The 261,864-nt window shown below is 42.4% G+C and overlaps 5 protein-coding genes across 11 annotated transcripts; 3 read left to right on the forward strand and 2 right to left on the reverse strand.

Annotated features, from left to right (window-relative positions):
* Positions 1-868: 868 nt before the first annotated feature.
* LOC116977582 (P-selectin-like) lies at positions 869-15,402 on the forward strand. 6 transcript variants are annotated; one of them, XM_033028133.1, is made up of 15 exons: positions 869-993; positions 2,988-3,079; positions 3,869-4,261; positions 4,997-5,104; positions 6,740-6,925; positions 7,019-7,204; positions 8,040-8,225; positions 8,763-8,939; positions 9,452-9,637; positions 9,731-9,907; positions 11,144-11,329; positions 11,497-11,616; positions 14,102-14,129; positions 15,025-15,092; positions 15,268-15,402. In XM_033028133.1, exons 2-14 carry the CDS (start codon positions 2,998-3,000, stop codon positions 15,074-15,076), a joined length of 2,067 nt encoding a protein of 688 aa, XP_032884024.1. In that variant the 5' UTR covers positions 869-993; positions 2,988-2,997; the 3' UTR covers positions 15,077-15,092; positions 15,268-15,402. The 6 variants fall into 6 exon arrangements, with proteins under 6 accessions (XP_032884024.1, XP_032884026.1, XP_032884028.1 ...); XM_033028132.1 differs by lacking the exon at positions 869-993 and having other exon boundaries at positions 2,915-3,079; XM_033028135.1 differs by lacking the exons at positions 869-993; positions 8,763-8,939 and having other exon boundaries at positions 2,914-3,079.
* Positions 15,403-15,538: 136 nt separating this feature from the next.
* dusp12 (dual specificity phosphatase 12) lies at positions 15,539-42,578 on the reverse strand. Of its 2 annotated transcripts, XM_033028141.1 has the most exons (7): positions 42,296-42,578; positions 39,737-39,850; positions 39,525-39,643; positions 38,726-38,816; positions 37,030-37,207; positions 32,491-32,551; positions 15,539-15,643 (listed from the first exon to the last, which is right to left on the reverse strand). In XM_033028141.1, exons 1-6 carry the CDS (start codon positions 42,541-42,543, stop codon positions 32,522-32,524), a joined length of 780 nt encoding a protein of 259 aa, XP_032884032.1. In that variant the 5' UTR covers positions 42,544-42,578; the 3' UTR covers positions 15,539-15,643; positions 32,491-32,521. The 2 variants fall into 2 exon arrangements, with proteins under 2 accessions (XP_032884032.1, XP_032884031.1); XM_033028140.1 differs by lacking the exons at positions 15,539-15,643; positions 32,491-32,551 and adding an exon at positions 32,639-33,066 and having other exon boundaries at positions 42,296-42,574.
* Positions 42,579-46,409: 3,831 nt separating this feature from the next.
* LOC116977581 (P-selectin-like) lies at positions 46,410-198,599 on the reverse strand. The gene is made up of 23 exons (XM_033028131.1): positions 198,482-198,599; positions 189,823-189,916; positions 187,160-187,546; positions 186,184-186,291; positions 185,521-185,706; positions 184,195-184,380; positions 183,890-184,075; positions 182,890-183,075; positions 91,713-91,898; positions 89,965-90,150; positions 88,167-88,352; positions 85,704-85,889; positions 85,357-85,542; positions 85,038-85,223; positions 84,687-84,872; positions 66,928-67,113; positions 66,613-66,798; positions 62,761-62,946; positions 61,652-61,837; positions 58,803-58,934; positions 53,307-53,337; positions 51,392-51,447; positions 46,410-48,456 (listed from the first exon to the last, which is right to left on the reverse strand). Exons 2-23 carry the CDS (start codon positions 189,857-189,859, stop codon positions 48,452-48,454), a joined length of 3,546 nt encoding a protein of 1,181 aa, XP_032884022.1. The 5' UTR covers positions 189,860-189,916; positions 198,482-198,599; the 3' UTR covers positions 46,410-48,451.
* On the forward strand, positions 133,898-157,974 carry LOC116977431 (podocin-like). Its single transcript, XM_033027859.1, has 8 exons — positions 133,898-134,219; positions 138,632-138,735; positions 139,889-139,961; positions 141,164-141,246; positions 145,006-145,209; positions 154,185-154,240; positions 155,347-155,425; positions 157,702-157,974. Exons 1-8 carry the CDS (start codon positions 133,898-133,900, stop codon positions 157,972-157,974), a joined length of 1,194 nt encoding a protein of 397 aa, XP_032883750.1.
* Positions 198,600-228,802: 30,203 nt separating the features above from the next.
* On the forward strand, positions 228,803-250,550 carry LOC116978108 (podocin-like). Its single transcript, XM_033029132.1, has 8 exons — positions 228,803-229,124; positions 233,178-233,281; positions 234,427-234,499; positions 235,714-235,796; positions 239,170-239,373; positions 245,715-245,770; positions 246,875-246,953; positions 250,257-250,550. The coding sequence occupies exons 1-8, from the start codon at positions 228,803-228,805 to the stop codon at positions 250,527-250,529; spliced, it is 1,194 nt and encodes a 397-aa protein (XP_032885023.1). The 3' UTR covers positions 250,530-250,550.
* Positions 250,551-261,864: the final 11,314 nt, after the last annotated feature.

The following is a 261,864-nucleotide window of genomic DNA, read 5'->3' on the forward strand; positions in this document are numbered from 1 at the left end:
AATGTGCTATATAAATAAATGTGACTTGACTTGACTTGTCTGAGAAGGAAATATTATTGGACTGGAAGCCTGCTTCAGTGTGAGCTTCAACATTACTGATTGAAACAACCTAGTTCAGCCTGAGACACTGGCAAGAAAGGGGAATGGAATTGAACGTAGGGGCCAAAGGCAATAACTTCTCAATATTTAACTAGCAGAAACTTTAGCTCATCAAACGGCTTGACCTTACTAAGGCAATGAATGATGGTGAGATGTACTAGAAACAGGAATGGAACCTGAGACATCTTCAGACCAAAGAACGGAATGAGCATGTGAAATAAGGAGCCATGGTCACTCCCTGGTGAAGCAGTGGGCAGACACGCCTTTTCAGGCCATTCTCTTGTTATGACCAGATATGTGTGAAGTAAGTGGAAGCAACCGAGACCATTAAACATAGAAAAGGCTTTGAAGGAGAATGGCACAACCAACATGTTAAAGGCTGCAAGTTGTGTGAAAAAGATAAGGAAGGCTAGTGCACAGTGGTCACTTCAAATTTTAATAAGGCTGAACTTGTGAAACAAGATCTTTTGGTATCCTGGTCAATTGTGGCATCTCTCCCATAACCACAACTAACATTTTTGGAAAGCAAATTCCACTGGCAATTTAAATAATTGAGACAATACACCAAGGATGGGCAAATCTGTAATGCAAGAACTGATGGGAATCCTCTTTGAAGGTAGGAGACAGATAAAATCTTTGATGTCTGTCCATAAACATTTGGCCATTCAAAATAGAGTTCCGTCTATTTTATTCTAATTAGTTCATGCCATGGGGAAATTTTCCGGAAAAAGACAGGAAACTGTGACTGTGGATATAAGGCCATCTGTTACAATGAAACTGCAGTGTTCTTTTCCAGAGCAGTTAAACAGACAGAACTAAGTTTTGTTAATACAACCTTCAAGTGAACATTCACAAAACCAAAGAATCAACTGCGGTGATCTGGATCGGGATCTGGTAAGGGATATATTGATATATATATTGATATTAGTTTTCTGGGATATTATGATAAAGGCCACTGCGTTTTCTGCATGGAAAGTTATTGACTTTATCAAATCTTATATTTGGAAGAGTATGGTGATACTGACACCATAATGTGCTAATTTCTTAAAACTTGTCAATTCCTTCAAATTATCTTTTATTCGATGTGCTGTAGGATGTTCAGTTTTGGTTCATAGGACAGTGGTGTCAGAGAAAGAGATGATTCACAGTTAAAAAAGTAACTTATTTTTTCTGAATGGAAGCAAATAAAAAGACTAAGTAAATCAAATTTGTGTGTGAAGGTTATGGCAGGTTAGATATTGCTACCTTTGTGGAGATCATGAGCGAGGGTATATGGTAACATGCTGTGGGGTGTCTTACCGACAGCATGTTACCATGCACATGCTGATGCAAGCTAGCTAAGTCCCTATCTGTAACAGTCAGCACTTGAGAAAATATATTTTGGCAAGATCCCAAAGTGCTTTACAGCCAATACAAAGCAGTTCAAAGTGTGATTATTTTGGTAATATAGTGTTGAAATTGAACACAGCAAGCTCCCCCATTCAATCGAGATCAGATACTTATTTATTTGGAACGGCGATTGAAAGATATTCACTGGGCAGGTTACTGCGGATGTTGGATATTGTACACCTACTTCAGGTAGCAGGCATGAACTCAAACCAACAACTCACCTGAAAAACAGCACATTTAACAGCATAGTGCTCTTTCATTGCCCCAGTGTCAGTCTATATATATGTGTTTAAACTTCCGCCGTGGGACTTGAACACAAAATCTACTCACTGAGAGATAAGAATAATATTATTCGAGGCACAGATACTATGTTGGGAAATGTGAATCTTATGATGCCAAAAGGATTGTCATCCTAAAATCTGTTAATAAATCCCATTTTGGTTGTATTCTTCAATATAAATTTTCTAGTCTGAAAATAACATTGACAAACCTTTTCTCCAGATAAGATTCTCTTCAGAACCTTTTCTTCTGAAATAATGAGTTGCTCGCAATGTAATCATTGTTTGGGACAGAATTAACCCAAAACATCCACTTGGCAAAACAGCCAGCTGTAAGGAACAGGTTTATAATAAAAATTATTATTTAGCAATGCAGAGTCAACTATAAAATATGTCCTGACTCATAATATAAATCCTAGATGGATCCCACTCTTAACAGTACTAGCAGCCAACACATAAATATTTCACAATTTCACACAAAGGGTGGTGGGTTATGGAACAAGATGCTAGAGGAGGTAGTTCAAGCTGGGACTATTCCAACGTTTTAGAAACAGTTAGACAGGTACATAGATAGGCCACGTTTGGAGGGATATGGACCAAGCGCAGGCAGGTGGGACTAGTGTAGCTGGGAGATGTTGGCCAGTGTGGGCAAGTTGGGCCGAACCGCCTGTTTCCACACTGTGTCACCCTATGACTAAATAGCAGCTTTAGAGCTTTGGTCAGCAGCTTTATAAATAGCAGCTTGTATATATCATATGAAAACTGAAGACTATGTAAGGTTCATCTACCATTGCTTATTCAAGGGATGAATTTTAGTCAAGGGAGAAATTAGTTTGTTCATACAATTAAAAAAAAATAAGGGGTTTAAAACCTGGAAAGTTGTTACATTTTGCTTTGTATTGGTTGCAACCAGAATATTGCTAGTAGTTGCTGAAACTTACTGGAGGGGATAGCAAGCATGATTCTGTACAATAATAGTCACTCAGGGGGAAAGTCCTTTCAGGGCTATGGCTTTTCCAGCCCAAAGCTACTAGGCTGTGAAATATGAACAATGTATGCCATCATCTCATATTTATGACATACATGAAGATTGTCGTCCAATCCGTATGCTATCGATTTTTAAACATAATGCGCTATTGAGTAAAATTTGTGATAAATATTTAAGATGTCGTCATTTATTTTATTTGACAACAATTATCAATCCCACCTTATTATCTGTAGATACAACAAAATGACAATGAAGGTCATCCAACAAACCCCACAAATACTGAGAAGTGGAAGTCGAATGCAGTTCGTCACCATTGTTATACTTGGTAAGATGGTCGTGATATAAAATACAAGGACATCAAATTGCACTTTAACACTACGATTGCATCTGTTGTGTCCCATTCTCTTATATACAAATTAAGGCATTATGATATTAACATGATGCAGTAACAACTAGCAAAGAAGAATATACTTGGTATATCAGTGTGTCAGATGCAGGACTTTCGCAAGGTGAGGGTTTCAAATCTGCCCAAATTCCTCTGTTTAATGGCTGTAAAGGCCATACTAAATTGATCTTATTTTGTCTCAATCCAAACCTTTTTACATCCAATCGAACATTTATTCCACATTATTTGCCATTAAGCTAAATTCTCATTCAAAAATGCCATAGAAAGTCTTCTGCAGAAAATCAAAACATGTCACATAGACAGAGAAGAGGTTTCATTGTTGCAATTGGGATAGAGAGAAAGACCTTTCCCTAGCTCAAAACAGATTCCGGATAACTATATGGGTTGCAGAAATACATTTTCCATAAAAATGGCAACAATCTCAATTAAAAACAAAAAATGCTGGAATTAATCAGCAGGTCAGGTCACATCTATAAGCAGCAAAGCAGCTAACATTTCAGATCGAAGAAGGGACTACTGCTCTTTTAACAGATACAACCAGACCTGCTGAGTATTTCCAACATTTTCTGTCATTCTATTTTAGATTTCCAGCATTTTGATTTGGGCTTGAAATTTACCTGGTAGGTACACCATGAAATATGAAAAAAAGGGAAAAAAGCTTGAGCGAAATGGTGGAACTGATTTATTGGAATTCTTCTTTCCTCACAGAACTATTGCTTCTGGAAGGCATCTATGGCTGGACCTATCATTATAATTCCGAACAGATGCCTTGGGAAAATGCAAGAAGATTTTGTCAAAGCAAATATACTGACATGGTTGCAATCCAGAATGCAGAAGAAATCGAATATTTGAAGGATACTTTACCTTTTGCACAATGTTACTACTGGATTGGAATCAGAAAAGTTAATAATACTTGGATCTGGGTTGGCACTGAAAAACCACTCAACAAAGAAGCAGAGAACTGGGCTAAAGATGAACCGAATAACGAAGGAAAATCTGTGAATGAAGATTGTGTAGAAATGTATATAAAGAGGGCAGTTGATACAGGGAAATGGAATGATATTGCTTGTAACAAAAAGAAAAACCCTTTGTGTTACAAAGGTAAGAATAAAAAGTTGTTTATATTATCATCACATTCATCCTTAAACTCAGTAACATCTAAACTAAAGGTTTTATATACAGTATATCCCAAACCTTTGCCAAAGTAGTTATTTGCATACATTCCTAATCCAATATTATTTCATAAATTGTGTCCTTTCTGAGAAAAAGCATAACTTTATGAGCAACAAAACATTAGATTAGCCATTAAAAATAACCCAATTTGGAATTTGCGCATGGAAAAAATATGTTAATTACACTGTAAATGTGATAAAATGGAATTTTGAAAATTACAATGTTCATGGCGATAATGTTGGGCAGCATAGTGGCGCAACGGTAGAGCTGCTGCATTACAGCACCAGAGACGCGGGTTCAATCCTGACTACGGGTGCTGTCTGTATGGAGTTTGTATGTTCTCCCCATGACTTGCGTGGGTTTTCTCCACGTGCTCCAGTTTCCTCCCACACTCCAAAGTCGTACGGGTTTGTAGGCAAATTGGCTTGGTAAAATTGAAAATGGTCCCTAGTGTGTGTAGGATAGAGTTAGTGTACGGGGATCGCTGGTCAGCAAGGACTCGGTGGGCCGAAGGGCCTGTTACCGTGCTGTATCTCTACACTAAAGTAAACCAAGCTAAACTAAATGTCATGCTAGTTCATTGTCACATTTAACAGATGTTTATACATCCTTCTGTATGTGTAAAAGTTCTTAACAGGTAATGATTTATGTTATTTGTTCTAGCTTCATGCAGTCCCAAGTCCTGCAGTTATAATGGAGAATGTATAGAAACCATTGGAAATTACACATGTCTCTGCAATGATGGATTCAATGGACCAGAGTGTGAATATGGTAAGTGCCTTCATAGAAGGTTAGAATTTACTTGTATAAAAATACATGATATATTATGCGAGAAATGTAGACAAATCAAATCAAAGACAAATCATTATTTTCAATTAAAATAGTTAGCCTTATTTTTTGTTTTACATCCCATTTCTTGCTTCAGTTAGTGGTACATTATTGACGTTTATTATAAGGTCATTACATCAGAAGTGAAAGGAGCAGAATTAGGCCATTCGGCCCATCATGTCTTCCCCGCCATTCAATCATGGCTGATCTATCTCTCGCTCCTAACCCTATTATCCTACATTACCCCATAACCCCTGACGCCCGTACTAATCAAAAATGTATCTATCTCTGCTTTAAAAATATCTATTGACTTGGCCTCCACACCTTCTGTGACAAAGAATTCCACAGATTCACCATCCTCTGACTAAAGAAATTCCTCCTCATCTACTTCTTAAAAGAACATCTGTTAATTCTGAGACCATGACCTCTAGTCCTAGACTCTCCCATCATCCTTCTAAACTCCAGCGAGTAGAGGCCCAGTGCCGTCAAATGCTCATCAGATGTCAACCCAATAATTCCTGGGTTCATTCTCATGAACCTCCCCTGGACTCTCTCCAGGGCCAGCACATCCTTCCTCAGATATGGTGCCCAGAATTGCTAACAAGACACAAAAATGTGGCCTGACCAGCGCCTTATAGAGCCTCGGTATTACATCCCTGTTTTTATATTCAAGCCCTCTTGAAATGAATGGTAGCATTGTGTTTGCCATGTTATCATATGGATTATCATATGGCTCTTGTCATATCTATTATTTGCTCCAACTGGTCACTTTTCATTTGTTATCCCAGAGCACTGAGGACAAGTTCATGTCTTGGACAATGTTATTTTCCAGAAGGGGGCATGAACAAATGCACCAGGGTTCACTCATTCTCTTCACTACTATCATCCCATTGGCCAGATCATGTGCCCCAGGGCCCAACGTCTGGGTAGCAACTGCTACCTTAAGTCAGCTGATACTTCACGTCTGAAAGGAAGCTCTTCCTTTGAATGAAAATGAATGAGAAAATGCAAGAAAGGATAGAAATTATACAGTTTGCAGTAGTTGGCTAATCTGTGAAGCTTACACGCACAAAAGCAAACAGCTGGAGAATATTGACAGGACCAGATGCATCTATTTGTGGGAAAGGACCTGATGCAGGGTCTTGACCTGAACTCTCAACATTCCTTTTGCCCCACAGACCATGCTGGACCTTCTGGGTTCCTCCAGTTATTTGCTTGTTGCTCCAATCCCAGCATCTACAGTCTCGTGTCTCGTATGAAGATTACATCATGAGATCATGATGGATGAGGGATGTTCTTCTGCACATTTCAGTCATCCACCCAGTCCTACCTAAGATTCTTTCTCCCAAGATGACAGCGCATGTAGTTTTAGACTCATTCCCGGGTTCTCTGCTGCCACTCTCTCTGGCAATCCATTCCATGCAATGCCTATCCCATGTTACACATAACCTTGGACTATGAACGTGACAATTGCTGATGTAAGCTTATGTCTCCTTGTTCTAATTCTAAAATGTATTATGCAAACATATAAAATAACATCACAATAACAAATACTTTATTCCAATGTATCCTGTCCAGTTGAACAGTGTGCGATCCTCAATGCTCCTGACAAAGGGACAATGCTTTGCAGCCATCCCAATGGAAATTTCAGTTACGATTCCACATGCGAGGTTCACTGCGCACCAGGGTTCACACTACAGGGATCACAAAGCCTCAAATGCAATGCATCAGCCGAGTGGACAACGGAGCTGCCCAGCTGCAAAGGTAATGGTGAAACAAGATCTCCAATAAATGGAAAAGACTGGGGTATTTCGAATTGGGTTTAAAACTTGACTAATTCTCCATTGCTTCTTGCAGCTGTACAATGTTCACCTCTGGAGGATCAGGAACAGATGACCATGACCTGCTCAGAACCATTTGCACCATTCAGTTACAACTCAATGTGCAAATTCAGCTGTGCCGAAGGTTTTGAACTCCAAGGATCAGAGCAGCTGGAGTGTGGAGCAACTGGTCTGTGGTCTGCAGCGGCCCCTCACTGTGAAGGTACCTGAAGATTAATGAACTCTGGTCAATATAAAATCTCTGCATGGTTGCATCATGATGTTCTCACAAAATATTGCCTTGCAGTTATAAATTAAACAAGTCTGAGATATTTTGAGGACACAATAGACTGCAGATGTTGTTTTACAAAATATGACAACAAAGTACTTGAGTAACTCAGTGAGTCAGGCAGCATCTCTACAGAACATGGATAGGTGATATCCATCCTCGGTCCGCAAGATCCTACCTGACCTCCCGGTGGCTCAGCACTTCAACTCCCCCTCCCACTCCGTATCCGACCTCTCTGTCCTGGGTCTCCTCCATGGCCAGAGCGAGCAACACCGGAAATTGGAGGAACAGCACCTCATATTCCGCTTGGGGAGTCTGCATCCTGAGGGCATGAACATTGAATTCTCCTAATTTTGTTAGTCCTTGCTGTCTCCTCCCCTTCCTCAGCCCTCCTGCTGTCTCCTCCCATCCCACAGCCTACGGGCTCCTCCTCCTTTTTCCTTTCTTCTCCCCGCCCCCCCACACCCCCGATCAGTCTGAAGAAGGGTTTCGGCCAGAAACGTTGCCTTTTTCCTTCGCACCATAGATGCTGCTGCACCCGCTGAGTTTCTCCAGCTTTTTTGTGTACCATGGATAGGTGATATTTCAGGCCAGTGCCCTTCTTCATGCAAGGAAGGGCCTTCTTCTGAAGACCCAAAACATCACCTATACTTGTTCTCCAAAGATGCTCTCTAACCCGCTGAGTTAGTCCAGTACTTTGTAAATATTTCTGAGGTATATTGAATTGGGTTTAATTGAAACTTGACTAATTCTCCATTGCTTCTTGCAGCTGTACATTGTGCAACTCTGGAGGATCAGGAACAGATGACCATGACCTGCTCAGAACCGTTTGCATCATTCAGTTACAACTCAACGTGCAAATTCAGCTGTGCCGAGGGGTTTGAACTCAAAGGATCAGAGCAGCTGGAGTGTGGACCAACTGGTCAGTGGTCTGCAGCGGCCCCTCACTGTGAAGGTACCTGAAGATTAATGAACTCTAGTCAATATAAAATCTCTGCATGGTTGCATCATAATGTTAATTCAAAATATTGCCTTGGAGTTTTAAACTAAATAAGCCTGAGCTAGGTGACATTTTGAGTCAAGACCTTTGATGAAGATGTCTCACCACAATTATATACAGATCACACAAAATGAGAAGAACTTGGGTATGGAGTGGAGCTTGTTAATCTTTGGAATTCTCTCCTGCACAATGCTGTGAAAGCTGTCATTACAAAAACAGAGCTTGATGGACTTTTAAATAAATGGAATCATTGAATGTAGGCGTAGAGCAAAACAATAACAGCTTGAGGTAGAAAATCAGCCAGGATCTTGTTGTGTATTGCAGATAGCTCGAGGGACTGAATGGCCTATTGCTGCTCCTATTTCTTGTTCTTAAAGAAATGGCATCAATATAATTTAGATTAAAAAGATTTTGAAGGAATACTGTGCATTCAGTCTGCAGAACTTTGCTTTGGGAATTACAACTCAATTAATTCTTCTTTACTTTTTACAGCGGTGCAATGTGAAAATCTGGAGAAACAAGACCAGGTGATTATGACCTGCTCAGAAAAGTTCAGGTACAGCTCAACATGCAGCTTCAGCTGCCAAGATGGATTTGCATTGAGGGGAGTGAGCAGGATCGAGTGTGCTGCTACTGGTCAGTGGACAGCACCAGTGCCAACCTGCCAAGGTGATTCTTGATCCTAGCTTCACCAGCATTAAAAATAGAGCATCTGTGATTTATTTCATAAAACAATCTATTTAGAAGTCTTAATATAAGGAACTTGCTAATTGACAAGAACATGCCCAGGATGCACAAAACCATTGATGACTGTCATTAGACTTCAATACAATCATGCATTACATAGTCCTATCCTGCAAAATGATTGTAATAGTAATCTCCATGTTATTTTGTTGCAGAGTTGTTATTGTCAATATAAATCTTTTTTGAAACCACTATGTTTATTTCCTCTTTAGCCTGTGTATTATTCTGAGTATGCCCAATATTTCAGGCCAGTGCCCATCTTCAGGCAAGGAAGAGCCTTCTTCTGAAGACGGGTACTGACCTAAAATATCACCTATTCTTGTTCTCCAAAGATGCTGCCTAACCCGCTGAGGCAGTCCAGTACTTTGTAAATATTTCTGAGGTATATTGAATTGGGTTTAATTAAATCTTAACTAATTCTCCTTTGCTTTCTGCAGATATACAATGTGCAACTCTGGAGGATCAGGAACAGATGACCATGACCTGCTCAGAATCATCTGCACCATTCAGTTACAACTCAACGTGCAAATTCAACTGTGTCGAGGGTTTTGAACTCCAAGGGTCAGAGCAGCTGGAGTGTGGAGCAACTGGTCAGTGGTCTGCAGCGGCCCCTCACTGTGAAGGTACCTGAAGATTTAAAAGATTTTGAAGGAATACTGTGCATTCAGTCTGCAGTGGGAATTACAACTCAATTAATTCTTCTTTACTTTTTACAGCGGTACAATGTGAAAATCTGGAGAAACAAGACCAGGTGATAATGACCTGCTCAGAAAAGTTCAGGTACAGCTCAACATGCAGCTTCAGCTGCCAAGATGGATTTGCATTGAGGGGAGTGAGCAGGATCGAGTGTGCTGCTACTGGTCAGTGGACAGCGCCAGTGCCAACCTGCCAAGGTGATTCTTGATCCTAGCTTCACCAGCATTAAAAATAGAGCATCTGTGATTTATGGAATTAATAATTTATTTAGAAGTCTTAATATAAGGAACTTGCTAATTGACAAGAACATGCCCAGGATGCACAAAACCATTGATGACTGTCATTAGACTTCAATACAATCATGCATTACATAGTCCTATCCTGCAAAATGATTGTAATAGTAATCTCCATGTTATTTTGTTGCAGAGTTGTTATTGTCAATATAAATCTTTTTTAAAACCACTATGTTTATTTCCTCTTTAGCCTGTGTATTATTCTGAGTATGCCCAATATCTTGGGTATGGCAGTGAAATGGCTGTAGTTCAGCACGGTGTAGCAGTGTGTTAACTAACCACATCTCAAAGGCTTACTCAGTCATACTTATCTGCTTTAAGATGGCTCACAAAGACTCACATGGAATAAATTAAAGGGCCCTACATGTTATTTTTTTAATGTGAGCGCTAAAGGCTGAAGCAGTTGTAACCACGTTCAGCCATTCATCTGTTTTAACTTCCTCCTGAGATTCCTCCCAGTTCCAGATACCTTTCACAAGCCATTTTGCTTCACTCCACATGTTATGTAGAAGTGGCTGAGAACACTGGCTACAGCTGAGGGTGTGGGACCGGACAATATCCCAGCTGCACTACTCAACACTAAGTTCAAGACCTAGTTGTACCTGTAACCAGACCGTTGTAATGAATGCTGATTTTAGAGCGACAGCCAGATTCTGAAATTCATTAAATACATTTAAATTGTTTTATTGCATCAGTACCATGTAACATTCTGAAGTCCCCAGAATAAGCCACCATGAAGTGTGCCCACCCTATTGATGAATTCACATACAACCTGACCTGCTTCGTTAGTTGTACTGAATGATTCATATTAAACGCATCAAAGGAGCTGGACTGCAGAGCTACAGGGCAATTAACATTGCACACTCCAACCTATGAAGCTACATATACCACTCATATCCGCTTGCACACGTACCATCACCTTCCCATTACTAATCCCCATTAGATATTATGTATTTTTCACAATCCTTGGGCAAAATGTTTCATGCATATTAAATTATTTAAAAGTATACACACAATTTAAAATGCATGTCTTACTTAGCATGGCTTGACTTAAAAGGAGCACAAACTCACGGATGTAATTTTACACATGTCAAGGATTCTGTGATCATTTGTATTCAGTTCTCGCCCTTTTCATTCCAGCTGTGAAATGTGGTGCACTTAAGATTCCTGAAAATGGGAAGATTCATTGTTCCCATCCAATGGACAACTTACGTTACCGCTCAGTTTGCAATTTTAGCTGCTTGTTGAACTACTCGTTGAATGGATCAGTGAGCCTAGAATGTGACAGCTCTGGGCAATGGTCATCGCCAATCCCAACCTGTGAAGGTATGTTGAATACATTTCATTTTAAACATGGCCAATTAATTTACGAACTTTAAGCGGGTAAGAGTTAATTGGAGCATTCTGTAACTAATTCTTTAAAATTAAATAATGATGTTTATTGAAATATCCTACAACAGTTTTTTATTGTTGGTTTTTCTGACTGTTCTCAGATTCCAATCCACAAGCAATTCATGAAAATTCCACACCAATAATAATTTCATCTGCTGTGGCATCTGGTATCTCGGTCTTGACGTTGATTGCCTGGATAGTGAGGCAACTCAGAAAGAAGGGTAAATAATCTCAGATATTCAATTTATTATTTTATGGCTTTCTGGATTCATTTTTAATTACCATTTAGATATTTCTGCTTAACGGAAAAGCTTTTAACAGCCAATTTCCCATAACTTCATGACATGTCCTTTCAAAATACCTTTGGTGCCACAACTATCTCCCAGACACATATTTAATGGTTTATAATTGCTGTTAGATCACTAAAAACAATTCCAATTCAGCTTTCTATCTTCACAATTTCCGAAATGCCAATTGCTTGTCTGACATCTAGCGTTTGAAATGAGCGCAAATATTGGTGAGATCCAGATGATTGTCATTGGCACAAGTTTTGTTTCCTAACTGCCATCTCTTGAGCTTCAGACTACAAACCCAACCCATGGCTAAGTTGATTCCTCACCTGCTCTACTCATCTGCTGCTGAAAGCCTCATACAGACTCTGTTATCTGTACATTTGGTATCCCCACTCACTCCCTGCCACCCTCATTCTAGCCCACATAAAGTTGTAATAGCCCTAAACTCTCCGCCTTGTCCGAACTTGCACTAATTCCCAAATTCCCATTTACTCATTACCCTTGTAGTCTCTGAACTAAGTTGGCTCCAGATGATAACTGAAAACTCAGCAGTTGAATACTCATCGCTTACCTTTTCCTCGTTTTTTTCTTGCCCCACCCAACCTGCTCCCATCCTACAACTCTCCAAGATCTTGAGATCACATCCAATTTTAAACGAGTCATTACTAACAGACCGAAACGAATGAACTACCATAAAGCTAAAAGCTCAAGTATTTCAAACAATGGCATTACTCAAATCAGAACTTGCACACAAGATACTGGATTTGTGCAGCAGTTCAGGCCCTGTTTGTGGGGAAAGAAGAACCCATTGGATAACGAGGATTTTTAGTCACATGTCCTTCTATCTTCTTACTTCTTTGGCTTCAATTTTCACGATAATGTTGCTTTGAGCATCTGGAGTACTTTCATTGCGTGAGATGCATTTCATTAATAGACAGTCTTATTGCTTTAGAAAAAGTCCTGATATTTGGACTGATGAAGGTAAATATTACAATGACTAGTGGGATTGGAATCAAATGAAGAAATCTTGATAAAGATACAATTAATTAAGTATAACGCAATAAGAACTGTAGAAATTGAAATCATGCTCTGTAATACTAGTGGCCAACCTTTAGACTTCAGACTTTATCTATATAGCATGGACACAGGCCCTTCGACCCACTGACCAGCGATCACCCCAGTACATTGGCACTATTGCAAACACTAGGGATAATTTACAATTTCCAGAAGCCAGTTAACCTACAAACCCGTACGTCTTTGAACTGTGGGAGGAAACCGGAGCATCGGGAGAAAACCCACACGGTCACAGGGAGAATGTACAAACTCCATACAGACAGCACCCATAGTGGGGATTGAACCTGGTGCTGTGAGGCGGCAACTCTACCACTGCACCACTTTTCCACCCTCAAGGAACATGTCAAAAGAAAACCTTCTTGCTTGCTTTACTAACAAGTTACTAAATTTACACTTTTACTCAAATACCATTCAGTGAAATTTCCTACAAATATGATGATGTTATTGACATTCATTTAACATGCTACCACCAACTGTCTGAAAGTGCGGTTAATTAGTGAAGCATTGTACGTGCGTACAAACAGGTGGTTGAGCTGACAAATAATGAGAATTTCCTGCTCTAGGGGTGGAGTACTGCACTCAGATAAAAATCTACGAAGAGTAATCACCCTGTTGATCAAAAACAAAATTGAAAAATAAAACGGTACAGAGGTAGAGGGAGGGAGGGATGGGTGGAGAAAAGCACATTTTTCTCACTAGGATCAGAGTCCACATCCAGGGCTGAGGTGACAATTGCTTAACTGCAGAATCCAATTGAATTTACCCTTTTATGGTGAGAGTAAATAACTGCATGGAAATAGCTCCCTGGAGTATAATCATGTCAATAAATGATTCTTACCAAGAACCCATGTTGTCAACACTAAACATTCCACACAAGTGTGGCTGTGTGTTGTACTCTTCCTCTAAAATTCAGTTTTACTGAAGATCTGGTTTCCCATACATATTGCAACGTATTCTGATGCATCTGACAAATCAATTATAATGAACTACCAATTGATGATATATTATCGCTGACAAGTGGGAGAACAAAATTCAAAATCATCATTGTGTCTTTGTTACCTGGTGAAAGTGATCTGGCACCTCGTGGCAAATCCAACAAATCCTTACACTTATTGATTATGCAATTTGGTATTCGTGTACCATTCATTTAAAAAAAAAACCTGCAGGCAGAGAAAATGTTGGCTCTGAGCAAATCTTGTTCTGTAGCAAACCATCTAATGAAACAAATTTGATCTAATGTGTTTGTTGGTGGACAATTTGAATAACTAACTGTAAGCAAAGTTGGCTGTCAATTGACATGGGGGAAATAAAACTAATTTCCTTTCTCTCTTACTTTTAGCGCAAGGAAAAAAGTTCTCACTCTTGAGGTAAGAATTGTAGATATTTTTGGCTGGTTGTAGGATCATTTTCATACATAATTTTTTTCAGTATTATCTGTAGCTCTTTGTGATCAAGGTGATAAGATTGCATTTACCGCAGCAGAAAGAGCAAACTTTTCACATGAAGTAAAAGCATTTCCTCATACACTATTCGCTAAAACCAGCAATCAATGTGGAACCGAGACTCCTAGAATGAAAAGGTTCCAGCCTCAGCAACTCTGCCTGGCCTGTTTCATCTGGAAATATTAGTAGCTGGGCAAAGGAAATCAGAGAGAATTCCAGTGCTGTTGGTTCACACCAGGTCATGAGATATGCAGAAACTAAGGGTGGCTTTTCTGGCAAAATAGTCATAGTGCTGGAGTAACTCAGTGGGTCAGACAGTATCTCTGGAGAACATGGATAGGTGACATATCGTGTCGGGGGACCCTTCTACGGTCTCTAAAAATGCTGCCTGTCCCACTGAGTTACTCCAGCACTTTGTATCTTGTTTTGTGATCCAGCATCTGCAGTTCCTTGTTTCTACCTCCTCTTGCAGCTCGTTCCATATACCCACCAACCCTCTGAGTGCCCCACAGATTCCTACCCACTTACCCCTTTCAACTTAAACCTATGTTCTCTGTTTCTTGATTCCCCTACACTGGGTAAAAGACTCCATGCATTCACCCTATCTATTCCCCTCATGATTTTATACACCTCCATAAGATCACTCTCAACCTCCTGTACTCCAAGAAATAAAGTCCTAGCCAAGGAATAACATCTTAGCTTTCCCTGTAGCTCGGGCCCTTGTGTCTTGGCAACATCCAGGATAGAAATCATTTATGCCTCACTAAATTTATGAATTCTACTTTAATGCTAATGAAGTTTTTATTTCCTTTCTTTATAGCAAAGAAACACAGAAAGAATCAGGTACTTACAAGTTGAATGAAGAAGTGTAGTGACAACATTACTCAGGTAGGCGACCTGTATTTAATTAATCACCGTTGCATGTTATTAGTGAAATATTCACATTACTACCATCATACTGTTTCTGATAAAGTTTAACACTGATTCCATTTTTTGGTTCTAAAGATATAAGAATCCAGGGCAGCCCAGCATCTCTAATTGCGTCGTACATATTATTTTTCAGGCTTTTCATACTTTCGTTGAAAGAATGACCAGAAATGAAAGGATTGAGAAAATATTTTCTGATATCACTGGAATTGCATCTTCAACAATTGCAATTAGTCGGTACAACATTATGAATGAATGGATTTCCTTTGTCGGAGAGCTCAACACTACATCTTTAATCTTCGTTCAAATTCATCCTTCATTTTTCTGAATGTCAAATAACATGGGTGAAACAGCAGAGCTTCCTGTACAATCCATCATTCATAGATCCATAGACTTGTGTTACATGATCATCTTCATGGAATTAAGCACCAGGACAATGTTTATGGGTGGTGCTTTCGCAAATAAAGTAGCCGGAATTGAGATGAACACTGGGCATTCTGATAATGCCAGACCTCCATATAAAGAAGACACAAGCAACTATTTGTCAGATCACTGGATGGATATGCTGCCAAATTTGATTCAGCATAACCTTGCATTGTATGCTGTGTTGATACATACAGCTACAGTGTTAACTATATATGTTTACATTACGATTCATCTCCATGGTGGAGCACGAAAGACAAAGCCACCAAAGGTGGAGGTAACTAATTACTTGTGATAATGGAATTAGGCAAGTTTATTTAATACATTTTTTAAGTTAAAGCTGCCTTTAGAACCTCTTGTGACTTCACGTTTAGGTTCCCCTATATCACACACCATGTTCTACGAGTGTAAGAAGACAGCCTATATCTAGGCCTGCTTAAAAGCAATGATGTCTGACTTGGAATAATGTCCTCACTTACTCCCTGACTCCCAGCCCTTGCCCACTTTTTCTCCCCTCCTGGCAATCCCAATATTTTTAAATTGTGAATGAGTTAATGGCTGACAATCTGAATGGCATGATCAAGGATGTATATACCCATGGCATCGGATATTAAGTTTTGCAATGTTTACCTTCAACAGAATCTAAAGCAATTATGTTCCCACTAATCATGTACAACCTCAGTTAATGAAAATATTAAATTTACTAGTAATAAAGGTAGCAAAGTACAAAACAAACGGAATGGCAGGCATGTAAAATTCCTTAATGACAACAGAATTAACAAAAATAATTTTGTTGGGTCCTCTCAGGAAGTTCTGAACCTGCACAAGGCCATTGAATAAGTTGCTACATTCCACGGTGTTGACTGTCTCTGTACATATTGATGTATAAATGTGTGTGCAATTAATATTTATTACTAAAGTATTTAATTCCTCCCTATGGGATATGTTTAATTATTACCTGAAATGTGATAGATGTATCGAATTGTTTAATTGGGTTTACTGCACTGACAGTGTGCATCACTTTGTGAGCTTCTGTTATCCATGTAGCTCTGTATTTCTGTAATGACATGATGTTGTCTTGTTAACCTGCAACCAATTCTCATTTCCAAATTCATGAGCTCATTTAATGCACCTTTTTATTGGTGAGATGATACGTTTTGTATCATATGTTCCTGATCCTTTAATTTGCTAAGAAATAATGAAGTATAAACATTAGGCACAAATAATCTGGAGTGAAGAAAGACAACACAGTTGTGATCATCTTTTGCTTCAAAGCTATCCATATTGAATTACTTGAATGATAACAAAATTTATTTTATCTTTTAAAGCTTCATTTAGCCCATGCAGTCTGATAACATGATAACTGACTGTAATAAACAAGCTAGTTTGGGATTCCTATATAGAACAAAAATGGTATTAAGTTAATATAGTATTAACACTGTATGGACACTGGAACAGACTCTACTCGCAGCATTGATATCACTCACTGTGATAAAGATGAAAATAATAGAGAATTTTGGTGCAACAGTTTAAATATTGTTCGTGATTTTTTATGTGAGAATGAAAAGCTATTGCCATTTAAAGTATTTTTAAATGTTATATATAAATTGATATTATTGTACAAAAATATTAAATATGTTATTTGCATATCTGTCACTGATTAGTTCATACCTTTCCTGATTGACATAATTTATGAATATAATTCTAATAAAATACATATGCTGGGCATAAATACTTTTGTTGTTAATTATCTTATAAGATACCGGCAAGATGAACATGAGCTAGCTCAGAAGAAGGGTCTCGACATGAAATGTCACCCATTCCTTCACTCCAGAGATGCTGCCTGTCCCGTTGAGTTACTCCAGCATTTTGTGTCTGTCTTTGGTTTATACCAGCATCTGCAGTTCCGTCCTACACACGAGTTAGGTCTGTATCTTATCTTCTTCTCAGGCAGACCCTCAACATCCACTCCAGTGATACAGTGTAGAAACAGGCCCTTCAGCCCCTTCAGCCCAACTTGCCCACACTGGCCAATATGTCCCAGCTACACTAATCCCACCTGCCAGCATTTGGTCCATATCCCTCCAAACCTGTCTTATTCATGTACCTGTCTAACTGCTTCTTAAATGTTGGGATAGTCCCAGCCTTAACCACCTCCTGTGGAAGCTTATTCAACACACGCACCACTCTTTGTGTGAAAAAGTTACCCCTCAGATTCCTATTAAATCCTTTCCCCTTCAACTTAAACCTATGTCCAATGGTCCTCGATTCACCTATTCTGGCAAGCGACACTGAGCATCTACCTGATCTAATTCTCTCACGATATTATGCACCTCTATAAGATCACTCCTCATCCTCCTGCACTCCAAGGAATAGAGTCCCAGCCCACTCAACCTCTGCCTATAGCTCATACCCTCTAGTCCCGTCAACATCATAGTAAATCTACTCTGGACCCGTTCCAGCTTGACAACATTTTTCTTATAACATGGTGACCAGAACTGAACACAATACTCTAAATGTGGCCTCACCAACATCTTATACAACTGCAACATGGCCTCCCAACTTCTATACTCAATACTCTGGCTGATGAAGGCCAATGTGCCAAAAGCCTTTTTGACAGCCCGATCTACCTGCGACTCCACCTTTGGGAAGCTATGCATCTGCACTCCTAGATCCCTCAGCGCTACACTACCGAGAGCCCTACCATTCACTATGTAGGTCCTGCCTATGCTAGACTTCCCCAATTGCAACACCTCACATTTTTCTGTAATAAATCATTCATTTATCAACCATTCCTCAGCCCACTTGGCCAATCGATCCAGAACGAGCTGCAATTTTTCACAACCATCTTCACTATCTGCAAAACCATCCACTTTTGTATTTGACTATATCGTTGAATAATTTCTGAAAACACAATGTGCTGGAGTAACTTAGGCAGCATCTGTGGAGGAAATGGATAGGCAACTTTTCAGTTTGGGACACTTCAGACTGATTGGAGTAGGGGGAGAAAGCTGGAAAAGAGATGGGGGTGGGACATAGCCTCGCAGTGATAGATGGATACGGGTGAGGGGATTTGATGGGCAGATGGGTGGACAAAGGCTAGTGGTGAATCTTTTCATAGGTCTACTTGTAATCTCTTCCTGTAAAATAGCTCAGAATGGGGTATTATGTAATCCAATGCCAGGCATTTAACTGATGTGGTCTGTCCGCACCAATGCTAGATCTCAGAAGCATAGGCTAGGCAAGGGATCTTTGCTGCATAGTAAATCAAGAGTTTTAAGCTTTTGATTTTCAAATAATCTTTCCCTCAAGCTACCAAAGGCTGCACTGACCATTGAAGGTTGTGGCAAATTGCATAATTGATGTCTCTCTTCACAGCTTGCATGCCACCGTGAAGAAAATTGAAAGTGGAGATGAATTTCTGTGAGTTCTTAAAAACGGTGTTTTCCCACTGCACTTGAAGATTGATTCTTTCGATGTAGGGGTGATGCTCTTGGAGAATCTTTGCCAAAGATCATTGCAAAATGCAATCTGTCTCTCCCTCCAGAAACCAGAAACAAATCTGAATGTTGTTTAGTGGGTACATTGGCATAAGAAGCTGACAGTTGAATCTTGTATTTTGCATTGTCGCCAATAATGTGTCCTCCTGACCTATTCGACACTTAAACCAGTTTTCTGTAAATTCACTTTGTACTATTGACTTTGATGGAGTCAAAGGTGCTAGTGAGCCCATAAAAGGTTATGTATAATGGTTGGTGCTGCTCCCTTCATTTTATTTGGAACTGTCACACAGTGAAGAGCTTGTCCACGAGAGAATCCACCCTGATATCCAGGGAGAAACAAGGAACTACAGATACAGGTTTACAGAAAAGACACAAAGTGCTGGAGTAACTCAGAGGGTCAGGCAGCATCTCTGGAGAACATGGATAGGTGACGATTCAGATCGGGAACCTTCTTCAGACGGATTGTGTGAGGATGGTGGGGGAGGGGGGGAGAGTGTGGGGAAGAAAGCTGGAAGAGAGGATGGGCAGGGCAAGGATGGTAAGTGATAGGTAGGTACAGGTGAGGAAGGGGAGGGGGTGGTTGAAAGGCACAGATGATGTGGTTGGACAAAGGTCAGGGGTGAAAAGACAAAGGATGCGAGATAAGAATAAAACAAGTGTGATTTGTGAAGCTTGAGGAAGGAATACAAGTGGAAGGGAATGGGGAGGAGAGAAATAGGTGCATAGGGGCACAGGGAAGAGTGGAGGGGGGTAGAAGGGGGGGAAACATTTTTATCATGACCTTCTCTGTGGCAGACAACAGGGAGTAGTTCTATAGATTAAAGCTCCACCATTCTTTAAGGGGGAACGACTCAGCTTGGGAGTGCTTCTACCTCACAGTTCCGACAACACAAGTAGAGTCCTGATCTCCCTGCTGCCTGGGTGGAATATACATATTCTTCCTGTGACTGTGAGGTAGAAGCACAGGTGGACCAGTTTCCTCCTTCATCCCAAAGAAAAGCAGGCTGTTCGGTTAACAGGCCACTGTAAATGTCCCTCATATATAGGTGAGTGATAGAATCGGGAGAATTGGTGGGATTGTGGGAGTGTAGGCTACAGGGAAAATTACTGGAGAATGGGATTGTTCTCCGAGCATAAACTAGATTGGCAATTTGGCCTCCTGTGTTGTATGCAAACATGGAATATATGAAAGAGAGAGAGGTGCAGCAAAATACTTTTACCAATGGACAGATAGTTAGTCATAGTGTCATACAGGGTGGAAACAGGCCCTTCAGCCCAACTTGTGTACCTGTTGTGTACAATGTCATTGACATTCTCTGCAATGTTCCAGTCACGGTTAGATAAAGTACAGCCCAATCTGGTGAGTTTCAGCAGCACGTTCGTTGGAGTGGGTTGAACTCAGCTGCTCGCTTAACAAATTTCCCAACAAATGAAGCAAAGTAGGGTAATGAGAACGTACAGTACACAATACACCTTCAGCGGAGGCATTTACTGACAAATTACAAGAAGTACATTTAATAGAAAATTCACTGACAATAGCTCTGAAGTTGTAATATTTGTTCTAAAATCAGCCCTTTAATTGGAATAGATCGGGTAGATGCACAGTCTCTTACCCCAAGTTGGGGAATCAAGAACCAGAGGACAAGGTTTAAGGTGAGAGGGGAAAGATTTAATAGGAATCTGAGGGGGTAGTTGAGGGAGGTACTGTAACAACATTTGAAAGACATGTACATGCATAGGAAATGTTTAGAGGGATTTGTGTGAAATGTGGGCAGGTGGAATTAGTGTAGATTGGGCATGTTGTTCAGAATGGGCAAGTTGGGCTGAAGGACCTGTTTCCATGCTGTTTGACTGTATGACTATTGCATGTTCACCGCAAATCCATACAACCTGAACACTGGAGGTTATGGCGAGTTCTAGCGCCATCTCCTGGCATCAGGCAGTGTCAGATTTCAGAATGTTCTGTGAAGCTCCAGTCTCGAGCCTAGACCAAACTTAATGTATCTTGTAAAGTAGCATAGAGACATTTTATAAATAGACCCAAAAATGAAATGAAAAATGTAGCAAAGTTTAGTTTACTAAAAGCAAAAACAAGGAGTTGGATCCAAATAAAGAAGGTTAAGCAAGAAAAAGAGTCATAGATGTGTAGTCATAGTCATACAGCGTGGAAATGGGCCCTTCGGCCTAACTTGTCCACACCGACCAACATGTCCCATCCACACTAATCCCACCTGCCTGAGTTTGGCCCATATCCTTCTAAACCTGTCTTATCCATGTACCTGTCCAAATGTTTTTTAAACGTCTGCCTCAACTACCTCCTCTGGCAACTCGTTCCATATACCCACCACATCTAGTGTGAAAACGTTACCTCTACGGTTCCTATTAAATCTTTCCTCCTCATCTTAAACCTCTGGTTCTCGATTCCCCATGCCCGGGCAAGAGACGCTGTGCGTCTACCCGATCTATTCCTCTCATGATTTTGTACACCTTTATAAGATCACCACTCATCTTCTTATGCTCCAAGGAATAGAGTCCCAGCCTGCTCAACCTCTCTAAAGCACAGGCCCTCAAGTCCTGGCAACTTTCTCGTATTTGTTGAGCATAAATAGAATCACATGCCAGAAATAAGAAAGATCTATTGCAGAGCTATGGTGAAGAATCTGTAGGTAGGAACACTGTGATACAACCCTCAAGAATTGTATGCATCTGTTAGTAGTGGCCAGAGAAGCACCAGGAGTTCCTGCCGGGCACTTCTATGTTTGAGATAAGTTGTTTTTCTGAGCATGGGTTATCAGAGTAGGTGCACCAAAATCCTCGAGGGGAGATATGCAAGAGTACATACACTCATCCGATTTGGGAGAGAAACTGCTGACAAATTATTTAACTAGTTTAGTTTAGTTTAGATAGATAGCATGGAAATAGGCCCCTTGCCCACTGAGTCCTTGCCAACCAATGATCACCCACACACTAACTATGTCCTATACTCTAGGGACAAGTTCCAGAAGCCAATTAACCTACAAATCTACACGTCTTTGCATTGTGGGAGGAAACCGGAGCACCCGGAGAACACAGGGAGAATGTATAAACTCTGTACAGACACCACCCGTATCAGGGTCAACATGAGATGCTGGATGGATCTAGGGTAATGCGAGTAGCCGAAGATAAAAAACTAGCATTGTGGTGGATGATGACTTTTCTAACTTCCTAGAAATAGATTCAACCACAACATCAGTTATCATTCAAAGGGTGAAGGTTCAGTTTGCCAGACACAGTATTCCAGATGAGGCAGTAGCACTCTGCTGTAGATGAGTGCAGAGCTTGTTATTAACTTGAGAGCACCATCACCACACTGTCCCCAATCCAATGGAAAGGCAGAACATGCTGTAATAAAACCCCCTAAGTCAAAACCCCAGCCAAATAGCTGAGAAGGGGAGAGGAAGCCACATACAGACATGCCACAAACTCCAGCACATAAAAACATGACCATTGCTAGCTAGAGTTCATTTCTAGCCCAGCCCAGACTGATGAACCCCAGAACCAGAACAAAACTGTCAACAGCTCCTCGCTGCTGATGCCTAAAATTCCAGCTGGAATAAAGAGACGGGGGAAGAGGTGAAAGTGGAACAGGACAGCTAAGGAAAAGCATCACTTTAATTCAGAAGACTAATTCAAATATGATGCCAAAAAGAAAGTTGGTAAATAATTGATCTGAGTTGTCTCAGCATGGATTCTAAGCAGAGACAATCACCCCCCACAGGAACAGACATCATCTGAGGAAGACTGCATAGGAGGTTCAGGAGACTAAAGCCATTGATGAGACGAGGGTGGATGCACTTCCACCCTTGTAGCAAAGCCCGAACCCAACTCAAACAGGCTAAAATAAATAACAAGCAGCAAAGATCAGGTCTGAGAGGTTGATTCATCAACTGAAAATGCTTGTTTAAAATTTATGTACAAAACACAAAACGTATGCTAACAAGTATTTAACTATGATCAGCGGTGTAGGCAGTGAATGGCGGTGTAGGCTCGAAGGGCCGAATGGCCTACTCCTGCACCTATTTTCTATGTTTCTATGTTTAAATTGCATTGACACAAATACATGTAAATTGAATTGTAGTCCTCTGGAACACAAGGATTCTCCACGACATTGAACATTGAAATCAGGACACGTCAGCAAAAATCCAAGGATGCAAAGGATTAACACCATTTATTACCATCTCATGGCAGAAGAACATTTCTTGTATTTGGAGATCAGAGTATGTTGCCCCGATAGAGGACAATCATATTGTAGGCGAGCTAGATATTGGGAATATGGTTCACCAAGAGAATGTAAGGAAATGAAATCAAAAGAACAATTTAGTGATCCTGGCACATATTGCAACGTAAAACAGAAAAGGCTAGAAATAATTCTGCATCTGTATATAATATCAATATCTGTATAAACTCATTCCTTCTACCAATCTGCACATAATAAATCTGAAACAAAAGACTTTCTCACAGATGCAGACAGTGGATAAAGCACAAGCTTAGCAAGACACAGGGGAATGGGTGGAAAGCTAGGAGTGAATTGATTGTGAGTAAAATGCACTTTTCCTGACTTCTGTCAAATAAAACTGTTCTCTTTGCCAAGCACATTCAAATATTCATTTATTTTAGAATATTCAGAAACGTGGACATGTTAATTATGTTTTGTACTGGCATTTTTCAACTGGTAGTTAATGGCTCCAAAGATGAATGTTGCAGTCACGCCATTTCCTTGCTAACACAATCCAAGGATCCAAAGACGTTTTTGTTTCTTTGGTGCGTGAAATATTACAAAATAAAAGCAAGATTTTTTTGATTCACTATTAAATCATCATTAAACGTATTTAACTAGATGATCCCTTTTAACATCTTGCCTTTTAATCTTAAGACCTTAAAGTGCTCCCCGCTTTGCACATTAATGTAGTTCTTGAGATCATAAGATCAAATGTGGCAGGAGTGGAATTAGACCATTCGGCTCATCAAGTTTACTCCGCCATTCAATCATGACTGATCCATCTCTCCTTCCTAACCCCATTCTCCTGACTTCTCCGCATTATCTCTGGCACCCGTACTAATCAAGAATCTATCTCTGCCTTAAATATATCCACTGATTTTGCCTCCACAGCCTTCCGTGGCAAAGAATTCCAGATTCACCACCATTTGGACTAATGAAGTTTCTCCTCATCTCCTTCTTAAAAGAACGTTCTTTAATTCTGAGGCTATGACCTTTAGTCCTAGACTCTCCCACCAGTGGAAACATCCTCTCCACATCCACTCTATCGAAGATGGTACTTTAAAAAAAATGTTTTTAATTGCTGGCTGTCCAACAGTTATTGTCCACCTTTCATGCTCTTGAGCAGGTAGTAAGCTGCCTCCCTGATTCACTGTGAAGGTGCTTTCCAGGAGTTCCAGGATTTAGACCAGAAGCTGATGAAGCAATATATTTCCAAATCGGGAAGGCATAAGACTTGGAAAGGAACCTGGAGACGGTGGTGTCCCCATCCACCCATGACACCTCTCATTAACAGCAGATGTGGCAGGTTTGAGAAGTGATGTCAGAGTAGTCTTAATGAGTAACAGGAGTGAATTTTGTAGCTAGTGTACATTGCGGCCACTAGTGGCATTGGGAATGAATGTCTAGGAAGAGGCTGAGGCACCAATGAAGATGGTTCCTTTGTACAGGAGAGCATTCAGCCTCTAGAGAGTTTGTTGGAGCTGCACTTCAACATTTCATCTCCTGACTTGAGATAAAATATTAGCAAGTCAAGCAGCATCAACAGTTAAAAGTTTCAGGTTGGGACATTTCATTAAGACTGAAAGAGAAAGAGAGAAACATGTTGGTCTACATGGCAGAGAAGGTTGGTTAGGATACCAGACGGAGCAAAGGGAATTTCTCTGATAAGGTGAAATAAGGTGGCTGTCAATGGGAAATTAAACTCCCTGTCTGGATAATGTATTGGCAATATTCCAGAGTTTTGTCTTTATTTAGCATTTTCAACATCTGCAGTTTTATTTTGATTTTCACACTCTTGAATTGTGCTTTGTACACAAGTCAGGAGTGTGAAAAACAATAATTCCATTTGAAGACCGTGGGTGTCACAATGTGAGTCATTTCCATTGACCATCAAGTCTCTGACCCACTCTGGTAGCCATGATAGTTATGGGTGGCCATTCCTGTTGAGTTTCTGATCATTGATTACCCCAGAATGTTGATGCTGGGGGACTGTTTAATGGCAATGGCTTTGAATATCAAGGGTAGACTTTAGACCACTTTTATTGGAGAGAATCATAGTCTGGCACTTGCCACTTATCAGCCCATCTCTGAATGTTGCCTAGATTTGCTGCATGGAGCGTACGTTGCTTAATTTGCAGTTGGGGGGGGGGGGGGGGGGGGAGATTGTGGATAGGACAAAGCATTGTGTAGTGATCAGCAAACATTCACACTTCTTACTTTATGATGGAAGAAAACTTATTAATGAAGCAACTGAAGATGCTTAGGTCTACATCATTGATAGCAATCAGATAAAGGTCTTGAGAAGATTTCACAGTGGAGTCAAAATGTAGAAACAAAGTACAGGTGCTGGTTAATCCAGTTCTTTGTTTCTACATGTTGACTGCTTCACTGTGAAATCTTCTCAAGGTATGCCCATTCTGAAGAAGTTCTCCTTACTCCGACAGGAGTTTTGCAAGACCCTCTCTCACTGTTCCCTCTCTTGTGATTCCTGCTGCTCTCCGGCTCCACATCATGCTTTGTCCTGCCACTCCCCTTCTCCAGACATGCAGCATCCAACGAACCTGTATTACTCAATGAACCTGCATTATCTAACGACACCTGCTCGGTCACCCTTGACAAACTGGTATCAGGGGTCCAAGCCCTCCTAGAACTGTTGGAAAATTATGGCCCTTGAAAACTATAAAAACGGCTTGGAGAGCTCTGCTGCATTCAAGTCCAAAAACCTTGTTTCAATTAATCTGCATCTATTTCACCGATAAACATCTCTCTGCAATGTGGCCTAAAGTCTTCATTGCCGACCTGCATCTTCTACAGAATTCACTCATTATGTTTAACGTAAGCAATGTTCATTTTCACAGGCTAGGTGTTCCATCTTAAAAGTAATGCAGTTGTAAAATTAAATTTGTTTTAATAAAACCTTTGAGCCAACCGCTACAAAAGTGATAATTCTTTCAGTAGGCAACCCCAGCCCCTTAATGTGACAGTCTGCACCATGCTTCAAACTGCACACCAATTACCCAAGGTAACTCTCATATCTCTTACGTGTATTCATGCTGTACTGCATTATTAAATTAGGCCCTAGTCGCTAAATAGTTCAAATTAGTGTATCTATCATCTCTTTGTCTAATTATATCCTGGCAAACTTAAAAGAACAAACCTAGCAAATGATTGCTAGCCATTTTAAAATCTTATACCTCTTAATAACATTGGAATTTGCACTTTTAGAGTTTTGGGATTCCAAACCCACCATTCCTCATGCTGGAATAGAGAAATGTAAACATTCCTGACATTCTTCCTAGTAACCTCATTAAGCTTGGTTGAAACATTTGCATATTTGTAATTAATAGTTGGAATACATATTTGTAATTTACCTGTGGTACTTTTGCCAATCAACTTGTGTCTGTGGCCTCCTGTTCCTGATGAAAATAACTCCTCTTTATTTATCATTTCTAAACTCTTCATGATTTTAGATGTTAAGTCTGCTCAGCTTTTATTAAATACACGATTTTCCAAGTATCTGTAGCCTTTCAACCCAGAAATTGTTTTATTAAAGGGGCTGTCCCACTTGGGCGACCTAATGGCGAGTTTGGCAGTGTTTGAAAAAATGTCTTGTTGAAGACCTCCTTCGACTGTGTAGAAGACCTCCTTCGACCTCCTTCGATTATGTTGAAGACTAGCTTCGACTAGCTACGACTAACTTTGGGAAAATTGGACACCGAATAGTGGAGAGTGAAGACGACCTCCTTCGATCTCCTTCGACTATGATGAAGACTATCTACGACTACCTTCGACTATCTTCGATTAACATGCCGACCTATTACGACCTACTATGACTAAACCTACGAGTAAAAAAAGTATAGATTTTTTTCATGGCAACCTTTTTTTTAAAAACTCGTAAGCATTTTTCAACATGTTGAAAAATACGCTTCGACCTAGCTGAGGCCTCGAGTACACGGGGACCACTCTCGAGCATGAAGGAGAGTTATAAAGACCTCCTACAACCTTGTGTCGTACATGCTGCAAGTACGAGTCGAGGGCAAACTCGCCAGAACTCGCGGATTAGGTCGCCCAAGTGGGACAGCCCCTTTAAGCTCTTCTATGCCTTTCCTTAAAACCTCCTCTTACCTTTCTTGAAACCTGATTTTGTACTCATATTTAGACACAATATTCTGGCTACATGCTGTTTTACTTTCAGGCTATTGCACTTTTTTGCCTTTTTATAAAGCCGAGTCCTATCTCCTTTATTAACTGCTATGTAAACATGCCATCCTTCAAAAGTATTCTGACTAAACTCCCCAGTCACTAAAACCAAAGATTGTATCTTTTAGCTCATATTGTCTCTCTGCATTAATCCTACCAACATTTATCAATTTAGTTTCCCATATTTACTTTCAATCAGTTTGCTTCTAACCTATCTTAGTCTATTGTCTTCTTCAGTTTATTACATTAATTTCACATCAACCAAATTTCAAAATCCTTCCCTCAACCCTCTCTTCCCAAGGACTGATGATATGTAGCGGAGCAGAGTGGAGCGGGCGATGCCTTGCCTGGGTCGCCGCGCTGGAGCTCTGGCGAGCTGGACCTCCGAAAGCAACATCGCCGGGCTGCGGGTCGGCGGAGCGGAGATGCGGCGAGGTGGCAGTGCGGAGAGGTGGCACCGACTTTAACATCGGGAGCCTGGGAGCTCCAAACCGGCGCGGCCTTTTCGGCTTCGGCAGCCGCTGGCTCCAACCAGGAAGCGGCCGTTCCAGGTGGCCCATCCGCCGAAAGGACTCTCCCGATGCCGGGGCAAGACCACCCGGTGAGAACGGCCAGGGACATCGGGCCTCCGTAGAGGCAATTGCGGTGGCCTCAATAGGCCTGACTTTGGGGTGAACATGGGGTGGGGACTGGACATTGTGCCTTCCTCCACAGTGCTATCCACTGTGGGGGGATGATTTTTTTGTCTAATTGTAGTCCTGTAGGTCTGTGTCCAAGATGGCTGCCGTGAAGAGAGAGTGGACGCTGGCGCGCTTTGGCTGCCGCTGCTCTCTCTTCACACTGTGTTTTTGATTTTCTGTTTTTGGATTGAATTCTGTTTTTAATTTGTGTCTCTGTGATGTATTTTTTACCTGTTCTATTCCGATTATATGTTTTTATTCCGATTACTATGTAAGGTGTCCTTGAGATGTCTGAAAGGCGCCCATTAAATAAAATGTATTATTATTATTATATTGTTGATTCATTCCTCTAATTCTAATTCATCAGATAATTTAAAATCCATGCTGCTACTGATTACCAAAAGTATATCAAAATTCATCATCACAGTATGTGTAACTATAATTAAATACTGAGGGTTAGATGATTGGCGTTATAGTCTCCTATCACCAAGATTCAATGGTGGACAAGTTTCCTAAATTATGTCTCTGGACTTCATTTAGTAATACATCATGAAATGTCACAGTATTTCCATTACGTCTTTCACTGGTGTCAGCATTACAAATTATGTACTGTGTTAAGTGTATGCTTTTTGTCTTTTTTGTTAAGTAAAATAGAAATATGCCAAAGAACAATATTGGAATTACTTTAGAAATCTTTAGAAATCTTCCTCTACGATGTGGTGAATCTCTGGAATTCTCTGCCACAGAAAGTAGTCGAGGCCAGTTCATTGGCTATATTTAAGAGTGAGTTAGATGTGGCCCTTGTGGCTAAAGGGATCAGAGGGTATGGAGAGAAGGCAGGTACGGGATACTGAGTTGGATAATCAGCCATGATCATATTGAATGGCGGTGCAGGCTCGAAGGGCCGAATGGCCTACTCCTGCACCTAATTTCTATGTTTCTATGTCTGTTAAAATAGCCTTCCAAGAGCTTGAACTAACTTTATTCAAATAATTAAAAGTTAGTGTTGTATATGCTAGTTTATTAAAAGATTTATTGGAATCAAACAAGTTCATTATGTGTAGAAAATGCCATGAAATGTTTTGCACTATAAAAGAAAAAGTACAATACAAAAAACAATCCATAAAATTATGCTTTTTTTGTTATCATAATATACCCAAATTGCTGTTATATTTATTATTACATGCTGCAAAGCTGCCCCAAAACAAAAGTATTGGAACAAGAATGGAGTTGATAAGCCTTTACTTAGTTATAGAACTATACAGTAGGCCCTTCAGCTCACCTTATCTATGCTGCAATTGGCATCCATTTGGCCCATAGGCTTCCAAACCCTATCCATGTATCTGTCCAAATGTCTTAAAAAAGGCATAATTTTATTGCTTTACAGCTTCCTCTAGCAGCTCATTCCAGATATGGATTACCCAATGTGGAAAAAGTTGCCCATGGTCTATGAAATCTCTTCACTCTCACGCTAAGCCCTGTAGTTTTAAATGACTCCACCTGATCTTATACACCTCAAATAAGATCACCCTCCAAAGAAAATGTTCCAGCCTATCCAACCTCCGCCTGCCCGCAAACAGAGGTAACATCCCAGTGAATTCTCTTTCCAATGGAATTATATCTATATTATTATTAAAACTCTCATCTTGACCACTTCCGGTCTGCGTTATATTTAAATTTGAGCAAAAACGCTACCCTATATCGCTAGGATTACTCGCCACCTTACTCACCGTTCTCCTCTGCTCCAAGCCACCAGGTTTTGTTCTGATCGGTGGAAGATTACAAAAGTTATGAAGGTTTAAAAAATCGTGAGATCAGTAGCTTGATCTTCTCGCCAGTCGGTCACCATGAAGGTAACGCCCCTTCCGGCACCCGCTGTTAATCTTTGCTGTTAATCACCGGGCGGGGCGAGGAGAATAAAAAATCCCCAGAGGCAGGGCTGAGTCCGCAAGCCGTGCGGGGAAGAACAACCAGTGCCCGCTGTGAGTCCCCATCGCACCCCCAACCCTTTCCCTTCTGGTCCCCTCGCTGGTTCCTGCCCCCCTCCCCTGTAATACCGCTCACCCCAAGGCTCTTCCCCCGTCTTTTCTCCGAGCTCTCTCCCCCCCCTGCCCACACACCCTCCCCCCCCACACCCCAAATCCCTCCCCCATACACCCCTTCCCTCCCACACCCCTCCCTTCCACACACCTTTCACAACCCTCCCCCAGCCCACACACACCCCGAGCACTCTCTCCCCCCTGCGTCTTTACTGCAGCTGCAGGAGGCTCTGGAAGAGCCAGCCCGGCCAGACCCAGCCCAGCCAACGCCGAGTCGGAGATGGCGCTGATGTCGCCAAGCGGAGATTCCCGGTGGAGAATAACTAGCGAAGTGGCCAGCGCCCACTGAGAGTCCCCATCGCACCCCCAACCCCTTCCCCTCTGGTCCCCCTCACTGGCTTCTGCCCCCTCCCCCGTGATAACGCATCTCCCCCATGGCTCTTCCCCATCTTTTCTCCAAGCTCTCTCCCCCCTGCCCCCACACCCCTCCCCCCACGCACTCTCTTCCACACCGCTCCCCCACACCCCCTGCCCACAAAACCCCCTCTTCCACACCCACCTATCCACACACACCGCTCCCCCACACCTCCTGCCCACACCCCTCTCCCCCATAATCCCCACCCCTCTCCTCACAACTCCCCTCCTCCCCCACAACCCCCCTCCCCCCCAATCCTCCCTCTCCCCCACAACCCCCCCCTCTCCCCCCACAACCCCCCCCCTCTCCCCCCACACCCCTTCCCCACCCAAACCCCTCCTCCACAACCCTCCCTGCCCACAACCCCTCCCCCAAACCACCCCCTCCCACATTCTCTCCCCCCGCCATACCCCCTTCCCACCAACACCAGCCCACGTACACACTTCCTCTCTCACACACCTTGTGGTGACTGAAACCCAACGGACTTGATGGCAGCCTCTGCCTACAGTCTGTCTGTTTTTCTGTCTTTTTTAATATTTTTAGTCAGTTTTAAAAGCTTGTTTTGGAGATTTCTTTAGCTTTTCTATGTGGGGGAGTGGGGTAGGGCAAGGGGGAAACCGTTTCCCAGTCACTTCCTGGCGAGGACGCGACTATTCTCCGAGTCGCTTCCTCGCCCCCCCCCCCCGCCCCCTCCTTGCGGCCTACCACCTGGATTGGAGCGGCCTTTCCTGCCGGGGACCCGTCCCAGAGCTTCAGCAGCGGCGGAGGACTGGATATATCGCGGAGGGGGCGATTGCTTACCTGGATTGCCGTTGAAGCTCCTGAAGTTGTTGAAGCAAGTGTTGGGCCTGCTGTTTCAACATCGGAGCTGTGGTTCGTAGGGCTCCCAGCGCGGGCGACGCTGACTTCAACATCGCGGAGTCCTGGGGCCCTTTGCCGAGGGCCGCCAGCGTGAATCTCCGCCCAGCGCGGCCTGTGGACTTCGGGAATCGCGGACTCCGGTAGCAGGTGGCTGATTCGGATGTCCAAGCCGCTGAAGATGTCCATCAGTCCCGACGTCGGACTTCCATCACCCCGGCGAGCGGGCCTGAACGTAGAGGTGACAGCGGGAGGATCGGGAGCCCCCCGACCACAGAAGGATGACTGAATTTTGGAGCCTTCCCTCACAGTGGGAAACTTTGATCCCGCTGTGTGGGGATGTCTGTGTTAAAGACTTCGTGTTCTGTGCTCTTTATTATTTGTATGGCTGTATGGCGACCACACATTTCACTGTACCAAATGGTACATGTGACAAATAAATGTATCTTGTATCCTTCCTCACTGTCCATTGTACCACTACTGTACTGTTATTGCAGGTTACAAATGTCAATAGTTAAGATGTGACTTGGGTAATTCATCAACATGTACTCTTACCTTTTAACAAATTTTTTTTGTGAATGTTTATTTTCACTATTACTATTTATGAAAGGCCACATGTTATTGAATGGTTTTCTATTAGTAGCACATATATTACAAGATAAACATCAATAATGTGCACTGTCTGCTGCTGTAAACACATTTAAAGTTTAACGCCATTTAAACTAATTTTCTGTGTAATATTATAAACATGAAAACATTTTTTATATTTGGTGATGGGATTGGCTCAATAATTGTAGTTTTGTCTCTCGGTCTGAAGATTGTGGTTTAAGTATATGATTAAACATATGATTCCGGTGTGCACTTCAGTGCAGTGCCACCTTGTAGATATATTGTTCAACTCTACACACCCGAAAATGGAAATGCAACTTGTACAGGAGCAGGACAGCCAGGTCCCAAGATTTAAAAAAATTAACTGCACTTACGGAGGCTTCAGAAGCACCCGCTTCATTATCTTTATAACATTGACAGCCTCAGCGTTTGTTTCTGTGGGTTGCAATCATGAAAGATGAAACATTTTAATCTTTGGTAATGCAAAGGTGTCCATTTCAAATTTATCAATATGAAACCATAACTGCTTAAAGTATTTATTTCAAACAATTCTTGGTCCATTTATTAAAATAGTTTGCAGTTCCTTCATACATATAAAAAATAGTTTGCAGTACAATGTTGGATGTTTAGATAATATTTGCTGGAAATATGTTAACTACCCCAAGTAATGCCGTGATTTCCTTTTCTTGATCAGGTTATGCTGTTTAAGTTAAGATGAAATAAGGAGGAAACTTTTCTTCACTTAACCAGCTTTGCAAGTACAGGGTACAATCAAACGGGTGTATTATTCAACTATTTACATTTTCAACACTGGCAATATTTAAATGTTTCATTTCATCAACTCGATTCTTGTGTATCTGGAAAGCAGGAGTCACCCAACGTCCACAGGAACACTGATCACCGTGCCAGTTAAAAGATCCCAACTTGCAGTTGCATTTTGGGCAAAGCAACTTTGGAAAAAAAACATGAAAATGTGGAAAACAATTAGTGTACATCTTATTTCAATTTTACCGACAGTTATACAGTGCACCATTAGGAAACATTTACGGCTTTTTTGGGGAGGAATATGAACAGAATTTGATTGCAAGGCCATCTTTGTTGTCATCATAAGTACAACTTTCCAATGTATTGTAGTTTTTAAGTGCAAAAATTGAACATTCCATAGGATGCACATATTTTCAAACCTACTTTAAACTATTTTAGGTTTTGATGTACACTGTTTTCCTATTTCTGTCCTCTGTGTGCTATAATGATCCTTTTTAAAACCGATCTGCTTTCAACCTTCAAATTTCAACCCTTTTTTTACTCTCCCTCGCAATCTTCTCCTCTACTGTTGCACGTATTTCACTTCTGCACCAATACAGGAAACAATTTTGCCACTGAATTATTCCAGTTTTCTCCGTGCCAGGGAAGATGGTATCTTGTGGTACCAAGGTTACTTATCTCTTTAAAGGCATATAGATAGCAACTCATCTGTTATAAGAGGAACAGCAGACACAACTCTGGAATAGGTTGTGGGCAAAGGGTCAAAATAAGCTTTCTGGGGCATAGAACTGCTAATCAAAAATAGTGTCAGCAGTAGGTGATGCAAGGTCAGTATGATTTAGAAACTTGCAAAATTAGTTTGGTTTTACACAGCATCTTTAAAACAGAAATCATCCCATATTTACCGAAATTTTAATTGTTGAAGTTTACTCATTCAAGCAATACTAAAGTGACACCAGACAAGTGTTTAGTTCCATCACCTTTCTCTCCAAGTTGAACTGTTGTAATATGTTAATGATATGAGACACTATCAGTTTTGGACAAGGGATTATCACAGGTTGACCATCTGAATTGGTTGAATGTGCGTTGGTTAATGCAAGTTTGGAAAAGTTTAACACCGATTCATGTTAGCTGGGTATGTTCAGTAGAATGGTCAATAAGAAGGGTGCTTGAGGGTGGGGGGTCATGTAAATGTGATGGCCATGACTCCCTCTACTTTGTGTCAGCAAAAGTGAGCAACAATGATAAATAAATGTGTCAACTGGCAGAACGAGGTTATTGTACATTCTGCCCCCATGCTTGCTGATGCAACCTTGTATTGGATGTCAGTGTTGACAGGCTTGGATAGCATGAATAGACATGGCCGGGGGGTAGGTTATGTTGATTTAGACATCAACCTGTTCATTCGAGGTGTCTGTGCACAGATTTGGTACACCGCCAGTGAGACACACCCAGGATGAGACCAGAGAATCCTGCCTTCATTTTTCAGGTAGGCACAGACACTTTGTTAATGAGATTGATTCAGATTTTAATCTATTCTGCCATTTTCTCCAAGCATTCACAAAACGTCAAATGAATACGTAACTATGACACTAATATACACAGGGTTTGGATCAAGCTTCAACCTCGAAAGAGAGTGACATTCAGTTATTTTGCTGCGGAGGCAGAAGAGAGTGGAAGCCGTTTGGAGAAACTTGGCATGAGATATAGAGGTCTGCCAAGCTAGACATGATGCCATTCAGGCTACTTTCCTGTTCACAAATAATCATGCTGAAAGCTGAAGGCGATGTAATGGGCATGAGTAAATTTGGATAAATAAATAAAACATGTAGGCATAAAAACATACCAGTAGATGTTAAATATTTTTAATATCCAGAATCATACTTAGCAAACATAGGGTAGACACAGAAAGCTGGAGAAAGTCAGCAGGTGAGGCAGCATCAATGGAGAGAAGGAATTGGTGACCTTTCGGTTTGAGACCCTTTCTCAGACTGATGTCAGGGGAGGGGGTAGGACAAAGAAAGGATGTAGGCGGAGACAGTGGAACTAGTGGGAGAACTGGGAAGGGCAGGGGGAATGAAGAGGAAGAGCAAGGGCTACCTGAAGGTAGAGAAGTCAATGTTCATATCGCTGGGGTGTAAACTACCCAAGCGAAATATGAGGTGCTGTTCCTCCAATTTCCGCTGGGCCTCACTCTGACAATATTGGAGGCCCAGAACAGAAAGTCAGATTGGGAATGGGAGAGGGAGTTGAAGTGCTGGGCCACCGGGAGATCAGCTTGGTAAAGACGGACTGAGTGGAGGTGTTCAGTGAAACGATCGCCAAGCCTGCGCTTGGTGTCGCAGATGTAGAGAAGTTGACACCTGGAACAGCGGATGCAGTAGATGAGGTTGGAGGAGGTGCAAGTGAACTTCTGCCTCACCTGGAAAGGCTGTCAGGGTCCTTGGATGGCGTAGAGTGGGGAAGTTAAAGGGACAGGTGTTGAATCTCCTGCAGCTGCCTGGGAAAGTACACGGGGAGGGGGTGGTTTTGGTGGGAAGGGACGAGTTGACCAGGGAGTTACGAAGGGAATGGCCTCTGCGGAAAGCAGAAAAGGGTGGAGTTGGGAAGATACGGCCAGCAGTGGGATCACTTTGGAGGTGGCGAAAATGTTAGAGGATTATATGTTGTACAAGACGGCTGATGGGGTGGAAGGTGAGAACAAGGGGGAGTCTGCCCTTGTTACGAGAAGGGGGAGGGGGACTGAGAGCAGAGCTGCGGGATATCGAGGAGACCCTAGTGAGAGCCTATAATGGAAGAGAGGAACGCCCGTTCCCTAAAGAATGAGGACATCTCCAATGCCCTGGTATGAAAAACCTCGTCCTGGGAGCAGATGCGGTGTAGACGGAGGAATTGGGAGTAGGAGATAGAGTCTTTACAAGAAGAAGGGTGGGAAGAAATGTAGTCAAGTTAGTTATGGGAATCAGTAGGTTTGTAGTAGATGTCGGTCATAAGTCTGTTTCCTGTGATGGAGACGGTGAGATCTAGAAATGGCAGGGAGATGTCGGAGATGGTCCACATGAATTTGAGTGCAGGATGGAAATTAGTGGTGAAGTTGATGAAGTCAGTGAGTTCTGCATGGATGCAGGAGGTAGCACCCATGCACTCGTCAATGTAGTGGAGGTAAAGTTTGGGGATAGGGCCAGTGTACGCCTGGAACAGGGATTGTTCGGCGTACCCTACAAAGAGGCAGGCATAGCTAGTGGCCCATGCGAGTGCCCATAGCTACGCCTTGGATCTTAAGGAAGTGGGAGGAGTCGAAGGAGAAGTTGTTGAGGGTATGGACCAGCTGTGCTAGGCGGAGGAGAGTATTGGTGGATGGAAATTTGCTGGTTCTGCGGTCTGAGGTCTTTTAGACCCTCTTGGTGGGGGATGGAGGTGTAGAATGACTGGAAATCCATTGTAAAGATGAGGGAGTGGGGGCCTGGAAAACAGAAGTAATTGAAGAGACGAAGAGCATGTGAGGCGTCTTAGGGAGGGAGGGATTGGACCGGGGGGGGGGGGGATAGGAATGTCGAGGTACAGTGGAAATTAATTCAGTAGGGCATGAACAAGCAGAAACAACGGGTCTGCCAGGTCAGTTCTGTTTGTCTTCTTTTATCTTCTCCCCAAAATCAAAATCACGCCTTTAGCAAACATATGTATCTTTAAATCTCTTGCTTAGCACTTACTTAGTACTAACTATATCATTTTTTTTTTTTAACTTATCTACATTTATCTTGCTTACATGCTGGAAGCATATTTTTAATTGTTAAATGTTGATATGTCAAAGGTATATTTGTCATTTATCCACTGATTTTGATTTCCTGCATCAAAAATCACATTGAAATGAGTTCATCAAAGTAACTCAACTACATGAATGGAATAATACTGGATGTACTTTAACATAAGATTATCAAATGTAATCTACACTGAAAATTGGACAACTTAAAATATCTAAAATTTTACACTGAAAACTCAAGGTGGCTATTTTTGTTTGGTTGCCAACACATTGTATATATTATACATTCCTGACAAGTCAAAGTGCATAGCACAGATATACTCCCATATGTATTATAATATACACACTTGGAGCTATTAGAGATAGTTATCGATCTGTTGTACTTTACCTGTCCATCCAAAACACCAAGTAGTGAAGGCTCCATCCATTGCACTGGTTCAATGAAATAAGATGTACATTTAGTCTGATCACCACCTCGGGTTTGAGTCAACCTCTTGTGACCAAAGGCTGCTGGTCCAGTTCCAGGTGCATGAGTCAAATTACTTGAGCCACGAAATAAACAACGCCTGAAATTAGATTTTGGAAGGAGCAACTTTACCAAGAACAGCTACATATTTGACACTGAAAATGGTAACAATACCTAAAATTATAGTATTTGCATAAATGAAAGATTGAATTATATTGAACTGCTAAGTTTATAACTTTAGTACATGTCTATTAAAATCCCAATATTTGTATGAGAAGGATTAGACGAAAAGGTATCAGGTTCGCAATAACCAGCCTGATCTCCCGGTGGTTCAACACTTCAACTCCCCCTTCCATTCTGAATCCGACCTTTCTGTCCTGGGCCTCCTCCATGGCCAGAGTGAGGACCACTGTAAATTGGAGGAGCAGCACCTCATATTTCGCTTGGGCAGTTTGCACCCCAACGGTATGAACATTGACTTTTCTAATTTCAGGTAGTCCTTACTTTCTCCTCCCCTTCTCAGCTCTCCCTCAGCCCTCTGACTCCACCCTTTCTTCCTCCCCCCTCCCCCCCCACCCTCACATCAGTCTTAAGAAGGGTTTCGAACCGAAACAATGCCTATTTCCTTCACTCCATAGATGCTGCCTCACCCATTTTCTCCAGCATTTTTCTCTACTTTAGAGTATTGTGTTCAGTTTTGGGCACCATGTTATAGGAAAGATGCTGTCAAGCTGGAGAGAGTACAGAGGAAAAACCCCGTGTATATTAGCGTCCTAATACATTACTTTGACATTTTGTAAATGCATGGAGAAATTTATCAGGATGTTGCTAGGACTCGAGGGCCTGAGCTACAGGGAGAGGTTGAGCAGGTTAGGACTCTGTACCTTGGAGTACAGGAGGATGAGGGGTGATTTTATAGAGATGTACAAAATCATGAGAGGAATCGAACGGGTAGACGCAGAGTTTCTTGCCCAGAGTAGGGGAAATCGAGAATCTGAGGAACACAGGTTTAAGGTGAGGAGGGTAAGATTTAATAGGAACCTGTGGGGTAACTTCTTTTACACAAAGCTTGGCGGGTGTATGGAATGTGTTGCCGGAGGAGGAAGTTAAGGCAGATACTATTGCAACATTTCTGAAACATTTGGACAGGTATATGGATAGGTCAGGTTTAGAGGGATACGGGTCAAACACAGGCAGGTGAGACTAGTGTGGATGGGACATGTTGGTTGGTGATGGGCAAGTTGGGCCGAAGGGCCTGTTTTCATCCTGTATGACTATCACTCTGTCGTTGAAATGATACGGAGGGTAGACAGGGGTCTTTTCTGCAGTTTTAAGGCTAATGGCCCCATTCTAAACATCAGAGAGCGACATTTCCAAGGCCAGGGAACATTTCTACATGCCAAAGGCAGTAGAACTTTGGAACTCACTTCCTCAAATGAATGCGGACATGGGGTCAATGATAATTTTAAATCTGCAATTGATAGATTTCTGGTATACAATGTATTAAGACACATAGTCACAGATCAGTCAGGAGCCCAAAAAATGTTAGGAGATCCTCAAGTGGTTTATTGCCTAAAATCATTCAGCGTTGTATGATTCTCAAATAAATTCCACTCACCTACATTTTCTGCACCTGTAGATTGCTTCGCTGGTTTTCCCCAGGCTCATGGGATCCAATGCAAATAATTCCTTCGGTAAATTCTGCAGTTCTACATTTATACAAAATGGTTTTTACAAACAATTGAAATACTTTTCTTGCACACGAAAATCATTAATCACATTAACCTGATGTTACATACATATAAAATATAATTTGATTTTTGTCATATATTAATGTATATTTTATATAGTCCAAGACCAAGACTAATGCTGTTTGGTGAAGAAAGATTAGATGGCAGCATTAAACATTTCTGGTTTGTAAGACAAGAACAAAGTAACTGTTTTTACATACTTTTGTTAAATATTGCTGAATCCACAAGGTGAAATAAATAGGACGGAAAGAGAGAGCTTACTAAGCTGTGCAATGACCTTCATTTTGAGAATTTGAAATTATTAATTGCAAGATATTCAAGAACTTAAGTCAGAGGCCAAGTGAAATTGTGTTCAATAATGTAATTGTTACAGGAATTGGAGAAGTAGGTGTAGAAATGTACTTTGTTCAAAACCACGAGTGCAATGATGAAAACAAGAAACTTAATGCAAATTAAGTAGCAAAAACCTCTTTTGTTAGGCTGTATTAATGTGGACACCTGCTACATTCTGAATGAAAGAAGAGCTAATATAACAATTTAGCAAAAATAAGACAGCAGATTTGAGATAGAAAGTGTAAAATAATTAAGTGGCAATTTAAATCATCTCATGATTTGAAAAATGTTCTTGAACTTGCAAGAATCTAGCTGACAGCAGTGGCAGATTACCTGGGTACTTCTCAGTGACTTTCTCAAGTCGATATTGTTTGTAATCAGCACTTGTTAAATCCACTTTATAGCCCATTACTTCATACAGTTTTAGCTGCTTCACAAACTCATCATTTATCCTAAAAACAGAAGACACAAAACATTTTATAATCTTTCCCCCAAAATTAATTAAAATAGCAACATGGATACTTATGTAATTGCAAGAAACTTACTTGACATCTGATTTAATGGCTTTAAGTTTACTGTATGCCTCTTCAAAACTCAGGTTATCAGTTTTCATTATATAAGCAGTTACTACAGCGGCACTTCTGCTGACTCCTGCATGACTGTGAAACAAAATAATTTTACTATGACTTAAAAGTTCTGCGACATAATTCAACAAAGTCTCTGCCATTTTCCCTTTAACTCTGCTCATCAGCTATCCTTTCGATGGTTCGACATCTATCTCACTCATTGGTCCCTGATGTGAGCCAGAGATCCAGAGTGCAAGTGGGTTGTGTGGTTGAACAGAGTCCAGCTTGTGGGTTGCGCAAGAAACTTGAGCTGGGGTCAGAATTAGGAACAGAGGGATCAGGAACATGGGTAGGTTTGTAATCAGTCATGACATACAATCTGAAAGATGAAACTCACCAGGTTAGATTTCCCAGTCCTTATACTTAATGGATTCACTGCTAAATTTATTAAAGATTTTAAAAGAGTTTTTAAAAAGTGTGTTGGAGTATCCAATGGTTCAGAAAATATGATAGTCCAGCCCTATCACATCCAAAGGGTGACGGTGTTTTACTGAGGTGAAATGACCAGATAAGGTACATATCAAATTTATCAGCAAGATTCTTTGTTCTGGTTTTGTATGCAGTTCATGAGTGTTTTTTTAAAAGTAGCTCCAGAGCTCAGGAAATAACGTTTGCAACACTATCAAGGACACGAAGAGACAATTCCTAACCAAGCTTGAGTTCCAGAATAATAATATGGACACCCGTCAATTGTGGCAATGCTTGCATGCTGTAACGCGTTACAAAGCGACGTCAAGCAGTATCGCTGCTGACGATGCATCCCTCCCCATCGAGCTCAATGCTTTCTAGGTTTGAATAGAACAGAGAGTCAGTGAAATAGTACAACAAATCCCCATCAGTATCTACAGTCACAGTTGTGGACATCAGAGCAGCCTTCCTGAGAGTGAATCCATGAAAAACAATAGGCCCTGATGGAGTCTACGGACATGTCCTCAGCAACTATGTGTATCAGTTAGCAGGAGTATTCGTACACACCTTTAGCCTCCCCCTCTGCTAGTCTGGTTTCCACCTATTTTAAAAAGATCACTATCATCCTGGTGCCAAAGAAATACTAGGTAGCAAGCCTTAATGATTGTCTGGTAGTCCACTATCATCAAGTGCTTTGCGATGCTAGACACATCAACTCCTGCCTCCCAGGTAGTCTAGATCGACTGCAATTATGCCTACGGCCACAACAGGTCAGTGGTAGGTGGCATTTCTCTGGCCTTACACTCATCTCTGTGGCACCTGGCCAAGGACATCTATGTCAAACTCCTATTTGGCTTCCTTCAACACCATGATTTCAACCAAACTAATCTCTAAATTCCTGAATCTAAATCTCAGCATCCCCTTTGCAACAGGATCTTTGACTGCCTGACCTAAATATTGCAATTAGTAAGTACAGTCAAGATAAGAGATAAGAGAGCTTACAGAGCATGGTGTTAAGGTAGCAATTTGACCTGGTCCAACCACACCAACAATACAGCCACTTGTTCAGAAGTCTTAGGAAACTCAACACAACTCCAGTAACTCTTACCACTTTCAACAGGTACACCATGGAAAGCATCATATTAAGATACATCACAACTAAGTAAGGCAACAGCTCTGCCCTAGATAGCAATATATTGCAGTACTGTCCTTGCAGCCCAGCCCATCAAAACAGTCTATTTGCACTCCTTCCCCATCAACTTTATCCTCACTTCACATAACCTGACGGAAAGCAACCAACATAATCACAAAGCCCTCACACCCTGGTATTTCTCACTTCTTCCCTCACCCGTTGGGCAGAAGATTCAAAAGCACATGCCACCAGATTCAAGAACAGCTTCATCCCTGTTATCAAATTCTTGACTTCTCACAACCCAATGATAATTTCTCAATCTTCCTGATCTCGTTGCTGCCCTTGCACTTATTTTTATCAGCACTTTCTCTGTAACTGTAACACAATATTCTTCGTTGTATTTCCTTTCCCTTACCTGCTGTACTTGGTGTTTAACTCGTGTTAAATCCGTGTAATGCTGTATGCCTGAAGAGCACGCAAAACAGTATTTTGTATCTCACTACACATGTGACAAATACTATTGTTTTGTTTTGTCTAATAATAGCTACCCATCAATGATCTACAAGATATTTGTCCATTGAAAGGGATTCTATATTTCATCTTTGAACTCTGATAAGGCATTCTTCATCAAGAAGTGGAAACCGGATAAACGGGATCAGCTCACTGAAACCGTCTTTTGTTATAGGTTCAACAGCAATGTGTTTTGCGGCTGAATTAATGGAAGCTTTTACACTGAACATGACTCCTTGTCCTTGCTTAAATTTTTCAGAGGTATGAAACTTTGGAATTGTAACTGTGCATTCATTCCCTAACTCGGAACAGCGGCCTATTGCATCCAAAGTGTGGTTGGCGACTCTGAATGCAGAGTCTGATGGGGGTGTGCTCCAGGATGAGGGGTGCAGCGAGCCGGGTGTTGAGGATGCAGTTGCCGCCCGTACCAATGCACCAGCACGGCGCCGCCCGCCGTCCCCTGCTGCACGAAGCCCACGCACTCGTCCAGGAGGCTGAGCAGGTCGGTGCACGGGTCGTCCAGCACCCGCACAAACTTCGCGCAAACGTCCCCCAGAGGCGGCGGTTCCTGCGAGTCCACGGTGAGGACGTGGGAGATGCCGCGGTCCGGGAGACTGCGAGGCTGCGCCACATCGCCGGCTGCCCCCAGGAACAGGCCGCTCCTCACCGCGATCATGGCCAAAGATCTTATAGCGGAGCCGGATCTTTGATCATGGCTGCGGCCACGGCGACGCACGCTGACGTCATCGCGCATGACGACGCCATGCGTGGACTGCGTACGCGTCGGCGTCAGGAGCGCGCTTGCGGTTGCCCAGCACCCGCGTCCCAGGCCCCCCCCCCCCCCCTCTCCCTCAAAGTTCACTCTAAGACAGTTTCAATGGGCCGGCCACAGTGGAGCAGCAAACAAGACTACACACAAGTAACTGCAAATGCTGGCTAACAACAACAAAAAGCATCTCTGGAGAACATGAACAGGTAACGTTTCAATCAATCAGATTTATTCCTCACATACACATTAAAGTGCAGTGAAATTAACTTGCCAGCAGCGGTACAATCAAAAAAGAACACACAATACACAATAAAAATTTAACACAAACATCCACCACAGCATTCTTCACTGTGGTGGAAGGCACAAAGTACAGTCAGTCCTCCTCCATTGTTCCCCCCGTGGTCGGGGCCATAAACCTCCGCAGTCGCCGCTGCAGGCTCTCTCGTCTGGAAGGTAAGTCCCGAATCGGTGCTTCCCTACTGGAGACTGCGGCTTCAGGATGTTGTAGGCCGCAGGCCGGCGGTCGTAGCTCTTCTCCAGGGATCCCCGGCTAGGGATCCCGCTCCGGATAGTAAGTCCACACCGCGCCCGCGGCTATAAGCTCCGCAGACCGCGGCTTCAGGATGACACTTCTTCAGACTGATAGGAGGCAGGGCTGGGAGAGAGGGAGGGAGGACAAAACCTAGCTGTTGTTAAAACAATGTTGTTAATAACTATGCTTTCAAAATTGATTTTCATAGTGGAGAACACAATAATAGAGGAAATGGCTGGTGCTTAATCAAGCTATGTAATAGAACAAAAATGGAACGCACAGTGGTGAGGTTGTTGAGAGACACGACTTAATGGCCTTGATCATCATTTGACACTACATTCAGGTCATTGATGCTTTGCACATCCATTAGATCCCCTATATAATATCCCAACTTTTATACTCAACCCTCTATTCTATATTCTATTCTATTCTAAACCCTCCTGACCTATGTTCAAGACACCTCACATGCCCTTCATTTTCCAGACCCCCATTCCCTCATCTTTACTATGGACATTCAGTCACTCTACACCTCCATCCCCCACCAGGAAGGCCTTAAAGCCCTCCGTTTCTTCCTCAGCCACTGTAGCAGCCAATTTCCCTCTACAAACACTCTCCTCTGCCTAGCGGAGCTGGTCCTCACTCTCAACAACTTATCCTTCATCATCATCCCAATTCCTCCAAATCAAAAGCATACCCGTGGGCACTTGTATGGGTCCCAGTGTAGTGGCCATTTGGCCTGTTTTGTATGTCATTGAGGATGGCATGTGCCTTTAAATTTTAGACTGCCCGTTATATTGTGGGCGAGATTTATGACGTGTTTTTGGGCATATTTGGAGCTTAGATGCTTGCGCAGAAGTTTAGTTTTTAGATTAGTTTGGAGAGACCATGGGGAAGGTTAACCCTTCTACCATGTGAGATCATGCAGATCTTGCCAGTGTTACGGAGACACGAGGAGTTTACTAATGTCTAAAGTAATAAGCTGGAGTTCGAAGAAGATTGTAGTAACGAGTCGGAAGAAATTTGGATGTATCTCACTGTTTTCTATCAACAATAAACCATTTATTCATCAAAATACTGTATTTTGAAGCCAAATCAGAGTAGAAGCTCTGAAGGTCTCTGTGAGTGAGCTTGCATGCGTTTAGAAGACACCCCCTTCAAGCATTCTCATCCAAATAGCGGCTAGGGTGCTAATTACCTGCAAGATATGAAAATCTGCCACTACACCCAGCTATGCCTGAATATATTAAAGGTAGGTTGAACAATCCATATTCTAGGCATACACTGGCCCTATCCCAGAACTCTATCGCAGCTACATTGACGACTGCATTGGGGCTGCCTCCTATACCCATGAAGAATTCATGGACATCATTAACTTCACTAACAATTTCCATCCTGCACTCAAATTCACATGGACCATGTCCGACTCCTTCCTCCCCTTTCTTGATCTCCATCACAGAAGATACATTATCGACTGATGTTTATTACAAACCTACCGGCTCATACAACTATCTAGACTACACTTCTTCCTACCCTGCCTCCAGACAAGGCTATCACCTACTCCCAATTTGTCCGTCTCCAAGATGAGGTGTTCCATACCAGGACATCCGAGATGTCTTAATTCTTTAGGGAATGGGGGTTCCCCTCTTCTAACATATTTGATGCCCTCACGTGTGTCTCTTCAGTATCCTGTAGCTCCGCTCTTGCTCCCCCTCCTCCCAGTCGCAAAAGGGACAGAGTCCCCCTAGTCCTCACCTTTCACCCCATCAGCCGTCGCATATAGCACATAATCCTCTGACATTTTTGCCACCTTTAATGACATCCGACAACGACTCACATCTTCCCATCTTCACCCCTTTCCGCTTTCCACGGAGACAGTTCCCTCCGCAACTCCCTGGTTCACTCATCCCTTCCCACCCAAACCACCCAGGTACTTTCTCCTGCAACTGCTGGGGATGCAACACCTGTCCCTATACTTCCTCCCTTGACTCCATCCAGGGACCCTGACAGTCCTTTCAGGTGAGGCAGAGGTTCACTCGCATCTCCACCAACCTCATCTACTGTATTCATTGTTCTTGGTGTGGACTCCTATAAATCGGCGAGACCAAGTGCACTCTGTAGTTCCCAGTCTTTGCATCCCTTCTTAAATAAAGGCACAACATAAGTCATCTTCCAGTCATCACCTGTGTCTAATGATGATTCGTATATCTCAGCCAGGGCTCCTGAAGTGTTTTCCTCTAACTTCACACTATGTCCTTGATCACGCCTGTGAGATTTTAGTTTGATTTGGTTTTATTTCTTGTCACACACAGAGCAAGGTACAGTGAAAAGCTTTTTTTGTTGCATGCTATCCAGTTAGTGGAAAGACTATACAATCATGATTACAATCAAGCCATCCACAGTGTACAGATACAGGATAAAGGGAATTATGTTTGGTGCAAGATAAAGTCCAGTATTGTCTGATTAAAGATAATTTAAGGATCTCTAATGAGGTAGGCGGTAGGTCAGGACCTCTCTCTCGTTGGTGATAGGATGGTTCAGTTGTCTGATAACAGCTGGGAAGAAACTGTCTCTGAATCTGGACATATGCTCTATACTTCTATACCTCTTGCCTGAAGGGAGCGGGGAGAAGATTTATCTACTGTCATGCACCTTTGGGCATCCAGCACTTCCTCAACCGTCTTCAGGACATTTCCATTAACTGTCTTAATTAACTGTCTCCATTAACTGCCCTATTATTAATGTCTGCCTTCATGTCTTTCTCCACAGTGAAAACAAAGGAGAAATACTCATTGAGGACCTTGGCATACAGAGGCATCTCCATGATCACTTTGGTATTTTCAGGGCCCTATTCCCTCTCTGGTTACCCTCTTTCTCTTAATGTTCTCATAAAATCTCAGAATTTTTCTTAATATTATCTGCCAGAGTTATCTCCTGGCCCCTTTTTGACCTCCTGATTTCCTTCTTACTTATGCTCCTCAGTTCTTGAAACTTCTCCAGGGATGCACTTGACTTCAGCTGCCTATACCTGTCCCATGCTGCCTCCTTTTCCCTGAGCTGATCCTCATTTTCTCTAGTCACCTACACCTCCTTACTCCCACCTGCCCTTCACTCCAACTGGAACATGCATGCCCTGAACATTTGGTTAATCTCCAATGTTCTGTCTACTCCCTGCTTTCCATTGTTCTTTCTCCAGTATATTCATACTCCTTTGTTCAACTACAGTTCAACTAAAAATGGTTTGTGCAGTGGTACATTTTATTACAATGATACGCATGACCAACATTGATAAAATGAAATATGAACATAAAAACAGCTGGTTATGTGATGTTTTGATATTACAATGTTGATTGAATTTTAATTGATCATTTAGTTACTTATCTGCTGTGGGCATTGTAAACATTTCATTGCACGATCTGCTTGAAAGCATATATAGTTATGTTGATTTAACATCTCAAACTCTCAATAAAATAAGGAAGCTCATAAAAAAGGCAAAAACTTGATTAATCATTCAAATATACAGAAATCACTAAACAAAATACATTTTCAAATGCTCTTTGCTTAGAAAAGCAAACCTTTGACTATTTTACATTAAATTTATAATGAACAATGCACAGGAGAGGTATGAAGCAAAACCATTATTGGAGAAAAACTTTAATGTTGGGAAGAAAATAAAGTACAGTTCCACCGGGCAGGAATTTAGCGGAGAACTAACAAAACGAATGAAGAATGAGGGCCGGTGAGCAGAAAGTACTAAAGGAACACGGTATGGACATTAGTGAAAGTAAGAAGTGGCAATTTAAAGCATCAGAAGGTGTGGTTGGAGGAGATATCAACCAGCCACGTAAGGAATTCCTAGTGACTGTGGATCCGTTAGTTTAATGTCAGTGGTGGGTAAGGTTTCAGAATCAATAATTGGGGAAAGCAAATAGGCATTTGGTTGGAGTTAATAAAGAGTCAGTATAGATCTGCAAAGATAGATTGTGTTTGATTAATTTATTAATTTTGTTTTGATGAGTCAATGTCATAGGGAAGGGAACGTCGTGATCATTTCAGGCAGTCCCTTGTAATCAAGGATGATGTATTTCCACTCTAGTCTGTGGAAGATCTGCTTTCCTGAGGGATCATTGGGCAGCATGAGAGAGATTGTGCTCCTTCTGCTATCTTCACTGGACATGTACACACATCCGCTTCAGGAAAGCAAGGGGCTCAGTGCTATCGATGCTTCTTTATTTTGAGCAGTCATGGGTTTGAAATTTTCACCGACTTTTCAAGGAGCGTTTGGAATATTCTTGCATCATTTCCTCTGTTCTGATAATCTCGTGCGTGACAGCTCAGGAAGTGCCCATTTGCAAATGTGGTGTTGAACGCATGAAAGATGTCGTCATGTCCATTGGACCCAACTGGTTGTATTTACAGCTTTGATGCTGGGGATGTTTCCTGGGAGAGGAATACTGATATTGCTCTATTTCACTTGCCAGTGAGTATACAGAATCTTTAGACAGTATTTTTTTGAACCTCCCAAAGCTCTGCGAAGAAGCATAGACAAATGAGCTTCTGGTAATGGTGAAGTGGTCAGTAGAGTTAGAATGAATCTGTCCCCTTTGTGGTTTAGGTGGATCTTGAGATAGCATTTGGTAAAGTACCACATGAAATTAAGGCTCACAAAATAGGAAGATTTGGTGTTAGCTTAGACAAAAAAAGTAACTTATGGATAAATTAAATTATTTATAGTAAATGGCATTATTCAGACTCCACAGAGGCATGTACTAGTATCCAAATTGGTTATTGAAATACAGAGTAGAATTTCAAACCTTGTTGATGATAGCGAAGATGCCAGTCAACTGTATAGGCCCTGGACAGGCTACCAGCATTGGCTGACAGGTAGCAGATGAAATTTCACTGAGACGTGTAACGTCTTTGGCTGAAAGTATGGGGGAAGGCTATATAGACTTAAAGGCGCAGTTTTAAAGCATGGTGGAACAGATTAAATGGAGGTTCTATTGCATAGATCTTTGTAAGGATCTCACACAGAACATCAAGTTATTGCATTTCTCTTCTGAGAATTGGGTAGTTCATGTAAAGAAGCTAATGATCCAAATGTTTCCAGGAGCTAAAGGATCGGCTTCGGTTTTCCTGGCAATATGATGGAAGTTTAGCACATCTAAAGTCAGACAATGAGGCAATATCCCTGAATGCCACGAAGACAACAGAGCATGGTGAAGGTACAACATTCATTGGCCATATGTTCATTGTATAATTGTACAGATCTTGTTCAAATCATGTTCATCCTGTTAAGAGAAAAACAATCAAATTATATTGTGATTCAGACCTGTGTATGGCAATTTCTAAGAATGTTTACTAATACTCTCATTGTGGACTGGTAGTCACAGGTCATTCACCTCTATCTACCCCTGAGCAATGTGCTCTTGCAATTGTAAGCCTTCATGGCATATCTATATCCCACTGTTGAGAAAAAACGAGCATGATTTATCTACAGGGTATGCAAAATGCACTGCAAGTCCACCATGTGACTAATCAAACCACAGCTTGCTAAAGGACAAAAATGCATTGATGGCATCCCACACAGCATCTGGGTTTCATAGTTGTGATGAAGCTTTGAGCCCTTTTTTGAATTGTTCAACAAACCAAATGGGATTTGAATAGTGGAGCATTGGTGACAGCTCCTACAATTTCTTCATCTGCACAATGTCATATATAATGAATGTTTGGAGATATCAAATCAAGATTTGCAACAGCTGAACAAAGATTTCCTCTATGGGCCATCCTTTGGAAAGTGAACCAAATGTCACACACGTTACCAAATGGCATCACATAACGTAATACATTAAAAAATTCTTGTAAGAGATTAATCTTATTCATTGCTAACTTCCTACCTGCAGAACTATAATGCATGTCTGCTAAAGATATGAACATTCTAGCTTTTTTAAATTCACGATTTTGTAAGAAAAAACTGAGATGAAAAAAATGCTTCCGTGAAGTCACACACGTGACCAGTCATATTTGACCTCTGACCCTAAACAAACATTGTCAGCATAACATAAATATTTCACTTGATAAACTTTGAAAAAAATATGAATCATATATACAGTACAAAACAATATACCTGTAATGCTTTCAGAATTAGAAGAGATGTATTCCACAATTTTTCATATTTTGGTCACACACGTGACTAAGATTGTTTGTGTGTGTGTGTGTGTGTGTGTGTGTGTGTGTGTGTGTGTGTGTGTGTGTGTGGGTGGGGGGGGGGGGGGGGGAGGGGGGTCCTTCACAAGGCCGCTTTAGCAAACTTTATATATACTATGATACACTAAAAGTAAGTAGATGGCTTGGAAATCCTTTTAAATATGGAAACACGTTGAACAGATGCTGAACAGTGGCTGCTGCCAACTCTGGGTGAGGGCTTCAAACTCCGATATTCTATTCAAAAAGAGTCTTGGAAATACAAAGACTTTCTATGTTATTTCCCATCATTACAGATGGTGGATTGAGGTTGATGAATATCAATGGGAAAAATTAAGGTTAGAATGGGAGGATCAGAAATGCCAGCAAAGGTGGCAGGGATGACAAGTGCAAGGGAGATGCAGGTGAATGCTAACAAGAAGTGAAAGAAGGAATCTGTCTGGCAAGTAGACAAATCCTTCAAACTCCCTGGCAGGGGACAGGGAATATAACTAATGGTGTTACAGGTCTTAACCCTCACAAGTCTTGGATGCATAGTAGAATTTTGCACACAAAATGGCACCGTCATTAGTTTATTATTGTCATGTGTAGAGGTACAATGAAAAGCTTTAGTTTACGTGCTATCCAGTCAAAGGAAAGACTATACATGAATATAATCAAGTCGTCCATAGTGCACAGAGAGAGGATAAAGGGAACCACATTTAGCGCAAGATAAAGTCTGATAAAGTCCGATTAAAGATAGTTCAAAAGTCTCCAATAAAGTAGATGAGAGGTCAGGACCCCACCCTAGCTGATGAGGACCGTTCAGTTGCCGGATAACAGCTGTGAAGTAACTGTCGCTGAATCTGGAGGAATGAGTTTTCAAACTTCCATACCTCTTTCCTGATGGAAGAGGGCAAAAGATGGAGTGACCAGGTGAGACTGGTCCTTGATTGTGCTGGTGGTCTTCAAGTGTAGAATGAGTCAATGAAAGGAAGGTTGATTTGTGTGATGGTCTAGACTACGTCCACAGTTCTCTACAATTTCTTACGGTCTTCAAGGCTGTGGTGCCTCCTGATAAAATGCTGTCTATGGCTCGTCTGTAAAGGTTGGTGAGGGTTGTTGGGGTCATACCGAACTTTGTAAGCCTAGGGAAGTAGAGTTGTTGGTGTGCGTTCTTGGCCGTTGCTTTGATTTGGCTGATCCAAGCCAAATTGCACATGATATTTATTCCTAGGAACTTTAAGCTTTCGACCATCTCTACTTCGTCACCAATATATGTCGGGGTGTGTACTGCTTTGCTTTCGGAAATCTGTTTGCTCTATGGGTTGCACTATGTTTGCATTATGGGCCACGGGATACTTAGCAAGTATAAAATATGTGTTGTTATATGCACAGAATCGTTGAAGCAAAGATTCTCAACGTTTCGGGTCGAGTCTGAAGAAGGGTTTCGACCCGAAACGTTGCCTATTTTCTTCGCTCCATAGATGCTGCCTCACCCGCTGAGTTTCTCCAGCATTTTTGTCTACCTTCAATTTTCCAGCATCTGCATTTCCTTCTTAAACATTCTCAAACCTGCTGTACACATGCAAAGTACGTGATCGCCCTTATCAAAATTTCTAGGCCAATATTTTCCCACTGAATGCGCCCTCAACTTTCTCAAATAGAAATCAAGTAAAAAGCTCCTGAACTGTAGAGAATAATTATAATTTGTACTCGTGGGCACTATGTAAATAGATAATGAATGTCAACGCAGTTTTCAACTTTCAGCAGAGCCTCTGCCCAAGCTCACTGGCTATCCACATTGACAGTCACATTCATATGTTTACTATAACTTCAAAACAATCATTGGAGAGATATAATAAACTGCAATGGTTAGTAACATTTAATGAAGCTTTGTATCTGATACTGAAATATGTTATCTAATTGATCCTTTTAAACCTACATTTGAAGAGCAAAATATGTCCTCATCTTCCTTCAGAAGAGTCTCTAAGATTTGAGCGTTACTACTTTCTATTAAGTTGTTAAGATTTGTAATCTCACCTGCAGAATTATTCACGAATGCAGGATTTTCAAACGTATCTTGTGCAATTTCAACACTGGAAGACAAATATAGCAGTTTAATTCATTTACGAGTTGACATGCGCAGTAGTTTTCATGGGCAATTTAAAAAGACAGGAATTCAATCTGACTCAGAATGAACACTTCTATCCATTCTGTGCATGTGAACAAATCTGTTCAAAATCTCTGAATAAGTACTTTGACTAGAATAGCCTGAGGCCTTGCTTGTTATAACTGATATTAATGGTGTAAACTCCTCATTTTCATCATCAAGTTTATTTTCTCCAGTGTGAATGAATGATAAAGCTTGATGTGCGTGTGTAAATGCGTTGTTGTTGGGTTAGTTTGGAGGAGTGAGGGAGGGATGATCTGTGGTCAAATCCGTGGACTAATGGAGATACAAGTTCAAATCCCACCAAAACAATGTGGTAACTTAAATTTAGTTAATTAACATTTGAAATAAAGACGTAAAGTGCTGGAGTATCTCTGGATAACTGAGTTAAATGCTGGGTCAACAGCATCTCTGGAGAACCTGGATAGGGGATGTTACGGATCTGGACCCTTCTTCATACTGATTGTGGTGGGATTGGGAGGGGAAAAAAGTTGGAAGAGAGATGAGGCTGGACAAAGCATGGAAAGTGGGTAAATACATGTGTGGGGGGTTTCTGATAGACAGATTGTTTGACTAGGGCCAGAGATGCGAATAATTCAAATTATGAAGCCAGAGGAAGGAACATTGGTGGAAGAAGAGGGGGAAGGGAGGTAAATGAGAGTCCAGGTGGAGCACAGGGAAGAGCTTGGGAGGGGGGGGGGAGGTGTTTAGTTACCCAAAGTTAACATCCAGATTGATTAAGTCACAGTAATGATCGGTGGTGAGAGTGTTTTGAAGAATCAAGCTAAATGTAAAAACTCAAATGGTCCTACAGGGGAAGAAACCAGATGTCCTTATCTGGTCTGGCGTGAACATGATTCCAGATTCACAGCAACGTGCTTGATGCATGACACTCTGAAATAGCCTAACAAACCATTTAGCTGTATCAAAACTGTAGAGTTAAACAGACGAAAAAATAATGGACCTCCAGGCATTGGCTAAGCTGCCAAAATTCTGTCACAGCAAGATGATTCCTGCCAAGAAGGCCTTGCAAAATCCTTCTAACAAGCATCCTATGACTGGTATCAAAATATAGAGCCTTATTGGCTCTATATTTTGTCCGTCTTGGCCAGGACTCTCTGTAAAAGAGATTTTTAATCTCAATGAGACTTCTCCTGGTTAAATAAAGGTTAAATAAAAAATAAAATAAAATATTACAGCCTGATCAAGCAGCAGCCCAGTGATTCATGGAATCACCCTATTCAGTCAATGCTACAGTCCTCAAACATATCCCCGAGTGAATCCTCTTTCATCTGTTGGAGAGATCTATCAACAGGGATGAGAGTGAGAGATACTCTCACTAGGAGGTCTAAACAGCAACTCTGGATCGTTTGAAGTTTCCTGGCATTCGGCCAACAAACCCACCGATTATCATCCTGCTGATGAGTCAGCGATAATCCGGGTCCTTCGACACTTAGAAGAAACATCAAGATACGCAAGAGAACCGTTTCATCCATTTTAGAATTGGCATCTTCACTGGAAAGCTACATAGGTAGTTTTGTAAATTTTCACATTGGCATTGTAATAACTCCAGTTTCAAAACAGAGGGGGAAAAATACACTTAAGGACCTTGAGCTATACTTTGAAGTCCCTATGTATAACATTTATTCAGAAGCTTAATACTGGTTCTGGGTACACAATAAAAAATATTTTTCACTTCTCGGTGTTAATATTCCCACTTTGACAAACTCTATCTATCCATCTCTAAAGAGTGAAAGATAGAAAAACATGGAAAAATTGAGTTACCTGTTAGAGGTTAGCATTTTTGAATCATCCTCTGAAGATAATAAAAAAATGTGGAATGTTAAGACATGCATCTTGAAATGTTAATTAAAAAAAAGACTTACAATTAAAAATAAATATTCAAAATCAATGAGTATTTTAGCCGAAGCCAAAGCAGAAAGGCTATAATTAGCCACAGTGCTTCTGAACGAGGGAGAGAAATAGCTTAAGGCTTATCCCAACTGGTTTTTGCCAGAAGGAGCGCAAGTGTGGACAGGAACAGGATTGAGTAAGTGGTTCTTGATCATCTTGTTGAAACAGCAGTTAACACCAGAGACTGTATTTGCTCAAGATGACAAGAATTCAGGTCGTCAATTGCAAGCATATAGATTTACATTTGCACCTTGCTTAGGGGTCAGGATGCATTCCCAGTATCAAGAGTGCAAGTGGAATCAGTACTAAATGGGGTCATTATAGCATAGTGCATACATAAATGCATTACTGACAATGCTGCTGTCTGGGGAACCTGCCAAACCCTGTTCTCTATTGGCAATGAAACTCGGTGTGGAGTAAACCCCTGAGGCAATGTTCAGAAGCTGCCTGCAAGGGCTGATGTTGAGCAGGCTGCAGTGAGCTCCGCAGCCATTCAGTGCTGAGATTGGGGTTCAGCACAGTGCGTGTTGGCCATTGCTATGGGGACTGGCAGCTCATGCACCGTGCACCGAAAGACAGGCTGGATCCTCCAGTCACTCTGATCACCTGTTGTTGGATATGATGGAACCTGCTCTCTCCCCACTCTTTGTTTGGCTGCACAACTCTCCCCAGCCCAGCAATTTCTCCACATTGCCCAGTTTACCAAGGGCAAGGATTGTCACCAAACTCACAGCACAGAAGTGAGCGGGAATGAGAAAGGCAGGAATTTACATCAAGTTCCCAGTACAGCAGCACGTAGCAGTGTGGGTACAAGGACTCGCACTGGAATTCCAGCACAGCAGCGGGGAGCACAGGAGTCCGCTCCAACTTCCCAGCACAGCAACACATTGCAGCAAATAAGGCAGAGGTTCATACCTGGGCAGTGGGCAGCCCAAGCAGATATCCTCAGGGGGATACGTACCTGTGAGTGTCTGGTCCTCAGGACCAAGAGCACTATAATGAATTAGTGATCTTTGTGGTAGCACTAAGCGGGGTATCGGTGTAATAGGGGAGATGGAGGAGTGATGAAGTGGAACTGGAACAAAGCACAACAGGAATCTTACTTTGCAAAATAGTTACAGGTTTGAACCCTTGTGAACCCGATTAGGTACACTCTTTTGACTAAACCATTTAATTGTTCCAAATGAATAATTGACACTTTTAACCACAAATGTAGCTATGATTGCAATAGAGTGAGTTTGTACGTCAGATTTGATGCTACTGTGGAGTCGAAGCAATGCATTATTGTCAGGCCAGATGCTCCCCCCCCCCCCCCATGGAGGATGATACTGAAGCCCCAAGTGTTGTCTTACAACGTGAAATGAATCAGAGAAGGTAAGAAGTTTGGCCCACAATCAACTCCTATTAAAATGTTTTCTGTTTATTTAAAACATAGATCAGTACAGCAGAAAAACAAGGCAGGGGAGCAGAATTAGGCCATTTGGCTCAGGGTCTACTCCGTTATTCAATCAAGGCTGATCTATCTTTCCCTCTCAACCCTATTTTCCTTGCCTTCTCCCCAGAACCCTCAATGAAGAATTACTAATTACCCTTACTAATGACAAATCTGTCAATCTCCGCCTTAAAAATACCCAATGACTTGGCCTTCATGGCCTTCTGTGGCATTAATTCCACAGATTCACCACCCTCTGCCTAAAAACATTCCTCCACATCTCCCTTCTAAAGGTATGTCCTTTTATTCTGAGGCTGTGTCCTCTGGTTCTAGACTCCCACTAGTGGAAACATCCTCTCCACTTCGACTCTCCAGGCCTTTCACTATTCGGCAAGTTTCAATAAGGTACCCCCTCATCCTTCTAAACTCCAGCGAGTACAGGCCCAGTGCCATCAAACACTCATCATATGCTATATATCATATGTCATAACACCAATCATCCTCGTAACCCTCACAATCATCACTACATCCTTCCTCAGATATGGGGCCTAAAACTGCTCATAATACTCCAAATGCAGCCTGATCAGTGCCTTACAAAGCCTCAGCATTACATCCCTGTCTTTATATTCTAGTCCTCTCGAAATCGATGCTAGCAACGCTTTGCCTTCCTTATTACCGATTCAACTTGTAAATTAACATTTTGGGAATCCTGTATCAGCACTCCCGAGTCCCTTTGCATCTCTGATTTCTGAATCCTCTCCCCATTTAGAAAAGAGTCTACTCCTTTATTCCTACTACAAAAACCCATGACTGCGCACTGTGCTGCACTACATTCCATCTGCCACTTCTTTGCCCTCTCTCCCAACCTGTCCAAGGCCTTCTGCAGAGTCCCTGCTTTCTCTACATGACCCACCAATCTTCGTATCATCTGCAAACTTTGCCACAAAGCGTTCAATCCCCTCATCCAAATCATTGATGTACAACGTGAAAAGTAGCGGACCCAGCACCAACCCCGCGGAACACCACTTGTCATTGGCAACCAACCAGAAAAAGCCCCCGTTATTCCCACTCTTAGCTCTCTGCCATTCAGTCAAACTTCTATCTTCCTTCTGCTATCTTCTAATACCAATGGGCTCTTATCTTCTTTACCAGCCTCACATGCAGCACCTTAAAGGCCTTCTGAAAATCCAAGTAAACAACATCCACTTACTCTCCTTTGTCTTTCCTACTATTAACTTCCTCAAAGAATTCTAACAGAATCGTCAGACAAGATTTCCCCTTCACAAAACCATGCTGACTTCAGCCAATTTTATAATGTGCTTCTACGTATTTGGAAATGTCATCCTTTATAATGGACTCTAAAATCTTACCAACCACTGAAGTCAGGCTAACCGGCCATTTGTTTCTCCTCTTTTGTTTCACTGCCTTCTTGAACAGTGGAGTAATATTTTAGATTTTCCAGTCCTCTGGATCTACTCCTGACAATAGAGTCAGGGTCTATAGATCTATAGATCAATAGATTCTTGAAAGGTCTCCCTGAGCCAACACACCATCCAAGAGATAGACACAAAGTGCTTGAGTAACTCAACAGATCAGGCAGCATCTCTAGAGAAAAAGGATGGGTGACCCTTCTTCAGACTGCATCCTTTTTCTCCAGAGATGCTGCCTGACCTGCTGAGTTACTCCAGCACTTTGTGTCTATCTTCATTATAAACCAGCATCTGCATTTCCTTCCTACACCACCCTAGATTCTCCATAGAATCTCCTGTCTTTGCACCTAATTAACGAGTCTCCTGTCACTGTCATTCTGTCTGACTTTTCACTTCCCCACTCTACTTCTGTCAGGCCAAACATTGCAGGCTGGACCAGTGCCGTTGCTTCCCTTGCCTGACCAGTAGTCCCCCACAAAAATGTCCAAGGGAGCATACCTGTTGTTGAGGAGAATGGCTATGGATGACTTTCACACTCTATGCCTTCTCCCTTTCCTAATGGTCACTTATCTACTTGCTGACCATACCCTAGGCATGACCACCTCACTGTAACTCCCATCTATGATCTCCTCATTGCCTCAGGTGATCCTGAGATCATCCAGCTGCTGTTCCAGTTCCCTAACACGGTCTGCAAAGAGCTGCATGGGATACACCTCATACAGGTGTAGTCCCCAGGGACAACGGAAGTCTCCCTGACTTCCTACATCCCACAGGAAGAGCATACAACAACCCTAAATGTCATCTTTATTGCAATAGTCTCAGGAAAGTTTATGCAAAAAAAAACCACGGACTGTACATTAATAATCACCTTGTTTGCTGAAGCCATTCGAGCCAAAGCCTCCCGCTTACCCTCCACACAGTGTTTAAGTATCTCAAGGGTTGAAAATTGATTTCAGACAGGAAAAGGAGCAGCGATTAATGGGTCTTTTTTAAGATGCATGCAGAGATTAGTGGGTACCCAAGGATCATTGCTTTGGCCTCATAGAGTCATAGAGTGATACTGTGTGGAAACAGGCCCTTCGGCCCAACTTGCCCACACCGGCCATCAATGTCCCAGTTACACTAGTCCCACTTGCTCGTGCTTGGTCCATATCCCTCCAAACCTGTCCTATCCTCAGCTATTCACTATCTATTTAAAGCACCAAATGTAATCTTTTTAAGTTTGCTGATGACATTCAACTAGGTGGGATTGTAAAGAGGATACAAAGAGGCTTCAAAGTGATTTAGACATATTGACTGAATAGGCAAATACATGACAGATGCAACGTATTGTGGAAAAATGTAACGTTATGCATTTTAATGAGAAAGGCAGAGTATTGTTTAGATGGTGATAGGTTGGGAAATTTTAATGCACAAAAAGATTTAGATGACCTTGCACATTTGTTACAGCAAGCAAACATGCAGGTGCAGCAAACAATTAAGGCGGCACATGGAATGTTGGCCTTCATTGCAAAAGGTTATGAATTCAGGAGCAAGAATGTCTTGCTACAATTATATAGGGCTATTGAAAGGCTAGATCTAGAAAACTGTGTGCAGTTTTGGTCTCTCTAAGAAAGGATATACGTGCCCTGGAGGAAGTGTAACCAAAGAGTAGTCAAACTCCAAAGACTCAGTAGCTCAGTATATTCAAGGCAGAGAGATTGCTAAATGTTTGAGTATCAAGAAGGTTAAACGATATATGGTAAGAGCAGGAAGGTGGCATTGGGGTAAAAGTTCAGCCATGACTTATTGAATGACTGAGGCAGCACCGTGGGGCGGTGGTAGAGATGCTACCTTACACCACCAAAGATCCAGGTTCGATCCTGACCACGGGTGCTGTCTGTATGGAGTTTATACATTTTCCCTGCGACTCCATGTGTTTTCTCTGGGTGCTCCACTTTCCTCTCACATTCTAAAGAGGTACAGGTTTGTAGGTTAATTGGCTTCGGTAAAATTGTAAATTGTCCCTAGTGTGTAACATAATGCTAGTGTATAGGGTGATCGCTGGTCGACGCAGACTTGGTGGACTAAAGGGCCTATTTCTGTGCAGTATTTCTAAAGACTGAGCTTATAAAAGATGCAGAAGTGAGACCCTTGTTTCTATATCGCATAATTTTCGTATTTAATTTTCATTAGGCCAATGACAGACCTCAACGCATTCTCACCAGTTCCATCACCTGCCCCTTAATTCCCCTTAATCTGCCATCCACACCTACACTAGGGTAATATATAGTGGCCAATTAATCTATCAGCTTATTTTAGAGATATGAGAGAACCAGAGCACTTGGAGGAACAAATATGGTCCCAGGGGAGAACATGCAAATTCCACACTTCTTTCTACATTATGCTCTTGGAATCCAAGAGCCACCAGGGTTTGATATAAGCAGATATCGGAAGCAAATGGACATGACACACCCCATTTATGGATTAAACTCAAATTATAGAAAATAGAGAAATTCCAGTTACCTTGCGACTTCAGTTTCCTTCTGATCCAGATAACTGTCATAGCAATAATGAGACCAAATACAGCAGCTCCTCCAATCGCACCCACGTAAAGCAAAATATCATTTGTATGTGTTGAACGCTCAAATCCAAAACCTGAAAAGAGCATCACTTGTAATCTTTGTCTTGGACTATGATTAACTAGCAACCTTTATACCAGCAATACATAAAGTCGAACATTTTGAGCCATTGTTTAAACGGGTTTGTTTAACATCAGTCTAATAACATTTAACTTTCTTGCCTCAGAAAGGTTTCATTGAAGCACTCACATGACCTCGACTACACATCTGGCAAAATAAGTTTCAGGAATTGGAAACTCCAGCAAACATTAAAATTACTGACCAATTGACCATGGGATATTTCTGACAATCAGTCTTTAAGAATACTGTTTCTAAAACAGATATTACCCTAATCAGGGCAGTAGGCTGCCTCAGTCCTAACCCCACCCCAACTGGATATATAAACACATAGGAAACATTTATGTTTCATTAGAATGCATGGAGATACAATGCTCTCAACCTCACTTGTTAGAGCTTGCTAAACGGTTTAAAATGAGGACACATGGCTTTCTAGCAGAACACCAAACAGGGTGACCAATAAAGAAAATGGGCAAATGAGCAGTATGCAATTACTGAGAATGGAGGAGAATTCTTAATAACAAAAACAAGGGCATTGTTTTCACCCTGTCATTCATATACAATACTCACAAATCTGCGATTCCTACAGGCAGGGTTGCCCACAAACCTAGAGAGCAGATTACATTTTGTTTTCAGGGTGGCTGGCTGGCTGCCAGAGCAGAGGGATGGAGTTACATTACAAGTCTCTGAAGATAGCAGGGCATGTTGATAAGAGTATTAACAATACTAAGCAGATATGTGTTTTCTCTGCCAAACATGTCAATGACCAAAGGTGAGATCAAACGTGACAAGCAAATAATTAGAGGGGAAAATGAAAAATACTTCCTCCACACAGGAAGTTTAGGATTTGAATAAGACAATATGAAAGGAAAGTAGAAGCAGAGTAGATACTGCAACACACCTGAGGACAAAAATAAGTGTAGGCTCATGGGCTCTGGGACCAAACTGGACATCTCCTTCAAAGGGTTCATGTTCACAAGACATAAGAGCAGAATTAGGCCATTCACTCATGGCTGATCTATCTTTCCCTCTCAATGCCATTCTCCTGTCTATTCCCCACGACCCTTGATACCGTTACTAATCAAGAATCTGTCAATCTCTGCCTTAAAAATACCCAATGACCTGGCCTCTACAGCCATCTGTGGCAATTAATTCTGCAGATTCACCACCCTCTGACTAATTGTTTTTGACCACATCTCCTTTCTAAAGGTGCGTCCTTTTATTCTAAGGCTGTGTCCTCTGGTCCTAGACTCTCCCACTAGTGGAAACATCCTCTCTGCATCCATTCTAGCCAGGCCTTTCACTATTCGATACATTTCAATGTCCCCCCCTCATCCTTCCTAACTCCAATGTGTACAGGCCCAGTGCCGTCAAATGCACATCATATGTTAACCCAATTATCCCCAGGAGCATTCTCGTGCATCTCCTCTGGACTCAATCCAATGCCGGCACATCCTTCCTCAGATATGGGACCCAAAACTGCTCATAATACTCCAAATACAGTTTGACCAGTGCTTTATAAAGCCTCAGCAATACATCTCTGTTTTTATATTCTAGTCTTCTCAAAATAAATACTATCATTGAATATGCCTTCATTACTACCGATTCAACTTGCAAATTAACTTTTTGGGAATCCTGCACCAGCACACCCAAGCCCCTTTGCTCCTCCGATTTCTAAACCCTCTCCCCATTTAGAAAATAGTCTTCGCCTTTATTCCTACTACCACAATGCATGACTCCATACTTTGCTACGCTGTATTCCATCTGCTACTTCTTTGCCCACTCTCCCAACGACTCTGAGTATTCTGCAGAGCCCCTGGTTTCTCTATACTATCTGCCCCTCCACCTATCTTCGTATCATCTGTAAACGTGGCCTCAAAGCCTTTCATTCCCTTTGGTGGGGCTTTGGTTGGAGAGGCGATGAACGGCATGGCCTCTTTTTCCTATAAATGATGTGAAGATTCTGACGATGGGACAGGCCTCGTGTGCTGATGCTGATGTGAGTGCATGGGAAATTAAGAGTGGAGGTGGCACCATGCAGAAAGTAGCCCTTAATTGCACATTTCATATTTATTTTTGAGATTAGAGGCCATTAGAACAATCCCATTCCCTACTGATTTTCCCCATAACGTCTCTTCCTTATATTTTCATCAGCTCTTCCCAGATTACATTATTCGCCTACACATTAGAGGCAGTTTGCAGTGACTAATTAGCCTACCAGCACAAACGTCCTTGGGAGCACCCGAGGATTACTGTGTGTTCAACACAGGATGTGTACATGTTTCTCATTAAAGTAGTGTTATCTTACTTTACTGGCATGGTGAAATAACGTTAATAAATGATCACAGTGCATGTGGATGGTCTACTTGGTTTGAACAGATGATGAAACCCAATTTTGTCCTTGCTTGTACATCCATTTTGCACAGGATCTGTGAATAGCTGTCAAAGGTAGAATTCTTATTTCATGGTGACTAACGTATTGGGACTACCCTAATTCCCCAACCCAAAGTAAAATTAGCAGAGTATAGGCCCTGAATCCAACTTAAAGCCTTCCTAGCCAACTGGGCCAGTAAAACATTCAGCCCTGTATTACCAAGATCACTTAAAATAAACAGAAACAAGGCTACATTAGGCCTTCTAAGAAGGGCAATTTCTCTAAAATGTTCGAAACAGTACCGTTGCAAAGTGGAATATCCTCAGTCCACTGTCCAGATTTGTTGCACTGAAGTCTCGCAGGAGTTTCCAACACAAAACCTTCCATGCAATCAAAGTCACACACCGAGTTGTAACTGAAGTTGCCCAGAGGATGTGAACAATTCATAATCACGGGCAAGTTAGTATTCAGCTCCTGGCATTTCACCACTGTGTTGGATTCCAAAGAACAGCACTATTATGAACAGTCCATTACAAATGATTAAAAAAGTCATTTTTTTTCAACAATTATTTCAATCTCAGTAAAGATTATGATCCAACTCAGTGGAATCCGGGTTATCTGCAGGTTACTAGTTTATTGTTGAATAAATGCAAATTTCAATCACGAAGCTGAGAATAGTCCAAGACCTGGGACTGGATTGTGCTATTTTCTTTTATTTGCAGGACTTTTTTTACTTATGGTATGCTTGATGGCTGGAGCATGCTGCCGGGTTGGGGTGGTGGAGGCAGATATGGAGTCGCATTTAAGGGGCTTTAGGATAAGCACATGCAGATGCAGGGAACGCAGGTATAAAGAACTTGTATAGGTAGACATTATTTAACTTGGCATCATGTTCAGTGTGGGCAAAGTGAGACGAAGGGCCTGTTCCTGTTCCTACGTTCCAATTCTATTAAATCATCCATTATGTTGATTTTTGTTCAAAGTAGAAGACCACTTGGTAATAATTGGCCATCAGTAATGAGGCAGCAATCAGAAAAAATGAAAGGCTATTATGTTCATATCAATGCAGTTTGCATGGTTAGAACAGAAGCAGCCTCCTACAATTCTACAGTTTACAGAGTAGCAAATAAGTTATTCATTGGTCTTTTCCAATGGTGTTCTGGAATAAGAAGTTAGAAATAGGAGAGAACAGGCTATGGTCAAATTCCCCTAACCTTCCTCGGGTAATGGCTTGTAGTAACTTGAATGCAGTTTTAATGACATAACTTATGTTATTTGATTATTTGAATTACTTGTTTTTCCAAAAGAGCATTTGTACAGACTAATAAAGGGTGAGATTTTAAAGATTTTAAATTAAAGAACTAGTAAAACCTTTAGAATTGATAATTAGATTTATTTTAAAAGCAGTTACCTTCACAATGTGGCAATTCATTTGTCCACTTCCCTGAATCTGTACATCTGATGACATCCATTCCTTTCAAAATGAAGCCCTCTACACAGCCAAACACGCACACTGACAGGTAATTATAGTCTCCAACAGGATGGGTGCAGTTCATGGTACCATGCTTTGGAACCCTCAGTCCATTGCACTTTACAGCTGGGGAAATGGAGATTTACATGTATTAGTTGTCCTGTGCTGATAGAGAATGACTACCTTGAATCCAGAAGCTTGAATCCAGAGCTATGACGGTGCAGTGCCTCACCATGTTAATAGGAAAACCCAACCACAGATTTCCTATTCAGTCCATTTTATTTAGGAAAATTAATTTTGGTCATAAAGTCAGAGTCATACAGAAGCAGGCTGATCGGCTCAAGTTGTCCATGCCAACCATGATGCCCCATCTACACTCGTCCCACCTGTTACGTTTGGCCTATTTCCCCAATTTTTTCTTTTCCAGGTACCTGTCCAAATATCTTTTAAATGTTGTCATAATACCTGCCTCAACTACCTCCTCCGGCAGCTCGTTCCATATACCCATCACCCACTGAATGAAAAGGCTGTCCCTTAGGTTCCTATTAAATCTTTCACCTCTCACCTGAAACCTATGTCCTCTGGTTCTTGATTCCCATACTCCGGATAAAAAGTCATATATGTCTGTTACATTAAAATTAAAATTATTGGAGAATAGTTTTTCCAATGCAACGCAACACAAATATTTTTGGAGTAGGAAGCATCTGCAGATGCTGGTTTACACTGAAGATAGACACAAAATGCTGGAGTAACTCAGCAGGTCAATCAGCATCTCTGGAGAAAAGGAATAGGTGAAGTTTCGGGTTGAGATCATTCTTCAGACTGTCAGGGGAGAGGGAAACTGGAGGAATGAAACGTTACAGAACAATTCATAGCCAGCCAAACAATTTTGGAACAGGTTAAAATCAGTCAATCCACTCATTTTTATATATCCCCGTACACTACCTTTGATCATTCCATTGATTCCTTCTTACCACAGCTAGAGTGTACTGTTCACTGCAGCAGGCTTTCGTGGCAGTTTATTTTACAATCACAAACTAGCAAAAACAGGAGCAGCAGTCTCCTGACACTTGAGCTATTTGTGGGTGAAAATGTACCTCTTTATATTTCTCATTTTTTATTCTGCTATTCAACTTTTCTTTGGTGTGAATGATATTCCCAAGAAATCCCTTCAGAAAGTTGAACATTTTAAAACAGTCATCTTAAATCATTACGCTCCAAAAAATACATGTTATAATATTTCCCAAATCACCTTTGTTGCTCACTTCAATATCCAAGTAATGCTTTCAACTTCTTTCTCAGTAGAATTTGCCTTAATGAGATACTATCTGACACCAGTGCAACTGCCCCAAATGATGCATCCTGTGTTCATCACAAACCTCCTCAGCATTACCATTGCCAAATACATTGTCCAATGTTTGACCTAAAAGATGCAGACATTGCATTTATCAATGGCTTTTAACATTCCATTTCCTAATTTAAGACCCAAGATGTTGCCTATCCATGTTCTACAGATCTGCTAACTTGCTCAAGCATTTTGCGTCTTTCTTTAGGATTTCAGAGCGATCGGATAGTGGATAACCACTGGTGGATAAGCTTCAATGTAATTTGTACTCAGGTATGACACAGATGTCCAATAATTGACTAATTAATCTGTTCTGCAGATGCTGGACAGGCACTTTGGCAAGGGAACCCTGCATACGCACAGTTTACAGGTCTATTTATTGCCCAGTAAACATCAATATGACTGTAATTGGGCAGAGTTCTGTTATCACAAATATCTCCTGCCAGAATGCAAGCTTTTGTCCACTTTTCTAAGCTCATTTTGCCTTCTTTCCTCTCCCTCTACCCCCCAACTGGTGGGGTTTACACCGACCTTTTGCAGGTGGGATTGGTGTAGCTGGGACATGTTGGCCGGTGTGGACGAATAGGGCATGTTTCCACATTGTATCACTATGATGCTATGACCACAGTGATGCACATCCAGTAGCCTACCCCTGAAGCAGAAAGGTAAATGAGTGAATACAATGGGCCATATCACGCTCAGGATCCAGCTGGCTGCTAAGACTTGCAGCCTGCCTGCCAGGCCAAAACTTACTTTTCTTGGATGTGGAAGGCCAAATGAAGTGACCCTCTGCATCCGAAAGTAATGGGGCTGACCAGTGAGTCAGCCTCAGCTATTGTATCTTGTGTGCTCTGCGGGAAGAAAGCAGGAAATAGTGGATCAATCAATGTGTTTTTAAGCAGACTCAAGGGACCAAGTGGCCTACATCTGCTTCTTATTTGTATTTCTCTGGAATACCCTGACATCCTTTGACAGTTCACCAATTGTGAAGCCTTTTGAATAGTTTGCCAAGATCTTCTGACTACCGGCGACCTCGCAAAAGCAATTTAAAAGGTATAGTTATAAGGCATACAAATTATTTAAAATATTTAGTTATATTTAAAATATAATTTCAAACATTCAAACAACTCAGCTGCACTTACTCAATTTTCATCACATGATCAAATTACGGGCCACTAATGTAAAGAGTAATGAGCGTATAGTTGTCTAATACAAGTTTTACTTGCTACAGCTTCACAAGCAGAGTAACACAACAAATAAATATACAATAGTCAATAATATAATAAATGATCAATAACACTAGGTAACCAGACATGTTTGAGGAAATCAAAAATCCAGCTGGACCGGGCAATGGCCAGCACTTCCTGTTTTTCACTTCTTGTTTTTCCTTCACAATATTTTTTGTTATCAAAGTTTTTATGATGTTCTTACCATGATTGCCATTGACCGGGCCATGTCCACCACTTTCTGCAGCAGCCTTCATCCTTGGGCTTCGAGTTACCAAACCAGTTCATGATACAACCAGTCAGTGTGCTCTCCTCTCCACCATACACCTATAACTGTCCAATAGAGTATTCAGCTACATACTCAATCTCCTCAAACTTCTGAGGAAGTAAGTTCAATGGAGAGTCTGATCGCAGAGCTCACCGTTGCCTTTCAGCCATTTTAGAGTTAGATTGACAAACAGCATGGAAGTGGCTTCAACCCACCAGATCTGCATTGACCATCAACCACTCATTTGCACTAATTCTACATTAATCCAATTTTAGTATTCTCCCCACATTGTAACTATCTCACCCCAAATACTACCACTCACCTACACCCGAGGAGCAATTTACACTGGCCAAGTAAACTACCAACCCATGACATTGGAATGTGGGAGGAAATTGGAGCATCTGGAGGTAACCCATGTAGTCAGAAAGTGAATGTGAAAATTCTACATACACAGTTGCTGACGTCAGGATTGAACCTTGCTCTCAGGTGCTGTGAGGCAGCAACTCTACAAACAATCAGTGAGGCACCCCAATTTTAGAATCACATATCTATCAAACAGAAACTGCTGTGGGAAGATAGAGGTATCTGAAGAAGGGTCCCGACACAAAACAGCATCTGTCCATTTCCCTCCACTGATGTTGCCTGACCTTTTTCCACACATGATTCCAACGGCTGCAGTTTTTTGTGTCACCTACCTGGCAATCAACTCACCAGCCCATTAAAGATAAGATTCCAAACCATACCTATGTTCATTATCCACTGATTAACCAGAGTTTGCAAAAGTAGTCATGTGAAAATAAAACTTAAATGACAAAACTAAAAAAATCTACAAATTTTGTCCGGTATATATATAGTTTCATACTCCACATTGGAAATTGGAAACCAACTATAACTTCAACATTTTAAAATTAGCTATTTTGTATAAAGATATTTTGTGTGATTCTCCTTATTACCTTTACAGGCGGGCATCTCTGCTGTCCACTGTCCATTGGCTCGACACTGAAGTCTGTTTGACCCTCTCAGTATAAACCCATCAGTGCAGCTAAAGTCACATGTTGAGTTGTAACTGAATTTGTCAATGGGATGGGAACAGTTCATTGAGCCTTGGTCAAGGTTTAGGAGTGCTGGACAATTTATGGCTGAAATTTTGTTAACATTAGGAAAATTAGAAGATAGGATTTGTTGTATATTATTTAATATTAAATATTGCAGAACTATAGTTATCGGTTTAAATATTATTAAAAAATGTAGGTAAATTTCCTTGCTACCTTTACAGTTGGGGCTTGGTGCTGTCCATTGGCCAGTGGCTTGACACTGGAGCTGGTCTGACCCATTCAGTATAAACCCTTTAGAGCAGCTAAAGTCACATGTTGATCTATAACTGAAGTCTCTAATTGGATGGGAGCAGTTCATTACCCCTTTTACTGGCTCTGTCAACATACGGCAGTTTATAGCTGAAATAAAAGGTATGATTTTAACTTTCCACCAACCATAGTAAATACATGCATTAATCTAGATAGCTTACTGCACCATGGAAGCAAATTTATCTTTCAGTGAAGTATTTAAAAACAAATTAACAAATGAAAATCCATTTAATGAATGATAAAAAATGTTTTCCCATGGTAGGGGCATCAAATACAAGAGGGCATACGTTTAACGTAAGAGGAAGGAATTTTAGAGGAAATTTGATGGCAAACAATTTTTATAATTTCAGAAGTGATGTATATCTGAAAGTCGCTGCCAGTGAAAGCGGTGAAGTGGATACAGGCACTAATTAAGTCACATGTGGTGAGGGTCTTGAATAGACACAGCAAAAAAGGAAATTGACTTAATGTTAGTAAATGGGATTACAGTTCATTGCCCCCTGATAAAAGTGTGACAGCTCAGTTGAGCATTTGGAAGGATGAGGCATGTAAACATAAACAAATATGTAGTTTCACACTCCACATTAATCTACATAGCTTACTGCACCATGGAAGCAAATGTAACTTTCAGTGAAGAATTTAAAAAAAATTTACAAATGAAAATCCATTTAATGAATGATATTTATACGATGCTGGCTAATATGGTTCATTTGTACACAACAATTATCCAGATCTTTTAGAGCAATATAGGCACAAAGCAATGGGTCCTTCGGCTCATCATATTCATGGGATGTTTTTGCCCATCTACTGTAATCCCATTTGCTAACATTAAGTCCATTTCCTTTTTTGCTGTGTCTAATCAAGATCCTCACCACATGTGGCTTAAATTAGTGCCTGTATCCACTTCACCACTTTCACTGGCAGTGACTTCCAGATATACATCACTTCTGAATTTATAAAAAAATGTTTGCCTTCAAATTTCCTCTAAAATTTCTTCCTCTTAAGTTAAACATATACCGTCTTGTATTTGATACCCCTACCATGGGGGAAATGATTTTTACTGCCTAATTATCAATCTCTTAAAATGTTACATTCTTCTATCGTCACCGCTCAGCCTCCTTTGCTCCAGGGACCGCAAGCCCAGCCTATCCAATATCGCTCCGTAACTAGTCTTCCAATCCAGGCTGTGTCATTGTGAATTTCCTCTGCACTCTTGCCAGCACATCCACATCCTTCCTATAGTGTATTGATCAGAACTACAGTATGCATATTACTCTAAGTGTGGTGTAACCTGCGTTTTGCAAATGGTGCAACAAAATGTCCGGATTTTCATATTTTAAGCCTCAACCGATGAAATAAAACATGCTGTATGCCTTCTTCACTATAGAAACATAGAACATAGACATAGAAACATAGAAATTAGGTGCAAGAGTAGGCCATTCGGCCCTTCGAGCCTGCACCGCCATTCAATATGATCATGGCTGATCATCCAACTCAGTATCCCGTACCTGCCTTCTCTCCATACCCTCTGATCCCCTTAGCCACAAGGGCCACATCTAACTCCCTCTTAAATATAGCCAATGAACTGGCCTCGACTACCCTCTGTGGCAGGGAGTTCCAGAGATTCACCACTCTCTGTGTGAAAAAAGTTCTTCTCATCTCGGTTTTAAAGGATTTCCCCCTTATCCTTAAGCTGTGACCCCTTGTCCTGGACTTCCCCAACATCGGGAGCAATCTTCCTGCATCTAGCCTGTCCAACCCCTTAAGAATTTTACAAGTTTCTATAAGATCCCCTCTCAATCTCCTAAATTCTACAGAGTATAAACCAAGTCTATCCAGTCTTTCTTCATAAGACAGTCCTGACATCCCAGGAATCAGTCTGGTGAACCTTCTCTGCACTCCCTCTATGGCAATAATGTCCTTCCTCAGATTTGGAGACCAAAACTGTACGCAATACTCCAGGTGTGGTCTCACCAAGACCCTGTACAACTGCAGTAGAACCTCCCTGCTCCTATACTCAAATCCTTTTGCTATGAAAGCTAACATACCATTCGCTTTCTTCACTGCCTGCTGCACCTGCATGCCCACTTTCAATGACTGGTGTACCATGACACCCAGGTCTCGCTGCATCTCCCCTTTTCCTAGTCGGCCACCATTTAGATAATAGTCTGCTTTCCTGTTTTTGCCACCAAAATGGAGAACCTCACATTTATCCACATTATACTGCATCTGCCAAACATTTGCCCACTCACCCAGCCTATCCAAGTCACCTTGCAGTCTCCTAGCATCCTCCTCACAGCTAACACTGCCCCCCAGCTTAGTGTCATCCGCAAACTTGGAGATATTGCCTTCAATTCCCTCATCCAGATCATTAATATATATTGTAAATAGCTGGGGTCCCAGCACTGAGCCTTGCGGTACCCCACTAGTCACTGCCTGCCATTGTGAAAAGGACCCGTTTACTCCTACTCTTTGCTTCCTGTTTGCCAGCCAGTTCTCTATCCACATCAATACTGAACCCCCAATGCCGTGTGCTTTAAGTTTGTAAACTAATCTCTTATGTGGGACCTTGTCGAAAGCCTTCTGGAAGTCCAGATACACCACATCCACTGGTTCTCCCCTATCCACGCTACTAGTTACATCCTCGAAAAATTCTATAAGATTCGTCAGACATGATTTACCTTTTGTAAATCCATGCTGACTTTGTCCAATGATTTCACCACTTTCCAAATGTGCTGCTATCCCATCTTTAATAACTGACTCTAGCAGTTTCCCCACTACCGATGTTAGACTAACTGGTCTGTAATTCCCCGTTTTCTCTCTCCCTCCCTTCTTAAAAAGTGGGGTTACATTTGCTACCCGCCAATCCTCAGGAACTACTCCAGAATCTAAAGAGTTTTGAAAGATTATTACTAATGCATCCACTATTTCTGGAGCTACTTCCTTAAGTACTCTGGGATGCAGCCTATCTGGCCCTGGGGATTTATCGGCCTTTAATCCATTTAATTTACCCAACACCACTTCCCGGCTAACCTGGATTTCACTCAATTCCTCCAACTCCTTTGACCCGCGATCCCCTGCTATTTCCGGCAGATTATTTATGTCTTCCTTAGTGAAGACGGAACCAAAGTAGTTATTCAATTGGTCCGCCATATCCTTGTTCCCCATGATCAACTCACCTGTTTCTGACTGCAAGGGACCTACATTTGTTTTAACTAATCTCTTTCTTTTCACATATCTATAAAAACTTTTGCAGTCAGTTTTTATGTTCCCTGCCAGTTTTCTTTCATAATCTATTTTTCCTTTCCCAATTAAGCCCTTTGTCCTCCTCTGCTGGTCTCTGAATTTCTCCCAGTATGCTGCTTTTTCTGGCTAATTTGTACGCATCATCCTTCGCTTTGATACTATCCCTGATTACCCTTGTTATCCACGGATGCACTACCTTCCCTGATTTATTCTTTTGCCAAACTATCATATCTACCATGTTGCCATTTCAGGGAGCTGTGGATTTGAAACCCCAGGTCCTGTTCATCTACAATCCCTAGCTTTCTTCCTTAGTGCTCTAGCATTTCTGGTATATGTCCCATCTGAACCTTCCCAAAATGTAGCATCTCACACTTGTCAGGATTAAATTCGATCTGCCAGTGCTCCACCCTACTTTCCATCTGATCTATATCCTGCTGTAATCTTGGAAATTCTCACTTGCACCCAGATTACTATGAAAACTTACAAATTATACCTCGTATATTCACATCCAAGTTGTATATAGAGTCCCATCGCTGATCCCTGCACTACACTGGTTAACCAGAGGAAAGGCGCAGTGCTTGCAAAAGTTGGAGTGAAAATAAAACTTAAATAGCATCACTGAAAAACCCCCCACTAATTAAATAATTTTGTCCGGTATTAAAGTGCGGGGAAAAGGGTGCAACATGTTTGGCATTACATGGTTAGTGCACATTTTGCCTTTTGGGTTGACCTTCCATTTTCCATCAGTATAATACCAAAGCCTCCTAACCCACTCATCACAAACCCTTCAGTTCAACTAAAGCCATAGGTTGAGCTGTAACTAAAATCTCCAATAGAATTAGAGCAGTTCATTGCCCCCTGATAAAGGTGTGACAGCTCTGTTGAGCATTTGGAAGGATGAGGCATGTAAACACAAACAAATATATAGTTTCACACGCGGCATTGGAAATGAGAAACCAACTATAACTTCATCATTTTAAAATTAGCTATTTTGTATAAAGATATTTTGTGTGATTCTCCTTATTACCTTTACAGGTGGGCATCTCTGCTGTCCACTGTCCATTGGCTCGACACTGAAGTCTGTTTGACCCTCTCAGTTTATACCCATCAGAGCAGCTAAAGTCACATGTTGCGTTGTAACTGAATTCGTCAATGGGATGGGAACAGTTCATTGAGCCTTGGTCAAGGTTTAGGAGTGCTGGACAATTTATGACTGAAATTTTGTTAACATTAGGAAAATTAGAAGATAGGATTTGTTGTAAATTATTTAATATTAAATGTTGCAGAACTATAGTTATCGGTTTAAATATTATTAAAAAATGTAGGTAAATTTCCTTGCTCCTTTACAGTTGGGGCTTGGTGCTGTCCATTGGCCAGTGGCTAGACACTGGAGCTGGTCTGTCCCATTCAGTATAAACCCTTTAGAGCAGCTAAAGTCACATGTTGATCTATAACTAAAATCTCTAATTGGATGGGAGCAGTTCATTACCCCTTTTACTGGCTCTGTCAACATACGGCAGCTTATAGCTGAAATAAAAGGTATGATTTTAACTTTCCACCAGCCATAGTAAATACATGCATTAATCTAGATAGCTTACTGCACCATGGAAGCAAATGTAACTTTCAGTGAAGAATTTTAAAACAAATTTACAAATGAAAATCCATTTAATTAATGATAATTATACAATGGTGGCCTATATGGTTCATTCGTACACAACAATGATCTTTTAGAGCAATATAGGCACGAAGCAATGGGTCCTTCGGCTCACCATATTCATGGGATGTTTTTGCCCATCTACTGTAATCCCATTTGCTAACATTAAGTCAATTTCCTTTTTTGCTGTGTCTGTTCAAGACCCTCACCACATGTGACTTAAATTAGTGCCTGTATCCACTTCACCACTTTCACTGGCAGTGACTTCCAGGTATACATCACTTCTGAATTTATAACAAAATGTTGCCAACAAATTTCCTCTAAAATTCATTCCTCTTAAATTAAACATATGCCGTCTTGTATTTGAAACCCCTACCATGGGAAAAATGATTTTTACTGCCTTATTATCAATGCCTCTTAAAATGTTACATTCTTCTATCAAGTCACCGCTCAGCCTCCTTTGCTCCAGGGAACGCAAGCCCAGCCTATCCAATATCGCTCCGTAACTAGTCTTCCAATCCAGGCTGTGTCATTGTGAATTTCCTCTGCACTCTTGCCAGCACATCCACATCCTTCCTATAGTGTATTGATCAGAACTACAGTATGCATATTACTCCAAGTGTGGTGTGACCTGCGTTTTGCAAATGGTGCAACAAAATGTCCGGATTTTCATATTCTAAGCCTCAACCGATGAAATAAAACATGCTGTATGCCTTCTTCACTATCATATCTACCATGTTGCCATTTCAGGGAGCTGTGGATTTGAAACCCCAGGTCTTGTTCATCTACAATCCCTAGCTTTCTTCCTTAGTGCTCTAGCATTTCTGGTATATGTCCCATCTGAACCTTCCCAAAATGTAGCATCTCACACTTGTCAGGATTAAATTCGATCTGCCAGTGCTCCACCCTACTTTCCATCTGATCTATATCCTGCTGTAATCTTGGAAATTCTCACTTGCACCCAGATTACTATGAAAACTTACAAATTATACCTCGTATATTCACATCCAAGTTGTATATAGAGTCCCATCGCTGATCCCTGCACTACACTGGTTAACCAGAGGAAAGGCGCAGTGCTTGCAAAAGTTGGAGTGAAAATAAAACTTAAATAGCATCACTGAAAAACCCCCCACTAATTAAATAATTTTGTCCGGTATTAAAGTGCGGGGAAAAGGGTGCAACATGTTTGGCATTACATGGTTAGTGCATGTTTTGCCTTTTGGGTTGACCTTCCATTTTCCATCAGTATAATACCAAAGCCTCCTTAACCCACTCATCACAAACCCTTCAGTTCAACTAAACCCATAGGTTGAGCTGTAACTAAAATCTCCAATAGAATTGGAGCAGTTCATTGCCCCCTGATAAAGGTGTGACAGCTCTGTTGAGCATTTGGAAGGATGAGGCATGTAAACATAAACAAATATATAGTTTCACACGCCGCATTGGAAATGAGAAACCAACTATAACTTCATCATTTTAAAAATAGCTATTTTGTATAAAGATATTTTGTGTGATTCTCCTTATTACCTTTACAGGTGGGCATCTCTGCTGTCCACTGTCCATTGGCTCGACACTGAAGTCTGTTTGACCCTCTCAGTTTATACCCATCAGAGCAGCTAAAGTCACATGTTGCGTTGTAACTGAATTCGTCAATGGGATGGGAACAGTTCATTGAGCCTTGGTCAAGGTTTAGGAGTGCTGGACAATTTATGGCTGAAATTTTGTTAACATTAGGAAAATTAGAAGATAGGATTTGTTGTAAATTATTTAATATTAAATATTGCAGATCTATAGTTATCGGTTTAAATATTATTAAAAAATGTAGGTAAATTTCCTTGCTACCTTTACAGTTGGGGCTTGGTGCTGTCCATTGGCCAGTGGCTAGACACTGGAGCTGGTCTGTCCCATTCAGTATAAACCCTTTAGAGCAGCTAAAGTCACATGTTGATTTATAACTGAAATCTCTAATTGGATGGGAGCAGTTCATTACCCCTTTGACTGGCTCTGTCAACATACGGCAGCTTATAGCTGAAATAAAAGGTATGATTTTAACTTTCCACCAGCCATAGTAAATACATGCATTAATCTAGATAGCTTACTGCACCATGGAAGCAAATGTAACGTTCAGTGAAGAATTTTAAAACAAATTTACAAATGAAAATCCATTTAATTAATGATAATTATACAATGGTGGCCTATATGGTTCATTTGTACACAACAATTATCTTTTAGAGCAATATAGGCACAAAGCAATGGGTCCTTCGGCTCACCATATTCATGGGATGTTTTTGCCCATCTACTGTAATCCCATTTGCTAACATTAAGTCAATTTCCTTTTTTGCTGTGCCTATTCAAGACCCTCACCACATGTGACTTAAATTAGTGCCTGTATCCACTTCACCACTTTCACTGGCAGTGACTTCCAGATATACATCACTTCTGAATTTATAATAAAATGTTGCCAACAAATTTCCTCTAAAATTCCTTCCTCTTAAATTAAACATATGCCGTCTTGTATTTGAAACCCCTACCATGGGAAAAATGATTTTTACTGCCTTATTATCAATGCCTCTTAAAATGTTACATTCTTCTATCAAGTCACCGCTCAGCCTCCTTTGCTCCAGGGAACGCAAGCCCAGCCTATCCAATATCGCTCCGTAACTAGTCTTCCAATCCAGGCTGTGTCATTGTGAATTTCCTCTGCACTCTTGCCAGCACATCCACATCCTTCCTATAGTGTATTGATCAGAACTACAGTATGCATATTACTCCAAGTGTGGTGTAACCTGCGTTTTGCAAATGGTGCAACAAAATGTCCGGATTTTCATATTCTAAGCCTCAACCGATGAAATAAAACATGCTGTATGCCTTCTTCACTATCATATCTACCATGTTGCCATTTCAGGGAGCTGTGGATTTGAAACCCCAGGTCCTGTTCATCTACAATCCCTAGCTTTCTTCCTTAGTGCTCTAACATTTCTGGTATATGTCCCATCTGAACCTTCCCAAAATGTAGCATCTCACACTTGTCAGGATTAAATTCTATCTGCCAGTTCTCCACCCTACTTTCCATCTGATCTATATCCTGTTGTAATCTTGGAAAATCTTACTTGCTCCCAGATTACTATGAAAACTTACAAATTATAGCTCGTATGTTTAAAATTGCAGTTTATTTCCCTTTTTCCTTCCGCCCACAATATTTAATATGTAAAAGAATATGTGATTCTGTTCCATTCTGATTGTAGTTTGTTTGGTTGTTTGTTTGTTTGTCTTTTTGCACAAAGTCCGCGAGCATTGCCACTTTTCATTTCACTGCACATCAGATTCAGATCTCAGATTCAACTATATTGTCATTGTGCAGCGTACAGTACAGAGACAACGAAATGCAGTTAGCATCTCCCTAGAAGAGCGACATAAATATGAGCAATAAAAAAATCTATTTACGTGCATACAGTCATAGTATTTATTTTTTTCCTGGTGTGTATGTGACGAATAAACTTGACTTGATCTAAATTGTATATAGAGTCCCATTGCTGATCCTTGCACTACACTGGTTAACCACAGGAAAGGTGTAGTGCTTGCAAGAGTTGAAGTGAAAATAAAACTTAAATAGCATCATTGAAAAAACCCCCCACCAATTAAATAATTTTGTCCGGTATTAAAGTGGGGGGAAAAGGGTGCAACATGTTTGGCATTACATGGTTAGTGCATATTTTATCTTTGCGGTTGGCCTGCAATTTTCCATCAGTATAATACCAAAGCCTCCCTAACCCACTCATCACAAACCCTTCAGTTCAACTAAAGCCATAGGTTGAGCTGTAACTAAAATCTCCAATAGAATTGGAGCAGTTCATTGCCCCCTGATAAAAGTGTGACAGCTCTGTTGAGCATTTGGAAGGATGGCATGTAAACATAAACAAATATATAGTTTCACACTCCACATTGGAAATGAGAACCAACTATAACTTCAACATTTTAAAATTAGCTATTTTGTATAAAGATATTTTGTGTGATTCTCCTCATTACCTTTACAGGTGGGCATCTCTGCTGTCCACTGTCCATTGGCTCGACACTGAAGTCTGTTTAACCCTCTCATTATAAACCCATCTGTGCAGCTAAAGTCACATGTTGAGTTGTAACTGAATTCGTCAATGGGATGGGAACAGTTAATTGAGCCTTGGTCAAGGTTTACGAGTGCTGGACAATTTATGGCTGAAATTTTGTTAACATTAGAAAAATTAGAAGATAGGATTTGTTGTGTATTACTTAATATTAAATATTGCAGTTATCGGTTTAAATATTATTAAAAAATGAAGGTAAATGTCCTTGCTACCTTTACAGTTGGGGCTTGGTGCTGTCCATTGGCCAGTGGCTTGACACTGGAGCTGGTCTGACCCATTCAGTATAAACCCTTTAGAGCAGCTAAAGTCACATGTTGATCTATAACTGAAGTCTCTAATAGGATGGGAGCAGTTCATTACCCCTTTGACTGGCTCTGTCAACATACGGCAGTTTATAGCTGAAATACAAGGTATGATTTTAACTTTCCACCAGCCATAGTAAATACATGCATTAATCTAGATAGCTTACTGCACCATGGAAGCAAATTTAACTTTCAGTGAAGACATTTAAAACAAATTTACAAATGAAAATCCATTTAATGAATGATAATTATCCGATGGTGGCTTATATGGTTCATTTGTACACAACAATTATCCAGAACCTTTAGAGCAATATAGGCACAAAGCAATGGGTCCTTCGGCTCATCATATTCATGGGATGTTTTTGCCCATCTACTGTAATCCCATTTGCTAACATTAAGTTCATTTCCTTTTTTGCAGTGTCTATTCAAGACCCTCACCACATGTGACTTAAATTAGTGCCTGTATCCACTTCACCACTTTCACTGGCAATGACTTCCAGATATACATCACTTCTGAATTTATAATAAAATGTTTGCCAACAAATTTCCTCTAAAATTCCTTCCTCTTAAGTTAAACATATGCCATCTTGTATTTGAAACCCCTACCATGGGAAAAATGATTTTTACTGCCTTACTATCAATGCCTCTTAAAATGTTACATTCCTCTATCAAGTCACCACTCAGCCTCCTTTGCTCCAGGGAAGGCAAGCCCAGCCTATCCAATATCGCTCCGTGACTAGTCTTCCAATCAAGCCTGTGTCATTGTGAATTTCCTCTGCACTCTTGCGCGCACATCCACATCCTTCCTATAGTGTATTGATCAGAACTACAGTATGCATATTACTCCAAGTGTGGTATAACCTGCGTTTTGCAAATGGTGCAACAAAATGTCTGGATTTTCATATTCTAAGCCTCAACTGATGAAATAAAACATGCCATATGTCTTCTTCACCATCATATCTGCCGTGTTGCCATTTCAGGGAGCTGTGGATTTGAATTCCCAGGTCCTGTTCATCTACAATCCCTAGCGTTCTTCCTTAGCGCTCTAGCATTTCTGGTATATATCCCATCCGAACCTTCCCAAAATATAGCATCTCACACTTGTCAGGATTAAATTATATCTGCCAGTGCTCCACCCTACTTTCCATCTGATCTATATCTTGCTGTAATCTTGGAAAATCTTACTAACACCCAGATTACTATGAATTTTTCTGTTATCTGCAAACTTCAAATTATACCTTGTATATTCACATCTAATTTGTATATAGAGTCCCATTGCTGATCCCTGCACTACACTGGTTAACCACAGGAAAGGCGCAGTGCTTGCGAAAGTTGACGTGAAAATAAAACTTAAATAGCATCACTGGAAAAAAGAATTACCAATTAAATAATTTCGGCCGGTATTAAAGTGAGGGGAAAAAGGCGCAACATGTTTGGCATTACATGGTTAGTGCATGTTTTGCCTTTGGGGTTGGCCTTCCATTTCCCATCAGAATAATACCAAAGCCTCCCTAACCCACTCAGCACAAACTCTTCAATTGAACTAAAGTCACAGCTTGAGCTGTAACTGAAATCTCCAATAGGATAGTGGCAGTTCATTACAACTTGATAAAAGTGTGACAGTGTCTAGCAGGTCACTGCTAAAGTGCAATTTTCAAATTAGTTGAGCATTTGGGAGGATGAGGCATGTAAACAAATTCATACCATTTCACACGCCAGATTTGAAATGAAAAAAAAACAACTATAGCTACAACATTTTAAAATTATCTTTTTAAAAAATATTCTTCCCGTTGGATTGCAACCTTGTCGTGGTCGGGGAGCTTGTGTGTCTTAGAGACCCCTAGAGCTATGCCAGCGGGAGATTCGCCTCCCATGCTGGACAGGTCGAAGGGTAGAGGCGAGACAAAGAGCGATCCACTGGTCCTCCATGTTGGAGGTTGAGCACAGGGCTAACAACCCTGTGTCGTAAAACAAACATGTTATGGAAACAGCAACTGAAGTAATCAACACCACTGAGTGGAGGACCTTTGTTACTGTCCTACATGCCAGGAGGCATAATAGGCAGTCAGTCAGTCAGTTATTTTGTGTGATTCTCTGTATTACCTTTACAGGTGGGCATCTCTGCTGTCCACTGTCCATTGGCTCCACACTGAAGTCTGTTTGACCCTCTCAGTATAAACCCATCAGAGCAGCTAAAGTCACATGTTGAGTTGTAACTGAATTCTTCAATGGGATGGGAACAGTTCATTGAGCCTTGGTCAAGGTTTAGGAGTGCTGGACAATTTATGGCTGAAATTTTGTTAACATTATGAAAATTAGAAGACAGGATTTGTTGTGTATTATTTAATATTAAATATTGCAGAACTATAATTATCAGTTTAAATATTATTTAAAAATGAAGGTAAATATCCTTGCTACCTTTACAGTTGGGGCTTGGTGCTGTCCATTGGCCAGTGGCTTGACACTGGAGCTGGTCTGACCCATTCAGTATAAACCCTTTAGAGCAGCTAAAGTCACATGTTGATCTATAACTGAAGTCTCTAATTGGATGGGAGCAGTTCATTACCCCTTTGACTGGCTCTGTCAACATACGGCAGCTTATAGCTGAAATAAAAGGCATGATTTTAAATTTCCACCAGCCATAGTAAATACATGCATTAATCTAGATAGCTTACTGCACCATGGAAGCAAATTTAGCTTTCAGTGAAGAATTTAAAAACAAATTTACAAATGAAAATCCATTTAATGATTGATAATTATACGATGGTGGCTTATATGGTTCATTTGTACACAACAATTATCCAGATCTTTTATAGCAATATAGCCACAAAGCAATGGGCCATTCGGCTCACTGTATTCATGGGATGTTTTTGCCCATCTACTGTAATCCCATTTGCTAACATTAAGATCATTTCCTTTTTTGCTGTGTCTATTCAAGACCCTCACCACCTGTGACTTAAATTAGTGCCTGTATCCACTTCACCACTTTCACTGGCAGCGACCTCCAGATATACATCACTTCTGAATTTATAAAAAATGTTTGCCATCAAGTTCCTCTAAAATGCCTTCCTCTTACGTTAAACATATGCCCTCTTGACCAAGGCTGGGAGCTGAAAATCCAGGGATATTCAATGTTCAGGAGGGATAGAGAGAAAGGAAAAGGAGGTGGGGTAGCGTTGCTGATTAGAGAGGAGATTAACGCAATGGAAAGGAAGGACATTAGTTTGGAGGATGTGGAATCGGTATGGGTAGAGCTGCGAAACACTAAGGGGCAGAAAACACTGGTGGGTGTTGTGTACAGGCCACCTAACAGTAGTAGTGAAGTTGGAGATGGTATCAAACAGGAAATTAGAAATGCGTGCGACAAAGGCAAAACCGTTATAATGGGTGACTTCAATCTACATATAGATTGGGTGAATCAAATTGGCAGGGGTGCTGAGGAAGAGGATTTCTTGGAATGTATGCGGGATAGTTATCTAAATCAACATGTAGAGGAACCAACGAGAGAGCAGGCTATTTTAGACTGGGTATTGAGTAATGAGAAAGGGTTAGTTAGCAGTCTTGTTGTACGTGCCCCCTTGGGCAAGAGTGACCATAATATGGTTGAGTTCTTCATTAGGATGGAGAGTGACATTGTTAATTCAGAAACAATGGTTCTGAACTTAAAGAAAGGTAACTTTGAGGGTATGAGACGTGAATTGGCCAAGATTGACTGGCAATTAATTCTAAAAGGGTTGACGGTGGATATGCAATGGAAGACATTTAAAGACTGCATGGATGAACTACAAAAATTGTTCATCCCAGTTTGGCAAAAGAATAAATCAGGGAAGGTAGTACATCCGTGGATAACAAAGGAAATCAGGGATAGTATCAAAGCGAAGGATGATGCGTACAAATTAGCCAGAAAAAGCAGCATACTGGGAGAAATTCAGAGACCAGCAGAGGAGGACAAAGGGCTTAATTAGGAAAGGAAAAATAGATTATGAAAGAAAACTGGCAGGGAACATAAAAACTGACTGCAAAAGTTTTTATAGATATGTGAAAAGAAAGAGATTAGTTAAAACAAATGTAGGTCCCTTGCAGTCAGAAACAGGTGAGTTGATCATGGGGAACAAGGATATGGCGGACCAATTGAATAACTACTTTGGTTCCGTCTTCACTAAGGAAGACATAAATAATCTGCCGGAAATAGCAGGGGACCGCGGGTCAAAGGAGTTGGAGGAAGTGAGTGAAATCCAGGTTAGCCGGGAAGTGGTGTTGGGTAAATTGAATGGATTAAAGGCCGATAAATCCCCAGGGCCAGATAGGCTGCATCCCAGAGTACTTAAGGAAGTAGCTCCAGAAATAGTGGATGCATTAGTAATAATCTTTCAAAACTCTTTAGATTCTGGAGTAATTCCTGAGGATTGGCGGGTAGCAAACGTAACCCCACTTTTTAAGAAGGGAGGGAGAGAGAAAACGGGGAATTACAGACCAGTTAGTCTAACATCGGTAGTGGAGAAACTGCTAGAGTCAGTTATTAAAGATGGGATAGCAGCACATTTGGAAAGTGGTGAAATCATTGGACAAAGTCAGCATGGATTTACAAAAGGTAAATCATGTCTGACGAATCTTATAGAATTTTTCGAGGATGTAACTAGTAGCGTGGATAGGGGAGAACCAGTGGATGTGGTGTATCTGGACTTCCAGAAGGCTTTCGACAAGGTCCCACATAAGAGATTAGTATACAAACTTAAAGCACATGGCATTGGGGGTTCAGTATTGATGTGGATAGAGAACTGGCTGGCAAACGGGAAGCAAAGAGTAGGAGTAAACGGGTCCTTTTCACAATGGCAGGCAGTGACTAGTGGGGTACCGCAAGGCTCAGTGCTGGGACCCCAGCTATTTACAATATATATTAATGATCTGGATGAGGGAATTGAAGGCAATATCTCCAAGTTTGCGGATGACACTAAGCTGGGGGGCAGTGTTAGCTGTGAGGAGGATGCTAGGAGACTGCAAGGTGACTTGGATAGGCTGGGTGAGTGGGCAAATGTTTGGCAGATGCAGTATAATGTGGATAAATGTGAGGTTATCCATTTTGGTGGCAAAAACAGGAAAGCAGACTATTATCTAAATGGTGGCCGATTAGGAAAAGGGGAGATGCAGCGAGACCTGGGTGTCATGGTACACCAGTCATTGAAAGTAGGCATGCAGGTGCAGTAGGCAGTGAAGAAAGCGAATGGTATGTTAGCTTTCATAGCAAAAGGATTTGTGTATAGGAGCAGGGAGGTTCTACTGCAGTTGTACAGGGTCTTGGTGAGACCACACCTGGAGTATTGCGTACAGTTTTGGTCTCCAAATCTGAGGAAGGACATTATTGCCATAGAGGGAGTGCAGAGAAGGTTCACCAGACTGATTCCTGGGATGTCAGGACTGCCTTATGAAGAAAGACTGGATAGACTTGGTTTATACTCTCTAGAATTTAGGAGATTGAGAGGGGATCTTATAGAAACTTATAAAATTCTTAAGGGGTTGGACAGGCTAGATGCAGGAAGATTGCTCCCGATGTTGGGGAAGTCCAGGACAAGGGGTCACAGCTTAAGGATAAGGGGGAAACCCTTTAAAACCGAGATGAGAAGAACATTTTTCACACAGAGAGTGGTGAATCTCTGGAACTCTCTGCCACAGAGGGTAGTCGAGGCCAGTTCATTGGCTATATTTAAGAGGGAGTTAGATGTGGCCCTTGTGGCTAAGGGGATCAGAGGGTATGGAGAGAAGGCAGGTACGGGATACTGAGTTGGATGATCAGCCATGATCATATTGAATGGCTGTGCAGGCTCGAAGGGCCGAATGGCCTACTCCTGCACCTAATTTCTATGTTTCTATGTTTCTATTTGATACCCCTACCGTGGGAAAAAAGATTTTTACTATCTTACTATCAATGCCTCTTAAAATGTTATATTCCTCTATCAAGTCACCGCTCAGCCTTCTTTGCTCCAGGGAAGGCAAGTCCAGCCTATCCAATATCGCTCCGTAACTAAATCAAGGTTGAATCATGGTGATTGTATCCTCTATTCCATCTAATGTTCTGTAATGGATTGAACCCCAAGGTCTTTCTGTTCATCAATATTCCTCAGAATTAAATTCCATCTGCCAATTTCCCACCAACTTTCCACCTGATCTATATCCTGCTGCACCGTTGGACAATCGTCCTTGCTCACAACACTATCAACCTTTATGTTATCTGCAAACTTACGAATCATTCCTTGTATATTCACATCCAAGTTGTGTATAGGGTTCAACACTGAATGCTGCAATATTCTACAGTACATTACCCTTTGCCTTCCATCACCAGGCCAATTTTGGATCAGATTAATCAGCTTGCCTTGAATGCCATGTGCCTTATCTCTTTGGACCAGCCTATCAAGTGGGATATCAAAGGCCAAACTAAAGCCCATCTGGGTCAAGGCTATCAGCTTTCCTTCATCGGTCTTCTTAATTACCTCCTCATAAATCTCAATCAAATTAACGAGGCAGGATTTTACCTGCAAAAAAGATTGCTGACTATTCCTGATTAGTCCCTGTCTTTCCAAATGTACATAAATCCTATCCCTTCGGATTTTCTCCAATGACCACTGACATAAGGCTCATCAGCCTTTGGTTACCTGACTTATCCCTGAAGGAACATTAGCAATCTCATTTAATATTGGAAACGTTAAAATCCCGCACTACACTGACCCTACTTCTCTTATGCCTTTCTGCATTTTACCCATAACATAGAACTAGTTTGAATGATTGGCGTTTACTCAGTGAGCCGAAGAACCTGTTCCTCTGCTGTTTAGAAACATAGAAAATAGGTGCAGGAGGTGGCCATTCGGCCCTTCGAGCCAGCTCCGCCATTCACTGTGATCATGACTGATCGTCCCCAATCAATAACCCGTGCCTACCTTCTCCCCATATCCCTTGATTCCACTATCCCCTTAGAGTTTCTCTGAACTAAACTAAAATGTTCTCCCTAATCAGTGCTGCAACATCCCGCTCCTATTTTTATCTCCTCTTTCACATCCAAAACATCCATACCATTGTCATATTCATTTGGATGTGCAAAGAGTAGGAGTAAACGGGTCCATTTCACAATAGCAGGCAGTGACTAGTAGGGTACCGCAAGGCTCAGTGCTGGGACCCCAGCTATTTACGATATATATTAATGATCTGGACGAGGGAATTGAATGCAACATCTCCAAGTTTGCGGATGACACGAAGCTGGGGGGCAGTGTTAGCTGTGAGGAGGATGCTCGGAGGCTGCAAGGTGACTTGGATAGGCTGGGTGAGTGGGCAAATGCATGGCAGATGCAGTATAATGTGGATAAATGTGAGGTTATCCACTTTGGTGGCAAAAACAGGAAAGTAGACTATTATCTGAATGGTGGCCGATTAGGAAAAGGGGAGATGCAACGAGACCTGGGTGTCATGGTACACCAGTCATTAAAAGTAGGCATGCAGGTGCAGCAGGCAGTGAAGAAGGTGAATGGTATGTTAGCATTCATAGCAAAATGATTTGAGTATAGGAGCAGGGAGGTTCTACTGCAGTTGTATAGGGTCTTGGTGAGACCGCACCTGGAGTATTGCGTACAGTTTTGGTCTCCTAATCCGAGGAAGGACATTCTTGCCACAGAGGGAGTACAGAGAAGGTTCACCAGACTGATTCCTGGGATGTCAGGACTTTCATATGAAGAAAGACTGGATAGACTCGGTTTGTACTCGTTAGAATTTAGAAGATTGAGGGGGAATCTTATAGAAACTTACAAAATTCTTAAGGGGTTGGACAGGCTAGATGCAGGAAGTTTGTTCCCGATGTTGGGGAAGTCCAGAACAAGGGGTCACAGTTTAAGGATAAGGGGGAAATCTTTTAGGATCGAGATGAGGAAAACATTTTTCACACAGAGAGTGGTGAATCTCTGGAATTCTCTGCCACAGAAGGTAGTTGAGGCCAGTTAATTGGCTATATTTAAGAGGGAGTTAGATGTGGCCCTTGTGGCTAAAGGGATCAGGGGGCATGGAGTGAAGGCAGGTACAGGATACTGAGTTGGATGATCAGCCATGATCATATTGAATGGCGGTGCAGGCTCGAAGGGCCGAATGGCCTACTCCTGCATCTATTTTCTATGTCTGTGTTTCTATGTTAATTAATTTTCCAATGGTGAGGTACCAGATCACTACCATGATTTTTAGATTGTCTTGAGTGAATGAAGTTTTATGTTTTTCAGTTCCTAGAAAGCTTTTAACAATTGCAGATTGATTTGTGTGAAGTCTTTGTTTAATAGACAGTTTTAAGGTTTGTCAGATATTCCCTCTTACCTTCACAGTTTGGAATCTGTGCTGTCCACTGTCCATTAGCTTGACACTGGAGTCTATTTGACCCATTCAGCATAAACCCATCAATACAACTAAAGTAACACGTTGAGTTGTAACTGAATTCTTCAATGGGATTGGAGCAGTCCATTGACACTTGTTCAAGGTTTATTAGATCTTGACATTTTATGGCTGAAATACAAGATTTTAAGTTGTTGGAAGAAAAAATACTTAAACTGGGGAAAACTAGAAGGTAATATTTATTGTATATTTCTCATTATTACCGGTAAATATTAGAGAGTTAAAACTATCACAGTATGCATATCATTTAGCAATTAATGTAAATTTCCTTTGTACCTTTGCAAATGGGGTTTTGTGCTGACCATTGCCCAGTGGATTGACAACGTAACCAATCTGACCCATTCAGTAGAAACCCATCTGCACAGCTGAACTCACATGTTGAGCTGTAGCTAAAGAATCCAATGGGATGGGAACAGTTTATTGTTCCTTGTTCAGGTTGCACCAGTTTCTCACAGATAATAACTGGAATTTTTAAAATGGAATAATTAAATATAACATATTTTCTCAGCTTTAAATGTTGCAGATATAAACCAGCTTTTATTGAAAACTTTGCATTTTATGTAAAAACTAAAGTTAATATGAAGTTTTCAAGTACCTTCACAGTTGGGGGTTTGTGCAGTCCATTGCCCATTATCTTGACACTGGAGCCTTTCTGACCCGTTCAATGCAAAGCCTTCCATACAGCTAAAGTCACACGTTGAGCTATAACTGAAGTTTCCAAAAGGATGCGAGCAGTTCATTGCTCCTTTTGTAGTGTGCGTCAGTGTCTGACAAGTTACAGCTAAAAGGTAGAATTTAAATTATATTGAGAAGATGAGGTAGGGCTCATTGACTTGTATAAATGTGTATAGTTTCAGAAAGTAGATCAGCGACAGGAACCTGACATTTATTGTTACATTTAATAATAAATATTCAAAAAGGAGGTGAAAATGTGCTCAGTACCTTTACAGCTGGGAGTATCTGCTGTCCATTGTCCACTGGATTCACACTTAAGCACATCTGATCCCTGCAGTACAAACCCTTTTGCACAGCCAAAGCCGCATGTTGAGCTATAACTGAAGTTTCCAATGGGATGGGTGCAGTTTATCATCCCTTGTTCTGGCTGTGTTATTGTCTGGCAGGTTATAACTGGAAGACAAGTTTGATACAGTAGTATTAGTGGGAGATTTTAACTTCCTTTGTATTGACTGGGTCTCCCCTACTGTAAAGGGCTGCACTTTGTTAAATGTGTCCAAGAAAGCTTCCTTAACCAATATATGGAGGGGCTTACTCGAGAAGATGCAACACTGGATATCCTCTTAGAGAAGTGTCAGTGCTGGACCATTTTGGGACTAGTGACTGTAATTCTATTAGTTTTAAAATAGTGATGGAGAAGGATAGGACTAGCCCATGAGTTAAGGTCACAACTTATGGGGCAAGGCTGAGTTTGGAAGCGTTAGGCAGGAACTTGCAGAGATCGATTGGGAGACTCTGTTTGCAGTGGCGGGGACTTGGCAAATGGGAAGCTTTCAAAGGTGAGTTGGCAAGGGTATAGGGACAGCATGATCCTGTTAGGGTGATGGGCAATGCTGGCAAGTTTAGGAAACCCTGGTTGAAGAGAGATGTTGAAGCTCTGGATAGCAAATAGATTAAGATCAATCAAATCTGCATGTATAAGAAATGTAAGAGTACAGTTAAAAAGGAAATCAGGGGAGGCAAAAGGATGGAGCTAGCATATGAAATGGAGCTAACATACAAAGTAAATGAAAATCCCAAGAGATTCTGTGGCCATGTTAAAAGTAAAATGGTGGCCAGGTCCCCTTAAAGATCAGCATGTGTAGAACCATGAGATGGGGAGATATTAAATTAATATTTCTCATTCATTTTTACTGAGGAGATGATCATGGAAGGTCAAGAATGGATGCATAGGAGTTGTGATGTCTTGGGCCATATAAAACCACCAAAGAGGAGGTATTGGTGGTTTTAAAGTGGATAAATTCCCATGGCCCAACCAAGTGTATCCTTAGACATTGTGGGAAACTAGGGAGGGAATTGCAGAGATCCTTGCAGGGATATTTACAACATCTTTCGATGCCAGTGAAGTCCCAGAAGGCTGGAGGGTGGCTAATGTTTTAGCAAAGCCTTTGCAAGGTTCCATACGGCAGGCTAGTCTGCAGGTTAGTTGTGTGCAATCCAAGGTGAGCCAGCCAAATAGGTCAAAAATTAGCTTCGGGGAAGGAGCCAAAGGGCAGTGGTGGAGGGTTGTTTTTATGATTGGAGACCTTCAACCAGTGGTGTGCCATAGGGATTGGTGCTGAGGCCATTGTTGTTTGTTATCTATTTGGATAACAATGTAGTTCATGTTGTAAGTAAATTTGTAGATTACACCAAAATACATGGCACATGATACACTGAGGGAGGTTATCTAAGTTTTCAACAAGATCTAGATCAGTTGGGACGGTGGGCCAAGGAATGGCAAATGCAATTTAATTTGGACAATTGAGATGTCAAAGCAGGACAGGACGTACACAGTAAACAGTAAAGCTGTGGAGAGTGTAGTGTAACAGAGAGATTGGGAGTACAGGGTCATAGTTCCGTAAAAGTGGCAAGCCAGGTGTACAGTGTGGCAAAGAAGATGTTTGGCACCTTGTTTTCATTGGGAAGGCCATTAGAGTGCTGCATGCAATTCTGATCAACAGGCTATAGGAAGGATGTTATTAAGTTGGAAAGAGTGCAGAAGAAATTCACCAGGATTTTGAGCTTGAGTTATAGGGAGAGGTGGTTAGGCCAGGACTGTATTCTTTGGAGCATGCGGCTGAGGGGTGACCTTTTGAGGTGTACAAGTTCATTAAGGGGCATGGATGAGGTGAACACTCACAGTCTTTTACTCAGGGTAGCGGATTCTAACACTGGAAGGCATTGGCTTAAATGAGAGAGGAGAGATTTAAGAGGAAGCTCAGGGGCAACCTTTTCACTCAGCAGGTAGTCCGTATCTGGAATGAGCTGCCGGAGGAAGCTATAGAAAAGAATACGATTACAAATTTTAAAAGACATTTGGATAGAAATATGGAAAGCAAGGGTTTATAAAGTTATGGGCAAATGCAGACAAATGGGATAAGCCCAGAATGCCACCTTGGCTGATATGGTCAAGGTTGGCCAAGTGATCAGATTCCAGCTATATGACTGTTTAACTGTGTGCATCATTGCGGCCCTTAGCCTGTATTAAGAGGGGATGCAATTACAATACAAGTGGTGGTACTGCAGACAGTGAGGATGACTCTATGATTCAATAACTTTCACCATTCACTTGTAAATACACAACATACTTTTGAAACAAATATAGGTTGCTAGTGTTATTTTGGAAAAAAAAATCTTACAGAAACGTTTAACTATCACAAGCCAGTTTTCCTTTGATGAATGCAATACCTGAACATGTAGGTGGTGGTGCTGTCCATTGTCCAGAAGTTCTACATTCAAGTCTGTCCGATCCCATTAAAGTAAAACCCTCAGCACAGCTAAAATCACAGGATGAGTTGTAACTGAAGTAATCGATGGGATGGGTGCAGTTGTAACTTCCTCTCTCTGGACTCCTCAGCATGTCACATTTCATGGCTGGAATATTAGTGCCCATATTAACATCGGTTCTATTTACATGCAACTAGTATAAGACTTGGGAAGCAGCATGTCACCTGATTTTTCTTGATTTCTTCCAACACACAAAATTATGGCAAATGATATAATATTGAGAGTTGAGAATATTGAGAATACATTTTCCCATAGAGCTTGTGGGTACACATTAGCTCATTGTACTTACAGCTGCAGTTGATACATTTTTGGACACCATAGGAATTGGGGATGTGGATTTCACTGGAATAATCAGCCATGTTCTTATTGAATATCAGAGCAGGAGTGAATGGCTGACTTATTCCGACTTTCTATTTGTTATTTATTAATGCTCCACTCCCTTCCCAACAAAACTGCTTCATGTTCACTTGAGCAAAATTCCACTCCAATACAATGGATTGATGATTTAAACAATTATCTTTTGCCTTCACATTTCCCCACCAGCTCCAGGATTTCTTATAGTGTTATGATCCTTGTTCCACCCCCAACTAATATCATCCAACATGTGTAGAAAAGAACTGCAGATGCTGGTTTATACCGAAGTATGCCGAAAATGCAGTACTCATGCACAAAAGAGATAATGGACAACATTTGTATACGTCTCCACTAAACGCAAGTGCCATTTTGAATATGATGAGACTTTATTATATTTGAACAATAGTTACTGCTGAAAGCTGATTTACTCCATGGGCCACAACGACTACCAGCCTGGTTCGATGTCATTGCTCCTAATGAATGGGGCCCATTAAGGAAGTGACTTCACACTGGCAATATAGACACAGGGCTCTTCAATGTGCATATTTTCCTGTGTGGTTCTAGATCATAAGATCATAAGTGTTAGGAGTAGAATTAGGCCATTCGGCCCATCAAGTCTGCTCCACCATTCAATCATGGCTGATCTATCTCTTCCTTCTAACCCCTTTCTCCAGCCTTTTCCACATAACCTCTGACACCCGTACTAATCAAGAACCTATCTATCTCTGCAATAAATATATCCACTGACTTTGCCTCCACAACCTTCTGTAGCAAAGAAGTACACAGATTCAACACCTTCTTACTAAATAAATTCCTCCTCCTCCTTCCTAAAAGAACGTCCTTTAATTCTGAGGCTATGACTCATCCTAGACTCTCCCACTAATGGATACATCCACCCCACATCCACACCAAGCCAAACAAAATAGTCAGTCATAATGACAACTAAATTATTGAACTAAATCGCTATGCATCATCTACAAACAAAACTAAAACTAAAACTAGTAGAGCCTGTTCCTTGCTAAAGGGCCTGTCCCACTTGCCATTATTTTCGGCGACTGCCGGCGTCATGTCAGGGTCTCCAAAAGATTTTCAAAATCTAGCGGCAACAAAACAAAAGTTGCGACACTTGAAAAAACACTGCGCGTCTTACGTCATCATGCCGCATCACCGCCGAGTCACGCCACAAAATTTTCAGTGACCTGATACGTCAGTCAATGATGTCGATGGTCGCCGAAAAAAACTGCCAAGTGGGACAGGCCCTTAAGGCTGTTTCTACATCACCGAAGGCCGCCGGGCAATTCTACGGTCTTGTAAGACATAAATAGACCATTAAGTTGCATGGTACCTTTACAGGAGGGTATTTGTGGTGTCCATTGTCCAGAGGCTCCACACTGAACGGTGCCTGATCCATTTACTATAAACCCCTTTTCACAGATGACGTCGCATGTTGCATTGTAACGGAAGAGTCCAAAAGGATGGGAGCAGTTTACAGTCCCTTGCTCAGGATTCACCAGTGTTGTGCAATTTGTAGCTGAAATGATAGTTCAGTGATTTTTTTCATGCGTTGAAACAATTTCGCTTTAACTTTACAGACTTTACGCTCTACCCCGACATATTATGGGAAAGAACCAATGCCTATGAAGTAAGAATGGACATGATTGTCCATTTATTAGAAATATTGATACTATCAGATAGCAAATTCCTGCGTACTTCACCCAAAAAAGTTGGGATCATTTAAATTGTTGGCAATGTTGCTCAATGCATAATATTGAATTGAAAGCCAAGTATTGTACGTACTATCCATGTAAATTATAATACAATGGGAAAAAACTGCTGGATTGTATTCTGGGCTGTCAATAAAATACAGTGATTCCAGGAATGAGTGGGTTAGCATATGATGAGCGTTTGACAGCACTGGGCTTCTACTCGCTGGAGTTTAGAAGAATGAGGGGGGTCACATTGAAACTTACAGAATAGTGAAAGGCATGGATAGAGTGGATGTAGAAAGGATGTTTCCAATGGTGGGAGAGTCTAAGACCAGAGGTCATAGACTCAGAATTAAAGGGTGCTCCTTTCAAAAGGAGGTGGGGAGGAACTTCTTTAGTCAGTGGGTAGTTAACCTGCGGAACTGCCACAGAGGGCTGTGGAGGCCAAGTCAGTGGATATTTTTAAGGCAGAGATAGAGAAGTTCTTGATTAGAACGGGTGTCAAGGGTTATGGGGACAAGGCAGGAAAATGGGATTAAATGGCAGAGATCAGCCATGATTGACTGGCGGAGTAGACTCGACGGGCCGAACGGCCTAATTCTACTCCGCAATTCGGTTACAGTGGACACTGCAGTGCAGTGTTTGGCAGTGGAGGGGAATAGAGTGAGCAGTAAAGCATACTTGAACAGCGTTGGATTGGGTATGGGTTTGCAGCTGCTGCCACAACATGAAGTCCTGCGGTGTTGGATGCAGTCACAGCATGCAGCACTGCATGTGTCGCAACTGTGTCTCAGTCTGCCTCAGTCGCCTGGTAATGCAACAAGACTCCGGTTGCAGCACTGCCCACTTCTACCAGGTTACCCAAAGGGCTGGCAACACGTGCCGTTCTTCCGGTTGCGGGAGTGGAGGCTGAGTCCCTGGTGCACCGCATGTGCCAGGATAAACATGAGATCGCCAGCACCACCTCTCGAGGCAAGGGTGAGCTGCAGGGAGAAGCCTGCCATCACCATGCATCCTTTTTCAAAGTCCAGGACTGAGCTGCTGGGACAACCCCAAGATTGCCAGCACCACCGCACATGTGCCCTGTTAGTGAGGGCTAACGGTTCCATGTAGTCCTGGACTTTCTTCCCACAGTAAATAAAATATATCATGCAAGTTCACCCTACTGCTAGTGTCTGCATGGTCACTGCCAAACCCGGCATCATCCCCCAATGTCACAGTATCTTCTTGAGAATTTACAGAGAAGGCTACCGACAACTGTTGAAATGTTGCACTCCTGTGTAAATGAGTGACGTTAGAGGAAAAACAAAATGAGATTAAGCACTCTCTTCATATTTCAGATCAAGAACTGCTACTGATAAACAGGAATGATTCCACACTTTAATACCTTCACAACTAGGAACCTCTGCTGTCCATTGCTTGGATGATTGGCATTGAAGCTCGTTGGACCCGTGTAGTACAAACCCCTCGGTGCAGCTGAAGACGCATGTTGCATTGTAACTGTTGTTGCCGTACATATGTTGGCAGTTCATGTTACCTCGATGAGGAATATTCAGTGGCATACACTGAACAGCTAAAACATGAAATAACACGTGTAAAACTTTTAAGTTCAACAGACACTGGTTTATAATTCAAATCATCTATACGGCAGCATCAAGCTCCATTGCAGTTTAACTGAATGAATGCATCCAATGGTGCAGTTCAGGGCTGGACAGTCTGGAGGTTTTCTGCTAGAATTCTTATTTTGTGTTAAATTAACTGACTCAGCAACCTTTGAAACATTATATAGAATTGATATCAACATGCCAAAATGAAACAAAGAAATTAAATCCGCCAAGTTTCCATTCCCGTTCTGATTTATTATTTACCGACAGCTATGGGAAGATCAGGAACGACAGGGTCAGATTTATTTTTCATTGTTAATGACAATTCAGGGCATGTATAGAGATTTAGTTGACACTAGACGACCCGTGGACCCGTTGGGACGCCAGAGATCCTCGAGACATTCAGTTATTTCAAATTCCATCTCTTCATTCTTTCTGGGCGCGCCGCCGCCGGGCCTGGCAACCATCCCCCAACTGCGAATGCGCGGATACCGGGCCTGGCAACCATCCCCCAACTGCGCAGGCGCAGATACCGGACTGAGCACGACTTCCGGAATAAGCGCGACCTCTGGATTGAGCACGACCTCAGAACTCAGCCACGGCTTGTAGATTCACAGTTCATTCACTAATGCTGGTGGACTCACAGTTCACTCAGCACGGCTTGTCGACACACAGTTCACTCACTAAAGGCTTGTAGACTCACAGTTCTGGACTCAACTCTCACTCATGGCTTCCGGACAGACTGACTCATGCCCGGCCTCCGGGGCTTTATTCTCCTTATCCCTGGAAGGGGCGTTACCTTCATGGTGATTGACAGGCGAGAAGACCAATCTGCTGATCTCATGATTTTTTTAAACCTTCATAACTTTTCTATTATTTCACCAACTGGAACAAAACTTGATGCGCTTGGAGCAGAGGAGAACGGTGAGTAAGTTGGCAGAAAAATCCTAGCAATATAAGGTAACGCTTTTGCGCAAATTTAATTACAGTGGTCAAGATGAGAGTTTTAGTAATAGTATAGATAGATAGATTATTCGAGCTTTCAATGTTATGACGTCATTACCAGACATTCTAGCTTTGTTATAGAACCATTAGCCCAGGAAACAGGAAAGCCTGAGTGTAGACGTCTTTCAGAGTCGAATCCTAACTGGTTTACAGCAATTAGTCAGAGGATGCCAACTCTCAATAAAGCTATTGACCAAAGATCAAAGGAAATTGTTGGCAGATTCATCAATTCATTGTTCAAGTAGAAAAATAGGGGGATGGTTGCCATTTTAAAACTTAAATAACTAAATGCTGGGTAGAAATGTATTCTCCATTGGATGTGTTAATATTTAATGTTGTTAAGTGTGTGTACGTTGAACAGTCTCTGAAATTCAGTCAGGATGAATCTATCCAAGATCCTTTTCTGCACCAGGCAGTCAAATTTATTTACGAGACAAAGCCTACACTGCAATCCTGTACATTTACACTTTATAATAAGATTAAATGAAGATATAGAATTAGTATATTGATTAGGTTAAAAAATGTATTTTGAATAGTTATTTTACTAGAGATGTTGGTCTCAGTTTCCTGGGTTCATGTTACCTTTAGAGAACTAAATCGCAATAATTGAAAGGTTGGTATTTTAAAAGAAGCCTTAAATCATCCCTGTACTCGCTGGAATTTAGAAGAATAAGGGGGGGACCTCATTGAAACATACCGAAAAGTGAAAGGTTTGGATAGAGTGGATGTGAAGAGGGTGTTTCCACTAGTGGGAGAGTCTAGGACTAGAGGTCATAGCCTCAGAATTAGAGGACATTCGTATAAGGCAGGAGATGAGGAAGTTTCTTTAGTCAGAGGGTGGTGAATCTGTGTAGTTCTTTGCCACAGAAGGCTGTGGAGGCCAAGTCAATGGATATTTTTAAGGCCTTATGACAATATCATTTGTAATATTCGCTCCAATTTTTTTGCAACACCATATTCAGGTTAAGATAATGCTTATTTTAATTTTAATAACTAAGAAAACTAACATTTCACGTGATTATTTAGTATACCTTTACAGATGGGTATCTTTAATGTCCATTGCCCAGAAACGTCACACTGGAGTCTGGCTGACCCCTGCAAGTTAAATCCATCTTTGCAGGAAAAGTCACATATTGAGCTGTAACTAAAAGGTCTAAAGGGGCCAGAACAGTCCATGATGAGATTAGGCGGGGCCGTAAGTTCACTGCATTTCACCGCTGCAATAAGAAGATTTGAGAGGTTATTATGTACTATGCAAGTTAAATGTTCATCATAAGCGATAAAGATTGTAGGGTTTGGACATTCAAACAATGAAGTCAATGCATGGGAATCTATAGGGAATCTAATTAGGTTAGTGATGTTCATGGTCATAGTCAAACAGCACAAGCACAAATAGGTGAATTTTGGAAAGGCGATATTAGTAATTGGCAAACAAGGAAACAGTTTGAAGAATTTTATCTTGTGCTAATGAAAGGCTGAGGAGGACGAAATAGTTAATATTGCAGAGGTTAGTGGTAGTGACGGAAAGGATGAGAGATTTAAAGCTCAGTTAAATTGAACAGGGAAATTAGGCTGTACTGGTGTGTTTAACAAATTACCAAGGGAGGAGAGAAATCATTGGAAGTATGCCATTTTTTACGTCAGAGTTCAAAAATAATGGTTTTCATTTAGGATGTTCTAGCTAATCATGGCATAAAGTGAGGCAGATTTCATTGATGTGGGTGTGAGGGAACAACGTGGAAAGGTAAAGCATTATGTCAGAGCTGAATTGAGACTGAAGTGATCAAATCCTGCTACCAGCCAGATGATATTTCAGATCAAGCCCACAGGTCAGCTATTTGGATGAATGACTGGTGGGAAAGAGAGATAAATGGATACAAATAAGTGCCCACTTAATTTTTTTGTTTTAGGATCAATATATTTACATATTCCTACAATTAGATGCCTCTGTGGTGATTTATTTTTAATACCTATCTATTACTGTTTGCACAAACTGCAGACAATTTAATAAAATTGTACCTTCACATGTCGGATTTTGTGCTGACCACTGTTCAAGATCCTTACACTGGAGCCTGCTCGGTCCATTTAATGCAAATCCTTCAGAGCAGCTAAAGTCACACGTTGAGTTGTATTTGAACTCTGCAATGGGATGAATGCAACTCATGTTGCCGTGCTCAGGAATTACCAAGGTTTCACATTGTTGGACTGCAAGAAATACAAGTGAAGACTGATAAGGAAGTTGTTTCCTTAAAAAAAATGGCTAAGAAACAAGACATTTTAATTTCAAGAAGTTTGATATAACAAAATATAAAATGAAACCATGCCTGTGCAACGGGCGAGACGATCTGTCCATTCTCCAGACGCTAAACATTGGATGCTCTCTGGTCCTTTCAGCGCATAACCTTCTCTACAGCCAAAGGTGCAGTTTGAATTGTATCTGAATGGTTCATTTGGATGATGGCAATTCATGTGATCCTTTCGAGAAAACTCCAATCTTTTGCAACGGACAGCTGAACATTTTGAGAAGATATCAAAAGTTATTGGTACATAGAATTCAACAATTAATTATCACTATTATCTTTAATTCTAGAAGTTATTATGACAAGAAAGGAACTGTGGTCACTTTTCCACTGCAGTGTAGTGGTTCCCATACTAGGGTACACTTGGAATGCAGAAAGAGTTACTTTAGGATTAACAAACTCATCAAGAAGGCTGGCTCCGTCTTGGGGGCGGAGTTGGATTTATGCGAGGTGGTCCTGGAGAGGGGGATGCTCCTCAAACTGCGGAGCATCCTTGACAATACAGCTCACCCCCTCCTTGACACACTGGTCAACCTGAGGAGTACCTTCAGCAACAGATTGGTTCCACCAAGATGCAGCACAGAACGCCACAGGAGGTCCTTTTTCCCTGTGGCCATCAAACTTTACAACTCTTCCCCCTTCTGTCGTGGGGTAGACTGACTACCTCCCCCACCCCACCCACCCCCACCCCCCATCCCCACACCCCTCCACAAATCTTTGCACATCCCCAATCCTTTCCACTTGTCACTTTAATTTCATGTTTCATGTATCTTGTGTTTTATGACCGTTGGCAGATCAATTTCCCCCCTGCGATAAATAAAGTTCTATCGTATCGTATCGTTACATGTGAAGTTTTAATAAGAGAAATTTAGTAACAAAGTTCACAAAAAAGTATCAATTAATAGATGCTTGCTGCTTTAAGAGGACTACTAGCAGTCCAGGAATTTCAGGGAAAGCCCCTGCTCCTGTTTAAAAGGGGCAACTCACAATGTTATCAGTTATTTATTGGTTAAGGTGTGGGGGTGTTGTATACATTTACTGACAGTGAACTAGTGGAGTTCTCACTCACAAAGACTCTAGTGAATGATACAGCAAATCAACGCTGAAGATGGATAATTTTCCAATCCTCAAATTAACATCGGAAATGCTCAGGTAAGCTCCATTCAAGTTTGTTGCGGGAAAGGCTTCTACTGCTCTGTCCAGCAATATGGACTAACGTGAAATATTCATAGTAATCTACTGGACAAGAACTGCACTGCTCAATTGCTACATTACTGGCCAGTGGTGATATGCAATCAGAAGATTACCCTGGGGAGAGCAAATTTGGAATAGAAACATAGATTATACCTTTGCACTCAGGTATGTCTTTAATCCACTTTGCAGAAGCTGTGCATTGCACCCTTCTTTCTCCCTCCAACTGAAATCCTTCTGCACAGCTAAAGTCACACGTAGAGTTGTAGCTGAAATTTTTGTAAGGATGAGAACAGTTCATAATGACTGGATCACGAGCCTCCAGTCTGAGGCACTTAAGAACTAAAAAAGAAATATTAATATTAGTTGAGAAATTAGCGAGTAGATGAAATTATGGAAAACAATATATACATTTTTAAAAGCCAAAACTATTTTTGTGGCACATGTAAAGATTATGTACATTGACTTGCAGTGAATTAAGGAATATGGATCATACGTAGGCAGATGAGTTTAGTTCCCGCTGCATCAAAAAATCCCAGAGTATTATAAAGGACATTTCCCACCCCGGACACTCCCTGTTTGAACTGTTACCGTCAGGCAGACGGTACAGATCTACAAGGACAAACAGACTTAAAAACAGTTTTTACCCCACTGCTATAAAGGCACTAAATGTAGCCGCCAAGGAACGCAGGGGCGATACATACATTCATGAAATCGACAGAAGGATGTAGGGCTGGGTGTTTATGCGTGCTATTTTTATGATATTTATTTTAGTTGTTTATCTTTTTAAATATTTTACTTTGTATATATCGTTAGCTTTTAGAAATGTTTGAATGGTGCACTGACTGGCTGACATTTTACAATTTCGTTGTACATGGTTCATGTTACAATGACAATAAAGAAACTATTCTATTCTATCTTGGCCCCATTTTTCTAGCATGATGAAAAATGTCCACGAGTAATAAAGGTTGTGATTTAGGTTGTGAAAATGGGACAGGCCCTTTACTCCAGCTTTTTGTGTCTATCTAAGACCTGAGGTATTAGTTCATTCCACAGATGCTGCTTGATCCGCTGAGTGCTTTTAGATTTATTTTTTATTTCATTTCAGATTTCCAAAGTTTGCAATTTAAAAAATTCATTGTGTAGCAGATTTTCTTCCCCGAAGAGCTTTAGTAAACAAGATGATCAATCAATATTGAGTTTATGGAAAAACTCACCTTGTTCACATCGAACTCCATAGAATCCTTCGTTACAAACACATGTAAATGCACCAATTGTTTCCACACATTCACCATGACCATTGCAAGAGTCTGGAGTGCATGAAGCTGCAAAAAGATGTGGCAAATTTACACAATTAATGGATCAATTTTAAATGCTAATCAAAACTTGTCCTCGGCTAGGTAATTCCAAATGGCCCAAAATTTTCACATTATGCAATTACATTTGGTCTGCAATGATTCCAAGGATTTTATATAAAGTTGAATTTGATGTGTTGACTATGTTTTGAATGAAGAATAACACAAAATTATTCCAAAATTTGTCTTTTGCTATCTTTAAACTTGTATCCATATTATTTTTATCTTACACATTCCACTTATTTCAAATTGTGGTGCAGTGGTAGAGTTGCTACTTTACAGCGCTTGCAGCGCCGGAGACCCGGGCTCAATCCTGACTACGGGCGCTGTCTGTACGGAGTTTGTACGTTCTCTCCGTGACTGGCGTAGGTTGTCTCCGAGATTTTCAGCTTTCTCACATGCCTGAGTTCCGCATTTCACTTTTATTCACCCTCCCTTTCATTTCCTTTCTCCCCTTTCACCCATTATATCTCCCTCTAGCTTTACATTTCACTCTCCTTATCTGATATCCTGTTATCTCCTTCTCACCACTTTTGTCACACCCCACCCATCTGCCAATTAAACCTCTCCATGTGTATCCTCCGATCACTTGCCAGGCTTTGCCTCACCCACACCTCTCTTTTCCAGCTTTCTCTCCTCTATTGTCACCAGTCTAAAGAAGGGTGCCAATCCAAAATGGTGATCTGTCCATTTCCTTCCACAGATACTCCCTGAACCCGTTGAGTTTCTCCAACATTATCTTTTTATACCAATTATAAGGCCTTCTGACCTCTTCCTAGTGTTTAAGCTAGTGCTTAAACTGCAAGTTTTTTTATATCCCCTTGTGTTTTTTTTTTACCTTGGAAACACAGTGGTCTTTTCAAATTCATGCAAGGTTCATCGCTCCACTTTCCTGAATCTGCTGCCGCCTGGATATACATCCCGACACAGTCTTCGTTATTCTTTCCATTGCTTGGTTCTCCAGGAGCCCAGTTCATAAACACATTCTCCAGTTTCCGGTTCGTTCCAATCCAGGTCCAGCTGTTGTTTATCATCCTCAAACCAATCCAGACTTGTGCGTATCCCTTTGGCAAATATTCCATCAGGTACTTGTTTTCTTCCATATTCTGTATTGCCACCATGTCAGTGTAATGTTCTTTACAGTAGTTCCTAGCATTTTCCCACACCATGGTAATATCGTGGTGATGGTAGACCCAACCTTGCATGCCTCCGAACAGCAGAATTTCTGTAACCATAAACAAAATTGTGCCAATATGTGTTTAAACTGCAAAGCTTCTGCTGCGTGAAGAGAAGGAAAAAGAGGGTTGATGAATGTGTCTCTCCCAAAGCAAACATTGGGATTGGGATGTACTATTCATTATAACCACAGTTGTCAATTGATTACCATTAATAAGCCTGATTAACACAAACTGATGAATTCATGTATTAACATTTAATGTCAACGAGGATGAACTGCACAGTCACCAGTGGTCGGACAATGGAAAATGAAGATGGGTAAGAGGTTAGAAACGAGGAATAAACTGGATTGCAGAAGGTGGCAGTAATGAGAGCAAGCACCAGAGGGATTAGAGACAAGCTTCAAACTCTGGAATATTGAAACTTTCAAATTGTACAATAGAGGTAACACTGAGGTTGTTGCCAATGAGGGGAACAAGACTGTGGTGATTTGAGTTACACAACATACTGAGGAATATGGAAAATGTGGGTCAATTATCCTAGCCCGAGGAAGTTACTGGAGAATTCCTTGGCCCAATCCTAAGCACATTCATCTTCAACTGCTTCACCTTAAGGTCAGAGGTAGGGATATTCACTGATAATTGCGGGGATGAGCAGGGGACATATTGGCGGCTTCCCTCCCTCTACAGGGCAGATTTCCCGGCTCCAGGCCTGCCACCAGGGGATAACCACGGCACCACGGTCTGTTCTGTCCCGCGACATCATGTTGGGACACTCCTGAAACTGCTAACACAGGTCTTCTAAAGAAGGTGCCCGACCCAAACCATCACCTATCCATTTTCTCCACTGACCCACTGAGTTAATCCAGCATTTTGTACCCAACACTGGTCTTCTGAGTTCTCTGAATGCAGGGACTCGAAGTTCCCAAAACCATCCCCAATATCCCTCTCCACTTTGAGTCATCATGGACCAGAATTGACGTGTTAGTGCCGAATTTTATCCGGAGGGTTTGAGCACAACCTCTGCCTGGTTTCTCTTCTGATGCCAGAGTTCTGTATAAAATGCCAATCTTACAGGAGTCCTGTGTCACTCACGCAAGTGACATGCTCTGCTCAACATTGATAACTGAGTAGAACTTGGTCCCTGGTTGTAGGAATGTTAGCCTTGGAGAGGACACTGACCTTGCAAGTAAGAATTTAATTGTTCTATCTGGGACATATGACAATTAAACACTCTTGACTCGTGACTGATTTGCTATAATTCTGGAGAATTTGAAGGGTTTTGCTGAGATGATGTAAGGTACACATATCATACAGCTGGGATAGAATAACTCTGATTTGTAAGCTTGTTTAATTTAATCTTTCACAAATTAACCCATCGGTTCTCACAACTAATTATACTATCAGAACTGTCGGATAAATATCATAAACTAATCATGTGTTTTTATCATTTGCTTAAATCAGGCGAAATAAGCCATCGCAATGATACCAAATGAAAATAACATCTCAGCAAGTGCTTCAGCCATGTTTGTGGTCTCTCATTGTAACACATTTAATGATAACATTCACACCTCAACCTTGAAAATGTCTTTGCTTTACCTCTAAATGTGCCTGGCTGGGAAGGTCCTGACCCCCTCTCTCTCCACTCCCACACAAATGTAACCTGTATGATGAGGTTATCCACATCACAAGTTGCTAGTTCACTTGCACTCCTTTACCAGACCAATCTTCCTAGAGCCATGTTGGTCCATCACTCCCAGTGAGCAGTGCTCACCGTGGTATACAGTAGTGGGAAAATCCAAGCAGACTTGTTTTCAAGATTAGAGATGTGGACCATAGTTGGTGGTATTTTTAATCTTTTATTAGTGCAGAAGAATGTTCTTGTAGTATCACAGAGTGACAAATCAGTTCAATAAATAGCAGAGGAAGTACAATCTTACCATAGATCACCACAGTTAACGTCAACAGTCGGAACATGTTCTCTTGTATCTTTGGGCGTCACCTGTATCAACAGTTCACACTACCAAGAGTCATCTGTATGTGAAGAATAGATCAAATAGCACTAATTAATACAAAACTGCATAAAAATAAATCCTTAATTGCACAGATCACAATGACAGGCAAAATCTAGGTACTATATGTAAGAATGATTAATGCAGCATTTGGCTTAAAAATATTGAGATTTGCTGTATGTGACATTGGCTGCTTGGTGCTTCTATTTCTCACAACATGCTCTATGTTTTTGCTGCAAAACACTATTCTTGGGTATGCCATGAGTACATAATAGCCATTCACTTTCTCGTCACTTTTCCTCGTTGACCTGTCAAGCAGTTGGGGAACAGGAGAATATCAGAGCCAAAGCTGACTATGCTCCCATCCAACAGTCCTGCTCCCACTAGACAAATGGGAAAGCCAAAATCATTTTATGCATGCAAAATGCAACCTGCTGGATAAACTTAGTGGGTCAGGCAGCTTCTGTGGTGAGAAATGTAGTTGGCATTTCAGGTCGGGACCTTTCCTTTGGGTGAAAGTACAGTGACAGGTGTTGCACCTCCGACAGTTTCAGGAGAAATGGCCTCGGGAGAGGGATGGATGAGCAGACCAGGGAATCCCGGAGAAGGTGGACCTTTGGATAGCAGAAAGGAGCGGATAGGGAAAGATGTGAGAGGTAGCGGGATGCCTTGTAGCTGGCGGAAATGTCAGAGAATGATGTGCTGGATGCAAAGGGTGGTGGGGTGAAAGCTAAAGTCCAAGTTAACTCTTTCCCTATTCTATCCTGGCGGAGATGGGCTAAGACCGGGTGTGTGTGGGGAGGAGATATGGGCTAGTATATCATCAGTCACAGCGTGGGGGCTACTTCCTGAGGAATGACAGGAGTGCAAGGCCTCATCTCGAGAACAGATGTGTTGGAAGCAGAGAAGCTGAGAGAAGGGGGTGGCAACCTTAATAGAGACTGAATCGGAAGGGGTACCTGCACCTTATTTTGCTTATTTATGTGTGTAAATATATACATATATATTTAATGGTATATGGACACACTGATCTGTTCTGTATTATTTATGCCTGCAATATTCTGTTGTGTTGAAGCAAAGCAAGAATTTCATTGTCCTATCTGGGACACATGACAATAAACTCTCTTGAATCTTGAATCTTGGGAGTGAGAGAGTTTGTTGTAAATGCCTGTGAGGAAGACCAAGAGATTAAGAAAGGAGAGGGACGTGTCAGAAATGGTCTGTCGATTTTAGGGTAGGATGGAAGTTAGTGGTGAAGCTGAAGAAATTGACAATTGCTGCACGGGTGTACGAGGCAGCACCAATGCAGTCATTGATGTAGCAGTGTAAGTGTTGGGGAATGTTGCCAGGTTTGGAAACAGAACTTGCTCCGTCCACTGTGATTGATCGTGGCCTCATCCCCACTCTCTCCTCTCATCCTCCCCCAACCCACAGTTCCCATCTGCCCACCTCACACCTCCCCAATGTGGTTCCATACCCTCCATTCCCATCACATGACCTCATCTGCAGAGCCAGGTTACCTCTCAGCCTCTGTTGTTATGCTCATCTTGCTGCCTCCATCCACCAATCCTGCTCTCCTCACCTTGATCCATCTGTCATGTGACAGCTCTTGATCCCCCCCCCCCCCCCCACCCCACTCCTCCCCCTCGCTTTAAGCTAGCTGTCTCCCCTCTACTCTTTCAGCCCAGAGAAAGGGTCCTGACACAAAACGTGGACTGTCTATTTCCCTTCACAGTTGCTGCCTGACCTGCCAAATTCTTCAGGCAGTTTGTCTTTGTTTAGGATTCCAGCATCCGCAGTCTCTTGTCCATGATTATAAATATTGAAATAGTCTGTTTGCATTTTTCTATTGCTTTATATGGTTCAAATGAAGTTAATGTTTGTAATATTTGCAGTAATTACAAATATAAAAAAAATATGGGATCTTCAGTTTGTTTTGTATGTTTCTTTTCGACACTCTATCAGAGAGACTAATGCCTTATTTTGGGACGAGTTCCCTCTCCAGACAGACCTGGGTGTATTTTATTGGCTGTAGTACAGATAAGGTTGTACTATTAGCTTAAAGTCTGCGAATCATTGAGCTCTGTATTTACCCTGTATATCCATGGAAGTGTTCCCAGTGAGTTCAGTAATTACACAGGAAACAGGATTATGGAACTGACCGCATGGGTTAAATGCAAAAAAACTATTGTTTGCGAGAAAAACAAATGAAGCACAGCAGACACACTCTGTGGTGGTCTAAGTTCCTCTGAAGGCTCATGCAATTAGTTAAGCCACAGTTTGCCTGCCAGCAAGGGTAGTTAGTGGTTGGTAATGTGAGTGATTGTACACGGAGGTTAATGAGCAGAGCCAGGGCAGGGTGGAAACCTATATTTAGAGAAGCTGACATACAGCTAGAGATAAGACCGTTTGAAGGGGAGAGTTGAGGGAGAGACTATGAAGAGTGCCCTTAAAGGAAATTGCCCTCCTGATGTCCTGCTGTTTATTCATTTGTCAAGCTTTGTATTTTCGTGAATATAAACACTGTACTCATGAACTCACCACTTAGCCCAACCCAAAGTGAACCCCGCTATGGCCTTTAAAACAATCGGAAATGTGTCAATTTACCATTGCTCTGTCTCCTAACCATTTGCCGTCTGGAAGGTGCAGTTAATTTAGGTCAAAAATTCACCAATAGAATCAAAAGTGCTTACACATCGACTAGGCATGCCGACTACATGAGACATAGAATAAGGAACACAACAGCATAGGAACATGTCCTTCAGCTCACGATGTCTGTGCGAACATGATGCCAATCTAAAACTAATCCTGTTTGTCTGCTCAAAGTTCTTATCTATTCCCTACCTTTTCATGTGTCTATCTAAATGCTTCTGAAATGTTGCTATCGCATAAGCTCCCACATCCGCAGGCAGTGCAATCCAACCACCTACCACCCTTAATGTAAAAAAAACATCCCCCCCCTTGCCTTAAACCAATGACCTCCCGCATTTCATGTCTCCAAATGTCAAATATGAAGGGCTCCAAGCAGCTCCCAGTAATCACCTGGACCACCACAACCAATTAAAAAAAAAAACCTTGTGATATTACCAAGTATTTATGTCGGGTAGCTGCATATTTTAACAGAAGTCAACAAATGTGGCTTGCACTCAAAAGATGGAGAAAAGATCTACCAATTAAATATCCAAGTTTTCAACATTCACTTAATATACTCCAATATGCCTGTCATGTGATATTTTCTTCACTGCCTTTGAGACTTCATGTGCACAACAATTATATTGTTACTTTCGTCAACTCTTTCCGTTACTTTGTCAAATAAATCAAACACCTACTTCCTTTAACATCCAGACTAATAAATAAGAATTTAGAATGCCTTGACAATTATTATTCCATTTTATCTTATCCGCTATTTAAAAAAAATACATTTTCTGTGGCCTTCCAAATTTCTCGCAGTCTGTATTCTGTCTAGTTTTCTAATTATGTGTTGGGCATTTATCAGTTACCACTTATTTTAAAGATTGTTTCCTTTACTCTCCAAATGCTTCTAGCTATAGATGCCCTTTATTTCCACCTTGTATAAATGTGATGCATGTGAGTTATTGCTGCTTCAAAATGTCACACTGTTATAGTTTGGTCATTATTCTATTTAAACAATATTATTTTTAATAAATAACTTGGCTAAATCTATTATCCAAGTACAGCCTGTTGAGTTGATAATCAACGATTTTACAATTACTAAATTACCTAATTTACAGTATTAAATAAACAATAATTTGCCCAAAGCAAATAAATAATTCAATGCCATACTGCATATCTGGCAGTGAATACTCCTAAGCCCAGCAAAATAATATTGCATCAGGTAAAATCTAGTTCTTCCATATAAAATAAACTTTGCTCACCATATTCTTCACGCAGAAAATCTGTAAGACTGGCTTTCGATCCTTCCAGCTTCACAAAACCTCTGAAGATAGTTCTTAAACAGCAGAAGCATAAAACTCAACCTCCGTGGATTTCCTGAAGAATTGTTGATTTTGGACTCGCCCACTTCTGCTTTTGTAACAGGCTTCTTGCGTATGCAGGAAATTGTATAAGTAACGATTGATTCAACAAATGTATCTGATAACTGTCCATCCTCACGTTCTTTATAAAGACTGTGTCATATTTTAAATAATTTTATGTAAACTTGGCTACAAAAGAATAAAAATAAGCACCTACTCTCTTTCCTTCCATTCTCCAAACATTTACTATTAGCAACAATATTGGATTTGGCATTGGTTTCTTATTGTCAAGTGTTTTGAAATAGAGTGGAAAACCTGGTTTGCACGCACACGAGTGAAATCATACTATATCTCAGTACTATCAAGCCAAGCACACCAGAGTGCAGAATATAGTGGCACAGCAGTACAGTGCTACAGTTACATAGAAAGTGCAGAGTCTGTAAATGGTAGGTTGGGTCGCAACTACATATGGGAGGACCATTCACTAGTCTAATAACAGAAGGGAAGCTGTTGTTGAATCTTGCTTACAGGCTTTTGTATCTTCTGCCCGACGGGAGAGGTGAGAAGTGGGAAGGGTGATAATGGTAGACACAAAGTGCTGGAGTAACTCAGCGGGTCTGGCAGCATCTCTGGCGAAAATAGTCCTTGATTATATTGGCAGCATTGTGCATTGGAGCCGCTGGAGGGGAGATGTTTTTGTGTGAGGTACTGGGCTATATCCGCAATTCTCTGCAATTTGTTGTGGTCTTGTGCAGAACTGTTCACAGATGAAGCTGTGATGCATGCTGATACAATGCTTTCCACTGTGAATCTGGAGAAGATAGTAAGAGTCGTTGGTAACTTCTGAGGAAGTAGAGGCATTAGTCTGCTTTCTTGGCTGTAGGTTCAATGTGATTGGTCCAGGACAAATTGTTGGAGATATTTACACCCAGTAACTTGAAGGTCGACCATCTCCACTTTGGCACCATTGATGCTGACTGGAGACTGGTGTACACCACCTCATTTCCTGAAGTCAATAACCATCTCCTTAATCTTGCTGACATTCAGGGAGATTATTAGGCTGAATAATTGATAAAGTAAAGATAAATTTTAACTTAAAATCAATGGAGGTGTTCACATTGTAATACATTGTTTCAACAACAAAAATAGCAAGCTTCATGATAAACCATATGTCTAGTTGTAATTATTGAAAGCATATGAATTGGGTTTACAAAAACAAATCCAAAATTGAAGTCAAAGGAATAACAATAAAGTTAGTCATCTCTGTGTTTTAAGAATTAGAGACTGGACTTTTGTGTTTTAATAAGAATTTGCAAATGACCAGTGCATCAGAAGCATTAATATTGTGTATTCCTTTCCTTGCATTAAATAATTAAATTTGTGGGTAAGGAGGTCACTTTTATACTTGCCAGCAATCAAATGGAAGGACTAATGGTGAAACGCAGGTGACTAGAAGGAGCATTACAGATATTTTGCATTAACAGACATTTCCTAAATACAAAAATTGAGGGGGTACAAACTGCTGACAACAAAAGACGTGGGGGCAAAAAAAGAGCTTTACGATCCATTGAGGAAATTGTTTATCGAGGAATTCCTTGTGTGTTTGCATGATAAAGATTGGAATGTGAAGTTAGAAAAAGCTCAAAACATTGATAAACAAAAAAGTAATCTGGAGCAGGTTTGATTGTTAACATCCATTGGGCATTCTGACTTTTATAAAGATGAAATATCCGGCCAGCCCTCTGATATGATGTGAGTAAATGTATAATTGATTCAGTCATCAGAAATTTTTAATGTGCATCGTGATTGCTTCGGTTATAAAATCCAGCATCATTTGCAAATTCCCTCACTGATATATTTAGCAATGTTACAAAAATTTGAGATTTTTAAAATCAAGTCTGCAATTTATCCCATCAGATAAAGCATAAAAAGAAGTTTAATTTGACACCTAATTCACTTTCATATCTTCAGTATTAAAAAAGTTATGGCAATTTTCATACTCGGAAATTAGCATCTTGTTCCCTATTGATTTTCCATTGACTTAACACAAAAGCTGTGATCAAGAACAGTCAAAAGCCCATAACTTTATTAAAAATTAAGAGAATTGAAATACATTTTCAGTTATTGTAGATTGAAGCATTCTGAAACAAATATGAAACAATCTTACTTGGATGACCTGAAATTAAAGCATATAATTAGTTAGTTACCTAATTGTAGCTAATTCGAAAATTCAGTTACTAGATTTAAACATCTATCCATTTCTTAAGGAAAGATAACATTTTTAAATAGCCTAAGTGTCCAAAGAACATTCACACAAGAATTCACAATAAAACATGATTTTTAAATCTCATTGACATTAATTTATAAGCCAAATGGAAGGAATTTAGTGTTCAATTGCTGTAAATGAATGGCCATTTAAATCAGCTTGCGAGTGGGATTTTCTGGAACGCGATGGTTTGGAACGTTGCCATTGCGGTGGATTTGAAGCCCATGTCGGCATGAAAGATACTGCGGGATTGAATGGGCCCCCAAGTCAGCTACTCGCAACATAAAATGTTGTATAAAGGGATCTTAAATAGCACTTTTTAATGTAAAAATAAACAACCTACCTTGCCTTGTCCCCTACATGAGATCCGTCCCGTTGTCGGCGTTCGCGGCTTTAGAGGATGATTTTTAATCTACTTAAACAATTAAATTTTTCTGATCGACTTATCGAGATCATTCCTAGACTTCCTATATGGCCCTGTATCATCAGACTTGAATGCCCGGGACTGTTCCCCATGAGATTGTGGAACACCTGATTCATCCAAGGGTCCTGATTAGGGAAGACTGGGATGGTTTTGGTGGGAACACACTCCTCCACACATTTCCAGATGAAGTCGGGATCAGCTGTGGCATATTTGTTCAGCTCCGTTGCCGAGTTCTTGAACATCACCCAGTCTACCAACGCCAAACAGTTACGGAGTTGTTCCTCTGCTTCCCCTGACCGTCTCTGTGCTATCCTCACCATTGGAACTGCACTCTTCAGTCATTGCCTATAGGGAGTGCAGCGTCAGGGAATGACACTGGGTTCGGCAATGACCACACCAACCCTCACAGTAGAGTGGGTCTCAGGTTTGTCCCAGTGGCTCAGTCTTCTTCGAACCTGTGACAGGGGGGAACACAGCTGGCAGGGAGGTGACCCTCTATTCCCTCCTCCTCTTCCTCCGCCCTCTAGCATGAATGCCTGGGTTTTGTAAGGAGTAGGCTGACGAGGTTCAGGTGGGCCAGTGCGATGTCATTGATTGTACGCAGCTGTTCGAGTGAAGCTGGGGATTGGCCTCTCCTGGCCTGTCCACCAGTGACAGGGACCGGAGCAGCATCTTAGGAAGAGGCACTGTCACAACAGGAAGAGGGAGCACAGCCACATGGTCAGAGCTCAGCAATGAGTTTGTCCAATTTTCGTCTCAAATGTTTATCGCCATTTATAGTCTGATTCATTGTTTTTTTCAGAGTAAAAGCACCGGTGTTCTCTTACGTTTTCAGTAGTATTAGAAATAAAATCCAGTGAGATGGATTTCTCCTCGTTCTCCATCGCTCTGGCTTGTGGCTGTTCCATCTTCACTGTCCAAACATGCATGGTCAGATTTGCTTCCAATTAGTCCTATCTGTTAACTACTGCATTTTAATTTGATGAAGTGATTCTGCATTGTTAACTCTCATGTGGAAATTCTGTTGAGTATTACATAATGTTCCATCCATGTTGATGAAATTGCTCTTGCCAAAATCACATTTCCTCTTCTATTAATTGACAAACATGAACTGAACTGCTGTCCTTTGTGCATGATTAATATAACATCTGCCTTGTTTTATAGCAAAAAAGTTTTCTAAATGTTTATTAGCACAACATAAGATAATGTAATATCAAGACTGAAGGGCCTGTCCCACTGCGGCGACCTAATTTGCGAGTTTGGAAGAGTTTGCGCCCGACTCAAAATCCCCCCCTTCTCCCCTCCTCTTCTCGCGTGTGTGCGTGTGCGTGTGCGTGTGCGTGTGCGTGTGTGTTCGATCCAGCTCGCAGTTTCATCGCTGACGGTCCATTCAGCTAGAGGTTATTCAGGCGAGTGCCCTTGAGCTTGAAGGTCAAAGACAGTCGCTGAAAAGCTGTGTTAGTGGGACAGGCCCTTGAGACTCCAGTGCAATGTTGTGGGCTTGCTGCATTGTGAGAGAGATATTAAACTAAGGATAGACACAAAATGCTGGAGTTACTCAGTGGGACAGGCAGCATCCCTGGAAAGAAGGAATGGGCGATGTTTCGAGTCGTGACCCTTCTTCAGACTGAGAGTCAGGGGAGAGGGAAACTAAACATATGAAAGGGTAAGGTGTGAAAATGACAGATCTGAGCAGATGATGCTCAAGGAATTTTTTTAGTCAGAGGGTGGTGAATCTGTGGAATTCAATGCCCCAGAAGGTTGTGGAGGCCATCAATGGATATTTTTTTAAGGCAGAGATAGATAGATTCTTGATTGGTACGGGTGTCAGGGGTTATAGGGAGAAGGCAGGAGAATGGGGTTCGGAGGGAGATATAGATTAGGCATCATTGAATGGCGGAGTAGACTTGATGAGCCAAAGGGCCTAATTCTGCTCCAAACACTTACGAACTTATGACCTTAATTGAAATGCATCAGGAGCAAATCAAGACTGGCAGGAGATAGGAATATCAATATATTTCCCAGTCAGATTGTCTTTGATGTTCCCTGCCACTCTTTTCATCTACATGACACTTTTCATACCCCTTTCACCACAAAGGACTGTTGCATTGTGCATCTCATATTCAAAGTGAACATTTCCAGCCTCTTAGCAGTAGTGGGCAGTGCTGGCAATACGATTTATTATTCCTCTTCCAAACATTATCCCGTTGCTTAGTAGTTTCTGATTTGCAAACTCCAACTGGGAAGAGCATGGAGGCCACTGTACTGTCCAATACAGTCTTGTCACGAGCTTCCGTGTGTTGTATCTTTGTCAACGTCTCTCAAGTCCTCAACCTCTCCCACCAAGAAGGACAAAGTCCACCAAGTGCAAGTGATCACCATCGCCTGCAGGTTCCTATCCTGACTTGGAACTATAGATATTCCTTTATCGGCACTGGATCCACATCCTAGAATTCGCCAGCAATCATGGATGTACTTTCACCTCTAAAACTGACGTTCAACATAGCAGTTCACAACTACCTTCTCAAGGGCAGTTAGGGGTGGGCAATCAATGCTGTTCTTGCCTGCAATGCCTACAAGCAGCAAAATAAATAACAGGAATTTGTGTTCTGCATAAGTTGCAAAGCTGATTGTACTCATTGCAATGAAGCCGAAGGTTTCCACACTACTAATCCTCTCTCTTTAGGACCGACTGGCAGGAAAGCCAACTCTAGCTGCAGGTCGAGGGTCGTGCAACAGCAGTCATGGCCCGCAGCAAAGTACCATGTGGCACTGACTACAAACAGCACGCATCTTTAATTGCTCTTTGCTGTCAGTCACAAAGGAAAGAAAAACTGACTGATCTCAGCTTCCGCCCATGCATTGTGCTCCGACCCAGGAGGGAAAGATCACAGATCAGTTATTTTTAATAGAATCAACCGAATTTACTCTGTTTTAGTTGGCTTTTCTGGTGTTTACAGAGTACTATTGTTAAATAGTCTTAGCTGCTGCAAGTTAGAAAATAATTTCATTGTTCTGTTTCTGGACATTTGACATTAAAACACTTGACTCTTGACCCCCAATATCTGTGCTGGATTCAGTAGAAGTTAGTTACTCATAAAGTACAGTAAAATGATCATATCTACCGTAAGCTATGTTACTGGAAGGCACCCAAGTGAGTTTATTTATTTGTTTAAAGAATATTAGGAAGGAAATGTGTTACTACTTAGGGTATTGCACTACATAAAAAAACATATTCTTGTCTTTTCTGCAGGGAAAACAGAGAATTCTAATTGCCAACAATCTAATGACTTAGGTGGAATTGAAGGCTATCTGTCCCCCCCCCCCCCCCCCCCCCCCCCATCTGTTTTATTGTACAATGGCTGATCTGGGACCTAGCCTCATATATCTGCCATTTCCCGTACTTTCTGGTTAACAATCATCATTTAATCATCAATTAAATTAACAATAGTCCCAGCATCATTTCCTCATTTTCTACCATATTTCAGAGGAGAAATGTTCCTCTCTTTTGCTGCTGATGGTGAAATAGTTGTCCTCTGTGTGGTAGTATATCTGCGGCATGTTCTCACACTGATGAAATTCTCAGCTTCTGTGTATTCATCTGTAACGTGTCCCGTCCACCTGCGACTCTGCGCAATCGGTTCCAACGACACAAATGAGCGGTGATGAAATACTGTTAATGGTGGAGGGGGAAGTGAAACAGGGAACTAAACTGGAGCCGATGGACCAGGGAATAGGTTCTGATGATACAATTTGTAGAAAGCGTTTTTGAACAAGATTGTGTGTTGGAAAAAGGGCCTCCAGAGCGTAAGCCCCAAGCCGGCTGTTGGAACTGATAGAGGACAGAGCACTGACTACAAATAGGTAAAGTTACTAAAGAAGGAACAGACAAAGCTATGAACAGACTAGTGGCATTGTACTACAATTTTCAAATCAGCTCATAGCTGGAGAAGATCTAGGAGTAAGTATTATGCGTGCAGGGCTGAATGTAAGTTGGGGGCGTGGCAGGGGTGTTGTAGATGGTGTAATGCAGTGCTTTATAGTTCACCAGGTTTTGTGTGTGATGAAGGCATCAGAAAAAATCCTCCATATAACCATATAACAATTACAGCACGGAAACAGGCCATCTCGACCCTTTTAGTCCGTGCCGAACAAGTATTCTCCCCTAGTCCCATCTACCTGCACTCAGACCATAACCCTCCATTCCTTTCCCGTCCATATAACTATCCAATTTATTTTTAAATGATAAAATCGAACCTGCCTCCACCACCTTCACTGGAAGCTCATTCCACACAGCTACCACTCTCTGAGTAAAGAAGTTCCCCCTCATGTTACCCCTAAACGTCTGTCCCTTCATTCTCAAGTCATGTCCTCTTGTTTGAATCTTCCCTACTCTCAGTGGGAAAAGCTTATCACCGTCAACTCTGCCTATCCCAATCATCATTTTAAAGACCTCTATCAAGTCCCCCCTTAACCTTCTGCGCTCCAAAGAATAAAGACCTAACTTGTTCAACCTATCTCTGTAACTTAGTTGCTGAAACCCAGGCAACATTCTAGTAAATCTCCTCTGTACTCTCTCTATTTTGTTGACATCCTTCCAATAATTAGGCGACCAAAATTGTACACCATACTCCAGAATTGGCCTCACCAATGCCTTGTACAATTTTAACATTACATCCCAACTTCTCTATTCAATGCTCTGATTTATAAAGGCCAGCACACCAAAAGCTTTCTTTACCACCCTATCTACATGAGATTCCACCTTCAGGGAACTGTGCACAGTTATACCTAGATCCCTCTGTTCAACTGCATTCCCCAATTCGCTACCATATACCATGTACGTCCTATTTTGATTTGTCCTGCCAAGATGTAGCACCTCACACTTATCCACATTAAACTCCATCTGCCATCTTTCAGCCCACTCTTCCAACTGGCATAAATCTCTCTGTAGACTTTGAAAATCTACTTCATTATCCACAACACCACCTATCTTCGTATCATCTGCATACTTACTAATCCAATTTACCACACCATCATCCAGATCATTGATGTACATGACAAACAACAGTGGACCCAACACAGATCCCTGTGGCACCCCACAAGTCACTGGCCTCCAACCTGACAAATAGCCATCTACCATTACTCTCTGGCATCTCCCATTCAGCCACTGTTGAATCCATCTTGCTACTCCACCATTAATACCCAACAATTGAACCTTCTTAACCAACCTTCCATGAGGAACCTTGTCAAAGGCCTTACTGAAGTCCATATATACAACATCCACTGCTTTACCCTCATCAATTTCCCGAGTAACCTCTTCAAAAAATTCAAGAAGATTAGTCAAACATGACCTTCCAGGCACAAATCCATGTTGACTGTTCCTAATCAGACCCTGTTTATCCAGATGCTTATATATATTATCTCTAAGTATCCTTTCCATTAATTTGCCCACCACTGACGTCAAACTAACAATGGAACAACATGTGCAGTACGCCAATCCTCCGGCACTATTCCTGTTTCTAATGACATTTGAAATATTTCTGTCATAGCCCCTGCTATTTCTACACTAACTTCCCTCAATGTCCTAGGGAATATCCTGTCCGGACCTGGAGACTTATCCACTTTTATATTTTTCAAAAGTGTCAGTACTTCCTCTTCTTTGAATCTCATAGTTTCCATAGCTACTCTACTTGTTTCCCTTACCTCACATAATTCAATATCCTCCTCCTTGGTGAATACCGAAGAAAAGACATTGTTCAATATCTCCCCCATCTCTTTTGGCTCTGCAGATAGCAGTCCACTCTGACTTTCTAATGGACCAATTTTATCCCTCGTTATCCTTTTGCTATTAATATAGCTGTAGAAACCCTTTGGATTTACTTTCACCTTACTTGCCTCATATCTTCTTTCAGCTTTTCTAATTTCTTTCTTAAGATTCTTTTTACATTCTTTATACTCCTCAAGCACCTCATTTACTCCATGCTGCCTATAATTATTGTAAATTCCAAATTCCTGGAGAATAATTGAACAACATCAACGTCCTCACCCTGGTTACACACATTCTACCACATTGGGAAGACCATCTTGTTCACATGCCTGACGCCAGCCTCCCAAATCAGACATTTTATTCTGACCTTGGAATAAAGTGCTTAATAGGAAGACAGGAAAAAACCATCAAGAATGTGGTCAAAGTCTAGAATAAAGGCAACGATCCCATTAACCCTCTGGACTGTGACCATTTTGGATGGAACATTTCGGATGGTGCTGAGAACCTGGCATTAGAAGCACACAAAAGCCTTGCACAGAGGACAACAGGAGTGCACCATCTCACAAACTGTTTGCCACAGTAGGCACTACTTTCCTCATCTGTGGAAGAGTCTGCAGATCCCATACTAGACTCACCAGCCACCTCCAAAAGCACAGATGCACTGGGGAAGCACACCATCCTCAATGCTGAGGAACTGCCTAGGAAGAAGCACATCCAGTAACACGTGACCAAAGTAAGTGAAAGTGTGTAAGTGCTTTCATTTAAGGAGTTATTAGTCTTCAAAGCATTATATTGCTAGAGATCACTTTAAATGTGAAGGTAAACATCAGTAGACACAAAATGCTGGAGTAACTCAGCAGGACAGGCATCATGGAGAGAAGGAATGGGTGACGTTTTGGGTCGAGACCCTTCTTCAAAAATCAGTGAACAGCTGAAGTAGATGCTTCTCTGTAACTTGATAACTGGACTAAAACAGCACAACGTCCAGAGTAAGAATAAAAAGCTAAGAAAAAAAACACAGTAAAAACTTAACTGAATCAATGAGCATTTTAAACCTACATTTTTCACAGATATTTAAATTCCTATGAGCATTAGTGACATTCTGTATTCTCAGTATTCCAGGATATTTGGGTGTTTCATCTACTAAAGGGGGTAGCACAGCCAGTAAAGCCACTGCCTCAGTGCCAGAGCCAGGATTAATCCTGAATCCTAGGTGCTGTGTATGTGGAGTTTGCAAATTCTCCCTGTGACCATGTGGGTTTTAGAGTCAAAGAGAGTCACAGGGTCAAACATCATGGAAACAGGCCCTTCAGCCCGACTTGCCCATGCATACCAAGATGCCTCACCTACATTAGTCCCACCTGCCCGTGTCTGACCCAGTTATCTCTAAACCTTTCCCATATCTGTATCTATGCATCTGCCCAAATGTCTTTTAAGTGTTGTTATAGTGCCTGCCTCAGCTACCTCCTCGGGCAGTTCCTTCCACGTATCCACCAACCTCTGTGTGTTGTCCGGGTGCACCGATTCTCTCCCACATCCCAAAGACGGGTAAGTTAGTTAACTCACTAATTCGCTAAATCACCCCTGATGTGTTCGTGGGTGGTAGAATCTGAAGGAAGCTTGTTCCAGATATTCACTACCCTTTTGTGGGAAGAGCACACATAATCCCTTTTCTCAAGATAGAGGAAGTAAAGGGCCTGTCCCACTTGACCGTCATTCGCGCGCAATTTACGCGACCTGCTAGCGTGTGGGTAGCGTGTGGGTGGCACGTGGGTAGCGTGGGACGAGCGCATGGAGTTGTGTGGAGTGTGGAGTGCCGTGGAGGAGTGTGGATTTCGTCCTGCACGAAATCTTTGCGCGCCATTGGCCTGTTGCTTAACTGACGGCCAAAGTGGGACAGGCCCAAGACCGTGGTGCGGCGCAACGTCTCACCTCCAACAGCAGCAGAAGCAGGCAAACGATCATCAAACTCAGCCTGGGGCTCACGGCCGTTACGGATCCGGATCCGCCCCCACTCCTACTCCCAGAGCGGGGCCAAGACGGTTGGAGAAGAGTCTTGACCCAAAACATCATCCATTCCTTCTCTCCAGAGATGCTGCCGGTCCCGCTGAGTTACTCCTGCATTTTGTGTCTATCTTCAAATGACGTCACGTGCTCCAGACGGCTGTGCAGACGCATGATGACGCTCGCGAATGTCGCGCGTCAGTCACTACCGGCCTGTCGCGTAAATGACGGCCAAGTGGGACAGGCCCTTTAGAAGTGGAGGGAACAGGTTTAAGGTGAGATGGGAGAAATTTAACGGAGATCTGAGGAGTAGGGTTTTCCCCACATAGGGTTGTGAATATCTGGATGCATGTACAAGTAGATAGATAGCAAGGACGTTGAGAGGTACAGGCCTAATGCAGGCCAATGGGATTAGCATAGATTGGTATCAAAATTGGTCCGGATGAGGTACGTTGATACAGCTCTTCCTGCACTACATATATTTTTTCATGATTCTGTGATAAGGTTGGTTCCTGTTTTCTCAACATTGCACAAAACATGATTTTACAACATTTTCCACGTAATTAAAATATTTAATTTGGCAGTCATAATGCAATCTGCAATACAATCCTCTAAACATTCTATGTTATCTTGTGATTCATTTGGGAATTAGGAATGAGATCATGAAAAGAAAGGGTTAGACAAAAATGCTGGAGAAACTGAGCGGGTGAGTCAGCATCTGTGGATAGGCAGCAGGAATAGGCGACGTTTCGGGCCGAGACCCTTCTTCAGACCGATGTTTCGGATCGAGACCCTTCTTCAGGTGTTGTCAAACAGATATGAAAGCTGTAAATCTGGAATGAGATTTGGAAAAGTTGGAGATTCACAGCAGGAAGGGTCTAGTGTAGTAGACATGGAGCCAGCATCAAGGTAGCAAGGTCTTAAGTTCATACGGTCATAAGTCTACTCCGCCATTCAATTATGGCTGATCTATCTCTCCCTCCTAACCCCATTCTCCTGCCTTCTCCCCATAACCTCTGACACCTGTACTAATCAGGAATTTATCTATCTCTGCCATAAAAATATCCACTTACTTGGCCTCCACATGAATTCCAGGCAATGAATTCCACAGATTCACCACCCTCTGACGAAAGAAATTCCTCCCCATCTTTTTCCTGAAGAACATCTTTTAATTCTGAGGCTATGACATCTAGTCCTCGACTCTCCCACTAGTGGAAACATCCTCTCCACATCCACTCTATCCAAGCCTATCATTATTCTGTATGTTTCAAAGAGGCCCCCCTCATTCTTCTAAACTCCAGCGAGTACAGGCCCAGTGCCGACAAATGCTCATCATAGGTTAACCTATAAATTCCTGGGATCGTTCTTGTAAACCTCCTCTGGACCCTCTCCAGAACCAGCACATTCTTCCTCGGATATGGTGCCCAAAATTGCTCACAATATTCCAAATGTGGCCTTACCAACGCCTTCTAGAGCCTCAGCATTTCATTACATGTCCATTGAAATAATAGTAGTACCTGCTGGAAACGCTCGGCAGGTCAAGCAGCATCTGGGGAAAGAGAAGCCATACACATTTCAGGATCGGGAGCATTCTTGAAAAGTGGGAAAGCGAACATAAAGATCAAGTGTGTAATGAAACACCGTACACGGAATGTGGCTGAGTTGAGAGAACATCAACAAAAGCCCTATACGATTGGAAACCCAGATCAGCGATTCGCGCATCCGGCCAGCTCTTATCAAAGTTCATGCCTGTGCCATTGCATGAACTGGGGCTTGGTTTGAAGAGCAGCTAGAACCAGTGCAAATAATCCTGAGCTGTTTCAAGCCAGTCTGAATCTCTAAAAGGGAAGTTAAAATATGGCTGTGGCAGATAATAATAATAATAATAATAATAATAATAATAATAATGGATGGGATTTATATAGCGCCTTTCTAGAATAATCAAGGCGCTTTACATCGCATTATTCATACACTCCTCAGTCACACTCGGTGATGGTGAGCTACTTCTGTAGCCACAGCTGCCCTGGGGCAGACTGACGGAAGCGTGGCTGCTAATCTGCGCCTACGGCCCCTCCGACCACCACCAATCACTCACACACATTCACACACACGCAAAGGTGGGTGAAGTGTCTTGCCCAAGGACACAATGACAGTATGCACTCCAAGCGGGATTCGAACCGGCTACCTTCCGGTCGCCAGCCGAACACTTAGCCCATTGTGCCATCTGTCGTCCAGATGATACAAGTCATGGGGAGGTAACTGTTATTTGTCATGGATTTTTGTCAAGCAGGCCCCATTGCTTTACATTGTTGTACTGGAGGTCTTGGTGGATGAGATGAAGTGGACCGGAGATGTTTTTGCATTTGCACAGGGCAAAGTAGCTTAACGGGCTCACACTCTACTTCCTAGTTGACTAGGAAGTGGCAGCTGTGAAGGTCACAATCAGGTGTCAAGCCATGAGGCATCACACCCTGCTCAATACAACACAGTGCCATCACTTGGCTCTTAGGGCTAATGGAATCAAGAGATATGAGGAAAAAGTCGTAACAGGGGTACTGAATTTGGATGATCAGCCATGATCATATTGAATGGTGGTGCTGGCACGAAGTGCCGAATGGCCTACTCCAGTATCTATTTTCTATGCTCCTATAGCCATCTCTCTCATGGTCTGAGAACCATTTTCTTCAGAGTCTGAAGAAGGGTATCGACCCGAAACGTCACCCATTCCTCTCCAGAGATGGTGCCTGCTCCGCTGAGTTACACGTTTTTTACGTCAATCTTCGGTGGCATAATGTTTCTTCGTTCCCTTTAAAGTCTGTATGAACAAAAGAAATGATAACAATTTTTAAATACAGCTGTTCAAATCTGACTCATCTTCAATAAGATCATGATGGTCTAATCTTGGCCTCAGCTCTGATTTCCTGCCCGGTGCCATTATGACTGACTGTCTTAAAGTCATAAAATCTATTTTGGCCCTGAATTAACACCTCATCTCATCCTTTCCAGCTTTCAGTGGAAGATAGCTTTGATGATTCACACCCTGGTCATTCATAGTGAGTAGAAGTAGAGACATAGAAGTCTGATTAACGAGTGAGTAAAATTACACCACAGTTGTCGATTCAGGATATTCATTAAACTGTTTTAATACTTGGAATGGGATAGGTCAGTCCCTTGGAGCAGAATTCAATGGGGAGAGTTTTCTTAGAATTGCCTGATTGTTTACAATCTTATTGGGTTCTTGCTGATAATGAAATGATTCATCTTGCGGGTTTATCAGCGAACATACTGGAAACAAGGCAACTTTTGAGAACCCCCCAAAAATGAATAACAGGATAATAATGAGCATCTAACCCCCACTCCTGTTTATTGCAGTGCAGATGGTGCACCAGGTTTGTTCTGCTTGCTCACATTATAATGATCTGTGCTTAGTCTGTACTGTTGACTGGGTGCACAACTGGCTACTTACAACAAATGCTAGCCTGCATTATCTTCAGGTTATCCTTTTAGAGTGAAGCTTCAAAAGGAACATATTGTGGTCTGAAGAGGGGTCTCGACCTGAAACGTCACCCATTCCTTCTCGACACAAAATGCTGTAGTAACTCGGCGGGACAGGCAGCACCTCTGGATAGGAATGGGTGACGTTTTGGGTAAAGACCCTTCTTCAGACTGAAGCCTGAAGTCCGAAGTAGGGTCTCGACCCGAAATGTCACCCATTCCTTCTCTCCAGAGATGCTGCCTATCCTGCTGAGTTACTCCAACTTTTTGTGTCTATCTTCGGTTTAAACCAGCATCTGCAGTTCCTTCCTACATATTGTGGTGACCTTTTGCAAGCAAATCTGGCTTGGGAGCACTGATGAACGAAGGAGTGGGGGTAAGAGGAGAGGGATAGAGGGTGCTGTATTTTTAGACTGTACTCTGATGGCTGTAACGGAGGAGGTATAGAGTAGAGGAGATGATCTGTTTCAAATAAAGGAATCCTGAGGGTTTCCAGACACACAGCGTAGGAGGGGAAAATACCATTGGAGACCAATGTCAAGAGTGAAACCTTGTGGACCAGTAGACCTTCAGCCCAGAGACATTAGGTTAGATGAACTAGGTACCAATGTCTGACTATGGGAGTGTGTAGGGGGTCACCTGAAATGAACAGAATTGGGAGTCTGCCGGGTACCACCCGCTGTGTGTAGACCTGGGGGACCCCCCAAGGGGCCAAAAAATGGGAGCTAAATAGATGAGTGAGGTACCACTTAAACCCATTACCATGGTGTGCTCACTGCCTTGCCTATATCAACAACATAAACAGCAGCCATTTTTCCCGCTGCAAAAGGCCTGCCAGACCCCCCACAAAGGGCCTAAAAATGGGCTAGCATATAAATGAGCAAGGTACCACTCAAAAATAATGCCAAATGAACAAGTTGAGTTCATAGAGTACAAAATGGTTTACGCCAGACAAATAGTCCGCTGCACTACAGGTACCAGACGCCCCAAAAATGGACATCCTCGACCCTGCTGTCCTACTAGGCTAGCCTAGATATTGTGGGTACGAGTTGAAACCAAGTTTAAATGATCTATCACGCCTTGGGGATATAAAATGACCTATGACAGAACAATTATCTGCTACATTGGGGCTACCAGACCCCATAAATGGGCACTTGGGCTAATCTAGGCTAGCCTAGATATTAAATTTACTTACTTACTGTCGATTATGCCTCCTGGCATGTAGGGCAGCAACAAAGGTCCTCCACTTCTGTCTGTTCTGGGCTAGCTTCTGGACACTACCCCAGGTCAAGTCCAGTGTGGATTCCTTAAGTTCCTGTTTCCGTAACATATTTGTTTTACGAGACAGGGTTGTTAGCCCAGTGCTCAACCCCCAACCTGGAGGACCAGTGGATCGCTCTTCGTCTCGCCTCTACCCTTCGACCTGTCCAGCATGGGAGACCCTAACAGGACACGAATCTCCCGCTGGCATAGCTGTAGGGGTCACTGAGACACACAAGCTCCCCGACCATGACAAGATTGCAATCCAACGGGGAGCTAGATATTAAAGGTACCATCTAAAATTAGATTTAGATGATCAATCAGCCTAGAAAATACAAAATGACCCATGCCAGAATGATAACCCATTGCCTTGGCCTTACCAGACCCCCCCTGCCCCCCCCCCCCCCCCCCCATCTCCCCCTGCCCCCCCCCCCCTTAATAAGTCCTTCTGCCCAAGTAGGCTAGTCTAGGTATTAAAGATATGAGCTGAACCAGGTTTAAATGAGCTGAACTAGCTAGTGATTACAAAGTGACTCATGTCAAAATATTAACCACTTTATCGACCATTTCCACAACAACCCATTTCAATGAGAAAAGAGGGACAAGAGGCTAATAGTAGGTATAAACTGTTGGAGTGTCCTATTTGGCTTTCTATATATTTGGCCATTGGGTGAATGCGGTGACAAGCTCTCCTTAGCTGCAGCCAAACAATATATCAACATCGGATTGGATGGAAGTTTTGCAGTAAAGAATCACTGTTTACGGCTGTTTGAGGTAAGTTGTTTTACTTTGCTACACAAGTATAGTTTGCTATTATAATGCAGGGATATCATGCATGATTCAGTTGATAATTTAAGTTAAAACCAATGCCATTGGACAATGCCATGCCCAGAGCACATGGCCTGCAGAGAGGTACAATGACTGACATGTGGTTGGGATCAAGTTTCAGCAAGTACATATAAAAACCCTGTGGTATTTGTGCAATAAATTATGCTATATAGGCCCAAGTACAATTTAAGCTGGAATATTATGTTATTTGTTGGTGATTTATCTTAAATAGGGTGGACTTTAATTTGTTAAGCTTACAGAGTCATCTGTTTAAGAAGGAACTGCAGATGCTGGAAAATCGAAGGTAGACAAAAGTGCTGGAGAAACTCAGCGGGTGCAGCAGCATCTATGGAGCGAAGAAATAGGCAATGTCGGAAGAAGGGTTTCGGCCCGAAACATTACCTATTTCCTTCGCTCCATAGATGCTGCCGTACCCGCTGAGTTTCTCCAGCACTGTTGTCTACCTTACAGAGTCATCTCCCGTCTTTAAGAAAATCTACGGAAAGCCGCATCAGACATCCTATAGTATGGGCATAATTGCAATTTCAGTAGTGATGCAGTGAGTGTATTCTTAAAATATTAAACTCAATAATGTTGTTTATTGTCAGGCTCAATTTGTGTCACCATAGGATGTTTTATCTGTGGCATGTTCAGCAAATAGTTTGAAGATACTTGTTCTGTACTTTAGATTCATTACATTCAGTCTCCTGTGTTTAAAATTTTAAGTATGAATTTTGGAACATTTGCAATATTTACTTACCATATATCACAGTGGAACATTTGCAATATTTACTTACCTTATATCACAGATCAAGAAGATAAATGCTATAATAACGCTAATTTTTTAGTGATTCATAAACTGATAATTTGTTATTTATGTTTGTTAGGTTTACCACCCTGAACCAAACTAATAAAAATATACTTTGATGACCCAGGTTTTTAAAGTTTTCTACATTCAAATGGAGGAACAAGTTTTGAAGGAGAGTATTTTTAGTCCACATTGTTGTCCCATTAAAAGCTCTTTAGTACAGTTCAGGATAATATTATCCTGGGCAAATTACCAAACCTAGCTAGTACTAGTAGTAAGACAATGTACATGGCGGGCCCTGTAAACTGTAATGATGCTTTCCTTAGGGGTAGGGTTAACATTTGAGTGTTATTCATTAATGAATCATTCCTTACACAAGTATATTAATAATAAACCTTAAAAAAACATTGGGCCATATACTGTACAAATGAGCTTGGGACCAAAAAGTCAATTTTGGACCACAAGTTTGCTTTAAATGATCTTGGGGATGACCAATGCCAGAGCAATTATCTGCTGCCTTGTGCCTGTCAGAACCCCCCCCCCCCCCTCCCCTCCAAGTTCGGCAATTAAGGGACTATTTGTGGAGTTTGGTAGGACCAAGGCAATGGATTAATATTCTGGCATGGGTGATTTTGTATTTCCTAGGCTATGATTGATCATCTAAACCTGGTTTTAGCTGGTACCTTTAATATCTAGGTTAGCCTAGATGGGCCCAAGGGTCCATTTAGGGGGTCTGGTAGACCCAAGGTGGCAGATAATTGGTCAGTCATTGGTCATTTTATATCCCCCAAGGTGTGATAGATCATTGGTCTCCCAACTTTGTTTCAACTGGTACCACAATAACTAGGCTAGTTTACTTGAACAGCAGGGTCGAGGGTGTCCATTTTTGGAGTGGCTGGTACCTGCAGTGCAGCGGACTATTTGTCTGGCGTAACCCATTTTGTACTCTATGAACTCAACTTGTTCATTTGTCAGAAGAAGGGTTTCGGCCTGAAACGTTGCCTATTTCCTTCGCTCCAAAAATGCTGCTGCACTCGCTGAGTTTCTCCAGCACTTTTGTCTACCTTCGATTTTCCAGCATCTGCAGTTCCTTCTTAAACACAATTGTTCATTTGGCATTATTTTTGAGTGGTACCTTGCTTGTCTATTTGCTAGACCATTTTTTAGGCCCTTTGTGGGGGGTCTGGCGGGCCTTTTGCAGCGGGAAAATGGCTGCTGTTTGTGTTGTTGATATAGGCATGGCAGTGAACACACCATGGTGATGGATTTAAATGGTACCTCACTCATCTATTTAGCACCCATTTTTTGGCCCCTTGGGGGGTCGCCCAGATCTACACGCAGCCAGTGGTACCTGGCAGACTCCCAATTCCGTTCATTTCAGGTGACCCCCTACACACTCCCATAGTCAGACATTGGTACCTAGTTCGTCTAACCTAATGTCTCTGGGCTGAAGGTCTACAAGATGCAGTCCTGCCACTAATGTAATGCCTTCATGGATGTGGTCAATATCAGTGTATGAATCTTAAAATACCAAATCCACCACTGGATCTGGATACTGTTCAATCCACCACTCTATCATTACCCACCAACCTACCATCTCTATCAGTCAGGGCCTTACCAGATATTTCTGTCTTCCCTCTCACTCTCATGAGAGCTGGCTATATGTATCTATATGTATCTATATTGTATCTATATGTCTCAGTTTAAATTGACAACCATTCAAAAACCTCACCACAAGCCTAACTCGGCATTTCTCCTTTCACACCCCCAGAAGGTGGATCGAGGTGGATCGGGCCTTGTTTAAACCCCCTCCTCCTCCCCCCCCCCCCCCCCCCCCCCCCCCCCCCCACGCTGCATTTCTTCCCTCCTGGCCTTGGGTTAAACTTTACCCCCCTCTCTCGGTTAAGGCTGACAATTTGAAAAAACGGACACTGTCCTCCTCCCTGTGATCCATTATTGGGAGGGTTTACTGTGCTCCAAATGCAACCGAACCAAAATCACATAAAGCAGCATCATGACTTCCTGACTCTTATACTTAATGAGTTGGCCAATGAAGGCAAGCATGCCATATGGCTTATTTTCAACTCTATCTACTTCTGTTGCCACTTTCAGGGAGTTACAGGCTTGGACCCCAATGTTCCTCTTTTAACTTGAACCCCAAGAGCCTTGCCATCAACCATATAACTTCTCCTTATATGTGACCCCTCAAGTGCAACACCTCACACTCGCTGGGATTAAACTTCATCAGCCATTTCCCCACCCATTTCTGTAGCTGATCTCCATCACGTTGTATACTATGACAGCCTTCCTCACAGTTTGTGACTCCAGCAATCTTCGTGTCATGAGCAAATTTACTAACAAACTCATCTACATTTACTCCCAAGTCATTTATATATATCACAAACAGCAAAGGTCCCAGCACAGATCCTTGTGGGACATCTTGTCACACACCTCCACCCCGAACATTGGCCTCACACTACAACCATCAGTAAGACAGTTCCATGTTCATTATCTCTCCTTTTCAACTCTCCATTCTCTGTCAAAGCCTTGTAAGTCCTCCCCACAGTCAGTGACACAGCAAGTATATCTACTGCCCATAACTCCAATGACCTGGATTCAATCCTGATCTCCAGTGCTGTCTATGTGAAGTTTGCATGCTATCTTTATGGCTGCATGGATGTCTTCTGGTTGCTTTGTTTTCCTCTCGCATCCCAAGAACATGTGGGTCGTTGGGCTATTTGGTCTTTGTAATCTATTTCTCGTATGTATGTGAGTAGTAGAATCTGTGGGAAGATGATGGGTATGCGGAAGAACAGGAACAGAATAAATACTGGGGAAATGGGATTGCTCTGTGAATTGGCTCAATGGGCTGAAAAGGTAATGTACAGCATCAGGAAATATGATACAATATCGTTTCCCAATGACTTGGTTACGAATATTCAGATATTCCTGGTCCGGTATTTTAGAGGACCTTTTATTGAACCTTAATAATCCAGTGTGCCTTATTAATCAAATAGTCCACAATATTCACTCAGATTGAAATTGGATATAAAGAAGCTGCTGAGAGGTGGACCTGGGAGAGGTAATTGAAGGCAATATCTCCAAGTTTGCGGATGACACTAAGCTGGGGGGCAGTGTTAGCTGTGAGGAGGATGCTAGGAGACTGCAAGGTGACTTGGATAGGCTGGGTGAGTGGGCAAATGTTTGGCAGATGCAGTATAATAGTAAGATTAAACGAGAACTTACCAGTTTGAAGTTTGATCTGTATTTTATGAGGAGTTACGATGAGGGATTACGTGAAGAACCCGCTCAGTGCGCAGGCGCGGCATACTTACCAAGCAGCGGTGTGGAATCACAGATAGACACAGTTATTTTGAAGTAAACATAGTAAAGATAAGGAGACATCAATTTATTAGTTTGATCCATATAATGAGGGTGGGAGCGGAGGGCACGTAATCCCTCATCGTAACTCCTCATAAAATACAGATCAAACTTCAAACTGGTAAGTTCTCGTTTAATCTTACTATTTTACTTCGGAGTCACGTGAGTGACTACGTGAAGATTTCAAAGCTCTGTGATTTCAAACCGTGTAACAGTTTCATTTCACTCACTGCTGAAGTTCTTGAGGGAGGAAGTGTTATCGTAATGAACCAATGAGTCTATTTGTAGAAAAACACAATGGTATTTTTTAAACAATAACAACAAAGAATTAAGTTGCTCCCCTGGGCTTAAATTAAATATTTGCAGTTCGTAAATCTTTACTGCAAATAAACCAGGTTTTGCCAACGGCTTATTATAAAATTTCTGAACGGTCTTTTCCCTTCCCACCCTCCTGCTGTAGCCAGGATGTGGTGTATAGGCATGTCCATTCTTTAGCCGTCGACATGGATGCTGCCCTGGTGGAATAAAATTTGTACATGTTAGTGTTTATCCCAGCAGTTTCTAGCACCTGCTTGAGCCATCTCGCAATGGTTTGGCTCGTACCCCACCATAAGGTTTTTGTGACTGACCCACAAGGCTTTTCATCTCCCTCGAATATTCTGGTTGTGTCTATGTAGGATAGTAGGTAGGTCATGGCACATAACCGTGGTTCTGGTGGGTAAGCCACAACTGGATTAGGTGTTCCTGGTCTGCTCTGTTTGACCAGTCGCTGGATAACGACAGATCTGGTCTGGAGCTGTGATCATGTTGTCCAGTCGCAATAGGTGTAGTGACTGGACCCTCTGAGCGGATACAAGTGCCATCAACCTAAGCGTCTTTAGTGTAGCTTGCTCAAGGCGGGGGGATATGGCTGGTGGCCATTCCCTGAGATATGTCAGGACCACACTGATATCCCAAATATGGGTATACCTGGGCTTAGGGCTTGATATTGTAAATGCCCTTCATCAGTTTTACCACCAGTGGATGGGATCCCATCGCCTGTTGTCCTGCCGCTGGTTTGAGATAAGCAGAAAGAGCACTCTGCGCTGTGTTGATGGCACTGTAGCTGATCCCTACATCGTGGTGTAGATGGCCAGGAACTCCAGTATGTTGGTGGCTGTAGCTGTTGCGTATGTTGTCCATGTTTCCTGGCAGTACTTCTCCCTTTTTTGATGCTGGTTAAGTACTGCCTCTTGGTGGATGTTCGAAGGGATGCCGACATGGTGGTGATGGTTTGTTTGGACAATCCCAGTTCCAGGTAAGGTCTGTTCAAACTTGCAACCCAGGCGTTTAATTTTCTCATGGCATGGGTGTTTAGCTTACCTGGTAGGTAAGTAGCTGATAGCCAAATATGTCTTTCGACATACCATTGCCAAATCATGTTGACCAATTTGTCGCATGATAATGATTTTATGCCACCCATATGGTTAATATAAGCCATCACCGTAGTATTTATCAATTTGTAACCGAACATGCAAGTGCTGCATATTAGATACATATGCTTTTAAACCATAAAAGGCGCCCAACATCTCTAGATAGTTAAATGCCCAGTGTAAGTAGTAATGATGACTCTAGTTTAGTCCATCTACCACTTGTGCTGGATATGGAGTTAGCCGCTCCCCAGCCTTGAGCACTGGCATCTGTTTGAATAACTAAAGTAGGGTTAGTGATAAAGATAGGGCTGAAACTATGCCAAACGTTTTCTGCCCACCACTGTAGCTCTGATATTGCTTCAGTGGGTAAGTTCATGACACGATCATAGTGACCTGTATGTCGTTTTATTGCCCGTACCTTTGCTCTCTGTAAATTTTTTGATAGTGCAAAGGTCCGAATTGTGTAGCCGGAAATGCTGCTACCATTTCCCCAATTACTCTTGCTACTTGTCGAATAGTTGGTCGCTCGTTGACCATTAATTTGTTGCATGATTGTGCTAATTCAACCATTTTTGCCTTTGGCAAGGTAACAGTCATATGGACTGAGTTAATTGTGAAGCCCAGGTAGTCCATGATAGTGGATGGCTTCAACTTAGATTTATCTGGATGTAGGACGAACCCCAGAGTTTCGAGGAGCTGTTTTGTAGCTGATACTGCTGCCACAGCCAATTCCATCGTTTTCCCTACTATGAGAATATCCTCCAGATATGCCATGACAATATGTTTTTGTTTTCTTAGTATTGCCATGGCTGGGTTCAATATTTTGGTGAATAATCTTGGGCTGAAGTTCGCCCATAGGGCAATGCTTTGTACCATCCAGATAAATTTTAGGTATCTGCGATGATCCTTGTATATGGGTACTAGATAGTAAGCATCTTTAAGATAAATGCTTGCCATGAAGTGTCCTTTGGAATTCAGTTGTTTGGCAGTAACATATGTCTCCATTTTGAAATGTATATACTAAACAAATTTGTTTAGTGATGTTAAGTCAATGATGATGCGACAGACACCATCTTTTTTGGTTTTAGTGAATATATTCGATACAATTTCCAAAGGTTCATGTTTGGTCTTTTCGATGACCCCCTTTGTGATAAGTCTCACCAGTTCAGCTTGTCCCTCACGTTTCTCTTTGACGGAGGGAGAAATACCCTTTGGGGCCATTGTTGAACTGGCGGCGTTTTTTCTGACATGAATTGTATTTTATATCCTGTAATGTTGTTGAGTATATACTTGTCACTCGTGACCATACCCCATGCTTCTTTAAACAAGTGTAATCTCCCCCCTGTTAATAAAGCACCCTTATTCTCTATATGCTGGTAGGGACCAGACCCACCTACCTCCATGGTTATTGGCGATTCTGTTTCTTCATTTTCCTGAAGATTTTGTTCTGACGTGCTGGCGATGTTGGGGGGAGGCGCATTTTCCAGAGGGTCCGCTGTGGGCCCTGATCTGAAAGATCTTTGGGGATAATGTGCGGACCCCAAGCGTTCACCAGTCCCATATTGCGGACGTCGACTGGTGGATGCCGTGGGGTGCTGCCACTTGGGTATCGGAGGTCTTGGTTTGCTCATCCCGGGGCCTGCCCTCATTAGGCCGAAGGTTTTTGATACTTCCTGCATCTCCTTCAGTTTTTATTGAAGTCTTTCCCAAATAGCAGCGCGTCCGTCTCCGCAGCTGGGGCTTTACACAAGCCTGCAAATTTGGGATTGAGGGCAGGTCTTATGTTTCCCTCTGGAGATTGTTGATCTCAAATTGTGTGGTACACATTAATGCCAGCACATCCTGCTGGCAGGTATCCATCTCCGTGGTCTCCACGGAACGAGCAAAGGCTGTGATGGCTGACGTCAGGAGCCTTAGGATCCGCTGTAGTTTAAGTTCTTGGGTCTGGATGTGTGACCCACATGCCCCCAGCTTTGGCTGTTGACACTTTTTACTTTGAGGGCCTCACCGTTTTCTGGTGCTGTGTTGTTTCAGCACCTCAGCGAGCACCTTTTCCAGTAATGGTTGATGCTGGCCGCCATTCTTGGTTCCAGCGGTGCTCCAGCCCGTGGGGTTGCTACAAGCGGTCCATCACACCCAACAGCTCTTCATGTTCCTGCACCCCTGGCATACTCCCGAATTCGTCCGCCTGCCCCTGTTCCAGACCAGCCCAGCCCTGGTCACCAATGCTAGCCTCCAGTAATGAGGGAGCAGAGGGCAGTGCATGAGGCACTGTGGAGGGGGTGCCTGACCTCCCTCCGCGAGAGCGCTCTTTCTGCGCATCTCGCTGGAGCTGCTCCAATTGCTGTTGGATGCAGCTCAGGCGGCTGTCTCTCCTCTATTTAGGTGGAGACATGTCCCCGTCCGACGAATCGGACGCCACCGGCCGGATGCCTGTTCGGATGGCTAGACATCCAGCCCGCAGTTCAGGCACTAGCGGGACTGGGCTCGGCGCGGTGATGGGGATAGCGGGGCGACCGGTAATTGTTCCTACCGCCTGTTGCTGCCCCCCCTGCAATGGAACGCTCCTCCGCTGGAGTCGAGCGGGGGACAGGTTCTTCTGGAGCTTTTGCCTTGTAGATGCGAGAGCGCCCCTCAAGCAGCGCGTCTCGCAGGCATCTGCTCCGTGAGCCACTCCAGCGGCTCAGGCGGCTCTCTCTCCCCCCGTGCGGGTGGAGAGACGTCCCGTCCGACATCGGGAACACCTGCCGGATGCCTCTCGAGTGGCTATGCGTCCAGCCCGCTGCTCAGGTACTAGCGGGCTGGCCTCGGCACGGTGTCGGGGAATTACGGAACACCGGGTCGCTCCTACCGCCTGTTGCTGCCCCCCTCCCCAACGGGAAAACGGGGGACAGTTTTGTTCCGGAGCCTTTTTCTCTGCCTGTAAAAAACACAAGCAGAAAAAGGCTCATCTGTAAAAGAAAACCCGACCTCAGGGTACTCACCTGACGGTCCGGTTCATCCTGTAACGGGACAGCCTAGCTCCCGTGGCAGCCGCTGTTGCACTGCTGGCGTAATGCCGCGCCTGCGCACTGAGCGGGTTCTTCACGTAGTCACTCACGTGACTCCGAAGTAAAATGTGGATAAATGTGAGGTTATCCATTTTGGTGGCAAAAACAGGAAAGCAGACTATTATCTAAATGGTGGCCGACTAGGAAAAGGGGAGACCTGGGTGTCATGGTACACCAGTCATTGAAAGTGGGCATGCAGGTGCAGCAGGCAGTGAAGAAAGCGAATGGTATGTTAGCTTTCATAGCAAAAGGATTTGAGTATAGGAGCAGGGAGGTTCTACTGCAGTTGTACAGGGTCTTGGTGAGACCACACCTGGAGTATTGCGTACAGTTTTGGTCTCCAAAACTGAGGAAGGACATTATTGCCATAGAGGGAGTGCAGAGAAGGTTCACCAGACTGATTCCTGGGATGTCAGGACTGTCTTATGAAGAAAGACTGGATAGACTTGGTTTATACTCTCTAGAATTTAGGAGATTGAGAGGGGATCTTATAGAAACTTACAAAATTCTTAAGGGGTTGGACAGGCTAGATGCAGGAAGATTGCTCCCGATGTTGGGGAAGTCCAGGACAAGGGGTCACAGCTTAAGGATAAGGGGGAAATCCTTTAAAACCGAGATGAGAAGAACTTTTTTCACACAGAGAGTGGTGAATCTCTGGAACTCTCTGCCACAGAGGGTAGTCGGGGCCAGTTCATTGGCTATATTTAAGAGGGAGTTAGATGTGGCCCTTGTGGCTAAGGGGATCAGAGGGTATGGAGAGAAGGCAGGTACGGGATACTGAGTTGGATGATCAGCCATGATCATATTGAATGGCGGTCCAGGCTCGAAGGGCCGAATGGCCTACTCCTGCACCTAATTTCTATGTTTCTATGTAATGCAGATGCCTGGTCTGAGTGTAATCGTGGTAGGGACTGTACTTGACAAAGAAATACAGCTTGAAAACTGCATTATGGTGCGGATGGTGTACAGGGAAGAGTATTAAAGGACTGTGCTGGACAGCTGGCGGAGGTATTCACGAGAATCTTCAATCTCTCTCTATCTCTGGCAACGGTCCCCAAGTGCCTGAAAACAGCCACCATAGTGCCGGTGCCGAAAAAGTCCAAAATCACCAACCTCAACGACTACCGGCCGGTTGCCCTGACTCCAATCCCCATGAAGTGCTTCGAAAGGCTGGTCCTCTCCCATATTAAATCCAGCATCCCTGCCTCACTGGACTTCCATCAATTTGCATACAGGGCAAATAGATCGACAGAGGATGCCATCTCTCTGGCCCTTCACACTGTCCTGACTCACCTGGACAGACAGGGCACGTATGTGAGGATGCTCTTCATTGACTATAGCTCTGCATTCAATACGGTCATCACCACCAAACTCCACCAGCTAGGCCTCAGCTCACCGATATGCGCTTGGATCCTGAACTTTCTCACGGAGCGACCGCAGGCAGTGAGACTGGGCCCGCACCTGTCCTCCACCATCACCCTGAGCACCGGCACACCACAGGGTTGTGTACTAAGCCCCATGCTCTACTCCCTCTTCACTCACGACTGTGTCCCTGCATTCGACACCAACACCATCATGAAGTTTTCAGACGACACAACAGTGATTGGGCTGATCACCAACGGTGATGAAACAAACTACAGAGCGGAGGTGCAGAACCTGGCGGACTGGTGCGCCAATAACAACTTGGCACTAAACACCTCCAAGACCAAGGAGCTGATTATTGACTTCAGGAGGTCCCATTCTGGAGAATATGCCCCAATCTCCATTTATGGGGAAAGTGTGGAGAGAGTGTCCATCTTTAAGTTTCTGGGCACTCACATTTCAGAAGACCTCACATGGTCCACAAACACCGCCGCGCTGGTCAAGAAGGCACAGCAACGACTGTTCTTCCTGAGGACATTAAAAAAGACTGGTCTGCCCCAACAGCTGCTGACAACGTTCTACCGCTGCACCACAGAGAGCATACTAACGTATGGCATCTCTGTGTGGTATCTCAGCTGCACGGAGGCGGAGAGGAGAGCTCTTCAGCACGTCGTCAACAGAGCGCAGCGGATCATCGGGACAGAGCTACCAGCCTTGGAGGGCATCTACCACACGCGGTGCCTCAGGAAGGCCCTCAGCATCCATAAGGACTCATCACACCCCTGCCACGGTCTGTTTCAACTACTTCCCTCCGGCAGACGTTACAAGGCCTTCTACGCCCGAACCTCCAGACTCAGGAACAGTTTTATCCCAAGAGCTATAGCGGCTCTGAACCGGCCCTAATGAGTGCCCCCCCCACCCACCCCCTTTGGACAGTCTCCCTCAGATGGTCACGTCAATCAATTCAGCTTGTTTATTTATGTATTGTATTTATTTACCTTTCTTGTACATCAGTGGAGCTGCATACTAAATCTCGTTGCACTGACGTGCAATGACAATAAAAGATATATTATTATTATTATTATTATTATTATTATTATTATTATTATTATTATTATTATTATTCTGAATATTAAACAGGAGCATTTAGAAACCACAAACAGAGCAGTTAAAATGACACACTGAACATTGTGAAAGAAGTATTAAAGTAATTGAATGCTGCACACTGGACTTGTGCAAACAGAAGTTTGTTTGTTTATGTCTCCAAAAAAATGTACTAGCTATAATTTGTCATTGTAACATTTCCAGCCCATTAATTATGAAAACCGGGCTATGAAATCCAAATATACTGTCAGTTCAAAACCTCACGGTGACTTTGAGACTTAGAAAAAATTGCCAAAAGGAAGTTCAAGCTGCTTGTAAGTCTGTCCAGGAAAAGAACAATTGTATCAGTATACCTCACTGGTACTGACTAGACGTTCCACTTGGTCACCTTCTCTGTGTGAATAAAATAGTTTGAGCTTTACATTTGATTTGACCACAGTTGTCAGAAATAAGTTGATATTCACTGCAAGTTTATTATTAACTATGGTTCTCAATAAAATATAAATGTGTACACAATTACACATAATGACAACATTCACAGTGGCTTTATGTGCAGTAACAATCTAATAAGGTGTTTGAATTTCTCCAATCAAGATTCTTGTGCTCCCTTATTCCTTTTGCGACATCATTTGTAATCATGGCATCAACTTGTCAGTCTCAACCTCTGGAATTCCCTCTCTAAATCTTATTGTCTCTGTATCTTCCTCCTTCTAATACAAACACAGGCCAACTGTATCATCAAAGTTGCCCAGATTCAACAAATAAATCAAGTCAAACAAATGCTTAGCAGGTTACAAAAGGGAAATTTTACATGGAAACATAGAAAGTAGGTGTAGGAGTAGGCGATTCGGCCCTTCAAGCTAGCACCGCCATTCAATATGATCATGGCTGATCAATCAGTACCCCATTCCTGCTTTTTTCCCAAATCCCTAGATTCCTTTAGCCTGAAGAGCTATATCTAACTCTCTCTTGAATTCATCTCTTGAATACTCCCTCTTGAATATATTTTAGGATATAACCACAGTACATCAAGACAGCAGGAGAACAATATTAGTGTGGTAAAAATTGTACAAATATGGGTAGAAACATTGCAAGATGATCAATGTGGAATGTCAACTGCTAAAAATAAGCATCCATCCCTGGGGTCAGTTGCTTCCCATAAACACAAGTGCCTCAACCCTTTTGATCCATATTCCTTTAATTTTCTCCACTAATGACTTATTTCCGAAGATGCTGTGGGAAGAGTCTGATCACTTGGGTCTGATGGGACAGAAGTCATTGCCCCGTTGGCTTTCTGCTCAATGCAAGTATAGAATGCATTAAGTCCATCAGGTAGAGCTGCACTATCACTGACGATGTTGCCTGACTTTGGTTTGCAGCCAGTTGTAGTATTCACACCTTGCCACAGTCTGCGGGAGTCCGAACATTGCAGCAAGAAAGGTCAGCAGCTCTGCTCATGTGCACATTAGTCCAGACCACTTGCAGCAATACAAGTATCTGTGATTGTTTTTGTTATTCAGCACAGTGTCAGTCTCACAGGTTCACAATCTCTGACGGGTAACTCTAATTAAACCCAGAGAAGCAGTCACTCCCTGCACATTAATAAAACTCTTAGCAAAACACCAGCCTGGCCATTTAATGAATCTAATATAATACTTGACATCCTGCCAGTTCAGAAGTCTGAGATGCTTATGAAAATTGTAGGCACCACAAGTATAAATAGGAAGGATACTTTGTACACAATGAGATTTCAACCAGCAACTCAGCAAAGACAATGGAAAATAACTCCAGGACGATATCCCAGTCTTCAAAGAATTCACCAAAAAGACGAATAGGTTCTTCCACTCGGGTGAAAAGTGTTCAGAATAATTGCATTCAAAGCAGCAGAAGCACAAATAGGGACAAATGTACCCAAACGAGAAGCAATTCAAGAAAGGACATGAAGACCAAATTGGGGAGAAATGGGAAGACGCAGTCAGATTCCTCTCCCAGCAAGATGCCAAGCTGCACTGTCGTAGATGTGGACAATGTGGTGAGCACTGATGAGAGCGAGGAAGAGCATGATGGCCTGATAGAAATGGACATAGCAGAGGAAGGTAAAGGGAGAAGGAGGAGGTTATCTGTGGCGGAGGAACCATGCATTACATGCTAAAAATAACTTAAAGAGTTACAGGGTTGAAGTCAGATTTTTGCCCGTTCCTCGTCTTGCTCTTTTTATTCTGGACTATTTCACGACAAGAACATAAGATGAATATTGGACTTAAACTTGAATCAATTTGTCTCGCGCTAAGTAGTATTTCCTAAATGCTGCAAATCCTCAGCCTTTGATTATCTACATTAGTCTTCATTCAATAGATTAAAAGGCTCTTCTGGTTAGAGTAATTCAAATAAAATTGCACATATTATAGATTTGGTTAATCTACAAAATATTGCACAGCTAACTTTCCAAATAGTATTTATCTAAATTAAATTCCTTTCCTTTTGAACTTTTGCGATACAGTGTGGAAACAGACCCTTTGGCCCACCGAGACCACGCCGACCAGCGATAACCCCGCACACTAGCACTGCCCGACACACCAGGAACCATTTACAATTTACAGAATTCAATTAACCTACAAACCTGTATGTCTTTGGAGTGTGGGAGGAAACCGGAACACCTGGAGAAAACCCATGTGGACACAGGCAGAACAAACAAATTCCATACCGACAGCACCCGTAGTCAGGATCGAACCCGGGTCGCTGGCGCTGCAAGGCAGCAACTCTACCGCTGCACCACTGTGCTGCCCTAGATCTAATTCATACAAGTGTAAAGTGATTGGAAAAACTTTTGGAAATTAAATCAGTGCAGGACATACACAGCGTACGACAGGACCGTGGGGAGTGTTGTAGAGCAGTGAGACCTTAGTGTAAATAGTTTCCTGAAAGTTACAGCAAAGATAGACAAGATGGTGAAGAAACCATATATGCAGGACATTGAGTATAAGAACAAGGACGTCATGTTACAGTTGTACAGAGTGTTGGTGAGACCGCATCTGGGATACTGTGAGTAATACCACAGAAAACATATGATTAAGCTAGAGAGGGTGCCGGAAAAATTCCAGAGGATGTTGTCAGGACTGGGGGGGGGGGGGGAGGGGGGGGGGGATACTTTGAATACTTTTTTATAGGAGGCTGAGTGGTGACATTATGGAGATATATAAAACCATGATGGCCATAGACAAGGTAAATAGTCATAGTCCTTTCCCCAGGGTTGCAGAGGCTAAAACTAAAAGGTAAAGGTTTAAGGTAATTGGGGAAAGATCTAAAAAGGACCTGTAAGTTAAGTTTTTCACACAGAGGATGGTTGGTAAATGGAAAATGCTGCAAGAGGAAGTGGTAGAACTGGGTACAATTACAACATTTAAAATACCGTTAGACAGATTCATGGATAAGAATGGTTAAGAGGGATACGAGCTAAATGGAGACTAATAAGATTAGCTTAGGAAGGCACCTTGGTCGGCATGGACAAGTGGGGCTAAAGAGGCCTGTTTCAATGCTGTATACTATGATTCCAACAATGCTGCACATTTCTGCCATTGTGCACCAGAGGTGGAGGCAATGAATTAGGATGACGGACGGGTTCCAATCACATAGGTTGCTTTGTCCTGATCGTGATAACCTTTTTGAGTATTACTGGAGCATCAAGGGTACATGGAGAGTATTCAATCACATTCCCGTTGAGACTCAATGGAGACTCATCTCCTCCCTCCTCCAGGAGACACAGTGTTTATGCAGATGTCCAATTGAGTTTCTTGTCAATGGAGACCTCCTGGATATTGATGGTGGGGCAACTAGCAAATACAATGCCATAGAATGTGAAGTATAAGTGGTTATGTACTCTTGTGTGCTGGAAATGCCATTATCTGGCACTTGTGTTTTGCCCACTTTTCAGCTTATGTCTGAATGTTGTCCCGGGCTTGCTGCATGCAGGCTTTGATTGCAGAGGAGTTGAAAATCGAATTGAATGTTGCACAATCAGCAGTAAACAATGAAAATAACAGATGCAATTTAATTAGCCAATTAATCTCCCAGCTTGTATGTGGAATGCGGGAGAGGACAGGAACATGCTGGAGAAACGCACAGGGTCACAGAGGGAATGTACTAACTGTACACAGACGTCATCCGAGGTCAGAATCGAACCGAGGTGCCAGGAACTGCAAAGCAGCACCACTAGCCAATGTGTTACCGAGTTCTCCCATCCATCCTGTGAATAAATCCCTTGTCTCATTTCCACATTTCTGCAGGATCCTTTATCTCTTGGCTTCACTGTCCATTTGACTGAAGCGAGCCCTATCTGTCCTGGCCTGATGGCAGACAAACACTACTGACTCATTAATGTTATTTAATCTTTATGATCCATTGTCCCAAGGCAATATTACAGTTGAACGTTATCTTGGTTTATAGCCTTTACTGTAACCAGTGCTGTCAGTCATTTCTTGTTATTACTGGAGTAAATTCAATAGAAATGAAAGACTGGAAACAAAATGTGAAAAGTAGAAGGCATAGAATCAAGGGAGAGGAACAAACAAGCCTTTGTGTGAAATAATGGTAAGATGACTGAAAATGTTAAGAAAGGCAAGCCTAAAGGCAGTCTCAAAGTGCAAACTGAAATTGCCTGTCCCACTGTACGAGGTAATTCAAGAGTTCTCCCGAGTTTCCCCTGATTCGAATTCGGAGGATTACGGTAATAGCCAGTCGTAGGTACTCGGGGGTTCTCGTGGACATTTTTCACGGTGCTGAAAAATCTTCACGAGTTACCGCAGTTCCCGAGTACCTGCCGTTAGCATTACGAGGCGCTACGAGACATCCACGAGCTCCGACGTAGCCGCTACGTACATTCTACGTACTTACCACGTGTTTGATTTTTTTTAAACTCGGGAGAGCTCTTGAATTACCTCGTACAGTGGGACAGGCCCTTAAACACAATGACGAATCTATCGCACATTTAGATGTGACTGGATACAATGCCTTTATGATCATGGTGAGGCTGAGGTCAAGAAATCCTATGCCTCAAGCTGGTTCACTCACACCCTGCTACAGATTCAGCCAACATAATCACTGCAGCTATTCCAAGCCAATCTTGGTGAATATATTCTGGCCAGAAGAAGGGTTTCGGCCCGAAATGTTGCCTATTTCCTTCGCTCCATAGATGCTGCTTCACTCGCTGAGTTTTTCCAGCAATTTTGTCTTATTACTTTCAGTGTTTCTTCCAAATGTTGTTCAATATGGGGGAGCATTAATGCAGCAGCCGAGGGATGCCAGTGTAAGCGTTGATCAGGAGGAGGTTTCCTTACCCATATTTAACCTGATGCCATGATATCAGCTGTTAATTATGAGGAATCCCAGGCCAAGTGTAGTTTAGTTTATTATCACGTGTATTCACTGCTCCTGGCTGTTACTTGCCTAGTCAACGGAGCAGCTCTCTGAGTTTAGAAGCAGCCCCCAGGTGTCTGTGAGCATTCTTCCTGGCGGCTGTGCTTCTGGCTCCTTGGCTTTGAACCACAAGCTGTCCCCTTCATTGCAGTGGGAAGATTTGCTGCACTGTCCCTTGTCATCACCAACCACCTCCAACCTTGATGGGACAGCACGTTGCTCCTCCTCATCACCACCACCACCTACATAAGATGTCCAGTGCAATACTGGAAAATTGCAGAGCCAGTTCTTCCCTACATCATGCCATTATTGAATATCTCTTAGGTCAAAATATCTTCCTGAACATCTTCTCGCTGCAAAACAATGCAACTCCTCCTTAAGTGATATTCACTGGCTCAAAGCCATGAATGTTGTTCATTTTTTATTCCAGACACATAAAAACAATATGCACCCAATTGAAACAATAGTTTAATAAGCAGGACAGTTAGTGTTGGCTGCAAGATGCAATCATGTAAATGAGCACATGGCATGAAAATTAGTGTCCTGGCAAGTCAAAGAACAACGGGTACATGTAAATGACGTTACGATCAATATGCTTGGGGGAGATCAAAATTGGATGGAAAATTATTATTATACAGGAGTGCTGGGCAGATAGCCTTTGGCAAATGCATAATGTGGGTCTGGTTTTCTTGCACTCAGAAGAACCTTGTCATCGGGACGACAGATGGCACAATGGGCTAAGTGTTCGGCTGGCAACCGGAAGGTAGCCGGTTCGAATCCCGCTTGGAGTGCATACTGTCGTTGTGTCCTTGGGCAAGACACTTCACCCACCTTTGCCTGTGTGTGAATGTGTGTGAATGTGTGTGAGTGATTGGTGGTGGTCGGAGGGGCCGTAGGCGCAGATTGGCAGCCACGCTTCCGTCAGTCTGCCCCAGGGCAGCTGTGGCTACAGAAGTAGCTTACCACCACCGAGTGTGACTGATGAGTGAATGAATAATGCGATGTAAAGCGCCTTGAGTATTAGAAAGGTGCTATATAAATCCCATCCATTATTATTATTATTATAGTAATTTGCTGGTCTGCTCCTTTTACTCAGGTATCGGGGACCAAGGTCTGGGAATATGTGAGTGTATTCTCACATTCATTTGTTTGCTGCTGGTTCTTCTCTTGTTCCCAGTATCTGTCTGGTTCTGCATGAAGGTAAGTACATTGCTGCCACAGGGCTTCAAACTGATTTTTTTTTTGTCTGATTGGTTCATTGGGCATCGAGTTTTTGTTTTTGTTTTTATTTAAATATTTTTATTAGAAGCAATGTACAGTCGTATAAACCATGGCATATGACATAATACATTTCGTGTACTACTTCTTGTTTTAAATATAAAAATAATAGACGCAAGAAAAGAAGAAAAATGAAGAGATTAAGGAAAGTAGTGATGAGTAGGCCCCAGAAGTTAACAATTGGTAATTTGTGGATAGATAGAGAGAAAGAGCCCATAGAAATGTATAATAAAAAAGAGAAGACCAGAAAGGAAGAGCAAAAAAAAGAAATAGAAAAAAGGAAGGAAAAAAAAAGAAAAGAAAAAACAGAACAGAAAAGAAAAGGAATATACCTACTTCATATCTTTCCACACCCCTCACCCAGTTCTGAAACGGTTAATTACCAGAGTTATGTTGCACCATATTATACTTGTAATAAATCGATGAAAGACCATATCTTTAAGAATTGTCCTGATTTTCCTGCTAGAACGAATCTCATATCTTCGAGATGTAACATTTCAGACATGTTTGTGATCCACATTTTAAGCGTTGGGATGGGTGCATTTTTCCAAAATTTGAGTATACCTTTTTTTGCTGTTATCAAACCATAGTTAAGGAAACAATTTTGAAATGAAGTTAGCTCAGAGCAGGCTTCCATTGTTCCGACAATAATCAATTCTGTGTTAGGGTCCAATTTTATTTTAAATACTTTTGATAAGATTTCAAAAATTTATTTCCAAAATTTATGAAGTTTTATACAAGAGACGAAGTAGTGTGCTATGGTTGCTTCTTGAGATAGACATTTATCACAGATGGGGGAAACATTTGGAAGAAAATTATTCAGTTTGGTTTTCGAGTAATATAGTCTATGTAAGATTTTCAATTGAATTAGGATGTGTCTTACATTAATCGAGCATTTATGTACATATAGCAAATATTTATCCCATCTGTCTTTAGAAATTTTTATAGATAGTTCTTGTTCCCACTCTCTTCAGCATGGAGTTTTTAAACTGGGTTTTAGACGAACAATTGAAGTATATGTAAGCAATTAACAATATAGTTGTAACAAACTCTCCAATTACCTTGTGTGGTGCAGGTGGTACATCAACATGAACGTGCAGTGATATTCAGGTTGGGCCGTCTGCTGCCAGGAAGAGCCAAAGGGCCTGGTAGGTGTCCACACTCAAAGCAATGTGTTAGTTTACAGTCATTGAACAATATCTCACAGAAATGGGCCCTTTGGCCCATCTCATCCATGCCAACCAAAATGTCTATCAGAGCTATGCGTTTGACTCATATCCTTCCAAACATTTTCTATCCATGTAGCTGTCGACAATTTTAAAAATGTCATAAATTTTGGTATATGAATGTTAATCATTTTTGTTAATCATATCAAGCACTTTTATTTCTGAATGTTATGGAAACATTTTTCCAGTATTCCTCATTTTCAAAAACATAGATATCGCTTTGTGATAAGTAAGGCTGGGCAATAATTTCCTAAAATGCTTAGCATCCAAAAGCAAATATTTAATAAATCCTGTTAAGCATATTTTTACAAATTGTAATTAGATTGAACTGAATAAGAACTAGTGAAGTGTGTAAAAGTACATACGAGTCCTTAGGAGCTTTGCAACCTTTGCAATTGTTGATATCTGCCGGGAAGCTTTTACTGATAAATTGGACTTTTGGATTTTCTGGGAATATTGGGATTTTTGGATGGGCATAGAAAACTGGGAGTGATACTATTTGACACAAATCTCTATAGTGTGGAATTCTTTGAAATGATATTACTCATAGTTTAGAGTTGGTGTAATAAGACATTCCATAATTGGGAAGAAAATTCTAGAATTCAGGGAACTGATGGTGAAATAACATACAAGGAAATGTGATCAAAAAGAACAAAGTGGTGGGGCAATTCAGCGGGTTGGGCAGCATCTCTGGCGACGGTTCTCGTCGGGATCCTTCTTGAGAATTTATAAAGGAAATGTGACTGTTATCTTTCTCAATGACTGATATTCCAGGTTAAATTCCCCAAACCTATGATCCCAGCAAGTCTGTACTTAACAGAAATGGAGACAGGATATTTAGAAACAAAGAACTGTAGATGTTGGTTAATACACAAAAGGACACAGTGTTGGCATAACTTAGCAGCATCTCTGAAGAAGATGGCGAGGTGACGTTTTGGGTCGAGATCCTTCTTCAGAAGCATATTTGTTGTGCAGTGTTACGGATGCATTTTATACACATTTTTTTTGTAAACCTCACATCTTGTCAGATGTTTTGCAATATTCCTTTGGGTTTGCAAAAAGTGCTGATGTGTTTTTGAAAATTAAAATGAATGACATGTGGTCCTGCAATTATTTAATTACAGGGCTCTTCTTCTTCATACCATGTCTAGACATTTACCACAAAGTGGATATGCGTGTCACTACCCTGGGGATTCCCTTTCACGAGGTAAATGTGCCACAGTCAATAAATCACAAAAACTATGACGAATGAACAAAAACCTAGGGAAATACATGGACCCAGGCCATTCATTTATTTTGAAATGTTAACAACATCTGGAACAGTGTATGTGGTTAACAGCTGAGCAGTGTTGGGGAACAGAGGGACCTCTTTGAATCCTTGAGGTGCCTGCTTTTTTGAGGACAGAAAGCCCACATAAACAAACATCATTGTCAATTGGCAAATATGACCATGACCATGTGTGAAGTGGCAAAAAGGCAGTCAAAACCCTCCCTTGACCTCCACCACAATGCTTCAAAATACATTGGCTCGAGATATTTGTTGCCTGGTTTGATGTAGTCCAGTCAACATACCTCTTTTGTAGAAACAAAGAACTGTAGATGCTGGTTTATAAGTTTGAGTAACTTAGCAGGTCAGGCAACATTTCTGGAGAGAATGGATAGGTGATGTTTTGGGTCCGGACGCTTCTTCAGATTGAGAGTAGGGTGTGGGGAAGGGGGTGAGGAGCTGGAGGCAAGATACCAATCATATCTTGTTTGCCTGTATGAGAATGTCTCATGGTGGTGCCAGTTTCCAAACCACATCTCTTAAATGGCTTCCTGTTGTTTACCAGTAGCTGGCTTTCATCACACTTGTCTTCTGCAGCAGTTTTTGTAATTTCAAGATTGATTAAAACATAGATTACATTTGAAAGGCTGGTGCTCATTTGTGCTATATATCAGCAAGACCAAGCGCAGGCTTGGTGATCGTTTTGCTGAACACCTCCGCTCAGTCTGCCTAAACATACCTGATCTCCCAGTTGCTAAACACTCTAACTCCCCCTCCCATTTCCATACTGACCTTTCTGTCTTGGGCCACTGTCAGAGTGAGGCCCCAGTGCAAATTGGAGGATCAGCACCTCACACAGTATTTCGCTTGGGCAGCTTACACCCCAGCAGTTTGAATATTGACTTCTCTAACTTTGTAACCCTTGCTTTCCCTCTCTCTCCATCCCTCCCCATTCCAAGCTCTCCGACCAGTCTGACTGTCCCCTAGATTAAACGTTATCTCTGTTTGTTTCGTTGTCACCTTCTCTTAGCTATCAATGATCAATTCTACATTTTCCTTGAGCTGCATCCCCTTTGATGCCTCATTTTCACACATTACACTTCCTTGTCTCTGTGTCTCCCTCTCCTTGACTCTCAGTCTGAAGAAGGGTCTCAACCTGAAACATCACCCATCCCTTCTATCCAGAGATACTGCCTGTCTCACTGAGTTACTCCAGCCTTTTATGTCTATCTTCGGTGTAAACCAGCGTCTACAATTTCTTCCTGCTCATTTATATTAAATGGCTTCCACACTATAACCCTTGATTATAGCTGTTATTTCCTCTAAGTTGGTCGAAGGGCCTGCTTTTGTGTTATATTATTCCATGACATCAGGAGTACTTCTGTTACCAAGCAAACTATATTTGATCCATTGTGACAAACTACAGTCCTATAATGGGAATCATGCCACAATTAAACAAATTGTATCTCAGCATAGCAAATAGGATTTAAGCAAATCCCAAATATTTTGCACACATAAAAAACAAGAATAATAATAATAATAATAATAATAATATCTTTTATTGTCATTGCATGTCAGTGCAACGAGATTTAGTGTGCAGCTCCACTGATGTACAAGAAAGGTAAATAAATACAATACATAAATAAGCAAGCTGAATTGATTGACGTGACCATCTGAGGGAGACTGTCCAAAGGGGGTGGGTGGGGGGGGGGGGCACTCATTAGGGCCGGTTCAGAGCCGCTATAGCTCTTGGGATAAAACTGTTCCTGAGTCTGGAGGTTCGGGCGTAGAAGGCCTTGTAACGTCTGCCGGAGGGAAGTAGTTGAAACAGACCGTGGCAGGGGTGTGATGAGTCCTTATGGATGCTGAGGGCCTTCCTGAGGCACCGCGTGTGGTAGATGCCCTCCAAAGAACTAGGGAGAGAGTAGGACCAATCAAGGATACAGGTGGGAATTTCTACTTGGAAACAGAGGATGAAGGCAAAGTACCAAATGCACACTTTGCATTGCTATACAAGAAGGAGAAGGACATGGAGGCGAGATCAATATAGGATAGACTTACAAGCTAGGACATTTTGAAGTTAAGAAGAGGTGGTGTAGGGTCTCTTGAAGAGCATTAAGATGGATGGATCCCCAGGGTCTTATAGGATCTATCCCATGTATTTAAGAGAGGCAAAACAATGCTGTGGAGGCCGAGTCAATGGATATCACCAAGGCAGAGATAGATATATTATTGATTAGTGCGGGTGTCAGGGGTTATGGGGAGAAGGCAGGAGAATGGGGTTAAGAGGGGAAGGTAAATCAGCCATGATTGAATAGCGGAGTAGATGTGATGGGGCGAATTACCTAATTCTGCTCCTATAACATGAAAAAAATAGCAGGGACTTTGCTCCAGATGAGGCCATGGAGTTTAGACAATATTGTTCCTTTGTTTAAGAAGGGAAATAAGGATATTTCTAGAAATTGTAGGCTGGTGAGGCTCACATCAGTAGCAGTGAAATTATTTGAGAGGATTCGTAGGGATAGGATTATCACAAATTTGGAAGGGAATGGGTTAATTCAGAACAGTCAGCATGGCTTTGCGTAGGACAGATTATGTTGTATAAACTTGATTGTGTTATTTCAGAAGACAATGTGATTGTTGGGCAGTGGATGATCTCTGCATGGATTTTAGAAAGGTAGTTGGCAAGATCCCTCACAGTAGGTTGATCCAGTTGATTAAGATGCATGGGATCCATGGTATTGTGATAGTTTGGATTAAAAATGCTGTCTGGATTAGAAGATACTAGCTATAAAGAAAAGTTGGACAAACTTGGATTGTTTTCTTGGGAGCATTAGAAGCTGAGGGGATGCTTGATAGTAGTGTATATTATTATGAAAGTCGTAGATGGGTAGATAATCAGAATATTTTTCTCAGGATGGAAATGTCAACTACTAGTGTCCATAGCCTTATTATTTATGAGGGAAGGTTTAAAAGAGATGTGCAGTTCAAGTTTTTTTTACACAGGGAGTGGTAGGTAACTGGAACATGCTACCAGGGATGGTGATAGGAGCAGACATGATTGTGGCACTTCAGAGGCACGTGAATATGCAGAGAATAAAGGGATATAGGATATCATGAGCAGACAGACAGGTTTAGTTTAGATTGGCACCATGTTCAGCACAGATATTGAGGGCTAAAAGGCCTTCTCCCATGCTGTACTATTTTATGATCTTAGCATTTCTGTAACGGAGTATTAGCAGAAACACGCATGATTTTTCACACACATTGAAGGAATTATTTTGAACCAAACTAGAACCTCCTGGAATCAAACAAGAATCAAATCTGAGAATTTACCCGTATTTTTAGATGCAATATTATAAAGAGGTAAAGGTAGGAGTTGTTTGCCTTCCATCACAGTGAGGAATGTGGGGAATCTGCTGTGGTGGATGTTTATTTTAATTTTTATGTAGTTGTGTGGCTTGTTGCTTTTTTTTTCGTATGGCAGTATGGTAATCCACATATCACTGTGCCTTAATTGGTACATGTGACAATAAAAGACCTTTGAACCTTTGAATTAATTTTATATTTAAAAGCAGATTCAAAATGTAAAGCTGTTGCATTGACCATTGCTCTGACTGTGTCTAATTAGGGTTGAGTTGATTTTCAGTGGATTCCCCTGTAAGGCCGCAGTAACACAAAGATACATTTATTTTACAGGTGATATCTAAGGACATGATGTTAGCTGAAGTGAATGCATGCTGCTACTATCGGGTGGAGAATGCCTCCCTCTCATTAACAAGTGTCATCAATTTTCATGACTCACTATCATTGCTTGTACAAACTTTTACTAAGCGAAGTTTGGCACATCGGAAATTCAATGAAATTCTCCTGGAAAGAAAAAACATTGGTGATGAAATCAAGGTAAATAAAATTGTAAGTGGAGTATTTATGGATTGGAATTTAACCCAGTTTATCCTCCCCTCTCATGGAAAATTACTGTCTCCATTAGTTCCTCTTTAAGCACCTTTTATCAGACTTTGCCCTATTGCTGATCTCCTTTCCTTTCAAATGTTTTGTCTCCATCCATGTGGAAATGCATCTCTTTTAAAATATTTGGCTGAAATCCCTTAAGCTGCTGCACTCTCAATATCTCCGTGGATCCATCTGTTGCATATTCTCTGTGCTTTCCCTACTCGACCTCTGTCTTATGTTCCACAGTTCACCACTTCAATACCTTGATTGCTCCTTTTATTTGTTTCACATTCAAGGAAATGCTCTTGCTTGCATCTCCTCCTGCCCTACAGTCATCTCAGGAGTGACCTTAGATCCCATCTTGTCTCTATCCTTTCCTTCACATTAGCTGAAGATATGGAACAAGCTTCACATATATTCTGACAGCAACATTTCCCTCAGCTTCCCGTCATTGCCTTTTGGCCAGGATCAAGTTATGAACCGTACATCAAATTCCATGATCCAGATTTAGAGTGGGTAACATTGATATTTATTTCCTGTCATGTCCTTGGATAATTATGCACAACCCATGGATATCAATGCGACTGGCTTTACCTTGCCCTCATCATGTATCTATACACTGTAAATGGCTCGATTGTAAATGTGTATTGTATTTCCGTTGATAGGTTAGTGGATAACTAAAGCTTTTCACTGTACCTTGGTGTACGTGACTATAAACTAAACTGAACTGAAATGCAGGAACCCAGGTGGGGTGGTTAGCAGTTAGCATGGAGCAAAGTGTGGAAAATGCAGTGAGGGAAAATTCCCATCATTTCTATGGGCAATGCACTTGATCTGGCAGTGGCTGGAAAAGGCTCAGGGAGTCTTCCCCATTCAATGCAGGGAAGGAGTTGTGATTTTGTCATTGATTTTGTTTTTAATTGTATTGAGTGCCTTGAAGAGATTCAGATGTTTTTATTTTTTACATATTTTTTAACATTTAATAGTTCTAATGTCTTCTGGTTATTTTCGAACATGTTACACATGCGGATACATTGAGTTGAATCTTTGAAGTATTTCACAACTTTGGCAGTACCTGCTAAGCCTAGTACTACCATCTGGTTGTAGAAATAATCAACTGCAGATGATGGTTTACAAAAAAAAAGACAAAGTGCTGGAGTAAGTTATCGGGTCAGACAACATTCCTGGAGAACATGGATAGGTGACGTTTCAGGTCGGGACCCTTCTTCAGACTGGGTATCATTTAATTGACTGCCAATTTTTATTCTTTCTGTGGGTGGGATTTGTCCTGTTCCTCCTCTTCTCCCCACCTGATACCACTACATCTTCGTAAGTCATCTCAATGCCAGGACCTCACTGAATGGCTTCATTTCTCCCTGATCATTCACTGGGTAAGTATCAGCATTGTGCAGTGGTCAGTAGTATGTACAGGCAGCTCACCACTGATCACAAATAACTGGTTCATAGTTCAGGCACGACTGTGACTTACATGTTAAACTATTAAACACATCCTGTCTCCACAGTGTCTCCTCCCCATCTCTACTAAAAAACTTGCCCCACTTTTGTTAATACTCACACCGTACCTCCAGAGTTAGATTTTGTATAAGTCTCTTTTCTAACTTCTGAATCTCCATCTAATGAAGATTGTCTGGTTCTGTACCAGCTGTCTAGCATCTAACTCCATATACTCTCATTGCTGTACACATTAATCCGCCCATCTCATTCACCCACTGAATTTCATTCAGAATCATCTTACACTTTCTCTCTGCTGTCTAAATCCCACTTTGTTACGATCAGACCTCTACCTTATCCCTTATGCCCATCTCATCTAAAATTCAATTACTCGGATGTTAAGTCCCAACCTTGATCACTCCGTTATTATATGTTTATAATAGTTATCAAATCAAAGAAACATTCATTTCTCTCTTTACTGTCTTCTTTAACTTATTCAGATATCATGCCTTTAACATTTTCTGTTTCTCCCTCAAAACCTATAGGGTGATTTCACGAAAGGTCACTGGAGCGTAGATCCTCACCCACGTGACCGCAAAATTTAACTGGGGTACAAGCGTCACTTCCGGTACATGTTAGTGATGCTGAAAACATGCACTTTCACACCCGTTAAAAACCGCGAAAACGGCCCGTTTTTGAGCTGTAAATTACTGTGCCAGTCGGGGTGACCGTGAGGCACAGCTACCTAACTTTACAGTCCAGAAGAAAGATAAAAACTAAGGTAAATTCAAGAGGGAGCTGAAGGTGCAAAAACAGCGGAAGTGCTTAGCGGACATTTGCCGTGGAGATATAAAGACGAAAATATCGGGAATTATCGCGTTTGCTCGCTGCATTTCATCAAAAGTAAGGCATTATTGACGTTTTATCTTTAATCATTTGTTATATGAAAAGTTTTAAAAGTGAAAAATTCGTCAGTAAAATTGCAAAATCGCCCATGGTTCTCAGGTGGGTTTTAACATGCAAAATGAAAACGCTTCTGAAGCTCCATTTACCATTTAAATAATCGTAACCTATTACAGGTGCACAACCTTTTATCCGAAAGCCTTGGGACCAGACACTTGTCGGATTTCGGAATTTTTCGGATTTCCGAATGGAAGATTTTTAGCGTAGCTTAGGTAGGTAGCGCGGGCGGCTTGAAAAGTCTGGAGCGGCTGCCTCCTCCCCGGAGACCGGGGAATCATTGCATAAATGTTAGTCAGTTAGTTTGGAGGGATCTTATGTGGTGGGGGGTTGAAGGGGGAAACTTTAATTCTTAGTCCCCTACCTGGTCGGAGAGGCGGGGAGCGGGCAATGCCTTACCGGGTCGCCGTGCAGTAAGCTACGGAGTGCTGTGGCCGCCAACTCCCAACATCGCGGAGCTGGGGGCTGCGGGCGTCCGGTCGCGGTTGGAGCTCCGACCCCGGTAACTCTACCCCTGGCTGCGCGGCGCTCCAAATCCAGCGCGGCCCGCGGCCGGACGCCCGCAGCCCCAGCGTCGCGATGTTGGGAGTCGGCGGCGTCGCAGCACTGGGATACCAGCGGGGAGCGGGCAATGCCTTACCAGGTCGCCGTGCGGTAAGCTCCGGAGCGCTGTGGCCGCCGACACACAACATGTCGGCGGCCACAGCGGTGCTGGGGCTGCGGGCGTCCGGCCGCGGGCCGCGCTGGATTTGGAGCGCCGCACAGCCAGGGGTAGAGTTGCCGGGGTCGGAGCTACAACCGGCGCCGCCCGCGGCCGGACGCCCGCAGCCCCAGCTGGGAGTCGGCGGCCACAGTGCTCCGGAGCTTACTGCACGGCGACCCGGTAAGGCATTGACCGCTCCCCGCCCCTCCGACCAGGTAGGGGACTAAGAATTAAAGTTTCCCCCTTCACATAAAAGCCCTCCAAACTAACTGACTAACATTTAAGCAATGATTTACAGATGTTTAAGTGTCTCCCCGGTCTCCGGGGTGGAGGCAGCCGCTACAGTAGTACAGACCTGGGTTGACCGTGGGTCGTTTCGGGTCAGGTTTGGCGCCAAACGCGAGCTTTGGTGTGCAGACGACATCCTGGAAAAAATGGCCGGTTTTCGGAGTTTTTCGGTTTCCGGAACTCCGGATAAAAGGTTGTGCACCTGTAATGCGTTTTGAAATAAATTTTACTCAGATGTAAGCTAAGGAATGGGATAATTGTCAGCTGTTAATTTGGACAAAATCAGGACATTTTATTATTTGCCAAAATATATTTCTCAATGCTCACAGTGGGTGCCCAATCAGGATTGTTGACATCATTCCATGCTGCAGGCTTGTCTGTTATTAGATGATAAATAAATAAGTCGTTTGGGTGATTGTGCAGGCTTTAAACAAGAAACATTGAGAAATATATTTTGGCAAATAATAAAATGTCCTGATTTTGTCCAATTAACAGCTGACAATTATCCCATTCCTTAGCTTGCATCTGAGTAAAATTTATTTTAAAACGCATTGATAGTTTACGATTATTTAAATGGTAAATGGAGCTTCAGAAGCGTTTTCATTTTGCATGTTAAAACCCACCTGAGAACGATGGGCGATTTTGCAATTTTACTGACGGATTTTTCACTTTTAAAACTTTTCATATAACAAATGATTAAAGATAAAACGTCAATAATGCCTTACTTTTGATGAAATGCAGCGAGCAAACGCGATAATTCCCGATATTTTCGATCTTTATATCTCCACGGCAAATGTCCACTAAGCACTTCCGCTGTTTTTGCACCTTCAGCTCCCTCTTGAATTTACCTTAGTTTTTATCTTTATTCTGGACTGTAAAGTTAGGTAGCTGTGCCTCACGGTCACCCCGACTGGCACAGTAATTTACAGCTCAAAAACTGGCCATTTTCGCGGTTTTTAACGGGTGTGAAAGTGCGTGTTTTCAGCATCACTAACGTACCGGAAATGACGCTTGTACCCCAGTTAAATTTTGCGGTCACGTGGGTGAGGATCTATGCTCCAGTGACCTTTCGTGAAATCACCCTATAAACTCTGTTCGGTTGTGAGTCTATTCCTGACCTACTTTATTTTTAACCATCTCATCAATTCTGATTATGAATTCAGAGATGCTGCCTGACCTGCTGAGTTCCTCCAGCACTTTGTGGCTTTGTTCATAAACCAGCACCTGCAGTTCCTTGTCTCAATGTTAACATTTGCCTAAATGCTCTTGAATTGATCCTTTCCAGAGTTCTCTTATCCCACCCTACCATTCCCAACACCCTCACTAATTTAAACCCCATGTTCCAGATGCAGGCAATGTATGTATAGTTACATTCTCACAAAATTACTCCTCCATTCCTCAGTGGGGTCTTCATATGCTAGAACTTTTAACTACATATCTAATATTCCCATTCATTTATCCCTTTGCAAATGTTCATGTTTCTTTCATTATCGGCCAGAGATAATAGCCGTGTAATCCTATGTTTTAATTTCAACCAGACCAAATGTGGACACGTTGGGCCCGTTCCCCCAACGCAATATTCCACCACTCACCCATAGCCCCCAACTGTGACGCCAGATATGCCTGTTGTCACGCGAGTTTACGGCAACCCTCACCCAACTGCGCAGGCGCGGCCGGCAAGTGGGAGCACGATTGCGGCATCATGCGCAGCTGATGGGTTCCCGTTGTGATGCCAGAAAACCCCGTTGTTACACGAGTCACGGCAACCCTCACCCAACTGCGCAGGTGTGGCTGGCAAGTGGGAGTGTGACTGCGACTGCGACATTTTTAAAGTTCAAAATAGCAATAACCTGTAAAATATAAGATCAATGTGAACTTACTCTCCCTCTTCGGTCCCATATTCCCCTCCTCCACTATCCTCCCTCTCCACCAACCGTCCTCTGCTTCCTCCCCTCACCCCCTCCCCCCACCAAACAATGGGAATCGCAATGTTTTTTTTTTAAGTTTTTTTTTAGAATAGAAAAAAAAAGCTTTTTTTAATGTAAATGAAATTCGGGATCCCATTGTGAGGTGGAATGCTGCTGAGGGGCAAGGAAAGTGTTTTTTTAATGTTTTTTGTAAAGTTTAAAATGTCAATAACTTGTAGAATATACCATCAATCTGAACAAAACTTGTTTCATTTACATCACAGGACAATGGTAAGGTGGGCCAAAAATTGTGCGCAAATATAGGTACAACTTACAAATACGGAAGGAAGGAAGGGAGGGAGGGAGGAAGTGATGGAGGGAGGGAGACAGGGAGGGAGGAATGAAGGAAGGATGTTAGTTTGCAAACTCTGTAAGCAGAATCCCATTCCTTATCTCATCTATGTCACTGGCACCTACTTAAAACAGCTGAATCCGGAAGAAGGGTCTGAAACAGTCTGAAGAAGGGTCTCAATCCAAAACATCACCCATTCCTTCTCTCCAGAGATGCTGCCTGTCCTGAGTTACTCCAGCTTTTCGTGTCTATCTTCAGCTGAATACTATCACGGCGACACTATAATCCTAGCATTTGGTAACCAACAGAACTTCCAGTCACAACTGCAGAAAACAATGTCCATGTTCCCGTTCACATTGTCCCTCATCTTCAGCACTTTCAGCTTCACTCGCCCACCTTCAGTGCTGTGGTCATTTTGATCATCTGCTGAATATTCACTTTCATCCACATACACCACTTCCACTGTAGATCTTTTTTGATGAACTAAAATTACTTTTCAGAAACCTTGTGTAAACTTTTCTGACTCATTACCTGACCCAGTTGAAGATGGTGAACTGAGTACGTCACTCCTCTTGTCATTCTTCTTGCTGCGGTTTCACCTTATTATTTCTCCCCCAGACCAGTGAAGCGCTTTCCTCAATCATTTGTTTTTGCCGTTCTTCATTCTCATTATAGAAACATAGAAACATAGAAAATAGGTGCAGTAGTAGGCCATTCGGCCCTTTGAGCCTGCACCTCCATTCAATATGATCATGGCTGATCATCCAACTCAGTATCCTGTACCTGCCTTCTCTCCATACCGCCTGATCCCTTTAGCCACAAGAGCCACATCTAACTCCCTCTTAAATATAGCCAATGAACTGGCCTCAACTACCTTCTGTGGCAGAGAATTCCACAGATTAACCACTGTGTGAAAAATGTTTTTCTCATCTCGGTCCTAAAGGATTTCCCCTTTATCCTTAAACTGTGACCCCTTGTCCAGGGCTTCCCCAACATCGGGTACAATCTTCCTGCATCTAGCCTGTCCAACCCCTTAAGAATTTTGTAAGTTTCTATAAGATCCCCCCTCAATCCTCTAAATTCTAGCGAGTACAAGCCGAGTCTATCCAGTCTTTCTTCATATAAAAGTCCTGACACCCCAGGAATCAGTCTGGTGAACCTTCTCTGTACTCCCTCTATGGCAAGAATGTATTTCCTCAGATTTGGAGACCAAAACTGTATGCAATACTCCAGGTGTGGTCTCACCAAGACCCTGTACAACTGCAGTAGAACCTCCCTGCTCCTATACTCAAATCCTTTTGCTATGAATGCTAACATACCATTCGCTTTCTTCACTGCCTGCTGCACCTGCATGCCTACTTTCAATGACTGGTGTACCATGGCACCCAGGTCTCATTGCATCTCCCCTTTTCCTAATCGGCCACCATTTAGATAATAGTCTACTTTCCTGTTTTTGCCACGAAAGTGGATAACCTCACATTTATCCACATAATACTGCATCTGCCATGCATTTGCCCACTCACCCAGCCTATCCAAGTCACCTTGCAGCCTCCTAGCATCCTCCTCACAGCTAACACTGCCCCCCAGCTTCGTGTCATCCGCAAACGTGGAGATGTTGCATTCAATTCCCTCGTCCAAATCATTAATATATATTGTAAATAGCTGGGGTCCCAGCACTGAGCCTTGCGGTACCCCACTAGTTACTGCCTGAAAGTATTTCTATAACCACTTTGTTTGGCTGAGGTAAAGTGTTTCGATCTCTGAGCAGATGTTGGACCTGTGCTATGAGGGATCCTCAGCTGTGATATTCCACTGCATGGAAGCCAAAAACATGAAAAAGCACAAAAGAACCAGCCTTGTGCAGCAAAGCTCCCACTAACCTTTCCTCTTTCAGCTGCCACCATTGGGATAGTGAAGCTCTCTGAGGGAGAGAGACTGCAGAATCAAAATTGTGACAGGGGAGAGAACTGAATGTTGCAAAGAATTGCAACCCGAGGAGGGATAGAAGGGATAAAAGTAACTCAGCTGGACAGGCAGCATCTCTGAATAGGTGACGTTTCGGGTCGAGATCCTTCTTCAGAATCGGTCTGTCTGCCTGTCCCACTGAGTTACCCCAGCATTTTGTCTATAAACCAGTATCTGCAGTTCCTTCCTACACATGGAGAAAAGCAGGAGGGTTTAGTCAGGAGGGTTTAGTCAGAAAGATGACTGTGACAGGAACCAAGTAGACAATCAGGTGAGAAATCTGGGGTAGATTTGTGATGGGAAGTTTTAAAATGAGGAGAGATTACAGGTCCAGTCAGTCATGGGGGGAATTGGTGAGTGGTTCGCAATGGGTTATGGGTGCTGAGGGTATTGGCAATTAGGAAACGGCAGGAGCAATCTTGTGGAGATGTAACCAAGGGAGCTCTCAGGCTCACTAGTAATGGCCCAGGTAAGATCAGGCCCTTTAAAAATGCAAACACTGGTTTCCATATTCTGGTTACGGCCTGCTTCACTGTGTGCCACTTATGCCACTCACAGGTCTAGCACATATGCTACAAGTTTTCCCAAGTACAATGGTACACTGTGGCACACATCACTTGACTTCATTGAATATGCACAATGATCTTCATGGGATTACATCATTTTCTATAGGCAACTCGCATCTAATTTAAGGAAGTAGATGGTCAGATCTATCAGTGTTATTTTGCAGTGCATAAAGGCATTGCACAGGAGATGGCAGTTCTAGGCCAATATATTTTTCTCACAGCCAGCCCAAGGGAAGTACCAAGAAAACACTGAATTTCCGGCACAAGATCTCTCCTAATCATCTCCCAGCCCAAAGCTGTTGCTCCAAGTAAAGGAAAGAAGTTGTTCAAATCTGGAATGCAATATGCAAAATACCATTAGAGCCAAAACAATAGTAATTTTCAAGAAGGAATTAGCATAAAAATATATAGTAATAATTATTTGGTGGTGAGTGGAAAGAAAGGATGTGGAGCTAATTGGATATTCCTTTCTAAGAGCCAGGTCAGGTTCAAGAGGTCCATCATCCTTATTCTTTGATTCTATGAAACTTCTACATTGATCATCAGCAACAAATCCAAGTAAAAGGATGTAGCATTTCAATAAAAATTCCTCCATTAGAATACTAGATTTGAAATTCCATGGCAATGTAGTGAATTGTGTGACAATTTTTGCCATTCATCTATTCAAGTGGACCAGCCCCATGCACCTGCATCATAATCTGCTCTCTTTATTTCCTCATTTTGGTTTGCAGGTTGCACTTGATGCAGTAACGTGGAAATGGGGAATCAAGGTGGAACATGCTGAAATGTAAGTTCAAGGCAGGAAATTCTGAAAACCACTCAAAACTCATTATTAGTAATCAGAAGTTATGGCCTTCATTGTGGTGGAACTTTCTTGGAAGGTTGTAATTTCAAACGCTGTCCTGGGTTTTGAGCATGTCACTTAAACTAACCAATAACAATAACAATGGATTGCTGCATTGTCAGAGATACTGATCTTGAAGGTGTTATTGAGGCTTCAATCGCCCGTTCAGGTGGACACAGAGAAGTACGCAATGTGCCCAGCCAAGATTCACCATCATCCCTCAGCTGTTTGTGGAAACCTGTCATACAAATTAATGGGTGAATTTGATTTGGCACATTTATAATTTAAAGAGTAATTTACTGGTTGTCCTATTACCTAAAAGCGCTGACGAGAAGATGTTTGGCCACGTAGGATACATATTGGAATGATGTCATCCAATATGCTACGCTTGTCTGGGACATTGGTAGCAGAAATGGGTGGTGGTTGTGGAAAGATCAGTGACAACATGATGAGAACCATACTTTCATTCTGCCCAATATGCTACAGCTGTGTTTTTAGGTTACTCAGCTATTTGACATTTCTGCAATGTGCAGGCTGCCACAAGCTGACTTTGTGCCTGGATGCTCCGATACAATAGTCACTTTGCCATGGCTGCTTTTATTTTGTTTGTACACTGGCTGTGGTTAACCCATTCAGTGGTGGGAGAGACGTCTGATCTCCAGCAGTCAAGTCATCATGAACGTCATTTCAAGTAGGGCCGTCCAATCTCTGCCAGGTTCGAACATTGTGCTGCACGCTGCAGCAATAAGCAAGACATTTACAGTCACTTCTCCAGATGTGGGATTGTTGGAAGAGGAGCAGGGTCACCTGAAGCCACTTAGGCACTAGTCCTCAGCAAAGCACCAGATGACACCATGTGAAGCACTGGGATAGGACTCTGGAAAAATCACAACATTTGGCAAAGTCCATCTGAAAGTAGGCTAGATTTAATGTGCAATACTAATAATCAGTATTCTCCCTTAAAGTGGAAATATGCATTGGAATGAAACAGCCAACATGTATGTAGCAATGGGTAACATCTTGCTGTTGATTATTTACCTCCATCACAGCAAAGACGTCCGCCTACCAGCAGAGCTTCAGCATTCATTAGCAGTGGAAGCAGAGGCACATCGGAAAGCAAAAGCCAAGGTGAGAAAATGCTGAATTAAGTGCAGGAGATCATGAACAACTGGTGGCAATTCATTTATTCTCTCTAATTCATCAGCAGAATTTGTTTTAAATTAGCTGGGAGCGATAAGGAAAATGGGGGGAGGGGGGGAGGGGGGGGATAGGGGGATAACAAAAGCCATTAAGTATAAACGTGGACTGCCCGGGTTTACTCATCCCTGTTTTCATTTCCAAACACATTCAAAGACATATTCTATTTTATCTAATTCAGAGAAATGCTCATCTAGATCAACAATACCAGTATGCAGGAATATCTAGTGAGCTGTATGCAAGCTCATTTGCAATACATCATTTGAAATATAACTCAAATTTGTTTTGGAAAACATGGAATATACAGGATATAGAATTCTACAATTATATGATACACAAGGAGATGTTTTGGCCCATTGTGCTTGTAGCATAGCTTTGGGTTGAACGATCTAATTAATCCCATTCTCCCCATTTCTTTTTGAATATTTATTCAATTCTATTTTAACATGCAACATCTGTGGCGACAGAAGCAGAGTTAATGCCTCTGTTCAATGAGTATTTCCTGCTTATTCTGTTTTATTTCAAATTGTCAGCATTTGCAAGTGTTTAGTTTCCCTCTCAGAGAAAGCAATGCTTACCTGCCATGTAAAATAAGTTTCCTCAAGTTACATCATGTAAATCCATGTATTCTGATTAATCACCTTTTTGCCACTGGAGTCAGTTTGTCCATCGTAACCATTTACGATTGTGAACAACTTCATCAAAGCGGCAAAGTTGGGTGGCACGGCAGCGCAGTTGTTGAGCGCCAAAATCCCAAATTTGATGCTGATTATGGGTGCTCTCTGTATGGAGATGGTACATTCTCCCTGTACCCGCTTTCCTCCCACATTCCAAAGTACAATATTTAAACAATTGTGGATTAATTTTTCTACAAGACTGCCTCATAATGATTTTAAAGGTTAACCATATAACCATACAGTATGGAAAGGGGCTCTTTCCCCAGTCCACACTGACCAGCAACCACTCATTTACACTCATATTCATTTAATCCCCCCAGTGCAGTAGCAGTTCTAATAGCTACACTACTGTGCCACCCTATAAAAGACTATTAGTATATACTAGACCAAGTGGGACCTGTTGGGCCCCGTTCCCCCAACGCAATATTCCACCACTCACCCGTTTCCCCCAAAGCAACCCATTTCCACCACTCACCAGTTCCCCCAATGCATCTCCCTCTCTCTCTCTCTCCCTCTCTCACACACAGACACACACACACACATACACACTACCCCCCCCCACCCCCCCCCCACCCTGGTGCACAGTCCAGTCAGAGCTGCTATTACCATTGACAATTTGTGTAAAAGACCCTACAGCTTGTCGGATCTCTCTATCTCCCCCCCCCCCCCTCCCTTCTCCAGTGCACGGCCCATTCGGAGCTGCCATTAGTCGGAGCTGCAGTTATCGTTGTCAACGCGTGAAAAAGACTGCAGCTTGTCGGATCTCCCTCTCCCTCTCCCCCCCCTCTCTCTCTCTCTCTCTCTCTCTCTTTCTCTCACACTCACACACACACTCCCCCCTCAGTGCATGACCCAGTCGGAGCTGCCACAACCATTAGCCACAATGACTGCAGCTTATGTAAATGATGCTATTGTGATTGGTGGTCTGTGAGATGGTATTTGATGTCATCACTGGAAGCTACTAGAAGAGTAAAAGGCAGTTATTTTTTTCTAAGTTGGCTTTTTTTAAACTTTAAATATCAATAACGTAAAATATAACATCAAATCTGAAGGAAACGACATGACCAATGGCGGGAAAACTTTGAGTACGGTTCTGCAAAAATATCAGTGCTGCTGGAAGAGTCTCCCTCTCAAAGGCAGTTATTATTTTCAAAGTTGCCTTTTTTTAAACTTTAAATATCAATAACTTTTCAAATATAACATCAAATCTGAAGGAAACTTGACAAGACCAACGACGGGAAAAACTGAATAAGATTCTGCAAAAATGTTAGCGCTACCATGTACCGTTTTGGCGAGGATACAATAACACGTACACACACACACAATGAGACTTTTAATAGTATATAGATGGGGGGTTTTTAACCCTCTAGAAACAAAATACATTTGTTATGTGAATCAGTTGCAAAGACCTTTTCACCTTAAGATGGTCAATTTAATGAAGTGTCCTTCAAACCAATAAGGAAAACATGAACAACCAAATTATTGATTTTTAGTGAACCCTTCTCACAAATCCTTGGAAATTAATTGCAGGTGATTGCAGCTGAAGCTGAGAAGGATGCCTTAGAAGCCCTAAAAAATGCAGCTGATGTTCTCTCTGGATGCCCTGCTGCTGTCCAGCTACGGTATCTGCAAACTCTTTCTGGTGAGAAATCTTCCACAGTCATCTTACCTCTGCCTTATGATGTTCTTAATACTTTGTCAACCATAAATCAGAAACCTTTAGAGACCACTGCTGCAACTGAAACAATAAAACCAACACTGTCTCAAGAACAGAAGTCCAAGCCTGACTCCCCAATGTTATAAGAGGTGGAAATTACAATTCTAAGTGACAATAACTATGTATCATTTCTGTTTGCCAGCTATGTGGATACCCTTGTCATCTAACCAGTGGCATTATGGAGGAAATTATCTGCAAACTATCTGAGTTATGATAACAAATTAAATGCATAAACATTTTACTCATGCACTTAGAATGAAATGTCCAGTGCTTATTGAAATTACAAAACACATTGGTTCTGGGAGAAGACAAATAATAAAGAAAGCTCTGCTTGCATCAAACATGGTGGAATAATAACAAGCAGGTCATTCATAGCAGAAATATATAAATCTAATTAAGTGGAATGTGTGGTTTGTTGAATAAGTACAGATTGTTCTTGTTTCATTAAACACTGCATGCCACAATACAAATATGCCTACAAAAAATCAGGCCTCAAAGTAAACATGTTCAAAAATGGAGAATTTTAATGAAACTAACATGTTCTCATGTACCCTGTAAAATGTTAAGAATTCCATCGTCCCTTTTAGCTATGGATTTCAATCTACTCATGTATGTGAAATATCTGTGACTGGTCTAAGCTTTTCTTGTGAGGGAAGATAGGCCAATATTGTATTAATTATATTCAAGATAATTCAAATGTAATCTAATCATTTTCAACAAGCTAGATTGATCTAGAAGATTGTGACCAATTGATTTAAATGTTATGCTAAATGTAAAGATACAGAACTATCTTTACAGCCCAAGGGAAGATTTTACATGTTATAATTGCTTTATAAATGCTCAGTGAAGTGTGATGAATTTTCTATGGGTGGTATATTTTCTTGTATTTATCAAGGGAGTCCTATTTATCAATAGAACATGTACAGTCACATACTATGGGTAGGGAGGAACAGCAGATGCTGGTTTAAACCAAAGATGGAAACAAAAAGCTGGAGTAACTCAGTGGATCAGGCAGCATCTCTGGAGAAAAGGAATTGGCGACGTTTCGGGTGGAAACCATTCTTCAGACTGATAGTCAGGGAAAAGGGAACGAGAGATATAGGTGATACTTATGACAAATGAATAGAAGATATGCAAAAAGGGACGACAATAAAGGAAAGGAGGATTCCTCAATGGTCCATTGTTGGCTGTTGGATAGGTGATAACGAGTTATACTGACAGCAGCACTAAACAGGCTGACAATGAAACTAGTACGACAACTAGGGTGCGGGAGGGATGGAGAGAGAGTGGATGCAAGGGTTACTTGAAGCCAGAGAAATCAATATTCATACCCCTGGGTTGTAAGCTGCCCAAGTGAAATATGAGGTGCTGTTCCTCCAATTTACGTTTGGCCTCGCTGACAATGGAGGATGCCCAGGACACTCTAAGAATGGAGGGCTATTTTTTGTAATTTTGTTTGTTCCTGGGCATTCACATTTTGAGGGGATGATGGTGTTGAACAGTCTATGAACAACAGCCTGGCATCTGTGTTTTTACTGTCCAAGTGGTCCAGTATGGAGTGGTGAGCCAGCGAGATCGCATCTCTTGTTGTTCTATTGTGGCAATAAGCAAATTGTAGTGGGTCCAGGTTCTTGCTGAGATATGCACCATAACCAACCTCTCAAAGCACTTCACCATGGAAATGAGTGCCACTAGTCTGTAGTCATTGAGGATTGCCACCCTACTCTTCTTAGGCACTGGTTTTATTGATGCCTTTTTAAACCAGGCTACATTGTTTGCATACCAAACATCAAGCACCTGATTGTCTCAGAAGAAAGAAACCATACTTTATTGATGTGAACAGTATCATGATGTAAATATGCAATAGATAAATAGTGATAATAAAAACATAAACTTACCATCAAATAACAATTCTTACATGCCTTCATTTTGTGATATAATTCATGAAAATCAGGCCATCATAATGTGTTAGGATAACTGCATTGCTTCTTCTTGGAGACTAATGAATTATGACAGTGGTGCTTTTTCCATATCATTTTACTTATCTCTTCCCCCATGTATGATGTTGTTCTGAGAGTATCTCGTTTGCTGCATCTGGTATTGTAGTTTATTCTTGTAGTTTATTCTACGTAATTTAATGGAGTAAATTAGCTATTTAAAAAAATGCATTCATATTGGGAACATTGTATGTTTGCTTGACAATTTCCATTATTCATATCAAAATGATCTCAAATTAAATGCTGAAGCTTCGTGCCAGTAAGCAAAATGTTGTTTCATGTGAATATGGGGCAGGATTTAGTTACTTATTTATTCCATAGACACTGCCCCTTCCCCACTGAATAATTCCACCCTATTAGAAATCACACCTTATAGGTTTGAAAGTTCTGGCACTTATGCTAGAGCTCAGTTAAAGAAACAAAGATATTGTTATATTTTTAATTAATGGTATTTTGTATTTGTCTGAAGTGTTTTGAGGCATTTACTTGTAATGCTTTTACAACTTAACACCAAGCTGGTGGAAACTTATTTAAAGCATGATTCAAGACAATATTGTTGGCTGGAATTTGAAACACATTTTGCATCAATGAAAAAACGCACTCCATGCAAAATTTTGAAAAGTATGGTTTGTTTTTGTAGTAAATATGTTATATCTAATAATAAGGCAATGATCATGACTATTTGCTCTTAAGTTTAGCTTTGCTGCCTTTTGGCTTGGCAGATAACTTTGACATTCCTGTAACAGATCGAACAGATGTAGTACTGACTGGTAGTATACCTAGAAGAAAAATAAAATACATTGTAATCATAGATATAAAAATGAAGGAAGGGGTAAGATAAGTCTTGAGTGATAATGGCAAAGGGGTACAGAGATTTCAGTTTTATACAGACATTTTATCTGCAGTAATGATCAGAAAAATGTGCTATAAATGCTTTATGAGGAGAAAGTTCTCCAAATTATGGTAATATTTTTTAAATTCTCCTCTGTACATAACAATTTAAAATAGATTCAGAGAAATACAAATATATTATTACGGTCTGTTAATCAATACTAAGCAGATAAACATTATGCTAAGTGTCCAACCATTTCTATTTTATTACCTCCTTTCAAATCATTCAATACTGCTTGTTGTTCAAACTTTAAAAAAAGTATAAAACCTAGATTAATGTAATTTAGAGCCGATGTAGTAAAATGAGAGATATGGCAAGTCAATAACACCAGGTGTTTAATTGCTTTGTTCATTTGTAAAAAAAAGTTATATTAATGATGGGGATTAAGCCAAGCAGAAGAATAATGAAGAGGTACTGCTAAAATGCATCTTGGAATAATTCAGCTTCCCAAATTTTTGTTGCTCCAATTTGCCACCTGTTGGTTATTCTACAAATGCCGCTGAAATCATCTTTTCTTTTTTTGGATGAGTTCATTGTTTTATTGTGTCTATCAATATTTTGCAACCAAAGTTTGCTTTGAGGAACTTTTCAAAACTTAGGTGAGAGGCCTATGGCCATAGTACAGGATCAAGGAGAATTCAGAGAGCAGATGAAAAAAAAACATTTGGTGACACCTTACTTTCTGGCACTTTCAACCTAATTTAATTTTTATTTCTTAATATTTAGTTCCATGTATATATTTAAGACCAGGGGTTAATGCAGGTCTCCACCAAAATGTCTTCTACCCAAAATATTCTCTAATACAAAGAGAACAGCTGACTCAAATAATGTTGCAATTTAAACTATCAAAATGTTAAGAAAAGTTAAAGTACTATTCTAGGGCAATCAATAAGCACCACGGATTAACTAGATTTGTTTACACCAAGCTACTACCAAATTGCAAATTCAATAAAATTATGATGACTATATTTCTTTGGCCCTCGAACAAGTATCTTTCATCGAGATCACAAAAAAGTATTACACCATAATTATTACAAAAATGGATGAATGAATGAATGAATGAGAGAAGCTCTAAACATACTCGTGTTTGTTAATAACATTTCCCATAGGTTTGCCCTTGAAAATATGGCCTGGGACTGAGATTCTGGTCTGTTTCCAGAGCTTCAATTCTTCAACAAGGTCTTTAGGTCTGAGTATGTGAGAGAAATTATCACAGGGGTTGGAGGTTTCACTACTCCTCCAGAAGGAAAACATCTCGAATGTAGTAAGACAGCTCATGTGGCATGACAATTAAGAGCAGAATTTATGAATGGTAGCAAATGAATGGAAATGGAATAAAGCAAACACATTGATCGCTGAACAGAATCAATGGTTGTACGAAGATCAGGTTGAGAGTTCATGAAGTAAATAGGTTACACATCAGATTTGGAAACCAAAATTAATCCATGAATTTCCACCGATTAAAGAAGTGACTGGCTACTGGTGCCTGATGATGGGAATAAACTCTTCATCATTCATTAAGTTTAGGCTCAACATGAATGCAGTACGCTAAGAAAAGAAAGCCAAGAAACAAGGTTTGGAAGAAAGCAACAAACTGTAAATGTACTACAGCAGATGAAAGAATTAATGTCAAAAACAAACGAGAATTTATTATTTTAGAGTTGAGAAGCAATATGTGCAACTTTCTCTTTAAAGTTGCAGTTTGTAGAAATAGTGTAAATATATTAGTGGGACACTATATTTTGATATAATTGTCTTCATGTCCATTTGTGTGGCATCACATCAGTAGATCTAATGATGATTCTCTGTTATAATTAGGCTACTGCTAATCAAATGAAGTAAGCAGGAACAATATACCAGATCTTGCTTTTCAAGGAAAATAACATTTAAAAAAAAGGTGTAATCTGTGTTGTGAAATTTAAGAAATATAGAAGGTCGCAGAAGGAACATACTACAAATGCAGAAAATACTCAATAGGTCAGATAGAATTTTTGTGGAGACCACAGTTAATGTGTCGGGTTGATGAAATTAGAGTCTGGATTTGATTCTGAATTCTGAATTCTGAAATAGTTAGAGATGGACAAATGGTAAAGTGCAGAGGAATGGGAAAGGGAAAACAGAAAGGAAGAACGATAATAAAGTTGAATGTGGTTAAATGACAAATTGCATAACGATGTTAGACAAAGGAGAATGAGAGTGGATTAAATAAAGAATCAAAAGATCAAGAGAAACTTAATTATCTTAAATTACCCTTTGCCTTCCATCACCAGGTCAATTTTGGATCAGATTAATCAGCTTGTATACCATGTGCTTATCTCTTTGGACCAGCCTATCAAGTGGGATATCAAAGGCCAAACTAAAGCCCATCTGGATCAAGGCTACCAGCTTTCCTTCATCGGTCAGTCTTCTTAAATACCTCCTCATAAATCTCAAAACAAATTAGCGAGGCAGGATTTTACCTGCAAAGAAGCTTGCTGACTATTCCTGATTAGTCCCTGCCTTTCCAAATGTACATAAATCCTATCCCTTAGGATTTTCTCCAATGACCACTGACATAAGGCTCATCAGCCTGCAGTTACTTGACTTATCCCTGAAGGAACATTAACAATCTCATTTAATATTGGAAACATTAAATTCCCGCACTACACTGACCCTACTGCTCTTATGCCTTTCTGCATTTTGCTTATATATCTGTTCCTCCAATTCTTGTTGACTACAGGGAGGTCAACAGTCTAACTACAGCAAAGTGATTACCCCTCCTATTTCTAAATTCTCTAGTATTTTCAATATCATTGGCACAGACCGGTACAGCTGACCTCAGATCCTGACCTCAGGTGCTGGCTGTGTGGAGTTTGTATGTTCTCCCTGTGACCATGTCGGTTTCCTCCCATCTTAAAGACGTGCGGGATCGTAGGTTAATTAGCCTCTAAATTGCCCCAAGAAGGTAAGAGTGGATGCGAAAATGGGATATCATAGAAACATAGAAAATAGGTGCAGGAGTAGGCCATTCGGCCCTTTGAGCCTGCACCGCCATTCAATATGATCATGGCTGATCATCCAACTCAGTATCCTGTACCTGCCCTCTCTCCATACCCCCTGATCCCTTTAGCCACAAGGGCCACATCTAACTCCCTCTTAAATATAGCCAATGAACTGGCCTCAACTACCTTCTGTGGCAGGGAGTTCCAGAGATTCACCACTCTCTGTGTGAAAAATGTTTTTCTCATCTCGGTCCTAAAGGATTTCCCCTTTATCTTTAAACTGTGACCCCTTGTCCTGGACTTCCCCAACATCGGGAACAATCTTCCTGCATCTAGCCTGTCCAACCCCTTAAGAATTTTGTAAGTTTCTATAAGATCCCCCCTCAATCCTCTAAATTCTAGCGAGTACAAGCCGAGTCTATCCAGTCTTTCTTCATATGAAAGTCCTGACGTCCCAGGAATCAGTCTGGTGAACCTTCTCTGTACTCCCTCTATGGCAAGAATGTCTTTCCTCAGATTAGGAGACCAAAACTGTACGCAATACTGCAGGTGTGGTCTCACCAAGACCCTGTACAACTGCAGTAGAATCTCTCTGCTCATATACTCAACATAGAACATAGAACTAGTTTGAATGATTGGCGTTTACTCAGTGAGCCGAAGAGCCTGTTCCTCTGCTGTTTCTCTAAACTAAACTAACATGTTCTCCCTAATCAGTGCTGCAACATCCCCTCCTATTTTTATCTTCTCTTTCACATCCAAAACTTCCATACCATTGTCATATTCATTTGTAATGAATTTTTCAATACCTGTAGTGAGGTACCAGTTCACTACCCTGATTTTTAGATTGTGAATGAAGTTTAAAGTTTTTCAATTTCTAGAAAGCTTTTAACAATTGCAGATTGATTTGTGTGAAATATTTGTTTAATAGACAATTTTAAGGTTTGTCAGATATTCCCTCTTACCTTCACAGTTGGGAATCTGTGCTGTCCACTGTCCATTAGCTTGACACTGGAGTCTATTTGACCCATTTAGTATAAACCCATCAATACAACTAAAGTAACACGTTGAGTTGTAACTGAATTCTTCAATGGGATTGGAGCAGTCCATTGACACTTGTTCAAGGTTTATTAGATCTTGACATTTTATGGTTGAAATACAAGATTTTAAGTTACTGGAAGAAACAAATACTTAAACTGGGGAAAACTAGAAGGTAATATTTATTGTATATTTCTCATCATTACCAGTAAATATTGGAGAGTTAAAACTAACACAGTATGCATATCATTTAGCAATTAATGTAAATTTCCTTTGTACCTTTGCAAATGGGGTTTTGTGCTGACCACTGCCCAGTGGATTGACAACGTAACCAATCTGACCCATTCAGTAGAAACCCATCTGCACAGCTGAACTCACATGTTGAGCTGTAGCTAAAGAATCCAATGGGATGGGAACAGTTTATTGTTCCTTGTTCAGGTTGCACCAGTTTCTCACAGATTATAACTGGAAATTTTAAATGGAATCATTAAATATAACATATTTTCTCAGCTTTAAATGTTGCAGATATAAACCAGCTTTTATTGAAAACTTTGCATCTTATGTAAAAACTAAAGTTAATATGAAGCTTTCAAGTACCTTCACAGTTTGGGGTTTGTGCAGTCCATTGCCCATTATCTTGACACTGGAGCCTTTCTGACCCGTTCAATGCAAAGCCTTCCATACAGCTAAAGTCACACGTTGAGCTATAACTGAAGTTTCCAAAAGGATGCAAGCAGTTCATTGCTCCTTTTGTAGTGTGCGTCAGTGTCTGACAAGTTACAGCTAAAAGGTAGAATTTAAATTATATTGGGAAGATGAGGTAAGGCTCATTGACTTGTATAAATGTGTATAGTTTCAGAAAGTAAATCAGCGACAGGAAACTGACATTTATTGTTACATTTATATTACTAAAAGTAAGATCTTGACCACTTTTGACACGCTGTGCTGTGATTTCAGAGAGAACGTCGCCACCTATGGCCGTCATTTTTTGGCCACCTCGCTCAGAGCCCCCCTCCGCCGGACTGGACCAGAGGATTTTTCCCATCAATGAAAGTTCAGAGAGATATTAATGTTTTTTTTTTAAATCGCCATTCTCTCTGCTGCCCCCGCTGGCGGCAGGGGGGAGGGACTATAAAACCCGGAAGTGTCGTGCCTCACTCAGTCTCTGCCAGACGGAGGAAGCGAGAGGGTCACAGCTCTCTGAGCTGCGAATAACACTGAACGCACGTCTACTCCACGGTGAGTCCCCGGGATGTGGTTTTCAGCAAATGTGTTTTGTTGGCTTGCTAAGTGTTTTTGCCCAATTGGCTTTTTAAAGGGCTTTCAGCAAGCAAATGTGTTTTGTTGGCTTGCTAAGTGTTTTTGCCCAATTGGCTTTTTGAAGGGCTTTCCGCAAGCAAATGTGTTTTGTTGGCTTGCTAAGTGTTTTTGCCCAATTGGCTTTTTAAAGGGCTTTCAGCAAACAAATGTGTTTTGTTGGCTTGCTAAGTGTTTTTGCCCAATTGGCTTTTTAAAGGGCTTTCCGCAAACAAATGTGCTTGGTTGGCTTGCTAAGTATTTTTGCTCAATTGGCTTGGCTATTGAAGAGCTTTCCACAAACAAATGTTTTTTGTTGGCTTGCTAAGTGTTTTTGCCCAATTGGCTTGGCTATTAAAGGGCTTTCCGCAAACAAATTTGATTTGTTGGCTTGCTAAGTGTTTTTGCCCAATTGGCTTGGCTATTAAAGGGCTCTCAGAAAATGTGTTTTGTTGGCTTGCAAAGTGTTTTTGCCCAATTGGTTTGGCTATTAAAGAGCTCTCAGAAAACGCGTTTTGTTGGCTTGCAAAGTGTTTTTGCCCAATTGGCATGACTATTAAAGGACTCTCAGAAAATGTGTTTTGTTGGCTTGCAAAGTGTTTTTGCCCAATTGGCTTGGCTATTAAAGGGCTCTCAGAAAACTAGATCAGGTCTGTGTTTAATGGCTATTAATTGGCGCTCATGCCGTGAGTTTCGCTTAGTGGTAAGATGGCGCCGATGTCGTCATTTCCGGTTAGCGGCAAGATGGCGCTGAGTGTGTCATTTCTGGTTCGTGGTTTGATGGCGCTGACTACAGAAGGCACAGATTGAAGACATCGTTGAATAATTCAAGAGAGCTGACTGCTCTGTCTATGGTGAGTGTGTTGGACGCTATTTAAAGCATGTTTTTGCTTCAGCAGCAGCCTCGATAGGAGGCTTTAAACGTTTGAATCATTCGCTTTACACACTATATGTTCACCACGTTCTGAAGTTACTTGGCATTTTAGTATTGGTTGTGTGTGAGTGAGTCTGTGTGTGTGTGTGAGCCTGTCTGTCTGTGTGTGTGTGTGTGTGTGTGTGTTGGTCTGTCTGTCTGTGTGTGTGTGTGTGTGTGAGAGTGTGTGTCTGAGAGTCTGTGTGTGTGTGTGTATAGTGGGGTTGCACGAAAGGTCTCCAGGTGAAAGGGCTTGACGAACGTAACCGCTCAATCCATCTGGAGGATATCGCAGCTTCTGGTATATGTGGTTAATACACGAAACGCGTACTTTCCTACCTTTTGAAAACCACCAAAATGGTGATTTTTTTGTGCTGTAAATAATTGTGGAAGTCGGGGTAACCGTGAGAGACATTATCCTACTTCAGAATTCCAAAAGTGAAGAGAAATGAAGGTAAAGAGAAGCGAGAGCTGAAGGGACAACAACAGCTAAAGTGCTTGGCGAACATTGGCCGTGCAGATATCGACATTGAAAATATTGGGAATTATCGCGTTTGCTCACTGCATTTCATCAACAGTAAGGCATTATTTGTGTTTTTCATGATTCCTTTGGTATCTAAAAAGTTTCAGAAGTGATAAATCAGGCTGTAACATTTTAAAATCGCCCATGGTTTTGAAGTGGGTTTTTACATACAAAAAGAAAACGCTTCTGAAGCTAAATTTATCATTAAAAACATCTCCAGACTTACGAGTGGTGTGAGGAAAAGTAAGTTTTCTATCATTATGGTATTGAGATGTATATTTTGACAAATAATAAAATGTCCTGACTGCTTAAACACCCACTCCCTTTCAATAGGATATTGTCAATTTGCTGAGGTTGATTATGTCCAATTAACAGCTAACAATTATGCCATTCCTTGGCTTGCATCTGAGTAAAATGTAATTCAAAACCCACGTATGGTTTGTGATTTTTTTAAGGATACTGCCAGCCCATCAGATGTGAGTGACTGAACTGCCAGCCCACCAGCCGTGAGTGACTGCACTGCAAGCCCACCAGCTGTGAGTAAGTGAACTGCCAGCCCACCAGCTGTAAGTGACTGAACTGCCAGCCCACCAGCCGTGAGTAAGTGAACTGCCAGCCCACCAGCTGTAAGTGACTGAACGGCCAGCCCACCAACCGTGAGTCACTGCACTGCCAGCCCACCAGCCATGAGTGAGTGAACTGCCAGCCCACCAGCTGCAAGTGACTGAACTGCCAGCCCAATAATCCATTCAGTCCATCCTCTCCCCCTTCTCTCTCACACAGAGTCTGTCACCTGTTTTGGGCAGAATTTCTGGCAGTTTCTCAGCTGCCAGCTTGCCAGGTCCGAGTGACTGTACTGCCAGGCCTCAGTGACTGAGCTGCCTGGCTTCAGTGACTGAGCTGCCAGCCCAAGAATTCATTTGGCCCACAATGAGCATACTAGCCCCCTGGAAACCAGTCCTTTCGGCCCACAACACCCATACTAGTGCAACAGAAAGCCCCCGCACCCCCACTGGCCAGCAATATTGGAATTGGTGGAGAGGTGGAATATTGCCCTCCTGTGTGATGCTGGGACCCAACGGGTCCCACTTAGTCTAGTTTAATAATAAATATTCAAAAAGGAGGACGTGGAAATGTGCCCAGTACCTTTACAGCTGGGAGTATCTGCTGTCCATTGTCCACTGGATTCACACTTAAGCACATCTGATCCCTGCAGTACAAACCCTTTTGCACAGCCAAAGCCGCATGTTGAGCTATAACTGAAGTTTCCAATGGGATGGGTGCAGTTTATCATCCCTTGTTCTGGCTGTGTTATTGTCTGGCAGGTTATAACTGGAAGACAAGTTTGATACAGTAGTATTAGTGGGAGATTTTAACTTCCTTTGTATTGATTGGGTCTCCCCTACTGTAAAGGGCTGGACGTTGTTAAATGTGTCCAAGAAAGCTTCCTTAACCAATATATGGAGGGGCTTACTCGAGAAGATGCAACACTGGATATCCTCTTAGGGAAGTGTCAGTGCTGGACCATTTTGGGACTAGTGACTGTAATTCTATTTGTTTTAAAATAGTGATGGAGAAGGATAGGACTAGCCCATGAGTTGAGGTCACAACTTAATTTAATAGCAGGAGTAAAATTAAAATCGTCTTCTAAAGCCGTCAATGCCGACAACGGGACGGATCTGACGTATGGGACAAAGCAAGGTACGCCGTTTATTTTTACATATAAATGTGCTTCTTAGGATGCCTTTAATCAAAATTTCACGTTGCGAAAATGTGATTTAGGCCCCATATGAACCGGCAGTGTTTTTCCTGCCGATAATTCACCGCAAATGCAACGTTTCAATCGATCGCGTTCCACAAAATCTCACTCGCAAGATGATTTAAATGGCCATTAATTTACGGGAACTAAACACTAAATTCCTTCCATTTGGCCTATAAATTCATGACAATGAGATTTTAAAATCATGTTATATTGTGAATTCTTGTGTGAATGTTATTTGGACACTGAGGCTATTTAAAAATGTTAACCTTTTCTTAAGAAATGGATAGATGTTTAGATCTAGTAATTGAATTTTGTAATTAGCTACAATTAGGTAACTAACTAATTATCTGCTTTAATTTCAGGTCATCCAAGTAAGATTGTTTCATATTTGTTTCAGAATGCTTCAATCTAAAATAACTGAAAATGTCATTCAGTTCTCTTAATTTTTAAGAAAGTTATGGGCTTTTGACTGTCCTTGATCACAGCTTTTGAGTTAAGTCAATGGAAAAGCAATAGGGAACAAGATGCTAATTTCCGAGTATGAAAATGGCCATAACCTTTTTAATACTGAAGATATTAAAGTGAATTAGGTGTCAAATTACTTCTTTTTATGCTTTATCTGATGGGATAAATTGCAGACTTGATTTTTTAAATCTCAAAATGTTGTAACATTGCTAGAGCTAGCATATGAAATGGAGCTAACATACAAAGTAAATGAAAATCCGAAGAGATTCTGTGGGCATATTAAAAGAAAAAGGGCGGCTAGGTCCCCTTAAAGATCAGCATGTGTAGAACCATGAGATGGGGAGATATTAAATTAATATTTCTCATCCATTTTTACTGAGGAGATGATCATGGAAGCTCAAGAATTGATGCATAGGAGTTGTGTTGTCTTGGGCCATATAAAACCACCAAAGAGGAGGTATTTGTGGTTTTAAGGTGGATATATTCCCATGGCCCAACCAAGTGTATCCTTGGACATTGTGGGAAACTAGGGAGGGAATTGCAGAGACCCTTGCAGGGATATTTACATCATCTTTCAATGTCAGTGAAGTCCCAGAAAACTGGAGGGTGGCTAATGTTTTAGCAAAGCCTTTGCAAGGTTCCATACGGCAGGCTAGTCTGCAGGTTAGTTGTGTGCAATCCGTGAGCCAGCCAAATAGGTTGAAAATTAGCTTGGGGGAAGGAGCCAAAGGGTAGTTGTGGAGGGTTGTTTTTATGATTGGAGACCTTCAACCAGTGGTGTGCCATAGGGATTGGTGCCGAGGCCATTGTTGTTTGTTATCTATTTGGATAACAATGTAGTTCATGTTGTAAGTAAATTTGTAGATGACACCAAAATACATGGCACATGATACACTGAGGGAGGTTATCTAAGTTTACAACAAGATTTAGATCAGTTGGGACGGTGGGCCAAGGAATGGCAAATGCAATTTAATTTGGACAAATGAGATGCACCACTTTTGTATGTCAAAGCAGGACAGGACGTACACAGTAAACAGTAAAGCTGTGGAGAGTGTAGTGGAACAGAGAGATTGGGAGTACAGGTGCATAGTTCTGTAAAAGTGGCAAGTCAGGTGTACAGTGTGGCAAAGAAGATGTTTGGCACCTTGTTTTCATTGGGAAGGGTATTGAGTGCAAAAGTTGTGACCTGATGCAGCTGTACATGCCATTAGAGTGCTGCGTGCAGTTCTGACCAACAGGCTATAGGAAGGATGTTATTAAGTTGGAAAGAGTGCAAAAGAATTTCGCCAGAATGTTACCTGGGATTTTGAGCTTGAGTTATAGGGAGAGGTCTGTTAGGCCAGGACTGTATTTGGAGCATGAGGCTGAGGGGTGACCTTTATAAAGGGTTTATAAAGTTATGGGCAAATGCAGACAAATGGGATAAGCCCAGTATGCCACCTTGGCTGATATGGTCAAGGTTGGCCAAGTGATTGGATTCCAGCTATATGACTGTTTAACTGTGTGCATCATTGCGGCTCTTAGCCTGTATTAAGAGGGGATGCAATTACAATACAAATGGTGATACAGCAGAGAGTGAGGATGACTCTATGATTCAATAACTTTCACCATTCACTTGTAAACACACAACATACTTTTGAAACAAATATTGGTTGCTAGTGTTATTTTGAAGAAAAAAAACTAACAGAAACGTTTAACTATCACAAGCCAGTTTTCCTTTGATGAATGCAATACCTGAACATGTAGGCAGTTGTGCTGTCCATTGTCCAGAAGCTCTACATTCAAGTCTGTCCGATCCCATTAAAGTAAAACCCACAGCACAGCTAAAATCACAGGATGAGTTGTAACTGAAGTCATCGATGGGATGGGTGCAGTTGTAGCTTCCTCTCTCTGGACTCCTCAGCATGTCACATTTCACGGCTGGAATGTTAGTGCCCATATTAACATCGGTTCTATTTACATGCAACTAGTATAAGACTTGGGCAGCAGCATGTCACCTGATTTTTCTTGATTTCTTCCAACACACAAAATTATGGCAAATGGCATAATATTGAGAGTTGAGAATATTGAGAATACATTTTCCCCATAGAGCTTGTGGGTACACATCAGCTCATTGTACTTACAGCTGCAGGTGATACATTTTTGGACACCATAGGAATTGGGGATGTGGATTTCACTGGAATAATCAGCCATGTTCTTATTGAATATCAGAGCTGACTCTTATTCCGACTTTGTATTTGTTATTTATTAATGCTCCACATCAATTGCTTCTTACTCCCTTCCCACCAAAACTGCTTCATGTTCACTTGAGCAAAATTATAATTCCACTCCAATACAATGGATTGATGATTTAAACCAATATCTTTTGCCTTCACATTTCCCCACCAGCTCCAGGATTTCTTATAGTGTTATGATCCTTGTTCCACCCCCAACTATTATCACCCAACATGTGTAGAAAAGAACTGCAGATGCTGGTTTATACCGAAGTATGCCGAAAATGCAGTACTCATGCACAAAAGAGATAATGGACAAAAGTGCTGGAGAAACTTAGCGGGTGCAGCAGCTTCTATGGAGCGAAGGAAATAGGCAACTTTTTCGGCCAGAAAAGTTGCCTATTTCCTTCGCTCCATAGATGCTGCTGCACCCGCTGAGTTTCTCCAGCACTTTTATCTACCTTCGATTTTCCAGCATCTGCAGTTCCTTCTTAAACACACAGGTAACGGACAACATTTGTATAAGCCTCCACTAAACCCAAGTGCCATTTTGAATATGATGAGACTTTATTATATTTGAACAATAGTTACTGCTGAAAGCTGATTTACTCTATGGGCCACAACGACCACCAGCCTGGTTTGATGTCATTGCTCCTAACGAATGGGGCCCATTAAGGAAGTGACTTCACACTGGCAATATAAACACGGGGCTCTTCAATGTGCATATTTTCCTGTGTGGTTCTAGATCATAAGATCATAAGTGAAAGGAGTAGAATTAGGCCATTCGGCCCATCAAGTCTGCTCCACCATTCAATCATGGCTGATCTATCTCTTCCTTCTAACCCCATTCTCCAGCCATTTCCACATAACTTCTGACACCCGTACTAATCAAGAATCTATCTATCTCTGCAATAAACATATCCACTGACTTTGCCTCCACAACCTTCTGTACCAAAGAATTACACAGATTCAACACCTTCTGACTAAAGAAATCCCTCCTCATCGCCTTCCTAAAAGAACGTCCTTTAATTCTGAGGCTATGACTTATCCTAGACTCTCCCACTAATGGATACATCCACCCCACATCCACATTATCCAAGCCGAACAACATAGTCAGTCATAATGTAAACTAAATTATTTAACCAAATCGCGATGCATCATCCACAAACGAAACTAAAACAAAAACTAAAACTAGTAGAGCTTGATAAAGGGCCTGTCCCACCAGCACAAAGAGGTGAATTTTGGAATGGCGATATTAGTAATTGGCAAACAAGGGAACAGTTTGAAGAATTTTATCTTGTGCCAATGAAAGGCTGTGGTTAGGACGAGAGAGGAGGAAATAGTTAATATTGCTGAGGTTAGTGGTAGTGACGGAAAGGATGAGAGATTTAAAGCTCAGCTAAATTGAACAGAAAAATTAGGCTGTACTGGTCTGTTTAACAAATTACCAAGGGAGGAGAGAAATCATTGGAAGTATGCCATTTTTTATGTCAGTTCAAAAATAATGGTTTTCAGTTTAGGATTTTCTAGCTAATCATGGCATAAAGTGAGGCAGATTTCATTGATGTGGGTGTGAGGACAAACGTGGAAAGGTAAAGCATTATGTCAGAGCTGAATTGAGACTGAAGTGATCAAATCCTGCTACCAGCCAGATTGTATCGCAAGCCCACAGGTCAGCTATTTGGATGAATGACTGGTGGGAAAGAGAGATAAATGGATACAAATAAGTACCCACTTAAACATTTTATTTTAGGATCACTATATTTACATAGTTCCTGCAATTAGATGCCTCTGTGGTGATTTATTTTTAAATAGATATCTATTACTGTTTGTACAAACTGCAGACAGTCGAATAAAACTGTCTACCTGCACTGTACCTTCACATGTCGGATTTTGTGCTGACCACTGTTCAAGATCCTTACACTGGAGCCTGCTCAGTCCATTTAATGCAAATCCTTCAGAGCAGCTAAAGTCACACGTTGAGTTGTATTTGAACTCTGCAATGGGATGAATGCAACTCATGTTGCCGTGCTCAGGAATTACCAAGGTTTCACATTGTTGGACTGCAAGAAATACAGTGAAGACTGATAAGGAAGTTGTTTCCTTAAAAAAATGGCTAAGAAACAAGACATTTTCATTTCTAGAAGTTTGATATAACAAAATATAAAATGAAACCATGCCTGTGCAACGGGCGAGACGATCTGTCCATTCTCCAGACGCTAAACATTGGATGCTCTCTGGTCCTTTCAGCGCATAACCTTCTCTACAGCCAAAGGTGCAGGTTGAATTGTATTTGAATAATCCATTTGGACCAAAGCAATTCATGACATCCTTTCGAGAAAACACCAATCTTTTGCAACCGACAGCTAAACATTTTGAAAAGATATCAAAAGTTATTGGTGCATAGAATTCAACAATTAATTATCACTAATATCTTTAATTCTAGAAGTTATTATGACACGAAAGGAACTGTGACTTATTTTCCACTGCAGTGTAGTGGTTCCCATGCTGGGGTGATCGTACACTTGGAATGCAGAAAGAGTTACTTTAGGATTAACAAACTCATCAAGAAGGCTGGCTCCGTCCTGGGGGCGGAGTTGGATTCTTGGGAGGTGGTCCTGGAGGGGGGGATGCTCCTCAAACTGCGGAGCATCCTTGACAATACAGCTCACTCCCTCCTTGACACACTGGTCAACCTGAGGAGCACCTTCAGCAACAGACTGGTTCCACCAAGATGCAGAACAGAACGCCACAGGAGATCCTTTTTCCCTGTGGCTATCAAACTGTACAACTCCTCCCCATTCTGTCGTGGGGTAGACTGACTACCTCCCCCACCCCACCCACCCCCACCCCCTATCCCCACACCCCTTCACAAATCTTTGCACATCCCCAATCCTTTCCACTCATCACTTTAATTTCATGTATCTTGTGTTTTATGACCGTTGGCAATTTCCGTCCTGCGATAAATAAAGTTCTATCGTATCGTATCGTTACATGTGAAGTTTTCATGAGAGGAATTTAGTGACAAAGTTCACCAAAAAGTATCAATTAATAGATGCTTGCTGCTTTAGGAGGACTACTTCTAGCAGTACAGGAATTTCAGGGAAAGCCCCTGCTCCTGTTTAAAAGGAACAACTCACAATGTTATCAGTTATTTATTGGTTAAGGTGTGGGGGTGTTGGCTACATTTACAGACAGTGAACTAGTGGAGTTCTCACTCACAAAGACTCTAGTGAATGATACAACCAATCAACGCTGAAGATGGATCATTTTCCAATTCTCAAATTAACATCGGAAATGCTCAGTTAAGGTCCATTCAAGCTTGTTGCGGGAAAGGCTTCTTCTGCACCAGGCAGTCAAATTTATTTACGAGTCAAAGCCTGCACTGCGATCCTGTACATTTACACTTTATAATAAGATTAAATGAAGATATAGAATTAGTATATTAATTAGGTTAAGAAATTTTACTAGAGATGTTGGTCTCAGTTTCCTGGGTTCATGTTACCTTTAGAGAGCTAAATAGCAATAATTGAAAGGTTGGTATTTTAAAAGAAGCCTTAAATCATCCCTGTACAGATTCAGATTCAATCTTTATTGTTATTGTTATTGTTAGTGTGCAGTGTGCATTGTACAGTACAGAGACAACAAAATGCATTTAGCATCTCCCCAGCAGAGCGAACATAGAATAATGAGCAATAAATATATATACGTACATACAGTAGTAGTTGTGCAATTTTTCTGGGGGAAGGAGTGTCCGGGGGGCGGGAGGGGGGTGACTGGTAATCAACAAGGTGCAGAGTTAAGTAATGTAACAGCCGCAGGGAAGAAGCTGTTCCTGGACCTGCTGGTCCGGCAACGGAGAAACCTGTAGCGACTCCCGGATGGGAGGAGGGTAAACAGACTGTGGCTGGGGTGAGAGCAGTCCTTGACGATGCTGCGCGCCATTCGCAGACATCGCTTGCTTTGGACAGACTCAATGGAGGGGAGCGAGGAACCGGTGATGCGTTGGGCAGTTTTTACCACCCTCTGTAGTGCTTTCCGGTCGGAGACAGAGCAGTTGCCATACCATACTGTGATTCAGTTGGTAAGGATGCTCTCGATGGTGCAGCGGTAGAAGTTCACCAGAATCTGAGGAGAAAGATGGACCTTCTTTAGTCTACTCAGGAAGAAGAGACGCTGGTGAGCCTTCTTGATCAGAGTTGAGGTATTGTGGGTCCAAGAGAGGTCATCGGAGATGTTGACCCCCAGAAACCTGAAGCTGGAGACACGTTCCACCTCCGTCCCGTTAATATGGATGGGGGTGTGCGTGCCGCCCCTAGACCTTCTGAAGTCCACAATGAGCTCCTTGGTCTTCTTGGAGTTAAGGGCCAGGTTGTTGTCAGCGAACCATGCTGCTAGGAGCTGGACCTCCTCCCTATAGGCCGACTCATCGTTGTTGCTGATGAGGCCAATCACCGTTGTATCATCTGCATACTTGACGATGGTGTTAGTACCATGTACAGGTGTGCAGTCGTAGGTGAAGAGGGAGTAGAGGAGGGGACTCAGCACACAGCCCTGTGGAACGCCGGTGTTCAGGGTGAGGGTTGAAGAGGTGTGCTTGTCTAACCTAACAGACTGGGGTCTGTTGGTTAGAAAGTCCAGTATCCAATTGCAGAGGGAGGCGTTGATGCCCAGGTCGCTGAGTTTGGTGATCAGTTTTGAGGGAATAATGGTGTTAAATGCTGAGCTATAATCGATGAACGACATTCTCACGTAGGTGTCTCTGTTGTCGAGATGGGAGAGGGCGGAGTGAAGTGCCGTTGAGATGACATCCTACGTACTCCTGTTCTTGCGGTAGGCGAACTGATAGGGGTCCAGTGTTGGAGGTAGGCAGCCAGGACCAGCCTCTCGAAGCACTTGGTCATGACGGGAGTAAGTGCAAGTCGAGTAAGTGCAAGTGTAAGTGAGTAAGTGCAAGTCGTTGAGGCTTGCCGCAGTGGAGTGTTTTGGCACCGGCACGATGGAGGTGGTTTTAAGGCACGTGGGCACAGCTGCTTGGGCAAGTGACAGGTTGAAGACCAGACTTTAACTGTCCTCACTGTGGGTTTAACACGTCTGATGAGTGGGGAGTACTTTGGGAGCAGTAACAATGAGAGGTGATCAGACTGTCCAAGGTGGGGGAGGGGGATGGCTTTGTAAGCTTCAGCCATGTTTGTGTAAACTTTGTCCAGTTTCTTGTCTTCTCTAGTGGCGAAGGAGACATGTTGGTGGAATTTGGGGAGTACAGTCTTCAGGTTGGAGTGATTGAAGTCACCCGCAACAATGAAGGCTGCCTCGGGGTTGTGAGTCTGTTGTTTGCTAATGGCAGTATGCAGCTCTTTCATTGCAAGCTTAGCATTAGCATCAGGAGGAATCTAGGCTGCAGTCATAACAGTGGAGGTAAACGCTCTGGGCAGATAGAACGGTCTGCATCTAACCATGAGGAACTCTAGGTGAGCTGAGCAGTGACTCTCGATGATGGTGGAGTCCGTGCACCATGCTTTATTTACATAAATGCACAGACCCCCACCTGTGGTCTGTTGTTCTGTCCGCTTGGAGTATATGACGCCCCGTTAGCTGGATGGCGCTGTCAGGAACGTCGGTGTTGAGCCAAGTTTCAGTGAAGATCAAGATGCTGCAGTCTTTGATCCAGTTGTGGGAGATGATCCTTAGCCGAAGTTTATCCATTTTGTTTGCCAGTGAGCGTACGTTGGCGAGGAAAAGGCTAGGAATCGATAGCCTGTGTGGGGCTAGCTCTAAACTAGCCTTTAATCCACCTCTGCATCCACAGCGGTGTTTGTGTTTGCGTCGCCATCTGTGGGTGCTTCCGGTCGGCCTAGCTGACTTGGTGTGCTCTGATGTTCCGCCGCTCCGCTGTTCTGGCTAGTTTTGTCGGTGAACTTTGGAAGGAGTAGGAGGGGGACCCACAGCCCCATTTATATCAACGGGTCGATGGTTGAAAGGGTCAAGAGCTTCAAATTCCTGGGCGTGCACATCTCTGAAGATCTTTCCTGGTCCGAGAACACTAATGCAATCATCAAAAAAGCACATCAGCGCCTCTACTTCCTGAGAAGATTACGGAGAGTCGGATTGTCAAGGAAGACTCTCTCTAACTTCTACAGGTGCACAGTCGAGAGCATGCTGACCGGTTGCATCGTGGCTTGGTTCGGCAACTTGAGCGCCCTGGAAAGGAAAAGACTACAAAAAGTAGTAAACACTGCCCAGTCCATCATCGGCACTGACCTTCCTTCCATCGAGGGGATTTATCGCAGTCGCTGCCTCAAAAAGGCTGGCAGTATCATCAAAGACCCACACCATCCTGGCCACACACTCATCTCCCTGCTACCTTCAGGTAGAAGGTACAGGAGCCTGAAGACTGCAACAACCAGGTTCAGGAATAGTTACTTCCCCTCAGCCATCAGGCTATTAAACCTGGCTCAGACAAAACTCTGACTATTACCAACCACTTTCTGTTATTTGCACTATCAGTTTATTTATTCATGTGTGTATATATTTATATCATGGTATATGGACACATTTATCTGTTTTGTAGTAAATGCCTACTATTTTCTGTGTGCTTAAGCAAAGCAAGAATTTCATTGTCCTATACAGGGACACATGACAATAAACTCACTTGAACTCACTTGAACTTGAACTTGAACACTTCAGGAGCGAGAAGTAGTTCGTCCGAAAAGTGGTTTGTAGTTGCAGGAACCGAGGTTCAGAAGTTCCTGTCAGCTGTACGTAAGGAATGCAAGACTGCTCCGTGTGAGCAGACTTGAAACAAGTAAGTAGATTATAGCTAGTTCGCAAATTCTCGGGAGACACGGGATGTCGCGATGTGCCCGTGATGCCGCCATTTTCCGCCGGAAAGTGCTCGTTGGAGTTTAGAAGAATAAGGGGGGACCTCATTGAAACGTACCGAAAAGTGAAAGGTTTGGATAGAGTGCATGTGGAGAGGGTGTTTCCACTAGTGGGAGAGTCTAGGACTAGAGGTCATGGTACCCGGACGTGGCGCCGACAGACAAAAAGCCGTAGCAACGAAGTCGAAGCCAAAGAACCGAATGTAAACGAGGCCGAAACGCCAATAAACCGAAAGAGTCCGAAGACGAAAGGATGGGACGCCTAAATCCCAAGGATCCGAAAAGCTGCGTCGCCTAAAAGCAAACTTACCGAATGGCTGCTCTGTCGAAACGCTACCTACCCGAAAGGCGGCGTCGCCTACAGGCCAAAGGACCGACTGCCGCTCAACAGAAAAGTCCAATAACGGACTTGACGTTGCCGGAGGGCGGGACTTGTCAGCGATTGGTCCAGACCCCCGCGTCCATTACATCACCTCGCGGCCTACCAGCTGGATCGGAGCGGCCTTTCCTGCCGGGGACCGAGTACCTGACCAGGGCTGCTACGGTGGCGGCGCAGCGCTGGAGTCACCGCGGAGCGGGCGATGCCTACCTGGGTCGCCGTTTGGAGCTCCGGAGCGTTGGGCCGCTGCTCCAACATCGTGGAGCTCTGGTGCGGAGAGTTTCCAACGCTGAACAACATCGTGGAGTCCTGGGGCGCCTTGCAGAGGGTCTGCAGCGGCGATCTCCACCCGGCGCGGCCTGCGGACTTTGGAAGCTGCCGACTCCGGTAGGAGGGGGCCGACTCTGGTGTCCACGCCGCTGAGGATGTCCCGCAGCCCCGATGTCGGACTTGTATCACCCCGGCGAGCGGTCCTGGACATCGGGCCGCCCGTAGCTGCAACTGCGGAGGGCTTGGGGAGGCCCTGACCACGAGGAACAGTGGAGGAAGAGACTGACTTTAGTGCCTTCCCACACAGTGGGAAACTTTGATTCTGCTGTGTGGGGATGTTTTATGTTAAATTCTATAGTGTGTGTTCTTTATACCGTTTCTGGCTTAATCCCTCCCTTCACCACCTCCAGTTTAAATTCCAGTTGGAATATTTTGGAGGACCCAAGAACCAAGAACCAAGAAGGCATGAACATTGTCCCAAACCTCCGTTCCACCCGACTCGCAGCCCAGGGAGGGTGGCCATGGGAGAGTGGGGGCTGTCCCAAGCGATGCACCCTTCGGCCGCTTTCAACTTGGTGCTTGGGTTCAGAATGCCCAGTCACCTATGGCTTGTGTGGGAAAATGAACCTCATGCTCCCGTCTTCCCCTTCTCTCTCCCCTCCTCTCTCTCTCTCCCTCTCTCTCTCTCTTCTCTCTCTCTCTCCCTTCTCTCTCTCCTCTTCTCTCCTCCTCTCTTCCCCTCCTCTCCCTCCCTTCTCTCTCCCCACTCACCCCCCCTCTCTCGCCTTCTCTCCCCCTTCTCTCCCTCCTTCTCCATCCGCGGAAGCGTCCCACAGTCACTGACCGCGATGCACCGCCATCGGATCCCAACCTCCACACCAGGGTGATACCACCCCCCCTCCCTCCGACCGCGGTCTGTGACTGTGTGACACTCCCGCGCGTGGAGACGGAGGAGAGAGGGAAGGGAGAGGGGGGGGGGGAGAAGGGGGAGAGAGAGGAGAGAGAGAAGGGAGAGAGAGATGGGGAGAGAGGAGGGGGGGAGAGAGAAGGGGAAAGAGAGAGAAGGGGAAAGAGAGAAGGGAGGGAGAGAAAAGGGAGGGAGAGAAAAGGGAGGGAGAGAGAAGGGGGGGAGAGAAGGGAGAGAGATGGGGAGAGAGGACGAGAGAAAGAAGGGAGAGAGAAGGGAGAGAGAAGGGGGAGACGGGAGCATGAGGTACATTTTCCCACACAAGCCATAGGTGACTGGGCAATCTGAACCCAAGCACCAAGTTGAAAGCGGCCGAAGGTGTGCATCGCTCGGGACAGCCCCCACTCTCCCATGGCCACCCTCCGCAGGCTGCGGGTCGGGTGGAACGGAAGTTTGGGACATTGTTCATGCCTTCACAGTGATGTGATGGATGCGGGGGTCTGGACCAATCGCTGACAAGTCCCGCCCCCCGGCAACGTCAAGTCCGTTATTGGACTTTTCTGTTGAGCGGCAGTCGGTCCTTTGGCGTGTAGGCGACGCCGCCTTTCAGGTAGGTGGCGTTTCGACAGTGCGGCCATTCGGTAAGTTTGCTTTTAGGCGACGCAGCTTTTCGGTTCCTTGGGTTTTAGGCGTCCGCCCTTTAGGTTAGTTTGCATTTAGGCATCCCATCCTTTCAGTTAGTGGGCGTTTCGTCTTTGGACTCTTTCAGTTTATTGTCGTTTCGGCCTCGGCTTCGACTTCTTTGCTTCGGCCTCTCGTCCGTCAGCGCCACATCCGCACACGAGAGGTCATAGCCTCAGAATTAGAGGATGTTCGTATAAGGCAGGAGATGAGGAAGAGTTTCTTTAAGTCAGAGCATGGTGAATCTGTGCAGTTCTTTGCCACAGAAGGCTGTGGAGGCCAAGTCAATGGATATAGTACGTCAACAGCTGCTTTAAAAGTAGTAAATGATTTTATTGAATTTTTAGACAATAAGCAACACTGTGCAGCCCTTTTCGTTGACCTATCAAAGGCTTTCGATACTGTGGGTCATGCCTTATTGTTACAAAGACTATGCAGCATCGGTTTGTCTGATCAAGCTGTCTGTTGGTTTAAAAACTATCTATCAGGCAGATCCCAGTGTGTGCGAGCAGAAGGTATTACTTCTAGCTCTCTTAATGTATCCAAGGGTGTGCCACAGGGATCGGTTCTAGGACCTTTATTATTTACTATTTATATTAATAGTTTAGATCATAAAGCTCCGAACGCAAATTTTCACTTTTATGCTGACGACACAGTTATATATTGCTCTGCGTCTACCCCAAATCAGGCTCTCTGTCAGCTCCAAACTGCTTTTAACACTGTGCAACGTAACCTGTGTGATTTAAAACTTGTTTTAAATGCTGACAAGACAAAGCTCATGCTGTTCACTAAAGCTAAATCAAAGCCCTCGGACCTCCCTCCTATCACCACTTTGCAGGGCTCTGTGGTTGAATCTGTGTCTCAATATAAATATCTGGGAATTATAATTGACGATTCTCTCCCTTTTAAACCTCATATCCAGCAACTTGTGAAAAAACTAAAGATAAAATTAGGTTTTTACTTTAGAAACAAATCTTGTTTTTCTTTTGAAGCCAAAAAAAGACTTGTTGCTGCAATGTTTATGTCTGTGTTGGACTATGGTGATGTTTTATATATGAATGCATCTTCAAAATGCCTACAGTCTTTGGACACGGTCTGCCACGGAGCACTGAGATTTGTTACTAATTTTAAAACCCTCACGCACCACTGCACTTTGTATGCTCAAGTTGGATGGTTTGCCCTGTCCACCCGCAGACTCCATCATTGGCATATCCTTATTTATAGGACTATCCTCGGTGTTCTTCCTTCATACCTGCAGAAGTAGGTAATTCGAAAAAGCACAGGAACTTATCAGCTCCGCTCTGATGACTTGTTCTTACTAACTGTACCTAAAGTCCGTACTGAACTGGGGAAAAGGGCATTTAGTTATGCTGCTCCCTTCGCATGGAACCAGCTGCAGAATGAACTGAAACTTAAGGAGCTGGTTTCTATAAACAGATTTAAATCCCTTCTTAATGATGTTGAAGCGGGCTCTTCTGTCTGTACATGCTTTGTTTGATGATGTTCTGACTGTGACTCTATTTATATGTTCTCTGTTGTTTTTAAATTATTGTCTGTAACTGTGGAACTGTGCTGCTGCCTGTCTTGGCCAGGACTCTCTTGTAAAAGAGATTTTTAATCTCAATGAGACTTCTCCTGGTTAAATAAAGGTTAAATAAAAAATAAAAAAAATTTTTAAGGCCTTATGACATTATCATTTGTAATATTCTTTCCAATTTCTTGCAACACCATATTCAGGTTAAGATAATGCTTATTTTAATTTTAATAACTAAGAAAACTAACATTTCACGTGATTATTTAGTATACCTTTACAGATGGGTATCTTTGATGTCCATTGCCCAGAAACGTCACACTGGAGTCTGTCTGACCCCTGCAAGTTAAATCCATCCTTGCAGGAAAAGTCACATATTGAGCTGTAACTAAAAGGTCTAAAGGGGTCAGAACAGTCCATGATGAGATTAGGCGGGGCCGTAAGTTCACTGCATTTCACCGCTGCAATAAAGATTTGAGAGGTTATTATGTACTATGCAAGTTAAATGTTCATCATAAGCGATAAAGATTGTAGGGTTTGGACATGCAAACAATGAAGTCAATGCATGGGAATCTATAGGGAATCTAATTAGGTTAGTGATGTTCATGGCCATAGTCAAACAGCACAAGCACAAAGAGGTGAATTTTGGAATGGCGATATTAGTAATTGGCAAACAAGGAAACAGTTTGAAGAATTTTATCTTGTGCTAATGAAAGGCTGAGGAGGAGGAAATAGTTAATATTGCAGAGGTTAGTGGTAGTGACGGAAAGGATGAGAGATTTAAAGCTCAGTTAAATTGAACAGGGAAATTAGGCTGTACTGGTGTGTTTAACAAATTACCAAGGGAGGAGAGAAATCATTGGAAGTATGCCAATTTTTATGTCAGAGTTCAAAAATAATGGTTTTCATTTAGGATGTTCTAGCTAATCATGGCTTAAAGTGAGGCAGATTTCATTGATGTGGGTGTGAGGGAAAAACGTGGAAAGGTAAAGCATTATGTCAGAGCTGAATTGAGACTGAAGTGATCAAATCCTGCTACCAGCCAGATGATATTTCAGATCAAGCCCACAGGTCAGCTATTTGGATGAATGACTGGTGGGAAAGAGAGATAAATGGAAACAAATAAGTGCCCACTTAATTTTTTTGTTTTAGGATCACTATATTTACATACTTCCTACAATTAGATGCCTCTGTGGAGATTTATTTTTAATACCTATCTATTACTGTTTGCACAAACTGCAGACAATTTAATAAAACTGTCTACCTGCACTGTACCTTCACATGTCGGATTTTGTGCTGACCACTGTTCAAGATCCTTACACTGGAGCCTGCTCGGTCCATTTAATGCAAATCCTTCAGAGCAGCTAAAGTCACACGCTGAGTTGTATTTGAACTCTGCAATGGGATGAATGCAACTCATGTTGCCGTGCTCAGGAATTACCAAGGTTTCACATTGTTGGACTGCAAGAAATACAAGTGAAGACTGATAAGGAATTTGTTTCCTTAAAAACAATGGCTAAGAAACAAGACATTTTCATTTCAAGAAGTTTGATATAACAAAATATAAACTGAAACCATGCCTGTGCAACGGGCGAGACGATCTGTCCATTGTCCAGACGCTAAACATTGGATGCTCTCTGGTCCTTTCAGCGCATAACCTTCTCTACAGCCAAAGGTGCAGGTTGTATTGTATCTGAATGATCCATGTGGATGAAAGCAATTCATGTGATCCTTTCGAGAAAACACCAATCTTTTGCAACTGACAGCTGAACATTTTGAGAAGATATCAAAAGTTATTGGTACATAGAATTCAACAATTAATTATCACTATTATCTTTAATTCTAGAAGTTATTATGACAAGAAAGGAACTGTGGTCACTTTTCCACTGCAGTGTAGTGGTTCCCATGCTGGGGTACACTTGGAATGCAGAAAGAGTTACTTTAGGATTAACAAACTCATCAAGAAGGCTGGCTCCGTCCTGGGGGCGGAGTTGGATTTATGCGAGGTGGTCCTGGAGAGGGGGATGCTCCTCAAACTGCGGAGCATCCTTGACAATACAGCTTACCCCCTCCTTGACACACTGGTCAACCTGAGGAGTACCTTCAGCAAAAGACTGGTTCCACCAAGATGCAGCACAGAATGCCACAGGAGGTCCTTTTTCCCTGTGGCTATCAAACTTTACAACTCTTCCCCCTTCTGTCGTGGGGTAGACTGACTACCTCCCCCACCCCACCTACCCCCACCCCCCATCCCCACACCCCTCCACAAATCTTTGCACATCCCCAATCCTTTCCACTTGTCACTTTAATTTCATGTTTCATGTATCTTGTGTTTTATGACCGTTGGCAGATCAATTTCCCCCCTGCGATAAATAAAGTTCTATCGTATCGTATCGTTACATGTGAAGTTTTAATAAGAGAAATTTAGTAACAAAGTTCACAAAAAAGTATCAATTAATAGATGCTTGCTGCTTTAAGAGGACTACTTCTAGCAGTCCAGGAATTTCAGGGAAAGCCCCTGCTCCTGTTTAAAAGGGGCAACTCACAATGTTATCAGTTATTTATTGGTTAAGGTGTGAGGGTGTTGGCTACATTTACTGACAGTGAACTAGTGGAGTTCTCACTCACAAAGACTCTAGTGAATGATACAGCAAATCAACGCTGAAGATGGATAATTTTCCAATTCTCAAATTAACATCGGAAATGCTCAGGTAAGCTCCATTCAAGTTTGTTGCGGGAAAGGCTTCTACTGCTCTGTCCAGCAATATGGACTAACGTGAAATATTCATAGTAATCTACTGGACAAGAACTGCACTGCTCAATTGCTATATTACTGGCCAGTGGTGATATGCAATCAGAAGATTACCCTGGGGAGAGCAAATTTGGAATAGAAACATAGATTATACCTTTGCACTCAGGTATGTGTTTAGTCCACTCTGCAGAAGCTGTGCATTGCACCCTTCTTTCTCCATGTAACTGAAATCCTTCTGCACAGCTAAAGTCACACGTAGAGTTGTAGCTGAAATTTTTGTAAGGATGAGAACAGTTCATAATTACTGGATCACGAGCCTCCAGTCTGAGGCACTTAAGAACTAAAAAAGAAATATTAATATTAGTTGAGAAATTAGCGAGTAGATGAAATTATGGAAAACAATATATACATTTTTAAAAGCCAAAACTATTTTCGTGGCACATGTAAAGATTATGTACATTGACTTGCAGTGAATTAAGGAATATGGATCATACGTAGGCAGATGAGTTTAGTTCATCTTGGCCCCATTTTTCTAGCATGATGAAAAATGTCCACGAGTAAAAAAGGTTGTGAATTAGGTTGTGAAAATGGGACAGGCTCTTTACTCCAGCTTTTTGTGTCTATCTAAGACCTGAGGTATTAGCTCATTCCACAGATGCTGCCTGATCCGCTGAGTGCTTTTAGATTTATTTTTTATTGCATTTCAGATTTCCAAAATTTGCAATTTAAAAAAACTCATTGTGTAGCAGATTTTCTTCCCCGAAGAGCTTTAGTAAATAAGATGATCAATCAATATTGAGTTTATGGAAAAACTCACCTTGTTCACATCGAACTCCATAGAATCCTTCGTTACAAGCACATGTAAATGCACCAATTGTTTCCACACATTCACCATGACCATTGCAAGAGTCTGGAGTGCATGAAGCTGCAAAAAGATGTGGCAAATTTACGCAATTAATTGATCAATTTTAAATGCTAATCAAAACTTGTCCTCGGCTAGGTAATTCCAAATGGCCCAAAACTTTCACATTATGCAATTACATTTGGTCTGCAATGACTCCAAGGATTTTATATAAAGTTGAATTTGATGTGTTGACTATGTTTTGAATGAAGAATAACACAACATTATTCTAAAATTTGTCTTTTGCTATCTTTAAACTTGTATCCATATTATTTTTATCTTACACATTCCACTTATTTCAAATTGTGGTGCAGTGGTAGAGTTGCTACTTTACAGCGCTTGCAGCGCCGGAGACCCGGGCTCGATCCTGACTACGGGCGCTGTCTGTACGGAGTTTGTACGTTCTCTTCGTGACTGGCATGGGTTTTCTCCGAGATTTTCAGCTTTCTCACATGCCTGAGTTCCACATTTCACTTTTATTCACCCTCCCTTTCATTTCCTTTCTCCCCTTTCACCCATGATATCTCCCTCTAGCTTTACATTTCACTCTCCTTATCTGATATCCTGTTATCTCCTTCTCACCACTTTTGTCACACCCCACCCATTTGCCAATTAAACCTCTCCATGTGTATCCACCAATCACTTGCCAGGCTTTGCCTCACCCACATCTCTCTTTTCCAGCTTTCTCTCCTCTATTGTCACCAGTCTAAAGAAGGGTGCCAATCCAAAATGGTGATCTGTCCATTTCCTTCCACAGATACTCCCTGAACCCGTTGAGTTTCTCCAACATTATCTTTTTATACCAATTATAAGGCCTTCTGACCTCTTCCTAGTGTTTAAGCTAGTGCTTAAAATGCAAGTTTTTTTATATCCCCTTGTGTTTTTTTTTTACCTTGGAAACACAGTGGTCTTTTCATATTCATGCAAGGTTCATCGCTCCACTTTCCTGAAACTGCTGCCGCCTGGATATACATCCCGACACAGTCTTCGTTATTCTTTCCATTGCTTGGTTCTCCAGGAGCCCAGTTCATAAACACATTCTCCAGTTTCCGGTTCGTTCCAATCCAGGTCCAGCTGTTGTTTATCATCCTCAAACCAATCCAGACTTGTGCGTATCCCTTTGGCAAATATTCCATCAGGTACTTGTTTTCTTCCATATTCTGTATTGCCACCATGTCAGTGTAATGTTCTTTACAGTAGTTCCTAGCATTTTCCCACACCATGGTAATATCGTGGTGATGGTAGACCCAACCTTGCATGCCTCCGAACAGCAGAATTTCTGTAACCATAAACAAAATTGTGCCAATATGTGTTTAAACTGCAAAGCTTCTGCTGCGTGAAGAGAAGGAAAAAGAGGGTTGATGAATGTGTCTCTCCCAAAGCAAACATTGGGATTGGGATGTACTATTAATTATAACCACAGTTGTCAATTGATTACCATTAATAAGCCTGATTAACACAAACTGATGAATTCATGTATTAACATTTACTGTCAACGAGGATGAACTGCACAGTCACCAGTGGTCGGACAATGGAAAATGAAGATGGGTAAGAGGTTAGAAACGAGGAATAAACTGGATTGCAGAAGGTGGCAGTAATGAGAGCAAGCACCAGAGGGATTAGAGACAAGCTTCAAACTCTGGAATATTGAAACTGTCAAATTGTACAATAGAGGTAAAACTGAGGTTGTTGCCAATGAGGGGAACAAGACTGTGGTGATTTGAGTTACACAACATACTGAGGAATATGGAAAATGTGGGTCAATGATCCTAGCCCGAGGAAGTTACTGGAGAATTCCTTGGCCCAATCCTAGGCACATTCATCTTCAACTGCTTCACCTTAAGGTCAGAGGTAGGGATATTCACTGATAATGGCGGGGATGAGCAGGGGACATATTGGCGGCTTCCCTCCCTCTACAGGGCAGATTTCCCGGCTCCAGGCCTGCCACCAGGGGATAACCACGGCACCACGGTCTGTTCTGTCCCGTGACATCCTGTTGGGACACTCCTGAAACTGCTAACACAGGTCTTCTAAAGAAGGTGCCTGACCCAAACCATCACCTATCCATTTTCTCCACTGACCCACTGAGTTAATCCAGCATTTTGTACCCAACACTGGTCTTCTGAGTTCTCTGAATGCAGGGACTCGAAGTTCCCAATACCATCCCCAATATCCCTCTCCACTTTGAGTCATCATGGACCAGAATTGACGTGTTAGTGCCGAATTTTATCCGGTGGGTTTGAGCACAACCTCTGCCTGGTTTCTCTTCTGATGCCAGAGTTCTGTATAAAATGCCAATCTTACAGGAGTCCTGTGTCACTCACGCAAGTGACATGCTCTGCTCAACATTGGCCGGCTCAGTGGTCGGGGCTGAGCAACGAACGGTCCAGCAGGTGGCAGAGGCCAGAACTCTGAACAAACTGGGTTCAATAATGACCAACCCCACTCACCCACTCCATGCCCTGAAGGTGATCAAGAGCAGCATCTTCAGTCAGAGACTGATTGCACCAATGTGCAAAACTGAGAGACATTGGAAGTCCTGTTTACCAGCTGCTATAAGGTTATATAATGCGCATAAATAACTGCACTTTTTTTTTAAATTAATTGTATTTTAACTTGTATTTTAACTTGTATTTTAACTTGTTAAGTATGGAAGCTATTTGAGGAAATGTGTGGTGTTATGTCTGTCTTGAAGCTGTCGTGGCACTGTAATTTCCTGTAAAGGATTATTAAAGGTATAATCAAAAAATCATTGATAACTGAGTAGTACTTGGTCCCTGGTTGTAGGAATGTTAACCTTGCAAGTAAGAATTTAATTGTTCTATCTGGGACATATGACAATTAAACACTCTTGACTCTTGACTGATTTGCTAGAATTCTGGAGATTTGGAGTGTTTTGCTGAGATGATGTAAGGTACACACATCATACAGCTGGGATAGAATAACTCTCTGATTTGTAAGCTTGTTTAATTTAATCTTTCACAAAGTAACCCATCGGTTCTCACAACTAATGTACTATCAGAACTGTCGGATAAATATCATAAACTAATCATGTGCTTTTATAATTTGCTTACATCAGGCGAAATAAGCCATCGCAATGATACCAAATGAAAATAATATCACAGCAAGTGCTTCAGCCATGTTTGTGGTCTCTCATTGTAACACATTTAATGATAACATTCACACCTCAACCTTGAAAATGTCTTTGCTTTACCTCTAAATGTGCCTGGCTGGGAAGGTCCTGACCCCCTCTCTCTCCACTCCCACACAAATGTAACCTGTATGATGAGGTTATCCACATCACAAGTTGCTAGTTCACTTGCACTCCTTTACCAGACCAATCTTCCTAGAGCCATGTTGGTCCATCACTCCCAGTGAGCAGTGCTCACCATGGTATACAGTAGTGGGAAAATCCAAGCAGACTTGTTTTCAAGATTAGAGATGTGGACCATAGTTGGTGGTATTTTTAATCTTTTATTAGTGCAGAAGAATGTTCTTGTAGTATCACAGAGTGACAAATCAGTTCAATAAATAGCAGAGGAAGTACAATCTTACCATAGATCACCACAGTTAACGTCAACAGTCGGAACATGTTCTCTTGTATCTTTGGGCGTCACCTGTATCAACAGTTCACACTACCAAGAGTCATCTGTATGTGAAGAATAGATCAAATAGCACTAATTAATACAAAACTGCATAAAAATAAATCCTTAATTGCACAGATCACAATGACAGGCAAAATCTAGGTACTATATGTAAGAATGATTAATGCAGCATTTGGCTTTAAAAATATTGAATTTGCTGTATGTGACATTGGCTGCTTGGTGCTTCTATTTCTTACAACATGCTCTATGTTTTTGCTGCAAAACACTATTCTTGGGTATGCCATGAGTACATAATAGCCATTCACTTTCTCGTCACTTTTCCTCGTTGACCTGTCAAGCAGTTGGGGAACAGGAGAACATCAGAGCCAAAGCTGACTATGCTCCCATCCAACAGTCCTGCTCCCACCAGACAAATGGGAAAGCCAAAATCATTTTATGCATGCAAAATGCAACCTGCTGGATAAACTTAGTGGGTCAGGCAGCTTCTGTGGTGAGAAATGTAGTTGGCATTTCAGGTCGGGACCTTTCCTTTGGGTGAAAGTACAGTGACAAGTGTTGCACCTCCTACAGTTTCAGGAGAAATGGCCTCGGGAGAGGGATGGATGAGCAGACCAGGGAATCCCGGAGAAGGTGGACCTTTGGATAGCAGAAAGGAGCGGATAGGGAAAGATGTGAGAGGTAGCGGGATGCCTTGTAGCTGGCGGAAATGTCAGAGAATGATGTGCTGGATGCAAAGGGTGGTGGGGTGAAAGCTAAAGTCCAAGTTAACTCTTTCCCTATTCTATCCTGGCGGAGATGGGCTAAGACCGGGTGTGTGTGGGGAGGAGATATGGGCTAGTATATCATCAGTCACAGCGTGGGGGCTACTTCCTGAGGAATGACTGGAGTGCAAGGCCTCATCTCGAGAACAGATGTGGTGGAAGCAGAGAAGCTGAGAGAAGAGGGTGGCAACCTTAATAGAGACAGAATCGGAAGGGGTACCTGCACCTTATTTTGCTTATTTATGTGTGTAAATATATACATATATATTTAATGGTATATGGACACACTGATCTGTTCTGTATTATTTATGCCTGCAATATTCTGTTGTGTTGAAGCAAAGCAAGAATTTCATTGTCCTATCTGGGACACATGACAATAAACTCTCTTGAATCTTGAATCTTGGGAGTGAGAGAGTTTGTTGTAAATGCCTGTGAGGAAGACCAAGAGATTAAGAAAGGAGAGGGACGTGTCAGAAATGGTCTGTCGATTTTAGGGTAGGATGGAAGTTAGTGGTGAAGCTGAAGAAATTGACAATTGCTGCACGGGTGTACGAGGCAGCACCAATGCAGTCATTGATGTAGCAGTGTAAGTGTAGATGAGATGTGCATGAACCTTTAACATAGTGACCTCACCACTACTAACCACTCCCCATATCACAAGTATAATTACAACCTCCCCACATACTGATCTCTCTCTAGTTCCCGTGACAGACCACGTACAGCTAGTGCAGTAATGTATGTTACAGTATGAATAAAGTGAAGTAAAGACACAGTGTGTTGATGACGCATCTTTACATGGTGTCATAAACCTTACCCTTGCGCCTCCTGTTTATCGGTTGTTTATTTACTTTTGACCCAGTTCCCCGTCCCCTTTCTCTATTTCCTCGTTATGGCCACTTCTTGCCGCAAGTCCGACGTGCTTGTCTTCGATTCAGACATTGCCCATCGGTGGGATGTCTTTAGACGTGACTTCGACCACTATGTCACAATCACTCATCCTGCCGCCACTCCTGAGGTCAAAGCTTCTCTGCTTCTCAACCTGGCTGGTCCCGATGCCCTGGAACGGTCTGACTCGTTCGTCTGCGCTGCGGATGAAACTGCTCGGGACCCGGTATGTTTAATAGCTAAGTTTACCGCGATGTGCGACATCCCCTCTAACTGCATCTTAGGGCGTTTTAAAATGTTCGGGCGGCGTCAGAACCCAGGTGAATCCATTGATAATTATGTCGCTGCGCTGCGACACCTGGCCAGGCGGTGCCGCCTGGACACGCTGACCCCCGATGAACTGACCAGGGACATTCTGGTTTATGGTCTACGCGATGAGAAGCTGAGGGCTGAACTTTTGCGCAAGCCCGACCTGTCTTTTAACGAGGCGATGCACGCCTGCCGCATGGCCGAAGCTGTCACCTCGGCGGTGTCACCGGCTGATCATGATATTAACTTTGCCAGTGTTGTTGGCCGTCGGCGGTACACGGGCCCGCCACGACAACGGGGGCCCACTGCTCCCAGGGGAAGCAACCCGCAGCGGTGCCCCAATTGTAACTGCCTCTCATCAATTCAATGTGTGCCCTGCCTTGGGTAAAACGTGTAACTTCTGCAGGAAATTGAACCATTTCTCTGCTGCATGTCGTTCCCGTGGGAAGCCTGTTACTGCTCCACGGCGTATGTTAAACAATTTGGAGCAAGCTGATAGCGCGTTTGGTTCCCAGTACCAGCCTGATGAACTCCCTATGTCTGACTCGAGTTCCTCCCAGGGGGAGACCAGCATATTTTCACTGTTGGATGCACCTGCACTGATAACGGACCCTTCAGTTCGTGTAACTGTGCACAACTCGACCTTCACCGCGAAAATCGACACGGGGGCGGTCGCAAATGTAATGTCAACAAGCCTTTTCAGGAAGATAAGAACTAATGAGCAAGTCACGTCTGATCGCTCCCTTTTGCATGCCTATGGGGGAGGCGTGCTTGTTCCTGTGGGGAAGGCAACTCTGCACTGCAAGATACTGGAGACCTCTCAGCCCCTCACTTTTTTTCTGCTAGATTCAAACTGCATCACCCTGTTGGGCATCCGAGCTTGCCAAGACCTGGGGCTGGTCTCCTTCCACCATGACATCCACCAGGTGCAGACCCTTATGAACCCCCTGATCGAATATCCGGACCGCTTTGATGACGAGCTGGGCAAGCTGCCCTGCAACTACAAGATTGTTGTCGACCGCAATGTCGAGCCAGTGATCCAACCCGCCACACCGCGTCTCCTTCGCCATGAAGGATAAAGTTGAGTCGACGCTGCACAACATGGTTACCATGGGCATCCTGAAAGAGGTGAGCGAACCCACCCGGTGGTCTCCACTATGGCGGTTGCCGCGAAAAAGGACAAAAGCGAAATACGCATTTGCATCAACCCCAAGGACCTGAACCTTGCCATCAAACGCCCGCACTACCCCATGCGAACAGTAGAGGACGTCGCTGCACAGGTTGGCCCGGCCACAATCTTTTCCGTTCTCGATGCCAAGAGTTCCTTCTGGCAGATATCGCTTGACGAGCAGTCCTCCTACCTGACAACTTTCAGCACCCCTTTCGGCAGGTTCCGGTTCCTCCGGATGCCATTCGGGATCAACTCTGCCAGCGAGGTGTTCCAGCGGACAATGGAGCAACTGTTTGCCGGTCTACCGTGTGCCATCATCGTTGACGACATCCTGGTCTACGGCAAGGATGTTGCTGAGCACGACTTCAACCTCCGCCAAGTCCTGGACCGGGCCCGGAAGATTAACCTCAAATTAAACCCCAAGAAGTGCCGATTCCGCGTCCCGGAGGTCACTTATGTGGGCCATGTTTTTACGGCCTCGGGGCTGAAGCCCGACCCGCAGAAAACGTCTGCCATCTCCGGAATGTCTTCACCTACCGACGTGCCCAGCCTGCAGCGTTTCCTGGGCATGGTTAATTACCTGGGGAAGTTCATCCCCGACCTCAGCGAGCTGAGCGCGCCCCTGAGGGAGTTGATTAAGAAGGACACTGCCTGGGCCTGGTTCCCTCAACATCAGAGAGCTTTTGACGTCCTGAAGTCCAGGCTGGTCAGCACCCCCACGCTCAAATTTTTCGACCTACAGCGTCCCATTGTCATCACCTGCGACGCCTCCCAGTTCGGTCTTGGTGCCGCTTGCCTGCAGCTCCACGAGGGCCTGCAGCTGCCTGTTTCCTACGCGTCCCGCACCATGACCCCTGCCGAGCAGCGCTATGCTCAGATAGAGAAGGAGTTGCTGGCTGTGGTATTTGCCTGCTCCAAGTTCAAGGACTACATCCTGGGCAACACTTTCACCATCGAGACCGACCACCAGCCGCTGGTCACCATCCTCAACAAGCCGATCCATGTTGCCTCATCCCGGTTGCAGCGCATGATGCTGCAGCTCCAGTGTTTTACGTTCGAGATTGTCTATCGCAAAGGCAAGGACATGTTCGTGGCCGACACGCTATCCCGCGCACCGCTAACGTCCACCGATCGCCACCCATATGAAATGTCTGACTTGATTGTGCTCAATGTCAATATTGTCCCTTCACAGCAGATGAAGTCCCTGGTCGAGCACACTGCCGATGATCCTGCCCTGCAACAGCTTGCTGTCATCGTCCAGCAGGGCTGGCCCGACCGACGTTCCGCTTTGCCGGCTGGTGCCGTGCCCTACTTCCTGATCCGTGATGAGCTCGTGCTGCACGACGGCGTGGTTGTGAAGGGACACAAGGTTGTTGTGCCTGCTGCGCTGCACGACCACTATTTTCAGGCCGCCCACCGCGGTCATCCTGGGGCCGAGGCAACTTTGTCCCACGCTCAGAGCCAGTTCTACTGGCCCGGTATGGCTCAGTACATCCGGGAGAGGGTCTCCGCCTGTTCCATCTGTAACAGTCTCGCTCCCCACCAGCAACGGCAGCCGCTTCTGCAGCAGCCTGCTCCCGAACTGCCATGGATGGCGGTTGCCACTGACATTTTCGAGTGGCGTGGCAAACACTTCCTGGTCCTTGTCGACTCTTACTCCAGCTGGTTCGAAGTTGACCAGCTGCGCTCCCTCACATCTTCGGCCGTTATCGGGAAGCTGCGACGCCACTTCGCTACCTTCGGCTCCCCGGCCAGCCTGCAGTCGGACAATGGCAGCCAGTTCACGAGCGCCGAGTTTCGGGATTTTGCGGCCAGCTGGAATTTCCGCCACTACACCAGCAGCCTGGAGTACCCGCAGAGCAACGGCCTGGCAGAGCGCGCAGTCCGCAGCGCTAAAGACTTGCTGGAACATTGTCGTTTGTCTCGCTCTGACTTTTGCCTTGCCCTCCTTAACCTTCGCAACATCTCACGCGACCCTGCCATGGGCTCCCCTGCGCAGCGACTCATGTCTCGCACCACAAGGCCCCCGATCCCGGTGGCCCAGCGCTCCCTCGTGCCCTCCGTCCTCAAGCCCGCTGCTGTCCAGGAGCGCATTGCCCTTAAGCACGAGATCCAGAAGCGCTCCCACGACAAGTCCTGCCGTCCCCTCCCGAGTCTCTTCCCCGGTCAAGTTGTCCGAATGCAGTCCCCCTCCGGTCACTCCAGGCTCGCCACCGTCGTCGGCTCCGCAGGTTCGCCTCGGTCCTATCTGGTCGACCATGACGGCACCGTTTACCGCCGGTCCCGCCAGCACCTGAGGCTTGTCAACGAGCCACCACAACCGCCCGCTGACCCCTTTGCTCCGCCGCTGCAGTCTCCCACTCCGCCCGCCGCTCCTCGCATGCCTCGGTCCCTGCCTTCTCAGCTCTATCAGCCGACTTCTCCACCGGCTCATCCTCCCTCGCCTGCCCGTCTGCCCGCTGCTGCGCCCGCGTCCCCTCCCTCTTCTCCGTCTTCTCCATCCCCTCCCGGATCCCCCATTCCAGTTCGGTCACCTGCACCTGCACCTGCTCCCTTTCTTCCTGCAGGGAGGGGAGATGGCGAGATGCGAACCCGGTCGGGACGTGTGTCAAGCCGCCTGTCCGTTATGGCGACTTTGCGTAACTGTTCATAGCGCATGAGACGTGGTCGCCCTGTCACTACCTTGTTGCCTTTTGTTTCTAAGGGGAAGGATGTAGATGAGATGTGCATGTTCCTTTAACATAGTGACCTCACCACTACTAACCACTCCCCATATCACAAGTATAATTACAACCTCCCCACCTACTGATCTCTCTCTAGTTCCCGTGACAGACCACGTACAGCTAGTGCAGCAATGTATGTTACAGTATGAATAAAGTGAAGTAAAGACACAGTGTGTTGATGACGCTTCTTTACAGTAAGTGTTGGGGAATGTTGCCAGGTTTGGAAACAGAACTTGCTCCGTCCACTGTGATTGATCGTGGCCTCATCCCCACTCTCTCCTCTCATCCTCCCCCAACCCACAGTTCCCATCTGCCCACCTCACACCTCCCCAATGTGGTTCCATACCCTCCATTCCCATCACATGACCTCATCTGCAGAGCCAGGTTACCTCTCAGCCTCTGTTATGCTCATCTTGCTGCCTCCATCCACCAATCCTGCCCTCCTCACCTTGATCCATCTGTCATGTGACAGCTCTTGACCCCCCCCCCCCCCCCACCCCACTCCTCCCCCTCGCTTTATGCTAGCTGTCTCCCCTCTACTCTTTCAGCCCAGAGAAAGGGTCCTGACACAAAACGTGGACTGTCTATTTCCCTTCACAGTTGCTGCCTGACCTGCCAAATTCTTCAGGCAGTTGTCTTTGTTTAGGATTCCAGCATCCGCAGTCTCTTGTCCATGATTATAAATATTGAAATAGTCTGTTTGCATTTTTCTATTGCTTTATATGGTTCAAATGAAGTTAATGTTTGTAATATTTGCAGTAATTACAAATATTTAAAAAAATATGGGATCTTCAGTTTGTTTTGTATGTTTCTTTTCGACACTCTATCAGAGAGACTAATGCCTTATTTTGGGACGAGTTCCCTCTCCAGACAGACCTGGGTGTATTTTATTGGCTGTGGTACAGATAAGGTTGTACTATTAGCTTAAAGTCTGCGAATCATTGAGCTCTGTATTTACCCTGTATATCCATGGAAGTGTTCCCAGTGAGTTCAGTAATTACACAGGAAACAGGATTATGGAACTGACCGCATGGTTTAAATGCAAAAAAACTATTGTTTGCGAGAAAAACAAATGAAGCACAGCAGACACACTCTGTGGTGGTCTAAGTTCCTCTGAAGGCTCATGCAATTAGTTAAGCCACAGTTTGCCTGCCAGCAAGGGTAGTTAGTGGTTGGTAATGTGAGTGATTGTACACGGAGGTTAATGAGCAGAGCCAGGGCAGGGTGGAAACCTATATTTAGAGAAGCTGACATACAGCTAGAGATAAGACCGTTTGAAGGGGAGAGTTGAGGGAGAGACTATGAAGAGTGCCCTTAAAGGAAATTGCCCTCCTGATGTCCTGCTGTTTATTCATTTGTCAAGCTTTGTATTTTCGTGAATATAAACACTGTACTCATGAACTCCACACTTAGGTCAACCCAAAGTGAACCCCGCTATGGCCTTTAAAACAATCGGAAAGTGTCAATTTACCATTGCTCTGTCTCCTAACCATTTGCAGTCTGGAAGGTGCAGTTAATTTAGGTCAAAAATTCACCAATAGAATCAAAAGTGCTTACACATCGACTAGGCATGCCGACTACATGAGACATAGAATAAGGAACACAACAGCATAGGAACACGTCCTTCAGCCCACGATGTCTGTGCGAACATGATGCCAATCTAAAACTAATCTTGTTTGTCTGCTCAAAGTTCTTATCTATTCCCTACCTTTTCATGTGTCTATCTAAATGCTTCTGAAATGTTGCTATCGCATAAGCTCCCACATCCGCAGGCAGTGCAATCCAACCACCTACCACCCTTAATGTAAAAAAAACATCCCCCCCCTTGCCTTAAACCAATGACCTCCCGCATTTCATGTCTCCAAATGTCAAATATGAAGGGCTCCAAGCAGCTCCCAGTAATCACCTGGACCACCACAACCAATTAAAAAAAAATACCTTGTGATATTACCAAGTATTTATGTCGGGCAGCTGCATATTTTAACAGAAGTCAACAAATGTGGCTTGCACTCAAAAGATGGAGAAAAGATCTACCAATTAAATATCCAAGTTGTCAACATTCACTTAATATACTCCAATATGCCTGTCATGTGATACTTTCTTCACTGCCTTTGAGATTTCATGTGCACAACAATTATGTTGTTACTTTCGTCAACTCTTTCCGTTACTTTGTCAAATAAATCAAACACCTACTTCCTTTAACATCCAGACTAATAAATAAAATTTAGAATGCCTTGACATTTATTATTCCATTTTATCTTATCCGCTATTTTTTTTAATACATTTTCTGTGGCCTTCCAAATTTCTCTTGCAGTCTGTATTCTGTCTAGTTTTCTAATTATGTGTTGGGCATTTGTCAGTTACCACTTATTTTAAAGATTGTTTCCTTTACTCTCCAAATGCTTCTAGCTATAGATGCCCTTTATTTCCACCTTGTATAAATGTGATGCATGTGAGTTATTGCTGCTTCAAAATGTCACACTGTTATAGTTTGGTCATAATTCTATTTAAACAATATTATTTTTAATAAATAACTTGGCTAAATCTATTATCCAAGTACAGCCTGTTGAGTTGATAATCAACGATTTTACAATTACTAAATTACCTAATTTACAGTGTTAAATAAACAATAATTTGCCCAAAGCAAATAAATAATTCAATGCCATACTGCATATCTGGCAGTGAATACTCCTAAGCCCAGCAAAATAATATTGCATCAGGTAAAATCTAGTCCTTCCATATAAAATAAACTTTGCTCACCATATTCTTCACGCAGAAAATCTGTAAGACTGGCTTTCGATCCTTCCAGCTTCACAAAACCTCTGAAGATAGTTCTTAAACAGCAGAAGCATAAAACTCAACCTCCGTGGATTTCCTGAAGAATTGTTGATTTTGGACTCGCCCACTTCTGCTTTTGTAACAGGCTTCTTGCGTATGCAGGAAATTGTATAAGTAACGATTGATTCAACAAATGTATCTGATAACTGTCCATCCTCACGTTCTTTATAAAGACTGTGTCATATTTTAAATAATTTTATGTAAACTTGGCTACAAAAGAACAAAAATAAGCACCTCCTCTTTTTCCTTCCATTCTCCAAACATTTACTATTAGCAACAATATTGGATTTGGCATTGGTTTCTTATTGTCAAGTGTTTTGAAATAGAGTGGAAAACCTGGTTTGCACACACACGAGTGAAATCATACTATATCTCAGTACTATCAAGCCAAGTACACCAGAGTGCAGAATATAGTGGCACAGCAGTACAGTGCTACAGTTACATAGTAAGTGCAGAGTCTGTAAATGGCAGGTTGGATCGCAACTACATATGGGAGGACCATTCACTAGTCTAATAACAGAAGGGAAGCTGTTGTTGAATCTTGCTTACAGGCTTTTGTATCTTCTGCCCGACGGGAGAGGTGAGAAGTGGGAAGGGTGATAATGGTAGACACAAAGTGCTGGAGTAACTCAGCGGGTCTGGCAGCATCTCTGGCGAAAATAGTCCTTGATTATATTGGCAGCATTGTGCATTGGAGCCGCTGGAGGGGAGGTGTTTTTGTGTGAGGTACTGGGCTATATCCGCAATTCTCTGCAATTTGTTGTGGTCTTGTGCAGAACTGTTCACAGATGAAGCTGTGATGCATGCTGATACAATGCTTTCCACGGTGAATCTGGAGAAGATAGTAAGAGTCGTTGGTAACTTCTGAGGAAGTAGAGGCATTAGTCTGCTTTCTTGGCTGTAGGTTCAATGTGATTGGTCCAGGACAAATTGTTGGAGATATTTACACCCAGTAACTTGAAGGTCGACCATCTCCACTTTGGCACCATTGATGCTGACTGGAGACTGGTGTACACCACCTCATTTCCTGAAGTCAATAACCACCTCCTTAATCTTGCTGACATTCAGGGAGATTATTAGGCTGAAGAATTGATAAAGTAAAGATAAATTTTAACTTAAAATCAATGGAGGTGTTCACATTGTAATACATTGTTTCAACAACAAAAATAGCAAGCTTCATGATAAACCATATGTCTAGTTGTAATTATTGAAAGCATATGAATTGGGTTTACAAAAACAAATCCAAAATTGAAGTCAAAGGAATAACAATAAAGTTAGTCATCTCTGTGTTTTAAGAATTAGAGACTGGACTTTTGTGTTTTAATAAGAATTTGCAAATGACCAGTGCATCAGAAGCATTAATATTGTGTATTCCTTTCCTTGCATTAAATAATTAAATATGTGGGTAAGGAGGTCACTTTTATACTTGCCAGCAATCAAATGGAAGGACTAATGGTGAAACGCAGGTGACTAGAAGGAGCATTACAGATATTTTGCATTAACAGACATTTCCTAAATACAAAAATTGAGGGGGTACAAACTGCTGACAACAAAAGACGTGGGGGAAAAAAAGAGCTTTACGATCCTTTGAGGAAATTGTTTATCGAGGAATTCCTTGTGTGTTTGTATGATAAAGATTGGAATGTGAAGTCAGAAAAAGTTCATAACATTGATAAACAAAAAAGTAATCTGGAGCAGGTTTGATTGATAACATCCATTTGGGCATTCTGACTTTTATAAAGATGAAAGATCCTTGATTGATTTATTGTGCAAATTAAATTGAATTCAGAAAAATTGCCAAAAAAAACTAACCAGACAGAATTGGTTATTAACAGTTGGGAGAAAGAAAATGCTGGCTTAACACTCCTTGGTCGTCTGAAGATCGGTGATCTGGCCAGCCCTCTGATATGATGTGAGTAAATGTATAATTGATTCAGTCATCAGAAATTTTTAATTTGCATCGTGATTGCTTCGGTTATAAAATCCAGCATCATTTGCAAATTCCCTCACTGATATATTTAGCAATGTTACAAAAATTTGAGATTTTTAAAATCAAGTCTGCAATTTATCCCATCAGATAAAGCATAAAAAGAAGTTTAATTTGACACCTAATTCACTTTCATGTCTTCAGTATTAAAAATGTTATGGCAATTTTCATACTCGGAAATTAGCATCTTGTTCCCTATTGATTTTCCATTGACTTAACACAAAAGCTGTGATCAAGAACAGTCAAAAGCCCATAACTTTATTAAAAATTAAGAGAATTGAAATACATTTTCAGTTATTGTAGATTGAATCATTCCGAAACAAATATGAAACAATCTTACTTGGATGACCTGAAATTAAAGCATATAATTAGTTAGTTACCTAATTGTAGCTAATTCGAAAATTCAGTTACTAGATTTAAACATCTATCCATTTCTTAAGGAAAGATAACATTTTTAAATAGCCTAAGTGTCCAAAGAACATTCACACAAGAATTCACAATAAAACATGATTTTTAAATCTCATTGACATTAATTTATAGGCCAAATGGAAGGAATTAGGTGTTCAATTGCTGTAAATGAATGGCCATTTAAATCAGCTTGCGAGTGGGATTTTCTGGAACGCGACGGTTTGGAACGTTGCCATTGCGGCGGATTTGAAGCCCATGTCGGCATGAAAGATACTGCGGGATTGAATGGGCCCCCAAGTCAGCAACTCACAACATAAAATGTTGTATAAAGGGATCTTAAATAGCACTTTTTAATGTAAAAATAAACAACCTACCTTGCCTTGTCACCTACATTAGATCCGTCCCATTGTCGGCGTACGCGGCTTTAGAGGATGATTTTTAATCTACTATAACAATTGAATTTTTCTGATCGACTTATCGAGATCATTCCTAGACTTCCTATATGGCCCTGTATCATCAGACTTGAATGCCCGGGACTGGTCCCCATGAGATTGTGGAACACCTGATTCATCCAAGGGTCCTGATTAGGGAAGACTGGGATGGTTTTGGTGGGAACACACTCCTCCACACATTTCCAGATGAAGTCGGGAACAGCTGTGGCATATTTGTTCAGCTCCGTTGCCGAGTTCTTGAACATCACCCAGTCTACCAACGCCAAACAGTTACGGAGTTGTTCCTCTGCTTCCCCTGACCGTCTCTGTGCTATCCTCACCATTGGAACTGCACACTTCAGTCACTGCCTATAGGGAGTGCAGCGTCAGGGAATGACACTGGGTTCGGCAATGACCACACCAACCCTCACAGTAGAGTGGGTCTCAGGTTTGTCCCAGTGGCTCAGTCTTCTTCGAACCTGTGACAGGGGGGAACACAGCTGGCAGGGAGGTGACCCTCTTTTCCCTCCTCCTCTTCTTCCCCCCTCCCTCTAGCATGAATGCCTGGGTTTTGTAAGGGGTAGGCTGACGAGGTTCAGGTGGGCCAGTGCGATGTCATTGATTGGACGCAGCTGTTCGAGTGAAGCTGGTGATTGGCCTCTCCTGGCCTGTCCACCAGTGACAGGGACCGGAGCAGCATCTTAGGAAGAGGCACTGTCACAACAGGAAGAGGGAGCACAGCCACATGGTCAGAGCTCAGCAATGAGTTTGTCCAATTTTCGTCTCAAATGTTTATCGCCATTTAGAGTCTGATTCATTATTCTTTTCAGAGTAAAAGCACCGGTGTTCTCTTACGTTTTCAGTAGTATTAGAAATAAAATCCAGTGAGATGGAGACAGAGGTTAATTCTTTCTCCTCGTTCTTCATCGCTCTGGCTTGTGGCTGTTCCATCTTCAATGTCCAAACATGCATGGTCAGATTTGCTTCAAATTAGTCCTATCTGTTAACTACTGCATTTTAATTTGATGAAGTGATTCTGCATTGTTAACTCTCATGTGGAAATTCTGTTGAGTATTACATAATGTTCCATCCATGTTGATGAAATTGCTCTTGCCAAAATCACATTTCCTCTTCTATTAATTGATAAACATGAACTGAACTGCTGTCCTTTGTGCATGATTACTATAACATCTGCCTTGTTTTATAGCCAAAAAGTATTCTAAATGTTTATTAGCACAACATAAGATAATGTAATATCAAGACTGAAGGGCCTGTCCTACTGCGGCGACCTAATTTGCGAGCTTGGAAGAGTTTGCGCCTGACTCAAAATCCCCCCCTTCTCCCCTCTTCTCCTCTTCTCTCTCCTCTTCTCTCTCCCCCCCCCCCCCCCCCCCCCGTGCTCTCTAAAGCACCTACCGTACACTCTGACAGCCGTCTTTTACCTTCCTATTCATCGCGGGTGTTCAAAGCTCCCCCACGTTCCCTGGCCCCCGCCTTTGCGGGTGTGTGTGTGTGTGTGTGTGTGTGTGGATGGTCGATCCAGCTCGCAATTTCATCGCTGACGGTCGATCCAGCTAGAGGTTATTCAGGCGAGTGCCCTTGAGCTTGAAGGTCAAAGACAGTCGCTGAAAAGCTGCGTTAGTGGGACAGGCCCTTGAGACTCCAGTGCAATGTTGTGGGCTTGCTGCATTGTGAGAGAGATATTAAACTAAGGATAGACACAAAATGCTGGAGTTACTCAGTGGGACAGGCAGCATCCCTGGAAAGAAGGAATGGGTGATGTTTCGAGTCGTGACCCTTCTTCAGACTGAGGGTCAGGGGAGAGGGAAACTAAACATATGAAAGGGTAAGGTGTGAAAATGACAGATCAGAGCAGATGATGCTCAAGGAATTTCTTTATTCAGAGGGTGGTGAATCTGTGGAATTCAATGCCCCAGAAGGTTGTGGAGGCCATCAATGGATATTTTTAAGGCAGAGATAGATAGATTCTTGATTGGTACGGGTGTCAGGGGTTATAGGGAGAAGGCAGGAGAATGGGGTTCGAGGGGGGATATAGATCAGGCATGATTGAATGGCCGAGTAGACTTGATGAGCCAAATGGCCTAATTCTGCTCCAAACACATAAACTTATGACCTTAATTGAAATGCATCAGGAAGAAATCAAGACTGGCAGGAGATAGGAATATCAATATATTTCCCAGTCAGATTGCCTTTGATGTTCCCTGCCACTCTTTTCATCTACATGACACTTTTCATACCCCTTTCACCACAAAGGACTGTTGCATTGTGCATCTCATATTCAAAGTGAACATTTCCAGCCTCTTAGCAGTAGTGGGCAGCGCTGGCAATACGATTTATTATTCCTCTTCCAAACATTATCCCGTTGCTTAGTAGCTTCTGATTTGCAAACTCCAACTGGGAAGAGCATGGAGGCCACCAGGGCCGGTGCTAGGAATTGCGGGGCCCAATTAGAAAATTGATGGCGGGGCCCCTACTCTAGAAAAGTAAAAATTTATGTATGTTTATATTTCGTGTAGTATGCTCGTCTTTAACCAAAAAAAACATTAAATGCTTGATATACTAAAATTTTGAAAAACTATATGAAAGTGTCACACATCTAATAAAATGAGCGGCACTTTGAAAGATTGAATGTGTGTGTGTGTGTGTGTGTGTGTGTGTGTGTGTGTGTGTGTGTTTATGAGTGTATGCGATTGTGTCTCTGTGTCTGTGTGACTGAGTGTGTGTGTTTGTGTGTATGCGTCTGTGTGTGTGCGTGCATGGCCGGCCTTAGGGGGTTTAAACGGTTTAGAGATGTTTAGAGGGCTTCAGATGGGTTCAGGTGTGTTTACAATTGTTTAGAGGGGAATAGAGGGAAATAGGGGGGCGAGGGGGTTTAGAGGTGTTCAGAGGGTCCCAGAGGGGTTTAGAGACGTTATAAGCCCCCCGTGAGAAATTGTATTTCTCTGAAATTGAAGATAGACATAAAGCTGGAATAACTCAGCAGACAGGCAGCGCAGCGACTCTGGAGAGAAGACCCTTCTTCAGACCGAACTGAACTCGCGTCGGTGAGAGTACTTGTGATTGTCTGAAGAAGGGTCTCGACCAGAAACACAACCCTCTCCCCAGAGCCGCTGCACGTCCCGCTGAGCCACCTTCAACTTCAGAGCCAAACAAAAAACACAGAGTGCTGGAGGAACTCAGCGGGCCAGGCGAATGCCTCACCAGCTGAGTTTCTCCAGCATTTTTGTCTACCGCTAAACATCAATGATTCCGGGAATGCTGAGGGGACAGGGTGATAGAGAGGGAGTAGGAGAGCTAGAGAGAAACGAGACGGGGAGCGGGAGAGAGAGCGCGAGAGAAAGAGGGAGGGAGGGAGTGAGCAAAAGACAGAGAGACACAACGTGGGTCGGTAGGTGAATGACTAACCTGCACACCAGGAAGAAGCCCCTTCTCGCGATCCGGGGCCCTCACTCATGATGGTGAGTTAAATGAAATTCTCAACGTGTCATCGATCTACATTCCTCAGTAATGTAATTGTGTTTTAAACAAGTATTAATGACGCCGCGTGAATTTTATTCAAAGGAACACGGCGTCATTAAATGAGTCTGAAGAAGGGTTTCGGCCCGAAACGTCGCCTATTTCCTTCGCTCCATAGATGCTGCTGCACCCGCTGAGTTTCCCCAGCAATTTTGTTTACCTTCGATATTCCAGCAGCTGCAGTTCCCTTTTGAACACGGCGTCATTAATACTTGTTCAAAACACTATAACATTTACTGAGGAATGTGGATAGATGCAGATTCATGACGTCGCATAACAAGGTGTTAACTACTTACCGTTAAGAAGTGCTAACAGCACTAGTTAACAAATCGTGTGTGTATGATGGTCGTGCAGCGGTTGTTATGCATGTTCGTTTAAAAAAAATCCGGATGGCGAATTTAAAAAAATCTTTATTTAACAAAGAGAATTCGTATTTCCGTACGAAATACTGAACATTAGTGCGGGGCCCCCATTAGGCGCGGGGCCCAATTGGGAGCAATCGGTCAAATCGGCTTAACGCCGGCCCTGGAGGCCACTGTACCGTCCAATACTGTGTTTTAAGAATTAGAGACTGGACTTTTGTGTTTTAATAAGAATTTGCAAATGACCAGTGCATCAGAAGCATTAATATTGTGTATTCCTTTCCTTGCATTAAATAATTAAATTTGTGGGTAAGGAGGTCACTATTATACTTGCCAGCAATCAAATGGAAGGACTAATGGTGAAACGCAGGTGACTAGAAGGAGCATTACAGATATTTTGCATTAACAGACATTTCCTAAATACAAAAATTGAGGGGGTACAAACTGCTGACAACAAAAGACGTGGGGGAAAAAAAGAGCTTTACGATCCTTTGAGGAAATTGTTTATCGAGGAATTCCTTGTGTGTTTGTATGATAAAGATTGGAATGTGAAGTCAGAAAAAGGTCCTAACATTGATAAACAAAAAAGTCATCTGGAGCAGGTTTGATTGATAACATCCATTGGGCATTCTGACTTTTATAAAGATGAAAGATCCTTCATTGATTTATTGTGCAAATTAAATTGAATTCAGAGAAATTGCCAAAAAAAACTAACCAGACAGAATTGGTTATTAACAGTTGGGAGAAAGAAAATGCTGGCTTAACACTCCTTGGTCGTCTGAAGATCGGTGATCTGGCCAGCCCTCTGATATGATGTGAGTAAATGTATAATTGATTCAGTCATCAGAAATATTTAATGTGCATCGTGATTGCTTCGGTTATAAAATCCAGCATCATTTGCAAATTCCCTCACTGATATATTTAGCAATGTTACAAAAATTTGAGATTTTAAAAGTCAAGTCTGCAATTTATCCCATCAGATAAAGCATAAAAAGAAGTTTAATTTGACACCTAATTCACTTTCATATCTTCAGTATTAAAAAAGTTATGGCAATTTTCATACTCGGAAATTAGCATCTTGTTCCCTATTGATTTTCCATTGACTTAACACAAAAGCTGTGATCAAGAACAGTCAAAAGCCCATAACTTTATTAAAAATTTAGAGAATTGAAATACATTTTCAGTTATTGTAGATTGAATCATTCTGAAACAAATATGAAACAATCTTATTTGGATGACCTGAAATTAAAGCATATAATTAGTTAGTTACCTAATTGTAGCTAATTCGAAAATTCAGTTACTAGATTTAAACATCTACCCATTTCTTAAGGAAAGATAACATTTTTAAATAGCCTAAGTGTCCAAAGAACATTCACACAAGAATTCACAATAAAACATGATTTTTAAATCTCATTGACATTAATTTATAGGCCAAATGGAAGGAATTTAGTGTTCAAATGCTGTAAATGAATGGCCATTTAAATCAGCTTGCGAGTGGGATTTTCTGGAACGCGATGGTTTGGAACGTTGCCATTGCGGTGGATTTGAAGCCCATGTCGGCATGAAAGATACTGCGGGATTGAATGGGCCCCCAAGTCAGCTACTCGCAACATAAAATGTTGTAGAAAGGGATCTTAAATAGCACTTTTTAATGTAAAAATAAACAACCTACCTTGCCTTGTCCCCTACATGAGATCCGTCCCATTGTTGGCGTACGCGGCTTTAGAGGATGATTTTTAATCTACTATAACAATTAAATTTTTCTGATCGACTTATCGAGATCATTCCTAGACTTCCTATATGACCCTGTATCATCAGACTTGAATGCCCGGGACTGGTCCCCATGAGATTGTGGAACACCTGATTCATCCAAGGGTCCTGATTAGGGAAGACTGGGATGGTTTTGGTGGGAACACACTCCTCCACACATTTCCAGATGAAGTCGGGAACAGCTGTGGCATATTTGTTCAGCTCCGTTGCCGAGTTCTTGAACATCACCCAGTCTACCAACGCCAAACAGTTACGGAGTTGTTCCTCTGCTTCCCCTGACCGTCTCTGTGCTATCCTCACCATTGGAACTGCACTCTTCAGTCACTGCCTATAGGGAATGCAGCGTCAGGGAATGACACTGGGTTCGGCAATGACCACACCAACCCTCACAGTAGAGTGGGTCTCAGGTTTGTCCCAGTGGCTCAGTCTTCTTCGAACCTGTGACAGGGGGGAACACAGCTGGCAGGGAGGTGACCCTCTATTCCCTCCTCCTCTTCCTCCGCCCTCCCTCTAGCATGAATGCCTGGGTTTTGTAAGGAGTAGGCTGACGAGGTTCAGGTGGGCCAGTGCGATGTCATTGATTGGACGCAGCTGTTCGAGTGAAGCTGGGGATTGGCCTCTCCTGGCCTGTCCACCAGTGACAGGGACCGGAGCAGCATCTTAGGAAGAGGCACTGTCACAACAGGAAAAGGGAGCACAGCCACATGGTCAGAGCTCAGCAATGAGTTTGTCCAATTTTCGTCTCAAATGTTTATCGCCATTTATAGTCTGATTCATTGTTTTTTTCAGAGTAAAAGCACCGGTGTTCTCTTACGTTTTCAGTAGTATTAGAAATAAAATCCAGTGAGATGGAGACAGAGGTTAATTCTTTCTCCTCGTTCTTCATCGCTCTGGCTTGTGGCTGTTCCATCTTCACTGTCCAAACATGCATGGTCAGATTAGTCCTATTAAAATTAGTCCTATCTGTTAACTACTGCATTTTAATTTGATGAAGTGATTCTGCATTGTTAACGCTCATGTGGAAATTCTGTTGAGTATTACATAATGTTCCATCCATGTTGATGAAATTGCTCTTGCCAAAATCACATTTCCTCTTCTATTAATTGACAAACATGAACTGAACTGCTGTCCTTTGTGCATGATTACTATAACATCTGCCTTGTTTTATAGCCAAAAAGTATTCTAAATGTTTATTAGCACAACATAAGATAATGTAATATCAAGACTGAAGGGCCTGTCCCACTGCGGCGACCTAATTTGCGAGTTTGGAAGAGTTTGCGCCTGACTCAAAATCCCCCCCTTCTCCCCTCTTCTCCTCTTCTCTCCCCCCCCCCCCCCCCCCCCCCCCCAATTCGAAAATTCAGTTACTAGATTTAAACATCTATCCATTTCTTAAGGAAAAATAACATTTCAAATAGCCTAATAGCGTTTTCTCACGGGACGACTTGACGCAAGAGTTAACCAGAGTTGAACATCGTGGGAACCTCTTGCGATAACCGTACGGCATTCGTTGACCATCGTGGACCACCGTGGCGCTAACGGCAGGTACTCATGTAACTTGGTGAATCGGGAGAAAATTCAAACAAGCTTGAATTTCTCCAAGAGTGACTTGTACACTTGTGGTTGAACATTGCAACATTATATGCACGTAGTGGCCAGTGCGATATCCGTATTGACTCTTGCGTTTACCGTGGGAACTCCTGCGAACGGTGAACCCGGAAGCCGGACAGAGGGGACAGAAGGTGAGTAAAAATTGTCCCGCATTTTTATGGTCCGTGAGAAATTTTTCACATGTACTTCTTTGAGAGATACAGCTCGGAGTCCTCGCCGACTAGCGATCGATGCCTTTCCGAAGCAGGGTCCGGAACGCTACCAATCAATGTTCTCCAGAGACCCGTGTAAAGGAGTGAACTGCACATGCTGGTTTAAACCGAAGACAGACACAAAAAGCTGGAGTAACTCAGCGAGTCAAGCAGCATCTCTGGAGAAAAATAGGTGATGTTTCGGGACGAGACACATCTTCAGACTCAATTCCGATTAGGATGTCTGAAGAAGGGTTCCGATTCGAATCGCCACCTATTCTTTTTCTCCAGAGATGCTGCCTGACCCGCTGACTTACTCCAGCTTTTTATGTTTTTCTTCCCAGATCTGACTTACCTGCTGAGTTACACCAACATTTTGTGTCCTTTTGTGCGTATTAACCAGCATCTGCAGTTCCTTTAGACATTACCTAACTTCAGATTTTAGAGATATAGTGCGGAAACAGGCCCTTCGGCCCACCGAGTCCGTGCAGACCACCTATTCTTATACACTCCAGGGACAATTTTACAATGTTACCGAAGCCGATTAACTTACAAACCTGTAATCTCTGGAGTGTGAGAGGAAACCGGTGCACTCGTAGAAAACCCACGCGGTCACAGGGTGAACATACAAACTCCATACAGACTGCACCCATGGTCAGGATCGAACCCCGGTCTCTGGGGCTGTGAGGCAGCAACTCTACCACTGTGCCGCATGTAGTCAGATTTAATAAATTGCTGGTGTTGCTTCCAAAGACAGAGGCACTGATAATATTAGATCAGAATTGCATCTTTCCGCTAATAGTCAATTATTAGTCAATTAATAATAGAATCAATTATTGTTGGTGACATTTCACCTACGAATATCAGACTATTTTCGCAGAGGTAAGGGCCAATTAGGCATAGCAAAAGGTATGAACACTTTTACACGTTTTTTCCCGACTATTTTGTCAAATGCAAATACAGGGAGAATGAACAAAGTGCTCACATGGCTCACTCTGTTAGAAGCGTTCTGAGTTTAAATGTTCCGTGTATTCCTTCTTAAAGTATAAATTTTTGTGTGGCCAGAGGTGCGATTGAGAACAGCTGGGAAAGGGCGGAGGGGGCGTCACGAATAACAGCGTTTCCCTGGCCATATTATAGCCCATTCCCCAACCGTAACATTAATCAAGCTCTGTCTAACTCCGCCTTCACACCATCCCCCTGTGACATGGGTTAGTCATCGCTGGGCGGGCTGTGGGCTGAATGGCCTGCCAACGGGAGTCAGAGACTTGACACTGAGATCCATTGTGCAGGAAGGAACTGCGGATGCTGGTTTTTACTGAAGATAGACACAAATGCCACCTGTCCTTTTTCTCCAGATATGTTGCCTGACCCATTGAGTTACTCCAACATTTTGTGTCTGTGTTCACTATGAACATTGAATTATTTAATTTTAGGTAACGTACACTCTCTCTCTCTCCCCCGCCCACCTCCTCCTGCCCCCCCCCCCCCCCCTCCCCCTGCAGTAAATGTCGGTTAACCAGTCCAAGGTTTGCAACGATGGTTCCCTCTTGGGATCACACTATCCCTAGCCAACAATTGGCCTATCAGGGAACCAAATATAGACATAAAGTGCTGGAGTGACTCAGTGGGTCAGGCAGCATCTCTGGAGAAAAGGGTTAGGCGACATTTCGGGTCAGGACCCCTCTTCAAAATACCCTGCTGAGGTCATCTGTTGTTGGCCCTGATTTGTCCCGGTCTTTTCTTGCTTCTAGTTCCCCCCTACAATCATCCCGAAGAAGTGTCCCGACCAAAAATGGAATCTATTCCTTTTCTCCAGAGATGCTGCTTGGCCCGCTGAGTTACTCCAGCATTTTGTGTCTAACTTGCTGATTCAGACAGTTTTTGATTATCAAGGATTCTGCGCTGACTCTTTACTCTGAAACACACGTTGGAAATTTAAACTTGGGCGCAACTAACATCGTCTTACTACCGTGGGAACTCTTTAACTCAGCGGGCAGGCAGCAGTTGATTGTTGCTCCCTTCAGTTTCCCAGGGGGTCGGGACGGGACTGGAGTTGGGAGGGAAAGGTGGGAGAGTCGAGGGAGAGGAGGGGGAGACAGATGGGGGTGTCTTCATTTACTGGCGGCGGGTGTCTGTCACTGAAACAGGCAGGTGAGATTTCACATCCACCTTGTGTGTGCGCCTCTCTCTCTCTCTCCCTCCCTCCCTCTTACACAGGCTGAGAGACTCTGCCTCTGTGAGTGTACGTCTCTTTCTCCCCCTCTCCCACACACAGTAAGACCGAGGTAATGTGCTCAGTCCATCTGTGTCTCCCACATACACAGTAAAACTCTGCTTTGTGTGTGTATATATGTCTCCCCTCATTTCTCTCTCTCCCCCCCACCTCTCTCTTTCTCCCCCTCCCCCACCTCTCTCTTTCTCCCCCTCCCCCACCTCCCTCTTTCTCCCCCCACACACAATAAGACCGATGTATTCTGCTTAGTCTCTCTTCGCTCCCACACACACAGATAGACCAAGGTCATGTGCGCTCTTTCTCTTCCGCCAGTCACCCCGAAGTACATCACACTGCCTCTGTGCCTCTCTCTCTGTCTCTCTCCCCCTCTCTCCTAAGTAATGTGGCATCTTCCTGCAGTAAAGTCACGGCATTAGTACAGGCATGTCTCCAAATGAGCCAATTCAACCAAGGGAGGATATTTATAGTGTGTGAAAAAAAAAGTGACATCATTTGTGCCACGTGATGATTTAACAACACTTCACAATGTTCATTCAAGATTTAACGGGAAAGCTCAGGGGACGGACAAGTCACTCGCACAAATAACAGAAATGCCGAGTACCGTGGGAACTCTATCTACCCCCCCGTTATATCGTGTGATATCGTGCTAGACCACGACCACTTCACTCTGGTTACATCTTGCGTCAAGTCGCCCCGTGAGAAAGCGCTATAATAAGTGTCCAATGAACATTCACACAAGAATTCACAATAAAACATGATTTTTAAATCTCATTGACATTAATTTATAGGCCAAATGGAAGGAATTTAGTGTTCAATTGCTGTAAATTAATGGCCATTTAAATCAGCTTGTGAGTGGGATTTTCTGGAACGCGATGGTTTGAAACGTTGCCATTGCGGTGGATTTGAAGCCCATGTCGGCATGAAAGATACTGCGGGATTGAATGGGCCCCCAAGTCAGCTACTCGCAACATAAAATATTGTATAAAAGGATCTTAAATAGCACTTTTTAATGTAAAAATAAACAACCGCCCCCTACATGAGATCCATCCCGTTGTCGGCGTTCGCGGCTTTAGAGGATGATTTTTAATCTACTATAACAATTAAATAGCCCAATTTAGATTAAAAATAGCTGCAGCGAACAAACCTCGCAGCGATTTTTCATCAGCAACTAGGCAGGCTGAACAACCTCGATTTCAATACCCTAGAGAAAATCGCTTTAAATCCGCCCCCCTCTCAAATGCGCCAAAGTCACGCACACGAGCAGCGGCAGAACTGCAGCGCCGCTGGAGGTAAGTTTTGCAACATACCTAATATATTTGCAATGAACCCATAAAAAAAAACAACAATTTCATTTTCTGAAAGTTCACAAACATTGCCTGCTTGTCAGCGGTTCGTGAGTTCTTATCGCTTTATATTCTGAGATTTAATGCCACTGGAGTTATTTGCTCCCATTGCCTTTTGTGTATGTATCGGCTAAATTCCTGCTCCCTCCTTTGTTCCTGTCCACTTGCTCCATCAAACCCTCCAGTGCTAGATTGGGAATTAGAGTCAAGAAAGTCACAGAGTCACAGAAACAGTCCTCTTGGGCCAACTCATCCATGCTGGCCAAGATACTCCACCTAAACCCGTGGGGAATAATGCTTTGCCGGCACTTGAGCCATTACCAGGTTTTGTCTTCAAGGAAATGATGATTTCCTGTCACAGCTGCCGAATTTCCTCCTCATCTTCCAGTTTAGACCGAAAGTGACTATTTGTTTTTCTGATCGACTTATCGAGATCATTCCTAGACTTCCTATATGACCCTGTATCATCAGACTTGAATGCCCGGGACTGGTCCCCAGGAGATTGTGGGACACCTGATTCATCCAAGGGTCCTGATTAGGGAAGACTGGGATGGTTTTGGTGGGAACACACTCCTCCACACATTTCCAGATGAAGTCGGGATCAGCTGTGGCATATTTGTTCAGCTCCGTTGCCGAGTTCTTGAACATCACCCAGTCCACCAACGCCAAACAGTTACGGAGTTGTTCCTCTGCTTCCCCTGACCGTCTCTGTGCTATCCTCACCATTGGAACTGCACTCTTCAGTCACTGCCTATAGGGAATGCAGCGTCAGGGAATGACACTGGGTTCGGCAATGACCACACCAACCCTCACAGTAGAGTGGGTCTCAGGTTTGTCCCAGTGGCTCAGTCTTCTTCGAACCTGTGACAGGGGGGAACACAGCTGGCAGGGAGGTGACCCTCTTTTCCCTCCTCCTCTTCTTCCCCCCTCCCTCTAGCATGAATGCCTGGGTTTTGTAAGGGGTAGGCTGACGAGGTTCAGGTGGGCCAGTGCGATGTCATTGATTGGACGCAGCTGTTCGAGTGAAGCTGGTGATTGGCCTCTCCTGGCCTGTCCACCAGTGACAGGGACCGGAGCAGCATCTTAGGAAGAGGCACTGTCACAACAGGAAGAGGGAGCACAGCCACATGGTCAGAGCTCAGCAATGAGTTTGTCCAATTTTTGTCTCAAATATTTATCGCCATTTATAGTCTGATTCATAGTTTTTTTCAGAGTAAAAGCACCGGTGTTCTCTTACGTTTTCAGTAGTATTAGAAATAAAATCCAGTGAGATGGAGACAGAGGTTAATTCTTTCTCCTCGTTCTTCATCGCTCTGGCTTGTGGCTGTTCCATCTTCACTGTCCAAACATGCATGGTCAGATTTGCCTCAAATTAGTCCTATCTGTTAACTACTGCATTTTAATTTGATGAAGTGATACTGCATTGTTAACTCTCGTGTGGAAATTCTGTTGAGTATTACATAATGTTCCATCCATGTTGATGAAATTGCTCTTGCCAAAAATAATAAATAATAATAATAATAATAAATACTTTATTGATCCCCTCAGGGAAATTCAGATGTCCAGAAGCCCCCAACCAACAAACCCACAGATTCAAAACGAACGCAAACAGAAAATACATAGAATACAATGTGGACACTACCTGAGAGCAATAAATACTTAAAAAGACCAATAATTCACAATTAAAAATTAAAAATTGCAAAATGTATCCCCCTACAGCCTAGCGGTCCGAATTATAAAATCTAATGGCTGCAGGGGTGAAGGATCTCCTGAACCGCTCCGTTCTACAGGGCAGGGAGAGGAGCCGGTTGTTGTTCCGAGTGCTCTTTTGACTCTCCAGAATTACATGGAGGGGTTGCCCGGGATTTTTCAGGATGACCTGCACCTTGTGCCTCATACGCCTCTCAAGCACATCCATCCCAGAGTCTACTCTCCCCTCCAGCACTGAGCTAGCTCGTTTAACCAGTTTGACCAGCTTCTTGTTGTTTTTTGCACTAATGCTGTTGCCCCAGCAGACAACAGCGTAGAAAATAACACTTGCAACCACAGTGTTGTAAAACATGTGCAGCATATCATTACACACATTGAAGGATTTGAGCCTTCTGAGGAAAAAGAGTCTGCTCTGGCCTTTTTTGTAGAGGGAGTCAGAGTTGACAGACCAGTCCAGTTTGTTATCAAGGTGCACTCCAAAGTATTTATATGTCTGCACCACCTCAATGTCAGCACCTGCAGCGTTGACCGGCTGAAGGGGGAGCTTGGACCTGCCAAAGTTAACCACCATCTCTTTATTCTTAGTTGTGTTCAGGATGAGACATTTCTCTTCACTCCAGGCACAAAAGGAACTGGTCAAGTTCCTGTATTCCTCCTCCTGCCCGTTCCTTACACATGCCACAATCGCTGAATCATCTGAATATTTCTGTACGTGGCAAATCACATTTCCTCTTCTATTAATTGACAAACATGAACTGAACTGCTGTCCTTTGTGCATGATTACTATAACATCTGCCTTGTTTTATAGTCAAAAAGTATTCTAAATGTTTATGCTAAGCACAAGATAAGATAATGAAATATCAAGACTGAAGGGCCTGTCCCACTGCGGCGACCTAATTTGCGAGTTTGGAAGTGTTTGCGCCTGACTCAAAACCCCCCCCTTCTCCCCTCTTCTCCTCTTCTCTCCCCCCGTGCTCTCTAAAGAACTTACCGTACACTGTGACAGCCGTCTTTCTTTTCATCGCGGATATGAATTTCAGTTTGCGCTCCCCCGCTTTCACTGGCCCCCGCCTTTGCGATGTGTGTGTGTGTGTGTGTGTGTGTGTGGGCGCGCGCGCGGTCGATCCAGCTCGCGGTTTCATCGCTGACGGTCGATCCAGCTAGAGGCTATTCAGGCGAGTGCCCTTGAGCTTGAAGGTCAAAGACAGTCGCTGAAAAGCTGCGTTAGTGGGACAGTCCCTGGCAGGGAGGTGACCCTCTTTTCCCTCCTCCTCTTCTTCCCCCCTCCCTCTAGCATGAATGCCTGGGTTTTGTAAGGAGTAGGCTGACGAGGTTCAGGTGGGCCAGTGCGATGTCATTGTTTGGACGCAGCTGTTCGAGTGAAGCTGGTGATTGGCCTCTCCTGGCCTGTCCACCAGTGACAGGGACCGGAGCAGCATCTTAGGAAGAGGCACTGTCACTACAGGAAAAGGGAGCACAGCCACATGGTCAGAGCTCAGCAATGAGTTTGTCCAATTTTCGTCTCAAATGTTTATCGCCATTTATAGTCTGATTCATTGTTTTTTTCAGAGTAAAAGCACCGGTGTTCTCTTACGTTTTCAGTAGTATTAGAAATAAAATCCAGTGAGATGGAGACAGAGGTTAATTCTTTCTCCTCGTTCTTCATCGCTCTGGCTTGTGGCTGTTCCATCTTCACTGTCCAAACATGCATGGCCAGATTTGCTTCAAATTAGTCCTATCTGTTAACTACTGCATTTTAATTTGATGAAGTGATTCTGCATTGTTAACTCTCATGTTGAAATTCTGTTGAGTATTACATAATGTTCCATCCATGTTGATGAAATTGCTGTTGCCAAAATCACATTTCGTCTTCTATTAATTGACAAACATGAACTGAACTGCTGTCCTTTGTGCATGATTACTATAACATCTGCCTTGTTTTATAGCAAAAAAGTATTCTAAATGTTTATTAGCACAACATAAGATAATGTAATATCAAGACTGAAGGGCCTGTCCCACTGCGGCGACCTAATTAGCGAGTTTGGAAGAGTTTGCGCCTGACTCAAAATCCCCCCATTCTCCCCTCTTCTCTCCCCCCCCCCCCACCCCGTGCTCTCTAAAGCACCTACCGTACACTCTGACAGCCGTCTTTTACCTTCCTATTCATCGCGGGTGTTCAAAGCTCCCCCGCTTTCCCTGGCCCTCGCCTTTGCGGGTGTGTGTGTGTGTGTGTGTGTGTGGATGGTCGATCCAGCTCGCAATTTCATCGCTGACGGTCGATCCAGCTAGAGGTTATTCAGGCGAGTGCCCTTGAGCTTGAAGGTCAAAGACAGTCGCTGAAAAGCTGCGTTAGTGGGACAGGCCCTTGAGACTCCAGTGCAATGTTGTGGGCTTGCTGCATTGTGAGAGAGATATTAAACTAAGGATAGACACAAAATGCTGGAGTTACTCAGTGGGACAGGCAGCATCCCTGGAAAGAAGGAATGGGTGATGTTTCGAGTCGTGACCCTCCTTCAGACTGAGAGTCAGGGGAGAGGGAAACTAAACATATGAAAGGGTAAGGTGTGAAAATGACAGATCAGAGCAGATGATGCTCAAGGAATTTCTTTAGTCAGAGGGTGGTGAATCTGTGGAATTCAATGCCCCAGAAGGTTGTGGAAGCCATCAATGGATATTTTTAAGGCAGAGATAGATAGATTCTTGATTGGTACGGGTGTCAGGGGTTATAGGGAGAAGGCAGGAGAATGGGGTTCGGAGGGAGGTATAGATCAGGCATGATTGAATGGCGGAGTAGACTTGATGAGCCAAATGGCCTAATTCTGCTCCAAACACTTATGAACTTATGACCTTAATTGAAATGCATCAGGAGCAAATCAAGACCGGCAGGAGATAGGAATATCAATATATTTCCCAGTCAGATTGTCTTTGATGTTCCCTGCCACTCTTTTCATCTACATGACACTTTTCATACCCCTTTCACCACAAAGGACTGTTGCATTGTGCATCTCATATTCAAAGTGAACATTTCCAGCCTCTTAGCAGTAGTGGGCAGCGCTGGCAATACGATTTATTATTCCTATTGCAAACATTACCCCGTTGCTTAGTAGCTTCTGATTTGCAAACTCCAACTGGGAAGAGCATGGAGGCCACTGTACTGTCCAATACAGTCTTGTCACGAGCTTCCGTGTGTTGTATCTTTGTCAACGTCTCTCAAGTCCTCAACCTCTCCCACCAAGAAGGACAAAGTCCACCAAGTGCAAGTGATCACCATCGCCTGCAGGTTCCTATCCTGACTTGGAACTATAGATATTCCTTTATCGGCACTTGATCCACATCCTAGAATTCGCCAGCCATCATGGGTGTACTTTCACCTCTAAAACTGACGTTCAACATAGCAGTTCACAACTACCTTCTCAAGGGCAGTTAGGGGTGGGCAATCAATGCTGTTCTTGCCTGCAATGCCTACAAGCAGCAAAATAAATAACAGGAATTTGTGTTCTGCGTAAGTTGCAAAGCTGATTGTACTCATTGCAATGAAGCCGAAGGTTTCCACACTAATCCTCTCTCTTTAGGACCGACTGGCAGGAAAGCCCACTCTAGCTGCAGGTCGAGGGTCGTGCAACAGCAGTCATGGCCCGCAGCAAAGTACCATGTGGCACTGACTACAAACAGCACGCATCTTTAATTGCTCTTTGCTGTCAGTCACAAAGGAAAGAAAAACTGACACATTCTCCCTGTGACTATGTGGGTTTTAGAGTCAAAGAGAGTCACAGGGTCAAACATCATGGAAACAGGCCCTTCAGCCCGACTTGCCCATGCATACCAAGATGCCTCACCTACATTAGTCCCACCTGCCCGTGTCTGACCCAGTTATCTCTAAACCTTTCCCATATCTGTATCCATGCATCTGCCCAAATGTCTTTTAAGTGTTGTTATAGTGCCTGCCTCAGCTACCTCCTTGGGCAGTTCCTTCCACGTATCCACCAACCTCTTTGTTTTGGCCGGGTGCAGCGATTCTCTCCCACATCCGAAAGACGGGTAAGTTAGTTAACTCACTAATTCGCTAAATCACCCCTGATGTGTTCGTGGGTGGTAGAATCTGAAGGAAGCTTGTTCCAGATATTCACTACCCTTTTGTGGGAAGAGCACACATATTCCCTTTTCTCAAGATAGAGGAAGTAAAGGGCCTGTCCCACTTGACCGTCATTCGCGCGCAATTTACGCGACCTGCTAGCGTGTGGGTAGCGTGTGGGTGGCACGTGGGTAGCGTGGGACGAGCGCATGGAGTTGTGTGGAGTGTGGAGTGCCGTGGAGGAGTGTGGATTTCGTCCTGCACGAAATCGTTGCGCGTCATTGGCCTGTTGCTTAACTGACGGCCAAAGTGGGACAGGCCCAAGACCGTGGTTTATATAGCGCCTTTCTAGAATAATCAAGGCGCTTTACATCGCATTATTCATACACTCCTCAGTCACACTCGGTGATGGTGAGCTACTTCTGTAGCCACAGCTGCCCTGGGGCAGACTGACGGAAGCGTGGCTGCTAATCTGCGCCTACGGCCCCTCCGACCACCACCAATCACTCACACACATTCACACACAGGCAAAGGAGGGTGAAATGTCTTGCCCAAGGACACAACGACAGTATGCACTCCAAGCGGGATTCGAACCGGCTACCTACCGGTCGCCAGCCGAACACTTAGCCCATTGTGCCATCTGTCGTCCAGATGATACAAGTCATGGGGAGGTAACTGTTATTTGTCATGGATTTTTGTCAAGCAGGCCCCATTGCTTTACATTGTTGTACTGGAGGTCTTGGTGGATGAGATGAAGTGGACCGGAGATGTTTTTGCATTTGCACAGGGCAAAGTAGCAACGGACTCTCACTCTACTTCCTAGTTGACTAGGAAGTGGCAGCTGTGAAGGTCACAGTCAGGTGTCAAGCCATGAGGCATCACACCCTGCTCAATACAACACAGTGCCATCACTTGGCTCTTAGGGCTAATGGAATCAAGAGATATGAGGAAAAAGTCGTAACAGGGTACTGAATTTGGATGATCAGCCATGATCATATTGAATGGTGGTGCTGGCACGAAGTGCTGAATGGCCTACTCCAGTATCTATTTTCTATGCTTCTATAGCCATCTCTCTCATGGTCTGAGAACCATTTTCTTCAGAGTCTGAAGAAGGGTATCGACCCGAAACGTCACCCATTCCTCTCCAGAGATGGTGCCTGCTCCGCTGAGTTACTCGGTTTTTACGTCAATCTTCGGTGGCATAATATTTCTTGGTTCCCTTTAAAGTCTGTATGAACAAAAGAAATGATAACAATTTTTAAATACAGCCGTTCAAATCTGCCTCATCTTCAATATTTTGCAAGCAAGCAAGCAGGATTATTAGTGCTCCACTCCCTTTCTTGCTGGACATATACAGGAAGAGATGTATCAACAGAGCCATCTCCATCATCAAAGACCCCTACCACCCATCGCATCACATATTCTCCATCCTGCCATCTGGGAAGAGGTACAGGAGCATTAGCTGCAAAGCCAGCAGGATGCTCCTCAGCTTCTTCCCGCAGGCTATAAGACTGTTAAACAGACTTTGCCCCCTGCCAAAGTATCGCGCACCAACCACCAACCTGGACAGAGCCACTGTCGTGCCGCTGCCGATCGGAACGCCTGTTGATGTTTAGCTGAGAGTAGTGTTAAACTTGTTCATGATATATGTATTTTTATTTCTATTTATTTTTTACTGCACACTGAATGGACACTGGTTTGAGTAACGTTTTTTTGTTTCCTCTGGGTATGTGAGTACTCAGGAAAATAACAATAAAGATATACAATAATAAGATCATGATGGTCTAATCTTGGCCTCAGCTCTGATTTCCTGCCCGGTGCCATTATGACTGACTGTCTTAAAGTCAAAAAATCTATTTTGGCCCTGAATTAACACCTCATCTCATCCTTTCCAGCTTTCAGTGGAAGATAACTTTGATGATTCACACCCTGGTCATTCATAGTGAGTAGAAGTGGAGACATAGAAGTCTGATTAACGAGTGAGTAAAATTACACCACAGTTGTCGATTCAGGATATTCATTAAACTGTTTTAATACTTGGAATGGGATAGGTCAGTCCCTTGGAGCAGAATTCAATGGGGAGAGTTTTCTTAGAATTGCCTGATTGTTTACAATCTTATTGGGTTCTTGCTGATAATGAAATGATTCATCTTGCGGGTTTATCAGCGAACATACTGGAAACAAGGCAACTTTTGAGAACCCCCCAAAAATGAATAACAGGATAATAATGAGCATCTAACCCCCACTCCTGTTTATTGCAGTGCAGATGGTGCACCAGGTTTGTTCTGCTTGCTCACATTATAATGATCTGTGCTTAGTCTGTACTGTTGACTGGGTGCACAACTGGCTACTTACAACAAATGCTAGCCTGCATTATCTTCAGGTAATCCTTTTAGAGTGAAGTTTCAAAAGGAACATATTGTGGTCTGAAGAGGGGTCTCGACCTGAAACGTCACCCATTCCTTCTCGACACAAAATGCTGTAGTAACTTGGCGGGACAGGCAGCACCTCTGGCTAGGAATGGGTGAGGTTTTGGGTAAAGACCCTTCTTCAGACTGAAGCCTGAAGTCCGAAGTAGGGTCTCGACCCGAAATGTCACCCATTCCTTCTCTCCAGAGATGCTGCCTATCCTGCTGAGTTACTCCAACTTTTTGTGTTTTAACCAGGATCTGCAGTTCCTTCCTACATATTGTGGTGACCTTTTGCAAGCAAATCTGGCTTGGGAGCACTGATGAACGAAGGAGTGGGGGTAAGAGGAGAGGGATAGAGGGTGCTGTATTTTTAGACTGTACCCTGATGGCTGTAACGGAGGAGGTATAGAGTAGAGGAGATGATCTGCTTCAAATAAAGGAATCCTGAGGGTTTCCAGACACACAGCGTAGGAGGGGAAAATACCATTGGAGACCAATGTCAAGAGTGAAACCTTGTGGACCAGTAGACCTTCAGCCCAGAGACATTAGGTTAGATGAACTAGGTACCAATGTCTGACTATGGGCGTGTGTAGGGGGTCACCTGAAATGAACAGAATTGGGAGTCTGCCGGGTACCACCCGCTGTGTGTAGACCTGGGGGACCCCCCAAGGGGCCAAAAAATGGGTGCTAAATAGATGAGTGAGGTACCACTTAAACCCATTACCATGGTGTGCTCACTGCCTTGCCTATATCAACAACACAAACAGCAGCCATTTTTCCCGCTGCAAAAGGCCTGCCAGACCCCCCACAAAGGGCCTAAAAATGGGCTAGCATATAAACGAGCAAGGTACCACTCAAATATAATGCCAAATGAACAAGTTGAGTTCATAGAGTACAAAATGGTTTACGCCAGACAAATAGTCCGCTGCACTACAGGTACCAGACGCCCCAAAAATGGACATCCTCGACCCTGCTGTCCTACTAGGCTAGCCTAGATATTGTGGGTACGAGTTGAAACCAAGTTTAAATGATCTATCACACCTTGGGGGATATAAAATGACCTATGACAGAACAATTATCTGCTACATTGGGGCTACCAGACCCCATAAATGGGCACTTGGGCTAATCTAGGCTAGCCTAGATATTAAATTTACTTACTTACTGTCGATTATGCCTCCTGGCATGTAGGGCAGCAACAAAGGTCCTCCACTTCTGTCTGTTCTGGGCTAGCTTCTGGACACTAGCCCAGGTCAGGTCCAGTGTGGATTCCTTAAGTTCCTGTTTCCGTAACATATTTGTTTTACGAGACAGGGTTGTTAGCCCTGTGCTCAACCCCCAACCTGGAGGACCAGTGGATCGCTCTTCGTCTCGCCTCTACCCTTCGACCTGTCCAGCATGGGAGACCCTAACAGGACACGAATCTCCCGCTGGCATAGCTGTAGGGGTCACTGAGACACACAAGCTCCCCGACCACGACAAGATTGCAATCCAACGGGGAGCTAGATATTAAAGGTACCATCTAAAATTAGATTTAGATGATCAATCAGCCTAGAAAATACAAAATGACCCATGCCAGAATGATAACCCATTGCCTTGGCCTTACCAGACCCCCCCTGCCCACCCCCCCCCATCCCCCCCTGCCCCCCCCCCCTTAATAAGTCCTTCTGCCCAAGTAGGCTAGTCTAGGTATTAAAGATATGAGCTAAACCAGATTTAAATGAGCTGAACCAGCTAGTGATTACAAAGTGACTCATGTCAAAATATTAACCACTTTATCGACCATTTCCACAACAACCCATTTCAATGAGAAAAGAGGGACAAGAGGCTAATAGTAGGTATAAACTGTTGGAGTGTCCTATTTGGCTTTCTATATATTTGGCCATTGGGTGAATGCGGTGACAAGCTCTCCTTAGCTGCAGCCAAACAATATATCAACATCGGATTGGATGGAAGTTTTGCAGTAAAGAATCACTGTTTACGGCTGTTTGAGGTAAGTTGTTTTACTTTGCTACACAAGTATAGTTTGCTATTATAATGCAGGGATATCATGCATGATTCAGTTGATAATTTAAGTTAAAACCAATGCCATTGGACAATGCCATGCCCAGAGCACATGGCCTGCAGAGAGGTACAATGACTGACATGTGGTTGGGATCAAGTATCAGCAAGTACATATAAAAACCCTGTGGTATTTGTGCAATAAATTATGCTATATAGGCCCAAGTACAATTTAAGCTGGAATATTATGTTATTTGTTGGTGATTTATCTTAAATAGGGTGGACTTTAATTTGTTAAGCTTACAGAGTCATCTGTTTAAGAAGGAACTGCAGATGCTGGAAAATCAAAGGTAGACAAAAGTGCTGGAGAAACTCAGCGGGTGCAGCAGCATCTATGGAGCGAAGAAATAGGCAATGTCGGAAGAAGGGTTTCGGCCCGAAACATTACCTATTTCCTTCGCTCCATAGATGCTGCCGTACCCGCTGAGTTTCTCCAGCACTTTTGTCTACCTTACAGAGTCATCTCCCGTCTTTAAGAAAATCTACGGAAAGCCGCATCAGACATCCTATAGTACGGACATAATTGCAATTTCAGTAGTGATGCAGTGAGTGTATTCTTAAAATATTAAACTCAATAATGTTGTTTATTGTCAGGCTCAATTTGTGTCACCATAGGATGTTTTATCTGTGGCATGTTCAGCAAATAGTTTGAAGATACTTGTTCTGTACTTTAGATTCATTACATTCAGTCTCCTGTGTTTAAAATTTTAAGTATGAATTTTGGAACATTTGCAATATTTACTTACCATATATCACAGTGGAACATTTGCAATATTTACTTACCTTATATCACAGATCAAGAAGATAAATGCTACAATAACGCAAATTTTTTAGTGATTCATAAACTGATAATTTGTTATTTATGTTTGTTAGGTTTACCACCCTGAACCAAACTAATAAAAATATACTTTGATGACCCAGGTTTTTAAAGTTTTCTACATTCAAATGGAGGAACAAGTTTTGAAGGAGAGTATTTTTAGTCCACATTGTTGTCCCATTAAAAGCTCTTTAGTACAGTTCAGGATAATATTATCCTGGGCAAATTACCAAACCTAGCTAGTATTAGTAGTAAGACAATGTACATGGCGGGTCCTGTAAACTGTAATGATGCTTTCCTTAGGGGTAGGGTTAACATTTGAGTGTTATTCATTAATGAATCATTCCTTACACAAGTATATTAATAATAAACTTTAAAAATACATTGGGCCATATACTGTACAAATGAGCTTGGGACCAAAAAGTCAATTTTGGACCACAAGTTTGCTTTAAATGATCTTGGGGATGACCAATGCCAGAGTAATTATCTGCTGCCTTGTGCCTGTCAGAACCCCCCCCCCCCCCTCTCCAAGTTCGGCAATTAAGGGACTATTTGTGGAGTTTGGTAGGACCAAGGCAATGGATTAATATTCTGGCATGGGTGATTTTGTTTTTCCTAGGCTATGATTGATTAGATTAGATTAGATTAGATTCCTTTATTGTCATTCAGACCTTTCGGTCTGAACGAAATTATGTTGCCTGCAGTCATACACAGAACCAATAAAAACAAAACATACAATAAACACAAATTAAACATCCACCACAGTGAGTTCACCAAGCACATCCTCACTGTGATGGAGGCAAAGTCTTTAGTCTCCGTCTCTTCCCTCCTTGTTCTCCCTCTGCGCTGAGGCGATCGATCCAGGCCGGAGATGCCGCTCTCCAGTCCAGCGGACCTCCGTGGTGACGTCACCGCCGTCGAAAGCCGGAACGCCGTCCGGCTTTCGACGACGACCCACCACAGCATCACCTCCGGGCCGCCGCCCCAGCTCCGGGTCCCGCAGTCTCCGCTCCGGGTCGCCGCCCCAGCTCCGGGTCCCGCAGTCCCCGCTCCAGGCCGCTGCCCCAGCTCCGGGTCCCGCAGTCTCCGCTCCGGGCCGCTGCCCCAGCTCCGGGTCCCGCAGTCCCCGCTCCAGGCCGCTGCCCCATTGATCATCTAAACCTGGTTTTAGCTGGTACCTTTAATATCTAGGTTAGCCTAGATGGGCCCAAGGGTCCATTTAGGGGGTCTGGTAGACCCAAGGCGGCAGATAATTGGTCAGTCATTGGTCATTTTATATCCCCCAAGGTGTGATAGATCATTGGTCTCCCAACTTGGTTTCAACTGGTACCACAATAACTAGGCTAGTTTACTTGGACAGCAGGGTCGAGGGTGTCCATTTTTGGAGTGGCTGGTACCTGCAGTGCAGCGGACTATTTGTCTGGCGTAACCCATTTTGTACTCTATGAACTCAACTTGTTCATTTGTCATTTGTCTAAAGAAGGGTTTCGGCCTGAAACGTTGCCTATTTCCTTCGCTCCAAAAATGCTGCTGCACTCGCTGAGTTTCTCCAGCACTTTTGTCTACCTTCGATTTTCCAGCATCTGCAGTTCTTTCTTAAACACAATTGTTCATTTGGCATTATTTTTGAGTGGTACCTTGCTTGTCTATTTGCTAGACTATTTTTTAGGCCCTTTGTGGGGGGTCTGGCGGGCCTTTTGCAGCGGGAAAAATGGCTGCTGTTTGTGTTGTTGATATAGGCATGGCAGTGAACACACCATGGTGATGGATTTAAATGGTACCTCACTCATCTATTTAGCACCCATTTTTTGGCCCCTTGGGGGGGTCGCCCAGATCTACACGCAGCCAGTGGTACCTGGCAGACTCCCAATTCCGTTCATTTCAGGTGACCCCCTACACACTCCCATAGTCAGACATTGGTACCTAGTTCGTCTAACCTAATGTCTCTGGGCTGAAGGTCTACAAGATGCAGTCCTGCCACTCATGTAATGCCTTCATATATGTGGTCAATATCAGTGTATGAATCTTAAAATACCAAATCCACCACTGGATCTGGATACTGTTCAATCCACCACTCTATCATTACCCACCAACCTACCATCTCTATCAGTCAGGGCCTTACCAGATATTTCTGTCTTCCCTCTCACTCTCATGAGAGCAGGCCTTGTATCTATATGTCTCAGTTTAAATTGGCAACCATTCAAAAATCTCACCACAAGCCTAACTCGGCATTTCTCCTTTCACACCCCCAGAAGGTGGATCGAGGTGGATCGGGCCTTGTTTAAACCCCTCCTCCTCCCCCCCCCACGCTGCGTTTCTTCCCTCCTGGACTTTACCCCCCTCTCTCGGTTAAGGCTGACAATTTGCAAAAACGGACACTGTCCTCCTCCCTGTGATCCATTATTGGGAGGGTTTACTGTGCTCCAAATGCAACCGAACCAAAATCACATAAAGCAGCATCATGACTTCCTGACTCTTATACTTAATGAGTTGGCCAATGAAGGCAAGCATGCCATATGGCTTATTTTCAACTCTATCTACTTCTGTTGCCACTTTCAGGGAGTTACAGGCTTGGACCCCAATGTTCCTCTTTTAACTTGAACCCCAAGAACCTTGCCATCAACCATATAACTTCTCCTTATATGTGACCCCTCAAGTGCAACACCTCACACTCGCTGGGATTAAACTTCATCAGCCATTTCCCCACCCATTTCTGTAGCTGATCTCCATCACGTTGTATACTATGACAGCCTTCCTCACAGTTTGTGACTCCAGCAATCTTCGTGTCATGAGCAAATTCACTAACAAACTCATCTACATTTACTCCCAAGTCATTTATATATATCACAAACAGCAAAGGTCCCAGCACAGATCCTTGTGGGACATCTTGTCACACACCTCCACCCCGAATATTGGCCTCACACTACAACCATCAGTAAGACAGTTCCATGTTCATTATCTCTCCTTTTCAATTCTCCATTCTCTGTCAAAGCCTTGTAAGTCCTCCCCACAGTCAGTGACACAGCAAGTATAACTACTGCCCATAACTCCAATGACCTGGATTCAATCCTGATCTCCAGTGCTGTCTATGTGAAGTTTGCATGCTATCTTTATGGCTGCATGGATGTCTTCTGGTTGCTTTGTTTTCCTCTCGCATCCCAAGAACATGTGGGTCGTTGGGCTATTTGGTCTTTGTAATCTATTTCTCGTATGTATGTGAGTAGTAGAATCTGTGGGAAGATGATGGGAATGTGGAAGAACAGGAACAGAAAAAATACTGGGGAAATGGGATTGCTCTGTGAATTGGCTCAATGGGCTGAAAAGGTAATGTACAGCGTCAGGAAATATGATACAATATCGTTTCCCAATGACTTGGTTACGAATATTCAGATATTCCTGGTCCGGTATTTTAGAGGACCTTTTATTGAACCTTAATAATCCAGTGTGCCTTATTAATCAAATAGTCCACAATATTCACTCAGATAGAAATTGGATATAAAGAAGCTTCTGAGCTGCAATGGACCTGGGAGAGGTAATGCAGATGCCTGGTCTGAGTGTAATCGTGGTAGTGACTATACTTGACAAAGAAATACAGCTTGAAAACTGCATTATAATTCTGAATATTAAACAGGAGCATTGAGAAACCACAAACAGAGCAGTTAAAATGACACACTGAACATTGTGAAAGAAGTATTAAAGTAATTGAATGCTGCACACTGGACTTGTGCAAACAGAAGTTTGTTTGTTTATGTCTCCAAAAAAATGTACTAGCTATAATTTGTCATTGTTACATTTCCAGACCATTAATTATGAAAACCGGGCTATGAAATCCAAATATACTGTCAGTTCAAAACCTCACGGTGACTTTGAGACTTAGAAAAACTTGCCAAAAGGAAGTTCAAGCTGCTTGTAAATCTGTCCAGGAAAAGAACAATTGTATCAGTAAACCTCACTGGTACTGACTAGACGTTCCACTTGGTCACCTTCTCTGTGTGAATAAAATAGTTTGAGCTTTACATTTGATTTGACCACAGTTGTCAGAAATAAGTTGATATTCACTGCAAGTTTATTATTAACTATGGTTCTCAATAAAATAAAAATGTGTACACAATTACACATAATGACAACATTCACAGTGGCTTTATGTGCAGTAACAATCTAATAAGGTGTTTGATTTTCTCCAATCAAGATTCTTGTGCTCCCTTATTCCTTTTGCGACATCATTTGTAATCATGGCATCAACTTGTCAGTCTCAACCTCTGGAATTCCCTCTCTAAATCTTATTGTCTCTGTATCTTCCTCCTTCTAATACAAACACAGGCCAACTGTATCATCAAAGTTGCCCAGATTCAACAAATAAATCAAGTCAAACAAATGCTTAGCAGGTTACAAAAGGGAAATTTTACATGGAAACATAGAAAGTAGGTGTAGGAGTAGGCGATTCGGCCCTTCAAGCTAGCACCGCCACTCCATTAGCCTGAAGAGCTATATCTAACTCTCTCTTGAATTCATCTCTTGAATACTCCCTCTTGAATATATTTTAGGATATAACCACAGTACATCAAGACAGCAGGAGAACAATATTAGTGTGGTAAAGTTTGTACAAATATGGGAAGAAACATTGCAAGATGATCAATGTGGAATGTCAACTGCTAAAAATAAGCATCCATCCCTGGGGTCAGTTGCTTCCCATAAACACAAGTGCCTCAACCCTTTTGATCCATATTCCTTTAATTTTCTCCACTAATGACTTCTTTCCGATGATGCTGTGGGAAGAGTCTGATCACTTGGGTCTGATGGGAAAGAAGTCATTGCCCCGTTGGCCTTCTGCTCAATGCAAGTATAGAATGCATTAAGTCCATCAGGTAGGGCTGCACTATCACTGGCGATGTTGCCTGACTTTGCTTTGCAGCCAGTTGTAGTATTCAAACCTTCTGTGGGAGTCCGAACATTGCAGCAAGAAAGGTCAGCAGCTCTGCTCATGTGCACATTAGTCCAGACCACTTGCAGCAATACAAGTATCTGTGATTGTTTTTGTTATTCAGCACAGTGTCAGTCTCACAGGTTCACAATCTCTGATGGGTAACTCTAATTAAACCCAGAGAAGCAGTCACTCCCTGCACATTAATAAAACTCTTAGCAAAACACCAGCCTGGCTATTTAATGAATCTAATATAATACTTGACATCCTGCTAGTTCAGGAGTCTGAGATGCTTATGAAAATTGTAGGCACCACAAGTATAAATAGGAAGGATACTTTGTACACAATGAGATTTCAACCAGCAACTCAGCAAAGACAATGGAAAATAACTCCAGGACGATATCCCAGTCTTCAAAGAATTCACCAAAAAGACGAATAGGTTCTTCCACTCGGGTGAAAAGTGTTCACAATAATTGCATTCAAAGCAGCAGAAGCACAAATAGGGACAAATGTACCCAAACGAGAAGCAATTCAAGAAAGGACATGAAGACCAAATCGGGGAGAAATGGGAAGACGCAGTCAGATTCCTCTCCCAGCAAGATGCCAAGCTGCACTGTCGTAGATGTGGACAATGTGGTGAGCACTGATGAGAGCGAGGAAGAGCATGATGGCCTGATAGAAATGGACATAGCAGAGGAAGGTAAAGGGAGAAGGAGGAGGTTATCTGTGGCGGAGGAACCATGCATTACATGCTAAAAATAACTTAAAGAGTTACAGGGTTGAAGTCAGATTTTTGCCCGTTCCTCGTCTTGCTCTTTTTATTCTGGACTATTTCACGACAAGAACATAAGATGAATATTGGACTTAAACTTGAATCAATTTGTCTCGCGCAAAGTAGTATTTCCTAAATGCTGCAAATCCTCAGCCTTTGATTATCTACATTAGTCTTCATTCAATAGATAAAAAGGCTCTTCTGGTTAGAGTAATTCAAATAAAATTGCACATATTATAGATTTGGTTAATCTACAAAATATTGCACAGCTAACTTTCCAAATAGTATTTATCTAAATTAAATTCCTTTCCTTTTGAACTTTTGCGATACAGTGTGGAAACAGACCCTTTGGCCCACCGAGACCACGCCGACCAGCGATAACCCCGCACACTAGCACTGCCCGACACACCAGGAACAATTTACAATTTACAGAATTCAATTAACCTACAAACCTGTATGTCTTTGGAGTGTGGGAGGAAACCGGAACACCTGGAGAAAACCCATGTGGACACAGGCAGAACAAACAAATTCCATACAGACAGCACCCGTAGTCAGGATCGAACCCGGGTCGCTGGCGCTGCAAGGCAGCAACTCTACCGCTGCACCACTGTGCTGCCCTAGATCTAATTCATACAAGTGTAAAGTGATTGGAAAAACTTTTGGAAATTAAACCAGTGCAGGACATACACAGCGAACGACAGGACCGTGGGGAGTGTTGTAGAGCAGTGAGACCTTGGCGTAAATAGTTTCCTGAAAGTTACAGCAAAGATAGACAAGATGGTGAAGAAACCATATATGCAGGACATTGAGTATAAGAACAAGGACGTCATGTTACAGTTGTACAGAGTGTTGGTGAGACCGCATCTGGGATACTGTGAGTAATACCACAGAAAACATATGATTAAGCTAGAGAGGGTGCCGGAAAAATTCCAGAGGATGTTGTCAGGACTGGGGGGGGGGAGGGGGGGGGGGATACTTTTGAATACTTTTTTATAGGAGGCTGAGTGGTGACATTATGGAGATATATAAAACCATGATGGCCATAGACAAGGTAAATAGTCATAGTCCTTTCCCCAGGGTTGCATAGGCTAAAACTAAAAGGTAAAGGTTTAAGGTAATTGGGGAAAGATTTAAAAAGGACCTGTAAGTTAGGTTTTTCACACAGAGGATGGTTGGTAAATGGAAAATGCTGCAAGAGGAAGTGGTAGAACTGGGTACAATTACAACATTTAAAATACCTTTAGACAGATTCATGGATAAGAATGGTTAAGAGGGTTACGAGCTAAATGGAGACTAATAAGATTAGCTTAGGAAGGCACCTTGGTCGGCATGGACAAGTGGGGCTAAAGAGGCCTGTTTCCATGCTGTATACTATGATTCCAACAATGCTGCACATTTCTGCCATTGTGCACCAGAGGTGGAGGCAATGAATTAGGATGACGGACGGGTTCCAATCACATAGGTTGCTTTGTCCTGATGGTGATAACCTTTTTGAGTATTACTGGAGCATCAAGGGTACGTGGAGAGTATTCAATCACATTCCCGTTGAGACTCAATGGAGACTCATCTCCTCCCTCCTCCAGGAGACACAGTGTTTATGCAGATGTCCAATTGAGTTTCTTGTTAATGGAGACCTCCTGGATATTGATGGTGGGGCAACTAGCAAATACAATGCCATAGAATGTGAAGTATAAGTGGTTATGTACTCTTGTGTGCTGGAAATGCCATTAACTGGCACTTGTGTTTTGCCCACTTTTCAGCTTATGTCTGAATGTTGTCCCGGGCTTGCTGCATGCAGGCTTTGTTTGCAGAGGAGTTGAAAATCGAATTGAATGTTGCACAATCAGCAGTAAACAATGAAAATAACAGATGCAATTTAATTAGCCAATTAACCTCCCAGCTTGTATGTGGAATGCGGGAGAGGACAGGAACATGCTGGAGAAACGCACAGGGTCACAGAGGGAATGTACTAATTGTACACAGACGTCATCCGAGGTCAGAATCGAACCGAGGTGCCAGGAACTGCAAAGCAGCACCACTAGCCAATGTGTTACCGAGTTCTCCCATCCATCCTGTGAATAAATCCCTCGTCTCATTTCCACATTTCTGCAGGATCCTTTATCTCTTGGCTTCACTGTCCATTTGACTCTAGCGAGCCCTATCTGTCCTGGCCTGATGGCAGACAAACACTACTGACTCATTAATGTTATTTAATCTTTATGGTCCATTGTCCCAAGGCAATATTACACTTGAACGTTATCTTGGTTTATAGCCTTTACTGTAACCAGTGCTGTCAGTCATTTCTTGTTATTACTGGAGTAAATTGAATAGAAATAAAAGACTGGAAACAAAATGTGAAAAGTAGAAGGCATAGAATCAAGGGAGAGGAACAAACAAGCCTTTGTGTGAAATAATGGTAAGATGACTGAAAATGTTAAGAAAGGCAAGCCTAAAGGCAGTCTCAAAGTGCAAACTGAAATTGCCTGTCCCACTGTACGAGGTAATTCAAGAGTTCTCCCGAGTTTCCCCTGATTCGAATTCGGAGGATTACGGTAATAGCCAGTCGTAGGTACTCGTGGGCTCTCGTGGACATTTTTCATGGTGCTGAAAAATCTTCACGAGTTACCGAGTACCTGCCGTTAGCATTACGAGGCGCTACGAGACATCCACGAGCTCCGACGTAGCCGCTACGTGCATTCTACGTACTTACCACGTGTTTGATTTTTTTTAAATTCGTGAGAGCTCTTGAATTACCTCGTACAGTGGGACAGGCCCTTAAACACAATGACGAATCTATCGCACATTTAGATGTGACTGGATCAATGCCTTTATGATCATGGTGAGGCTGAGGTCAAGAAATCCTATGCCTCAAGCTGGTTCACTCACACCCTGCTACAGATTCAGCCAACATAATCACTGCAGCTATTCCAAGCCAATCTTGGTGAATTTATTCTGGCCAGAAGAAGGGTTTCGGCCCGAAATGTTACCTATTTCCTTCGCTCCATAGATGCTGCCTCACTCGCTGAGTTTTTCCAGCACTTTTGTCTTATTACTTTCAGTGTTTCTTCCAAATGTTGTTCAATATGGGGGAGCATTAATGCAGTAGCCGAGGGATGCCAGTGTAAGCGTTGATCAGGAGGAGGTTTCCTTACCCATATTTAACCTGATGCCATGATATCAGCTGTTAATTATGAGGAATCCCAGGCCAAGTGTAGTTTAGTTTATTATCACATGTATTCACTGCTCCTGGCTGTTACTTGCCTAGTCAACGGAGCAGCTCTCTGAGTTTAGAAGCAGCCCCCAGGTGTCTGTGAGCATTCTTCCTGGCGGCTGTGCTTCTGGCTCCTTGGCTTTGAACCACAAGCTGTCCCCTTCATTGCAGTGGGAAGATTTGCTGCACTGTCCCTTGTCATCACCAACCACCTGCAACCTTGATGGGACAGCACGTTGCTCCTCCTCATCACCACCACCACCTACATAAGATGTCCAGTGCAATACTGGAAAATTGCAGAGCCAGTTCTTCCCTACATCATGCCATTATTGAATATCTCTTAGGTCAAAATATCTTCCTGAACATCTTCTCGCTGCAAAACAATGCAACTCCTCCTTAGGTGATATTCACTGGCTCAAAGCCATGAATGTTGTTCATTTTTGATTTTAGACACTTAAAAACAATATGCACCCAATTGAAACAATAGGTTAATAAGTAGGACAGTTAGTGTTGGCTGCAAGATGCAATCATGTAAATGAGCACATGACATGAAAATTAATGTCCTGGCAAGTCAAAAAACAACGGGTACAGATACATGTAAATGACGTTACGATCAATATGCTTGGGGGAGATCAAAATTGGATGGAAAATTATTATTATACAGGAGTGCTGGGCAGATAACCTTTGGCAAATGCTTAATGTGGGTCTGGTTTTCTTGCACTCAGAAGAACCTTGTCATAGTAATTTGCTGGTCTGCTCCTTTTACTCAGGTATCGGGGACCGAGGTCTGGGAATCTGTGAGTGTATTCTCACATTCATTTGTTTGCTGCTGGTTCTTCTCTTGTTCCCAGTATCTGTCTGGTTCTGCGTGAAGGTAAGTACATTGCTGCCACAGGGCTTCAAACTGATTTTTTTTGTCTGATTGGTTCAGTGGGCATGGAGTTTTTGTTTTTGTTTTTATTTAAATATTTTTATTAGAAGCAATGTACAGTCGTATAAACCATGGCATATGACATAATACATTTTGTGTACAACTTCTTGTTTTAAATTTAACAATACAAAAATAATAGATGCAAGAAAAGAAGAAAAAAGAAGAGATTAAGGAAAGTAGTGATGTGTAGGCCCCAGAAGTTAACAATTGGTAATTTGTGGATAGATAGAGAGAAAGAGCCCATAGAGATGTATAAAAAAAGAGAAGACCAGAAAGGAAGAGCAAAAAAAAGAAATAGAAAAAAAAGGAAGGAAAAAAAAAGAAAAGAAAAAACAGAACAGAAAAGAAAAGGAATATACCTACTTCATATCTTTCCACACCCCTCACCCAGTTCTGAAACGGTTAATTACCAGAGTTGTGTTGCACCATATTTTACTTGTAATAAATCGATGAAAGACCATATCTTTAAGAATTGTCCTGATTTTCCTGCTAGAACGAATCTCATATCTTCGAGATGTAACATTTCAGACATGTTTGTGATCCACATTTTAAGTGTTGGGATGGGTGCATTTTTCCAAAATTTTAGTATACGTTTTTTTGCCGTTATCAAACCATAGTTAAGGAAACAATTTTGAAATGAAGTTAGCTCAGAGCAGGCTTCCATTGTTCCGAAAATAATCAATTCTGTGTTAGGGTCCAATTTTATTTTAAATAGTTTTGAGAAGTTTTCAAAAAAAAATTCCAAAATTTATGAAGTTTTATAGAAGAGAGGAAGTAGTGTGTTATGGTTGCTTCTTGAGATAGACATTTATCACAGATGGGGAAACATTTTATTCAGTTTGGTTTTCGAGTAATATAGTCTATGTAAGATTTTCAATTGAATTAGGATGTGTCTTACATCAATCGAGCATTTATGTACATATAGCAAACATTTATCCCATCTGTCTTTAGAAATTTTTATAGATAGTTCTTGTTCCCACTCTCTTCAGCATGGAGTTTTTAAACTGGGTTTTAGACGAACAGTTGAAGTATATGTAAGCAACTAACATTATAGTTGTAAAACTCTCCAATTACCTTGTGTGGTGCAGGTGGTACATCAACATGAACGTGCAGTGATATTCAGGTTGGGCCGTCTGCTGCCAGGAAGAGCCAAAGGGCCTGGTAGGTGTCCACACTGAAAGCAAAGTGTTAGTTTACAGTCATAGAACAATATCCCACAGAAATGGGCCCTTTGGCCTATTCATGCATGCCAACCAACATGTCTATCAGAGCTACTCCCATTTACTTGCGTTTGACTCATATCCTTCCAAACATTTTCTATCCATGTAGCTGTCAACAATTAAAAAAAATGTCATAAATGTTGGTACATGAATGTTAATCATATTTGTTAATCATATCAAGCACTTTTATTTCTGAATGTTATGGAAACATTTTTCCAGTATTCCTCATTTTCAAAAACATAGATATCACTTTGTGATAAGTATGGCTGGGCAATAATTTCCTAAAATGCTTAACATCCAAAAGCAAATATTTAACTAACCCTGTTAAGCATATTTTTACAAATTGTAATTAGATTGAACTGAATAAGAACTAGTGAAGTGTGTAAAAGTGCATACGAGTCCTTAGGAGCTTTGCAACCTTTGCAATTACTGATATCTGCCGGGAAGCTTTTACTGATAAATTTGACTTTTGGATTTTTTGGGAATATTGGGATTTTTGGATGGGCATAGAAAACTGGGAGTGATACTATTTGACACAAATCTCTATAGTGTGGAATTCTTTGAAATGATATTACTCATAGTTTAGAGTTGGTGTAATAAGACATTCCATAATGGGGAAGAAAATTCTAGAATTCAGGGAACTGATGGTGAAATAACATACAAGGAAATGTGATCAAAAAGAACAAAGTGGTGGGGCAATTCAGTGGGTTGGGCAGCATCTCTGGCGACGGTTCTGGTCGGGATCCTTCTTGAGAATTTATAAAGGAAATGTGACTGTTATCTTTCTCAAGGACTGATATTCCAGGTTAAATTCCCCAAACCTATGATCCCAGCAAGTCTGTACTTAACAGAAATGGAGACAGGATATTTAGAAACAAAGAACTGTAGATGTTGGTTAATACACAAAAGGACACCGTGTTGGCATATCTTAGCAGCATCTCTGAAGAAGATGGCGAGGTGACGTTTTGGGTCGAGATCCTTCTTCAGAAGCATATTTGTTGTGCAGTGTTACGGATGCATTTTATACAAATTTTTTTTGTGAACCTCACATCTTGTCAGATGTTTTGCAATATTCCTTTGGGTTTGCAAAAAGTGCTGATGTGTTTTTGAAAATTAAAATGAATGACATGTGGTCCTGCAATTATTTAATTACAGGGCTCTTCTTCTTCATACCATGTCTAGACATTTACCACAAAGTGGATATGCGTGTCACTACCCTGGGGATTCCCTTTCACGAGGTAAATGTGCCACAGTCAATAAATCACAAAAACTATGACGAATGAACAAAAACCTAGGGAAATACATGGACCCAGGCCATTCATTTATTTTGAAATGTTAACAACATCTGGAACAATGTATGTGGTTAACAGCTGAGCAGTGTTGGGGAACGGAGGGACCACTTTGAATCCTTGAGGTGCCTGCTTTTTTGAGGACAGAAAGCCCACATAAACAAACATCATTGTCAATTGGCAAATATGACCATGACCATGTGTGAAGTGGCAAAAAGCCAGTCAAAACCCTCCCTTGACCTCCACCACAATGCTTCAAAATACATTGGCTCGAGATGTTTGTTGCCTGGTTTGATGTAGTCCAGTCAACATACCTCTTTTGTAGAAACAAAGAACTGTAGATGCTGGTTTATACTAAAGTTTGAGTAACTTAGCAGGTCAGGCAACATTTCTGGAGAGAATGGATAGGTGATGTTTTGGGTCCGGACGCTTCTTCAGATTGAGAGTAGGGTGTGGGGGAGGGGGTGAGGAGCTGGAGGCAAGATACCAATCATATCTTGTTTGCCTGTATGAGAATGTCTCATGGTGGTGCCAGCTTCCAAACCACATCTCTTAAATGGCTTCCTGTTGTTTACCAGTAGCTGGCTTTCATCACACTTGTCTTCTGCAGCAGTTTTTGTAATTTCAAGATTGATTAAAACATAGATTACATTTGAAAGGCTGGTGCTCATTTGTGCTATATATCAGCAAGACCAAGCGCAGGCTTGGTGATCGTTTTGCTGAACACCTCCGCTCAGTCTGCCTAAACATACCTGATCTCCCAGTTGCTAAACACTCTAACTCCCCCTCCCATTTCCATACTGACCTTTCTGTCTTGGGCCTCCTCCACTGTCAGAGTGAGGCCCCAGTGCAAATTGGAGGATCAGCACCTCACACAGTATTTCGCTTGGGCAGCTTACACCCCAGCAGTTTGAATATTGACTTATCTAACTTTGTAACCCTTGCTTTCCCTCTCTCTCCATCCCTCCCCATTCCTAGCTCTCCGACCAGTCTGACTGTCCCCTAGATTAAACGTTATCTCTGTTTGTTTCGTTGTCACCTTCTCCTAGCTATCAATGATCAATTCTACATTTTCCTTGAGCTGCATCCCCTTTGATGCCTCATTTTCACACATTACACTTCCTTGTCTCTGTGTCTCCCTCTCCTTGACTCTCAGTCTGAAGAAGGGTCTCAACCCGAAACATCACCCATCCCTTCTATCCAGAGATGCTGCCTGTCTCACTGAGTTACTCCAGCCTTTTATGTCTATCTTCGGTGTAAACCAGCGTCTACAATTTCTTCCTGCTCATTTATATTAAATGGCTTCCACACTATAACCCTTGATTATAGCTGTTATTTCCTCTAAGTTGGTCGAAGGGCCTGCTTTTGTGTTATATTATTCCATGACATCAGGAGTACTTCTGTTACCAAGCAAACTATATTTGATCCATTGTGACAAACTACAGTCCTATAATGGGAATCATGCCACAATTAAACAAATTGTATCTCAGCATAGCAAATAGGATTTAAGCAAATCCCAAATATTTTGCACACATAAAAAACAAGAAGGAACTAGGGAGAGAGTAGGACCACTCAAGGATACAAGTGGGAATTTCTACTTGGAAACAGAGGATGAAGGCAAAGTACCAAATGCACACTTTGCATTGTAATACAAGAAGGAGAAGGACATGGAGGCGAGATCAATATAGGATAGACTTACAAGCTTGGGCATTTTGAAGTTAAGAAGAGGTGGTGTAGGGTCTCTTGAAGAGCATTAAGATGGATGGATCCCCAGGGTCTTATAGGATCTATCCCATGTATTTAAGAGAGGCAAAACAATGCTGTGGAGACGGAGTCAATGGATATCTCCAAGGCAGAGATAGATATATTATTGATTAGTGCGGGTGTCAGGGGTTATGGGGAGAAGGCAGGAGAATGGGGTTAAGAGGGGAAGGTAAATCAACCATGATTGAATAGTGGAGTAGATGTGATGGGGCAAATTACCTAATTCTGCTCCTATAACATGAAAAAAATAGCAGGGACTTTGCTCCAGATGAGGCCATGGAGTTTAGACAATATTGTTCCTTTGTTTAAGAAGGGAAATAAGGATATTTCTAGAAATTGTAGGCTGGTGAGGCTCACATCAGTAGCAGTGAAATTATTTGAGAGGATTCGTAGGGATAGGATTATCACAAATTTGGAAGGGAATGGGTTAATTCAGAACAGTCAGCATGGCTTTGCGTAGGACAGATTATGTTGTATAAACTTGATTGTGTTATTTGAGAAGACAATGTGATTGTTGGGCAGTGGATGATCTCTGCATGGATTTTAGAAAGGTAGTTGGCAAGGTCCCTCATAGTAGGTTGATCCAGTTGATTAAGATGCATGGGATCCATGGTATTGTGATAGTTTGGATTCAAAATGCTGTCTGGATTAGAAGATACTAGCTATAAAGAAAAGTTGGACAAACTTGGATTGTTTTCTTGGCAGCATTGGAAGCTGAGGGGATGCTTGATAGTAGTGTATATTATTATGAAAGTCGTAGATGGGTAGATAATCAGAATATTTTTCTCAGGATGGAAATGTCAACTACTAGTGTCCATAGCCTTGTCATCTATGAGGGAAGGTTCAAGTTTTTTTTTACACAGGGAGTGGTAGGTAACTGGAACATGCTACCAGGGATGGTGATAGGAGCAGACATGATTGTGGCACTTCAGAGGCACGTGAATATGCAGAGAATAAAGGGATATAGGATATCATGAGCAGACAGACAGGTTTAGTTAGATTGGCACCATGTTCAGCACAGATATTGAGGGCTAAAAGGCCTTCTCCCATGCTGTACTATTCTATGATCTTAGCATTTCTGTAACGGAGTATTAGCAGAAACACGCATGATTTTTCACACACATTGAAGGAATTATTTTGAACCAAACTAGAACCTCCTGGAATCAAACAAGAATCAAATCTGAGAATTTACCCATATTTTTAGATGCAATATTATAAAGAGGTAAAGGTAGGAGTTTTTTGCCTTCCATCACAGTGAGGAATGTGGGGAATCCGCTGCGGTGGATGTTTATGTTAATTTTTATGTAGTTGTGTGGCTTGTTGCTTTTTTTTTCGTATGGCAGTATGGTAATCCGCATATCACTGTGCCTTAATTGGTACATGTGACAATAAAAGACCTTTGAACCTTTGAATTAATTTTATATTTAAAAGCAGATTAAAAATGTAAAGCTGTAGCATTGACCAATCTCTGACTGTGTCTAATTAGGGTTGAGTTGATTTTCAGTGGATTCCCCTGTAAGGCCGCAGTAACACAAAGATACTTGCATTTATTTTACAGGTGATATCTAAGGACATGATGTTAGCTGAAGTGAATGCATGCTGCTACTATCGGGTGGAGAATGCCTCCCTCTCATTAACAAGTGTTATCAATTTTCATGACTCACTATCATTGCTTGTACAAACTTTTACTAAGCGAAGTTTGGCACATCGGAAATTCAATGAAATTCTCCTGGAAAGAAAAAACATTGGTGATGAAATCAAGGTAAATAAAACTGTAAGTGGAGTATTTATGGATTGGAATTTAACCCAGTTTATCCTCCCCTCTCATGGAATTTTTAATATTATCCCCAAGGACTACTTTCCCTTATATGGTATATGAGTATAGTCCAACATCACTGAGGAATTGGTCACCAGCTACAGCTCTGTCCCTGCATAGACTTGCACATGACATGGTCATGCTTATGGCATTGGTCTCAGCACACAGAATTCAGTCTTTACATAAATCAAAGCTGGATAGTAACACCTCTTCTACAAGTAAAATAACTTTTTACATCCACGAATGAGTTTAACAGAACAGACCGGGATCGTCAGGCCTCATATAGAGTTCAGTGCATACCCAATAGATGATTGTCTATGCATTATGAGACATTTGTTCTTATACATAGAGAACTCTAAACAGCACAGAGGCAATGAGATGGCTGAAACAGGTTTTACAGCTGCTGGGGTAGATACTAACATATTCAAATCTCAGACCACCAGGGCTGTAGCTACATCAGCAGCAAAGGAATTGGACGTACCTATGGACCAAATCCTGGGGACAGCAGGATGGTCATAAGAGAAAACCAGTGGTTAAACCTGTAACATTGCAGAATCAAAATTAGATCTGTATCATGATAACCCCATAAGACAGGGGCTATAATTGTTGTTAATAGTTCATCATGGAATTTCAATGTCGGATTCATGTTTGAATACGTTAACACTATTTCCTCCCTTAGTCAATTAAGGCAGTTGTGAGGCATGGACTCGTTTCCACGGCATGAAATCACAGAGCTTTGAAATCTTCATGTAGTCACTCACGTGACTCCGAAGTAAAATAGTAAGATTAAACGAGAACTTACCAGTTCGAAGTTTGATCGTTATTTTATGGGGAGTAACGTTGAGGGATTACGTGCCCTCCGCTCCCACCCTCGATCATAAAGTTCAACTGGTATCCTTTTTTCTCTAATCTTACTATGTTCAGGTCATTACTGTTATCTGTGATTTCACACCACTGCTTTGAAGAATGACACGCTTGCGTCCTGGCGGGTTCTTCACGTAATCCCTCAACGTTACTCCCCATAAAATAACGATCAAACTTCGAACTGGTAAGTTCTCGTTTAATCTTACTATTTATAATAGTTATCAAATCAAAGAAGCATTCATTTCTCCCTTTACTGTCTTCTTTTACTTATTCAGATATCATGCCTTTAACATTTTCTGTTTCTCCCACAAAACCTATAACCTCTGTTCGGTTGTGAGTCCATTCCTGACCTACTTTTTTTTTAACCATCTCAACAATTCTGATTATGAATTCAGAGATGCTGCCTGACCTGCTGAGTTCCTCCAGCACTTTGTGGATTTGTTCATAAACCAGCACCTGCAGTTCCTTGTCTCAATGTTAACATTTGCCTAAATGCTCTTGAATTGATCCTTTCCAGAGTTCTCTTATCCCACCCTACCATTCCCAACACCCTCACTAATTTAAACCCCATGTTCCAGATTGCAGGCAATGTATGTATAGTTACATTCTCACAAAATTACTCCTCCATTCCTCAGTGGGGTCTTCATATGCTAGAACTTATAACTACATATCTAATATTCCCATTCATTTATCCCTTTGCAAATGTTCATGTTTCTTTCATTATTGGCCAGAGATAATAGCCGTGTAATCCTATGTTTTAATTTCAACCAGACCAAATGTGGACACGTTGGGCCCGTTCCCCCAACGCAATATTCCACCACTCACCCATAGCCCCCAACTGTGACGCCAGATATGCCTGTTGTCACGCGAGTTTACGGCGACCCTCACCCAACTGCGCAGGCGCGGCCGGCAAGTGGGAGCACGACTGCGGCATCACGCGCAGCTGATGGGTTCCCGTTGTGATGCCTGAAAACCCCGTTGTTACACGAGTCACGGCAACCCTCACCCAACTGCGCAGGTGTGGCTGGCAAGTGGGAGTGTGACTGCGACATTTTAAAGTTCAAAATAGCAATAACCTGTAAAATATAAGATCAATGTGAACTTCCTCTCCCTCTTCGGTCCCATATTCCCCTCCTCCACTATCCTCCCTCTCCACCAACCGTCCTCTGCTTCCTCCCCTCACCCCCTCCCTCCCCTCCTCCCCCCTCCCTCTTCCCCCCCCCCCCCTTCCCCCCCCCCCCCCCCCCCCCAAACAATGAGAATCGCAAGGAATCGGAGGAAGGATGTTAGTTTGCAAACTCTGTAAGCAGAATCCGATTCCTTATCTCATCTATGTCACTGGCACCTACTTAAAACAGCTGAATCCGGAAGAAGGGTCTGAAACAGTCTGAAGAAGGGTCTCAATCCAAAACATCACCCATTCCTTCTCTCCAGAGATGCTGCCTGTCCTGAGTTACTCCAGCTTTTCGTGTCTATCTTCAGCTGAATCCTATCCCGGCGACACTATAATCCTAGCATTTGGTAACCAACAGAACTTCCAGTCACAACTGCAGAAAACAATGTCCATGTTCCCGTTCACATTGTCCCTCAACTTCAGCACTTTCAGTTTCACTCGCCCACCTCCAGTGCTGTGGTCAGTTCGATCATCTGCTGAATATTCACTTTCATCCACATACACCACTTCCACTGCAGATCTTTTTTGATGAACTAAAATTATTTTTCAGAAACCTTGTGTAAACTTTTCTGACTCATTACTTGACCCAGTTGAAGATGGTGAACTGAGTACGTCACTCCTCTTGTCATTCTTCATGCTGCGGTTTCACCTTATTATTTCTCCCCCAGACCAGTGAAGTGCTTTCCTCAATCATTTGTTTTTGCCTTTCTTCATTCTCATTATAGAAACATAGAAACATAGAAAATAGGTGCAGTAGTAGGCCATTCGGCCCTTTGAGCCTGCACCGCCATTCAATATGATCATGGCTGATCATCCAACTCAGTATCCTGTACCTGCCTTCTCTCCATACCCCCTGATCCCTTTAGCCACAAGGGCCACATCTACCTCCCTCTTAAATATAGCCAATGAACTGGCCTCAACTACCTTCTGTGGCAGAGAATTACGCAGATTCACCACTCTCTGTGTGAAAAATGTTTTTCTCATCTCGGTCCTAAAGGATTTCCCCTTTATTCTTAAACTGTGACCCCTTGTCCAGGACTTCCCCAACATCGGGAACAATCTTCCTGCATCTAGCCTGTCCAACCTCTAAAGAATTTTGTAAGTTTCTATAAGATCCCCCCTCAATCTTCTAAATTCTAGCGAGTACAAGCCGAGTCTATCCAGTCTTTCTTCATATGAAAGTCCTGACATCCCAGGAATCAGTCTGGTGAACCTTCTCTGTACTCCCTCTATGGCAAGAATGTCTTTCCTCAGATTTGGAGACCAAAACTGTATGCAATGCTCCAGGTGTGGTCTCACCAAGACCCTGTACAACTGCAGTAGAACCTCCCTGCTCCTATACTCAAATCCTTTTGCTATGAATGCTAACATACCATTCGCTTTCTTCACTGCCTGCTGCACCTGCATGCCTACTTTCAATGACTGGTGTACCATGACACCCAGGTCTCGTTGTATCTCCCCTTTTCCTAATCGGCCACCATTTAGATAATAGTCTACTTTCCTGTTTTTGCCACCAAAGTGGATAACCTCACATTTATCCACATAATACTGCATCTGCCATGCATTTGCCCACTCACCTAGCCTATCCAAGTCACCTTGCAGCCTCCTAGCATCCTCCTCACAGCTAACACTGCCCCCCAGCTTCGTGTCATCCGCAAACGTGGAGATGTTGCATTCAATTCCCTCGTCCAAATCATTAATATATATTGTAAATAGCTGGGGTCCCAGCACTGAGCCTTGCGGTACCCCACTAGTTACTGCCTGAAAGTATTTCTATAACCACTTTGTTTGGCTGAGGTAAAGTGTTTCGATCTCTGAGCAGATGTTGGACCTGTGCTATGAGGGATCCTCAGCTGTGATATTCCACTGCATGGAAGCCAAAAACACGAAAAAGCACAAAAGAACCAGCCTTGTGCAGCAAAGCTCCCACTAACCTTTCCTCTTTCAGCTGCCACCATTGGGATAGTAAAGCTCTCTGAGGGAGAGAGACTGCAGAATCAAAATTGTGACAGGGGAGAGAACTGAATGTTGCAAAGAATTGCAGTCTGAGGAGGGATAGAAGGGATAGAACTCAGCTGGACAGGCAGCATCTCTGAATAGGTGACGTTTCGGTTCGAGATCCTTCTTCAGAATCGGTCTGTCTGCCTGTCCCACTGAGTTACCCCAGCATTTTGTCTCTATAAACCAGCATCTGCAGTTCCTTCCTACACATGGAGAAAAGCAGGAGGGTTTCAGTCAGAAAGATGACTGTGACAGGAACCAAGTAGACAATCAGGTGAGAAATCTGGGGTAGATTTGTGATGGGAAGTTTTTAAATGAGGAGAGATTACAGGTCCAGTCAGTCATGGGGGGAATTGGTGAGTGGTTCGCAATGGGTTATGGGTGCTGAGGGTATTGGCAATTAGGAAACGGCAGGAGCAATCTTGTGGAGATGTAACCAAGGGAGCTCTCAGGCTCACTAGTAATGGCCCAGGTATGATCAGGCCCTTTAAAAATGCAAACACTGGTTTCAATCTTCTGGTTACGGCCTGCTTCACTGTGTGCCACTTATGCCACTCACAGGTCTAGCACATATGCTACGAGTTTGCCCAAGTACTTTTATTTTTTTTTTTTTTTATTAGAAGTACGGTAAATTACAATAACACACAACACATATATCTTAATACATTTTTTGTACCGCTTCATTTTTTTTTTTTTTAAAGCTTTAAGAAAAAGATAGAAGTAAGGAAAGTAAAGAAGGTGCGCAAGAGTTGTGAAGTGCAGGAGAGTGTTGGGAAAAGAAAGCCCCTTAGAAAAGAAGTTAGAGAAGGAAGTAAAGTAAGAAAGTAGACCCTAGAAAAGAAAGAAAAAGAAAGTAAGGACAATCGCTCTATTATAACATTAAACACCGCAGAAAGACTACCAACCAAGTCTGTTTTTGTTGTTTTATCTCCCAATGCCAGGTCCTGATACCATTTATTTATTTATTTATTTTTTAAATTACTATTGCACCTCCTGCTTGTAGTAGGTCCATAAACGTAGACCACGTCTTTTGGAATTGGTTTGCTTTATCTGCTAAGAGGAATCTCATCTCTTCCAGATGTAATGTTTCAAACATATTTGATATCCACATTTTTATTGTTGGTGTGGGCGCATTTTTCCAGAATTTAAGTATGAGCTTTTTTCCCATTATTAGCCCGTAATTGAGTAAATTCTTCTGATACACGTTTAATTCAGGGATACCTTCCGATATCCCAAAAATGATCCATTCTGGTTTTGGTACCAGTTTTATTTTAATTAATTTTGAAAAAATATCAAATATTCCATGCCAGAATTTTTGGATTTTTGTACAAAAAACAAAAGAGTGCGCTATGGTAGCTTCTTGACACAGACATTTATCACAGATTGGTGAAACATTAGGAAAGATTTTATTTTATTTAGTTTTTGAATAGTATAGTCTATGTAATGTTTTGAATTGGATAAGCGTATGTCGTACATTGATCGAGCATTTATGCACCTGTAGTAAATGTTTATCCCAGGAGTTTGCCCAAGTACAATGGTACACTGTGGCACACATCACTTGACTTCATTGAATATGCCCAATGATCTTCATGGGATTACATCATTTTCTATAAGCAACCCACATCTAATTTAAGGAATTAGATGGTCAGATCTATGATAAATATTATTTTGCAGTGCATAAAAGCATTGCACAGGAGATGGCAGTTCTAGGCCAATATATTTTTCTCACAGCTAGCCAAAGGAAGTACCAAGAAAACACTGAATTTCCAGCACAAGATTTCTCCTAATCATCTCCCAGCCCAAAGCTGTTGCTCCAAGTAAAGGAAAGAAGTTGTTCAAATCTGGAATGCAATATGCAAAATACCATTAGAGCCAAAACAATAGTAATTTTCATGAAGGAATTAGCATAAGAATATATAGTAATTATTATTTGGTGGTGAGTGGAAAGAAAGGATGTGGAGCTAATTGGATATTCCTTTCTAAGAGCCAGGTCAGGTTCAAGAGGTCCATCATCCTTATTCTTTGATTCTATGAAACTTCTACATTGATCATCAGCAACAAATCCAAGTAAAAGGATGTAGCATTTCAATAAAAATTCCTCCATTAGAATACTAGATTTGAAATTCCATGGCAATGTAGTAAATTGTGCGACAATTTTTCCCATTCATCTATTCAAGTGGACCAGCCCCTTGCACCTGCATGATAATATGCTCTCTTTAATTTATCATTTCCTCATTTTGATTTGCAGGTTGCACTTGATGCAGTAACGTGGAAATGGGGAATCAAGGTGGAACATGCTGAAATGTAAGTTCAAGGCAGGAAATTCTGAAAACCACTCAAAACTCATTATTAGTAATCAGAAGTTATGGCCTTCATTGTGGTGGAACTTTCTTGGAAGGTTGTAATTTCAAACGCTGTCCTGGGTTTTGAGCATGTCACTTAAACTAACCAATAACAATAACAATGGATTGCTGCATTGTCAGAGATACTGATCTTGGTGTTATTGAGGCTTCAATCGCCCGTTCAGGTGGACACAGAGAAGTACGCAATGTGCCCAGCCAAGATTCACCATCATCCCTCAGCCGTTTGTGGAAACCTGTCATACAAATTAATGGGTGAATTTGATTTGGCACATTTATAATTTAAAGAGTAATTTACTGGTTGTCCTATTACCTAAAAGCGCTGACGAGAAGATGTTTGGCCACGTAGGATACATATTGGAATGATGTCATCCAATGTGCTACGCTTGTCTGGGACATTGGTAGCAGAAATGGGTGGTGGTTATGGAAAAATCAGTGACAACATGATGAGAACCATACTTTCATTCTGCCCAATATGCTACAGCTGTGTTTTTAGGTTACTCAGCTATTTGACATTTCTGCAATGTGCAGGCTGCCACAAGCGGACTTTGTGCCTGGATGCTCCGATACAATAGTCACTTTGCCATGGCTGCTTTTATTTTGTTTGTACACTGGACGTGGTTAACCCATTCAGTGGTGGGAGAGACGTCTGATCTCCAGCAGTCAAGTCATCATGAACGTCATTTCAAGTAGGGCCGTCCAATCTCTGCCAGGTTCGAACATTGTGCTGCACGCTGCAGCAATAAGCAAGACATTTACAGTCACTTCTCCAGATGTGGGATTGTTGGAAGAGGAGCTGGGGTCACCTGAAGCCACTTAGGCACTAGTCCTCAGCAAAGCACCAGATGATACCATGTGAAGCACTGGGATAGGACTCTGGAAAAATCACAACATTTGGCAAAGTCCATCTGAAAGTAGGCTAGATTTAATGTGCAATACTAATAATCAGTATTCTCCCTTAAAGTGGAAATATGCATTGGAATGAAACAGCCAACATGTATGTAGCAATGGGTAACATCTTGCTGTTGATTATTTACCTCCATCACAGCAAAGACATCCGCCTACCAGCAGAGCTTCAGCATTCATTAGCAGTGGAAGCAGAGGCACATCGGAAAGCAAAAGCCAAGGTGAGAAAATGCTGAATTAAGTGCAGGAGATCGTGAACAACTGGTGGCAATTCATTAATTCTCTCTAATTCATCAGCAGAATTTGTTTTAAATTAGCTGGGAGCGATAAGGAAAATGGGGGGAGGGAATAACAAAAGCCATTAAGTATAAATGTGGACTGCCCGGGTTTACTCATCCCTGTTTTCATTTCCAAACACATTCAAAGACATATTCTATTTTATCTAATTCAGAGAAATGCTCATCTAGATCAACAATACCAGTATGCAGGAATATCTAGTGAGCTGTATGCAAGCTCATTTGCAATACATCATTTGAAATATAACTCAAATTTGTTTTGGAAAACATGGAATATACAGGATATAGAATTCTACAATTATATGATACACAAGGAGATGTTTTGGCCCATGGTGCTTGTAGCATAGCTTTGGGTTGAACGATCTAATTAATCCCATTCTCCCCATTTCTTTTTGAATATTTATTCAATTCTATTTTAACATGCAACATCTGTGGCGACAGAAACTGAGTTAATGCCTCTGTTCAATGAGTATTTCCTGCTTTTTCTGTTTTATTTCAAATTGTCAGCATTTGCAAGTGTTTAGTTTCCCTCTCAGAGAAAGCAATGCTTACCTGCCATGTAAAATAAGTTTCCTCAAGTTACATCATGTAAATCCATGTATTCTGATTAATCACCTTTTTGCCACTGGAGTCAGTTTGTCCATCGTAACCATTTACGATTGTGAACACCTTCATCAAAGCGGCAAAGTTGGGTGGCACGGCAGCGCAGTTGTTGAGCGCCAAAATCCCAAATTTGATGCTGATTATGGGTGCTCTCTGTATGGAGATGGTACATTCTCCCTGTACCCACTTTCCTCCCACATTGTGGATTAATTTTTCTACAAGACTGCCTCATAATGTTTTTTAAAGGTTAACCTTATAACCATACAGTATGGAAAGGGGCCCAGTCCACACTGACCAGCAACCACTCATTTACACTCATATTCATTTAATCCCCCCCAACATTCCCTCAGATTCTACTCTGTTCTGTACACTAGGAGCAGTTTACTGTTGCCAATTATCTACAAACCAACATTTCTTTGGGATGGGGGAGGAAACTGGAGCATTGGAGGAAACCTCCGCAGTCACAGGGAGAATTTGCAACCTCCACACTGGCAGCAGCAGAGATCAGGTTTGAACCCAGCTTGCCTGAGTTGTGAAGTAGCAGTTCTAATAGCTGCACTACTGTGCCACCCTATAAAGGACTGTTAGTATATACCAGACCAAGTGGGACCTGTTGGGCCCCGTTCCCCCAACGCAATATTCCACCACTCACCCCTTTCCCCCAACACAACCCATTTCCACCACTCACCAGTTCCCCCAATGCATCACACACACACACACACACACACACACACACACACACACACACACAACGAGACTTTTAATAGTATACTAGACCAAGTGCAGACCCGTTGGGTCTGTTTCCCCAACGGCGTTTGCGGGGGGGGGGGGGGGCTGAGGCATCACACTCACATTAACCACCCCCCAAACACACAGGTGGGGGGAGAGGGGATGAGAAGAGGGGAGGGAGGGGAGAGGAGGAGGAGGAAATGGGACAGATTTAGGAGGGAAAGGAGAGCGGGGTAGGGGGTGAGAGAGGGGGATGGGGAGAGAGATGTGGGTGAGGTGGGGGGGATGGGGAGGGAGGGGAGGAGGAAGGGGAGAGGGGTGGGTGGAGAGAGGGGAAAGAGTGGGGAGGGGGAAGGGGGGAGAGAAGTGAAGTGGAAGAGAGGGAGGCGAGAGGGATGGGGAGGGGAGAGAGATGTGGGGGGGGAGGGAATGGGGACGGAGAGGAGGAGGGAGGGGTAATAGTGTGGAGGGAAGGGGAAGAGTGTGGAGGAGGGGAGAGGGAGGGAGAGAGGTGGGGGGGAGAGGGGGGAAAGAGTGGGGAGGGATAGTGGGAGGGGGAGAGGTGGAAGAGTGGGGAGGGTCAGAGGGGTAGGGGGAAGGGGTGGGGGGGAGAGGGGAGGGAGGGGGAGAGAGAGGGGTGGGGAGGGAAAGGGGTGGGGTGAGGGAGAGAAGTGGCAGAGTGGGGAGGGAGGGGTAGGGGGAGTGGTGGAAAAGGGACAGAGCGGTATGGGGGGGAAGGGGGCGGGGGGAGAGAGGGAATGGTGGTGGGGTAGAGAGGGAAGTGGGGCGGGGGAGAGAGGGATGGGTGGGAGAGGGAGAGGGGTGATGAGAGGGAAACATGGAAATTAAGTGCAGGAGTAGGCCATTCGGCCCTACGAGCCTGCACCACCATTCAATATGATCATGGCTGATCATCCAACTCAGTATCCTGTACCTGCCTTCTCTCCATACCCCCTGATCCCTTTAGCCACAAGGGCCAGATCTAACTCCCTCTTAAATATAGCCAATGAACTGGCCTCAACTACCTTCTGTGCCAGTGAATTCCAGAGATTCACCACTCTCTGTGTGAAAAATGTTTTTCTCATCTCGGTCCTAAAAGATTTACCCCTTATCCTTAAACTGTGACCCCTTGTTCTGGACTTCCCCAACATCTGGAACAATCTTCCAGCATCTAGCCTGTCCAACCCCTTAAGAATTTTGTAAGTTTCTATAAGATACCCCCTCAATCTTCTAAAATCTAGCGAGTACAAGCCGAGTCTATCCAGTCTTTATTCATATGAAAGTCCTGACATCCCAGGAATTAGTCTGATGAGCCTTCTCTGTACTCCCTCTATGGCAACAATGTCTTTGAGCATTGGGCATTGTGACATCACACAATGGAACGTTCATCAGGGGCTGGAGCTGCTTCTATGGGTGAGAAGCCAGTGTAATCACGACGAAATGTAATGAGGAGCGGATACTTAGAAAGAAAAGTGAAATCTCTACCGAAATGTAAAAGATGTCGGCGATTCTGCGTCTGGTTTCGGAGTTGCAGTGAATCAAAGGAAGAAAGGCGGCCAGCAGCCGTCCATGTAAATGGATCCATTCCGATTGGACATCTGCGAGTATTGGGCATTGTGACATCATACGATGGAACGAATCAAAAGGAAGAAAGGCAGCCGGCAGCCGGATGGACGGCAGGCGACAGGCACACAGTTTTATATATTAATAGATAGATAGATAGGTTTTTTTAACCCTCTAGAAACTAAATACATTTGTTATGTCAATCTGTTGCAAAGACCTTTTCACCTTAAGACGGTCATTGAAGTGTCCTTCAAGCCAATAAGGAAAACATGAACTACCAAATGATTGATTTTTAGTGAATCCTTCTCACAAATCCTTGGAAATTAATTGCAGGTGATTGCAGCTGAAGCTGAGAAGGATGCCTTAGAAGCCTTAAAAAATGCAGCTGATGTTCTCACTGGATGCCCTGCTGCTGTCCAGCTACGGTATCTGCAAACTCTTTCTGGTGAGAAATCTTCCACAGTCATCTTACCTCTGCCTTATGATGTTCTTAATACTTTGTCAACCATAAATCAGAAATCTTTAGAGACCACTGCTGCAACTGAACCAATAAAACCAACACTGTCTCAAGAACAGAAGTTCAAGCCTGACTCCCCAATGTTATAAGAGATGGAAATGACAATTCTAAGTGACAAGAACTATGTATCATTTCTGTTTGCCAGCTATGTGGATACCTTTGTCATCTATGGCATTATGGAGGAAATTATCTGCAAACGATCTGAGTTATGATAACAAAATAAATACAGAAACATTTTACTCATGCACTTAGAATGAAATGTCCTGTGCTCATTGAAATTACAAAACACATTGATTCTGGGAGAAGACAAATAATAAAGAAAGCTCTGCTTGCATCAAACATGGTGGAATAATAACAAGCAGGTCATTCATAGCAGAAATATATAAATCTAATTGAGTGGAATGCGTGGTTTATTGAAATAAGTACAGATTGTTCTTGTTTCATTAAACACTGCATGCCACAATACAAATTTGCCTACAAAAAAATCAGGCCTCAAAGTAAACATGTTCAAAAATGGAGAATTTTAATGAAACTAACATGTTCTCATGTACCCTGTAAAATGTTAAGAATTCCATCGTCCCTTTTAGCTATCGATGTCAATCTCCTCATGCATGTGAAATATTTGTCATGGGTTTAAGCTTTTCTTGTGAGGTAAGATAGGCCAATATTGTATTAATTATATTCAAGATAATTCAAATGTAATCTAATCATTTTCAACAAGCTAGATTGATCTAGAAGACTGTGACCAATTAATTTAAATGTTATGCTAAATGTAAGATACAGAACTATCTTTACAGCCCGAGGGAAGATTTTACATGTTATAATTGCTTTATAAATGCTCAGTGAAGTGTGATGAATTCTCTATGGGTGACCATGATTTGCTTTGTATTTATCAAGGGAGTCCTATTTATCAATAGAACATGTACAGTCACATACTATGGGTAGGGAGGAACTGCAGATGCTGGTTTAAACCAAAGATGGAAACAAAAAGCTGGAGTAACTCAGTGGATCGGGCAGCATCTCTGGAGAAAAGGAATTGGCGACGTTTCGGGTGGAAACCATTCTTCAGACTGATAGTCAGGGAAAAGGGAATGAGAGATATAGGTGATACTTATGACAAATGAATAGAAGATATCCAAAAAGGGACGACAATAAAGGAAAGGAGGATTCCTCAATGGTCCATTGTTGGCTGTTGGATAGGTGATAACGAGTTATACTGACAGCAGCACTAAACAGGCTGACAATGAAACTAGTACGACAACTAGGGTGCGGGAGGGATGGAGAGAGAGAGGATGCAAAGGTTACTTGAAGCCAGAGAAATCAATATTCATACCCCTGGGTTGTAAGCTGCCCAAGTGAAATATGAGGTGCTGTTCCTCCAATTTACGTTTGGCCTCGCTGACCATGGAGGATGCCCAGGACACTCTGAGAATGGAGGGCTATTTTTTGTAATTTTGTTTGTTCCTGGGCAGTCACATTTTGAGGGGATGATGGTGTTGAACGGTGCGCTGTAGTCTATGAACAACAGCCTGGCATATGTATTTTTACTGTCCAAGTGGTCCAGTATGCAGTGGTGAGCCAGCGAGATCGCATCTCTTGTTGTTCTATTGTGGCAATAAGCAAATTGGAGTGGGTCCAGGTTCTTACTGAGATATGCACCATAACCAACCTCTCAAAGCAGTTCACCATGGAAATGAGTGCCACTGGTCTGTAGTCATTGAGGATTGCCACCCTACTCTTCTTAGGCACTGGTTTTATTGATGCCCTTTTAAACCAGGCCACATTGTTTGCATACCAAACATCAAGCACCTGATTACCTCAGAAGAAAGAAACCATACTTTATTGATGTGAACAGTATCATGATGTAAATATGCAATAGATAAATAGTGATAATAAAAACATAAACTTACCATCAAATAACAATTCTTACATGCCTTCATTTTGTGATATAATTCATGAAAATCAGGCCATCATAATGTTTTAGGATAACTGCATTGCTTCTTCTTGGAGACTAATGAATTATGACAGTGGCGCTTTTTCCATATCATTTTACTTATCTCTTCCCCCATGTATAATGTTGTTCTGAGAGTATCTCCTTTCCTGCAATTGATATTGTAGATTACTCTTGTAGTTTATTCTATGTAATTTAATGGTGTAATTTAGCAATTTAAAAAAATGCATTCCTATCGGGAACATTGTATGTTTGCTTGACAATTTCCATTATTCATATCAAAATGATCTCAAATTAAATGCTGAAGCTTCGTGCCAGTAAGCAAAATTTTGTTTCTTGTGAATATAGGGCAGGATTTAGTTATGTATTTATTCCATAGACACTGCCCCTTCCCCACTGAATAATTCCACCCTTCCAGAAATTACACCTTATAGGTTTGAAAGTTCTGGCACTTATGCTAGAGCTCAGTTAAAGAAACAAAGACATTGTTATATTTTTAATTAAGGGTATTTTGTATTTGTCTGAAGTGTTTTGAGGCATTTACTTGTAATGCTTTTACAACTTAACACCAAGCTGGTGGAAACTTATTTAAAGCATGATTCAAGACAATATTGTTGGCTGGAATTTGAAACACATTTTGCATCAATGAAAAAACACACTCATCGCAAAATTTTGAAAAGCATGGTTTGTTTTTGTAGTAAATATGTTATATCTAATAATAAGGCAATGATCATAACTTTTTGCTCTTAAGTTTAGCTTTGCTGCCTTTTGGCTTGGTAGATAACTTTGACATTCCTGAAACAGATCGAACAGACGTAGTACTGACTGGTAGTATACCTAGAAGAAAAATAAAATACATTGTAATCATAGATATAAAAATGAAGGAAGGGTTAAGATAAGTCTTGAGTGATAATGGAAAAGGGGTACAGAGATTTCAGTTTTATACAGACATTTTATCTGCAGTAATGATCAGAAAAATGTGCTATAAATGCTTTATGAGAAAGTTCTCTATATTATGGTAATATTTTTTTAATTCTCCTCTGTACATAACAATTTTAAATAGATTCAGAGGAATACAAATACATTATTACACTCTGTTAATCAATACTAAGCAGATAAACATTATGCTAGAAGTGTCCAACCATTTCTATTTTATTCCCTCCTTTCAAATCATTCAATACTGCTTGTTGTTCAAACTTAAAAAAAAGTATAAAACCTAGATTAATGTAATTTAGAGCCGATGTAGTAAAATGAGAGATATGGCAAGTCAATAACACCAGGTGTTTAATTGCTTTGTTCATTTGTAAAAAAAAAGTTATATTAATGATGGGGATTAAGCCAATCAGAAGAATAATAGAAGAGGCACTGCTAAAATGCATCTTGGAATAATTCAACTTCCCAAATTTTATTTGCTCCAATTTGTCACCTGTTGGTTGTTCTACAAATACCGCTGAAATCATCTTTTCTTTTTTTGATGAGTTTATTGTTTTATTGTGTCCATCAATATTTTGCAACCAAAGTTTGCTTTGAGGAACTTTTCAAAACTTAGGCCTATGGCCATAGTACAGGATCAAGGAGAACTCAGAGAGCAGATGAAAAAAAACCATTTGGTGACACCTTACTTTCTGACACATTCGACCTAATTTAATTTTTATTTCTTAATATTTAGCTCCATGTATATATTTAAGACCAGTGGTTAATGCAGGTCTCCACCAAAATGCCTTCTACCCAAAATATTCTCTAATACAAAGAGAACAGCTGACTCAAATAATGTTGCAATTTAAACTATCAAAATGTTAAGAAAAGTTAAAGTACTATTCTAGGGCAATCAATAAGCACCACGGATTAACTAGATTTGTTTACACCAAGCTACTACCAGAGTGCAAATTCAATAAAATTATGATGGCTATATTTCTTTGGCCCTCGAACAGGTATCTTTCATCGAGATCACAAAAAAGTATTACACCATAATTATTACAAAAATGGATGAATGAATGAATGAATGAATGAATGAATGAATGAATGAATGAAAGAAGCTCTAAACATACTTGTGTTTGTTAATAACATTTCCAATAGGTTTACCCTTGAAAATATGGCCTGGGACTGAGATTCTGGTCTGTTTCCAAAGCTTCACTTCTTCAACAAGGTCTTTAGGTAGATTCTGAGTATGTGAGAGAGATGATCACAGGGGTTGGAGGTTTCACTCCTCCTCCGGAAGGAAAACATCTCGAATGTAGTAAGACAGCCCATGTGGCATAACAATTAAGAGCAGAATTTATGAATGGTAGCAAATGAATGGAAATGGAATAAAGCAAACACATTGATCACTGAACAGAACCAATGGTTGTAGGAAGATCAGGTTGAGAGTTCATGAAGTAAATAGGTACTACATCAGATTTGGAAACCAAAATTAATCCATGAATTTCCACCGATTAAAGAAGTGACTGGCTACTGGTTCCTGATGATGGGAATAAACTCTTCATCATTCATTATGTTTAGGCTCAACATGATTGCAGTACACTAAGAAAGGAAAGCCAAGAAACAAGGTTTGGAAGAAAGCAACAAACTGTAAATGTACTACAGCAGATGAAAAAATTAATGTCAAAAACAAACGAGAATTTATTATTTTAGAGTTAAGAAGCAACATTTGCAACGTTCTCTTTAAGTTGCCGTTTATAGAAATAGTGTAAATATATTAGTGGGACACTATATTTTGATATCATTGTCTTCATGTCCATTTGTGTGGCATCACATCAGTAGATCTAATGATGATTCTCTGTTATAATTAGGCTACTTTTCTAATAAAAAGAAGTAAGCAGGAACAATATACCAGATCTTGCTTTTCAAGGAAAATAATGTTAAAAAAAGGTGTAATCTGTGTTGTGAAGTTTAAGAAATATAGAAGGCTGCAGAAGGAACATACTCCAAATGCAGAAAATACTCAATAGGTCAGATAGAATTTTTGTGGAGACCACAGTTAATGTGTCAGGTTGATGAAATTAGAGTCTGGATTTGATTCTGAATTCTGAAATAGTTAGAGATGGACAAATGGTAAAGTGCAGAGGAATGGGAAAGGGAAAACAGAAAGAAAGAACGATAATAAAGTTGAATGTGGTTAAATGACAAATTGCATAACAATGTTAGACAAAGGAGAATGAGTGGATTAAATAAAGAATCAAAAGATCAAGAGAAACTTAATTATCATAAATTTCCAAAGTAAAACAGCGATCGGAAATCTGAAATAAAAATGAGAATCAAATACACAGGACAAGATGTTAAGAAGTCCCTTGTGCCAATAGGTGGGGAGCATTTCACGACATTCGTTGATTGTTGAGAGTGGTAGACGCTCAACATCTGTGGGGGGGGGCGGGGGGGGGGGTGGGGGAGTGGATACATATATCTTGGCCTGGGTAACCTTCAGGACAGTTGGGCACAGGACACATCATCAGTAGTGTACCCTTGCATCACTGGGTGTTTCGGCCTTTTAACACTATACACCCTCCACAAGGGCGGCCCGCTGCAGGATGATCAGCCCTCAGCGCGTGTCCCGTGTCAAACCGTCCCAAAGATTCACCCTGAAATACTTGGGGCCCAGCATGGGTCTTTCCGCTTGAGCCAAATCCACCGGCTGCTTCTTTCAGCCGCCTCTGAGAGTGATCTTATGGTCTTCCGCAGAGCCTGACCGTGGATTCCAAGCTCCTTCAGCAGTCTGATGGTAGATGACGCAACAAATCCTCTGCATCCCACTTCAACTGGATAGACTTTGGTGTTCCAGCCACGCTGCGTTGCCTCTGCTGCGAGCTCTGCGTAACGCAGCTTCTTACGCTCATAGGCCTCCTCAACAGAGTTCTCCCATGGAACTGTGAGCTCTATGATGTAAGCAGTCTTCTGTGAAGGGGACCAGAACACCAAGTCTGGCCTGAGGTTGGTGGAAGCAATTTCAGGTGGAAAAACTAGTTGTCGGCCGATGTTCGCCAGCATCCTCCAGTCGCGGGCCCTGCATAGGTTTCCTTCTTCTGATCTGGTGGAAGGATGTTTAGATGTTTTCTGTCCTTCTCGGACAAAGGTTGTTGCCCTTAGGGGGAGGGGGTTGCTTGCTCTCGGAGGCAAGGAGTTAGTCGCACACCGCCTGTTCTCAAGGGCTGATGCCAGGCTTTTTAGTACCTGATTATGCCGCCACGTGTATCTCCCTTGCGTGAGGCTGGTCTTGCAGCCTACCATGATGTGTTTGAGGGTCGCTGGAGTTGGGCAGAGGGCACAGGTTGGATCCTCGCCGTACCACTGATGGAGGTTCTTTGGTGATGGAAGCACGTCATAAGTCGCTCTGATGATGAAGCTGATCTTGCTTGCTTCCATTTCCCATAGTTCTTTCCAGCTGATCTTCCTCCGCTCCACACCTTCCCACTGCATCCATTGCCCCTGTTTGGCAAGAGAGACCGCCTTTGCACTTCTTGCGGCCTCCTCTTGTCGCCGCACCTCCTCGACCACCAATGTCCTCCGCTCTGATGTTGTGGCCTTTCGCCAAGTTGGTTTACTTGTCGTAAGGCCAAAGCCTCCTCTTCCCTGCTGGACTTGCCCCACGATGTCTTTGTGTCTCAGGGCTGATGAAGCTTGCTGTACTGCATCAGATGGCGTCCACTTCCGGCCAGTTACTAGGGGCGGCGCAACAGCACTGATGGTCTTGTCTCTAGAGTCCCTCAGTGTCATCTGAAGTCTTACTTTAGAACACTTGTATTCCTCTGTTAGACTAGTTCCAGGACCCCTTTGCCATATAGGCCGATGTTAGTTAGACATCGTGGGACCCCGAGCCATTTCTTCGCGTATGAAGTTATGGTTCGCTCCATCTTCTCCACAGTTGTTATTGGGGCTTCATAAATGGTCAGTGGCCACATTGTCCGAGGAAGGAGTCCAAACTGTAGGCACCAGAGCTTCAGTTTCCCAGGCAGTCGGGTCTGATTGATGTTCTCCAGGCCATTGACAATTTCTTGCCTTAGTTGTTCCACCTGCTCTTTATCCTTGAGACTTGCGTTGTACCATCTGCCCAGGCTTTTAACTGGCTGTTCAGACACTGTTGGTATAGGGTCGTCACCGATACAGAACCTTGTGTCTCTAAGCACCCCCTTGACTATGGAGATGCTTCGAGATTTACTTGGTTTGATCTTCATTCGGGCCCACTTGATGTTCTCCTGCAGCTTTCCAAGTAGCCGCTTGGTGCATGCTGCAGTAGTGGTTAGTGTGGTCATGTCGTCCATATATGCCCTGATGGGTGGCAGACGGAGCCCAGCCCTGGTTCGTTCACCCCCCACCACCCATTTTGAGGCCCTGATGATGACTTCCATGGCCATTGTAAAGGCCAAGGGTGAGACTGTGCAGCCTGCCATGATGCCTACTTCCAAGCGCTGCCATGTTGTACTGAAGTCAGCTGTTGTGAAGCACAGCTGCAGGTCTTGGAAATAGCTCTTGACCAGTGTGGTGATGAGCTCTGGTACATGGAAAAAGGCAAAAGATTCCCAAAGGAGTTCATGGGGAACTGAACCAAATGCATTGGCCAGATCGAGGAAGATCACATGTAGGTCTCTCTTCTCCTTCTTAGCTGCTTGGATCTGGTGCCAGATCATGCTTGTATGCTCCAAGCAGCCCGAAAATCCTGGAATTCCTGCTTTCTGTACAGATGTATCAATGTACTTGTTTGTTACCAGATAGGTGGACAGCCTTTGTGATACAATGCTGAAAAAGATTTTTCCCTCGACGTTGAGGAGACATATTGGCCGGAATTGGCTGATGTCTGACGCATCCTTTTCTTTAGGTATTAGCACGCCGCCGGCCCTTCGCCACGCCTTAGGTATTGACAAATTGCATAACAATGTTAGACAAAGGAGAATGAGAGTGGATTAAATAAAGAATCAAAAGATCAAGAGAAACTTAATTATCTTAAATTTCCAAAGTAAAACAGCGATCGGAAATCTGAAATAAATATGAATTAATGTTCATTCATTTAAATTATTTCATTCAATGTGGACACCAGAAGGTAGCATTTGCACAGTGAAAAAATATCAAACTTATTTTGAGCATCATCAGCAGAGAAGCACAACGACAGAGGTCAGAGGGAGTGCAATGGGCAATTAAACAATTAGCCAACTGAATGAGAAGGGTCATGCTTGTAGACTGGGTGGGCAGTGTTCGGCAAAATGGTCAACCATTCTTTATTCAAGGTTCCACTATAGAATTGACAGACTTTGTAACCAGCTGAAGGGTGTCCATTCCGCCATCAGAACAGTGAACAGCTGCAGATCGCCCAGACACCTGCCATTGCATAATCTTTGCAGGACAGGCATTGGCCTCACAACATCCAAGTGCTACAGGGCAAATTCTGAATTCAGCCACGTTGCTCAAAATGCCATCAGCATAGATTCCATAGCTTAAAGGGACTTTGAATTGTTCATGAAATTACAGCAAACTGTTTTTCAGTGAATTATTACGAGTTGCTCCATATTTCACCGTGTACATAGATTCATACATTCATGCAGCAAGGAAGCAGGCCCTTCAGACCAACTCATCCATGCCAAACTTGATGCCCCATTTAAACTGGTCCTTTTGCCCCTATTTGGCCCATATCCCTCGAAATCTTTCCCATCCATGTACATGCAAAACACTTTTTAAATGTTGTTATCGCACCCACCTCAACCATTTTGTCTGGCAGCTCATTCCTTATACCCACCACAGTCTGTGTCAAAATGTTACCCCTCAGCTTCCGATTACATTTTTTCCCTCACTTTATAACTATTCAGCCTAGTTCTTAATTTGCCTACCTTGGGGAAAAAAAAACTATGAGCATTCATCTTATCAAATCCACTCATGATAAATCCACTCCACAAACGTTTAAAATCACCCTCTTATCCTCCTGCACTCCTCGCCTGCCCAGCCTGTCCCTATAGTTCATGCCCAGAAGTCCTGGGAACATCCTCGTTAATCTTCTCTGCATTCTTCCCAGCTTATTGTCATCTTTCCTACAGAAGAGTGACCAAAACTGAAGATAATACTCCAAGTGCTGCCTCACCAATGTCTTGTGCAACTGTAACATAACATCTCAACTTCTATACTCAATTCCCATGCCAAAAGTATCATCACCACTCTATCTACCTGCGATGATACTTTCAAGGAACTGTTGGGCTCACTTCCCGCAGCTAATTAAGATTATGCTGTAATTCTTAATAACCATCTTCACTATTTACAATATCACCTACTTTAGTTTGATCTGCAATCTGGAAACCATCTGACCCCTCTCACCCTGGCCACAAACTTTTTGAATCATTTCCTTCTGGAAGGCGACTCCGGACTGTCAACGCTGCCACAGCCAGACATAGAAACAGTTTTTATCCACGAGTAGTTGCTCTACTCAACAGCCAAAAATCTGTAGCCTCCTTTTGATCTGGTATTTTGTTGGTTCACATGCTTGATCAATGGTGTTTTATCATTAATGTTTTATTATTATTATTATTAATGTTTAGTGTTTTCTGAGTCATTCGTAACTGTCACTGTATGTCATGTTGTTACTTGTGGGCAGAGCACCAAGGCAAATTCCTTGTATGTGAATACTTGGCTAATAAACTTACTTACTTACTTACTTATCCTGTATCCACTGTGGGTGTAGAAGATGTAAACTCAGTCTTCCTGGGAATGATTCCATGGAAAGTAACTTAAAGAAGGAGTCCCCGGCCACATCCTCTGGACTTGCATGGCCCAGATGGCAGGAGTATTTACCAACATCCATTTAACATCCATTCTGAGATCCCCACAAGTTGAAGAAGGACACTATCATCCCTGATAGAGTTTAGAGATACAGCATGGATACAAGCCCTTCAGTTCATAGAGTCCTTGCTGGCCGTTAATCACCCATTCACTGAGTATTGTAGTGCCCACTTTCTCATCTACTCCTTATACATTAGAGGCAATTTACAGAGACCAATTAACCTACAATCCTTGCACATCTTTTGATATGTGGAAGACAACCCATGCACTACCAGGGAAAAGGTGCAAACTCCAAACAGCACCCAAGATGAGGATCAAAACCACGTCTCTGGCACAGTGAGGCAGCAACTCCTCTGCCACCCTAAACTGGTAACTTAATTACTATCATCAAGTAGCTCTGACATTCACCATCATGACAGACACAAAAAGCTGGAGTAACTCAGTCTGAAGAAGGGTTTCGACCCAAAACGTCACCCATTTCTTCTCTCCAGAGATGCTGCCTGTCCCGCTGAGGTACTCCAGCTTTTTGAGTCCGTCTTCAGTATAAACTAGCATTTGCAGTTCCTTCTTACATATTGTGCTGACCTTTTGCAAGCAAATCTGGTTTGGGAGCACTGATCAACAAAGGAGTGGGGGTAAGGGGAGAGGGAGAGAGAAAGAAGGTCCTGTATTTTTAAACTGTACTCTGATGGTTGTAACGGAGGAGGTGTTTTATGAAGTGCTTTAAGAGACATGACGTTAACTCCAGACTCCCAGACTTGCTTGATCCACTGCAGATTGCCTACCATCACAACAAGTCCATGGCAGACACCATCTACCTGGTCCTACAATCATCTCTGGAACAACTAATTAAGACGATCGCCTACCTCAGACCTCTATTTATTGACTATAGTTTTACCTTCAACACCATAATCCATCCAAGCTCATCGCCAAACACTTGGACCAAAGAGTCAGCACCCCCCCTCTGCAACTGGATCCTTGAGTTTCTGACCCATAGACTACGTAGAAAATGTAGAAAAGGTGATAATACATCCTTCAAAACAATTGTTATCACTGATGCTCTACAAAGATGCATGCTCAGTTCCTTAGTATACTCCCTAAACATGATTGTGTGGCCAAGATCTGATCTAACTCCAACTACGTTTACAGATGACATCTCTGTAGTGGACCAAACCCCCAAATCAGTGTCGATGTCAGTTGTGAATAAATGTTGCTTTGTTCTACTGGAGAGTGAGGAGGCATAATCTGAGAAAAAAGGTCAAAATGATAATCCAGACCAAAAAGCGGTCAAGCTAATAGGACAAAGGTGCTGTATGATGCTGGAGAGAAGCTATCATCACACATCCAAAGCAAGCAAGCATGTACCCAGCAAAAGAAAAGGGCTAAGCAAAGTTTTAAGAGATTTGAAGTTGTGGAAATGATAACAAAACGGACGTCTGATGCAGCAGTGATTAACTCTTTCAAGAAATGTCTGGATAAAAATAACTATTATAAGGCAGGTGCAGATTGGAATGATGTAATACGACTAGTGGATCTTGCAATTGTGGGACTAAATAAAGAGCGAGGACAAGCTCTCATTTGACGGCAGCAAATCAATATCATGTAAAGGTGGTGAGGGCAAAGGAGTAATATATTGCTATGTTATTGAATTGTTTTTGAATGTCAGAAAGAGTTTAAGAAGATTTGTGCAGGAAATAAAATGCAAGATAAACTCAAGAAGAGGC

Source organism: Amblyraja radiata, chromosome 10, assembly GCF_010909765.2.
Source record: "Amblyraja radiata isolate CabotCenter1 chromosome 10, sAmbRad1.1.pri, whole genome shotgun sequence".
Taxonomy (NCBI): Eukaryota; Metazoa; Chordata; class Chondrichthyes; order Rajiformes; family Rajidae; genus Amblyraja; species Amblyraja radiata.

What these genes read in the sequence shown, in the direction of transcription:
- LOC116977582 (XM_033028132.1), top strand. Translation starts at nt 2,932, where the DNA reads ATGTCGTCATTTATTTTATTTGACAACAATTATCAATCCCACCTTATT. An exon ending in GAGGCAACTCAGAAAGAAGG is followed by an intron (nt 11,617 to 14,101) that starts GTAAATAATCTC and finishes TCTTACTTTTAG; the next exon opens with CGCAAGGAAAAAAGTTCTCA. An exon ending in AAAAAGTTCTCACTCTTGAG is followed by an intron (nt 14,130 to 15,024) that starts GTAAGAATTGTA and finishes CTTTCTTTATAG; the next exon opens with CAAAGAAACACAGAAAGAAT.
- dusp12 (XM_033028140.1), bottom strand. Translation starts at nt 42,543, where the DNA reads ATGATCGCGGTGAGGAGCGGCCTGTTCCTGGGGGCAGCCGGCGATGTG. An exon ending in GGCGCCGTGCTGGTGCATTG is followed by an intron (nt 39,851 to 42,295) that starts GTACGGGCGGCA and finishes TTTGTTTCACAG; the next exon opens with TCATGCAGGAGTCAGCAGAA. An exon ending in GCCATTAAATCAGATGTCAA is followed by an intron (nt 39,644 to 39,736) that starts GTAAGTTTCTTG and finishes TTCTGTTTTTAG; the next exon opens with GATAAATGATGAGTTTGTGA.
- LOC116977431 (XM_033027859.1), top strand. Translation starts at nt 133,898, where the DNA reads ATGGAAAATAACTCCAGGACGATATCCCAGTCTTCAAAGAATTCACCA. An exon ending in AGGAAGAGCCAAAGGGCCTG is followed by an intron (nt 139,962 to 141,163) that starts GTAGGTGTCCAC and finishes ATTTAATTACAG; the next exon opens with GGCTCTTCTTCTTCATACCA. An exon ending in AAGGTGGAACATGCTGAAAT is followed by an intron (nt 154,241 to 155,346) that starts GTAAGTTCAAGG and finishes CCTCCATCACAG; the next exon opens with CAAAGACGTCCGCCTACCAG.
- LOC116977581 (XM_033028131.1), bottom strand. Translation starts at nt 189,859, where the DNA reads ATGTTCCGACTGTTGACGTTAACTGTGGTGATCTATG. An exon ending in GTTAACTGTGGTGATCTATG is followed by an intron (nt 187,547 to 189,822) that starts GTAAGATTGTAC and finishes TTATGGTTACAG; the next exon opens with AAATTCTGCTGTTCGGAGGC. An exon ending in ACAAAACCCCATTTGCAAAG is followed by an intron (nt 84,873 to 85,037) that starts GTACAAAGGAAA and finishes CTTGTATTTCAG; the next exon opens with CCATAAAATGTCAAGATCTA.
- LOC116978108 (XM_033029132.1), top strand. Translation starts at nt 228,803, where the DNA reads ATGGAAAATAACTCCAGGACGATATCCCAGTCTTCAAAGAATTCACCA. An exon ending in CTGTCTGGTTCTGCGTGAAG is followed by an intron (nt 233,282 to 234,426) that starts GTAAGTACATTG and finishes TGTGTGGTGCAG; the next exon opens with GTGGTACATCAACATGAACG. An exon ending in ACATTGGTGATGAAATCAAG is followed by an intron (nt 239,374 to 245,714) that starts GTAAATAAAACT and finishes TTTGATTTGCAG; the next exon opens with GTTGCACTTGATGCAGTAAC.